At 53.5% G+C, this 275,630-nt stretch overlaps 9 protein-coding genes and 1 long non-coding RNA gene across 36 annotated transcripts; 7 read left to right on the top strand and 3 right to left on the bottom strand.

Annotated features, from left to right (window-relative positions):
- Positions 1 to 64,458: 64,458 nt before the first annotated feature.
- Positions 64,459 to 105,483, top strand: NOTCH1 (notch receptor 1). Of its 2 annotated transcripts, none has more exons than XM_066980631.1 (34): positions 64,459 to 64,724; positions 66,368 to 66,449; positions 81,670 to 81,932; positions 82,259 to 82,597; positions 85,426 to 85,548; positions 85,716 to 85,949; positions 86,082 to 86,237; positions 86,342 to 86,527; positions 86,996 to 87,109; positions 87,801 to 87,914; positions 88,878 to 89,111; positions 89,445 to 89,555; positions 90,333 to 90,525; positions 90,625 to 90,770; positions 90,986 to 91,099; positions 92,042 to 92,161; positions 92,288 to 92,440; positions 92,829 to 93,057; positions 93,193 to 93,394; positions 93,563 to 93,716; positions 94,012 to 94,196; positions 94,377 to 94,509; positions 94,824 to 95,081; positions 95,181 to 95,293; positions 95,760 to 96,331; positions 97,036 to 97,464; positions 98,243 to 98,391; positions 98,987 to 99,203; positions 99,558 to 99,648; positions 99,925 to 100,090; positions 100,853 to 101,148; positions 101,471 to 101,618; positions 101,720 to 101,817; positions 102,178 to 105,483. In XM_066980631.1, exons 1-34 carry the CDS (start codon positions 64,667 to 64,669, stop codon positions 103,642 to 103,644), a joined length of 7,647 nt encoding a protein of 2,548 aa, XP_066836732.1. In that variant the 5' UTR covers positions 64,459 to 64,666; the 3' UTR covers positions 103,645 to 105,483. The 2 variants fall into 2 exon arrangements, with proteins under 2 accessions (XP_066836732.1, XP_066836733.1); XM_066980632.1 differs by having other exon boundaries at positions 64,460 to 64,724; positions 94,962 to 95,081.
- Positions 67,509 to 70,076, bottom strand: LOC136786685 (uncharacterized). Its single transcript, XR_010826046.1, has 2 exons — positions 69,956 to 70,076; positions 67,509 to 69,319 (listed from the first exon to the last, which is right to left on the bottom strand). It is a non-coding gene; the product is annotated as an uncharacterized lncRNA (long non-coding RNA).
- Positions 105,484 to 109,966: 4,483 nt separating the features above from the next.
- Positions 109,967 to 140,264, top strand: SEC16A (SEC16 homolog A, endoplasmic reticulum export factor). 8 transcript variants are annotated; one of them, XM_066980761.1, is made up of 34 exons: positions 109,967 to 110,121; positions 112,736 to 112,892; positions 113,830 to 116,412; positions 117,169 to 117,675; positions 118,223 to 118,368; positions 120,536 to 120,621; positions 121,477 to 121,612; positions 122,386 to 122,584; positions 123,360 to 123,537; positions 124,288 to 124,430; positions 125,215 to 125,276; positions 125,509 to 125,647; positions 125,887 to 126,129; positions 126,428 to 126,525; positions 127,214 to 127,295; positions 127,485 to 127,602; positions 127,836 to 127,947; positions 128,221 to 128,326; positions 128,799 to 128,939; positions 129,055 to 129,168; positions 129,746 to 129,950; positions 130,155 to 130,403; positions 131,048 to 131,136; positions 132,112 to 132,159; positions 132,349 to 132,507; positions 133,067 to 133,144; positions 133,317 to 133,373; positions 134,057 to 134,168; positions 134,484 to 134,621; positions 135,329 to 135,429; positions 135,851 to 135,925; positions 136,682 to 136,741; positions 137,656 to 137,730; positions 138,623 to 140,264. In XM_066980761.1, exons 3-34 carry the CDS (start codon positions 113,905 to 113,907, stop codon positions 138,689 to 138,691), a joined length of 6,633 nt encoding a protein of 2,210 aa, XP_066836862.1. In that variant the 5' UTR covers positions 109,967 to 110,121; positions 112,736 to 112,892; positions 113,830 to 113,904; the 3' UTR covers positions 138,692 to 140,264. The 8 variants fall into 8 exon arrangements, with proteins under 8 accessions (XP_066836862.1, XP_066836861.1, XP_066836860.1 ...); XM_066980760.1 differs by having other exon boundaries at positions 116,551 to 117,675; XM_066980759.1 differs by having other exon boundaries at positions 113,830 to 117,675; positions 123,483 to 123,537.
- Positions 140,265 to 140,622: 358 nt separating this feature from the next.
- On the top strand, positions 140,623 to 155,395 carry INPP5E (inositol polyphosphate-5-phosphatase E). 3 transcript variants are annotated; one of them, XM_066980768.1, is made up of 11 exons: positions 140,623 to 140,767; positions 141,560 to 142,629; positions 144,175 to 144,298; positions 145,013 to 145,110; positions 145,769 to 145,893; positions 146,049 to 146,168; positions 146,564 to 146,671; positions 147,429 to 147,590; positions 148,162 to 148,277; positions 148,755 to 148,891; positions 150,040 to 155,395. In XM_066980768.1, the coding sequence occupies exons 2-11, from the start codon at positions 141,773 to 141,775 to the stop codon at positions 150,170 to 150,172; spliced, it is 1,980 nt and encodes a 659-aa protein (XP_066836869.1). In that variant the 5' UTR covers positions 140,623 to 140,767; positions 141,560 to 141,772; the 3' UTR covers positions 150,173 to 155,395. The 3 variants fall into 3 exon arrangements, with proteins under 3 accessions (XP_066836869.1, XP_013044287.1, XP_013044286.1); XM_013188833.3 differs by lacking the exon at positions 140,623 to 140,767 and adding an exon at positions 140,813 to 141,380 and having other exon boundaries at positions 141,586 to 142,629; XM_013188832.3 differs by lacking the exon at positions 140,623 to 140,767 and adding an exon at positions 140,813 to 141,380.
- On the bottom strand, positions 151,643 to 158,513 carry PMPCA (peptidase, mitochondrial processing subunit alpha). Its single transcript, XM_048051410.2, has 13 exons — positions 158,371 to 158,513; positions 158,084 to 158,274; positions 157,777 to 157,856; positions 157,313 to 157,395; positions 156,909 to 157,003; positions 156,645 to 156,745; positions 155,998 to 156,261; positions 155,661 to 155,753; positions 155,276 to 155,394; positions 154,710 to 154,800; positions 154,414 to 154,476; positions 153,816 to 153,960; positions 151,643 to 153,474 (listed from the first exon to the last, which is right to left on the bottom strand). The coding sequence occupies exons 1-13, from the start codon at positions 158,421 to 158,423 to the stop codon at positions 153,305 to 153,307; spliced, it is 1,548 nt and encodes a 515-aa protein (XP_047907367.2). The 5' UTR covers positions 158,424 to 158,513; the 3' UTR covers positions 151,643 to 153,304.
- A 56-nt stretch (positions 158,514 to 158,569) lies between these two features.
- ENTR1 (endosome associated trafficking regulator 1) lies at positions 158,570 to 161,685 on the top strand. The gene is made up of 6 exons (XM_048051487.2): positions 158,570 to 158,875; positions 159,432 to 159,505; positions 159,815 to 159,926; positions 160,514 to 160,576; positions 161,090 to 161,229; positions 161,513 to 161,685. The coding sequence occupies exons 1-6, from the start codon at positions 158,615 to 158,617 to the stop codon at positions 161,604 to 161,606; spliced, it is 744 nt and encodes a 247-aa protein (XP_047907444.2). The 5' UTR covers positions 158,570 to 158,614; the 3' UTR covers positions 161,607 to 161,685.
- A 207-nt stretch (positions 161,686 to 161,892) lies between these two features.
- On the top strand, positions 161,893 to 178,535 carry SNAPC4 (small nuclear RNA activating complex polypeptide 4). 4 transcript variants are annotated; one of them, XM_048051301.2, is made up of 23 exons: positions 161,893 to 162,049; positions 162,924 to 162,961; positions 163,326 to 163,484; positions 164,012 to 164,137; positions 164,974 to 165,052; positions 165,653 to 165,734; positions 166,588 to 166,692; positions 167,344 to 167,416; positions 167,739 to 167,903; positions 168,111 to 168,258; positions 168,594 to 168,700; positions 169,025 to 169,119; positions 169,870 to 169,964; positions 170,130 to 170,215; positions 170,662 to 171,054; positions 172,127 to 172,216; positions 172,446 to 172,689; positions 172,796 to 172,866; positions 173,179 to 173,274; positions 173,396 to 173,423; positions 174,018 to 176,119; positions 176,918 to 177,048; positions 178,026 to 178,535. In XM_048051301.2, exons 1-22 carry the CDS (start codon positions 161,893 to 161,895, stop codon positions 177,035 to 177,037), a joined length of 4,659 nt encoding a protein of 1,552 aa, XP_047907258.2. In that variant the 3' UTR covers positions 177,038 to 177,048; positions 178,026 to 178,535. The 4 variants fall into 4 exon arrangements, with proteins under 4 accessions (XP_047907258.2, XP_047907254.2, XP_066836863.1 ...); XM_048051297.2 differs by having other exon boundaries at positions 170,659 to 171,054; XM_066980762.1 differs by lacking the exon at positions 161,893 to 162,049 and adding an exon at positions 162,181 to 162,580 and having other exon boundaries at positions 170,659 to 171,054.
- A 729-nt stretch (positions 178,536 to 179,264) lies between these two features.
- Positions 179,265 to 189,217, top strand: CARD9 (caspase recruitment domain family member 9). 5 transcript variants are annotated; one of them, XM_013188848.3, is made up of 13 exons: positions 179,278 to 180,481; positions 181,887 to 182,110; positions 182,719 to 182,856; positions 183,255 to 183,580; positions 184,004 to 184,183; positions 184,377 to 184,526; positions 185,006 to 185,131; positions 185,261 to 185,452; positions 185,773 to 185,814; positions 186,263 to 186,308; positions 187,748 to 187,818; positions 188,582 to 188,676; positions 188,834 to 189,217. In XM_013188848.3, coding segments are annotated over exons 2-13 (1,551 nt in total). In that variant the 5' UTR covers positions 179,278 to 180,481; positions 181,887 to 181,926; the 3' UTR covers positions 188,835 to 189,217. The 5 variants fall into 5 exon arrangements, with proteins under 5 accessions (XP_047907349.2, XP_013044302.3, XP_013044303.3 ...); XM_013188849.3 differs by having other exon boundaries at positions 179,283 to 180,481; positions 184,380 to 184,526; XM_013188846.3 differs by having other exon boundaries at positions 179,288 to 180,481; positions 188,582 to 188,664.
- Positions 189,218 to 189,519: 302 nt separating this feature from the next.
- Positions 189,520 to 198,002, top strand: DNLZ (DNL-type zinc finger). The gene is made up of 7 exons (XM_066980769.1): positions 189,520 to 189,747; positions 190,416 to 190,555; positions 193,951 to 194,080; positions 194,968 to 195,063; positions 195,530 to 195,602; positions 196,909 to 197,065; positions 197,840 to 198,002. Exons 1-7 carry the CDS (start codon positions 189,562 to 189,564, stop codon positions 197,898 to 197,900), a joined length of 843 nt encoding a protein of 280 aa, XP_066836870.1. The 5' UTR covers positions 189,520 to 189,561; the 3' UTR covers positions 197,901 to 198,002.
- On the bottom strand, positions 196,330 to 275,416 carry GPSM1 (G protein signaling modulator 1). Of its 10 annotated transcripts, none has more exons than XM_066980764.1 (14): positions 275,297 to 275,416; positions 246,393 to 246,614; positions 245,723 to 245,858; positions 245,307 to 245,449; positions 243,318 to 243,441; positions 242,017 to 242,132; positions 241,580 to 241,735; positions 239,726 to 239,834; positions 236,812 to 236,938; positions 223,211 to 223,281; positions 219,772 to 219,951; positions 201,058 to 201,217; positions 198,687 to 198,895; positions 196,330 to 198,550 (listed from the first exon to the last, which is right to left on the bottom strand). In XM_066980764.1, the coding sequence occupies exons 2-14, from the start codon at positions 246,611 to 246,613 to the stop codon at positions 198,362 to 198,364; spliced, it is 1,941 nt and encodes a 646-aa protein (XP_066836865.1). In that variant the 5' UTR covers position 246,614; positions 275,297 to 275,416; the 3' UTR covers positions 196,330 to 198,361. The 10 variants fall into 10 exon arrangements, with proteins under 10 accessions (XP_066836865.1, XP_066836866.1, XP_066836864.1 ...); XM_066980765.1 differs by lacking the exon at positions 275,297 to 275,416 and adding an exon at positions 267,861 to 268,018; XM_066980763.1 differs by lacking the exon at positions 275,297 to 275,416 and adding an exon at positions 253,617 to 254,341.
- Between the last annotated feature and the right edge of the window lie 214 nt (positions 275,417 to 275,630).

The raw sequence follows: 275,630 nt of genomic DNA, 5'->3' as shown, positions 1-275,630 counted from the left end.
AAAATCTCCACCTTCACAGCTTTTTGCATCACAGCAGGTTTGGGACAGCCCAGCTGTTTTAGTGCAGCAGGACAGGGGCACCGCAGAGCTGGCTCTGACCCGGGGTGGGTTCAGGAGCACAGCATCAGATGTTTACAGGCGGGAGCCGCTCCAAATCTTTGAGTGACAGCTGCTTCTTCTCCATGGAAAAACTATTTTACCATCCTTTGCCTGTTTTCTCAACTGTGGATAATGAAAGCGCCAGTCCTGTCGAATGGATGTTACGCTATTTACTCGACTAACACCCATGAACTGCTTTTATATTCCTGCATGAAACCTGCTGCATGAATTTAACTCCTAATTTCAGATGTTGCGAGCTGCCAGGGGATTTAATTTGCTTCTCAGCAGAATCAGATGTTCACTCGAGCCTGAAAGTGTAAGAGGAAAAGGTATTGCAAACCTGAACGTCTTCAGGGAGCAGAGGAAGAAAAGAAAAGCCTTTGGCTGCTCGTCCTGCACTGAGCCCCATTTGCCCTACCCACGCTGGAACAACCTCACGATCTCTCTCCTCTGCAAGGACGTTAATGGGAGCTGTGGGGGCCTGGCACCAGGCTCCAGCACTGCTCTGCATCCCGCCCATGCCACGGCCAAGTTCTCAGAGCCACCAGAGCTGGGTAAGGCCCCCAGCAGCCAGGTTTCAGCAGCGGGGACCTCTGCTCGACCATCCCCTGGCTGAGCTGCCCCCCCTCAGCCAGCTCCTCCCTTGTGGTGACATTTCTTGCAAGGCACCGTGTGGGTCGGGATGAAAACCACCTCCAGGTTTTGCATGCTCAGACTTCGTGATCTCCTGGGGCACCTCCAAATGCCTCTCATCTGCCCCCCCCCAGCCGGTCCCCAGGGTGCAGACACGGGTGAGGCTGACACAAGTGACTCCAGCCCAGAGTTTACGCTGTGCCTCGTGTGCTGGGGCAGGAGCAAGGAGTTTCGAGGGTGCCATGGGAATACCCATGCGGTGCAGACGTAATTAATCAAGGTCAGAGATTGCATTCTTCGTTAGCAGTTCTTGCCACGCGGGAGAGCCTCGGGAGGCTGGCAGACAACCGCAGCCTTGCTGGAAAACACATTTGTCTTCTCCTGGTGAAAATTTTATATGAAAAGAAATTTTATCCACGTTTCGCATCTTAGAAAGTGCCATCTCTGAGAAATCTGAGTTCAGGAAAAGGTCCCTGGAAACGATCAAAGTCCCGCAGTTCAAAAACTGAGCCTTAGGGTCCAGAAGTTGGAACGATCGACTAAAATTGTACTTTTCCCACAGAAATTTCCCTACTGGTTAAAAAAGCATTATTGTTAAAGCAAAACCTCTCCAACAAAGTATCTGGGGAGGCTGTGAGCAGGGGCACTCGGTGACTGGTTTGGGATGGGACTGGGGTGACTGGGCAGACGAGGCCGGGCCAGCTCTTAGGTCTGTGCTTGTGGAGTGGTTTTTGGGTCACTGCCATCACGAGCACAGCGAGCACCCCGCTGGGCAGGGAGAAATGGCACTGGGGAAGGGTCTTCTGGCAGAGCTCTTCAGGGAATATTTGTTCCCTTAGCTTTTTGATTATTAGTCTTTTTTTTTAAAAAAATGTTCATAAAAAGAGTTAAAGAAAAGATGCTTTGGGATAGCTGCCCCTTCTGAGGTCTTCCCCTGTTGTTTCAGCTCGTTTGCATGTCTCTAGGTTTTTTATCTTACCCTAAATGCTTATTTTCTCTCTGACAGTGAGAGTCAGAAAGGCTCCTGACATCCAACAGCTGGGAAGCACCTCGCTGCATCTTTCAGGGATGGACGGATCCTCTGTGGACACTGCCAGGACCAGAAGCCAGCTCCGAGAGGCTGGCTCTCTTCCCCAGGAGCAGTCAGCATTGGGCCCAGACCTCCTCTTTGCACAGGGCTCTTGCTGCTCATGGAAGCCTCTGGTTTTGGAAAAAGACATTTTCAAGGCGTGCTGACACCCCTATGACCACTTCAGACTGGGCTCTTTGGTACTAATAGCTGCTCATTAACACCAAAGGCTAATTACTGCCTATTTTTTAATTAGATATTCAACGCCGCGTTGCACAAGGGGCTGGTCAGGTTGTTGCGCAGAAGACAGGCAGGTCCTGTGCACCACAAACACGGAGCTGAGCAAAGGCAGAGGCTCCTTGCGTGAGCAACAGCCCCTGGCCAGGGAAGCGTTTCCATTGTGGGCAAGGCTTTCAGCACGCCTGGAGCTCTGCACATGCTCCTGCGCTGCGTCAGAGGCGCAGGGAGAGCTCAGCACCACCGCGTGTGTCATCAAGGTCACCTTCTGAAAGGGGAGGATGCCACGCCGCAGATTTCTCCTGCAAAGGGCTCCCCAAAAGGGCCGTCCCGTGTGCGCCCGCTTGCCAAGGCCCGTAAATCATCCCCAGCAGAATTAAGACTGGCATCAGAGCATCAGCCAGGCCTTACCGTAACGCGCCGCCGACATCTGTGCCTTCCTGAGCCGGAGCCACCCCGAGACGCTCCTGGAACGCTCCCAGGTGCGTGGCTGCCAAGGACTGCGTGCTGGCTACCGAAGGAGCTGTGTGTGGATTCCCAGGAACAATCCCTTCCTGGAAGCACAGTGATGTACCTGTCCGTGTGGCGTGCCAGCCCTTCCTCTGCGTGAGCCCTGCGTGCTCAGGCTCCCCCTCGCTCCCCGCATCTCTGCTCAGGGTTCAAGGAAAGCTGTTCAGAGAGAGGAAGAAAGTGAGAGAGACAGGGGGCAGAGGCTAACTCTTGTACACGTTGGTGTCCCTCGCACAGGCATCAAACAAGCACCAGGGGACAATCTGCCACATCCCGCAGCACCGTGGTATGGGGCGCCACCAGGACCCCAGGGTGCTCGAGCCCATCAGGGACGTGGCCGTGCCTTGCTGCTGCTGTGACAACATTGAAGACAGAGGCGGGAGAAAACCCAGAGCCTCTCTTTTGCTAAGCCAGCTTGGTAAAGGGCTCCCTTATCTTCACTTTGGTGTGAGATAAGGTTTCAGTGCTGCCAGAGCAGCTTTGTATCTCGCAGATACCTCCCTGCGCTGCAGTGGGTGTCAGGCGTTCACAAAATATTTGAGTAAGACCGTATCTTTTTGAAACCCATGTGCAATGGAAAGACACACAGGGTGGATCAGATCGACGCTGCATGGTTTTTGGTGTCTTGTTGTTCGTCTGAGGACAAAACGGGTTTCCTCAGCTGGTAGGACCGGGCTGGAAGGGCCTCTCACTGCAGGTCCCTATACAGCACTGCTGCAGGGGGAACGGGGACACGAGTGTCCTGGCTCCCTGCTGGGCTGGGAAAGCTGGGCGCTGTCCCCCTTGCTTCAAAGCCTTGGTGATACGCGACCATTTGAGAGCTGATCCAGATAAATGTTTGTTTGAATGAACCAGTGAGAGCTGCATCCTATTGCAACAAGCCACTTTCCTTAAGAGCCCTGACATACGTGCATATATGAATAGCAATAATAATAGCAAAATAATTTGTGTCTCTCCAGGATGACTTACTGAGCCGGGAGCCTGCTCTTCCCTTGGTGCTGTGCTGTTCCCTACAAGGGACCTGACTATATAGGTTTGGAATACCTTCAGAGGCAATTTATTTCTATGAAATCCTCATGTAACATTGCAAGGGATGACTGGGAGGAAAAGGCTTGTTGTGAGAGTAGAGGACAAGGAATAAAAGCCGTCCCTTTGCAGGTCTGACCAAAGAGCCATGTGCTGCACCAGAGGCATCAGTCGCGTGGGATTTGGGTGGTGCAGGGGCAGGACCCTCCCGATGCCCAAAACCCTCACCTCGGTTCACACATCGCTAGCTTCAGCTGTCACCGAAAGGGGAAACGTTGCCCTCTCACCACAGCAAAGCTATTTCCATGTCACAAATCGGTGCTAGGTCCTGCAAGGCACCTTCTGGGCTGCTCCGTCCTCCACCAAAGTCCTGAGGGCCACGAGCCCTCCTCCCTGCCCGCAGCAACGCTGCCTTTCCCAGCAACTTTCCCCGATCTTTCCAGACAAGAATAATTGAAATATTAAAGCTACCTAATTGTAGAACAAAACCCTTGCAACTGATTAAATTTTTCTATGTCAAAAATACCTGGTGTATTGAAAATCGCACTCTAAAGGCCAGTTCTGATCTCATTCCTGTGGGACTAAGGCCAGACGAGGTCTCCACGGAGAAGTCCTGAAGAACGGCCAGGCCTTAAACCAACGGTGGTCTGCAGAAATTATAAAGACAAATACCATGCACCCCTATAGAACTCGATGTCTTTTTTTATAAAATTAATAAAATGTGCAATAGATAGCTGTCTCCCTATTAGCGGATCTAATACCTTGGCTTGAAAGTCCTCCCCAGGAAACATATATGTCTTTTTGCTGACTCCACTGGATTTCAGCAACATAATAGAGAAGTGGAATTCAGCCTAAAAGCCAGACAGTGAATGCAGAAGTCAAGACTTAGGAAAAAGATACAAAAAAAGAACCGTTGATATGTCTCTTCTCTGACACGTCCCATCCTATCAAAATGGCCACTGCCTTTATTTTGTTTAATCACTTATCTCCACGGAGGGAAGAGGAAATTCCCAAGAACGCATGATCGTTAAAAATATTAGCCAGGCCTGGTGATTATTTTTGGTAGCTAAAAACTTCCTGACCGAAGGGTTTGGGTTTGCATTGGACTTCAGTCGATGTTTTAGTACAACTTTCATAAATACCCATTATACTCAAATCGCTGTGCAGTTTACAATTCAGCTGGGAAGGGCGGGTGTATGTTTCTCTTTCTTTGTTTTGTAATGCAGCATGGTAAAGTGCACAGCGCTCCACTGAATTAGGGTTTAGCTATTTTCTTGTATCCTTAAATAAAGGACTAGTTCACACAGTCCGAAATCTCTGTTTCCTTTCTGGCAGGAAACAGGAAGTGAATGCAAGGGGCAGATTTGGAGTTTGCTTGCAAGAACAATTGAACTCCCATCCAGAGGGGAAGGGGATCTGCGTCAAGAGGAATTCACTTTTTTTTTTTTTTATTTTATTCCATTTTTTTTTTTTTTTTTCTGGAAGGGAAGAGAAAATGACCTTTAGTTTAAAAGCCTGAAAGAATAAAGGTCTGAGCATTCGGGGCTGCCTGCACAAATATAGTCATAAAGGCCTTTTCCTGACTAAGGGCCCCGGCCGCCGCTCGCACCGTCCCTCGGGCGGCGGGGTCCTACTGCAGGCAGCGCACCGCTCGCTGCCCTATTAGTTATCCTGGGTGAAGGGCGTCACCGAGACCTGTCAGCAGTTCCTGCTTAGGAGGGACAGTCCCTTTTTTTTCCTTTTTTTTTTTTTTAATATTTACTATATTTCTCTCTGTCCCTCCCCGGCACTGCCAGGAAGAGATTTAGTGGATGGGATTTAGTGGAGTCCCTGCCCTTTCTCCCCAAAGCCCTGCTTGTAGCCGTCTCCGCAAGCAGGTAGGGCACCAGCTCAGCCTGTTCGGTGGTCAGGACCTCGCGGCGGCCCCACCACGTCTGGTCCCCTTTCAGTCAGCCACAAAACCTCTCCAAGCATCCCTGGGAAGAGGATGTGAGCTGAGGCCTGCGGGGCTTGACTAAGTGTCCAAACATTGTCTGTGTGGTCTCATCTCCGAGTCCTGCCCATTTTCATCCCCACCACCACTCGCCACTTCAGTGGGCCCTGCGTAATTCTCTCTGTACTTTTTTCTCCCTTCATGCAAACCAGATTCCCAAGGAAGATGGAGAGCTGGAGAATCCGGTAGTCGAGACCTCGAAATGTACCCAAGCATATGTTCCCCAAGGGCACGAAGCACTTCTGTACGTTTGAGGCAACCAGCCCTGGGGCTGGTGGAGGCGAGCGCCACAACCCCTGTGCCACCCAGCATCCTGATAGAGCAACCCTGGGAAAAAGCTTTAGCTCGTAACTTCTCACAGCATCGCCCTACCAAGCCCCCGCTGCCAGCATCACAGGTAACAACCAAGGGCTGAGGAGTTCCCACACACTCACACGAGCCCCTCGGAGCACTTTCTGTCCCCTCCAAGCAAAACATTTATCCAGAACGTGCAGCCACGGCTGGGCAACGTCAGCAGCAAATGTCAGTGGGTGTCAGGAGGAGAGAAACTCATGAGACAAAACGAGCTGAATTTCTCCCAGGAGGGGCTCCCCTGCAATCGCAGGAAGGACGAACGTGGGCTGATGCTTGAACACGTTATTTTATGCTCCCTTGTTGCCTCTGTGCCGGTTTTGCCACTAATTGTGGCCGGAGTCAGCCCACCCAGGGGCTCACCAGCCTGCAGCAATGCATCCAGGCACGGCGGGGCAGGCGCAGAGCCCCCGGCAGCCCACGCTGACAGCTCGGATGAAGTCACCTCTGGTACTAAAGCTGCTGTTCTCCAAACACACCTTGGCAGGCTTCCACTTTTCTTCTCCAAAGCTGTCCGGGCGAAATGCGTGCAGCTGGAGGGATGCCCCCGCCAGCGTGCAGAGGCATAACACCGCAGCTGGGCGAGAGCCAGAGGGACAAGCACAATCGGTCCTGAGCAGGCCGGGCACCGTCTCTGCTGGGGTCAGACGTCTGCAGAGCCCGGCACTAGGCAAAGGTGCATCTGGAAGCGCCGCGGCTGCGGTGAGTCACTGTGCTCGAGGAAATGGTGTCACCGCCGGCCCTGCTCCACGGCAGCCCCCAGCTCCAGCAGTTTTTGCCTTCTACTACCAGAAGTTTTGGGCCAAACCCCCCCCAGCTGAAGCCAGAGTGAGACTCGGGTCCTGCTCACAGGCCTGTTGGCGTCAAGAGCTGGGCGAGCCCATCCCCACGTCAAGCCTGGGGTGTCACTGGGGTTGCTGCGAGAGTGGAGCATGGGGCAGGCGAGGATGACAGTGCAGTACCTGGGCAGGGAGCTGCCAGCCCGTGTTCCTATTTCTGTTCCCCTGGAGCTCCCAGACAGCAGCACCCTGGTGCACTGAGGTAATTCATTAACCCGCGAGAACAATGAGACCTAAACTTTCCCCCAGTCGCTGCGGTGCAGCTGGCAGCTGGGCCGGTGTGCTGGGGACGGGCTGAGGGAACGGTGCCAGCAGTGTGGGAAATGTGCAAACAGCCCAGGAATGCACCCCAGCAGGGCTCGGGGAAGGACAGGGGGAAGCCACCGAGTCCAGGAGAGCCCAGGGGGCTGCTGCAGGGCATGGCGAGGGAAAGCAAAGCACCGTTCACCCCGCTAGCACCCGCTGGCTTTCCCCAGCGGGGCCAGTGTCAGCCTGGTAAAACAAGGCACCACCAGCTCGCGGCCTAAAAACCAGCGGTGGTTGTGCGAAGAGCATCGCCCTGGTTGAAATGTATGCGTGAGGCTGGATAGCAGCAGGGTAGGATGGGGTTAGCAGAGTCGTGGCACCGGGCTTGGGATTCCAGACCAGACATGGCCTCTGGGAAGGAAAATGCTGCTGTGGTGAGAGCAGGGGGGCTGCGTGCGATGGGGATGCTGAGGCAGGGCTGATCACTGCAGGGTCATCGGCCCTTGTGCAAGGCCAGGGGCAGCAGCAGGGCTGGAGCTGCAAGGAGAGGAGCCCTGAGCTCCACATCGCCCACAGGGCTACACAATCCCCGGGGGGCTGCAGGGGGCCTGGTCCCTCTCCTCTCCTTGCTTTGGCCGTCACAAGGCAGCAGAAATGAATCCCAACCAGGGCTGCGCACAGACGTCGGGATTTCTCCCTCACTCTGAGCGCACAAACGTCACCCAAGGGCCCCAGCGGAGGGGAGCAGGAATTCTCCGTGTCAAGCAGAGATGCTGGGACCACCAAGCAGCGAAGGGCCCCCTTCCCCCGGCTTGGTGAGCGCGCAGGAGGCTGTGCCAGCCCCGCAGGCAGCAGGCAGCCGGTGGCTGCTTTACGCAGAAACCTCCACCCCGCGCAGCAGCCCCCGAGCTGCCGCCTGCCTGGCGCCAGCCCAGAGGGTCGGTGCTGCGAGCACGAGCAAGCAGCTGAGCAAAGGCGGCGCGGCTGGGCTCGCAGCGGGAGCGATAACATCTCGATCTGCCGGCTGGTAGCAGAGAAATCAAGCCCTCGGAGCGGGACATCGTCACGTGCCCGCTTCCTCCCGCATCACAAGCGAACGCTTCGGTCTGGGGAGCGCACCTCGTTTTCCATAAACAGAGCAGGTTTTGCATCCTGGATTTGCAGCAGATCGCTGCTGCAGCAGTGCTTTGGGCTCAAGTTATCCGAGCTTATGTCCAAGCTTTACTGACGCCAGCCCCGGGCTACCCAACTTGGTTACATATAAGCGAAAAAATCAGTAGGATTGGTATTCAGGTGTCCCACAATGAACTAAATTCCTTGTCTGCTACTTCTTCTAATTCCCCTTTTTCTTCTTGGCTTCATTTTGATTTTGATTTATTTTTCTGCTCTCACAGAAGCAGCTCTGAGCGTGGTTGTGCCATACCCTGGGTTAATTCAGCAGAAAGCTGCTTTGTGAAGGAAACATTTGCCATCTTGCTCCCAGCTTTGATTTGCCAGTCCCCACTTGCTTGCCAGGGCTTATTCGGAGATGTTAATGGGAAAGTTTCTTTGCACGGAGCCAAAGAGCTATTGTGCCCAAGTGATTTTATTGAAGAAGTAGAAAGCGCACTCACTTTGTGTTCGAGGAGATGACATTTGTTTGATTGGTGTGTTTGAAAGCTCGGTGGGGAATACGGCCGAGAAAACACATTCTTGTGAGGAGCTGTTTCAAAAGAAAAGAAACAAGAATCCAGGAGAGATAAGAAAATTAATGTCTGCAGAATCTGGGAAAGCCTTGTGCAGAGGGACAGAGACAAAGTACGAGAATGCACTTTATTTGTGACAAGCTTTCCATCCTGGGCAGCCAAACAGGACATCCTGCTTCAGTTCTCCTTCCTCTCTTTAATTAGAGCTGCGTTCGGGACACTGCCATTAATGTTGTCTCAGCATTTCCATGACAAAGCCCTGTTTTTGCGGGACTTTAGGAACTTGGCCCTAGAAGGTCTGTTATTAGCGCAGAACTGCTCGGCCCAGGGGTGGCGGTGACATCCCCATCGCACGGAGCCTGGGTGTGGGGACCCCGTCCGGGCAGGGGGAACAGCAGAGGAGATCGAGCCCCCAGGCTCTGTGCACTTCATCCCCTGCCGAGCAAGTGTCTCAGTTTTGGATCCAAAATGTTTCACCCTCTGGAGTCCCTAAATGTCACAGAAAACACAACACCCCCATTTCCGAATCTCCAAGTCGTTGTGGAACCCGTTGTTTTCAGCTAATTTGGCTTGGGCAGCCTGGAAAGGAAACCTGGTTCCCTAGCAATGCTGCTTTCACTACCTGACGGCAAAGCTTGGCTACGGTCCCTCTGGCCGAACCTGCCACAGAAGTGGAGACCCCCAGAAATCCCCCTCCCAGTGGGCAGAGCAGCTCCCCAGCCCCGGCCACAGGGCTGTGCGGTGCTCCCTGACCTCTGTGGCTGGAGTAGTTTCACCCGGAGCTGGTCCGGGAGCCCCAGTGTCAGAAAAAAAAATTGTTTTCCCGCTGGTTTCTTAATTGCTGCTCTTCCCCTCCGTCCAGGTTAGCAGCTCCGCTCTCACGGGGCCGAGGCCGTGGCTTTTTCTCCACCCCACGTGCTGGAGAAGCGGCTGCAGCGTTGCAAACGAATTGTTTGCAACTGCAAGGCAAATGAGACCAAACGGGTTGTAAAAGTCACCGGGGGGGCTGAAACCCTGCACGGGCCCTGTGGGAACTGGGGGCTAGTGGCAGCGCTGGCAAGGAAAAATGAGCTCCTAAAAACAACCTTGAAAGGTACCAAAAAACAATTTAAACCCCAGGACAGTCTGGGTGAGTGCTGAAAGCTGCCCTAGTGGTAAACCTGATTCCCATCACACATAACCGCCTTCCTTCGGGTCTCTGCTGCAGGACCTGGGGTTTGTGCGCTGGCTCTGAGTGCACGGGCAGGAGAAATCCTCGTTCCCATCCCTTTGTGGCACCAAGGGCCCTGTGTGCCCGCTGGGACGCCGTCCTCGCAGGGCAGAGAAGTGCCAGGTCGTTCCTTGCTAACACCTTGGGAGCCGGGCTTGGCCTGAGAAGCGCTAAATATTACTAGGAAAAAATAAAACTTTTTTTTTTTTTTTTTAGGTGGAAAAAAACAGGCCCTCCAACTGAAAATATTATTGCAATTCTTCCACCCCCGAAGAGAGAGAAAACAGATCCCCTTGTTGCTGTTAAAGTCCCAGGTGCATCGCTGGCAGCCGGAGCGGAGCAGGCGCTGGGAGAAGCTGCAAAGCAACATTTCAGCACAGGATACTCCAAAGCAGACAGGGTTAAGCTAAACATCCTTTTACTGCTACCCTTTCACTTCCCATTTCAGGGGGGGATGATACAAAGATCCTGCACCCTGCGCTGACGCTGCGCCGGGGGGACCCCATCCCTGCGCAGCCGATCCCGTGTCTCTCCGAGCTCCGGCCCTGGAGCACTTTGCAGCCACAGGTCCTTGGGGCCAGCTGGGCTGTGGGACGGGGTTTCGTGTCCCAAACACTCTGTCCCTTCAGCACTTTGTGCCCCGTTCCTGGCTAACACACTGGGGCACCCCGCACACTGCCCTGCGTCTCCATCACCACCCAGGCTTAGGAATGAGAAGCCCACCCTGGCGTCTGGATGCTTCAGCCTCGGAGATTTAGGGACTCAAATCCTGCACGCTCAAAGGGCGGGAGGGGCAGGTTGTCCCCCCGAGGTGCCCACTGCCACGGGGCACGGCCGGGAGAAGCGCCCGGGCTGTGTCCCCTGCCCGGTCCCGGCGAGCCGCAGCGCGGGGCGAGGCAGGGCAGGAAGGGAGCCAGCGGAGATGAGTGTTTCCTGCCTCTCGGGAGCGAAACAGAAAAGGGCTGTCACTCAGCGGCCCCCGCAAGTGCAGCGGCAAGATAACTCCAGACACAGCCGCCATCACTTCCCCCCTTTGTCCCTGGCTTTTTTCAGGCCTTCCTGAGCAGAAACGTCCCATCTCCGAAGGAATGTCGTTGCCGCCGGCTGCCCACAAAACCCCCTCAGCGGCCGCGCTGCCCGCGCCTGGCTGCTGGCTCAGCCGGGGTGTGGGTGCCACGGGCACCCCGGGGTGCAGGGTGGCTGCAGCCCTGTGCTGGGTGCTGGTGTGAGAGCCCGAGGGCGACGTGCAGGGCGGCCCATCACAATGGAAATGGGCGGCCACATCCCCCAGTTTCCTGGCCAGAGTCACTCCTGAGTGCAGAAAAGGCACCAAGGAGAAAGCACCTCTGGGGAAATCGGGGCAGTCCCAGAGCCCCAGCAAGTGGCCCCGGCATCGAGCACTGCCCTGCACGTGCCTTAGGCTCCTGGGACAGCACCAGACCCTGCCACCCTCTCCAAGGGCTGGAGGGGGCTTGCAGAGCATCTCACGGCTGCGGCTGTCCCCGCTGCTCCCCTGGCCCTGGCCCCGACTGAGCCAGCCCCAGGGACACACATCCCCCACATAAAACCCAGAGGCACCCCAGTGATGTGAAAGAAGGGAACGTTTCCACCCTTTAAGTTAGGCTTTATTTCCCCCCTGGCTCCTTCTCAAAAGCAGGTCCTGTGCTCGGCCCCCTCTGGGCACAGCTCACCCCGTGACCACCTCTTGTTTTTAGTAGGGACCCGAGTCCGTGCCCCGTCCTCTCTGGTGCGGGATGACAACGACCCCGCGGTCACTCAGCCCTGCTCGGGGCTGTCACAGGCTGCAGAGCTGCTGCTGGGTTTGCTGCGAGCCAAGGACAGGGCTGGGGGGGATGACCCGGCCGGGGCCGCTGCCTTGTGGGGGGGACAAGGTGGGAGCCCCGGGCCCAAAGCCAGGAGCAGGAGGAGCAGCCGTGCAGAAGGAGCCTCTCCTCCCGCAGCAGCACGGGGCAAGGAGAGGCTGGAAGGGAACAGGGGGGCGATGGGGCACCCTCGGGCCCCTGGAGAGCACGGCGGCAGCGTCCCCAAAGACAAGGCTGGAATGCAGCAAGGCTGCTCTATTATCTCGCTCCCTGGCTTTTCAAGGACACGATAATCTAACGGTCACAGAAACACATTTTTTTTCGCCAGGGGATTCTTCATTAGCGCTCGTTTCCTCTCCCAGCCCGTTTCCTGGAAGCGGGTTGTGCTGGCAGAGGTGGGCAGGAGACGCGGGATGCCCAGCCGCACACGCGGCCCCTTCGCGCCCCCAGCCCCAGCTCGCGGCAGCGCCGGGGGGAACGAGCTGCGTTGCCGCCTGCCTCCAGCTCTCCGCGCCCAGAAACCCCGGGTGATGGATCGGTGCTGGAAAAAGCCCCTTTTAAAATGTTTATCATAAAGTGGAGGCCCAAGCACCTCGCAGAGAGGTCCTGGCGTGCACAGGGCAGAGCCCACCGGCGTGCGCCGGCGCGATGCAGCCCCTTTACCAACGCCGTCCTCGCGGGCGTTTACAGTGCAGCCATAAATATTTGCTCCCGGCTGCCGTTTTCCCAAGCAAGGTTTTAGCCCGAGAGCAATTGCTCACGGAGCTCGATTCTCCCTGGCTGTTTACCTTTAGTGCTCCCTGGAGTTAAAAGCAGCTTTGTTGCTAAAGCAAACGGAGTGGCAATAGCTGTTATCACCAATTAGTGCAACAAGCCAATCGTCCGTCTTGTGGCAACAAATGCCCCAAAATTACGCGGTAACTGGTGCCACAGATCAGACACCGAGTCAAGAGAGCACAGGTCCTGCCCTCCCCGTTATGGACTGGGGCCACACACTCGCACAAAGGCTTCAGGGAGCATTTAGTGCCATCTGAATCCCTTGTGCACAGTCTGGGTTTTGAGGGTTTGGGCTTTTTGTTCAAGTTTCTGTGTTTTTTCACACATTTGGAAGCAGCAAACACCGTACAGTTTGGCTTTGACCGGCTTTGGGACGTCAGCACAAATGCGTGCAAGCCCAAAGCAGATGCAGGCTGCACAAGACACCGTAAATTAACTTTTTCTCTGAAACGGACCCGTCCTTCCCTGGGCAGCTCCCATCACACGGTTCTGCCCCTCTGGGCTCAGTGGGGGCGTCCCTGACCCCCCACAGGCAGCAACCCTCTGCCCACAGCAGTGGCAGCCAGGCAGCCCCAGGACCGGGCAGCGAGGGGAAAAGGATACGGTGGTGCCGGGAGCCGCGGCCGTTTGAAGGCCGCGAGGGAAACAGGCCAGGGGGTTATCCAATCTCCCCGAGCAGACATTTCCGCCTGGCACGCCCCAGCGGCACAGGCGCTCCGCTTCATTAATAAATCACTAATCCCGCCTGCTGCGGCCGCTGCGGGGAGGAAACCGGAGTCGGTGCGAGCGGGGCTGGAGTGGGGCGCGTGTGCGTGTGCCCGCGCTGGGGCGCACGGGGAGGTGCCCTCGTGGGCAGGCACGGCCCGTCCGTGGCTTGCCCAGGTCCAGCCGCATGCTGGAGGGGTGCTGAGCCGGCACCTCGGTACGGCTGCCCGTGGTCCAGATGAGCCAGGACTGCGAGCACACATGGCACAACCTGGAGACGGGCAGAGACCTTCCCTCTACCAACAGTCGCGAGCTCCATTCCCCCTTCCCAGCTGCCTCCCGTGTTTGCAGCAAGCCAGAGCTTTCCCAGGGCTCTGAGCCTCTCCAGGACACCATTTTAGCCCTAAGCAATGAGAGCAGCGTTGTTTCCCTGGGAGCACAGACAGGGTTTGTGCAAGGGCGCTTGGCAGCCGGGTGATTGTCAGCGTGGATCAGGGGGTGAAGGCAGGGCCCTTGGGGCAGTGGCTGTGGGTCCACCCCAGTGAGGCTGCGGCTGCCCCCCCTCAAGCCAGATCCTTCCCCGCACAGGCTCCACTCCCCAGCTGCACCTTGCTGGGAGCCCAGCAGCCATGGGAGATGCTGACGCATCCCCAGGTGGAAATTCGGAGGCACGAACCAGAAATCCAGCCGGGGCACCTCCCTCTGCTGCAGCCCGGCAGCAGCGGGGATTTCACGTGCCCGCCCGTGCAGGAAGGCATCCCCTGAGCAAACCCTGCGCCTGCCGCCGCGCGTCCCTGCAGAGCAAACACTGGTGTAACGGCACGGCGGGGCCGCCCGCAGATGTTTGAGCCCAGATAACCCGAGGCATCCCCCCCCCGGACCGAGCCAGGCGCTGCTCCCCGTCGTGGCACCGCAGCCACCAGCCACGGGAATGACCCCTGGCCATTTCTGCAGGGGGCTGCTCTGTGCTGCACGAGGGGCTGAGCTAGCAAAGGTGAATTGCAGCCCCCCCCCATCCCCACGGCAAGCTGGGGCACCCGGGGCCGAGTGCTGCTGTGCACGGCAAGGGGCAAAGGGCATCCTGCACCCGCCCCGTGGTACCGGCACCAGCAGGACACGTCTGGCCTGGAGCTGCTGGAGCAGCACGTGCAATGTGCACTGCTCCCTGTTCGGGTCCATCTCCCGGGGGGCACCCACGGTTCCCCGAGCCCAGCGGAGCAGGATGGGTGCCGGGAGTGACGGCAGAGAGGCGCCAAGCCCTTCACAGAGCCTCCCTAGCTAGTGAAGGATGGGCTGCGGGGTGCCCGGCGGCTCGAGTCCCAGCCTCCAGCGGCGTGATGCGACGCACCTCGGCCCCGGCCCACCTCGGGATGTGAAGTGCTAAACGAAACAAACCCCCGCCACCGGCGCCGCTTCCTGTTTTCCTGTTACAGCGGCTCACGCTTCCCCGCAGTCCTTGACCCCGGGGACCGGCGCTAAGAAAGGATGCGACCCAGCGGCCCCCGGCCAGGCGCGCAGGGCTGGGCTGGGCAGCTGCCCCTGCCCCGAGCCTGCCCCGGTTTCTTTGTCCCTCTGTGCGGACACAAAGCCGCACGGTGCCTCCAGAGCAGGTCTGGCTGCCGGCTTCCTCTGGGGACAGGATCTGGTGGCCGAGGGGGGGAGAGGCAGAGCTGCAGAACAAAGCAAGCTGCAGCGGAGCAAAGCAAAGCTGAGCCTTTGATACGGATCTTTTTTTTTTTTTTTTTTCCCCTCCCTGAGCGAAACAACAGTGTGGGCTTCTCACTTGCACTTCCCCGCGGCTGCAGCTCGATGCCCTGCCCGGCAGGACGTCTGCGACCGGCGACCGAAGCAGCCCTGCCCAGCCTCCTGCCCCGGGACGTGCAGACCTTCGCGAGCACGCGGTGCTCAAGGAAACGTCCCAGCGGGGCAGGTCGCGGCTTTTCACCCCCATCAGGGAGGACCCACCCCCCCGTCTCTGCTAGGAAATGATGCCGGTTTGATTTTTCACGATTTCAAAGTGCGAAGTAAACGTCGATCAACCCCTGACGATGCTTTTTTTTCACTCTCGTGGGTTGACGTGAAATTTCAGCACGGCTTTCGTTTCATTTTCTGTCTATTAAGGGAGTGTCAAAAGCCAGAAATCCCTTCCAGGCAGCTCCAACCCAGTTCTCCCCAGCCGGCCTGGGAGCAGAAAGCTCGCCCCACACATCACTGCAATGAAGACGAGCCAGAGAGCAAGAGACGCGAGCAGTGCCCTGCGGAGGGGCAATACGAGGGCAGCTGGGATCAGCATTCAGCCAGGACTAAGCAACCCAGCATTTTTGCAAGGGGAGCTGTGACCAGCGTCACCCTGGGGGCTGAAGGCCAGCTTTGCAAGCTCAGATCTCCTTCTCACCCAGCAGAGCTCGGCCAGAGCACCCGGCAGCACCGCCCTACGGGGCCAGCACAGAAAGCTCTGCAGAAGGGCTCAGCCCCAATGGAGCAGACGCGGGGACATCGCTGCGGGATGCTTTATGACCACCCGCGGCCCAGCTCGCCCCTGCGCCCACTTTGCAGCGAGATAAAAGCCTCCAGCCCCGCGCCAGGCGCTCGGCTCTGGTTACAACACACTTAATCCTTGAGCCAGGTTGACGTCGCAGCTCGGGGCTGATTGCATGACCCAGTTATGAGACAGCAAGGCCCCAGCGAGCTTGGAAATATTAAATACGTTGTAATTGGACCCCTGGTGCCTCCACTTTCTGCAGAAGAGGAGGCCCAGCTAAGTGAATTTTCCCGTGCCGGGGCCAGCCCCAGCGTGCGGCTGTCTCACAAAGCAGCCCGACAGAAGACGCGTGGGCTCTTCCCCCTCTGCCCATGGTGGCTGCGCTGCCGGGAGCCCTGGTGCCACATCCACTGCAAAGTGAAGGAAACCAAGTCCCACTGCTCCTGGTTTATCCCAGAAGGAAACAGGAGCCGGGCTCGATAAGGAGTGATGTCCCCGGGGAAGGGAGGAGAGAGCTTTCCATTTCCTGCTCCTACTTTTCTTTTTACTTTGCCCAACCTTTAATATCAAATCTCCTACAAAACGCTGCCTGCGTGCAGCCCCCCAAGCAGACGGATGCCACACAGCAGCTCAGGGAGTCTGCGTCGATAACTTTACTGCCTTGAAAAGCTTAGAGCGAGCTGCCAGCACACACTGCCCGCCGCTGGATGGCACAGGCAGCCCGTGCCCGGTCACAGGGCACCCAGGGAGGGCAGCGAGGTGGTGACACTGCCTGGCTCTGAAGCTGGCTGCGATGTGCAGGAGATGCAGCCACCTCCAGGGGCGACTCTGGCTCCCAGCGCCGATGCCCTCAGGCCGGGAGCATCCCGTGGCTCGCAGACACGTGCCCAGGCTCTCCAGTTGTGGCCTTGGGACGTGCCCCCAGGTGTTGTTTTGATATCAGGAGTAGCACTTCCCTCGCCCTGAAGCTCTCCTGCTCTTTGGCAATGTGGGTCACTGCTCCCCTCGCAGCTGCAGTCCTCTCCGGACGGGCTCTGAAGGCCATCGTAACAAAACCGGCACGCTGGGGCAAGCAGGCTCAGCACACAGGCACAGGAAACAGATGCAAGGGGAGCCCACGGCAGCCTTGTTTTCCTACCAGCACTCCAAAACGTATCAGGACAAACCCAGCAGGACGGCGAAACATCTCCTCAGCCTTCTGGGGGCTTTAAGAAAAGCCAGGCTGTTCTCCTGAAGTTTCCAGCAGGCTGAGCTGGCAGGGGCAGGGCTGGAGGCTCGGGGACAGTGGGCGAGGGGTGCGCGGGGCTCAGGGGCAGCCCTGGCTCTGCAGGGTGAATCTGGCACCGCTTGGCTTTGCCCATCCAAGCCCCACGCTCCTGTCTGTAGGGCACGAAGGAGCTGTTTGAGCTCGGGAGCTGTGGGCTGGAGACCAGGCCTGCCTGCTGGCCTCAGGTCAGGACAGATTTGCTTGCCAGGAGCAGGATGATGCCTGGGTTTTCTGCACAAACTCTACTTCAGGTTCTTCTCACTGCCTCCTCCACGGATGGGACGTTTCCTCTGCCTGCCCAGGGCCAAGGCAGCGCTGCAGCACCCTGTCCTGCCCCGTGATCCCCGTGCATTCTTCCTCCAGCCCCAGCAGAGCCACAAACCTGCCCCGTCCTGCTGGCAGGAGCCACACGTGCCTCCCTGCATCCCAGAGCTTCTGCCTCCAGCACACGGAAAAGAGACGGGATTGCAAAGCAGCTCGTGTGGAAATGACCCTCCAGGTAACTACAGAAGCTGCGGCCTAAAACAGCCGCTGGTGTGAACCTGCACTCTGCACAGTGCTCCAGGAGGGGTCCCCAACGTGCTCTCTAGCAGGACACCATCACGCTGGCGTGCAAGGGGAATCGGAGAAGCTCCAGGCACGTTTCTGGCACGGCTGTTGTGGACCAGAGCTCGGGTTTGGTAGCCACCTGTGTAGGAACATTTCTGATGCTCCTGAAAATCCCAGAGCACCCTCCCCAGGCAGGATGGGGCCCGAGGCAGCACCCGCACGCCAACGGGGAGCTTCTGGTGCTCTGCGGCCATTCGGCTCAGGTGGTGTCAGGGAAGGATGTGTCCCGGGCTGGGGTCGGCAGGGACGGGCTGCCCCGCCGTGCTAGGCTGAGGCACTTCAGGGAGGGATGCTCTCCTTGTTTGCCTTCCTTTGAAGTGAAAACCCTTGAAAGGGGAGGAATGCCGGAGCCTTCTCCGACTGCACTTAATTAATTCAGCTTGTCACATTAACGACATCAAAACAGGGCAACTGCAGCTCAGCCTGGGCCTCATCTCACACCCACGGAGCCAAGAGGGCTCCACAGGGCTTCCCCGGGGCTGGGCTGATCGGCTGCAATGCAGAAACATTGGCAGGGTGCACAGGGCACGAGGCACGAGCTCTGCCTCTGTTAGATATGTCCAGCACCATGCACACCGGGGCCAGACCTTGCTGGTGATGCTGGGAGCCCGCTGGCAGCAGGGAGTACACAAAGATTTCTTCGTTTTCTTTGCTGTCCTGCTTCCTCCAGCCAGGGGTTTTGGTCCCCCCCTTGGTGTTTACGTATCTGTGAATTTGTGCCCTTCCCCAGGTGGCTGTTGGGCAGCAGAGTGTGTCCCCATCACCCCAAGGTGTCGCCGTTGTCTCTCCGCACCCCACAGTAGGCAGCAGACAGGTCGGAGGGGTGGCTCCTGCTGAGGTCCCACATCTGGCTGGCACGGCCACGCTGGCGCCCTGAGCCCCCCAGCCTCTCGTCGCCTTCCTCCCAGCAGCTGACCCCAGCTGATAACCTCGGGAAGCTCCCTCTGCCCCCGAGGAGCTGGGATGGGGAAAGAAGTTGACTTTTAACCCCCTTCTGCGTTTCTTCCCCCTCCTAAACGTGCTGAATTCTCCCCCGCTGCCTGCCCTGTGCACCAAACCCATCCATCTCCTGCTGCTGGAGGGGCCCCTGGAGCTGGAAGCCCCCAGGTCCTCCCACGAGCCCATCTTACGAGGAGGAGAGAGCTTCTCTTACGACCACAACCTTGCCTGCACCCGCAGCCATCAGTTTCCCCAGGTGCTTGTTGCTCCCCAGCCTGCAGCTCGGACCTGCCCTGTGCCTCAGTCGCTCACGGTGCACTTGGCTTTACATCCCCCAGGAGGCCCTTCCATCCCCAGTTTAATTAGGAAGAGAAAGGGTTTTAATTCTGCCCAGGGCTTCTGGAGCAGAGCGGCGTGTCCCTTCTCACCCTGGCCTGTCGTCACAACCATGGGTCCCTGGTGAGGCTCGGTCACTACAGGGGACGTGGGGGCAGAGCGGTGACAAGAGGGTTGCATTCAGCGCTCTCAGTGCTTAAACCACCGACCTCAGCCAAGGCACCGGGACACACAGAACCTGACCCCTTTCCTCCCAGCCTGTCCGAAAGGAGCCATCGAGCAGCCCCGTGCACCCAGCCGGGCCCCCAGAGATAAACACGGGGCTTTGATGTGAAGGGAAAGTGAGCAGTTCCATGCAAGCCCTTATCTGCCTTTTCTTCTGCCCCTGGTGTGAAGGAGTGATGTGGGAGAAGGCGCTCTCCAAAAGCTCCCTGGGCTGTGGGATGAGGGGCAGGGGTCTCAGGACACCCTACGTGGATGCTGCCCGCCTGCCAAACCAGGCCACCACGTCCCCAGGGCCATGCAGGAGGTCGGGCACAACGCGGGGACACACAGGCTGATCAGAGGAGACTCTGAGCGACTCGGTGGGGTGCTGGTCCCCCTGCCTCCTCCTGCCCTCCTCCGGTGGCTGTGGGAGGTTTTCCTTGGATCGTTCTCATCGGCCTAAGGCTGCTTGCTCACCTGGAGTCAGACCTTTAATGAAGCCCCCAGCGTGGCAGGGATAATTATCTTTGTGCTGCAGAAACTGCCCTCGTTACTTGTTATTAACGCTGGCGGGGTGTTCCCAGCCCGAAGAATTACCATAAGTAATCCCAGCCCTGATCCTGCCAGGCACTCGGCGGGAGTTGTGCAAAATGTTATGCTGTGTCTGGGACTAAATATAGACCGTGATGTGATGGGGAGGAGGAACAAGACCAAGAGTTGGGCAGGGGAGAGACACACGTGCAGCTCCCGGGGAGGGGAAGCTGCCTGTACGTGCTGCCTGTGGCTGCCTGCACCCACACGCTCCCAGCACGCTTAGGAAGGAGAAGCACACCCCACCGCGGCTGCTCGTGCACTCGTTAGGGCTGTTTGCATCAAGGATCTCCCTTATGGAAAGCGCCCACCACAGCAAACCTGCAGTTCCTGGGCTGCAAGAGGCAGCAGGAGAGTGCTGGGCTTTCAGACGCTTTTTTTTTGACGTTGTTCTAAGCCTCAGCAACACTTTTGTCCTAATCACATTTCAGGAAAGCTTAGAGGAAACACACAAAGCGAGGAGGAGCAGCATCACCAGGTGACAGAAAGGTGGAGTGGGAGAGCCGCGCTAGTGGGAGCTGCGAGGTTTCAAAGCAGAGGGCTCCTCGGCCTCACAAATAAATCCAACATTTGAAAACGGCTGAAATTGTCTTTGTATGCAGCTCAAATTGAGGCTTTCACATAGCAAGGGGGAGGATGGATGCAATGCAAATGTTGAAATACTTTGCGCCAGGCTTTGCCAACAAAAAGTTTCATTTTGGATCTGCCAAATGTTTTGTCTCATCATTTTCAGATATGAAGCATGCTTTTTGGAAGTGGCAAGTTCTCTGACAAATTGATCCCAGCCTAAAGGGAAAGAAAAAGAAAAAAAAAGAAAAAAAAAGGTTTTAACGGATGTGAAATAACCCCCAATAAATAAGGGAAGGTTTTTAATTTATGTGGAGCGCAGCATTAGCAGAATGAACCTGAGAAGGAAACGTGGCAGAGAAGCTGTCTTTGTGCCTGACCCTGTCTGATTTTGTCTGTGTGGTTTTGGTTCAGCTACAGCGTACAAACACCTTTTTCCCCTCCGTTTCTCCCCGAGCCTTGCATGCAGCTCTGCTGCTGACAGTGGCCCAGGACAGCGGTGCCCAATATAGCTGCAGTCAGGGGTGATTAATTCACTGTGGGCACTGCTGTTGGAGAGCTGTCTGCAAACTCCAGCTCCTGGCCTCGAAGCCCAGCTGAAGCTGAGGTTATTGCTCTTCCAGGCTCTGCCATGTGTTACTGTTTACTCGCTCTGTGTGCCAGCGGAGCCCCCGCATCCACATCCATTATGTTTGCATATAAGCTGCAAATTTGAGTTTAATGTGGCTGGTTGGAGCCCTGGGGGCCTCCTGGCTGCGTTTGAAACAGTCGCTGGGTCTGAAAGGTCTCTAATGCACGAGGCTGTCCAGGAGAGGTCAGGGGTCTGTGTGTGATGGGGGGGAGAAGACCAGTAGGAGCAGAGAAAGGAAAAGGAGAGAAGAAGCGTGGGGATAGTAAAGGAGAAAATGGATAGCCAGCCTTCTCAGGACAGCACAGCGCACTGTGGAGCCCGTCTCGTGGCAGGGACGTGGGACCCTCCCGAGTGCTTGGTGGCACAGCAACCTTCCTGTCTCGTCTCCCAGCACACTTTGACAGCCGCTTTCGCAGAGCCCAGCAGCCCCCATCCCCGTCCCCCCGCACTCCCCCCGTACCCGCGGGGCAGCCGTGCCCTCGCTTCATCCGGCGCGCACGTCTGAAACACCCAGCAGGAGGCTGGGAACGTTTGGCTGCTCTCCCAAGGAGATTTTCCTTCATAAAACACGAGGCAGGCGGGGGCTTTTCACATGCGGCGGGCACGGCTCAATCCCTTTTCTCGGCAGCCAGCGGGAGGAAGATGGAAGGGGGACAAGAGACGGGCAGGCCCGCAGCCGGCGCGATGGCCAACGCCTTTGTTCGGCGGAGGCAGAATTAGGATGTTTGGGGGAGTTAAAGCTACACTGATGGCATGGGACAACCACGCAGTCACCATTGATCTCTGAAAACACGAGCAAGAGGGGGGCTGGAGAGATCTCGTCGCAGCCCAGCGGAGCAATGGCCCTGCGGTGGCTTCTGCTGCTGGGACCTTGGAGAGGGCTGGACTGTCCTCACACGTTCTGTAGAGCCACCGTGTGAGCTTTATTAAAAAATAATAAAAATAATAATAAAGAAGAAGGCGAAGAAGTAGAAGAGGAGTTTTGCATTTTTGCATTTTGCGATCCTTCGCACCACAAGGCACTCGGCGTGGCGAGCACCCAGCTCCCGCTCGCCCATACCCAGCTCTGGGCTTGCCCCCCAAGCCCCCGAGGGGCTGGAAGATGGTGGGGACAGTGGCAGGGAAGGGGACACGGCCAGCACCACCCTGGGGACCCGCCAGCAGCGGGCAGCCCGGTGTCGTGTCGCTAGATGGCGGCGCCGCCTCAGAAATGGCCGCCAGGGCGTGGAGGGGCCCATCCTGGGGGACCTTGGCCATCACGGGGCAACTGGGGGACCCCGGTCCCACAGGGCTACTAGGGGGGCCCAGCACAGCCCCCGTGTCTCCCCTGGGTGCCCCCTGTCCCCACAGGCACCAGTGCAGGGCCACCACAGAGCCCGTGCTGCTCTCCCACCAGGGGAGAAGCAGCCTGTGGTAAAAGGGACGCCTTGGGGTTGGGACGTGCACCCTGGGGCCTCCCGGAGGAGAATGAGGACGTGTGGGGCCACCCCGGCCATGATTCCTTGGTCAGCTTGGTCACATTGAAGGGCTTCATGCCAGGGCTTCATGGAGGCAGGTGCAGCCCCCAGCATCAGCATGGAGGGGAGCACTTGTCCCCTCCAGCCCCACAGGGGACACAGCAGCTCGGAGAAATTTCTGTGGGGCCCGGCACCACTCATCCACCCCTGGGACCCCACACTGCCGGGTATTCACCCAGGCACAGGGTGCCACTGCCGTCACCCAGGGCAGCAGATGGTACGCAGGGATGGGCAAGGGGAGCCCGTGTTGCAATCGCCTGTCAGTAAATAAAGACATTGCATACTATATACAGTAAATAAAGTAAATAAAGACCTTGCATACTGGAGCGGGAGGCCTTTCTGCCTGCTGCAGCCTCACCTTTCCAGGCTGTTCCCCATCACCAAGAGCTCAGCAGCCATTTTATGGCTCCAGCACACTCCTTGCATGTGCACACAGTCCTGCTCCCTCCTGCAAACTTTAGTTTTGTTCTTTTTTTAACCTTGAAGCTGAGTTTCTTACAGCCCGAAGGGCTACTTTGGCTCCCAGGTAAGGAAAAGCACAATAAACTGTCTCCAGTTGGAGTACGAGAGCAACAGGGGATTTGTCAGACCCCACGTACTGGGAAATCCCATGCTCACCCGCTGGGCTGCTGAGTTGCCCATGATGTACACTGAAGTTGTGAGCAAAATGCTGTTACATGGAGAGAAACAGAAAGACAGGCTGTGAGTTAGAAGACACACAAAAGATTTTCCTGCAGGAGCCCTAAGGCAGAAAGACGATATCTTCTGGGTCAGGAGCACGCTCACACGACAGGATAACACATTCCCTCCCCTTGCCAGACTGAAGTGGAACAGGGATGTCCCACTACAGCCAGGCAGATCCCAGATGAGGCAGGGCTAAACCTGGCCCTCCCTCCAGATCTCACAGTTTTGCTGGTCCCACTCCTCCCCACTTTACCAGCTGGTGAGCCGAGTGCTGTCTTTCGGCTTTCACACCCCCTTAGCCAGGTCACTTTGGCACTTTTCCGACCTCTCCTGCTCTGGGTTCATGGGTCAAGACGTGCCCTCCTGCATCAGATCCTGATGAGAGCAGGATCTGCATTGCTTAAGCAGGGTTATCTCTCCCAGCTCCTACGCATCTTCCTCTCTACCTCCCGCGTCTTCTCAAAGCCTTTGGGAGCTGCAGTGGAGCAGCAAGCAAGCCTGCCTCCAGCAGGACATTTGGCACTGCCCCCTCCCGAGCCCAGTCATCCTTCCTTCCCCCTGCACAATTTCTCCCTGTGGGGCTACTCCTGTCCCCGATGCCACCTGACCGTGTCTGAAAGCAGAAGAGTTCAGAAAGCTGCACACCCTGCAAGGAAACTGAGGTGGAGAAATAGAAAATATCTCATTTCATGCCTAGGCCACTCTGGACTGAAGGGCGGGAACCTCCTGCGGTGCTCTAAAACCCTGCAACACAACAGGGGAAAGCCCTTCACAGTGCTGAACACCCAAACCTGGGCAGAGGCAGGCAGGGGGTGGGGATGTGCACCCCACTGGAGCAGGGTCTGGGGTTCTCATCCATGCAAAACCATCAGTGATCCCGTCAGCGGTCCACAAGCCCATGAAATGGAAAGCAAATGCCTCTCTCAGCAGCATACATCCCCAGCACAGCCCCGGAGGACTCCTGTGCTGCCCCAAAGCCAGCCCCATGCCACGGTGCTCACACCCCAGTGCAATCCGTCCCTCCAGGACTGGGGCCCGTTACTGGACAGGGATCTGCAGCTTTAAGGCACAGCCCGTCCGTGGAGCAGGTTGCTCTTCCCAGCCTCCAGTGACCTGCCAGAGTCAACTTAGCTGAGAGTAATTAGTGTGGTTATCAAGGGAAGAGGTGGATTAATGTGGGAAAGTCATTGATGAAGGCAGAGAAGGGCAGATGCTTTCCTGGAGTCCCCAATCAATACAGACCTTGGAGGATGAATGAGGGCTTCAAAGAAAAGCATCAGTGAACAATTGAATGCTTTTAGCTCCCGGATGGCTGCTCTGCCTGAAGCGATGAGTGAAATATGGCACAGGGCACCCCACGCACTCTAACAATTATCCCTTGCTTGTGCCTCGGAAGGAGCCTCTGCCCACCGGGCACCTGGGTGAGGGAGGAAGAGGATGGTGGGGTGGGAGGAAGGTGGGCACCAAGGATGGGGAGGAGGCTGTAAATTTTTGTGCCTGGCCCCTGTCCTGCTCCCTGTGACCTCCTGTGCTCTCTTTGGGCTCTGCCCCATGCTTTCCCTCCCCGGACGCTGGCCCCATGAGCAGGGCTGCTGGTGACCACCAGCCTGCAGGGCTCTGTGGCAGCCCCCTGAGCATGTCCTACATAGGGCAGCAGGCAAGGGAAAACCACACAACCCAGGTCCTCTGATCCTGAGCCTCTCCCAGCACCAGCCGCCCTCCCGCCAGCAGCCTTCCCCTGCCCTATGACCGTTCCCTGCCCCGCGCAGCAGCCCTGGATGTGCTGCGCTGCCGATCCCTGCACAACCTGCCAGCGGCCGTGCCAGCCCTGCGGCGTCCCTTCCCCCCGCTCCATTTTGCTTTGCCCTAATTGTGCGATGTAGAAAGTGGGTCAGGAAGAGCCAGGAGGGAACGGGGGAGCTGCAAGGTCGCGGGCTGTGCTGCAGCCCCTCGGCAGCACGTGCAGGGGACGTGCTGCCCTGGCTGGTGGTGACACTGAGCTGTTGGCCAGCAAGGCTCCCGTGTGCCAGCTCTGCCTGTAGCACACGTGGGATGCACACGGACAAGTCCCCATGCCCACAGCTGACCCCTTTTGGGCCTTGTAGATCTCAGAGCTGCAGAGATAGGTGGCTTTTCATTGCCCCGATGGAGACGCAGAGACACAGAGCACCCCAGGGCTGCCAGGTGCCCTCCTGCAGCAGGGCAGTGGTGTGCCCAGCCAAAGCTTGCCCTGTCCCCACAGCCGGGGACGCTGCAGCACCCAGCAGCTTTACTCGAAAGCCAAGTGGGGTGTGACAACACTGAGAAAAGGGAACAGAAAAACTCAGAGCAGGTTTTTTTTTTTTGTTTTTTTTTTTTTTTTTCACTCCCAGCCCCTCCTCTGTCATCCCCTCTGGAATGTGCCTCCAAATTCCTCGCTGCCTCGCTGCGTGCTGCTGCCGGCTTTGCCTCTGATTGTTTGCAGCGATTGCATTTTTCCCACACTCCGGATCATGGCGAGGGATCACCCGTGGCTCCGTGCCGGCTCCCTATCACCCCCAGCACAATGTACAAGCACGGGCTTAGGCAAAGCAGCAAGTCGAGAGCCCTGGCGGGGTGAAGCGGGTGCTTTGTGACTTGGCCCTGAGTCACGCCGTGCCGGGGCAGCCTCCCTCTGCTCCCAGCCCAACACCTGAGCCAGGCGCATGGCAGGCGGGCGGCTCCTCCTCACCCCCCTGCCCCTGCTTGGGATGTGGCTGCAGGCCCCTGGGCTTGAGCACGTGGGGGAGCGGGGCAGGAGGTGGAGACGGGGCTGCTGCCCTTCAGATATTCCTCATCGGTTCAGCCTCCACGTCCATTTCGGGTTTCTTCACTTGCTGGAAAATCCTTGGGAACACTCCTCTGTCGGAGCAGCTGGGCTCCTGCTCTCTGCACCCCGCGGAGAGGGAGGTGAGGGGCTGCGGGGATGTTTTTACCTCCCGCACGTTGTTTTTTCTGGCTGGGGCCACGTCCCCCTGCCTGGTGTCACTTCCCTGCTCCATGCACGCAGGGCGGCTGTGATTTCCATCAGTCTGGACACACCGGGGAGATCTCCGTGCCCCGGTGCTGGGACCTGATCTGAAATTTATAAAAGGGTAAACTGCATGGGTTTTAGATCATGCTACAAAGACGCCCAGTTCCAATAAAACATTGTGCCCTTGCTGCCCTCTGCAGTCAGCTCCCCCGAGGGGACCAGGACCCCGACCAGGTCCCTCCAGCCTCCAGCAGCGGGGACTTGCCGGAGGCCACCCGCAGCCCGGAGCATCCTCCTGCCTCCCCGCCCAGCTCTAATCTCAGGGCTCTGAGCACGAATAAACTCACCTGTTATTTGCAAACAATTCACCCACAAGTACTCGACAAACAGAAGTCTGTAATTAAGCAAATAGCGCGAGCCTTCTCCCCCATTACCCGGGCGCTGCAGACTGACTTCTGTTTGGATTGTTTTATTGCGAAGAGTTTTAAATCACTCTTTTTATTTGAAATGAGGCGAAGGCTAAACAGAAATAAAACAAAAATCAGGGAGAGGAGGCCTGGATGGGCGGCTGCCAGGCTCGGCCCTATCTCTGCTGTTCTCATAGGAAACCCCCATAAAAGCGCTGAGAACAGGACACCCGCAGCATCGCCTTCTGTTCTGCTGCTATCGCAAACCAAACATAGTGGAAGGTGAATGTAAACAGTTTCTTCAGCCCGATCAAATCGCCAGATGTCAAATTAGCGCACTCAGTTAAGCCTCGGCCCTAATTGCGCCGTTTGTGGCGCGGGAGCAGGCGGCAGGCACAGCCCGAGCCCCCCCCAGCCCCCGGGGGGGGGGGGACAACAGCTCCTGGACCCCGCTCCCAGCCAGCCCCAATCCTGCCCCCGAGCCAGCAATGAACCCCACGGCTGGGTAAAGGGCAGGGTCCCACCTGAGAGAAGCCCGCAGGGGGTCCTGCCTGGGCACCCCCCCGGTTTGGGGTCGGGGCAGAGCTGCTGCAGACACCCCGGGCAGACAGCCCCTCTCCCCAGCACAGCGTTTCCCTTCTGCTGCCCGGTCCTGCCTCCTCCAGCGAGGTCCTCTTGTTTTGGGCACCACGTCTGCTTCCCTCCCGGCAGCAGTGCCACAGGACCCAGCGCTCCGTGCTCCGCTACCGCTGAGCTCGGCCGAGCTGGCTGCGCACGCTCACGAGCTCACTGACACACACACACACAAGCTCACCACGTACACGCGCAAGCTCGCGGCGTGCAAACAGCCCGAACCCACGGTCGGTGTCAGCCCAGGCGCCGCTGGCAGTCCTTATCACGTTTTCTCAGCAGCAGTGCTCCCTCCTTCCCCACACAATGAAGGTCAGGGTGCAGAGGGACATTTGGTTTCTCGCCATCGAAACAGCCTGGCGTATTTTCTTTATTTTTTTTTTTTATTATTATTTTTCGCTTTTCCTCCTTCCTGCCCATCGGATTCCAGCTCCCCGTGCGCAGCAGCCCCGGGGAGCGCTCCTCGCCCGGCCCCGCCGGCCGCAGCCCCGCGAGCTGCCCGGCACGGATGTGATGCCTCTCGCGCAGGCTCCCAACCAGGCGAGCCGGGAAATGACCAAAATGGGAACTTATTGGAGTAAACAAGCATTAGCAGCTTTGCTCTATTTTTTTTTTTGTTGCTTAGAGTTGTTTTTTTTTTTAAAAAAGGATTCACTCATTTCTAAGGGCGGGAAGGCCCACCCCGCAGCTAACCCGCCGGGCGGGCATGGCTGGGGGGAGCCGCAGGATCCTGGTGACACTGAAACAAAACTATTTTTTTTTGTTAGAAAAGCAAGCACTTGGCTGGCCGAAGACAAATATTTTGAGAGTTTGCCTTTAACGCTTTCAACACCAGCCATCTGTGGCTTTCTGCCTAACAAAGGCTTTTCACTCACCTCGAAGCACTCCTTAAAGGTGGGGCTTGCTTGGTTTTTAAACTAGAAATTGAACTAAAAATTGTTTCCCTTGTCCCAAAAGAACATGTCTTAATATCCAGGTTTGGGAAGAGAAGCTTTCTGGCCACGTGGGTTTTGCACAAGCCAAAGAAGCCTCCTGCTCTCCCAGCTTGCCACCGCCAGCCCTCTCTGCCCCTCAAAGTGCCACCATTGCGGCTGCAGCTGCGCCGGAGCCTGGGCGGCTGAACCCTGCCTGCTCTGACCGGGGAGCAACAGCCTCAGAAGTGTTTGCTGCCGGCGACTGTCGTGCGCGTAGGCGGTGGAAGATGAGGTCAGAGAGGCCCCGGTGGTGTCGCTGCTGGTGTCACCTCGGAGAAGCAGGCTGCAAGGGGAGCTCAGCCTCTTATTAGACAGCAGAGCGCCCGCGCAGCAGAAACCCTTTGAGTCATAAGTGCGTAGGAAGCCAGGCTGGTTTCCTGCTCTGGTGCTGCTCTCCCATGCTGGTTCGTGCCACGAGCCCCAGCTCAGCCCCTACCAGCTCCATCACAGCGTGGCACGGGGGTCCCGCGGGGCACTGTCACCCCTGCCACGGTGACCAGGGCTGTGCAACCCCACCAGCAATCACCGCAGCACCAGATAACGTTGTGCTGGACTCTTGGATAAAGTTTTGCTGAACTCTCGCTTCCTCCATTGATAAGAGCGTGCTCCTGGCCAGTGTCCAGGGCCAGGTTCCTGGGGAAAAGGGGGCTCCTTCCAGCAGGCAGCCCCCTGCCCTGAAGCTCTCAGGCCCCACAGGCTTCCCTAGGGGCTGAGGGCTGGGGAACTTCCCTGTCCCAGGTCACAGCGAGAGGTGGGAAGGATCAGGGACATGGTGCTTGTGCTCCTGGTGGCACTGACCACCGTGCTGTGGCCTCCACAAACCTGGCCCAGGCAGGGAACAAGCTCTGGGCCCTAAAGTCCTTGGACTGTGATGGAGAAGGGCCCTGCCATGCCAAGCTCCACCACGCCGTGCCATGCCATGCCACACCAAGCTGTGCTGTGCCGTGCCGTGCCATGCTGGCCAAGCACTGGCCAAGCACTGGCGAGGAGCCCAAGGAAACCACAGTCCCGGGCTCTGCAGGCCGGTGCTCGCCGGGGCTCGGAGGCAGCATTTCGGACGTTCGTGTTCAAAGCCAGGAGCAGGAGGAGGGCGCGGAGCCGGCTGGCCGGGTTTTCAAACCCATTGGTTCACGGAGCAGCAGGCAAGGGAGGGGCAAGGGAGCAGCCTGCCTCATAATTGCCTTAATTAAGCAGGCTCGCTCCGAGCAGGATCCCACACTGAGCACACCGCACCAGGGGCTGTGCCGTTCATGCCAAGGGCAGGTGCCTCCTCATCCATCTACCGTGCTGCTGTCCCCCAGCAAGGTGACCATCCCATTCTGTCCCTATCTATGCTCTGCTCCAAAGTTTGCCCCCAAGAGGCTTCCCCATCCCCATCAGACAGCAAGGGTCACGTCTGGGGTCACCCTGGTCGTGCACCCCTTGGGCACGAGGGCTTTTGGGGGCACAGTCAGACACTGGCTCCTCGCAGGCTGTCGGGAAGGGGGGGTGAGGGAGGGCTCCCAATGATGCTCAGGGGTGTCATTAGGGTCCCCGTGTCCTGCTCATCAGCAGGGTAGCGCCGGGCTGCCCGGACCTGCTGTGCTTTGCAGGACCAGGCAAGGTGCCGTGTGTGGGATCTGGCCCTGGGGTGCTCGCTCAGCCTGTGTCAAAGTGACGCAATGGAAAGCGGCAAGCAGGAGCGCGCCTTGCCCCTACTTGCAGCCCTTCCAGCTCTAGGGCTCGATGGAGGAGATAAACGGCCTTGATGGGACGGCAGGACAAGTTCCAACACCGCTTCCCAGTGCCTGCTGCCAGCTTCAGAGCGTGAGAAAATACTGGGCAGGGAGGGAAGGATCAGCATCGCACGGATGTTTGGAGATGATTGATATTTTTACGGTGAAGTTGGGATTTTTGGGTTCCTCCATCCCTCCACGTGGCAGGTCTCTCGCCTTGGGCTTGCGTGCACGTGTTGGGCACGGTGCCGCCCGCAGGTGCCCAGTGACCAGGCGGGGGCCGGGCTGTGCCCGCACTCCTCACCCGTGGCCCGCAGCTGGGTGCAGCTCGCCACAGCTCCCACCATAACCGGTGCCCCCGGTAGAGCCACAGGTTAGGGTGGGTGCTCCGGATGAGCTGCTTTGAAAGGAAATCAAAGCAAAGCTCCAGAAGCAGAAGTCGCGCGCGGGTCTCCAGCTACCTCCGTGGCCAGGGACAGCTCAGGGCTGGGTGCCTGCAGGGGGACAGGAGCTGCCACCCCCTGCCCGGGGTACAGCAGACACGATTCATGTGTTGCTTCTTAAACAGGCAGTGAAATAACCTTTAACTCAGCCCGAGGTATCAATTCTGCAGGGATCAGAGGCCCAGGGCACCCCACGCTCGCCTTGGCTGTTGGCATTTCCAGCAGCTCTCGCACTGGGTGAGAAACTGACCCCCAGGGGACGGCAGCACCCGGGGCGCGGGGAGAAGCAGAGCCTCTCGAGATGCTGCGGGGCGTCGTGCTGGGCTCCTTGCAGCAGCACTCGGCTCGTACCGCTACCAGAGAGCAGCCCTCACCTCCCAGCAGGTTGTGGGACATGTCCGGGCACACGCTGCCTCCCTGCTGCAGACGAGCCACCGCGGGCTCCGTGGTGCTGCCTCCGTGCTGGGGATTTGGTGCGGGCAGGAGCTCTGCGACAGGACCCAGGATGGCCCCGTGCCCCTTCGCGCTCCCTCCGGACAGGGAAAAACGCAGAGGGCAAGCTCAGCTCTCTGGGGAAGTGCCCTGCTTGCTATTCGGTGCTGTATCCCCTGAGGTTTTCTAGAGGAACTCAGCCTCATGATCATTCAAATGAAGGCCGAAGCGGCCCAGCTCTCTCCCTGCACTCTCAGCTGCTCTGTTAGTCTCCGCTGTGTGAAATAGCCTGTCCTGCCCGCAGGAGAAGCGCCGTGCTCCTCCTGGCAATCTCGTGTTGGCACTGCCCGATGAACACATTTTATCAGATCCCAGGCTCTCTGAACCCAGCTGCTGCCCTGCCCTGCCACCAGCCTGCCTGGTCCGCCTGCCACCCACCTGAGAAGAGGAGGGATGCTCTGAGGACCGTGCTCCGGAGGGACACAGGCTTGATCCAAAGCCTGGGCAGCCTGGAGCACCTTGCCAGTCCTCCCACGGGGCATGGATCACGAGCAGATGTAGCTGGCTGGAGGAGCTGTGCTCCTTTCCATGCCCGTGTGCCTTTTCTAAGTAAGGCTGCGATTGTAAAAGAGGGAGGTTTTTCCTAAATGAAGCTGAACTACAGAGAGCAGGAACTGAACAAAAAAGGCACGACCTGCTTCAAAAGCAATGTCCCTCCAGAGAGCCGCTGGGGGCGAGAGGAGCCTCCAGGCAGCCCAGAAAGAGGGAGGTAAATCGGCCCAGGTAATGGGGTGCCATATCAATTAAGTGGGAGCCTGCGTGTGTTTCCTGTCATTATTTATGTCTGCGTGTGCAAAAGCAAAAGCCACACGTCTTGGAAGCAGAGCACGTGTTTCTGCCTCCAGCGCTCCCAGCGAGCGCGTGTTTCCGCCTGGTCCTGGAGGTTTTGCTCTCGCCTCCGTATCGGGGCCAGGACACGTGTGGCTTTGATTGGGAATTGTGCCCCGGGGCGCTCCACCTGCCCCCTCCGTGCAGGAGGAGCCTCGGCACCGTGGGATTTCTCATCCCGCTGAGCAGCGGCGCGGGGCAGCGGCTGCGCCCAGGCACGTCCCCGCAGCAGGCGGTGCTCGGGGCCGCACGCCCCGACACCCGCAACCTCGCCCCGGCCGCTGATTCCCCGGACAGTGCTTCCCTCCAGCCCTCGAGCCGGGACACCCTGCAGGACGTGGGGCCGTCTGTAAGGCTGGAGGGAGCCCAAACTGGTGGCCACAGCCTGGAGATGAGGGTGGGAGTCAGGGCAGGGCCATCCCTTAAACTCTGCAGAGGCAGACCCACGTCCCCGCCAGCGCCGCGCTGCCCCGGGGCGAGGGCGCGCCGAACGCAGGAGCATCGTGGAAAGTCCCGGCCAGCGGTGCCAGCGTCACGGCACGGGGGACATTCGGAGCTGCCCTCGTGTGTTGCGGCACCGAGCTGCCGCCTGCCCCTGCCCCTGCCCCACCGAGGAGGGCTCGGTGCCACGCCGGCCACAACGGGAGCACCGCGGGGCTGGGGCTGACGTACCGCCCGGCTGGGCGATACCTTGGAACAAAAGGTTGGGAGTTTAATACTGCACCAGGAAAACAACCCGCTGGAAACCTGCCACCGTTCGTAAATAAACAGGGGACGAGCCCCAACAAGTGCAGCTCGCAGCTCCGGTGACACAACCACCATCCTTTCCCTGTGCCCTTCCGAATCACCGTGCGTGCAGGCGAGCATCCTCCCTCCTGCGCTCTCCGGAGGCAGCAGACCGGCGCTCTACCCGGGAACAGGGGGGAGACCCTTCCATGGGGGGATGTCCCTAGAAAACCCCATGGGCCATAGGTGCCCCCCGTCACCCAGGAGGTGACACAGAGCACAGGGAGCACGCTCAGCCCCTCCGAGCGGTGACTGACAGCTGTCAATCAGCAGACGACACGGAGGGGGCTGGGGATGGCGGTTCGGGTGCATCTGGCCTCCGGTGGGGTCCGGGCCAAACATCTGCCTGCCAACCCACTGCTGAAAAATGGTGTTTTCATAAAAGTGAGATTTGGGGGGAGGGTGCGTGGGGGGTGACATTTTCAACAAAACTCTTCTCTAGCACCGGAACAGCAATCATTTTTATCACTTTTTGGCAGCCAACCAGATTTAAAACGGCCTTTCAGTGAAGAAACAGAGCTTCTGTTTGTTTTCGGGGCATCCACGTTCCCAGGGTTGGACAGAAATGACTGTTTTCCCCCCTTTTTCTTCCAAATGTTGACACAGGAGTGAAACACTGCCTTTGCTGCCAGGTCTCGGGCCAGGCGGAGGAAGGGAGATGTGAGGAGGGACCGGGACGTGCCCGGCTTTGCCCGTGCCCCGGGGATGCTCCACCCGGCCGGGAGAGCTCGGAGCTGTGGCTCCGGCCCCGCTGCACCAGCACCACGAACCACGGGGGAGCCCGGACACAAAGAGAAGGCAACGCAGCAGGAGCAGCACCGCCGCGTCCTCCTGCACTGCCACGTCGGGCAGGGAGCCCAGGGCTGGGAGCTGGGGCTGGTGATGGCTTTGTGGGGACCCCATGGTGTCATCGCTTTGTAGGGATTCCTGTCCCCAGGTGCCACCAGCCTGGCACAGGGCCGGGGTCCCGCTGCTACGGGAGCACGGGGACGAGGAAGGCAGGAGCAGGACCCCAGGGGTGAGGACAGCCCAAGCGCTGGCCGTGCCCAGACCCATTTCCCACCCAGAGCAGGGTGCCAATTTACAGACAACCCACGGGCAAAAGGCTCAGCTCTGGGGTTTTTTTTAAGCCCACGCTTCAGACAGAGAACCCCAGTTTCTCCCCCAGCTGCATTCACCCCTCCACCTCCGCAGCACGGAGCCTTGGGGGCTGCTCCTTGCCCCGACACACGTCCCCATACCCTCCTACCCCCCGGCCCCTGCAGCAGCAACACCCACCTCCCCTTTCCATGCCCGCGGGCGACGGCCAGGCCAGGCGAGAGCCAGCGCATCCCCGGCTGGCAGCAGCCCAGCGGCGGGGCCGCGCCGGGCGGTGGGAACGCGGAGGTGCGTGCACCTGCCCGTGGCCCCGGGCAGGAACGCGGCGCTGCGGCGGGGGGGAGACGGGGGCTGGATGGGGGAGCAGCGTCCTCCGTCTGCAGGGGAGGAGGCTGGAGCACGGCCAAGCCAGGGGAAGAGGCCGGTTGGAGTCGTCTGTGGGACCTTGGTGTGGGGTGCGAGGGTGCGGGGTGCCAGCTGGCACCCACCCGGTGCCGTCCTCGTGCCGAGGCTGCAGGGACAGGTGCTGGCAGGAGCTGCCCCTCGTGTTCCCGTGTACCTGTCTGCATCGCTGCCTCCTGCAAGGAAGGGGAGGCTCATGGCACCGAGATCTTCCGGGCCTCCTGCTCCCTGCCGCTTGCAGTCCCCAGGGATGAGCGATGAAGGCGTCCTGCTGCCCGCCGGCTGCCCAAAGGCAGCGCTTTGCTCTGCTCCGGTGCTCGTGCAAGGACACATTTGCGGCCTGGGGTGCACGAGGCCGCCGTGCAGCCCCGCTGAGGCTGTGGGGCTGCAGCTCGGGGCTCGGGGGCTGCTCCCAGCAGGTGCAGCAGGGCCAGGCCGGAGCATCGGGGGGGCTCCCAGCTCACTTCCCCCTGTGGCGAAGCCCCGGTGCTTGGGAAGCTGGAAGCACCCTTCCTCCGGGTAACGCCAGTGCCAGATTCTCAGGGAACTTGAAACAAAGCAAATCCAGTCCAAGACACGCATCTTGAAGGTCTATAGCTGGAGGGCACAGAGGGGAGTTAGGGGGGGAGAAAAGACGAGGGAAATCAAACCCTTTTTTTCAGCCAAGCGCACATTTTCCCAAATCCTTTGCAGCTCTTGCATCAGAGGCTGTAATTACCAGGACTTGCCCTCTCCGTCTGCACGTGGCTGCCGTGCTGGATGCTGCCCCGACACTTTGAAGTCGCTCCTTGCAGCAAGGCAGAAGTTTCTTAACTCTTCGGGGCTGAGCAGGGCGACCCCCATCGTTTCCTGGCTCGTAGGCGCGTGCAGCCCCGCGGTCAGACCTCCGCCTCCACAGCCTGGAGGTGTGCCACGTCTGGGTGCTGATCCCCTCGCCCTCCCACAGCCATGTCATGCCGGGGCCGTACTGCCACACTGCTGCCCTGCTGGTGGCCGAGGGGACACGCTGAGGAGGCCACCAGCACCCCCTGCAAAAGGTGACCGGTGGCGTGGCGGGGTCCAGCGCGGAGCCGCGCTGCGCACCCGGATGTGACAGCAGATGGCAATGTTTCTGTGCTCTGCCTATCTCTGCAGATCTGCTGAGACCACAGCCCACTACAGAACCCAGCAGCAGCAGCAGGACCCCTCGGCCACCGGCCAACCCAGAGAGTGCGGAGCACCGGGGCGCGATGAGGAGAACGTGGCCAGACATCTCCAGCGCCCCCGTCTGCGCCCAGGACACGGGCTGCCTCATCCTCTCCGGTGTGCCATCAGTGTTTCTGGTCCCAGCCCAGGCCAGGAAGGGCAGAGGCAATGACAAAAATAGCCAACAAACCGTTCATTGAAGCCTTTTCAGATACTTGGGCGTGGTGCGACTTTTGGGCAAGGGTTGCTTTTTCCACCCGGCGCTGCTCCTCTGTGCCGGCACGGCGCGGCCCCACCGGGGAGCTGGGGAGCCCTGGGCAGGCAGGGAGCTGGGAGCAGCCCGTCCCAGCGGCTGTTTTAGGAAAATGTCAGTCAAAACACAGCAGCAGGGACCCAGAGACACCAGGTCACGGCACGGCTCTCCCTCCCTCCTTCTCACCCTCCTCCGCGGGAGCAGTCCCAGCACGAGGCGCTGGTGGTGTCTGGCTGCAGCTCCTGCCGGCCTCGCTTGCAGCAGGTTTCTGTTCCCAGACTTCCTCATTCTGGCGAGATTTATGAAGGTCTGATCCTGACAATTAGGAACTGGGAGCGACCCAGCCAGCCAGCCCGCGGGGCAGAAATAGCCCTGGGTGGTGACTCAATGGCTTGTGGTGCGCAGAGCCCCGGCACACGCCGCCGGCTGGTACCGCCGTCACCTGTGCCACTCCTGCCGCGAGCCGGGTGGGACACTGGGAACATTTAGGGATTACGTTTTGCCTCCGAGCCTAAAAGCAAAGCAGCGGGCAGCAAAGCACTTGGGTGCACAGGCTCACCTGGCCGGGCGTGCGGGCAGCGGCTGCATCCCCTCAGCCCCATCGCTCCCTTCCTGCAGCCTGGGGCTGGAGGGGGCCGGACCCTTGGTGCCTGCGCAGCGCTGCAGCGCGTCCCTGCCACATCCCTGTGCTGATCCCTTTCTCCATCTAATCCCGTCAGGTAACAACCCTCGCTGATGCGAAGCCCCAAGCTGTCCGGCACACTGGGCTGAGTCGTGTGTCAGCACCGCGGAGCAGAAATTCTGCTGAGGCGGGCGGTTACCGCAGGGCACCGCGTGCTTCCTCTGCGCACGCTAAAAATAGGCGGCAGAGCGCAGCGAGGCAAGGTGCTGGGTGCATCTCCGCAGGCGCAAGGCACGGGGGAAGGAAGATCTCGATGCAGCTTACGGGTGGATGTCGCAAGAGCAGCTCGATTCAACGCGACGTGCTCCAGTTTTTGGGACTCCTTTTTGTTTTCACGGGAGATTTGCACTTGAAAAGCCGCTGTCAAGTCTGCATGCGCGAACACGCACGTAGTCAGTCCAGAAGCAGAAATGATGCCCTCTGGTTTCCAGAGCGATCCCGGCTTCCTTCTGCACACCTAGCACACCAACCCCCAGAGCAGCCACAAGCAGCTCTCAACCCAGACCCCTGGGTGAAGACAGGATGGCAAATCCACGAGCCCCTGCCGAGGTTTCCCCGAAGAAGAAAGGTGTCTTTCCAAGGAAAGGAGCTCGTTCCTAATGACACAGCACCGCCAGCTCACGCCATCCATCCGAAAGGTGCTTTGACCATGAACTCCCACTCCCGGGGTGGATTTTGCATTCCTGATGTAGGAAAAGCAGCGGTGCCCCCGCCGGCACCCGGGGCCGGTTCCTGCAGCTCCCGCCCTGCCCCGGGGCCGCTGCTGCAAGAGGAGCCTGGCTGCGGCCGGGTCCGGCCACAGACGGGGCAGTTTTGCCTCTCTGCAATACAACCGGTGCCAGGCTGTACTGCAAAGCCGAATCTGTGTTGGTTTAAGGGACCTGCGTGCTCTGAGCATCACTGCAGCCTGTCCTACAGGGGCTCGCTCGCAGCACTCGTGGCCGAGCCATGCCGTGCCGGGAGGCAGGGATGTGCCGGAGCCTGCGGGGAGCCTGCCTGGTGGGGCTGGGGGCTGGAAGGCATCGATGGATTGGCTTTAGGGACCTTTAGGGTCTCCCCCAAAATGCCCTGGGAAACGTGGTGTGCACCCCGGCAGCACGGAGCTGTTTTTGCAGAGCTCCCCCCAGCTCCGTGGCCCAGCGTTTCCTCCGTCCGGTGCGAGCACAGCGAGCTCGGCACAGCCGGGAGGAGCCGTGCCAGGAGCTGGTCCTGTCCCTCTCACCACTGGAAGCGTTATCGGGACAGGAGTGAAATCTGGAGCCGGGCCGAGGTGGGAGAGGTGTGGGAACGCAGACAAGGCAGGGTTATTTCCCCTGCCCCTGGAGAAGCGAGGCAGGAAAGACATACAAATAGACATAATTGAGGCTAAATGTCTCAGGTTTTTGAATCAACATGCATCACCGAGAGCACAATCAAAGGCTCTTTAGTAATTTATTGACTTACCCTGAAGTAAAATTATCTGTGTGCAGTTATCACACCCACGCCCACCCCCACCCCTTCCTATTAGGTAACCGTAACCCTTCCAGCCCGCTCGAGCTGCCCGCGGGAGGAGGAGGACGGGACCGGGTGCGAGCCCCGTGCGTGGGCAGCCCGGCTGGCAGAGCCCTGCTGGGCCACGGGACACGTTGCAGAGAGAGCCAAACGCTGCTCCAGAGGCACCCCCGGGGCTTTTGGTGGCTCTGCAAGAGCTGTGGCCACAGGGGATGGGGAGATGCCCGGCTCTGAGCTCCGCTGCGCCCTGCACACCCTCCCTGCCCAGCCCAGGGGCGCACAAAGGCTCCAGCACGGCGAAGGGAGATGCTACCAAGCCCTGGGGTTTCGCGTTTGCTCCCAGGTGGGTGCATTCCCCTTCCTGCCCCCGACGTGCCGCAGCTGAGCACGGGCAAGCTGGAGGCAGGGGTGGTCCCCCCGGCCCCTCCGCGGGGCTCCGCGGCCCCGGCTTTGCGGGCAGAAAGGGGAAGGCAGCGGCGAGAGGCGCAGTGGCTGTGCCCTGGGGTCAGCCTTGTTTTCAAAAGGCATGTGCGGGTCTCCTGTGCTTGCAAAACTTCCCCCCCTCCCTCCTCTTACGAAAGGCCCCTCGGCTTGCAAAACAGTGGGATTCCTGGAACATGCAAAAAGCCTAAATTTGTAAAAGAAGGGAAATTAAAAAAAAAAAAAAAAAAAAAAAACAGTCCCTACTTAAGGTATGGGGCTTGCAGCAGGGCTGAGCACCCGGCTCTGTTTTCCCCAGGGGCAGGCAGCGGGGGCCACCCGTGCCTCAGTGTCTCCACCGAGGAGCGGGGCAGGCGCCGGGGGAGCCGCCGGTGCTGCAGGGCCCCCCCAAGCTGCTCCCCGCCGCGCTCCCGCTGGTGCCCAGCCCTGCCCTGGGGGGGCAGGAAAAACCCTCCCAACCCACCCCGCGCTGCAGATTCAAAATGCTGAGTTTTATTGCTGACAAATGAGGCCGCGGGTCGGAGGAGGCCAATCCTCGCCCAGCATCCTTGGAAAGCACCAATTTCGGCAGCACACGGCTGCTCGCCCCCCCGCCTGAAGGGCACCTGCTCCTAAACGGACCCAAATTTGGGAACGGGGATGGGAGGCAGCTGGGAGCATCCCCGGCTCCCTCGGGTTGTGCGTGAGCCCATCGCCCCGGCTCAGCTCGGTGGGGCCCTCCCTGCCTGCTGCAGGTGGGCAAACACCGTTTCCACAGCCCCGCTGCCTGGGCGTCCCATAAAATATAGGAAAAGCCTCGTGGTAGCCCCCTGGGAGCTCGGGTGGCCACGGCAGGGTCGGTGAGAGCTGCAGCCAGCCTGCCCCGGGCTGGAGAAGCGTGGTTGCGATCAGCCGGCGGTGAAAGCCCGGAGGGGGAACGCGCTCGTTTGTGCAATCCCATGCGCAGCAGACAGGGGAAAACAGCTCCTACGCGCGGCCGTGCCCACGCTTCCTGGAAGACACAGCACGGCTCGGCCGGGGTGGCACGCACGGCTCACATCTGTCCCCGCTCGGTCACCTTCCCACACACCGGGGACAGCCCTGGCGGCCCGAACCGAGAGCCGAAAATGAGCCTGGCTCCTCCGTTCACACCACTTTCTGTTTGTCCCCGCGGGGAGAAGTGCTGTAAGAAATAACCTGGGCTTTGGAGGCAGCGGCGGGGTTCTCTCGAGCCCTCCTCCAGCCCTTATCCCGAAACAAACATCCTCCCGGCGGCCCCCAGAAGGGAGCTTCTGCCCCTGCAGCAGACACACACGAAGCGAAGCGAACCCGCAAGCAAACAGCAACATCTGTTAGGGGAATGGGCTTGGGATCCCACGCGAGGGGATGAACCACGGGGCAGAGCTCCTCGGGTGGGAGAACCCCAGGGCTCGGCACGGGCTCCGTGGGGCACCCGGCACTCCGGGGTGCTTGCGGGGACCCCGAGCAGGTGTGGGATCAGAGCGGGTTGTACAGCGTGGGGACTCGTCTCTGGGCACCAAGGGCAAAATCCGGGGCAGAGCTGAGCCAGAGGGATGCTCCGAAGGGAGCCCCAGGGCCGTGCAGCACCGGGGTGCCTCCAAATACAGGGAGAGGAGCAGGGCCTGGGCCGGCACCCGGGAGCAGGGGGTGCACACCCACCAAAGCCCCCGGGCTTGGGAGACGGGATATTTTTCCTCCTGGTCACCCCAGCCCTATCACGCCGAGCCAGCTGCTCTGCACAAGGGAAACTGGGCAAGAGAGAAAGATAGCGGCCGAGGGGAGATATCGCCCCCGCTTCCTCCAGCAGCACGTGGCCCACCGCCCATACCGGCGAGGGGAGCCCCTCCTAGCAGATTTTGGGGCGTTTTCTTTCAGCCTGAAACCCCCCAGACACGGGGCACCCGTCAGCCAGGGGTCAGGGCAGCCTCTGGGTTTCTCCAAAACCCACGCTGAGCTGAGCCCTTGCCCACACGTCTCGAGTGTGCTGCAAAGCCGTGCGATTTTGGAGCCAAACAATCACTGCAAAAACCACCTGGAGTCCCCCCGGGGCTGAGGTTCCCATGTAGGAGCCGCACCCCCGATACCTGACCAGCCCGGGGCAGGTGCCCTGCATCCCATTGACCCCAGAGGCACAAAACCTCTGGTGGTGCTGAGCAGAGCGATGCCTGGGTCCCCCCTGCTGCTGCCCCAGCCACGAGGAGAGGGAACAGCAGTGATACGGGTGCGGGAGGTCAGCGTAAGGGTTTTTAGGGTATCCCACCCTGCCCGGTGCGGGCTGCGAAGCCGGGGTCCGGGCAGGAGCAGGGGACGGACGCCGGCCTCGTCCCCGGTGACAAACCCTGGGAACAATCGGCAGCAGCTCGCCTTCGGCTGCCGTGAATTATGGACACCTCCTCGCGGCCAACGCCGCCGGTCCCACCGGCAGAAGGCACTGCTTGGGTTCAGCCCCCGCATCTGCCTCGCCGGGGCTCCCCGGGGACCGCCGGCCATGGGAACCGGCGGCTCGCCCCGCTGCCACCACACGTCCCCCCCCCCCCCGGGCACCCAGCCCCACGGGCAGCCCTGGCAGCCCCCAAATTGTGCTTTACGGAGAAATGCAACGGCCCCGGAGCTGCTCGCGCTCCCACCGGAGCCTGCGGGAGCCCTGCAGCTGGGAAAGGGCAGTCTGCGGCATAAATCCATCAGCATTTCCCTTTTTTTTTTTTCTTTTTTTTTTTTACAGGGGACATGTCTGGGAAGGGGATGCCGTTATTAAAGTCACCCGAGCGCTCGGGCAGCTGGGGGAGGCGCGGGGCTCAGGCGGGGCAGGATTGAAGCAGAGCTGTGGGAGCTGTCAGCAGAGGCACAGCCCCGTCCCTGCGGGCAGGATCCGTCCCTATCACGCAGGATCCAGCCCAGAGGGACCTGGCGGAGTTTTGCCCACCCGGTCCCGTGGCTCCCCCAGCAAAACGGGGCCACGCAGCCGCCCTCCCCTGGGAGCGCTCCGGGGTTCGGTGCGTAACGGGGTGTGCCATGGCCAGGGCTCTGCTCTGCCGCCTCCCTGCCACCGCCAGATTTTTTTGGTCCCACGGGCCGGACAGAAATGCCTTCTGCAAGCAGTGTGCGTGGAGCTGAGAACGGGCAGACTCGTTCCTGCTGGCGTCCGCCCTGCTCTGCACCGTGCTCGGCATTCCTCCTGCACCGCGCTCATGCCAAGCAAGCGTCAGTGCCTCCAGGCTTACGGCAGGATAAATCCCAGCCGGCCCTGAGGAATGACCCGGAGCGGTGGAGAGCCCCGCGCGAGCCAGCTGGGGACAATCCCTGAGCGAGGAAGATGTGTGGGGGCAGGAAAACACAAGGCAGGGAAACGCGGCAGCACTGGGAAAAGTCTGCTCGTTTTTTTTTTTTTCTTCTATTATTGTTGGGGGTTTTGTTCTTTTTTTTTTTTTTTTTTTTTTTTTTTTGGAAGGTGCCTGGGAAAGGAAGCGATTGTTTGGAGCAGATCTTGATGGCTCCAGGCCCCTTGTTGGGGAGATAACCAGGCGCAGCCCCTCCGCCGCTGCGAGCCCCAGCCCAGCCCCGGTTGGAAAGGTCCCGGCGCAGGCAGGCAGCTGGGGTGGGGGGGGGGGCAGGACCCAAATCCCCACCCCGCAGCCCTTGGGGCTGGTGGGACGTGGGGAGGGGGTGCACGGGGACTGCAGGGCCCCCACGAACGTCACCGTGAGGCCCCGCAGCAATGCCACCGCAGGGTCTCCCAGCGATGTCACCGCGGGGTCTCCGCTGCCGCCCCGGGGCGGCTCCGGGCCACTTTCCCAGTTAAGTCATGTCTGCTCGGAGTTATTTCGGGGGTAAGCAGGAATTAGGCGTCCTTAGCTCCTTTCTGTGCCGTTGCCAAATACTGGCTGAGCTCTTGTAGTCAGGGACTGGGCCGCCCTCGGGGCTCTTATCCCCCCTAATCTGCACTGATGTGCCGTAAACTCCTCGTAGGGACCAGAGCTGCAGATTGGGCAACAACAAGGGGGTTTTGGGCCTCATTGTCAGTCGGGAGATACGGCTGGGCTTGCTCTAAGGAGGGAATTATTCTGGGTATGAATTATGTCATTTTCCTCTCCGGAAACGGCGAACGCTCCCGGCACGGCTGCGCTTCCAGAGCGGGACTCACAGCTGGCGGGGCGCGGGGAGAGGCTCTGTGCCCGCCTGGGCACGTCGCGGGTCCTCGGCGCGTCCCAGGTCCCCAAACAGCCCGCAGAGCAACGGGAACTGGAGAGGCCGAGGGGAAACAGCCAGCGGCTCCTCTTCCTTCTCCCCTCTCCCCCCAGCCAAGCTGCTCGCCAGCCACACTTGTGCCGAGCAACTGAGGGAGAAGTGGGGTGGATCAAAGGCTCCTCTCCAGCCCCCCTCTGGTCCCCCCCCAGGATCACCCGCCGGGGTCGGGGCTCTGTGACACGCAGAGCATCCCAAGAATTGGAGCAAATGGCGGGGGGAGAGCCGGGGCCGCGTCCCCGTGCCCTTGGCGGGGTGGTTAAAGATAGCAGGCGGGCGCAGGAGCTCCGCGGGGGACTGGAGCAGCCGTGCCCAGCTCAGAGGGCTGCTGGCAGCAAATGGCCGAGCCGTGCTGAGGTGCAACGCCCCGAGCTGTGCTATGGGGGGGGGGGGGGTGCAAAGCATCAAAATGCTTTCCAAACCTTCCACTTTGAGCCAGAGATTTTCATTAACAACGGGCCTAAGGAGGGGGGGGAAAAAAAAAAAAATGATGGTGCCGGGGTACCAAGCAGGGGCCGCATCCCCTCCCTGCACCCCGAACTCTTCGTGCATCCACGAGGGGCCGAGGGCTGGGGGCAGCACCAGCACGGCCCCCGTGCCACCGCTCCCAACGCCGCCGGGAGCTGTCGTGCCGCCCGCAGCAGTGCGGGTGCCCTCAAAGGGAGCATTGAGCGCCGCGCTGCAGCCCTTGGCAGGCGCCGGTGCGGGCGGCCGGGCCAGCTGCTGCCGCTGGCGCCGGAGCCGCAGCGCGGGCTGCGGGCAGGTGGACGGCTGGCTCGGCCGCTCGCTCCCCCACAAAGGCGGCCCTTTCTCCGGGGCAGAGCTGGAGCTGAATGAATCTGCCTGATTTATCTGGCGCCGTTTCCTCAGATGGCTTTTTCTGCGAGCGCATCTCCGCGCCGCCTCTCCCCCCCCCCCCTCTCCGGGCACTGGCCTCGCGGCACGGGCTGCACGAGCTGGGTGCGCGGGGCAGTGGGGAGCACGGGTGGCCAGGGATCGTGGCGCACCCTGCTCGGCTCTCGCTGCAGCATTTCCCCTGTGGATATGTGCGGAAGGGGAGGCCTGGGGGTATTTCTGGGAAGAGGCCAAGCGCAAGGGTGAGCAAATCGCCCCCGCGAAGATGCTGGGCACGACGTGCGCGCGAGGACGGAGCGGCAGCTGGGGCCTGCTCCGGAGGCTCGGGTTTACCCTGAAACACGTCGGCAATGCGCTGCACAAACCTCCCCAGACCTTGCGCTGCACAAACCTCCCCCCTTGCACGAGGCCGGGCTCAGGGCATGCAGAGCGAGAAGTGCTCCCAGCCCCGCTCCGTCCCCGCAGGCAGCGCCGGGCTGGGCCTGCCCGGCCCCGCGGCAGCAGCATCGCGCCCTGCCCGCCCCGCTGCCCGGGGCCCCCCGTGCACGCCCCAGCGCTGGGCTCCCCGGGGACCCGGGGCTCTGCAGGGGAGCCGAGGCCCAGACATGAAAAGGCCGCTTTGGTTTTCCCTATTTCAGCACAATATCAATTAAAAACGCTCTATTTAAAAATGCAAATGAAGCCTGGCGTGCCGATGCAGACAGAGGGAGTCTCTGTAGGTGAGGGCCCAGATCTGCTCATTTCACTATCTCGCTCCGTCGGAAATCTTAATTAAATTCCCCCTTTGATTTGGGCATGCTCCTGCACCCCGCACAGCTCCTGCCAGGGCGTGCAAGCCTCTGCCAGAGCCCTTCGCCCTCCTGCCACGCGGGGAGCACCCTGCGCCCACGGCGTGGGGGCGGCCGTGGGAGAAGCCCTGCAGAGCCCTGGGTCCCCCCATGCTCGTGCCAAGCCCCGAGACATCACAGTGCATGGAGCAGCTGCTTGTCCTTGTGCTCACGCATAGCAAAGCAGGGCCCCGTGCTGCAGGGACCATACACTGGGCGCTACACCCGTGCCTCTCCTTAAAGGAAAAAAAAAATAAAATAAAGAAATAGAAACATCAGCCTCGAGAAGATCCCTTGGCTCACTGCAGGCTGGGTTTGGCCAATGCAGGGCGTTTGCACACCCTTACGGCAGCCCAAAGCCGCCCGTGATAACTGGAGGCGTTTTCCCCCAGCACCCCCCAGCCTGGCTGTGTTTTTTGGGGGGGGTCCCTCAGTGCAGCAGCCCCCCCCCCACAGCATGCTGCCTACGCGGGGTGCCAGCAGCCGGGGCGATGCCTGGCGGCTCACAGATGGGGCAGAGCAGCAAAGTAGGGCAGCGTGGGGAGGCAGCGCAGCCCCTCCGGCCCCATTGTCCCCTTTGCTTCCCCGTGCCCCAGCGCGGGGAGGACGCGCGGCGCTCAGCATCACGCCGGGAGGTTACCATGGCACTTCCCTGCAAAACCCCGGCCGTGCCCGCGCCGGGGGCTGCCTCCCTCCCCTCCTGCCTTTCTTCTGAGCCCGTGGACCAGCAGCCGTTGGGGAAGGAAGCGGCGGGGAGGAATACATTGACCTCGTGGCAGCTGCGCGGGCACGGCTGGAGCCGCTCCAAGGATGCATTTCACCTTGCAGGGAGCCCGGTGCGACGTTAGCGCGGGACTTTCCTACCCGGGTTAACTTGGACCAGGCGCGGGATCACCTTGTTTGCTGCTAATTTGCTATTTTGTTCCCGCTGCTATGGCAAATATTTGTGTGCGGTATGTGTGGAGAGGTTCTTCCTTTGTTACGCAGCCTCTCCCCTTGCCAGTCCCTGCAGCAAAAAGCCGTCTGTACGGACTGTTGATGCAGAGTGGTTTGGCAAGGAAGATGTTCTCTCTCCCGAAAAATCTCCATCAGCGATGGGCTTGGGACAGCTCAGCCTCCTACCTCTCCCCATCTGCACGGGCCAAGGGAAGAAGGAAAGAAGAGGGAACAAAAAAGTCTGTTTTGTAGGGATTCGGAGCCAAGTCTGCAAAGATTTCCGGGATGCGTTTTTGCAGACTCGGCTGTGGCAGAGCCAGGAGAGCTCCTGCCTCCCAAGGCACTGGAGTAAATGGTTCAAAGGCGCCATGCTGGGAGCCACAATGGGCTGCGAAGCTCCTGAGCTCAGGTCACGGCACATGAACTCGCCCAAAGCGCTGCCCTGGCCTGGAGACAGCACGCAGGGAGCACAGAGCCTGCGAGAGATCAGGAGCGTTCGTGGGTGCTGAGCCCACCCCAACCCCTGCCCGTCCCACCAGGGCTCACCGGCAGGGAGGGACGGCGGGGTGTCCTGGGAGGGTTTGCACACCCTGGTTCGCCCTGTGCTCCCCGCAGCACCCCGACAAAGCCAAATCCAAGCCTGAAGACAGAAACTGAAATTCATTTGCTTTGTTAATTACCTAATTACACAGGAGATAAACAACAGAGCAAGGCTCCTGGGCCCTTTCAGCCTGTTGGCATCCGGCTGCTTCCAGCCTTGGAGCCCAAGTGTGCCTCAGGTCGATTTTGGGGTGCAAGCACGACCTCCTGCTTGCAGGGGCTCCCACCGAACCGGGCAGTGCTCCCACTCGCCTCCCACCCCAGCTCCCCCCGCCAGAGCAAGGAGAGGAATTTGGCCTCTGGGGCTGCATTAATTATGATCGCTTCTCGCCGCGCTGCAGCCAGTGGATTCAGCTTCCCTCGCAGAGGAGCAGCCCCGGTCTGCAGACACCCACCTCCAGCACAGGACCAGGGGCTGGGCAGCTGCTCCCCCCTCTCACCTGCACCCCGAACCATCCCACCACGAGCAGCATCGGGTGGTTGGGAAGGGAGCTTCTGGTGCGCTCCCCTCGCTGCGGGGATGTGCCCGGGCACATTCCCCTGCAGCCACCCAAAGCTCACCCGCGTGGAGCTCAAATGTGCGGAGGTGTCTTGGGGCATGTGGAGAGGGGACCGGAGAGGTGCCACCTGCAGCGAGATGTCACCCACCTGTGGGGTCCTCGCACCGTGCTCGGGAGCAGTGGAAAACCTCGTGCGCTGGGAGGACGGGGCCCAAAGGGCTGCTCGACGGGCACGGGTGGCTTCAGGGGGCAGGCAGGTTTCCAGCTGGGGCCAGGCCAAAACCAACCTGTTCATTATCCTCCGGATCTCAGGCTGGGCTGTGCGATGACCGCGATCCCAGGGCAGAGAAGTGCCCGAGCCCAGCCAGCCGCAGCCCCTGTCCCTGCGGTGCCAGCCACCTCCGGAGCTGCGTTTGCCAGCGATCTGATGAGACAGCTGGCACGGTTGGGACCCAGCCCTGCAAAATATCTGTTCCTGGGGTTTGGGGTGAGTGACCCTGCTCGTCACGCAGCACCCCCTCCTCGCCCCATGGGACCGTGACGTCTCCGTCCCGATGCTGCCGGGTGCCCCGGGTGTTCCTGCTCCCGCTGGAAGCCTGAAAGGCCAAACCACAGCAAGGCACAGCAGCTGCGGGGAGAAATCAGAAAAAGCTCAGGCTGGGGACGAGGGAGGTAATTAGCAGTTGGGAAAGAGGACTCAAACCCTCCCTCCACTGGGATCCTATGGTTAAAAATGAGCATCTTCGGCGGAGACGTGCCTGTTGCTCAAGCACCTCTGTCGGTGGTGGGAAGGCACAAGAGGGGAGCAGAGAGCAGTGGAGGTGCAGGGAGGTACAAAGGGTTAAACTGCCCCTTCTTCATGGAGAGTTTGGGAAGCCTCCCCAGAGCCAAGGGTTTCCTACAGGCTTGACCATGAATTTTTGAGCAAAGACTCAAAAGGGTTCCCGGGCGCCGCAGAAGCACCGCCGCACCCAGAGGAGGACGTGGGCACAGCGATGGGGACGGCAGCACCGGGGGGGCCGTGCTGGCACGAGCTCGGTGTGAGCGTGAGCGCGCGGGCAGCCGGCCCCAGGCACCGAGCTGCACCCAGCGCGGCTCATGGGGACATGGATGGAGCCGCCAGCACCACGGCCACCCTCGCACAGCCTGGCCGGGGAGCGTGGCCACAGGCACAGCCCGGCTCCCCACTGCTCCTCCCCGCGATTTGGGGCATCGAAAGGAACGAAGAGGCCCCCAAAAGTTTAATTTCCTCCTCCTCCTCCCGCTCGCAGCGGCGCGAGTTGAATTTAATGATGTTAGTCAGCCAGTAACTGGCTGGCTGTGCCGCTCTGAAAGCTGATGGGGAAACCAATTGAGGGCAAAATTGCTGCAAACAATTGTCCTTTTGTCCCATTCCCTGGGGTCTGTCTGCCAAGGTTAGCGGAGCTGAATAAAACTCACTTGAGCTGCAACTCACACAGCATCCCCAGGACTCCTCCTGGGGCTCTGCAGGCTGGAGGAGGGGAGCGGGAGGAAGGGAGGAGGGCGCAGGAGGGGACGGCGAGGGGAGGACGCCCGGCGGGGATGGGCGCAGGACTGGAGAGCATCTCCTGCCTCCTGCTCCCCGATCGCACCCCACGACCAGCAGTCGCCAGGAACGGGCTCCGCTCGCCCCCTCGGCACCCCAAAAGCAGCACCCCGATCCCACCCACCCAGGTGTGAACCCGATTTGGCCGCATCCTGGCGCAAAGCAGCCTCGGCAGGCAGCAGGGCTCGGCCCCGATCCCCACCGAGCCGCGCGCTGCCGCCGGGGCCGAGCCCGGCGCCCAGGCACAGCCTTGTAAAGCACACGGAAACCGATGCCTACTCCGAATAAATAATAGCACACTTGTTTGATTTCCTGAGCACAATAATTAAAAACCCCGGGGGCAGGAGGCATTGTCTGAAGGCTCCTGGGACCCAGCTCCCTCAGCTGACTCTTTACATTCCCCCAGTTATTCTTTGCATCCTTTTTTTAGCTTCGCCATTGGCGAATGAAAAATAAAAGCACTTTTTTTTTTTTTTTCCATCAATCTGGCTTTGTTACTGGAAGCTGATGCCTGAAAAGGACTTCTGTGTTTTTCGTGAGTAATGAGCACTTCTGTTCTCGCTGCCCGAACATGTATGTGCTTTCCCATGGGGATCCCCCTCACTTCCTCTCCCCCTCTCCCCAAAGTTTCTCCTGGGAGATTTCTTTCCTTATCCGAGGTACGTGTTAAGGCACAGCTGGAGCTACTTTTCCCTTTTCCCCGCCACGTTGCTTCTCTTTACGCGTTTCAGCACCTGGCACCGCTTCCCGCTTTCGGGGTCCGTCCATTTTCGGGAGCAGGGCCGTGGTGGGAAGGGGGCTGCGGGCTGGAGGCTCCAGCCGATGGGCTGCAGGTCCCCCGGGATGCAGATCTGCCCCGGCCCTGCAGGACGCAGCCTCCCCAGGAGGCAGGAGCGGAGGCTCAGCCTCACCAGCTTCCAAAGCATCACTTCATTTTTTCTGTGCACGAGGAGCCGCGAGCTGGGTCCCTTCCCGACGCTCCCAGCACAGGCCGCGGGTCGGAGAGCTGTGGGTGACGCAGCCCCCCCCCCCCCAGCCACCTCCGGCTGCAGCGTGCAAGAAAAATAAACCGCAAGGACACCAAAGCGACGCTGGCCACTTCGGTATTATCATTCCCAGATCTGTTTGCAAAGCTGCACTGGGCAAAATCCGCTTTCTGGGAGGTGGTTGTCTAGGAACCCAGAGAGCCGTGGGACGGGCGAGGGAGGCGTAGGCTGGCAGTGCCTCTGCCCCCCTATGGGTTGTGTTCCCGTGGGCTCGCGGGGGGATTTTCAGCTCCTCCCGGGGACTGGTGCTCGGAGCAGAGCAGGGTTGGTGGCCCGGGGGATGGCACTTTCCCACCAAAGCCTGGCCGTGCCAGGGCAGCTGTTCCTGGAGGCATCACCCCAGGATTTTTTTTAGTGCTGCCCCCCCCCAAGAGGCCCCACTTGGCCGCTAGGTGTGAGATGTCTCAGCTGCCTGCGAGGAGCAGCCGGGATGGCCGTCCCCTCCTCGTCCCCCCCAGGAACACTCCTGGCTCCTTTGTAATGAAATATGGGAGAGCAAAGCCTCACGGTGGGAGCGTGCTTGGGGCTGTCACCCCCAAAATCTTGTGGCACCCCCAGGACAAGGCTCTGAGGAGGAGCAGCAGCCAGGGGTAGCAGGAGGTGTAGGAGCAGAGCGAGGAGTGCCCGGAGGGGCCGCCTGTCCCGTTGCTGGCCACCACGTAGGAAATGCTTTTGCCTTTTGATTTTTAACCTTGCTGACAAGGAAAACCAACAAACAACCCCAAGGATGCTGCAGGGAGGGGAAAAAAATGCCCCGAAGCGAGTCAACTCAAGGGAGAAACAGCTCTCCACATCCTAACGCACCGGTGAGACCAAGGAGTTATTGCACTATCGGCTCCAACACGACAATTAGGTGCGAAGCACAGCCCTCCCAAAATGCTGGCTGAGCACTGGCTACCTGTGTCCTGGCTTTGGCCACTTGGCTCAGCGAGCTGGAGCCCAAGGGGCCCGTCACAGCCTGCTGCTGGCGCTGCCCAGCTCGGCCACGGAGCTGTGCTCCCACCAGCCGGGGCGCTGAGCCGACCCAGAGAGGTTTTAGCTTACAGTTGTCAAAGACCAAAAGAAAAAAAAAAAAATCCTATGTTTTTTTTTATCCCTGTTTTGGCAAGTTTTGCCCTGGAAAACCTCTGAGTGTTGTAGCATTGTTGCCTTTTTCCAAGCCGGAGGCTGCCTGGTGATTGGAGCCATCAATGAAAGCTGCTGCCCCGGCCGCAGCAGAGCGAGGCGCTTTCAGCAGCCCGAACGTGTGGCTGGGAGGTTGCCATCAAGCGCTGCTTAAAAAAAACAGGGCCGAAAAAAAAAAAAACAAAGGCAAGAGTACAAACAGGCTTGGGATCAGCCCGAGGAAAAAAAAAAAAAAAAGTTATGAACTATATTTACGCTGCCTGAGACACTTCACTGCCCTCGCGTCGGCTGTCGGTGTGCCGAGCCCCAGCCGGCGTGGGGCCGCAGCGCTCCTTCCCTGTCCTGTGGGAGCTCCCCCAGCACCAGGTTGTGGTTTTGATGCCGATTTAACACCCCGACACAAGACCAGGAGGAGCAGCAGCAGGTCTGGTCCGGTCCAGCCGCCAGCAGTGCCCCGTCGCCGCAGAGCGGACGGGGTTTTTGCTCAGCAGCCACGCGGAGCCTCAGCCCCGCAGCGCGGTGACCCCAAACCTCGTGTGACAGTCCCAAGGGGCTGGGGAGCGAAGGTGGCACCCCAATAGCTCTGGCATAAAAGTGGGGCAAGCTCATAGAGTAGGTTTGCTTTCTCAGCATGAGCAAAGGGTGGTGCCAGCGACTTGCACCAGCTGTGCAAGGACAGACGTGGCCAGGAGCCCTCGGGGACGTCCCTGTGCCAGGGAGCGTCCTTCGTGCGGCCCCAGATCGCACCCTGCACCCGTTACTGGCTCTCCTCCAGCCCACTTCACTTGTACGAGCCGGGCTCAGGGGAGGCCGGACCAAGGGCCGGCCGGCGCCTGCAGGTTTCCCCTCAGCTCAGGCTTTCCAGGAGCTCAGCACCCGCGAGGGGTCTGCGCCAGCCAGGAGCCGCGCGGCTCTCAGGGCTCGGGACTCTCAACGAGCCCCCACGCCGGGTTGTTTTCCTAGCCTTTATTTTCTTTCCACTCATCCGGTACGGTTGCTGTGACACTGCGGTCATCAAATACCGTGCAACAGTGGGAAACGTGAGGTTTTACTGCTGCAGTGAGATTCAGCTGATAAAAAAGGGAAGGAAGAAACGTGCTTCGGAGGGAGCCGCCCCTGGTCGCCCTGTCCCCATGGGTGCAGCCCCGCTCAGGTGGGGAAGTGACCCACAGGTGTCGTGGGGCGCAGGGCAGGATACGACCCCCTCGCTGCCTTTGGATCTCTGGTTCAAACCCATGGGCAGCCCCACCTTGCTCTCGCCATGGCCAGGGAGCCGTTTCCAGCCCCTTTATCAGAGGGGACGTTGGGGAACAATGTCCCCAAAAGGCACAGAGCCGGGGCGAACAATGGGCGCGGGGCGGCGGGCAGCTCGGCAGCCGGGCTGCGGGACCCCGGGGCTCTCCGGGCCCAGAGGAAATCCTTTTATTTTTCACTTGTGAACTGAAACAAACACAAGCTCCTGTTTATTTCCTGGTCGATTGTATTTTGGAGGATGGAGGTGGCTTCCCCACGCCAGGCAGCTTTAACTCCTCCCGCCCCGGGCTCGCACGTCTCAGCCCCTGCAGCCAGCGGTGCCTGAGCACGCGGCAGGACCCCGCTCGCCCCCGGCCTCCCATAATTTATGTTTAATTTGAAAACCTGAGGGTCATAAATAACACGTGCTGGCATGGGAAGTCTGGGAAGCAGGAAGCCAGCCCGTCCCCTCCCGCGGCCGGCGCTGGGGAGCACGCCGCAGTTTTGCCGGAGGAGCGGCGCGGCGTCCCCAAAGCCGCGGCCCCGCGAGATGCTCCCCAGGAGGGGAACGGGGCCGGCTGCAGCGCTTGCTCAGCACGGAGCCGGTGGTCAGGATCTGTCCCTTCTCCACCCCTTCTCCCTCCGTCCCCCTGCCCCTCTCCCCGCTGCCCCCCAGCCCCGATCGCCGCCGTCCCACAGGCTGGGGGCTGCCGTCGCCCCGCGCCTGCGGGTGCCGAGCCCTCTCCCGCGAGGCAGAGCGGATCCCACGGCGAGGCCGAAGGTTTGCCGACCTCAGGCTTTTCTCACAGCTTCCCCGTCACATCCTCCCCGGCTCCCACGTCTGCCGTTCACAGGCGCTGCGCTCTTGGCTCCCGGCCCCGGGGCCTGTGCCTGGGTGGAAACAGCATCCAGATGGAGCTATTTTATTTCTTTTTTTTTTTTTTTTTGCACATTTTCTTGGGGGAGGGGAGGAAGGGTTGGAAAAAGCTGACGGGACCGGGAAAGGAGCGAGAAGGAACGGATCTGCAAGGGGGGGTGCTCAGCACAGCCCCGTTCCTGCAGGGTGCTCCCGGTGGTGGAGCTCGGTGGGGAAACTGAGGCACGGGGCAGCCCCGCAGAGCCCGGCGCAGGCACCGTCCCAGCTGATGGCGCAGTCTGTAGCTCCTGTCCCTCGCCCTGTGGGTGCCAACGGGGAAGTGGCACCGTCAGATCCCATCCCCATCAGCTGGGAGCTGCTGCAGGCAGAGCCCGAGCTCAGCTCCTGCTCGTCCAAGGGCTGGAGGTGGGGGGGGGGAAACCGCCCCCGCCGTGCCTGCAACCTTAAAACCTATACATAGAAAACTTTCGAAACCCCACCATTGTGCTGGAGCGTAAACATTTATTGAATATTTCCTGTTTGGCACAAACGCTCTTTTACTTCTCTATGGTCTTTTTCTCCTCGTGTTTTTAAAGGAGAGTTATTGGAGCTGAATGTAAAGGAAAAGGATCCCCGGAGAGCGCGGCCCCTGGGAGCGCGGAGCGCAGGAAACCCACGTGTGTGCCATGCCTGCTTGCTGTTAGCTATTAATTTCTGTCTCCCGAGGTCTGACATGAGCAATGCATTATGCAAAGGTTGTGGGAATATTTCAGATGTTGCATCCCGGGAGGACTACGATCTCGGTTTTACAGGGTTTCGGGTATTTTTTTTTCCCCGTTTCTTTCGGATGAGTTATTTCGCTGAGACGTAACGGCGGTTACGATTTCAGCAGCAGCGGGAGGGACGAGCTGGGGCTGGCTGGGGCTGTCGCAGGGCTCCCAGCCCCCGGCTCCACGGGCACCCAGCAAGGGGAGCAGCAGCAGCATTCGGACCAGCGTGGGCATGGGCAAAACCCTCGGGGCAGGACCCTGGGGGCCAAAACCAGGGCTGTGAGCTTCTGGGCATCTGGAGCTGCGGCAGCAGTGCCCTGGGCTAGGGAAAGCCACGGAAAATGTGAGCTCTTCCAACAAACAAGTCTCACAACAGGGACTGGTCACACGCGCCCTTCTCCCCCTCCCCACTGCAATTTGGGGCTGGGAATGGTGCGAGGGGTGCGGGGCCAGCCCGTCCCAGCGTGGCTGGGAGCACAAAGAGAGGGCTCCATGTGGGACGGAGCCGAACGAGGGCTCGGTCCAGCAGCAATCTAATTCTGGAGCAGGCACAATCGAAAGGGATTTATTTTTAGGCTCCGGGCTATCACTGCTTTAGGGATCTGAATGGAAAATATATATTTAGCCTCTTTGGCTGTTTGCTTAGAAAAATAAACTCCTGTCACTGCTGTGGGAGGCGATTTGTGCCAGCCCTGCCCTCCCCAGCACCGCGCAGCTCGTGGGCAGTGGAGCGGAGCTGCCGGGCATCACCCGGCCGCAGGGACGGCCACCGCGGCCCCGGGGGGCTCAGGGAGCACCGAGCCAGGATCCGGCCTGGGGGTACCGGCTTCGATCCTGGCGAGGTCCTTGCTCGTCTCTGTCCTGGAGAATTTGCTCCGGCTGCATCCGTGAGGGCACACCTGCCACCACGCTGCGCTGTCGGGGTGCCCGTGTCGGGGACCGGTGCCGTCCCCGTGCCCTGCGGTCGCGCAGGGGGACGCGGTCACGTAGGGGCTCACCGCCGGGACCTCACTGACTCAGAGCCCGTGGGAAGTCCGAGGCCTCACCAGTGTGACAGACGTGAGCTGAACGCACGGGAGGGAGGCGATATTTCCTCCCCAAAACCCAGGTGAGAGCCAGAAGGGCAGAGCGTTACGGGGCCATTCACGCTATAAATACACCAGATACACAGGAACCCGGGGCCGCAGCACAGGGCTTCCTACGCTGCTATTTTTGCCCGCAGGAAGCTGGGGATGAGGAGAGCATCCCTCCCTCCCAGCACTTTGCTGGCAGCAGGACGTGCCCAGGGCCAGCGCCTCGAGGCCGGGCACGTCCTGCCCCGCGCTGGCTCCGAGCTCTTTGCTTGCACGCTGCTGCTGCAAGAAAATGCAAGCAGGAGAGCGGAGCCTTCTCCCTCCCAGGGCAAAGAGGAGTTGCAGGGCAGCTGCTGTCCCTCGACTGGGCACAAGCAGCTCTGAAAGGGGGTGCACAGTCTGGCGCAAGCACCTCAGGGCGGTGGGAAGGGCCATGGATAGGCGCCTGCATTGGTGCACAGGGGACATGCCTCGAGCATGGCCTTATCTAAAGCAAGGCATGAAGGTGTGAAGTCCTCCCCAAAAAAGACTTGTCCTCATCTGTGCTCAGAGTCTACAGCAGAGCCAGGGACAAGCCCAGAGCCCCCAGAACACGCAGCAGCTCGTGTTCTCCAGCACTCGCTGACCACGCTGCTTAAGCAAAACCGCGTCGCCTTCCCCGGGACTGCTATCAGCTCTGCATCCTGCGGAGATCTCTGCTGACGGATGACCTGCTCCCTGCGCACGTGGGAAACAGCATCGGGTTTGCTGCCTCTGGATCAGGCCCCTGAAGTGTGCACATCCGCTGTGCAAGGCAGCACACTGGACTGAAGAATCAGAATCCATGATTGGATTCAGTCCGTGGGGCCACGTCTCTCGGGCAGCTCTCTCCATCCCCGCTCCCTTGCTTGGCCATCTCGCCGCCGGTGTCTCAGCTTTGGAGGAAGCCAGAGGTGATGGTTGCACAAAACGAGCTACGGCAAAACATTAGCAGCGGTGGCACGAGTTGCACAGATGTTATCTCACCTCCAGTGATGCCTGTCTGTGTTTTCACCCTCCCACTTCCAGGGAAGGGAACCCAGCAGCAGTTCCTGGCCCCAGAGGCTCAAGGCAGAGCCCCAGCTCTGCCTCCAGGGACACCGCTGGGCTCTGGGCTCCGGGTCCAGGAGCAGCGAGAGCCCTGGGATGGGGCTGGGACCCAGAGCCCCCCCTGCACCCACCGCAGGATCCCCCCGGGCACGGCTCTCCCCCGAGTCCCGGCGTGACCTGCTGGGGCACGCTCCATCGCCGGCATCCGCTGAAAGAAAAGAACCAGGCAGAAAAAAAGCTCCTCATGATGCAGCCTCGTAATTACCTGTTATTCTCATATCGAGGTAATTAACAATTAGGCAGCTGTCTGAATCACATGCAGAAGAACAATTATTTCGTTATTAATGGATTCTATTTAACAGGTCCTATTTTCCCAGATGTTTTTCTTTTTTTTTTCCCCCTTGTGCTCTTTTGAATTACCCTAGCAATTAAACCTGCACCAGAAAGAGGGAGGAGTAGTCCTAATATTTACTGAACCTTGCAGGGCATCGCATTTCTCAGCTTATGAACCTGTCACAAGCCATCAGGGGGCTCCGGCGGTGATGGGGAGCCGGTAACCCAACACCTCCGCTGTCACCTGCGCCGCTCTGCTCCGTCTGCCCCGCCGCTGCCTGGGTGCTTATTCATTTCACGGGTACCTCCGAAGATAAAAGCCATTATTTACAGTCAGTTACATATTTCCGTTGGCAAACCTCCTCCCTTAAGTGCAGATTTGAAAACATCCCGCTCAGCAAACCGAAGCCGCGCAAGCTCGAGCCAAGCCGTTGTGGTTCGGGTGCCGTTCCCCCCGCGCCTGCCCCCGCAGGGCAGCGGCACCCGGCCCCCCAGGAGGGGCTGCGGTGGCAGCGAGGGGCGCGATCCTGCTGCTCCCCCACGGTCCCGTTCCTCCACGTTCGTGTTGCTGAAACCCATTTCGCAGGAGGCGCCCCCGGGCTCTCCCAGTGCTGGCTGCCTGCGAGCGCTGTGCGGGGGGATGCGCGCCCCTTCCCCAGGCACCAGGCTTTGCTCCTGCACCGTGCCCGTGCAAAAAGACATGTTCAGAACCCCCAGGTGCCTAAAACCCAGCTGCAGGGGCAGCCCGGAGCCATCCAGCCCTCTGGGTGGCCTCCCCTGGGTGCAGAGGCGATCTGGGAGCACTGTAATTTTTGGGGATGGGGTCGGCGCGATGTGCCGGCTGCTGGGACCCCGGGGAGGCGCAGGAGCCGGGGCGATGGGCAGCTTCTGGGGGGGGCAGCGAGCACACGGGGGATAATCCCTGCCCAGGGAAAGTTGCGTTTTAATTTTCCCAGCTTTTGTGTTTGGCTCGTGCTCTAAGGCAGGAGGTTTTGACTCCCTCCCAACCCCTTAATTTTAGTTTTTGCTTTGTTTTCTTTTGCTTTGTTTTAGGGGGGGGAGTTTTTGGAGCTTTTGTCGGTTTGTGAATACGGACTGGCCCAGCTCCGGCGTTCGTGTTTTCAACAGAAAACCAGGGCCAAGCCCTCGCAGCCACCCTGCACAGGGCCAGGCACCTGCTCCACTCTCGCTTGTTTTTTTTCCAGGCATGGAGTTGGAGATTTCACTGAAAAACAGGAACTTTGCTGGACAGCAGCTGCTCTGAGGCGGTGAATCGGCTCGTCCCGCTGACGCCCAGCAGAGCCGTGCCAGCGACTCGCGCCTGTGCCCAGCGTCCTGCAGGCTGGGGGCCCCGATGCCGCAGCACACGCGGGGACCCGGCGGTGGCTGTGACCACCCGCATGGCGGCAGCGAGGGTCTGCGGCCACTGCCCCGTCCCCGCCGCCTGCGCAGGGGTCAGCGGGCCACGACCAGACACGGATGGCTGATGCCTTTTGTCCCAGCCTGACTTTTCCCCTCCCAGCAGGATTAGGATGGGATGACCAGGCGAGGAGGCCCCTAATCCTATTAACCAGACCCTGGCGCACCCCTGCTCTGGGAATTGGCCTCCTGCGAGGCACCGGGGTAGAGGCAGGCGAGGGCACGGCCGTGATGTGCTCCGCTGCTGCAGCAAAACCGAGCGCAGCCTCCATCCTGCTTGGCCCTGTCTCCTCCGGGTATCCTAAAACCACTTTGCTGGGCACAGTGTGCCAGAACATCTGAGCAGCGCGACTCACACCGGCATCCCTGACCCCCCCCAGCCCTGGTGGTGGGGCTCAGCCTCCCCGCAGCAACATTTGGAGCAGGCATTCCCCAGCCCTTTTGGCTCATTTGGCTCGTTTGGCCCATTTGCCACGTTTCTCCCTGGGGTTGCGGCAAACCTTCTCCCGCCCGGAGAGCGAGTTGTTTTTCTCCCCCAACAGTTGCAAGTCGCCGTGTTTGTCTTTCTCTCCCTTCCTGTTTACTCGTTGCCATCAGACAGGCTTTGATGTATTTTTGCTGCTGGACGTTCATGGGAGAGGAGGCATTTTCCCGGAGCAGGAAGGCAGGGACACTTTCCCCCGTGCTCCCAACCAACCAAGCCACCCACGGCGTGTCCCTTTGTGTCGGGGAGCTCGGGGGGGGGGGGACCACGGTGCGCAGCCCCTGTGCCATGCCGTGCTGCTGCCAGCCAGGCACGCGTGCACGCAGCGGGCGGCAGCTCGGCACAACTCGGGAGCCAGCACCCCGCTCCCCTGGGCGGCACGTGGGCACGGCTCGCACGCTCCAAAGTCCAGGCGCAGCGAGGAGCCCGGCCTGGCTTTGTGCTGCCGAGGACACCGCAGCCGCGGGGCAGCAGGGAGCCGGAGGTGGCAGTCAGCAGCATCGCCCCACCAAGGTCCCCGTCCCCGTGCGGCGGCCCCGCAGGACAGGCGTTTCCTCCTGGCCGTGAGTCACTGCCCCGGGAAGAGCGGCTGCATCTGAAAGGTCACCCGGGCTTTGAAGTGGCAGCTCAGCAGCGCAGGGGAGGTTTCACACCTCCGTGCCAGAGGTTCCCAGCCGCTGCCTGTGCCGGGCCGTGCCAGGAGCGCGGTGCTGGGGACCTGCATCAGCCAGGGCTGCGGCGCACGGCGGGGCCCGTGCCACCTGCCCTGCACCCAACGCCCTGGGGACCGTCCCTGGCTGTGGGGACATGAGCCCCTGGTGCCCAGAGGGCACGGGGCAATGGCGGCGGGCAGCAGGGAGGTGCAGGCAGGAGGAGCACAAGGAAGCAGCGAGGGCAAACGGCAGTGTCTGTGGCGCTTTCCTCTGTGGGCATGAGAAGGCGATGACTCCATCCAGCCCCACAGCCGCAGTCACTCCTGGGCTGCTGAGCAAGCAAAACGGCCCCCAAAAAGCTTGGGGGAGGGGGGTTGGCAGTGGGAGGCACTGGGATGCTGCCCCCACCCAGTCAGGGCCACGCGAGGATCCATCCCAGAGAGGGGTCCCCCTTCAAAGGGTTGAGGCATCCCATTTTTTTTTCTGGTTTATTTATTTTTCGGCCTAATTCTATAGCAAACCCACAATGATTTTCCAGGAAATAAATCGCTTATCTACCGCTGCCCGTGGACAGAGGTCAGGGAATGGGCTCTGGGACTGCTCCAAACCCTTTGGCTCCGGCCGCAGCACCACAAAGCCTTATAGCACGGCAAAGCCTCTGGGCGCAGGGAGCCGGGAGCTGCCGAGGATCCGGGAAGGTGGAACAGGGGCCTGGGGGGCACAGGGGGCACCGGGCTCGAGTGCGATGGGCACGAGGGGGTTTTCCTGGGGCTCCCGGGTGCACCCAAGCGGGATTTGGGGGTCTCTCCCTCCCTGCTGGGCATGGGGCCCCCCGTGATGGGCACCCTGCGATAAAGCAGGCAGCTCCCCAGAGCCCCCCCCCCCCCACCCCCCAGTGCCACTCGGCCCCTTTGAGAGGAAACAGCATCTTTGGGCCGATTCCTCGCGGTTCCCATCCCCGTGTGCCTGGCTTTGATTCTCGGCCGAGCCCTGTGATAATGTGGCTGCCTGGGAAGGAAGGGAGTAGAAGGAACCGGCTATTGTGCTTGGCCCCTCTCCAGGAGGTGTTTTTGCTCGGAGGCACCAAGGTCAGAGCTGGGTGGGAAGCGTTGTGCGACGGCAGCCCAGCACTTGCGCCCCGCCGGGTGCCCGTAGCGGGAGGCAGCCTCGCCGATCCCCGGCAGCGCAGGAGATGCGCAGTCATTTCCAGGTGTGTTTTTTTTGGGGGTGAAAATCTGCGTTACAGCCGCTCTGCCGAATGAAACATCTCAAAACGTTCCTTTTCCACGTGGAAGGACAGAGGAGGTGGTGGGAGCGCTAGGTAATGGAGCGAGCGGGAAGGGCTGCGGTGCGCATAACACTTTTTTTACCCTCTTTTTTTTAATTACTTAAGAATTTTCACTGGCTTCAGCACATTGCACAAGCTCTCGATTCTCAAATCCCATTGCTGTGAGAACAGAGCTGGCACCGAGCCTCCCCTGAAACTACCTGCGACACCGGTGCCGTCTCAGGACCCCAGGAGCCACCCCCACGCCTGTGTCTCCGGGAGCAATGTCTCCCAAAAAATACACTCAAAAACCTGCAGGGAGCAAGTGTCCAAGCGGCATGACATCTTCCTCGAGCCCTCGCCCCAGGAGAGGAGGCGTGCGAGTCACAGCCGCGCGGAGCCGAGCGAAACTGCGGCGATGCCAGCGTAACTCAGAGGTGCCTGGCACCGCTCGGCGGTCCAGAAACACAGCGTGGGGTTCGTGCCTGGGCTTGCACGGAGAATCACGCTCGGGTTTTCACTGCTGCGAGCAATGGTTTTCAATTATTAAATGTAAATATCGCAGGAGGCCCGATCCTGGCCCCTTCACGCACACAAGCAAGTTATTTGCTGAGGTGAAAAGCAAAAGTCGGAGGGATGGAGGAGCGCCCTCACCGCAGCACCCGCACGGCTGCGCCGGGCACACTCCGTCACCCGCAGCTCCATAAACCCTCTCCCGATCCACCTCTGTTTACACAACAGAGAATGTTTCAGTTGTTTTATGGAGGCGGATAAGAGCAGCGCAGGGGACAGAGAGGCCAGGTATGGGCTGAGAGGCGCCTGCATAACACCTGCTCTCCCCTCCTGGCCCATAAAGGCATTTCATTTTAAACGTGACACAGATTTTATAGCGCAACAGCGCAGCGGCACCTTTCACCCAGGTACAAGCCGTGCAGGGAAATCTGCTCCCCTGGGACGCCCCGCCGCCCGTCGCTAATCCCGCGGGTAATTGTTCCTAAGCTCACTTTACACACCGAGAAATAATGGCCAGAAGCAACCCTGCAATTCAAACCAGTTTCAGCAGCCCGCGAGGAGGAAAACCCCGCGGGGACCAAGCCCGGGTGCACCCGCTGTGCCGGGGCAGGGCCGGAGCAGTAAGAGCTCGCCGTCCCCGCTGTCCCCTCCCGTCCCCAGCCGTCCCGTGTGCCACGTGCCACCGCGGGGCTCTGGGGCCGGCGGGACCGATAGCCCTGAACGTTGTCCTCGGCGGGCACGTGCTGCCGCGGGCTGTGCCGTCACCGCCGCCAGCGGCGCAGGCTGTCGGAACGCTGCCCATTCAAAGTCCTCCGCTCGGCTATTTAAGGAGAAAAAAAAAAAAGAATCGGGACTTATCCCATTCTTGCAAATCCATCCTCATTTCTCTGGAGCCCCTGGGAATTGCAGCGTAATCCCATTACGGGGCAGCTTTGGCTCCGTTTTACATCACAGGCTCCACCACCGGTGGTATTTTTATCTGCTTAGGCTTTCCAGGATGATCTACCCGCTTTGATTCATGCTTAATTACTAAAATTGCCTTTTTTTTTTTTTTTTTTTTGAGAGCGTGAGCAAGTGTGCGTGTGCGTGTATCATCACGAGGAGGGAGGAGGGCTAGCCCTCCGTGCTGCCTGCCGTTCCCCAGATCAGCTGGCAGAGGAGCGCCAAGCTAAGCACGACGGGGAGAGCAGGCAAGATCCAGTTTGTTGTCTGCCTTATCGGTCTTATTTTTATTGCACTGCGTGTATAAGAGCAAAATATTGATTGCGATGATAAAGAGATGAAAGTGTCGTGAAGGAATAGGCGCACCAGTTACTCAGGCGATTGGAAGCGTGTTGGTTGTATTTAACAGGCATTTGCCATTAAAAAACGCCTGTTTTTATTTAAATAGCCTAGGGCAAATTTCTCACTAAACCAACTTTCCCACGCCAGCCCAGTGCTCTAACTCTGGTTTTTGGCAAATTTTTTCCTGAGCTGTCAAGGCAAAATATATATAAGAATGCTGGTCTCACTTAGGTTTTTTTCCAGCCCCTGGAGACATGAAAATAATTTACAGATGTGCATTACCTGTTTATATTTGTATTAAGTTTTGCTTAACGGACATAATTTTCTTAGCTTGCAGTAACAAAAAAATATTCCCAGAGTTTCACTCATTTAATTTTGACTTATTAAAACTTTTAAACATGTGTGGAGGTTTTATGTTTTTAAATCACTAATCGTATGGCCATTTGCCAAGGTTTCTTTTCAAGCCCTTTATGAACACTATTTTTAAAAGTACCTAAAATCCCACTGCATTTAACCCCTGAAGACCACTCAAAGTAAAAACTTTCTTTGGATTTATGTCGCATTCACCTCTTATTGCAAAAAGATTTATGCATGCGCTGGCTTTCGCCTTCCTCCCTGGTTCTCCTTTTGCTGCTAGGAGCCCGTGGAAGATGTGTGTGGAAGGAGGGAGCTCGAGGAGGTTCCCTGAGAAGGCGGCAGCGACCGGGCCGTGCAGCGGGGTTGTGTTGGATGGCAGCGGGGCACCTGGAGGTGCCAGCACTCGTGTCCCCGTCCACGGAGACGCCGCAGAGGAATCTTTGCCTCCTCCGGGGCAAAGCCTGCCCCGGCACTCGGGGTGAAGGCAGTAAATATAGATATTTGACCTTTTGCATTCAGGGAGCCAACCAGCCTGGCCGTGTGGCTGCGCGCACGGGGCTGTTTGCATTTCCCCGCAGCCTGGCCCCCGGCAGACCCTCCCCACCGCAGAGGGAAGCGGGGGACAGGGCTTGGCCACAAGCTTGTGGTTGTCCGGGCCAAATCCTGCCCTGCTCCTGAGCTGGTTGGTGCCTGGTTATCCGCAGTCCCTGCCTGGATGGGTGTCCCCACCGCCTCGCCCTGCCACCACCGCATCCCTCCACGCAGCCAGTGTCACCACCCCGCTCTCCCAGAGGTGGCGTGGGACACGGCGGGGACCTCGGTGGCCCCGTGCTCCCAGACACGGCCACGATGGCCCAGCAGGGCCTGGGGGTGGGGGTGTGTGTGAGGGGGGTCGCTCGAGTTTCGGGAAGGAAGCACCCGAGCGCAGCCAAGCCGAGCGCGTGGTGCTTCGTGCACGCGGGGAACAAGCCCGGGCAAGGTGCCGCCGCGATTTCCAGGCAGGTAGAGCGGAGATGCTCCCGGATCCCGAGCGGGGAGGGAGAAAGGGGTGAGATGGAGGGGAACAGGACAGAGATACCCGTGGCCAAAGAAGCCTGGGTGGTGGGGACCTCAAGCTGCCTTTCAGCTGTGCGGGGCCGGAGGCGGTGGCACGCTCCTGGTGGCACGGGGACGTCGCTTGGTCAGGGCACGGGCTGCATCCCGCTGCCCAGCCGCTGCCGCCCTGCTCGTGCCTGCAGGGAGGGTGAGACGGGGGGACACCCACTGCCCTACCAGGGGTAGAGAAGGACCGTAAAGACGGGCACAGAACCAAACTTCTCGCGTCGTTTCGCCGTTTGCTCTTGGGACGCCGCAACGGCCCAGCCTTGCCCGTGTTGCTGCAGCAGTGGAATAAAGCCCGGGGCACGGTCCTGCTGGGATGCTTTAACATTTCACACGGTGGCTCGAGCTCCCGGTGTCACCCAGCCCCCAGGTGGCCCCGTGCTCCCCCTGCCCGGAGCGGGGCACCGCAGAGCCCAGCCCGATCTCGAGCAAAAGGCGGCAGCAGGGAAACAAGGGGAAAGAGCAGCTCAGGAACGCTGCAGGGCTCGCGGCTTTGATCTAATGAGCAGACTCTGCCCTTCGGTTTGTTTAATTGTTTCACACTTGCTCTGGAAATAATTTACAACAGGAAGCGGTGGGATAACACCAGGCATGGGACGGGATGAGCCCGGGGGCTGGCGGAGCAGTGCCCTGCGAGGAGAGGCACAGCTGACGGTGTCACCCCCTCATTAACCCGCTGCCGACCCTCGCGCCTCTTCCTCTTTCCCATGCTTGGAGCCTCCGGGCAGCCAGCCCCGCACGTCCCGCAGCTTTCACAGCTGTAAAAGGGCCACCCGATGGCCTCCCACAGCCACGGCTCGGATATGAGGCCAAGGAGACCAGGACCAGACCAGGATTTAGGCACCCGGGCCCCTGTGGGATTCAATACTCCCCAATTATTTGTGCTCCCAGTGTTTGCCCCTGTATTCTCCACCTCCGCACGCACCCAGCGCGGGCCACAGCGTGGGGACCGGTGTCACGGTGAGGGGGACCCCAAATCCCACGAGGACACGGCACACGGTGGCACCCCCCCACAGGCCGTTCCCTGTGGGTGCAGGCGCTGAGCCCCCCCCCCCCAGCCTCCCCCGCAGGGCGACACATGCGAACGGGAGATTTAAGTGCTCGAGCCTGCGTCTTGGTAGCTGAGCTCGCGGCCTGGTTTCAATTTGCTGGAAGCGCCGGGACGCGGTGGGAACCGCGTGCGCTGCGTGGGGTGACCCTGCAGGGGGAAGCAGGCCCTGCAGCCCCCCTGTGGCGGTGGCGGCAGCCGGTGCTGTCCCCAGGCCCAGGAACTTGGCCAGGTTTTGGTTGGGACATCCCCGTGCTCCCATCCCACAGGCTCCAGGGCGGCTCCGCATGCAGGGCTCGAGCCCGGTGGAGCCAACAGGGGGGACACGGGGGGGCAACAGGCTGAGGGCACAGGAAGCCTGCACACGTGGGGCATTTGCGGGGCCGTCTCCCAGGTTTGGCTTCTCTGCCGCCCCTAATTTATTTGTGTGTTGCTGCGGCGCATCGGGCTGGCCAGGGCTGCGAGTTCATGAGTTCACGGCCCAACACAGCAACGTCCTGCCCCGCTCCACGGGTAGCTGCGTGCAGGTCGGGGGGGTGTGGGTGGGAAACGTCCCGTTGGACCTGCACCCACCTGCACAGGGTGGGAGCAGGAAGCCCACCCTCACCCCGCTCTCCTGGGCCTGCGACCCCCTGGGGATGCTCAGCCCCGTGCAGCCGGGTGGGCACTGCCCTGTCCGGCCGTGCTGCGGCTGGGGCTGGGGGCTTGGGTCCTCCTGTGGGCTCTGAGTGGGGGCTGCGAGCCCTGGGGGCTGGGGGGCTGCAACTGGGGGCTGCGTGGGGGCCTCTGGAGGTTGTTTAAGGGCCTGTTGGGGGGGGCCGCACTAGTGCTGGGAGGGGGCTGCATGGAGGTGAGGGGCTGCATGGGGGTGAGGGGCTGCATTGGGACGGGGGCTGCATAGGGGTGTCCGGAGGTTGACAGGGCCCATGGGGGGGCTGCACTAGTGCTGGAAGGGGGCTGCATGGGGACTGAGGGGGGCTGCATGGGGGGGCTGCATGGGGGTGAGGGGCTGCTCTGGGATGGGGGGGGGCTGCACAGGGGTGTCCGGAGGTTGTTTAAAGGCCTGGGAGGGGGCTGCATGGGGACCGAGGGGGGGCTGCATGGGGGGGGGGAGCTGCATATGGGGTGCTGCACGGGGGTGAGGGGCTGCATTGGGGGGTAAGGGGCTGCACTGGGGGGTGCGGGGCTGCACTGGGAGGCGGGGGCTGCACAGGCGTGCCCGACTCAACCCCGGACCCCCCCCCACCCCACTCCCACCCCACTCTGGGACCCCCCTCTCCGTTCAGGTTGCTCCCAGCGGCCTTCCCCCCCGCTCCCCCGAGGGCCGGGCAGGGAGGGGCGTCCCGTGCCGTCCCTTCCCGTGCCGTGCCGTGCCGAGCCGTGCCGAGCCGTCCCGCCCCGCACCGTCCCGCCCCCCCCTCCGCCCTCCGCCCGGCCCGGCCCGGCCCGCCGGGGCTGAGCAGCCGCGGGAGGCGCCGGCGCTCGGAGTGGCTGCGCTGGGCGCTGGGGCGCGCTGTGACTGCGGCTCCCGGAGCACCGGCTCGGCTCGGTTCGCCTCGGTTCGGCCCGGCCCGGCTCGGCCGGGGGCCTTCCCCCCCTCCCGTCCCCGTCCCCCCCCCCCTCGGATCTATGCGGCTGTGAGCGGTGGGAGCAGAGCGGGATGAAGCGGCTCCTGGCCACCGGGCTCCTGCTGGCCCTGCTGCCCGCCCCGACGCGAGGTGAGGGCCGCGGGCAGGAAGTTCGCCCCGAGAGCCCCGGGGAGCCCGGCGGGGCGGCCCCCGGGGTGAGGGCACCGGGTTGGGCTCCGAGGGGGGGCACCGAGGCTCGGGGCCGTCGAGGGAAGCGGGGGCCGGATCCCCGGGGCAGACGGAACCGTGCCGGGGGGGGGGGGGGGGGGGGGCCCGGTGTCCCGGAGGAGAGAGCGGGAGGGGAGCGGAGCTCGGGGCCGTCGGGGGGGAGCGGAGCTCGGGGCCGGGGGCACCGCCAGGAGCGGGGCCGTCGGGAGGAGCCGGAGCTCGGCGGCGCGGGGGGGGGGGGGGGGGACGGAGCTGGGGGGGGGGACGGAGCTCGGGGCCGGGGGGAGCCGGAGCTCGGTGGCGGGGGGCAGCGGGGCTCGGGGCCGTCGGGGGGGGGGAGCCGGAGCTCGGTGCTGCGGGCTGCCGGGGGGGCCGGAGCTCGGGACGGGGCTGGGCTCCGCAGAGGTGCGCGCAGCAGCCGCGCTCCTGCCCGTTGTTCCGCGAGAGTTTTTGACCGTTTTGCAAATTTTTTTTTTTTTTTTTTTTTCTCTCGGTTTCCTGTTTCTTGAAAGTCAGCCGGGTGCCCCTCGGCCCCCCCCCCCCCCCCCGGCGCCGGCTCCGGGTGTTTGGCCGCAAAAAGTGCAGAGCGACCGTCGGGGGGCGGCGGCTGGCCCCGCGGGGTGGCAGCGGGGCGGGCCGGGGGGGGGGGGGAGGGCAAGGCCCGTCCTGTCCCGTCCCAACCCGGCTGGGGGAGCCGGGGCCCTGCAGAGCCCCCGGGGAGCAGCAGCAGAAAACCCCCACCGGAGCTGGGGGGGGTGAGGGGAGCCCTTGGGGAACGCAATCAGTGGGGACACCCCGACGGGGGTCCCGCAGGAGACCCCATCCCGGAGCTTGCCCCCTCGGGGGTGAAGTTTGTAGGGGCGCGGGGCGCACCCCCGGCTCCCTGCTGTGTCCCTAAAGCAGGGCCCGGGGGGGGGGGGGGCTGGGGAGGGAGCCCCCCAGGCTGCGGGGTGGCCCCGGGATGGCAGCGCCTCGGGCTCGGGGCCCCTCGGGGAGAAGTTGGGTTCGGGCCGCGGCGGCGCGAGGCTGCGTTCGCTCGGTGCGAAACTGCGAGGGCTGCACACGAGCGTGGCGGAGCCGGTTACCCTGAGGAGCTGGCGGGGACAGAGAAAGGGGGAAGAGCGAGCCCGGGGTGGAAATCGGAAGCGATTCTGGTACTTTTCAGCGAGTTGCTGTGGTAACTGCGCAGAACTCGGCTCCGAGGGCCAGACAATGAAACCTTTACTCAGAGCGAGTTGCGAGGAGCCACTCATTTCGCGACCGAGCTGATGGTAACTCACGGGCCCTCGGGCAGGATGGTTTTTCCCAAATGGCGTTTGTCACTCAGGGCCCGGCCCGCTGCTTCTCTCCCAGCCCTGCTGAAGGCGAGGGCAGCGCCTGCCCGCCAGCCCACCCCGAGGATATTTTTAGGCCGGCCTTCCCGTACCAGGACCCACGTAGGCCCTCCGTCACCCCCCCGCCCGTGTGGACACAAGCCCTGTGAGCCCATCCCCGTGCCGGGGGGTGCCGGGGCCTGCAGCCCCCCGGGCCCTGCGCTGTGGCTGACGCTCTGCTTCTGTTCGCAGGTTTGCGATGCACGCAGCCGGCCGAGTCCTGCCTCAACGGGGGCAAGTGCGAAACTTTTCTCAATGGGACGGAGGTGTGCCAGTAAGTATGGAGGAGCCGGAGGATTTTCATCTCCCTCGACCGAAGCATTGCCACGCGTGTTGACTTTGCTTTGAAGGCTCTGGATTTAATAGGGGCAGCGTGCGTTTTCTTTCCTTGAGTGGCAAGAATAACCTGCTTGTGTAGGAGTCGCCGCGAGTTTGGCAGGATCGGTCTTTGTTCCTAGCTGGGTGGAAAAACATGGGCAAAGGGCCATGTTTTGCTGGTGTTAACCTATGCAGGCTGCCCTGCTGATGGAGCAGGAGGTAGGGCCAGCCCGCGGCGCTCGCGGGCCTGTCAGGAGGGGAGGGAGGCTGTCTGCCTTCCAGCTACCCGCCCCGGTCCCCAAAACGTTGCCCTTCAGTCCCTGGCACCCTGGCAGCTGTGGTTTCCGGTACATCTCCAATAAATGTTCAAGAGAAGTTGCGTTGCGTGGCTCTGGCTGCCGGAGCTGCCCCACGGACGTCCGTGTGTCCACGGGGCAGGTGGCAGAGCGGGGCCGCGCTCTCCTGCGGCCCCACGGTGCCGGTGCCATGGCACGGTCCGGCCCGGCACTACCCGCGGGTCCTGGCACGCGGGCAGGATCCTTCTCCAAGCTGATTGTGGGGAAACGGATGTGAGAAGCGTTGGGACTCTTTGAAGGACCAACCGACCCACCGCAGCGATGGCCGATTCACTCCAGGCTCCCAGGGAACAATAACCAAGAGAAATGAATAAGGCTGCAGCTCCCTTTTTAAAACTATTCCATAAAAGAAATCTGAATGGGCAAGGCTCTGTTTTCCGGCCAGATTTCCCCTCTGCCTGTTAAAGACGGCCTGAGCTGAGAGCAGGCAGGGAGACGTTCCCACCCACCCCAAATTTCCCAATAGGAAGCTCTCGGTGGAGGAACCCGAAGGCATTTCCAATCCCGACCTGTTGAATGGCAGTGTTCCTTGACAATGTGTGTTGCTTTTTTGCAAATCTGCCTGGGTGCCGTTACTCTGCCCAGTAGCCGGGCACCTCCCACCCCCTTCTCCAAGCTGAGCCCCCCAACCCTTTGGTGAAAATAAATCAGCAAATCAATCAGGCACATGAGCAATTTAATGGACAAAGGCTGGGTCCTTTTGTGAGCCACTAATGAATGCACGCCACTTTTTTTTGCACAGAAGCCCTTACCAACGCTTGACGCTCTAAATCTTGTTTTCTTTCATTCAAAGAGCGACAGCTGGGATTCGGTCGAAATTCGGCAGCTATTGTTAAGGGAGGCAGATTAATGCTGTGTGACTAATCATGTATGGCTTCCCAGAATGCCCAACCCTCCACCCCCTCCCCAACCTTACACCCCTCCTTTTCCTTGTGGTCATTCTTTCCTTTTTTTCTTAAGTCTCTGCAACTCCTGATTTACATTTCATGTGCAGATGGTGATGGAATCTAATTAGATCTGATGTGTGCAAGCTCTGTTTGGACGAGAAGCCTCCAAAGTAGGCTTGGGTTGCTGGTGTGGCTTTTTTTTTTTTTTTTTTGGTTTCTTTTTAAGAGAAAAAGTTAAGTTTGCAGAACTACAGAACTTCTTCATTGCTAGCTGTGAACAACCGCCTCTCCCTTGGCTGCAGACACCAGGATGGCTTCGCAAGTACGTGCGAGTTATTCCTGCAGGAAGCTGCTCATGGCGTGGTACAGCAGTTGTGCCATGCCGTGGCATCTCGTGGGCGATGGAGGCAGATTTAGAGGTGCTGGCAGACCGGACGAGATGCAACTTTCCAAGGTGTCTGATAGCAGCTTGCAAAATCCCGCTTTTCACTTGTTTGAATATCTCTTTACGAGGAGTTCTGCTTCCAAGCTTCTTAAACAAAGCAGAGCCAAGAGCACAGATACCAGACGCAGAAAAGCTGGCACTGCCCTTTGGCGCCTGCGTGAAATGCACCATTTTGGCTGCTGGCCACATCTCCGCTCGGCCTGGCACTTAACAAAGTTTGGCCATAAAGCCCCATTGTGCTGTCCCCACAAATCCAATTAGAAAAGTGGAGTGAAATAAATAGCGTACGAGGGAGACGCTCCTCGAGTGGACGAGCGTCCCGGCGCTTGTCGCAGCGGAGAGCTAGCAGGGTTACTTGAAGACGCCTCTGATAACTCCAAACCCCAGTTATCAGTTCTGTGGCGGAAAGGAAGTCACCGGTGCGAAACGAGGAGCTTTCTCAGCCTTTATTATTTTACAGTGGTAGTTTGTAAAGCTCCAGGTGCCTTATCTTGCTTGTCCCTTTGCCAGGCAGTCGGGGGCACACAGAGCTTTAATTGAACGCGGAGGACTGAGCATTTGATCGGCTGGAGGGCTTGCGGCAGCAGCGGTCTAATTAAGCCGCCTTTGGAGTTGCTTTGCACCTTGGCAGGGACAGCAGGCTCCGCCAGGGCTGTAAGAGCAGTGGCAAAGCTTCGTGGCCCATGCGTGGCACTGGCACAGACCTGTAGCTCTTCAAGGTCTGCCTTAGGGACGGCCGGGACCGGGGGCGGTGGCTGGCGGCTGCCGTGTTTGAAGTGTGGTTTCGCGGTGCTGGTGAGCTGTGGCTTTCCAAAAAGGCGCTCGCCTTTGACTGAGGCATTTTCCCAGACGAAATGAGAAGGTTTTCCAAAAAATCGTTCCGACTTCCAGTGGTAGCTCCTAATTAGACTGCTGGATAACTGTGTTTTTGACTGGCAGCCCTGCAGATGAGCAGGGCTCGTTTTAGATTGCTGTGCCATGTGACTTTTATTCCCAGGACCTCCCTTGCTCCACTAGTTAAAAGCAGATGGCACGAAAGGGGGCTGAATTTCAAACCCTGCTCCACCAGCATTGCCCTGTTGAGGTCGGAGGAGCTGTGTCTGGGTTGTCGTACTCTTGCCCGGAGAAGCAAAATAGTCTGCAACGGAAAAGAATAAGTTAAATTAATCGCTAGGTTTGCCCTGAAAAGGGGGAAAAGTCAGTTTGCTAAAGTACTTCCTCTGTTTATGAATCAGCGTAGTGCTGTAGTGCAGTCGGGGAGGTGGGTCCTGAGCCGGGCCCACTGCACCCCCAGCTTCCAGGGCCGGTGGACCAGGGCTGGTTGCGCCTGGAAGAAGCATTCAGAGAGGGACCACAGCAGCAAGAGGTGATTATTTCAGCTCAAAACTCTTTCTGGAGACAACCAGGAAGGCAGAGGAGCGATCTGAGTCCTGCAGCTCTCCGTGCCCTTCAAGTTATTCAACTGCTCAGTCATTGTTATCTCGTTGTAAAGGGCGGAAGTTTCCTTCTGGTTTGATTTTTTTTTTCTCATGTGCTTTAACTCAACGTTATTTCCATGAAATAATAACAAAGAAAAAATGCAGTCTCCGCGCTGGAGAGGAAGAGGGTGGAGTGTTGAACAATCGAGCAGAGGAAGCTCTTAAAGAAGTAGCCGAGCGGTGATTCAGCCATGTTGAGAACTCTCGATGGCTGTTTCAAGTCTGATCTCATTCTCGGGAAAGAACAAGGTGGAAATGGGTAAGAGGGGAGAGATTAAAAAACACAAAAGCGTCACCTGTTGCGAATTCCAGTGGAAGAGAAACTGAGCCGAGGAGCTCAGCTGGTGAGGTCACTGGGACAGCGGGGACATTGTGTGGCTCTTTTCGAGAAGAATCTGTTTACGTCCCTCCTCGTCCGCAGTGGTTATCAGTTGACTCAGGTGGTCTCGCTGCCTGCTGATAACTCGCCTTGGGACTTTACCGTTTGGACTGTTTTTTTTTTTTGTTTTTTTTTTTTCTCACGGCTTGGATACCTGTGACGGATTTCTCTGGGCCAGACGGGTTGCCCTGCGTTTGGGCAGGGGTCGGCTCTGGTCGTGCACCAGAGGAGATGTCTTGGTAGGGCCCCCAGTGGTGCATGAGGTGAAGATGCTCGGGGGCTCCCCAGGATCCAGAGGGGATGAGGTCTTCACACCGGCGTGGTCTCCTGCAGTCACAAAGCCCATTTGTTCCAGCTGGTGCTGCACACGCTGGTCTCACCTCCAGGGCCGTTATGGTTTATTGTATGTAGCGTGCAGGTGACACGTATAAGTGATTGCAAGACCAAGCTATTCACCAATTAGGGCTTGGATAACATAATCAGTAGGCAGTTAGCAAGTTTTAAAATAACATTGTTTGGAAATTAACTTGCTCTTTCCAGGCCCGGAGGCGTGGTGACCCTCGTTTTTCTCATGTTTGTTGGTGTCCTGAGTGGTAACTGCGTGTGTACATGAGTGGAATGTGAAATTTATAGAGCACCGGCGTTTTTAACGAGGGAGTAGCCTCGGGGTGCAGTTACCACCAGCTGGTAAGCTCTGGATCTGGATGGAGAGTTCCCCGTGGTTAATGTAAGCTCTGGATCTGGATGGAGAGTTCTCCGCGGTTAACGTATCTCCAAACACCAAGGTTTCAGACCATGTGGGTACGGAGTGGAAGAGTCTCTGGGATGTCCCTTAGAAGTCCCAGGAGACCTGCAGAGGGGTCTCGCTTGCGTCCTGCCTCTGACAGGGGCCAACCGGCCACCTCTCTGCCTTTGGTGGGGTCTGGCTGCTCCTCTTGGTGCCTCCGTGCGGTTTGGGGTGCGTTGGGGCAGGAGCGTGGCTCTGCGTCCAGCCAGCCCCAGGGGGCTGCCCAGCTCCTGCTGCCTCCAGGGTGGAGCGGTGCTGTGGGGCTGGCCTCCTGCCTCCTGTTGTTTTGGGACCAGGGTTAGACCACCAGGCCAGAATGGGGCAATTCCAGATGTGTCCCAAATGGGGTTTCCGTTTCGTTGCATGCCCTTGGGACATGGCTGTGCTGAAACCCCAAAGGTGCCTGATGCTCCCAGCTGCCTGGTGCCTTCTTGATCCAGTTGTGCCATGGGGAGATGGTGTCCTGGCTGTCCCTGTCCGTCTGTCTGTCCCTGCTGGGGGATGACTGCGGTTTTACCATCCTTCATGCAATTCCTGTCCTGCAGCCAGGTTACGAACACAAAGTAGTGATAAGAGAGATAAACACGAACCTTGTTTGTCTGCGACGGGGTGGCAAGTAGCTCCTTGGGGTGCTCCATCCTGCAGCACCGGGCTCCTTGGGGCTGTCCTCAGTGGGTTTTGGCAGCAGCACATCCTTGTTGCCCCCATCCCAAGGACCCCCAGCCGTGGGCGCTGTGTTGGGTCCTCACCAGGCCAGGGCTGAGCTCGTCTTTGGTCTGGGGCAGGACTGCTGCTGTTTGCCTCAGCCAAAACTGCTGGTAAGCAGCATGTGGTGTAGGTGGCAGAAGTGCTACTCTTGCGCTGGGGCTTGCAGGAGCAGAGGCTCTGTGCGCATCTGTAGGGCGCGATGTTGGGAAGTCTTCGCAGCACCCCGGCAGGTCTCAGAGGCACCGGATGAAGGCAGCTCCCGACGGCGAGATGGCTGCCTGGTGACACCTGGCTCTTTGCTTGGGCGCCTGCGAGGCTCGCTGGTGGAGCTGCTGGGTGCTGCTCCAGCTGGCGGGGGCGCTGAGCTGCGGTGGTGCCCGTTTATATGGGCACACCTCGCCTGGGGTCTGCTCTCCTTTAGAGGTGCACGGCAGCAGCTGGACCCGTGGCAGGGTCTCCGTGGACAGCTCCAGCGCATGTCCAGCAGGTGGGCTCACCCCGGAGGGTTTCCTATGCTGGGTGCTGCTGTGTGCCTCAGTTTCCCCCGTTTGCTCTCGCCTATCTGAGCGTCAGGGCCCGTCTCTGTGCACGACGCACCCCCCCAGCACAGGAACGCGGCTAGCAGAGGCGAACTGGGCACCCGAGGTGCTCAGCGGGAGCGGTGCGGGATCGTGACCACGACCGAAGCCCCTGCGTGGGGCTCAGGGGGGGCTCCCCGTGACCGAGCAGCATCCTGCACGGGTTTGTGCAGTGCTCGCAGCTCCCCCCGGCACGCTCGTGTGTCTGGGCACTGCTGCTGGGAGCATCGCGGCGGCGAGGTGCGAGCAGCGCGTGCTCAGGGCTGGGTCGCACAGCATCAACACCTGCTTCAAGCTCTCACCCGTCACGTCCTCCCCTTCCCCCACGGCAGCCTGGAGTTAATATTGGAAAAGTCGGTTAAACAGTTAATGTTTAGGCCGTGGTTATTAGGCTTTTGCACATTTCGAGCGAAGGGAGCGGAGTTGCATGTTAATGGGAAACTTTCACGCTCAGTCAAGTTGCAAAAATTTATTTGCGCCTAAGTCGTTTTCTTTTAACAAGTTTTCACCCTAATTCCCTTCCCCAAAATCTGAATTTAATGGTATTTATATGGGAAATGGATTTATTAAGTTTTAATGACGCTATAACGTCGCCCTTACTTAATAGCTGGGGCTTGCTGCGGGTGAGCGGCCAGGTGGCGGTGGGCTGGGAGCCAGGAGGAGCGCGGGGCTGCGGAGCCTCGGGCTTTGGGCTCGGGTGAAAGTCGGTGTGGCCACGGGCAGCGGTGCCAGGCTTTGCTTGGGCCACCGGGGCTGTGCAGGATCAGGCCCGGGCTGTTGCGTGGGCTGGGGCCGCAGGGCTGAGCCTTGCCGGCTGCTCGGCGCCTGGCGCGCTGTGGTGCTCCGTGTCCACCTACGGCTGTTCCCGGGGGAGAAGCAGGAGAGCGGGGGGGCTCCGTGCTTCCCTGACCGCTCTGTCCCTTGCCAGGAGATGCCGGCAGGGCGATGGGGACCTCCTGGAATTTATACTCCCCGCTGGCATCGCTGCGCGCGAGTTGGGTGTTCCCGGAGGTGATCGATGTCAAGGTGGGAATTAGCAACTGGCGGCTGTGCGAGTCCCCTCTGCTGCCTGGCTGGAGCGTCCTTCACGGAGGAACCCCCAAAAAGCCCCTCCTGAAGATATTTGCGGGCAGCTAAAGCACTGAACGACCGCTCCTGGGCCAGTGGAGGAGCGTGGCTGCCGACAGAGGCATGCCCAGCGCCGCCAGCTCGCGCCCCTCGGCGCGGAGAGCCCCGCGCACCCGTGCGGGCTGGGAGAGTGACCCCGCGGGGGGACGGCCCGCGAGCAGGGGGGCCTTCCCCCAGCCCCCGGCCCCTATTAAAATGTTAGACACAGGCCTCGGAGTCAAAAGGCAGGGCGACAGACGGCCCTTTCACAGGGCCCGCTGCTCCTGGTGAAAGGGGGTTTCTAGGGGACGCCGGGCAGGAATGCGGGCGCCGGCCGGAGGGCAGCGCCGCCCCTATTGTCCCCCGGGGCTCAATGGGGCTTCATGTTGACACAGGGATTTCTGCCGGCAAAAGGTGTCGGAGGCAGCGCCTTCCCTCCCTCCTTGCTGTTTCCTTGGTTAAACCCGGCGGCGGCAGCAACGCCGGGCTCGGGGAATGCCCGTCTGCTCGGGCGGGCTTCGAGCCCCTGCGGCGTTGCTTCGAGGGGCGAGGGGTTTGCTGCTGCTGGCTGTTTTTGGGGAGCTTTGCTTGCGGAGAGAAAGCAAAGTGTGAGTTTGGGGGTGGGCTGCACCCGTCACTGTCCGGCCGTCCTCCTCTTTGCCTCCCGTCTGTCTGTCTGTCTGCTGCACCTCCCCAAAACAGCCCCAGCCCGGTGGCTTTGGCTTTCAGCGGGGTTTTCGCGCTGTAGGGGCACTGCTGGGCTCTGTAAAACCCCCTCCTCTCCTCCTATTTATAAATATCGGAGCTAAATATAGGTTGTTTAAACTCTCGGTAGCTGTTCAGATCCTAATCGCAGGTTTTATTTCCAGGAGCGGAGGAGCGGGACGGAGGGCTCGCGTGTGTTCCTGGGGGAGTTCTCCATATACGGGGAGATCGGGCGGCTCAGTGTTTAGCCAAAACTTGGCTAGGGAGGGGGGGGAAAAAAAAAAAAGTAACAGAGTTTGTTCGTCATCGCTGAGCATGGCGGTGACACCGGCACTGCCACGAGCGCCAGGGCTTTCATCTCCCCAAGGGACAGGGGATGCAGGGTGGCCTCGGGCTTGGGGGATGCCCTGGTCCCCCTAGTTCAGGCTTTCCTCTGTGCTGGGTTAAAGAAGAAAGTGTTTTGTATAGGGAAAGAAATTGAGGAACCGGCGCAGGCAGGGGGAGCGTTTCCTCCCAGATGCTGAAGGAGCTCTGCGGCCCGAGACGAGCGGCTTGACGCGGCGGAGACCCGAGCTCTTAGGGCAGCGCAGCCCCGCAAACAATCGGGTTGTGCGGATTTACACCGGCAGAGGATATAAAAAGCGTCAGCTGGGGGAAAAAAAAAAAACAAAACAAGTTCCTAGTACCCATTGTTGAGGGTGGGAATGAAGCGAGTTGTGTCTTGGTCTCTTCCTCAGCCATCTTTCATGTGTATTGTGAATGAAGCTCCATTGAAAAGCAGCTCCTTCCCAGGTAGCTGCTCGCCACTCGGGGTGAATAGCCTGGCCACTGCGCTTAGTAATGGGATTATATTGTTTTTCATTACAATGGGAACGTTGATTCCCAAACTGTCCTGACTAATGTCTGCTGAAGAAACAAAGCCGTATAATTTTTTTTTTTTTCCTTCTCTCTGCTCCGTGCTGGTAGGAGGAACAGCAGCTCTGGCACGTCTCTCCCCGCTCCTGTCCGTGAGCGTATCCAGCTTTGGGAATTCCTTGAGTTTCTCTCCAGATGAAAGTCTGGGTCTTAAAATCCCAATTAGATGGCTTGGGCTAGGTCAAAAATGAACTGGAACAAAAAAAAAAAAAAACACATCAAAGACTTTGGATTGCAGCGTGCTTTTTTTTAATTAAACAAGACCGTAGATCGGCTCTTGCTTTATTAACCTGATGTCACTCGAAGGAACCCGCTGCTTTGCCAACCACCCTCCCTAGGTGAAACTGTTTTTTTTTTTTTTTTTTTTCCCAGACTGGTGTCCCGGCGCGTTTAATAAAGCAAGACCTGGATGGGACTTTGTAAAGAAACCGCCGGTTCAGCCCAGCGCCGCTTTTCGGTGCCGTGGCACGTCGTGTCCCACGCGGGCGAGGAGGAGCCGGGCGGCTCTGCCTGGGCTCTCCTGGGAGCGCGGTGCAGCCTTTGCTTTCCTCCTGGCTGCGTGTGCCAGGAACCGCGGGGCGAGCGGCAGGAGAGGCGCCGTCAGCCCGGCCGTGCCCGCTTGCTGGCAGGGGGTGGACGCCGAGGGGTCGCGTGGGCGAAGGGAGCCATCCCCTGACTCCTCCGTGCTGCTGAGAGCTCAGCGCGGCATCCCTGACGTACCCGATCTCCCTGCGCCCACCTTCTGCCAGCCGCGTGGTGCTGCGGGGCCCCGAGCCATGCGGTGGTGCTGGGGCAGCAGCTGAGGGTGAGGTGGGAGCTGACGCGGGACGTGGGGCTCCGCTTTGCCGGCGGGAGAGGTTTTCCTTCCCCTCGCCCTGCGGGGAGCTCGGCGGGGCGTTCCCGAGGGTGAGGCTGCTGGGGAGCTGTCCCGGGGCCGGCCCTGCGCCCACACGGCCCCCGGTGATGCTCCGTGCCGGAGGGGCCGGTGGGGAGGCAGGAGGATTTCCTCCTTTAGCCAGTAGCGTGCAAATAAAACCAGGAGAAAGGTGGAAACACGTCCCCTCCCTCTGCGGCACGGTGACGTATCCCCCCGGGGGGGAGCTGTCGGGGGACGAGGGTCCCCGGTGGTGGCAGCGGATCTCGGGGCGAGGGCCGGAACCTGGGGAGCAGTCGGGGAGCTGCTGCCGGGCTGCGCCGGGCGAGAAGGCGCTGGCACGACTGGGAGAGTGACTCCTCCACGCGGGTGCCTGGTGGGGCAGGAGGGGCTTAGCACGCAGGGCCTGCACCTGCCGGGCTTGCCCCGTTCGCATACGGGAACGTGCAGCGGCAGGCGGCCGTGCTTCCCGTTCGGCTCCGCAGGTCCCTCGGTGGGGACCCTCTGCACCGCGCGAGGTCCTGCCGGTGCTTTCTGGCCCCCCTTCCCACACGAGGCCACCCCTGGGTGCTCGCTGAAGCACTCCTGGGCTCCGCTGGCCCTGTCCTCGAGGTATTTCCATCCTGGCAGCGTTCGCTCAGCCCCAGCGGGGGGCTCACCCGGCCCCGTGAGCCCGATCGCCCCGAAACGGGGCTCGAGTAAAGACCCGAGCCGTCCCTCCTCGGCTTTCCCACGGTGCTTTTACCTTGGGGAGAACAACCGCGGCCGGTTATGCTTCCAGCAGATGAGGGCGAGGAAGAGGTTACGCGATGGCAGCGCAGATAAGGGGCCGCCTGGACGCGGGGCCCTACAGCCTCCGTCCCCTCCCTGCTGGGGCTGCCCGCGGGACGGGGACACGGGGACACGGGGACAGCCCCCGCGTGCGTCTGGGGGGCCGTGCTCCGGTTTGTTTTGTGCGTTTTAAGCCCCGGGGTGGGTTTTACCTCCAGCCTGGTCCCAGTCCTTGGGGGTGATGAGCACCCGGACCCTTAGGGCCCCGCCAAGGCTCAGGGCAGCACCGTGCGGGGCCGGCGCGTCCCGAATTGGAACAAAGCCGCGGGGAGCGAGCGTGCCTGGGGCGGGGAAGGGCCGCGGCAGCGCCCGGGTGTCATCTGCGCCGGGGGGGGGTGGCAGATGGCAGCTTAGCGCGGAAAGGAAAACAGCAAAACCCCTTGAATTAGGCGGGGGTTAAAGGTCGCAGGAACATCTGCCTCGGGATGCTTTCAGTGCCCGCATTGCTGCGGAGGGAGCGCGCCGGGGACGGAACCTGTTGCTGGCGGGCTGGGGAAAAAGCCCGCGCGCTGCGGACAAAGGGGCGGCAGCGGGCTGAGATGCACGGGGGGGGGGCAGGAGGGGCGTCCCCCCCTTATCCCTCCCTCCCCCCCGCCCCCAGCACTGCTCTGGGAGCCCGGCGTGCGGCTCGCACCGCGGGGAGCGGCGTGGCGTGGCGTTTTTTTTTTGGAGCCCTGCTGGAACGCTGCTGGTCCGTGGCTCGCGGAGGATGTCCAGCAGACACAACAAACGCACGTGCCCGCGCTGAGCAGATCCAGATTTGGCCTGGGCTCGGCGCTGGGAGCGGGTTGGGAGTTTGGGGCCGCTGTTCCCATTCCCGGGCCGTCCCAGGGGATTTGCTGTCTGCCCTTGGCCGAGGCCCTTCTGCATCGCCCTTTGAGCCGCCTGCGAATCGTGCTGGAGATGGCTGGGTCGGGAGCCTGGTGTGTTATAACCGAGCCTCCTCCACGCAGCAGCCTGTGCTCGGGGATGGCGTGGAGCAGCCCGACGTGGTGGCAATCCCCCCCCCGCAGCCTCTGCCTCGGCCCCAAAGCACAAAGTCCCGGGGACGGGCAGGAGCTGCAGGCACTCGGGCGGTGTAAATCAGCGCACTCGTGCCTGCAGGGAAAGCACTCAGCATCCCCGTCTGCGGGGATGGGGACTGGATCACCGTCCCCTGTCCTGCCTGGCACGTAGGTGACAGCCCTGGTCCCTTGGGGATGGGGATGGAGGGGGCTGTGAGGCCGTCAGCCCACCTCGCTCCTTGTGCCGGGAAGCTCGTGGTGCATCGCCGCCACCTTCCAAAAGCCCGGGGTGGGTCGTGGCAGGGGTGTTCGATGCTCCCCCAGCGGGTTAGCGGTGAACAGAAACGTTTCTCAGCTGCTGCTCAGGGCGGAGAAGCGCTGGTGTTTGTAGGGTTGGGAGCGGGGACATCCAGGAGGCTCCTGAGCAGCCACGGAGCTTGGCCAGGTTGAAGCCAGTTTCTAATGGCCCTTTGGAGATGTTTTGATGCTGAAGCACCCGCCCCGTCCTCTGCCAACACTGAAATCTCTAATTAAAGCCTAGCTTTAATGTCTCTTATGCTAATTTCCAGAAGCTGCTTCGGGTTTGGACTGGGTAGCCCTTGCTTGGGAAATGCCAAAGGAAAAACCACGGGGTGATCTTCCCTGGGCTGAGCACTCAGCCCGCGGCGACGTCGGCTCCCAGCGCCCGAGCGTGCACCACCAGCACCACCAGCCAGGCGTTTTTTTTTTTTTTTGCAGAAAGCAAAGCTTTGCTCCCTGGGCTGGACTTCGGGAGAGGTTTTTAGCCCCTGAAGTAGGTGGAGGTGTGACGAGGTTTGCAAGCAGGCTGCGTGCCCGAGCGAGGCTGGGAGCTGGACCCGGCGCTGCTGACTCCGGGCTTCCCAGACCTGGGAGAGCTGAAAACCGGCCACTGGCTGCTCGCTGCCTTCATCTCCTGGGTTTTGATCTCTTGCTTTGCATGCACCGCCTGGATCCAGGCTTCTCGCTGCAGCCAGGACTCTTTAAAGCGCTGTGGGCGCCGGGCTTTTAAATGCAGCTCAGGAGCCTCCGCTTGTGAGCGGGGAGAAACCACCGCTGGTGGAAGGGCTGGGGGCACCGAAATCCGTGCCCAGCAGTGCTCTGCCCTGCCTGGTGCCAGACCTCGTCCCAGACCTGCTGTCACGACCGGGGGCAGGAGCAGCACGACATCGGTGTGGCAGGGACAGAGGTGGCTTTCGATGGTGCCTGTGTTGTATCGCTTATGTTCCGCTGTACCAGTGCTTCCCAGCGTCTGGAAATACTTCCCTTGCGTGGAAGGGAAATCTGATGCTCAGCATCCCCCAGTCCACCCGTCCTGGCGTCTTGTGCCCGGCTGCGACGGCCGGGGGGCAGCAGCACGTGCGTGCTGGCGGCGCTGCAGGGGGAGTTTTGACGCCTGTGGCTTGGGGGGAGCTGGTGCTGGTGTCGGGAGGGAGCCCTGTGGGGCCCTAAAAAAGTCATACAAGCGTGCGTATGCAGCGAGGCAGCGCTGCAAAAGGCCCCAGAGCTCCCTTCTGCCTCCAGGCAGGGGGCGGCCGCCTCCCCAGGTGAGTTCCTGCGATCGCTCATTAACCTCCCTGCTAATAACCGTCCTGCAGCTCGGCCTGGGGTCTGCCCTATTCCGGCTTCCCGGCCGCGAGCTCCCGACGCCTCTTGCCGGCGTTCGGAATTGGAAACGCTCCAAAACCTAATGGGGTGGGAGGGGAGGGCTCCCCCCTCCGCCCCGCGCCGCGCCGCGCACCCAGCCTCAGGGCAGCCCCGCGGCGCCCAGTCCCGTGGGCGCAGCGTCGCCCGCGCGGTCCCCGGGCTCTTTGCCCGGCATCACTCTTATTTTCCCTCTTTTATTTTTTTATTTTTTTATTTTTTATATTTTTTTACCCCCTCTCCCGTCGGAGAACCTCGTGACGCTGCTGCCCCATCCGCCAGCCGGCCGCGAGAGCGCCCGGGGGATTGTTTTAAGAAAAAAAGCGTGTGTGGTGCGGGCAGGCAGGGGCCCGCGGGGGGGGGGGTGGGTTTAACAGATGACTGCACACTCGAGCGCTTTGCCGGCGGCGTGCCTTCGCCTGGCCCCGCACAATGGCCCCTCTCAGGCGGCCGCAGCCCCCGGCCCTCGCGTCCCCCCCGCGTGGGGCCGCGGCGCAGCCACCCAGAAGCGCCGGCGTCGCCCCACGGCCGCGGCGCCCCGGGTTCGGAGCCGCCGGCGAGCCGGGCATCGTCCATCCGTCCGTCCATCCGTCCGTCAGTCCGCGGGCGCCGGCAGCTGCTCTCCCTCATTAAGATGCACACCTGCTCCCCGCCGCCCTTTGTGTGCCGAGCAGATGCCCTGATTTATTATTGGACGCGTTTTCTTTTTCATTTGGCCGGGATAATGCCGTCTCATTAACTCAAAATGTCTCCGAATCCTGACAAATTCTCACACAATCCCCAACAATGAAATCAGAATTGGGTTAAAAAAAAAAAAAAAAAAAAGAAAGAAAAAAGAAAAAAAGTAGGAGAGGAGAGGGGGAGCGGGGCAGGGATGGGGTCCTGCCTGCGGCACGGCTCTGGGGCTGGGGCCGGCTGGCGGGCGAGGGTTTTGCTGCCTGTAGGATCCCCGCGTCCTGGCTTTGGGGTCCTCAGGCTGCGGCGTTGCAGACGGGCGCTCTGTGGTGTGGGCACGGGGCTGTGGCTTTGTCCAGGATGGTCCCCGGGGCCGTCTGTCCCCGGTGCGCCCCTGGGTGCGTTGCGCCTTGGGGACACGAGGTGCCGCCAGCTCTGTGGCTACAGGTGCAAGCACGCAGCAGGTGCCCCAGCCCCGTCCTGCCAGAGCAGCGCCTTCCCCGGGCATCAGCTGCCTTACTGTTTATTAGCCTGCATTTATTTCTGCTCTCGAGGCCTCTGATGGCAGCCAGGCGTGGGGCTGAGCGTGGCGTGGTGGCGTTGCCACCCTGCTGCGGGACAGGGCTGCAGCATCGCCCGGCTCCTGCCGTGCCCTCCCCGCACCAGCGCTCAGCACCGAAACTGCCCCTCGGGGCGCGGTGTGCCACCAGCAGAGCCGCGCAGGGGAGAAATGAAACGAGCGGCAGCTCGTGTTGCAAACACAAGAGGGTTTGTGCCAGGGAGGTGCTCGTCCCCGGGCTCTCCGTTCGATATTCGGGTGCCCTCGGTCTCTCCACGCGCAGCTCGGCTCCGTCCTCCCCTTCCCAGAGCCAGGTCCCCCCCCCCCCCCGCAGCCCCGCGTCCTGCCCAGCCTCTCCAGGCGGCGTGGAGCCACCGCCGCAGGGTTTGCCCTCGTGCGCCGCGTCCCCGTCCCTGCCTCGTGGCTGCTGGTGACAGATGGCTGAGCCGGTGGCCATCGCTCGGGGCCTTTTCTCAGGGCCCCCATGCGGGGACGCGGGGCCGCCGGGAGCTTGGCGAGGGTTTATCTTGGGGGGGAAGACCTCAGCTGGGCCGAGCTGGGACCTGCCCCACCTGTTACCAGCCAACGGCAAGCCCGCGGTTGTTCGCGTTTGGCCGATTTCTCGGGACGCAGGGAGGGCAAAAGCTGCAGGGACCCCGCTGCAGGGACAGGAGGCGATGCAGCGCGGGCGTCCTGCACAGCTCAGCCCCGGGGCTGCTGCAGGGCTTCCCTCCCTACGCCGGGTCCGGGGGTGTCTGCATGGGGGGGGACAGGGATGGGTTCGGTGCTCCCGGCTCTGCCGTGCTCCTGCCGCAGGCGTGGGGTGAGCCACGGCCGCGTCCCCCCCTTGGGCCCTGGTTTCCTCTTCAGCGAGGGGTGGGGGGAGCGAAAAAAGCACTTAGTGCCGAAAAGCAGGATGTCGGCCCTGGAGACTGTGGTTTTGCAAGTCTGTGCAGGCCCCTTGATGGGGGAAGCCTTTGTTCCAGGCGCCTCTTTCATCTTCCTCTTCTCTCAAGGTGCAGCTCGGCCCGGAGCCGTCAGGGTAGAGCCTTCAAACTGCCAAGCAGCCGTGCTGCGGGGCCGGGCACGGGCAGCGTGCCCGCGCGGCTCCACGCACTTGCTCCCGGAACCGGCACCGGTACCCGACCGGGGTACCCCGATCCCCCCCCCCGGGGTTTGGGTCACGCTAATGACATCTCTCTCTTCTTTTTTCCCCCCGTCCCCAGGTGCAGCAGCGCCCACGTGGGCGAGCGGTGCCAGCTGCCCAACCCCTGCCTGAGCTCCCCCTGCAAAAACGCCGGCACCTGCACCCCGGTGGTGCGCGGCAGCACCGCGGACTACACCTGCGCCTGCCGCCTGGGCTTCACCGACGAGCTCTGCCTGACGCCCCGCGAGAACGCCTGCCTCAACAACCCCTGCCGCAACGGGGGCACCTGCGAGCTGGTGACGCTCAGCGAGTACAAGTGCCGCTGCCCGCCGGGATGGTCAGGTGAGGCCGGTGGCGCTGCCGCCGCGGGGACCGGGGGACGGGCGGCCCTCGCTGGGGGGTTTGCTCCTGGAAAGCTCTCCCCCCCCCCCCCAGGCGCCGGTTGCTGCTTCCTCCCGTGGTGCTGCTGGGGGGAGCGGAGAGGGTTGGCAGCGCCGAGCGTGGAGGTGCCCATTTAGCTGCAGAAATCCTGCACTGATGGGGGTTTTAAAAGGGTGGAGGTCGGGGGGATTAACCGCAACCCCCTGTGAGCACAGCGTGGTTGTGCGCCAGGACTCCCAGCGCTAAGAGCTGCGGTTTGCATCCTCGCCCTCCTCCTCCCTCCCCAGGTAAAACCTGCCAGCAGGCCGACCCCTGCGCCTCCAACCCCTGTGCCAACGGGGGCCAGTGCGTCCCCTTCGAAGCCCACTACATCTGCCGCTGCACGGCCGGCTTCCACGGGGCCAACTGCAAGCAGGACGTGAACGAGTGCAACATCTCGCCGCCCGTCTGCAAGAACGGCGGGAGCTGCACCAACGAGGTGGGCACCTACCAGTGCTCCTGCAAGCCGGCCTACACTGGCCAGAACTGCGAGCACCTCTACGTGCCCTGCAACCCCTCGCCCTGCCAGAACGGGGGGACGTGCCGCCAGACCGGGGACACCACCTACGACTGCACGTGTCTGCCAGGTAGGTGCCCGCCGGGTGCTCTCTGCAAAGAGGTGCTGGGGAACCGGGAACCAGGCTACTGGGGGCCCTTTTGTAGCTTTTTTTTCCCCCAATTTGCTTCCTCAAGCACGTAGTGCCCGGCCTTTGCTCGCATCACAGCTCTAGGGAGCAACAAAACCGAGTGGCCGGAGCAGGGCCGTCCCGGGTGTGTTTGGGGAGATGCTGGGCAGCCGTGCCTTTAGCAGAGAGGTCATCTGGGGGCTTTTTATACTTGGTGATTCACTAAAATAGCTCTTCCAAAACAACTGCTTCAGCAGAGGCCCCTCTGCGGATGCTCATATTCCAGAATAAGAGTGCCTTTTTCCGTTTTAGCTTAATCCACTTCCAGAATGGAATAATTGTCCCGGAATAGCTATTTTGGAAAGTTTCTGAGTGCAGGCAGGCTTGGGGAAGGGAGACCCTGCCCGTGCTCGCTGCTGCTCCCTCCGGCGAGCACGGGAGCAGCCCAGCCACTCGCCGCACGCAGGGCAGCGCCGTGCAGGCTGAGCTCAGCCCAGGCTTTGCTTGCCGGGAAGACAGCGCCATTTGTCACCCAAGCCAGCCCCACCAGCTGTGTCCTCTCCCGGGGAGAGATGCCGTGAGCAGTGGCGAGCTGCCTGGGAAGTTTCTCGTGGGGTTGTTTTATCTCCTCTTGTCACCCATATAAGCCCGGCTGGGGCTGGGGCAGGGTGAGGGGCGAGCGGCTCTTCTGCTCTGCACCCCGGGTGGTGCGCAGCGTTCCCGCGGGAGCCCCATCCGCCCTCCTGCCCCATCTGCGTGGAGCATCCCTGTGCACGAGGCGGGGACGGGGTGTCCCAGCTGGCAGAGACGTACCCGCATCCCGGTACCATCATCCCGGTACCTGCCTCCTGCCAGCAGGGTGGGCTGGCGCTGGGGAAAGGTGCAAAATCCCCTGGGGTAGCATGGGGGAACCTCATCTTGGTCTTCGACAGACTCAGAAACCAGAGGCTCAACGCCCATCCCAAGCTTCTGGCTGTACTGATAGCCATCGAAGATACCCAGGGAGCTGCAGGATCTCCTGCTTCCCCTCCACGCCTGCTTGCCCAGGCTGGAGCAACGCTCCCGTCCTCGCAGGCAGCGAGGTGCCGGGGCTGACCCGGGGAAGGAAGCCTTTCCTTCCAGGACGAGCCACGAGCCGGCAGCTCCCACGGGAGCAGCTCCCAGCGCGGGCAGGGCGGCGCGGCGCTGCCGCAGGGCCGGGCAGGTGCCGGGTGGCAGCAGGAGCGGCGCTGGCCTGCCCCGCTGTACCGCTGACGAGGCACTTTTACCCCCAGCAGCCTGGGCGTCGGGCACGGCGGGGTGAGGAATCGCCCCGGGGAGCATCCCTGCTGGGGGTTGGGGGGGGGAACGGGGACCGGCGCGTTCACACCCAGCCGCGGCTTCGCGGGCGACTGCAGGGAGATTTGCATGCTGCACGAGCCGGTTCGCCTCCCGCGGGGTGGCACGGCCCCTCGGGAAGGCAGGGTGGCTCCAACGGGGGGAGACTTTGAGGTCCCTCGGCACCTCGTGGCTCGCTGCGAGAGCTGCCTCGGCTTTTGGCAGAGGCACGAGGAACCGGGGGCCGCTTCTCATGATAAGAGGGTGATTGATACGCTGGTATGCAGCGCGCCCGATCCGAAACAATGTCCCCTTTTCATTTCCAGAGAGGCCTGGCTGTACCGGGTTTCTTCAAGTTAAACTAATCTCGTCTGGTTTATCATGCCATCGCTGCAGAATGTAACCCGGAGTTTAAAGTAATTGCAGTACTAATTACTCATTCAGGTGGTTCGAAATGAGTTAATCCTGGTAGCTAGGACGTTGCCGGTTGTTGCTGCTCGGTCTCAGACCAGCTGCTTGAAAACAGGGCGCAGAGCAGTGCTGTCTGCTTTGGGCTCCTATCGGCGACCGTAAATCACTGCTACTGCTGCTCGTGTAGCAGGGCTGATATAGCGGGTTCCCAGAGCAAGGGCCTGAATTTGTTCTAACCCTGGAGCAAGGACGAGCGACAGTCCAAGGGGGGACAGGGTGGCTCGACAGATCTCCTGATAAGGACCCGGCCGTTTCGTTTCTGCTGCACGTGGGGAGAGGTCAGGGGCCGCGCGGCTTCAGTGCGTGCCGCGCCATCAGATGGAGGCGATAAAACAAACCTGAGCAGCCGGGCTGCAGCGAGAAGAGCTGGGACCAGCGCAGCGCGCGGGGCCGTGATTCATGCTGCCAGAGACCGGGGAGCGAAGAATTCCCCTCTGGGGGAAGCACTGCTTATTAGGCTCTTTAAATGCGAAATTAAAACATGGTGATTCAGTGCTGGCTGCCGCGAGCGGTGGTGGGAGCAGCCCCGGTTCATCCCAGCTCGCCGTGGAGGCGGCGGGGCTGGCGTCCCCAGCGGAGCCTCCGCTGCTCAGGGAGAGCATCCTCGGAGCCGGGGGCCTTGGCAGGCGCGCCCCACGCCGGGGACGCCCGTCTGCCCCGCGCAGGGGATGCAGCCCCTTGCCAGGCCCGGGCGATTGCTCCCTTCCAGGGTAATGTGCGTGTCGGAAAGCAGCCCCGGAGGAGGCGGGACGGGGCTGGAGATGAAACCGGGCGGCTGGCTTCAAAGGCGGCAGGGTGGAGAGCGCCTGGCGGGCTGTCTGCGTGCTAATGAGCAACCGGCTGCAGCGGGGAGGGCGGCGGGAGGGCAGCTCCCGAGCCCCAGCCTCGGTGCAGGGAGCCCTGCAGGGGCTTCGGGGCTGTCCCCCTTGGGACAGCGGCACAGGACGAGGGCAGGGGCACGGCTGGAGGTTGGTGTCACCTCGGCTGTCTCTTCCGTGCAGGATTCGCGGGCCAGAACTGCGAGGAGAACATCGACGACTGTCCAGGGAACAACTGCAGGAATGGGGGCACCTGCGTGGACGGCGTCAACACCTACAACTGCCAGTGCCCCCCTGAGTGGACAGGTAGCACCGAGGGTGGCAGGGCTGTCCTGGGGGCTGGGGAGGTGGCTGGGGAGAGCCGTCCTGCTCCGCTGAGCACGGCAGCACGCATCTCTGCAAGGAGCGTGGCTCACCAAGCCGGTGGGAGTGGGTCCATGCCAGCCTCACACCCGTGTCCCTGTCTCTCGCAGGCCAGTACTGCACCGAGGACGTGGACGAGTGCCAGCTGATGCCCAACGCCTGCCAGAACGGGGGCACCTGCCACAACAACCACGGCGGCTACAACTGCGTCTGCGTCAACGGCTGGACGGGTGAGGACTGCAGCGAGAACATCGACGACTGCGCCATGGCCGCCTGCTTCCAGGGGGCCACCTGCCACGACCGGGTGGCCTCCTTCTACTGCGAGTGTCCCCACGGCCGCACAGGTGAGGTCCCCAGTGCTCAGGGTGGGGGGTGGCAGCTCCCCGAGCATCCCCTGGCCGATGATGGCAGAGGTCTAGGTGCACGGACACTTGCGTGCCCAGCACCTTGACGTGCGCGTGCCGTTCGCTCCCCAGGTTTGCTGTGCCACCTCGATGACGCCTGCATCAGCAACCCCTGCAACGAGGGCTCCAACTGCGACACCAACCCCGTCAACGGCAAAGCCATCTGCACGTGTCCTTCGGGGTACATGGGGCCAGCCTGCAACCAGGACGTGGACGAGTGCTCGCTGGGTGAGTGCCTTGTGCCAGCCCCAGGGCTGGGCGGCTTGTGCAGCAGAGGAGGGAGCTCACTGCACCTGGGAGCACGTCCCGTAAGCAACTCTTGTGTTTTGCAGGAGCCAACCCATGCGAGCACGCAGGGAAATGCATCAACACCCAGGGGTCCTTCCAGTGCCAGTGTCTGCAGGGCTACTCGGGCCCTCGCTGCGAGATAGACGTCAACGAGTGCCTCTCCAACCCCTGCCAGAACGACGCCACCTGCCTGGACCAGATCGGGGAGTTCCAGTGCATCTGCATGCCCGGTAGGTGGGCGGGCGGCCCCATGGCCCCCTCGTGTGTACCCCCTGCCCTGGTGCCGCGTGCAGGCAGGGGAAGGCTCCCGGTGCCTGTGAGCATCAGCGCAGCGTCGATTTGCACTCAGAGCTGTGAGAGGCCGGTGTGCCCGGGGGGAGCACTGAAAAGAAGCGCGCTTTGCTCGGCACAGCATCCCATGGCAGTGGGGGCAGGGGAGCGGGGAGCTGGGCACCACCAGCCCTCCACACCCTTCCCCTTGCCAACCCTGCTGGCTTAGGTAGGGAAATCCCCGGTGGACAGCCACCCAGAAACGTGTGCGTAAGGCCGGATGGGCTCCCACCAGCTGGAGCACGGCTCCTGGGCTGTCTGTACAAAATCCCAGTGCCTCCTGGTGTAACCTGCACGTGGAGGGGGCACCCGTCCTGCTGCGCCCCGTGCCGCCGAGCTGACGGGGCGGTGGGTGGGTCTGTCCGCAGGGTACGAGGGCGTTTACTGCGAGATCAACACGGACGAGTGCGCCAGCAGCCCCTGCCTGCACAACGGCAACTGCCTGGATAAGATCAACGAGTTCCACTGCGAGTGCCCCACCGGTACGTGGCATCCAGCGCGGGGGGAACCGAACCGTCATGCGTCCTGCACCTCCCGGTGCCGGCTGCTCGGGGTCCTCAGCAGCTCGGGAAAAAGGGGCTGCGTTCCCCGCGGAGCCGCCCCGGCTCTGCAGCGACGCGGGATGCTGGCGGTGAAACCTCGCCGCGAGCCGCGTCTCCCCGCGCGCGGGAAGCGTGGTGCAGAGCCGGCGGGAGCTCTCGGGGAGGTTTATCCCATTCTGGCGAGGGGCTGAGCGCCATGCAGGCGATGCTCCACCAAGCCATGGGAGAGGGGAAGGAGGATTAAACCCCTCGGCTTTGCACTTGAAAAGGCCCCTCTTTGGGAAGGAGGGCCGGGGCCGGGGCGGGGAGGGGGGGCCTCGCCAGCCGCTTTGAATGCGGTGTCAAAGTCACGGGGTGGAGCAGAGAATGGGGAGACGGTTAATCTGTGAAAGGAGGTTTTGAAGTTCAGAGACTTTGCTCCTCTAGAGATGTAAATAAGATGCTCTCAATGGCGGGTCGCAGCCCCGCATTCAGGGCCCCGCGCAGCCGTCCCCATGGAAACCCGGCGCCCCGGCTGGGATGTGGGGGGCCCGCACGGGACTTGCCCGGCACAGGGAGGGGGCAGCGGGCGGCCCCCCGGCAGGTCTGGCCATCCACGCCGCAGGGACACAACTTCTGCCTCCCGTTTCAGGCTTCAACGGGCACCTGTGCCAGTTCGACATCGACGAGTGCGCCAGCACCCCCTGCAAGAACGGGGCCAAGTGCGTGGACGGCCCCAACACCTACAGCTGCGAGTGCACCGAAGGTGAGGGGTCCCCACGTCCCCCCCCCGCTCCGAGGAACAACCCCCCTTCTGCCCCATAAAGTGCCGTAAAACCGCAATATTGAGTTATTAACGAGGAAAGTGCCCAAATCCCTGCTTCCAGCCAGCCCCGTACCGGGTGTAACGAGAGCGGCGCTAATGAGGTGTGGCCCCGCAGCACCCGTCCCGCTGCGCTCCCCGCCGCTGCGGCAGGCGGCGGCGAGGGGGAAGGAAGGAAGGAAGGAATAAAGCTGCCTCTATGGGGACGCAAGGTGCAGGGCTCCGGGGGCTCGCGGACCGAAACCCAAGGAGCGATTGCACAGAACGATGACTCGAGCCCTGGTGGCAAACAGTGGCTCTTTTGTGGAGCAGCTCCCGCCAGAAATCTTCCAGCTGAATGGCCTCTAATTAGTGTCTTGCTAATGCCAAGCCCCGATGAAAAGCTGCTATGTGGGCTTGGCGGGGTCTAGTCAAAGCTGTACTTTGTCCTCGGCTCTCCACCCCCAGCCCGTCGGGGAGGGAGCCGGCCAGGAGAATAGGATCTGCCGGGGGGGTGATTATTCGGGGGTGCATGCGGCCAGCCCCCCCGCACACTCCGGGACGAGACGCGGGCGAGCGCGGGGCCCCGCTCCTGAGCCGAGTCGGCTTAATGCAGGTCATTGTGCGCCCCGGGACAAAGCCCGCGAGCCGGGCTCTGAAAGGCCCCACAGCCAGGGGGGATCCAACCCCTTGCACCCCATCCCCAGGGGGTTCCTGCTGCACTGGTGGAGCGGGTGGGTGCTGCCCAGCACCCACCTTGGATGGGCAGGAGCATCCCCCGTCCTGATCCCGCATCCTCCATCCCTCCATGCTCACCCTGCACCCTCTCCATCCTCCACCTGCATCCTCCATCCTCACCCCACAACCTCTCCGTCTTCACCCCACAACCTCTCCATCCTCACCCCACGTCCCCCTGTCTGCCCCCAGGTTTCTCGGGCGCTCACTGCGAGATCGACATCGACGAGTGCGACCCTGACCCGTGCCACTACGGGACCTGCAAGGACAGCATTGCCGCCTTCACCTGCCTCTGCCAGCCTGGCTACACGGGCCACCGCTGCGACATCAACATCAACGAGTGCCAGAGCCAGCCCTGCAAAAACGGGGGGACCTGCCAGGACAGGAACAACGCCTACAACTGCCTGTGCCTCAAGGGGACCACAGGTGAGCAAGGGGAGCGGCCGGGGCAGCCGTGCCAGCGAGGTGCCTGGTCCCACCCCTGGACAGGTTCGCCGTGATGCTCGGGGAGGCCCTGGGCCACCGCCAGCAGCCACCCCGATTTTGGGGACGGCCTGGGGCAGGGGTGTCCTCGGCCAGGACGAGTTTTCCCGGTTTAGCGCCCTCGCCCCAGCCGGGAGCCTGGAAGCTGCCTGCGGGGGAGGCTCTTTGTTGTGGAGCGGGGAGCAGCGCGGCGGGGCCTGCCCGCGGGTTTTGTTTTGCCTCGTCAGCAGGGCCGGGGCCCCACAAGCACCTAACGCCCCTGCTTTCCTCCTCAAGGGCCCAACTGCGAGATCAACCTGGACGACTGCGCCAGCAACCCCTGCGACTATGGCAAGTGCATCGACAAGATCAACGGCTACGAGTGCACCTGCGAGCCGGGCTACACAGGTGAGAGAAGGCACGGCGGTGGCCGCTTGCAGCCTGGCCCAAGTTGGGACGCTCTGGGTGACACGGGGATGGGGCAAGGAGGGACGGCACTGCTGTCCTCCAGTGGGGGACTTCTGTGGCAGGGAGCAGCCGGGGTGACCGAGGTCCCAGGGAGGCCCTGCCCCAGCCTCCTGCAGCCGGCGGTGCTGCCAGGAGCCCCGCGCACTCCCACCCCAGCCCGGACCCCCTGCGTGTCCAAATGGGGCGATTCCAGCTCAGGCCAAAATCAAAGGGGTTCCAGTGCCGCGAATTCGACTCCCGGTGCATCCACTCCCATGGGTATCAGGTTGCTGCCTTGTCTAACTGGTTTGTTTGATCACCGCTGGAAAAAGCCAGCGGCTTTGATAGCAGCAGACCCCGCTGGCTCCCCGCTCGCGGCAGCGAGGGCCGCACGGCTCTTTGTGCTCCTGCTCGCCAGGAGCCTTCAATAAAGCCTTCCTTTGTCAGCCGCGGCAGGTAGGGTTACGGGCTGAAACTGGCTCCCTTTGCCATTCCCTCCTGGACCAAAAGGGCCCGTGGCACGGCCCCCTCCCAGCTGCATTTCATTAAGCCAGGAGGGCGATGCAGCGGTGTGAAATCACCGTACCCCAAGGGCAGGCCTGCTTGTACGTGGCTGGCACACGTGCGCCTGGAGATCCGAGCTCTGATGGCACCCTCAGCACGGCTGGAGGGGAGCCACGTGCTCCGTGCCCCGAGGAGGCTCCTCGCACGAGGTGACGCTTCGCTGCCCCTTCCCAGGGCGCATGTGCAACATCAACATCGACGAGTGCGCCAGCAACCCCTGCCACAACGGGGGCACCTGCAAGGACGGCATCAACGGCTTCACTTGCCTCTGCCCAGAGGGTTTCCACGACCCCAAGTGCCTGTCCGAAGTGAACGAGTGCAACAGCAACCCCTGCATCCACGGGAGATGCCACGACGGGCTGAACGGGTAGGCTGGGGGCACGGGGGCTGCTGGGACCAAAGGGCGACCCAGCAACGTTGGGTCACACCAGATCCTCTCCTTTACGCTCTTAATTCTTCCCCAAAGGTACCGGTGCGATTGCGACCCAGGCTGGAGCGGGACAAACTGCGACATCAACAATAATGAGTGTGAATCCAATCCCTGCATGAACGGTGGCACCTGCAAGGACATGACCAGCGGCTACATCTGCACCTGCAGGGAAGGGTTCAGCGGTAAGGACGTGGCCGGGGCGTGGGTGGGAGCCCTGGGAGATGTCACTGTGGGGAGATGCCTGGTCTGGGTGGAAGACGTGGCAGTGCCATCAGCCCAGGGACCTTCAGCTGTGTCTGGGCTCCCAGGGCTTGAACTTACAGCAGGAGGCTCCCCTCCCATGAGCACGCCTCCGTCACGGCCAGTTTTGCACCTGCATTTCTGTTTCCTTTCCTAGGACCCAACTGCCAGACCAATATCAACGAGTGTGCTTCCAACCCCTGCCTGAATCAGGGCACCTGCATCGATGACGTGGCCGGCTACACCTGCAACTGCCTCCTGCCCTACACAGGTGAGGGGGCAGCACCCCACGCCCCCAGCCCTCCCGTGGGGCTGGCAGTGGCAAAGCCGTCCCGGTGTGCGTGCACCGCACGCGGGGGCTTCCCTAACACTGCCCCGTGGGGCTGCCCACGGCTCCACCTCCCCGTGCCACAGCACAGCTGGAGGAAACACCGAGGAGCTTTGGGAAGCAGCCGGGCAGAGCTTCCTCCTTCCTCCTCCTCCTCCTCCTCCTCCTCTGGGGCACCGAGGTGGTGGCAGGGCCTCAGCCGCAGCCCGCGCCCTGGGCATCAGCACCGGGAACCCTCCTCGCTGCCAGGGGGGGCCCCCTTTGCTCGCCCGCCCTGGTGCCCCCGCTGGAAAAAGCGAGCTGAGGCCGGGGGCCGGGGGGTTCTGCTGAGCCGATTCCTGTTTGCCGTCCTCCTGCTTCCGCTCGCGCAGAGCGGCCGCCGGAGCACAATTGCAGGAAGCTCTGAGCTGTTTCCTGCCTTCGGCAGTGGCCATAGAAACCCCTGGGGGGGGGGGGGGACGGGACGGGGCAGGCGGGGAGTGGAAGGCTCTGGAAAATAGCAAAGGCCAGTTTGGGAGATACTGGCTGACAGGGAAGATAAGGGTTCGGAGGGAACGTGTCCCTTGGCTGGACGTAAACAGGAAAAGCGGCTGAGAGGGGGGGGGAGCATAAGGGGGAAAGCAACCCCAAGCAGTGCTTCCCCTTCCAAAGGAAACGAGCGGCCCTTTAACGAAGCCCAGATTTTAAGTGTTTAAAGGGTTCCTGGGGGACCGGGGGTCACAAAGGGCTCAGGGATGGAGGAAGCAGCCCAGGGGAGGCTGCCCAAGGGTGGGATGGGGGGGGCCCAGGGCTGGCAGCAGCCCCAGGGGTGTGAATGGGGACCGTGGGGACTTGGGCTACCCGTTATTTGGGGGAGGGCATCAGCGGCCACTTGTGCCTGCACAGGAGCCACCTGCGAGGACGTGCTGGCCCCCTGCGCCGGCGGCCCCTGCAAGAACGGCGGCGAGTGCCGGGAGTCGGAGGACTACGAGAGCTTCTCCTGCGTTTGCCCGCCCGGCTGGCAAGGTGGGCGCTGCTGCGGGGGGCGCTGCCCTGCGGCGGGCTGCGGCGGGTGCTCGGGGCAAGGCGTCCGTCCCCAGGGACGTCCGCCAGCGCCTCCAGCTCACGGTGCCCGACCCGCTGTGTCCGCAGGTCAGACGTGCGAGATCGACATCAACGAGTGCGTGAAGAGCCCCTGCCGCAACGGGGCCACGTGCCAGAACACCAACGGCAGCTACCGCTGCCTCTGCAGGGCGGGCTTCGCCGGCCGCAACTGCGACACCGACATTGACGACTGCCAGCCCAGTAAGAGCAATATGCCCCCCGTGCTTTTACGCCAGCGCCGAGCCCCCGGCTTCCCTGCGCTCCTGGGGTTGGGGTCAGCCTCCCCGTGCACAGGGAGCCCTCCGTGTGGGTCTGGGTCGGCCCCGTTCCTTTGGGAACGTCTCCATCCCGTCCCGATGGAGCTGCGTCAATCCGGGCCAGGTGGTAGGTGGCAGGAAGGAGGCTGGGGGGGGGACAGTGACGTGCAGGCAGTGAGCAAGCGTGTCCCACGTGCCCTCCGCGTTCCCAGTCCCCAGCTAGGGCTGGGCTGGCCTCTGTCCCATCCCTTTTCGTGGCTGGGGGACGTTTGTGTGGGCAACACCAGGGCTGGACCCGCTGCATTGTAATGTGCACGTCCTCTCCCGTCCAGATCCGTGCCACAACGGCGGCTCTTGCTCGGACAGCGTGGGCACGTTCTTCTGCGAGTGCCTGGCCGGCTTCCGCGGCCCCAAGTGCGAGGAGGACATCAACGAGTGCGCCAGCAACCCCTGCAAGAACGGGGCCAACTGCACCGACTGCGTCAACAGCTACACCTGCACCTGCCCCTCCGGCTTCAGCGGCATCCACTGCGAGAACAACACTCCCGACTGCACCGAGAGGTACTGCCGTGTGCGACGGGGTCCCCGTGCTGCCCTATGGCCCCAGACGAGCCCTGTGGGTCTGCGGGGGTTTTGAGGCTGGGGTCTGGCATGGAGCGGCACTGGCTCACACAGATGCGGCGTTTGTGTTCCCAGCTCCTGCTTCAACGGTGGGACCTGTGTGGATGGCATCAACACGTTCACCTGCCTCTGTCCGGCCGGCTTCACGGGCAGCTACTGCGAGCACAACATCAACGAGTGCGACTCCAAGCCGTGCCTCAACGGGGGCACCTGTCAGGACAGCTACGGGACGTACAAGTGCACGTGTCCCCAGGGATACACCGGGCTCAACTGCCAGGTAGAGGAGGCTTGGGCGGTCATGGGCACTGCCCCCGGTCCTGTCAATGCATGCCAACCGGGGGGATTTCGGGGGTCTCTGTGGTCTCTGCCCTGGGTGCAGGGCTGGGTCTGTATCCTGTAGAAGCCCCCCTGGGTCCTGACTCCATCCCCTGCTGTCCCCTCCCAGAACCTGGTGCGTTGGTGCGACTCCTCGCCCTGCAAGAACGGGGGGAAGTGCTGGCAGACCAACAACCTGTACCGCTGCGAGTGCAACAGCGGCTGGACCGGGCTCTACTGCGACGTCCCCAGCGTCTCCTGCGAGGTGGCTGCAAAGCAGCAAGGTGCGTCCCTGCCGTCGTTCCCTGCAGCCGTGTGTGGTCTCACAGGGCTGGGGGGTCCCCAAGGCCTCCCGTGCTGGGCTCCAAGCGGGGTCTCTCGGTGGGGACCACGCTCAGGTCTCTTGGTGGGGACCTTTGCACAGTGCAGAGCGATCTCAGGGTTTGCTGTCATGTGCACCCACCGCCCTGGGGCTGTATTTCCTGGTGGGACACGCAGTACAAAGGGTGGCCAGGATTTGGCCCTGCAGTGCCTGGGTGTCGCTGAGGTCCCCGCATCTCTCGGTGCTCTCCCCGGCAGGTATCGACGTCGCACACCTCTGCAGGAACTCGGGGCTCTGCGTGGACACCGGCAACACTCACTTCTGCCGCTGCCAGGCCGGCTACACCGGCAGCTACTGCGAGGAGCAGGTGGACGAGTGCTCCCCAAACCCCTGCCAGAACGGAGCCACCTGCACGGATTACCTGGGAGGCTACTCCTGCGAGGTGGGTGCTGTCCTCATGCGGTGCCGTGGGGCAGGGCGAGGGCAGCGAGGGCTGTGTTGGGCCCTTTCTGGGGGTTGTGGTAGCGCCAGGGGCAGGAACAGAGCAGCCGTTCGTATATCCCAGGCACCGTGTGGCAACTGGGTGAACATCTCTGACAGCTCCCCTCTTCCCTCCTTGTAGTGCGTGGCTGGTTATCATGGAGTTAACTGCTCGGAGGAGATCAATGAGTGCTTGTCCCACCCGTGCCAGAATGGAGGAACCTGCATCGATCTCATCAATACCTACAAATGCTCCTGCCCCAGAGGAACCCAAGGTAAATTAATTCCCCAGGCTGGGGCATTAGCGGGTTGAATGCAGATATCCTCGGTATCTGCTCATTAGCTGCTCAGGCTAGCAGAAGCAAACGCAACGATAGAGGATTGTGTTTGCTCGCGAGCTTAGCCATCAAGGCCACGCAACCTTGGACACGAGCTGCACGGTGCTGCGTGCTTCCCGCCAGAGCGGTGGCTCAGACTGCCATTGAGTTGGTCAGGCTCAGCCCCTTTGCAGGGAAGGTTCGCACGAGGGACCACCGGGCACCCCGATACTGTTTGATGAGCTGTGTGGGTTGTTCCCCCATTTCTCTAGGGGTGCACTGTGAAATCAATGTGGATGACTGCAGCCCTTTCTTTGATCCTGTCACCCTGGGGCCCAAGTGCTTTAACAATGGCAAGTGCACGGATCGGGTAGGTGGCTACAGCTGCATCTGCCCCCCTGGCTTTGTAGGGGAGCGCTGCGAGGGAGACGTCAACGAGTGCCTGTCCAACCCCTGCGACGCGCGCGGCACCCAGAACTGCGTGCAGCGGGTCAATGACTACAAATGCGAGTGCCGGCCTGGCTACGCAGGTGAGCGCTGCGTCCTTCCCGCTCCCTGTGGCGCCTGGCCACCCCGAGCACCTCGCACGCCTCCCTCCGCCCCTTACACCCTCCTCTCTCCCTCTGCAGGGCGTCGCTGCGACACCGTGGTGGACGGCTGCAAGGGCAAGCCCTGCAGGAATGGGGGAACGTGCGCTGTGGCCAGCAACACCGGCCGCGGCTTCATCTGCAAGTGCCCCCCGGTAGGTACCTGCTGCTCTCCAGCTCCCAGCACGGGGCGTTGCACGGGCCCTGCAGGTCGCAGAGAGGAGGAATATCCGTGCATTTGTACCTTCCTTACCCCCACGGGGATATGGTGCCTGTCAGGGAGGAGGAGGAGGAGGCTCACCCTGTGACACCCAGCTCTGTAGGACAGGCTCCTTGCCATCTTGTTGGTGGACGATGAATTTTCCGTGTTGCACCACATAAAGGTGGAGCAGGCAGCTGTGGAGAAGAGCTCTCTGTTTTCAGGGGGATGCTCTAACAGGGTTCACATCCTAGATTATCCTTGCCCGTCACTAGTTTCAGGGGAAGCGCCAGCGCCGTGCCCTGGCCAGGTCTATCTGATCACCCCTGCGTTTGCGCTCAGTTTCCCAGAACACGCACGTGGTTTAGGACACAGGGCAGCGTCGCTTTATTCTGACTCCCTCTGTGCTGTCACCTGCCCAGGGCTTTGTGGGTGCCACCTGTGAGAACGACTCCCGCACCTGCGGGAACTTGCACTGCCTGAACGGCGGCACCTGCATCTCCATCCACAAGAGCTCCAAGTGCATGTGCGCCCCGGCCTTCACGGGGCCCGAGTGCCAGTACCCGGCCAGCAGCCCCTGCACCTCCAACCCCTGCTACAACGGGGGCACCTGCGAGTTCCTCAGCGACGCTCCCCCTTATTACCACTGCAACTGCCCTGCTAACTTCAACGGCCTCAACTGCCACATCCTCGACTTCGATTTCCAAGGCGGGTTCGGGCAGGACATCATCCCACCCAAAATTGAGGAGAAGTGCGAGATCGCGGTTTGTGCCGGGTATGCCGGCAACAAGATCTGCGACGGCAAGTGCAACAACCACGCCTGCGGCTGGGACGGGGGTGACTGCTCCCTCAACTTCAATGACCCCTGGAAGAACTGCTCGCAGTCGCTGCAGTGCTGGAAGTACTTCAACGACGGCAAGTGCGACTCTCAGTGCAATAACGCGGGCTGCCTGTACGATGGGTTCGACTGCCAGAAGTACGAAGGGCAGTGCAAGTAAGTGACACTCTTGCTCATTGACCCTCTTGCTTTAAAGCCCTGATCTCTCAGATCTTCTGGTGGTATCTGCTAAAGTTCCTCAGTGCGGAGCTGTTGTTGGCTCTCTTCCTTCTCTTCTCCTGCACATGGGGCTGCATCTCAAGCGACCACGCTTCCCCATGGTCTTACAGAGTTTTATTTATGCTTTGAAGCTTTCTGTGCTTGGCTTCCCTGCCCTGGCCTGTATCATGCCACAAAAGTGAATTTGCAGCTTGCAGTAGTGTCACGGTCAGTTTCAGTGTAGTAAGAGCTCAGATGGAAGACCAACCACAAAACACGGTATGAACATCGAGGCGTTTACCAAACGTTGTCTTTGGCAACAGCAGGAACTTGATCCCAGATTTCTGGACAAATGCTGGTCTGAGCAACTATTCCATGTCCCCATGTCTTTTCTGAGTCACTGTAATTTGTCCTCGTTTTCTGGCATCTGAATTGTGACTTACAATTTCACAGCTGCTGTCTTTCACCCCAGATGTGGATGCTTTGCAGTCCTGCATAGAACAGATCCCTTCTATGTAAATTGCTTTCATGTTCATTAGGATAAAAAGTGTTGACCCAGAAGAGAGGCCTTTGTGAAGCACGAGTTATTTTCTTAGCAGACAGGTAATATGCACAATGCTTAGCCTAATTCATTCTTCTGCCTCTCTTTTTCTTCTGCCCAGCCCTCTGTATGATCAGTACTGCAAGGACCACTTCTCAGATGGTCACTGTGACCAGGGCTGCAATAATTTTGAGTGCGAATGGGATGGTCTGGACTGTGCAAACAATATGCCGGAGAAGCTTGCAGACGGCACCCTGGTGGTGGTGGTGCTGATCACCCCCGAGAACCTGAAGAACAACTCCTTCAATTTCCTGCGGGAGCTGAGCCGCGTGCTGCACACCAACGTCGTCTTCAAGAAGAACTCCAAGGGAGAGTATATGATCTTCCCCTACTACGGCAACGAGGAGGAGCTGAAAAAGCATTACATCAAGAGGTCAACAGAGGACTGGTCAGATATGTCCAGTGCTGTCATCAACAAAGTAAAGACCAGCCTCTACTCCCGGGCTGGCAGGAGGCAAAAGAGAGAGCTCGATCAGATGGACATCAGAGGGTAAGGGGGACCAGTGGGTTCCTTTTCGCCGAGCAGCGTTTGTTTTGTGTGTTGATAATAGTAACATGCTATAAAGAAGAGGATGTAGGCCAGATAATTGTATTTAGATGTTGCTTTCTGTGTGAATAGAAACCGGATTTTGCTCTCATGTGGGAAAAGCGAGCGATCGCTCAGGAATCGCTGATACAATGCTGCGCCGACTCTCACGGTTGAGGGAGCCTTGTGCATTGTTGGGAGCCGGGCTGGGCTGGGTGGGACCTGGAAGCCGAGGCTGGCCTGACCGTCTGTCTGACTGCAGGAAGTCATTAAGCTAAGCCTCAGTTTCTCCCTGGGAAATGCTTCCTAGAGCTTTGTTGTAAAGCTCAATCGCTGCAAACTGTGTTTGGAGATCTCTGGTATAAACATATAGATCTAACCCTCTCCCTCTCTGCGGGCTCAATCAAAAGTCACCAAAACCAAAGGAGTTCGAGCAGCGAAACTGATGTGAAAGGTTTTAAGGCTCCCAAGCAGCATGATTTAAGACACTCTGGTGTCTGGGTAGTCTTAAAGCATTGTGAAGCGGAGACTCCCCTGCATTCCCGTGGATAAGGAGTCAGGCTTTGTCGTGTTCATTGAGATAAATCCAATAGACCACCGGTGTGAGCCACAGAGAAGCGGGGAAATGGGTTCCCACCTTCTAATTCCCACTGATGGGGGGTTAAGGAGGGGAGGGAGACGGATCTTGCCTGCCTTTGCAGCGTGATCGTCGCACCTCATTTCTCATTGACTCTTCTCGCAGATCCATCGTCTACTTGGAAATTGATAACCGTCAGTGCATCCAGTCGTCTTCCCAGTGCTTCCAGAGTGCAACCGACGTGGCGGCGTTCCTGGGTGCCTTGGCCTCCCTTGGCAACCTGAACATACCCTACAAAATAGAAGCCGTTAAAAGTAAGCAGGGCTGGTCGGCTGGGGGAGAGAGCACTGAAACCTCCCAGTCTCATCTGTGTTTGGTTCTCTGTCGGCTGACTCAGATGCCGCAGTTGAGCACAGCCTGGTTTTGAAACCTTGCACCTTGTTTTTAAGTCTGTTTTTAAAAATGATACAAAAAACTGTTTATTTTTGCTTATTCCTGGTTTATTTCAAAATCATTATCACTATAAAAGTTTAAAAAAAACACAGCCCAACCAGCTCCAATCAATCAGTGACATGCAAGGAGTTGAAGTTTGTATCTTGAAAATCCCCCCTAAATCCTTTTGTCTTAACAGCTCAATGCGAGCGCAATGATTTGAAGTTTGCTAATCCTTTTCCTTAAAGGAGAAAAAAGTAAAGCTGTCTCCTGATGCAGGCTGGCTTGTGCAGCGGAGAATTTGCCGATAGTTTGCAATTCTGATTAATAGCGTATAAAATGACCTTATTTTGGGGGGGCTGATTTAGATCAGCCTTAGGTACCTTTATTAACTAATTTTGCTTCATTTCCACTCTGTCACTGGTTTGCTATGCAGCTTAATGTCTCAGCGTCTCCTTGTGCCCCACTGTTTTTCAGGTGAAACGGCTGAACCCACGAGGAACTCCCAGCTGTATCCTATGTACGTGGTGGTAGCTGTGCTGGTCCTGCTTGCTTTCATCGGAGTGGGAGTACTGGTATCTCGTAAGCGGCGCAGGGAGCATGGGCAGCTTTGGTTCCCAGAGGGCTTCAAAGTGACAGAGTCAAGCAAGAAGAAGCGACGAGAGCCGCTTGGGGAGGATTCTGTTGGACTGAAGTGAGTAATTTGCGTGTTAGCCTGTTAAACACAGCGGAGTGGGGCTGTCTGGGGGCTCTTCTGGAGAATCCCATCAGAGTTTTGTCCTCTAGTGCATCCTAGCAGAGTAGTTGGGAGGAGAAAAATTGGGTTTCGTATTGTTCTGCATGGGGAAAATCACGTTCTAGTTTGGAGGAGGTTTTTAAATGATTCTTGATCCATTTGCACTTGGTAAAATATGAAAGGCACCTTGAGGGGAACTTCCTGAAAATCTTCTTTTGATTCTTCTTCTGTGCATGTGTATAAATAAGCACAGCCCATCCCGTATCAGTTCCTGCGGAGGAGCTAATTTTTTGCATGGTTTTGTTTTTAAAGACCCCTCAAAAACGCTTCAGATGGCACACTGATGGATGACAACCAAAATGAGTGGGGTGATGAGGAGACCTTGGACACCAAGAAGTTCAGGGTAAGCTACCTGCAGGATTTCCTTTCTGTGCTGCAAGTAGTCACTCGCTCGGCTGTGGCACGGGAGGGCAGAGCACTGGGAAAGCAGCAGGACGGATTCCCCTTCGGGGCCCGGTCTGTGCTGCTCACCACGTCTGAAGGCTGCTTTCCAAACCTGCGTGTATGGCGAACGCGCCGTTGGGGCTTGCAGAATTTTCCGTGTTGCAGCTCAGCTCCCCCCTCCCACACCTGCCTCGTGTGTTTTTCGTGGTGCTCATCCCCTTTTGTCCTCCCGCAGTTTGAGGAGCAGGCGATGCTGCCCGATTCAGATGATCAGACGGACCACAGGCAGTGGACCCAACAGCACCTGGATGCCGCCGACCTCCGCATATCCTCCATGGCACCTACTCCACCGCAGGGTGAAATCGATGCAGACTGCATGGATGTCAACGTGAGAGGTCCCGGTAAGGCGGATTCCTTGCCTTTGCTGCGCTGCTCCTCGGCTAATCCGAAATCCTCGCTGGCTGCCTGCAGATGGGCAGTCCCAGACAGACCTGCCCAGCTCTGTTCCTAATGCTACTGTCCCTGCCCTCTCAGCCCCATGTCACAGTCACTGCTCACCACTCTGCATCACACGATTGCTGTTCTGCATGAGAGAGGGACCCTGACAAATTTTGCTTTCCGTAAGATCTCTTTATTTGATCACAGAGAAGGAAACTAGAGGATACAGGAAAAGTACCTATTAAATCCTCCAGCTTCCCTCCCTGCCACTCCAAGATTCCTCTCCTCCCACCGAACTGCACATTTAACAGTTTTCAGGTTTTTAACTATGTTAATAGTTACTAGACTTTTAAATTATTTCAAACATTTGGTCTTCCTCACCTCTGTGAAATTGTCTTCTCAAATACCGAAAATATTTAAGGCTGCGCGGTAGTGTGCTAAAGTTTGCTTTGAGCAACCTCCCGTAGAAATTGCACCTTGCACGTTGCAGTGTGCAGGCTAGCAGATGAAACAGGAAAACCAGCGAGCGGTGAGATAACCACTAAGGAATTTCACATCCATATCAGAGGAAGGATGTTCATGTTTGATGTGCAGAGCCAGTCAGGAACTCGGTCTTTATGCACCCCTGAGAATAAGCATCTCTTGCAGGCAGAACATCTCGCTGAGCCGCCTGCATTACAGAAAGGTACAAAAAAAGCCTTTTTTTTCCCCCCTGTGCTTTCCAGATGGCTTCACCCCCCTCATGATCGCCTCGTGCAGCGGAGGCGGGCTGGAGACTGGCAACAGCGAAGAGGAGGACGATGCCCCCGCCGTCATCTCGGACTTCATTTACCAAGGCGCCAGCCTGCACAACCAGACTGACCGCACGGGCGAGACCGCGCTGCACCTGGCCGCCCGCTACTCCCGCTCCGACGCTGCCAAGCGCCTGCTGGAAGCCAGCGCCGACGCGAACATCCAGGATAACATGGGCAGGACTCCCCTCCACGCGGCCGTCTCCGCCGACGCCCAAGGAGTCTTCCAGGTAACCGATCCCTTCTCCTTCGCCGCCGGTTTTCTGCAGAAGGTACTCGTGCTGCACGTCGGGTCGGTCACAAGGCCGATCTTATCCCGGTGTCGCCAGTTTGTCCCAGCAGGGTGCGTGGTGGAAGTCTGGATAACCAGAGCCACCCGAATCCCACGAGGCAGCAATCCTGGGCTGCCCTCCTGATGTGCACCCAGGGCAGGGAAGGGACGGGAGGGACCAGCCCATGGGAAGGGGCTTCTGAGTTCTGAGCTGTGGGTGTCACTGCTGTCTGTCCTGCCTGACGTTTGTGCTTCCCGTGCTTCGATCCTGGTCCCGGCAGATCCTTATCAGGAACAGGGCAACCGATCTGGATGCCCGCATGCACGACGGGACCACCCCTCTGATCCTGGCTGCTCGCCTGGCTGTGGAGGGCATGCTGGAGGATCTCATCAACTGCCACGCAGACGTCAACGCCGTGGATGATCTAGGTACTGCAGGCGACTGAAACACGGGCTCGAAGAAAAGGGCTGTTTTCTGGTCCTCTAACCTCTCGCTAATGCTCGGTGTGTTTCCTGGCCTTCCTCTGTAGGCAAGTCAGCACTGCACTGGGCAGCGGCCGTGAATAACATTGAAGCTGCAGTCGTCCTTCTGAAGAACGGTGCCAACAAGGACATGCAGAACAATAAGGTAGGGGGCTTATTGTGTTGTTCTGCTGTGACTCGAGGAGTGGTATTCAGCTCGAGGAAGCAATGTGGGGTTTGGTGTTACGGGTGATGCCGATGGCCTGTGCAGCGCTTGGTAAGGGGTTTGATACGGTGTTAGTGCGGCCATCTCCCTGCATGTTCTGGGGCACTCATGGGGCTCCTGGTTTGGTATCAGTACAAGGCCGTGGCTCAGCAGCATAAAAACAGGCAGCGGCAAAGCCTCACCAGAGGAGGGGCAGTTACAGCCTCTGCACCCAGCTGCGTGGTGCTGGGCGAGGAGCTCAGGGAAGCGTTAGCCAGGAAAATCTGAACACGAACCTAATCATCTCTGCTGGGTTTCTAGGAGGAGACCCCGCTGTTCCTCGCGGCCAGAGAGGGGAGCTACGAAACGGCCAAAGTCCTCCTGGACCATTTTGCGAACCGCGACATCACGGACCACATGGACCGGCTCCCGCGGGACATCGCGCAGGAGCGCATGCACCACGACATCGTGAGGCTGCTGGACGAGTACAACCTGGTGCGGAGCCCGCCGCTGCACAACGGCCCCCTGGGGGCACCCACGCTGTCCCCGCCGCTCTGCTCCCCCAACAGCTACATCGGCAACCTGAAACCCGCCGTCCAGGGCAAGAAGGCCAGGAAGCCGAGTACCAAGGGCCTGAGCTGCAACGGCAAGGATGCCAAAGACCTGAAGGCCCGGAGGAAAAAGTCACAAGATGGAAAAGGCTGTCTGCTTGACAACTCCAGCGTGCTGTCCCCAGTGGACTCCCTGGAGTCGCCCCACGGGTACCTGTCAGATGTCGCCTCTCCTCCGCTGATGACCTCTCCGTTTCAGCAGTCCCCTTCCATGCCTCTGAATCACCTGCCGGGCATGCCCGATGCCCACATGAGCATCAACCACCTCAACATGGCGGGGAAGCAGGATATGGCCATGGGAAACTCCAGCAGGATGGCCTTCGATTCGGTGCCGCCACGTCTCTCGCACCTCCCCGTCTCCAGCCCCAGCACAGCCATGAGCAACGCCCCGATGAATTTCTCCGTCGGCGGAGCCGCCGGCCTGAACGGGCAGTGCGACTGGCTGAGCAGGCTGCAGACGGGCATGGTGCAGAATCAGTACAACCCCCTGAGGGGCAACATGCAGCCGGGGGCGCACCAGCAGACGCAGAACCTGCAGCACGGCATGATGACCTCCCTGCACAACGGCTTGCCCACCACCAGCTTGTCGCAGATGATGAGCTACCAGGCCATGCCCAACACCCGGCTGGCCTCCCAGCCTCACCTGATGCAGAGCCAGCAGCTCCAGCAGCTCCAGCAACAGCAGCTGCAGCAGCCCGGCATGCAGCCGCAGCAGCCCCCGCAGCAACCCGCGCAGCCGCCGCCGCAGCAGCCGCAGCAGCACCACAGCGCCGGCTCCAACGCCAGCGGCCACATCGGCCAAAATTTCCTCGGTACCGAGCTGAGCCAGCCCGACCTGCAGCCGGTGAGCGGCAGCACCATGGCGGTGCACACCATCCTGCCGCAAGATTCGCAGCTGCTGCCCACGTCCCTGCCGTCCTCCCTCGCGCAGCCCATGACCACCACGCAGTTTCTAACGCCGCCCTCCCAGCACAGTTATTCCTCCCCCTTGGACAACACCCCCAGCCACCAGCTCCAGGTGCCCGACCACCCCTTCCTAACGCCGTCTCCGGAGTCGCCGGACCAGTGGTCGAGCTCGTCTCCTCACTCCAACGTGTCCGACTGGTCCGAGGGCATCTCCAGCCCCCCGACCAGCATGCAGTCGCAGATGGGACACATCCCCGAAGCCTTCAAGTGAGACGCCGGGTTTCAGAGACGCTGCCGCGCGGGGGGAGCTGGAGGGAGATCTTTTTTTCACAGGACGTTGGATGCTTTTATTAAAGGATCCTTTTTAAATATGTTTTTATACGAGAATAAAAAGACAAATTAATTCTTTTTTTTTTTTTTTTAGTATTTATTTATGTACTTTTTATTTTACATGAAAACACTGCCTTCTTATTTATATGTTCTATTGTTAAGAACTCAATGTGAGACACCAGTTGTGTTTCAAGAAATCAAGAAACTAGGTGTTTATAGGACATTCTCTTTTGATTGGGGGGTTCGTTGTGCTGTTTTGAGAGAAAATGTTTATGTAAAGCTATAAGCAACCATTTGGGATTCTGAAATGCCATTAATTTATTTTTTTGCTCTTTCAAGTCAGAAAGAGATGTAAAAAAGAAAAGAATTGACTAAAAATACCACTCCTTTTGGGGAAAAAAAAATTAAGCATGGACAGATTTTTGAAATGTACTTTAAAATGTTTCCTTTGCTGTTCTATCTGAGAGGACATTTTATGGTACCAGTCATGAATCTTTGTTTAAATTTCAGTATTATATAGTTGTATATTTGCCTTGGTAATAGAAATTTTTGTTCTCTCTCTTTTTATATATATATATAAAAATATATTTAAATGATTTTTATGATCTAAAAAATAAATAAATCAGGATTATGGACCTGTAAGAACAGGATCTAAGCTTAAAAAAAAAAAACAAAACAACAACAACCTTACATAACACGAACACTGTTCCCCACCAAAAAGAAGAGTATCTGCCAAACTTTCTAAGACAGCAAACCCATAACTATGGAGTATATACCAAACCCATAGCTGTGGAGTTTATACACAAAGGAGACTTAATTTTACTTTGAATATCTTTATTGTGTTTTTTTTTCTTGTTGATGTTTTTGTGTTTGCATTTGAGGAACTGTTTAAGAAATAAATGCCAATATAAACTTGTAAACCGCATCCTTATTTTAAGGATGGCCTGCCTGTTTTAAAGAAGGCGTGTCGATTAATGCAGACAACCTGAGCGAGACTGCGAAGCATTACAACGCTGCCACCACCGCGTGCTCGCCCGTGCCCCCGGCTCCCTGGCTGGGTGTTGGGCGAGGGGCACGGCCGGGTTTCGTGGGATGCCAGGCTGTCGAAGCAGGGGGCGAGGACAGCACAGCTGAGCCTGTGCTTTGAAACGTTAACATTTTGTTCTTGTTAGTCTGGAGTGATGCATCTTTTTTTATATTGATGTGCACTCGTTCTGTGTATCATGTAAAATATAGTATAAGCCTGTGGCAGATTTAATGTTTGTAAATATGTTTTTTTTTAAGAAAAGGTGGATTTTGTTTCAAAAATCTAAATGAGCAAGTCTTAAATATATCATAAATATATCACCTTATAGAGGTGTTGGAATATCACTCGCTCGGGTGCGAAGGCAAGCAGACACCCTCCGACTAGACATGTATGGGACAGGCAAATAGAGTGCAGTTAATCCAGAAAACCTAAGAAAAAGGTTCCTTTTCCTCATTCCTTTTTATTAGAACGCCAAATAAAATGGATATTTCTCAAGGCACAAAGCTTTGTTGAGCACTCATCTTAGCAACATTTCAGACCACAGTTATTGTGACATCCCTAAAATGAGTGATAAAAACATCACGTGGTGTTGAATCTTCCTATGTTTTATAAACTAGAGTGTAGTTTAAGAAAAGATATCTTCTGTAATAAAGTTATCTACATGCAAAGTTGTAGTTTGCAAAAATGATGTATTTTTTTTGGTTAACTGATTTGCAATAAATGGTGCTTCTCAGCATCTAGATTTTACTAAAACTGGAACTTAGTGTTTTTGTTACCAATCGACTGAAACCTGGGCTTGACACCCGCTGTCCTTCAGTACTGCAGGGCTGCCTCGGCACAAAGAACTGGCGCTTTCCTAATGTCGTTCTCCTAGACACAGCTCAGAGAGGGCCTTTGGTCAATGAAGCTTTCTCCTTACCTTGTGCCAAACTCTCACAGACGCTGGATGTGCGGTGTGAGCAGGGCAGGAGGGGCTCTGCAAGGTGTTCGGCCTCCAGGTCCTTCGCGGTGCTGTGCGTGCCTCGATGTCCGCTGCTGCCTCTGCCGTGAGGTCGGGATCCCAATGGGCTAACACTGAAAATGTGTTTCATGTGTCTTTCACATCCATGCCAAGCACTCCTCTGTTGCTTAAAAACATTGTCTCCTGATCGCTAGCAGCAGATTGTTAGGATAACTCCCCAGCTGATGGGAGAAGGGTAAAGCACGGCCACATGCCTTTAATTATTTGGGGTCTCTAGAAACACAGCCCTCTAGGAGTGGTGATAAGAATTATGTATCGTGCTTCCTACTTCACACACAGCTGAGCATGTGGCAGAGCTCTCAAATGTGGTTGCTTGCACAGACACAGACTGGAGGCGTCTGAGGGGAAGCAGCACCAGAGCGCGAGTCCCACTCCTGTGCACAAAGCCCGTCACGCAGCAGCACTGAGCTTGCTGCACTCGGATCTTTAAGGCAATTTATTTCAATCCTTTCTCTTTCCCACAGGGAGTCTGTATTCCAAATGCAACTGCAAAGTCCCCAAATACCCGGACATAAATAGCCGAGCCGCGGACCTCCTCCCAGGCCAGATAAGCCCGGTACCCCTGGAATGCTGCTGGTATTTTCCACTCGGCGGCCGGGGAGGAAGCGGGCATGTGTGTACACGTACCGAATGCCCAGCCCCAGTTGGATTCGGGGCCTTCAGACAGTTGCTGTACAACAGGTCAGAAGCCCCAGCAGAGCACTTTTTGCCCTGGTGTCCCCTGCCAGACTGCAGAAGCTACACCAGCTGCTGCAGCAAATGCTCGTGGCCCCCAGCACCTATCCGTATCACTCAATGCAGGCTTCAGTGAGCTTGGGTTTCTTTGCCAGTCCCAGGCACCCCACAGCATTTTTGCACACCATCCAGCACCAGTGAATTTTGGATTTAAGGGGGGCGATTTGTCAGCCTGCACTCCGTGCAAACGTTGTGGAAAGGAGTATTTTTACTGAGAATCCCTTTTCCCCCAGTTTACCAGCAAGGGCTTTGTTACCACTAGGGATACCCTGGCGATGGTTTTTGTGAGACATGCTCTTTCCGCCAGCTGTGTCTCGTTGCCTCCCATCTGGGAAATGCTAGAAGGGTGCTGTCGGCCTTCACCACAGTTTTAACATGTGGTGTCCATGAAACCTGGCTGCATGCTCGCATGCAGCCCGTCCTGCCAGGCTTCTCCCCCACGTACACGTCCCAGAGCTCGTGCCCACCGCCATCAGCAAGCGTGGCAGGCCTCGGGGTTGGCAGCAAGACCGGGGCACGTGAGGCATTAGTAAGGCTTTCTCCTGCCCTCGCTCCTGTCTGCATGTAACACTCCGGTCACTCGTGGTCAAGGCGGGAATTTGGCCCGGAACAGGTACGAAAAGGGGCTATGAGGGTATGCAAAAGGTGGCATTGCGAGAGGCAGCTGAACACATGGCTCATTTAAAGAAGCGAGGTGGCTGCACAGCCTGTGAAATCTGTGAGGGTCAGTCGGGGGGATGGCACGAGGAAAGAGAAGGCTGAATGCTGCAAATTTTGCTGAAAGGGACAAAAGGAGAAGGTCTGCATTGGCACGTGAATATATACGAATAAATTGGCCACAAAATAAAACTAGAAGTCAGAGAAGGCTTCCACAGAGAACGTTTTTCTCCCCCCACACTTAGGGCTTTCCCACAAAATCTCTTTCCAGGAGGCTTTGCATTTCTCCAGCCCCCTCCAACAATTGTCTGACCACAATCTCAAGCCCTTGTGTCGGTAAGGATGCCAGGAGCTGAATCTCAAGCCCTCATGTCAACAGAAGATGCCGAGAGATGAGTGGGTCGTGGCAGGCACTGTTGTTTTAGGATTCCAGGTGAAAAAGGCTGAGAAGCACTGAAATTATATCCCACGCCAAGGGAAGAGTTCAGAAGTGTTTGCATAAAACAAGATTAGAACCGAGCTGTTCCAATGGTACGCATGTTGTTGCTACGAGGGTGCATCTGAACTATTTATTTACATGCTGGAGGGCTTTTTTTTTTAAAAAAAAAAATCTTTGTTTTCATTATTCCTGCTCAATTAGATGGGACATTTAGAAATTGCTACTCTGTATTGCTTTTACCTCCAGGCTATTGGTGTTTGCTCAGCCAGTTGCTAACAGCTGCTTGAACCCTGATTGCTGAATTGTTACTGCAGCTCAAATCACCCCCTGAAGAATGTACAAAAGGAGCCAAATTCATCTAAGGTGTAGCCTCTCGAATTACACATCGGTTAATGTGGTTGGGGTAGCCTGAATAAGCACAGCAACTAAACCAGTAAATAAATAAAACTCAGCTTGTCCGAGTGGGCTAACCTGATACAGATTACCAATACTCATAACAGAAACTCTCCTTTAGACATTGTTCCTGTTTCTAAACTCGGAAGAATCATTTTAATTGGAAGCTCTCTGGGGTGGTGCTGTGTTTACGGTTGCCTGCAACCCGAAGGCCGAGTTATCAGAACGTCACGGCAAAAGGTCAGTCTCGCTTGTGCTGGACCCCAGAAATGCCGATGAAGGGGGACAGAAAGGTGTGTACTGTCCTCTTCCCTTCAACATGCCTTTTTATTTGCAGCCTGTCATTCAAGTCCAGAGCTGGCTGCGTTTGCATAAGTACAGCAAATAAGTTAGGAAGCTTCATGGTAAAAAGGGATTAAATGCCTTAATGTGACAATTCTTTACAGTCACATATTTAACAGGAGAACAGAAAAGGTGAGATCCCATCATTAGTATTGAATTGTGTGTGTAAAAAAGGGTTAGATATATAATGTAATTATCTAGCTATAGATACAGGTGTAAGCTGATGATGGTATTTACAGAATACGTATATATTTTAAAAGTCAATCAGGCTAATTAAAATCGTGGTTCCTCAGATGACACCTGTTGGGGAAAATATCAAGGGGACACCAGGGCTTTATCTGCAATTCATGCCTGTGTAGGGAAATTGTATTTGACAAGCTGGTTTATAAGAATGTTCCTACAAAAGAGGGAGATGAAAGGCACTTTAAAAATCACAGCACTGCCTCTGGTTCCCACACCAGCATCAAAGTGCTGCTTCCCCTGCTCGGACTGGGCTTTGAGGATATTACCCTGCTTTAATGATCAAGCGTGCAGAAACAGCTCTTGCACTGATAATGACCCTTGATTAAGATGTTTGTTTAGGTCATTTGGATTTTCCCCTTCAGGGCCTGTTGTTCGGTGTGGAGTGCGACAATATAGGCACAGTGACCACTGCTTGTGTACAAACTCTGCTAAATGAGACCATTCTCACACGTGAACAATGCCACCCCCCCAAAAAAAGCTTTGTGTTCACGTGAAATAGGCCCTCAGAGCAGCACTGGAACACAAAGAAGAGTCGAGTAAAATCTTTAGACTTGCACATAGCTGTTTGATATTATGCTCCCATCTTATCTGAAATAAAAGAACACTGAACGTGCTTTTTTTTTTTGGAGAAGTGCTTTTTAAAGTCTTTTATTTAATGCAGCACAGAGGTGGCTACGTGCAGAAGGGCTGAGCCGTGGCATCTGTGACACCACAGACTTCGGACACTTGTCCGCCCGTCCTCCACGCCCCCACACAATTAACATCCCCCTCCATAATTAAGCACACTTCACAAATTAAGCCCACGTTATCCGTGAGGCCGGGACCTCGAGGAGGTGAAGGACAGAGGAGTTTTCTTGAATTGCCTCTTTCTCCCCCAAAACAGCTTCGGGTGCTTCAGCAGGCCCCAGGCCGGGGGGGCAGCGTGAGGAAACCCTGGGCAGAGAAGGAGCTGTGTGGGGAAGGAGGGAGGGAAGGAGGAGGGCCAGGAGGAAGGGAAAGAGGGAAGCCAGGAGGGAGGGAGGCCAGGAGGAAGGGCCCGACCGCAGCCCTCTGTCCCGCCCTGGCGGCCGCCTTCAGCACCGCAGCCTCCTGAGAGGGATCACAGCGGGGCCCTGCCCACAGGGGCCGGGCTCGGCTCGGGCTTCATGGAGGAGAAGGAGGGGACCTCCGCGGCCGAGGCCGGGCGGAGCGGGGCCCGAGGGCAGCGAGAAACCGCTGTACCGCCCGGCCGCGCTACGAGCCGCCCCAGCCGGGATTCGAACCCGCGAACTCCCGGCCCGCAGCCGCGCTGCGCCTGCGCCGAGCCACAGCGCCGCGGGGCGGAGCCCTCGCGGAGCCGCTTCCGCCCTCATAAACAAGCGCGTGCGCGCGCGCGCGCCGCCCTGCACGGACCGGCGACGTCATCGCGCGTGCGCGGCGCGACACGTCAGCAGCGGCGGCGGCGGCGGAAGCGGGGGCCGGATGTGCCAAGATGGCGGCCGGGGGGGCCGCGGCAGCGCTGAGGGGGGGCGGCGGCGGCGGCGCCCGGCGCTGAGGGGGCTCCGGCGGCGGCTGGCGGCAGGTACCGCGGGGCGGCCGCGGGGGGGGGGGCCGGGGTTGGGGCGTCGGGAATGGGGGGTTCGGGGGGGGAGCTGGGGGGCCGGGAGGGGGGGTCTCTGCCCGCCGGGGTCCTGCTCGAGGCGGTCGTTACCGGGTATTGCTGGGAGCGAGGCGCTTAAAGCCCGTCTCGTCAGGTGGAGGGCGGTTTTTATTTTCCCTACACCCCGATTACGGAGGTCTGCGTGCTCCGGGGGCAGCGGCTGGCGCTGACTCAGGGGCACGGCCCCCGAAACGCTGGGGTTGGAGCGAGGGGCTCGCGGCGGCCGGCGGAGCCTGGGGAAGGTGCTGGCTGCTTTTATTTCTGCCAGCTGCGAGTCGTATTTTTTGTGGCTTTGGCACTGGGAGGGCTCTCCTCCCAGCACAGCGTTCTCACCTGTAGGTCCCGCGTATAAGAAAGCTGGCAGGGAGCGGCGAGCGCTGCTGAAGGCGCAAAATGCCCTCAGCCCCAGGGCCGTCCGCCTGCAGCTCTCTGCAGCGGGAAGATAAAAACAAACGGCCCAAATGCTGATTTTATACGAGCTGCATATCCCAGCTATTCGTGTCTTTGGCACAGCGGTGCTTTGTTCTATATATTCCTTTCTTTTAGTTAGGAATATCTGAGTACATCTGTTGTTTGGTATAGGCATATGCATGCACAATTGTGTGTACGTACATACAGACACGGGTATAAGCACACTTGAGAATTAATATTAGTGCTCTGTAACCTGTTTTGTGGGCATACTTATTGTTGTTTAAGAGTAATTTATTTAGCATGAATACACGGAGATGGTATTAAACAAATTTCCCCCAGTTGTTCCTTTATATAGGTAAGTTCTCACAGGGGAGTTAAAACCCATCATGACCATAGAGCCTGTCAGGTGGGACTTATTGCTGGCCCTGTCTCGAGGGTAGTTCTAGTTGTTTTTCTCCTCTTTGGTAATATTTTCTTGACGTGGTTGGAAGTACCTTCTGCAGTTGTTGTTTCTAGCGACTAATGTTTGGCAGGCTGCTCTGTATTATCCGTTAAACCTTCGGAAAGTTAAGAATTTCCAAAGCAGATAAGGCAGAGAGTTGGATTGTTCTTAGGTTATGTAATTATTACTCATTTACACAAATTAGCGTTTCTGTTAATACTGGGGGCAGGGAGGGTCAGTGTCTAGGAGCTGATACCTCCTGTTTAAACTCCTACCATGGGCACGTTCATTTTATTTGCACTTAATTCTTCAAATTCTGCATGCTTTTACTACTGTGTGGTATCTGTTAATATTAACTTCTGCAAGGAGTCTGGTGCCCTCGTATTGAACCTCTGAAACGTGATGTTAGAGGTCTTGTTGTAGGAATGGCAAGGCAGCGCTTAAGCGTAGGACTTTACGCTGACTCTAATTAGCTGATTACTAGCCCGGGCTATTGCAAGAGTGGGGCCAACATTAGCGCTGTGTGTGTGTACATCTGATGGGACGCTGGAAGCAGTGAAGCCCCCATGAGAAATGTGGAAGTGGGCATTTAAGTTACAAAACAGCTGGCTTCTGCGCTCAACGGCTTCACATAATCTTTCTATTAATAACCGAACCGTTCGGTAAATATTGACCTTTTGTTCAGTGAAGTTAGTGCTTTCCAGGAGGGAGCTGTCTCTGCAGGTGACTTTATTACCATTTTTTTTTTCCTTCCCACTTTTCGATGTGTTGCATAAAAGCACTAGGTTATTTAGAGGGAGGGGAGAGGAGTTTTTGCAGTTAAACTAATACACAGAACATGACAGACAATAAGTTGGGATGTCCAGTACAGTTTTAGAGATGTCCCTGGGGTTTCTTAAGCATGTGGAAACTGAGGGAGGTGACCAGGCAGGGTTTTGTTGGTGTCATCTTGGTTGGCAGTAATCGTGCACAGCTGGAAAAACTTCGCCTTGGTGTCAGTGTAGGAGAAATGATTGCACAGCACCAAAACCCTTCTGTAAGTATTCCTTGAGACGAATTCAACAGGCAGCTGTGGTTTTTAAAAAAAAACGAATACAACTGCAAGTAATGCGTGAAACAAACGAAGCTTTCTGTTCAGTGCTTTTCTGTTGAAATCTGCTTCTGGTCCCATTTCCCATTTTAACAAAAGAAAAGTTTTAACGAGTTTGTGAGGTCTAAGCTTAAGAATTGAGGCAGTCAATCAAGGCTACGAAATGTACGAATATGGAGGAGAAATTGAGAGACGCAGTCCCTGCTGACTGATGTTTCTGGTCCCCTGGAAGAGGGGCCTCGATAACACACCAGACTGCTGGGTTCTCAGTGATGAGCAGAAGAGGTTAAGCTGTATGGATTCTGAAAAAGGCTACACAGATTGTGCTGCGCGTGCTGGCCAGGGTGCTTTGTACAGGAGTTTTTTCTTTGGAAATCTTCACGGAATGCACACAGTTATGCGGCGTTTACTCAATGCGTCTTTTTCTTAAACCCCAAACCAGATTTTTTTTGTTTAAACTTTTCTATAGCGATGAAAATTTTGGCTTGACTAGGAACAAGTGATTTATTACTGTTACTGACAAGATGCTGAATCTTTAAAATAAGAAAATAAAAACAAGACTTGCACAGCTTTTGTCTGTCTTCTGTAAACAGAATTGCATCTGGTATGACAGAACTGGTGGCAGCCTGTATGATACAGACCACGTTCGTTACATACAATTAGAAAAACAAGAGTATCGCATGTTACGAAAGCCTTGCTGAGCTGGACAAGTAGTGAAGAACTCATTTTGTCAGCTGCCCTCCTCCCCAGGTTGGTAAGGGATGGTAAAATTGAAAAATACACGTTCCTAATTACCGAACTTCATGTGCACTGAATTCCTGGCCGGCGTTGTTTGGAGTTCTTGTTGGCAGCGCTGGGATACTTCTGTCCCTGCGCTGTCCACCCGGCAGTGCGGCTTTAACTCTGCGGCACTGTGCCAGAGTCCTGCTAAGGTTAAAGCGAGAGTATCGATTGATTAATAGGTGGGGAGTAGATTGTATTTTATGTTCCTAAATGCTGTTTTACTGCTACGCAGCACTCATCTCAAAGAGAATATTTGGGATGAAAACACAGTTGCCAGTCTCAAAATAAATAACACTACTGCCCTGAATGATATCTTTCTTACCAAAGTGCATTCTGCTCAGGAGAATAACATCCGATGAGTACTTTGAGAGCTTCTCACTTTACCTGTAAAACGGTCTGTTCGCATTAAGCAACAAAGCTGAAGAAATGTTGTCTCTAACAACATTTTCTCAATGTTCCTTAGCTAAATTGAGCTTGCCAAAGCGATCGCAGATGCTGTTGGAGACCAGCTGTTGCTGTGTCTTTCCTTTATGATGTGTACTTCTGCTTCAAACAGATTTGGGGGAATGTAACGGTATAATCCCACTGGTGCTATTATGAGACTGAGACTTTAAATTTTGTACAGGACCAAACTGTGTTTCTGTCACTCTTACTTGGAGCTATTTGTTAACACAGTTGTTAAATTATGTGCACTGTTACCACTCAGCGTTAAGCTTCATTAACACTGTACTTGCATTCAGAAATACAATGTTAAGTGTGAATTTCTGGTAGGTTCTGGAGAACAGAGACATCTCTTATTCCAAGTTTTTTTGAGTAATTTTGTTTCTAAAATAAAAGTTGCTGAAGTGCTCGCTACATGTGTTGCAAGAAAGCAAACTGACTCGTCATCTTTTTGCCTTAACAGGGTGGAAGAAGGAATCTGTTTACGGCATCCAGTGCTAGCTTTTCATCTGGCATCTGACCCTGCTGGAAGGCCATCATGCAGCAGCCTCCACAGACTGTTCCAGCGGGAGCAGCAGCTCCACCTCCTGCGGGCCTTGCCCGGAACATTTACTGGAGAAACACCTCGCTTAGTAAACGAGCAAATGCAGCAGCTGCCCCGGTGCAGCCTGTGACAGACCCTTTTGCCTTTGGCAGACAGACTCCCCAGGGTTCCCCTTTAGATAACCCATCCAAGGGCAATGCCTTGGTTATGCCGAGTTCTTCCCCGGCGGCGTTTCCCCAGCCGGCTGTTGTGCATCCTTCACCATCGCACGCAGGGGACAATCCTCACGGACTGCATGCGTCTTTGTCAGCTCCTGTATCTCAACCAGGAATAAATACCAGTACCTTTTCTAACGTTCCAGTTCCTTCACCGTCCCCAGGATACGTTACAAATAGCGCTACAGAAGTGCATCCCAACGCAGATCTGGGACTCCATGGGTCTGCGGTACCGTTGCATTATAATACAGGAACAGCACTTGAAAATTCTTTCAGTGTGCATCCTGGAATGGTGTCTCTGTCAAACAAACCCGGAGGTAGGCAAGATGCTCACAGAGATCCAAGCGATGTTCCTTCGGGACCCGCTGCAGCAGCAGTCTTCCCTCCACCTCCTCAGCAGCCCGTGTCTCAGTGGAGACCTGGTCAAGGTAACCTGCAGTCTCCGGTTCGAAATTTTGTGCCCCATCCCGAGCCGTCTTCTCAGCCTGACATTCATAGCGTTTCTCAGTCTTCGGTCAGCCCTCCTCATCCTCCCCCGCAGACAAATTTGCAGCATGGTCCTGTACATCAAGGTATTCCACAAAATCCCGTGCAAGCGCCTTTATCCGTTGGTTGTGAAAAGACTGGGAAAAATGTCTCTGCAAACAATGGTCATCACATGAACAGCATCCAGCCTGGAAATGTGTTTAGGCAGAACGCAGAAATGAGTAATGCTTGGTTAAATCAAACTTACCAGGACCAGTTTTACCCACAGCCACCCTTGCAAGACTCCAATTTTGTCATTCCCACAGCTCAGGAAAACAACCCCAAAAAACAGTCTCCAGGTGTGTCTGAAACATCAAACAGATCCATTCCCACAGACCGAGATTCAGGAACAGTCTCGATGTTTTTCAAAGGGGATGAGGCAGAAAATGAAGAAATACTTTCATCTGAAAAAAACTACGTGGTTGAGAAAACCGAGTTTGCTTGTCAGCCAAATTCGTCGCCCTTGTATCACCAGCCCATGCAGCCTCAGTGGGTTGCAACGAATGTTCTGTCTCAGGCGCACATCGGTACAGGTTCAGCCAACGAGGTGGTACAAAAAGGAATGGATGTCCAGTATTTCCCTAAAATTGTAAGTCAGCAGGAGGCACAGGCTGCCAAGCACGCTGTGTTTATCGGTGATGACAAAGCGCGTGCGGGTGATGCATCCGGTAACGGCGGGTCACAGTACGAAAACGTTGAGAACCTGGAGTGCATTCAGAATCAGGAAGTGCTGCCAAGCGAGCCACACAACGTGACTGCTTCATCCCCTTCTGCTCACCCTGATCCGTACAGATACGGACCCCTACCGGGTCAGATGCTTCCAAAGAACGCTGTTGTGAGCCATGCTGAAGGAGGACCAAATTTGGAGGCACCTGATTCCTTACCTCATCCTGTCCGGCCCGATAGCGTATCTTCAAACTATAGCAACATTAGCCATAGGAGCGCTTCGAGCTCAGCGAGACCTCCGGAGCAAGTCGGTACGTTTATTCAGCAAGAAAGCGGGAAGCCCGATGAAGAATCTTCTGCTCGCTTCTTTAAACAGATCGACTCCTCTCCTCTGGGAGGTGATTCGAGTGAGGTAAACCTGAGCAAGAGCTACCATAGTAACCTCTCCCAGCCTCCAACTCCAAGTCCTCCTAAGCCTACAGGAGTGTTTCAGACGAGTGCGAACAGTTCTTTTGAACCTGTGAGGTCCCACGGAGTTGGCATAAAACCTGCAGAAATTGACCAGGCGAAGATGGTGGTTGAGTTAAGAGAGAACCACCCAAACCAAAAGAATAACAAGAAGAACACAGCTGTGCCAGCTGCGTCACCAGGCAATCTCGAACAGCCACCAGATAATCTGGAAACTATTTTTATGCCTCAGGTATACCCACTGCCTCTCGCAGTTACTGGTGAAGCTGGAAACATGTTGCACTCCGGATCTGTTACAGAAAACATGCAGTCATTGTCTGAGCGAAGGTCTTCAACAAGAGCTCAGGGAGCAATTAAGAAGTGTGACAGCCCAGCAACGACTCTGTGGGCTCATAATGAGTTACCTAATTTTGGGGGAAATGTTCTTCTAGCTCCTGCTGCTCCTGCGGTGTATGTACCTGCCAAACAAACTGTGGAAGTCATTCAGCCACCGGAAGAAGGCCTGCCTAATCAGCAGCCAAATAAACCAGGGAATATTGCTGTGCAGCCTTCCCAAGATGGAAATATATCTTCTGAAAATCTTGAGAATCCTCCCAAAATGGGAGAAGAGGAGGCACTTCAGTCTCAGGCAAGTTCTGGTTATGCAAGTTTGTTGTCTTCTCCACCTACAGAGTCTTTGCAAAATCAGCCTATCCTGATTGCTCAGCCTAATCAAAGCTATAACTTGGCTCAGCCAATTAATTTTTCTATTTCTCTATCTAATCAGCTAAGCAGCAATGAAAATCAACCAATGAAGGATGCCGGGGCTGGGGACAAGCCTTCGATGGGCCCCCAGACTTCACATACTGGTGGGATCATCTCGGGGGAAAATGCACCGCTGCCTGTGATGCAAGTTGGATCTCTATTAGTTAATGCACCTCCAAATACTAATCTGTTAAAACATAATTTATTGCAAAGCCCCGTTAATTCCTCTGACACTGCCTCTAATCAGCCTGCAAACTTGCTCATGAAAACACCGCTTAATTTAGCTCCTGAAGGGCAAAAGAATGTTAATTTTGAAGGTTTTGTTCCTGAATTTGCTAGCAAACCAGGAGCTAATTCATCCGTCTCTCCTGGGATTACTCTTCCCAGTGGAAGTGCGCTGCTCCCACCTGTTAATTCTGTAGTACAGGCTAATAACTCTGCAAATCGCTCAAATAGCAAAGAAGAAGCTGCTGGAGTGCTTGACTTTACAGCGCCACGGACGTTGGAGAAAAGCAGTGCGAGTAACTCTGTGCAAGTGCACAATCAGTCGCTTTCTGGTGGTCCCGCGTATCCTCCGCAGGCAGTTGGTGCTGGCCAGGTGGGTCCTGAGATGCATGACAAACAACATTTCTATCAACAGGTTACAAAAGATGTACAGCATCAGGCTGTGCCAGACAGAGCTGTGCAGGGAGCGTTGCCATCTCAGCCCCAAATGCAGGCAGCTCAGATGCAGCAACCGGCATCTTCTGGGCAGTCCTCAGCTCCCTCAAACTACCCGGCTGCTGCAGGGACTAGCGCCATGCAGGCATCGCAGCAGCGCGAGAACCAGGAGCTGGGGAACCAAGAGGCCAGTTCAGCGCAGCTGGCGAGGTACGACCAGATGAGCCCTGATAAGCAACCCACGTCTGGACAGCCACCGAGTGCACAGACTTCCACAGCTCCTCCTACCAGCACCGGCCAGCCGGTCATGGCAAGCGCACAACAAGACCCGCAGCGTCCGCCCCTGCCTCAGACTCCTCAGGATGCCTTTGGTCCACCACAGAACCCCTACTACTACTATAGACATCCTTATGATGCTTACCAGCCTCCATATCCCCCACCTTACCCTCCTGCGGATCCCAGGGCAGCGTCTCATCTTTATTACATGGTAGGATATGTTTTTATTTTCCCCTTCCTTCCCCACTCAGCGTGTATCAATAGTTTTCATTTTTGAATTACAACTTTTAATAGTTGTGTTACGATCAGCATTCAGTATGGCATTCATATTAAGGATTTAATATGGAAAATCTAAATTGCAGTAATAAAATTTAAGTAATGGAGATTTAAAAAAATTAAAATAGTTGTTAATACTAATTCCAGTTGGTACAGATGTCAACTGATAACTGCTTATTTCTCTGGGAAAAGTTGGCAGTTCTGTTTTAGCTGCACAGTTGTTCAGATTTGGTTTCCACCTGCTGCCTGACTTATTGGCAGTTTAGCAGGATGACCACCGTTGTGGTTGAAGTAGTCTAGAAGTAATGTTTCCAGAAGTAATATTAATAGACCTTGCCACAAGGTATACCAAAAGCTGTCCTGTAGACTGTTGATCTTCATCTCTTCAGGTATCACAGTGTGGTGTTTGTGACAATTTGTTTTTAAAGGTTTATTCTTGGACTTGGGCAGCCTCTTACCTTACACGTCAATCTCTTTTCTAGGAGGACAGCTACGGACAGTACGACCCACGGTACAGACACTACGATAGCAGCAGCGCTGCTTATATGGAGCCTGGGAGCTATCGTTATCCTGAGCCCGAACGTCCCAGTTCCAGAGCCAGCCACTGCTCCGACAGACCTTCTTCCAGGTATGCAGTTCCTAAACTGAAGATCTGGTAAAACCCCACACAGCGAGTGCAATTATACCTGTTCAAGTTTTACAGCATAAGCTGCAGTGAGGAAGTTCAAAAACTCATTGTGTGCTGCCATAGGAACGTACGGTATCAAATGCCGTGCCTGAAAAGGACACTGATACGATTCCAGCAGTCTGTTCTGCTGCTACAGCTCGGTGCCCCTTTCATTTGGTTCTGCAGGTGGTTGTCAGCTTCTCTGCCAGGCTGAAAGTCACTGCAACAGACTCGATGCTCTTTTGCATGCGTGCTGTGGAAGTGCAATGTAGGCCATGGGTTGGTTAACCAGTTCTAGTTTATTTTCTTGATAGCACTTAACACAGCGGCCCCCTAGTTCTGTTAATAAATGGCGCTTTTGCACATTGGTGTGGGGATGTGCTTTGCAAGCATAGCAGTCTGTGTGGCTCACTGACATACAGTATTTTGTTTTTTTGGAAAAGAGCAGGTGAATCCAGTGAAAACAGCTGGTGTTGTGTCAGGTTAATTTGTCTGACAGGTCGAACCAGGACACGTGTTTCACTCATGGAGTAGTCTTCAACTTAAAAACGAAATTCTCTTTACCGCCTTCATAAGATTGTAGGAAGCTTGGCATTGAGGAGTACAAAATGATAAGCATATCCGTTTGTGATAACTTGTGTCATTGTCTTAAGTGACTTTAATTGCCCTGTGAGATCTCCTAAGGAGATAACCTCTAGTAGCACCAAGAAAGCACTCCTTCTGATGCGTGCTCTTTTTACATAGTGTTTTGAAGAGGTTAAAATTCCTAGGAGGGCTTTGGGCAGATCAAAGCCTGTTGTGGGTTGCTCTGTCAGTGTTGATGTGTGATGTGACTGCAGTTGGATGCAGGCTGTCGTGTGGCACCGCAGGGCAGCACAGACTAAGAGTGGCAAGGCACCCAAAGCTAGCGTTTCTGAAACTTTCCCACAGTGTATCAATGATGTATTGATTTCCGTAAATAACCGATGAAGAAGATTCTTAAATTCTGTTTGGGGAGGGGAAGGGAATAACATCTTTCTGAGGGGGACTGAGGAGGTTGGTTAGGTGGCTAAACTTGATCTGATAAGATCAGAACTCCTCCTGCAGAGCTAAGTGCTGTGTTAGCAAGGCTCCCACCCGTTTTTCCAGTGCTGAGTATCACCTGACTGGCTTGGCCACTGCAGGGTTTGCACTATCACTTCTATGAATAGTGCTTTGGAGAGGAGCATGGAGTTCCCGTCACTCCACGCTGTTGTTAAATCACTTTCCCTCCTGTGCATATGTGTATGTATACATAGGAGTGTTTGTGAGTGCATGCACACGAGTGTTTATATCCACACGGAAGTTTTTATTTATGGACATATAGCTATGCATGGATGTGTAGATATGTATGCATATAAGTGTACATGCATATATGTACACACACCACTATTTTATGTTCTTATCTAGCGTTCTTCTAGCTTTGTTTCATCAATTTTGGGTAGTGTCCCCAAAATGGCATATAACAGAGCTCCAAGTAGAACAAGAAAATGAATATTACTGAGTTCTTTGATGGCCAGGTAGCCAAAGAATAGCGTAGTGCATTTCGATTTTGTTTCTCTTCTGACTTGTATGTTATGCTGGCGACAGATGCTGCGATGGCATCCCCAGAGACTTCAGTTTGGAAGCCTTCTGTTTGGAATTACCTACAAGAGCTCTAGTGCATGTCCTGACTTGTTTTCATGACCTTGTCTCCAGACTGCAGTCCTCTTTTCCTCTCCATAAGATGTATAAGAAAACGCTTCTAAAGTTGAAGGAGCAATTATTTCATTATTTAGGTTGCTGATCTCTCTGTTGAGACAGTTCATTCTAATTATAGCAGTAGTTTTTGTGATTAATTGCCCATAAGTAACCGATCTCATGACCAAAGCAGCTCACAAAAGCCACTAAGGTATTGTACTGTCAGTTTGTTATGGCACAGAACAGCTTAGTGATATATAACTTTGTAAACATCTGATTTTACAATTATGATTATTTGGTTTCCTGTAAATGCATTAGTTTAAATATGAAACTACCTAACCAATCATGGCATGTAGTTCTTCATATCTCTTGCTAACTTTCGGAGAGATTGAAGGAGGGATAATAATTTCTTATGCCTGTGTACTTTCAGGCAGGGATATCCTGAAGATTATTATGCAAAAACTGGATGGACTGATTATTATCCAGGCTATTACCCAAATGCATATGACTATGGAGGTAAGGTGTCAAAGTATTCTCTGAATTTTTCTATAGCAAATTGCAGATCTCCTTTGCCCCATAAATTTTTCTCCAATTTTAAAATCGGAGAATTACTGTGTTTTTTTTCTGTAATTAAATATATATATATATAATCTCCTTCCTACAACCAGCGAGAATAAAGTTACACTTGCTAGAAATTGATCTTTGGTCCTACTTTAGTAGTTCTTAATACCATGCTGTCCTTCCTATGTTTCTTTTATTCAGCAGAAGTAGTAAATAGAAAATAAATAAAGGTCTTTCATCACTCCCAGACTTATCTTTGCCATTTCATTTATAAAAATGTACCATGATAAGTCCACAGAATGGTTTTCTTTGGTGTTTTGCAAACCTGTCACTTGCTGGCTTGTATGGTTGGTGTGTAACCTGCAGGCAGAGTTCTAAAGTAAAATTTAGGTGGGGTGTAAACAGAAATTGACTCATGACTAGAATTGTTTTTGTCTGTAATTATCTGAATGCTCACAGAGACATAGTGGTGTTAGTAGTCTAAAGGCAATTGCTTAGATAGTGCCTGGGAAGATTTTAAGCAAAATCTGTCTGTATCCTGAAGCACATGGCATGGCGATATGAAAACTGATAGCAAAGATTCATCTAATATTTGTTGAATTATTTTCAAGCTATGATTAAGTTTGAAAGTTGTTAGAAAAGATCTATCTGATGGTTAACACTGTCTTCTCAAGAGTATCTAGCTAACTATAGTCATGTTTTCATTTTTCTGGGGTGCTGACCAAATTGGCAGGTAATTAAAGAGAAAGGAGAGAAAACTTATAGGTAATAACTTCCAGTATCTAACCCATTTATTTTTATCTTCCAAAGATCCAAGTCGCTGGGAACGTTACTCGTCAGCATATGACCCCAGATACAGAGATCCTAGAAGTTACGATCAGAGGTATTGGTATGATGCTGAACACAACCCGTACCAGAAGAGAGAAGCGTATCCATATGGCAACAGGTTTGTCCATTCGGTCCGTGCTCTTTCCACATCTAGGGCAGGGTGGGACCTAGGTGCTGACTGCGTCCAGAGAACCACTGTGAATGAAGGCAGACAGTCTGGCATTGCTTTCTTCTGGACTAAGTCCCTCATATTCAAATGTGTCATCAGGAAACTAGATAATGGCAGTAAGTGTTAAGGCAAGGACTGAAGCGTCACCTGTGCACCAACAGAAATACTGCTTTATTTGTTACAGATCTACCCCAAAGCCTTAGAAAATTGTGTGCTGTTGTGGTAATTGTATGGGCATCAGAATAGTGAGGTATCATGCAGCTTCATAAACAAAATCCTCTCAGTACTGTACTCCAGGAACACAGTTGCATCCTGTGACAGACTATTAAAATGCAGTATTATGCTTTTAATAGCTACTTTTGCTAGTTTGTTCTTTTGCTTGAACACAGGTAATTGAGGAACAACAGATGAGTTGTCATCTCACTCTTAAAAGGATTTAAGGCAAATATGACGTTTTCAGATAAGATAAATGTTGTTTGGGTTTTATTTTTTTATTCTAAACAGCCTCGGAGCATGACGTTAATCTTCATCTTGAATATTCTGGATGAAGTTCTTGAAGTACCAGTTTGTTTACTGTAATAAAAACCTAAATCTAGGTAATGATCTAGAAGCCCTTCTGAAGCTAGGTACAGTTCCCTTCTGAAGAGGCAGGCAGTGGAGTCACTTTCCTTTAGATACAGTTGGCTATGTTTATTTTTGTTTGGTATGTTTTTGTTCTTCAGACATGACCGATACGAAGATCACTGGAGATACGATCCTCGTTTTACTGGAAGCTTTGATGATGAAGCAGAGCCTCACAGAGATCCTTACGGTGATGAATTTGATAGACGCAGCGTTCACAGTGAGCATTCTGCTCATAGTCTCCGTAGCTCCCACAGCGTTCACAGTCACCGGAGCAGTTTTAGCTCTCGCTCTCAGCAAGTAAGCTTCAAATGGTCACATCAAGTATTCTCAGACAGTTAAGCTGGGTCTTTCTCTTAGGTGTGGGTGGAAAGTTAGAAGTATTTAAATATTTCGGTTTTTAGCTTGGGAAAAAATGTATTTTGAAAACCTGTATTCTGTAGGTTAAGGCTGTTTTGTAATATAGTTCTGAATTTAGCATTTGTCACAGTTGTCAAGAGAACTTTAACCAAAATCAGCACTCAGCTGTGTCTGTTGCCACACATACAGAAATGAAAAAAATACTGAACCCATATGGTTGTGAGAACTTTGCCTTTACTGTGCTTGGCTGGAGTTGATATTGCCTGGCTTTCAGTGTTGTGTCATTTTTCTGATCACAAGCATGGGATCTGTTAAAAGACTAACTCAATGTTTGTATGATGGTATCTTGACTTTACAAGCAAAACTCAAACCTAGCTGATTACTTATCTATTTATGCCATGAATACAAATACCTGAAAAACACAAGTAATATTCAGGTGATTGTTGTGGTGATGAGAGAGCTGAACATGGATGGCGAACAGATCAAATGGTAGTAAAAACATTGAGGGGAGAACACTAAGAGATTATCTTCTGCAGGTTGTTGACCAGGTGATTTGCAGGGCAGTGTTTTCAAGTGTAGCAAACCTGGTTTAAGAATCATCCGAAGAAGTGAAGATGGTGGGGTGGAATGCTTACCGTCTTGTCACGCTTGCAGTATTGCTTGCTTTGTGTAACTTCACGCTCTCTGCTGACAACTACTAATATGATCTATTTAGAGCCAGCTGTATAGAAGTAACCATGATCTAACGGCTAATGCGTATGAAACTGCTGCACAGGCAGTGTCGCTGCATGCAGATTATACGTATGGTGGATATGCTCCTAACTTTGGTGGACAACAGCCTTTTACAGATTATGGCTACCCGGCTGAAACTGGATGGTCAACTGTAGAACAAGGTATTGGCACCATTGGGGAAGGAGGAGGGAAGGGACTGTGCTTGTGAGGTTGTTCATTGGTAGTAGTTTGTGCTTCTGTTAACGTTTGTAGTGTGTGAGATCACTTTTGTGCATTTGTTAAGCCTGTTAACAGGAAAGCACTCCTGTTTACAGTATGTATACGTGAACAAAGTTCTTCCCTGTTCAGCAAAAGGATAGCTTCTTGCTTGCTGAAGCATGGGTATTTCACAGAATGGCAGTAGCTAGATGGTGATTGCGATTAAATATTGCATACTTGCATTTGTAAACACTTATTAGATACATTTTTGAATTGTATTGTGCGTGCTTCTGGGGGAATGATTAAAATTTAACTTAAACTTCAGATTTATCCACATTTTTTACCCTTTTCCATGAGAAACAAAACACTGTTCATCTGGAAAATGTTTTCTAGAGTTTCTTGAAGTCATTAGCTCTTTGAAGATGTCATATGTTTATATTGAGATGTCTAAGACAAACAAGTAAAGCCCCTGCATTAAAGCAATAAGTGGATTTTAGAGTTCTTTAGTCTAGTTTTGTTCTTTATGGCAAATCTTCAGAAGATCTGAAAATTTAATGGAACTGATTAATTGTTGCTTATGAAATTTAGCCAAATTGTATTTCTTTTTTTTCCCACTAGTACTGCGGGATTACTGAATTAAATAAATACATCAGCATGTCTATTTTGTTGCAAGTCAGGTCACTTTATCTTATTTTCTTTTCTCCCTGCTTCAGCACCTTTAAGGCCCTCAACGCCTGAGAAATTTTCAGTGCCTCATCTGTGTGCTAGGTTTGGTCCTGGCGGATTCTTAATAAAAGTGCTGCCAAACCTGCCTTCAGAAGGCCAGCCAGCTCTGGTTGAAATACACAGCATGGAGGTAAAGTTTATAAGCAAAAAGGAGGGTGGTGGAGTTACAGGCCTTTCTTTTGGAAGGGGAGTAGGGAAGTTAGGTCTGTAGCTTCCTGTATTACTTTAGTATGTCAGTGCATGTAATCCTTCTGTATTTACCTGTTGTGGTTTGCTCTGTAGCTGTAAGTAAAGTGGTAACTTAACAATTCCTTTTCAATGAGAGATGACATAGGCATGATTAGATCATCCAGCTCCTTATAATTTTGTTTGGGTAAAATCCTTACTTTCTAGAAGTGCTGGAGTTTTTTGTTTGTTTGTTACTAATGTAATACTGTTCCTAGAGATATCATAGCCCTGCAGAGAATGTACAAGGACAAAGGACAGCTTGTTATCTTGATTGACTGGGGATTAAATACTGTGTGCATGTTTTTATTCTTCCTATGCCTCTACAAAGAACAGCAGCACTCTAGTGATGTAAAATGTGTGTAAGGACTGGTTTACGTGATGAGAGTAGGGATTCACTGGTAGAATATCGGTAGAAGGAAGTGGAATTGCACACAAGTACTAGAACGGCAGCAGGAAAATTATTGAGGAGGTAAGAGGAATATTTTTGTATTTTGCTACAGAATGTTTCCCCCGTCAAGAAGTAGATCTTGTCATTTATTATCCTTATGCAGGTTGCAAGCCACCATAAATAATTTAAGATCAATAGCCATGATTATAATATAGATATGTTCAGGTCTGTTTTTTATTCTTAAAATACAAAAAGCATAGTTATAAAAATTTCTTACGGTTTATATTTGTGTCTTTAGACTATGTTGCAACATTCTCCAGAGCAAGAAGAGATGAGAGCGTTTCCTGGTCCTCTTGCTAAGTATGTCCTAACAGATTTTTAAGAAATTTCACATTTCAAGATTTCATTTCTTCATCAAACTTTTTATTGTCCTGCAATTGTAGATTACAGGATTTAAACTAACTCTAAATATTTGTTGTTTTTCACTTGTATAAATGGTAGGTGAGCTTTAAATTTGTTCCTCATACTAGTCACAATAATGATCTGAATGTTTTGCATTTGTCTCATTAAATGCTTTTTTTTCTTCTTCCAGGGATGACACCCATAAAGTGGATGTTATTAATTTTGCACAAAATAAATCTACACAGTGCTTTAAGAATGAAAATTTAATCGACAAAGAATCTGCAAGTCTGCTTTGGGACTTCATTGTTCTGTTGTGCAGGCAGAATGGGGTATGTTTCACTGCTTGAACTTTTGTCCTTCCTGAAATCTTTTATACAGAAACTGGCATTTATGTAGAAGTAATACGTGTACAGTGACTTACCTGTAACAAACAGTTCATACGTTGATGGAACAGGTAATCTGGTCACTTGTGCTCGGAGGTGTTGATAGTCAAGTCTTGTTGAAAATAACATGAAGGCAATGTTGAAATAACAGGTTTTTTTTTTTTTTCCCCTACCATACATTATAGACTGTTGTGGGAACAGACTTGGCTGAACTTTTGCTCCGAGATCATAAAACAGTATGGCTTCCTGGAAAGTCCCCTAATGAAGCAAATTTGATCGATTTCACTAATGAGGCTTTGGAACAAGTAGAAGAGGAATCTGGTGAAGCCCAGCTCTCATTTCTCACTGATAGTCTTATAACCACAATTGACAGTCTTGAAAAAGAGACAGAGAGATTCAGAGAGTTGCTGCTTTATGGCCGTAAGAAGGTGAGTGCTTATATTCAAATCCTATGTCTTATTTACTTATTTTTCGGATATCTGAAAGCTCTAAGCATCAGTGAAAATCATTTTGCTACTTGCAGTGTGTATATTTCATAACGCTGCGCTGCACTGATGAAAAAATGTTGTCCTACGGTTCATAAAATAAAACAATTATATTTCGTGTGTTAGCATATGACCGAAGCAAACACCTTTTCATTCAGTCAAAATACTACTGTAAAAAAATCACTCTTACTGAGTAGTATGTTAAGCTAACCCGGGAAACTAATTTCTGTATTAACTTTAGGATGCTTTGGAATCAGCCATGAAGCATGGCTTATGGGGTCATGCTCTGCTACTTGCCAGCAAGATGGACAGCAGAACACATGCAAGAGTTATGACCAGGTACAGTTTTGCTTGTTATTGATTAATACGATGTGGTCTACCTATTCTGCTAATGAGTGATCTGGTGCTTCAGACATCTTAATGTCAAAATCATGAGTTATCTTTAATAGCTCATGCAAGAATTACGCTTTAATTTTACCTCTGTGTTCAGTTGATTCATGTAAGCTGTTGCTTTTTATTCTGAGGTCTTCAGGCCATAAACTTAAACTTGAGAAGTTATTCTATGCACTCTTTCCATTTAAAGGACATTTTAACCACAGTAATCCATGGGCTAGCTTGACAGGTGCTGTTAGTCAGGCTTTGTGTGGGGGGAGAAAAGGGGGTGGCACAAAAAACCAACTGTCAACTTCTGTTGATGTGTTCATGCATGCTTTGTCTATAGACAGATAAACTTTCTGCCTCCTGAGCTTGTGAAATCAGGTACTAAGTCTAGTCATCTGCCATGGGGAGAATCATGAGGTTTTTCCTAGCTTGGATTGATATATGTCAAAGTGGCAGATCCAGGTAATTAATAATACTTTGCTTTTGGATATTATCCACTGGGGGCAATTGCTTATTCGATATAATATTTTCAAGCAGTGCTTCCTTGTCTTAAACTAAGCAAGATAAACTGTGACTGAGTGTTCAAATACATTTTAACTGCTTACCCAATGTTTGTTGTTTGGTTTTCTGTATAATGTCTCTGTAGATTTGCCAACAGTCTCCCGATTAATGACCCTCTGCAGACTGTTTACCAGCTCATGTCTGGAAGGATGCCAGCTGCATCCACGGTAAGATTCGAGTGTGAGCTGCAGTTGAGTCTTAACAGGGTACTGCAGTGAGTAGTGTAGTTCATAACAGTAATCTTTCCATGTCCTTTTCCTAGACGGTCAAATAAGCTTTGTCCTTTTTTAGGTTTAAACACGTAACCATGCAGAGCTTCAGTCACTGATTTGACTAATTAATTCTTCTCATTTTAGTGCTGTGGAGACGAGAAATGGGGAGACTGGAGGCCTCATCTAGCAATGGTGTTATCCAACTTGACAAACAATGTGGACTTGGAATCCCGGACCATTGCAACCATGGGAGACACTCTTGGTAAATCCTGGGGGATGAACTGGTGATGATTGAAGGAAAAGCTTTCTGAAAAATTTTAATTACTCAGCACTTACACAGCAATTGCTATGTAAAATGTAAAGTGGAACAGTTCTATGCAGGCTTGTCTGTGCTGTGAAGGTGTTTAAGTACAAAGCCAAAACAGTGTGGGCCACTGAATTATGATGTGTCATCAAGACGAAATATTCTGAGTTCTGTCACTTATTTTCCTACAGCTTCTAAAGGATTGCTTGATGCTGCTCATTTTTGTTACCTTATGGCCCAAGTTGGTTTTGGAGTTTACACAAGGAAGACGACAAAACTTGTCCTAATTGGATCAAATCATAGGTTTGGCTTTCGTTTTTTTTAATATCCCCTTTTTGATGCAAAAAAATGAAAACTTAATAGTTGGCAAGACTGAGTTGCACTGCTCCCCTCATCATAACTAGCTACAGCAGTCTTTGAGAACTGTCTGATGCGCTGTCCTTTTTCGAGGAGTTAGTTTCCCATACTGTATGTTTAATAGCTACCTTTCTGACTTTATTTCTAATCGACAGATCTGTATTGATTATATATGATCTGAATGTCAAGTATTATTTTTCTTCTCCTATTCCCCAATAGCTTGCCATTTTTTAAGTTTGCCACCAATGAAGCCATTCAAAGAACAGAAGCCTATGAATACGCACAGTCACTAGGAACTCAGCCTGGCTGCTTGCCCAATTTCCAGGTGAAGAGATATTTCATATATTTTTGCAGCTTTTATGCGAGGTGTTCATCTCTCATGTGCTTTATTCAGCGTAGAAGACACTGTATCTATGGTAGCTGGAAAGATTTATAGGTAGCATAGCGCAAGATAGCTTTTTCCCTGTTTTATCACTTAATCCGTCTTTTTACATTTTTCATCCATGCATTCTGAACTTTGGAATTTTAAATTCTGTTGTTACCATAACTCTATATTCCAAAAGAAAAATCTAGCAGGATTTGTTGATGCTACCTGTTGACAAATAATTACTTCCATTGGATACAGTTAGTAGAAGAGGAGTATTGAATGCTTTTTTTCAGACTTTTTTTTACCTGCTTAGTGTAAACATGATAATGGAACATCTGAACTTTTGGCTGAAATTACAAATTACCGTTCATTTGGTGCTCCCAAGAATGTTCTGACTGCTTGATTTATTTCACCTGCTTGCGTTCCGTAGGTTTTCAAATTCATCTATGCTTGCCGACTTGCTGAAATGGGACTTGCTGCTCAGGCCTTCCATTATTGTGAAGTGATTTCCAGAACTGTCCTCAAAGATCCACACTACTATTCACCTGTACTTATCGGCCAGCTAATCCAGGTAACATGCGGAAGAATTAAGTATTTGTAGCTTCATGCTGTAGGTGATATGCTGTGGCTAAAGTTGCCTTTTGGTTGCTGGTTAACTGAAATTTTACAATGATTTCTTTTTCTAGATGTCATCGCAACTGCGCCTGTTTGATCCACAGATAAAGGAGAAACCAGAACAGGAATCTCTAGTTGAACCTTCCTGGTTGGTAAGGCTTCGCCATGTGGATGGACAGATTAAGGTAAAGAATGTACTTTCCAACATGAACTATTCCCTTTTAAGGATTAGTGTAAATCCAATTTTTGAATGGTTTTATTTATATTGCTAATTACAGAAATGTATAAAGTGATTACCTCATGATATATTCATGTCATAAAATACAGGCATCATAATTCAAGATAAGTGGATTTATCACACTTTAGTGCCTTAAGATACAGTACTGAGTAGTTTAAAGGGTAGTGTATGTTACATAACATATTTTTCTTAGTACTGTAATGCAAGGAGAATTGCAAGGCTCATTAAGGAACTAATGCAGCAACTCCTGTTATAAGCAGATGATCTGCTTGCCAGTAAAAAGGGGGGGAGTGAGAAAAAGCAAAAATGCTGTGTGAATTAGTATAGCTAAATTGTAACAGAATGGAAAGGGAGAAATATTTATTGAAGGAGATCCATTAGAGATATGAAAACTGACCTAACAGTTCAATAAAACAGCAGGAACAAAAATTATGGTGTAATCACCCTAAGATTTAATTTTCTATATATTTCTTTAGTTATGAACTTAATATCTGGTAGAGTTAATATCTTTTTTTTTTGTGCAGGAGGGTGCAATAGCTTATAACACAGACAGATCCACACCACAACAATGTCCATGTAGCACACCAAGCTCTGAATTAGACCATACCAGTCAATATGATGGAGGAGGAGTTGGCCATGACATGGGCCCAGGCACTGAAAATGCATTGTTAGCATCCTTATTACCCAATATGTCTCAACAGATGCAAAGTGTGCAGCTGATGCCGTCAGGTTAGTGTCTCATATCCTTCTTTATGATGTTTCATATGTTACTTCATGACAAAGAGAGAAAGTAAACGTTTTGGGTTTCTAGTATAAGAAATCATTTACGAGGGTGGTAGAAACAGTGAAATTTAATTTCTGCATTATTTCATGTTATTCACAGGATGAAAGGTTCTGTTTAGTTACAGCTCTTAACTTTATTTTGTGCCTTAGCACCTCAGGCTATACTTGATGGGTCAGCTGCTGTGATTCCTCCTGGTGACCAGGAAGCCGTCCGAAGTGTCCCCTTCTACCCAGTGGCTTCTCAGCCCATTGGTCCAGGCCCTGGCTTTGCACCTCCAGGATTTTCAAATCAGTATGGAGCTGAGCCATCACCGCTGTATTTAGGGTCAACACTACCACCAGGAGGGCCACCACAAGAAACTGAGTCACGGGAAGAAGAACAGACAAACCTGGAAACAGGTCTGGAATCTTAGGGGAATGAAGTATTTGGGGGGTTAATACAAAACACCTCAAAACTTATAAAATAGTGAGACAAGTCTTGGGTAATTAAGTTTAATAAGACAATGGAAGGTTACAAGAAACATCTGTGGAAAGCTTTAGTATTCACTTAGTATTGGCTTAGTTTAAAAGAGAGGTCAGAATCAGCAAGTTATGATTTAGACATAAACCAGGCAATTTTTCTGTACCATGGAATTGGTGAATGCACTGCAATTGCCACTTGGCTCTGTCTTGAAGGTCTGTGATTGGAGCATCAGGGATTTCTGTCTCTGGGCATTAGCACCTTATTAATTTTTAATCCTGTGACAGCAGAACGTGATGTGTGAATGCAAGGATGGATGCATTGCCAGTTGTGTTAGAGATGTGAAGAACCCTGTATTGCCTCCATTCTGGTGGTTGCATTGCTCACCCTGCTCTAACCTGTATATAGATCAAACAATACCCATGCAGGAGAAACAAAACAATCACAGCAGCTAAATTTCTTGTTCTGTAAAAGATCAGGTTCTTAATAGCACAAAACTCAGAACTAGTGAAAAACTTTACTTTAAAAACATTTAGTTGTGTGTTTTTTTCCCCACTAACATAGTCTAATTTTGCTTTTTAAGGAATGCAGAGAATTCCTCCAGAGTCTCCTTCACGAAACTCTTTCCCCGAACAGAGAGAGGAGGATTTCTATAACAGAATGGCTAGCATGGTATCTTTATTTTATACAGCTCTTCAGCGCGTCAGCTATGTTGCGTGTCTTTGCAATCACAAAGTGTATTGGGGGTCTGTCTTGCTCTTCATCTAGGTTTGAAGCTTAATTTTTCTTCCCCATTCTCCTTCTCTTCGCTGGAATAAATAATGAACTAGCATAGAACTTTTGGCCATTTTTAATCTTTTTTTTTTAATTGAGCAGGGGAAACCAGGCTGTTGTCTGAAGAATTTTTTTCTTTCACTGGCCTGTCTTCCTTTCCCATCTTCCAAAACAATTCTTCCTACCCAGAAGAACTTGTAGCATACATGTGAGACAGCCAGGCCATAAAGAACAGTTCTGTGACTGAGTTTTAAAAGCACAGCATTGCCTAGCACTTGGTCATGACTGGAAATATGCATGGTGTTTATTGAAATCCAGATAGCCTTTTTAAAAATGTATAGTATTTTTCCCTGTTTAAGTATTGCTGGAGTTGGTATTTCCTTGGAAGTTATTTCAGTCTCTTGTTTGAAGGAATTAAAACATAAACATTTTTAATAGGGATACATCTGGCTACTGATAAAGGATGGGGAGAATTCTTAACTATGCTAACAAAAGAAACAGTGATTAATTTTTTTAATGTTAGAGTTGCTATATGACCATTAGAAAAACAACCGGCCTAATATAGAGGGGGAGGGTGGAATTGCAGCAACTGCTGTCTGGTGCAGCATTTTTATCTCTTTCCCCTTGTGGGCTGATTGGTCTGCACAGCAGTGACCTGATTTAACTTTGTATTGGATTAGTTATATGACCATGTAATTACTTGGCCAGACATCTGCTCTTTTTCTGTCCCTCCTATACATGTCAGAGGACATAGAAGTAACCAAATAACCAGCTTTAATGTCTTGAATGATATGGGAATTTGTAATAGTGAATGTTGTGTTGGATATTTAGCTGCTTGCTTATTAAGCATGTCCTGGCTTTATATCTAACCAGGCACCAGGACGAAGATCCAGATCTGCATCTCAGTCTTCAGCATATATGGTATGCCATGAGCAGGCTCCTTCTTCCACTAAGTCTTTGCTCTTACTTACATTTACGTCTTACTGTTGTATTTGGATTTCTTCCTATTACTAACTTTTCAAAGAAAGAATTTGCTTAGCAAGATGGAGTGTATAATCAGTTCACTCCAGCAGTGACAGCTTTGTGCTTTCCCATGTATTTGTGATGCAGGGCTATGGGCGAAGGTCACGGACAACTTCAGAGTCCTCTGCTCATTCTGTGGGACGAGAAAGATCCAACTCTGCAGCAAAACAGCCTTCTCCTTCTCCACCTGTTCCTGTAGGGAAAGAGACTAAAAAAGAAGTAAAAAAAGAGACAGCATCTAGAAAGGTAAACTTGATAAGTGAGGTAGTCATAGGTAGAGGAGATTTGCGGGATATGTGGTAACATTGCCTTGGCTTTTACAACATCTAGACATTTTTATACACCCATATCAAAGTTTGTGCTACCGCTAGCTGCCCCTACGTGCACTGAAGCATTGCTGTACTAGCCACTTGTTTTCACTGGGAATGAATTCAGAGCAATTTCCCTTCACGTTAAAAACAAACACACACCCTCTCTTTCATCCAACTCCCATTCTCCACAGTGGGTTTACCCCTAGTTGTTAATTTACCTCTACTTACACCACTTCTGTGTGTTGGCCCTGTTCCCCTGTTTTCTCAGGCTGCCATTTATAAGGACTAGTTTTCATTTGTGGCATTACCTCTGAATTCTTTCTTCCGTCTGTCAGAAAGATACAATTTAGTTTAGCTGAGGGCATCTTTCCTGGTGTTTTTTATATTACAGTTGAAGTCTCTAACAGAAAACTAATTATTGCATGAAATTCTTTTGATTTGCCTGTAAAGACGGTGTTGAGAAAATTAACTAAATAGATGTATTTATATTTTAGACCGGTGCAAACTGGTTTCGCTGGCTGATGGGGAAAGGAAAGAATGAAGCTCACCTTCCAGATGACAAAAACAAATCCGTAAGTCCACTAAATCACAAAAACCTTTGTACATTTTAATTGGTTCAAAGAGGCTTCCTGTATAACAGATGAACCTTGTTTTAACAAGTAAACAGATGTGTGTAAAATTTAAAAATTGTGTCTATTCCAGCTTTGTTTGAACTGCTAATTTTTGACTCTGGTTTCCATGTAGATTGTTTGGGATGAACAGAAACAGCGCTGGGTTAATTTGGATGAACCAGAAGAAGAGGTAAAAAACTGAGGACCTTTTTCTTCTTCAAACTAAAATCCGTACTGGCTTACAATTTTACTAACTTTACTGAATTTGGCTTAAAGTGTGCAACATTTTGAAGCTAATCCACAAGTTACATATTTGTATAGTCCACGTATTTATGAAACGATTTATGTCTTCACGTGCTGGTGTAGATCCAGTTGCTGTGACTGAGTTTTTACAAAGGAATTTATTCTAAACTTAGTTCAATTATCTCTTGATACAAGTTGATACCACCTGGAAAATAGCTTGTTAATTGATTTGCTGAAAACAGACTAGGGGGGTGAGTGGGAGAGGGGAAGTAAAGAAGAGTCCTTAGTTCTGAAAACGTAACGCATTGTAAAGCAAGGAAAATCACCCACCCTGTCTATCCTTATTGGTAAAGAGCTATTTCAAAACGTAAGCAAATGATGAGAACCATGGTTGTGAATGCTTCCTTTTAGAGTGAGTGTAGATGGGCTGTAGAAATATCTTGACATTAGATAAGGAGTTATCGTATGGAGTGAGATAAGGAATATTGATCCACACAGCAAGATGCATGTCAGTATACCCAGCATTGTGTGTTCTGTAATAGGTAAAGAAGAGGAGAAGTCAGACAGACACTTGCCTTTTAATACTCTTAGTCAATGATGTGTTTTTTTTCTTTTATGTTCTCCTGGCAGAGTAAACCTCCACCGCCACCTCCAACAGGATTTCCTAAAGTTCCCCAGACTGCTCCGTCTGGGCCTGGAGGCCCACCTAGTGCCCCTGTCAACATCTTCTCTAGAAGAGCAGGTAACAGACATGGAAGACTTCAAATTTTCTATTGCATAAAATATGAAGACAAAACTCGTGGCTTTTCTGGGGGCATTTGGGAACAGTTGGCATCTCAGTGATGTCATGGAACTGTGGCTATTTCTGGCTTTGTGCCTAACTTCTGCATTGTGGTTGCTGTCACAATGACATTTTGACTTGGATATTATTGTTTGTATCCCTGCAGCATTATTTTCTGATTCTGAAAGGCAGTTTAACCAGCAGACTGTTGAAAATAGACATGGAGATGAATAACACAAGACTTATCTCTGTTATTTCTGGATTTCTCTGTTTTAGCAGGAAGCAGAGCCCGTTATGTCGATGTTCTGAATCCAGGTGGAACCAAGTCAAGTGGTGCTGTTCCTGCACCAGCAGACCTATTTGCCCCGCTGGCACCGATGCCAGTTCCTGCAAATGTCTTTGTTCCAAATTCAGGTGTGTTGTGCGTGGTTAAACTTGTAAGGAGGTTCTATGGTTACCTTAAAGTCACTTTTGCCTGTGTGTATTATGTAGCCTTTAATGAATGTTTCACAGCATTCGGTCTCACTAACTCCAATCCCTTTTAAAGAGGAATCTGTCTGGGAACCGCAGTAAAATAAATTAATAAAGCCCAGCTTTTCACTCTGCAAACAAAAGAGATTGGGTTTTTGCTTGTTTTGATTGCGTTTGTCTTTTTTTTTATTTTGGGGGGTTGATTTTTTTTAAAAAAATCGATACAGAGCACCTAGGCCATCATAATAGCAGAATTTGAATTATATAGTATTCCTGTGTTGCTAAATACCTAGTGCTCATTTCTGACACCTGTTTTTAGTTCCAGTATCCCTATCTGAGGAAAGAATGGGGGAGGTCTTACTTGCTTACAATGTTTTTTTTGGCTTTCACTACATGCTGCCTTGCACCAAGTTGATCTGTATAAACTGTTTATCTGTGTGTAAACTGTATGCATCTCCTGCTTGCAAACTTGTAACAATACTGAGACATCTGTAGATACTAATACTGCACTCTTTAAATTGCCTATTTTTTTTTCCTCCTGGGAGAAGACTGGTATTGTACAAATCCAGTTCTGCTTATGACCCTGCTTCTTATTCTGTGAAGTCAAACCCCCTGATCTGGTGTCTGACTAAATCCCATTTCCTTTGTAGTTCCAGGGGAACCCCAGCCGATGGAAGGGAGTGGTGCAGCAGAGCACACACCAGTCGCAAACCAAACCAACACAGAACCTGCTGCAGCTGCTGATCCAGAGGTGTGTTAAAAAGAATGTCTTGTATATATTGTTCAAACTTCTCATAAAAATAACTTAAGATTCTCAACAGTAGCTTCATAGTTGCAGAATGTACAAAGCATTACTGTTGTTGTACACAAACATAATCCCTATGTTTTAGTTTATGAACTTGAGAATGGAAAGACAAGTGAAAATGGAAGTAGGAAGCCCATGAAGAGTTGTATTTCCCAACTTGGCAGGACTGCACGTTTTGCATTTGCAGTATGTGTTAGGAAATGGACCAAGAACATTGGAAGTAGCCATATGCGGCATGTTTTCATCTGACTTCATGTATTGCAATGTTGTTTTGCTACAATGGGATTAATATAGCAGAAAGGTGAAATAACATTGTAATGAGTTGCAGTAATTAAGATTAAAAAAAGAGTGCATTGTTTTTCTTTAGTATTTAAACCCTACAATCCTTCCACCTGGATCCGGGCTACCTGTTTCCAACCCTGATGGCTTCCAATCAGGAGAGGTAAGACTTCTAAGACTTGGTTCAAAGTGGTTAGCTAATGACTCGTGCAGCATATTTTTAACCATTATTTTGTAGTGCTCTTAACATGGGCCATCTAAATGGCAAGTAACTGATTCAAGATGCGATTGGACAGGATGCTAGGTAATCTCATCTGGTCTCGCTTTTCCCACCAAAGGTGGGACTAGATGATTTTTTAAGGTCTCTTCCAACCTGCGTTGTTCTATAATTCTATGATGGATGCAGTTGCTCGTGACCAGGCAAGATGGTGTCATATGACTGCCTCCAAAATTGCACAGAAGAGACCTCTAAGTCCATATGAGAAGTTCAGCCTCAGAGTCCTACCTTCTGTGGTGTGATCTGCTTGTTCGATATATGTAAACTTATAAAAGCCTTTTCAGAGTAAAATGTCAATAGTACTTTAAGGATCTCTTCTTGCCTCTGTGCATGCATATAATTTCACTAATATTAAATGTGAGACACAAAGAGGAGAATAGATTGCTGTGTGCCAGGCAGAGTAACATTACCTTTATTCCTACTAAATGTTTTCTGTATCTACATAATTTTGTGCTTTAAGAAGTCCTTTTGATTTAAACTAACTTCTGGCTTTACGTTTTTTTTAACTTGAAGTTGGTTTAACCTTTGGCAGAGTGAGACTTTTGTAATTAAATAAAACAACTGAAAGCTTGGGGCAGTGACATGCATGACGACTTTTTTATTTGTGTTTTTTTGTATTTGTGTGTTCTTGCTGTTTTGTAGCTTTCGCGCTCTAGTTCAATGAGTTCATTATCACGTGAAGTAAGCCAGCATTTTAATCAGGTACATGTGGCTGGCCATTCTCATTTATGTTAATGTGTTTCCTTTTCCACCCTTTATTTTGCATTTGCTCAAATACTAATGCTACTTTTAGTCATTTTCCCCTCTTCTCATTTCACAGAAATAACATTCAAAGTGACTAATGATGCAGTGTTCCTTTTAACACTCAAACAGGGTCTTCAGACTTTTGTGTTTATGATAATGCATGTAATCCAGGCATGCTTTTTATGTTCATGTTCCTAAGAGATTTACGTAGTAATTTTGATTAGCTCTTTCCTGGGTTACCAAACTCGTCAATTGAGGTAAAAAAACAACAACAAACAAAAAACCTCCAAACAAAGACAAATCAACCTACCACTTCCCCAAATGACCCATGCAAACTAAACCTTGTCATTCTGCTGCTGCCAATCTCAAGTTGGTAATAATACCATTGCCTGTTTCATCTGCGAAAGCCCCTGTAGGAATTAAAGGAATGCTTCATCTCTGCTGTTCTGGGAGTACTCTGGGGTCACTGTAAAGGAGTGACACAAACTCTTTCTGATACTTTTTAGTAAAGCAAAACTTGACATAGAATGTTTATTTTGGGGCAAGTCCTGAGGTCTACTAACAAAAACAGAAGGTACTAATGCAGTGAAGTCGCACCAACGTCTTGTTTTGGTTTTGCATGCCTTGGATTTTCAGAGCTATTTACAGTTTATGCATGTGACATTGTTTTGCCAATTCCTACATTAAGCAAATAATATTAAAGAAATGGATGCAAACTGTACCAGCACTCTTTGCAGTTGTTATAATATGCTGCTCTGTCCATATTGTTGGCATTATTACTGTGAATATTTTCTCTGTATGACTAAGCAAACCAAGTCTGAGAGGCAGTGAAGCTCTGCAGTTCCGTAACTTTAGTGTAATCTACTTTCTAGCCTGCCGCTGTACCACCTTCGGGGGGACCTTCAGCAGGAACAGTACAGTTCTACAATCCTTCTCAATTTGCACAAGTGAGTAAAGGCCTCGTTGTTACTTTGAACTGAACTATTGAACAAAATGATAGAGATTTGTTAGTTCTGAGAGTTCAAACAAGTAATTAAATGTTGCTTGAGTAAATCAGTCATGCTGAACCGTCTTGTTTTAAGTGAGCTGAGTCCACGTCTACCTTTTAATAAGTAACTCGGTGTGGCCTTAAATATCAGTACAAATTTTGCCTTTTTTTTCCTCCCAGATATTTTTACCATGTAGTTGTGTTTCTTCCCCCACTCCCATTCCCAGGTGATCCTTATGGTGAGATAATCCAGTCTGTCACGGAGTTTCCTTCTGCGCTTTCTCTGCCTTTGTAGCACTTACGAATTTTGCAAGATAAAATAATGGAATGAGCAGCTGCCCATTCTGGAATGTCTGAAATGGCACTGTATTTTTTCGTCTGTTTTCTGTATGAAGGATTAAAGGGTTAAAAAGTACTGTAACAAAAGAGAGAGTCTCTCTGTAGCCTAGGCACCTTTATGGAAAGGTGAGTGTACGTAGAGCCAGGCTCTCAGTACTGCAGGATGAGTTTCTCCTGCCTTGTTGAAACCATACAGATGAGAACTATATAAAAGCATATTATTGTGAGAATTTGGTGCTTCAGCAGACCTCTGATACGTGATATAGCTTTGATATTCAAACCTGTCTGATGGGAATGTCAACCCTGTTCATTTTTTATACGGTTTGATTTTGGTTTACTAGCTTAATCTGGACTATCACATGCAGGGCGTTAAACGTGCACATGGAACAATCTAGCTCCTTTAAGCTAACAATGTTGGGATCAAAACTTTACTGACAACTTCTTGTATTTTGTCTCCAGTATGACACTTCTACAGAAAATTTTTTTTGTTTATTCTTGTTACTCTTTTTCAGTCTCCTGCAGTCACTGGAAGTTCAAGGCCAGGAAGAATTGGACAGAGGAAGTATCCAACGCTGAAGTAGAATACAGTGGCTCTGCTTGGAATTCTCATTCATCTTCTGAATATATGAAGAACTATTCAATCTTATGGCACATGGTATCAGAACTAGCTGCAGTTGACAGGACAGTAATTTAATGATGGGTGATTTTTTTCATGGGTCTCCCTACTTGCACCTCATCTACATAAATCATTACCAAACATGAAATATATGTAACTCTTCCTTTTAAAGAACTGGCTAGAAATAGCTTTGCTGTGATAAAGAATAGACACAAGGAAGGAAATAGTTGCTGTCTGTTACAAAAATTATTCATAAATTGCATAGGCAATTTATTCCTAAAAAAAAATTTTAAACCTACTAGTGTGACTTTAAGGCATAGTTTCAGGGATTCCTTAATTTCTGAAGGATGCTCCCCTCCCATTGTGGGGGAAAAACATGTCCACATTGTAACATAACACTCTGTGGCCTTAAGAGGACCATGCGCAATTGTAATGCTTATAAAACAGGACTTGGTTTGTCAATGTGTGAAATTCAAGATGTTCATCTGGGAAATGCCTCGTGCTAGTTTGTTTTTTGAAGGGGGGAGGGGGCCACAGCTCATCCAAATAAATTGACCCATATCGAATGAAAACTGTGACTGTAATCTAATACTAATTTGATTTGGATCTTATCTAGTATGTATGTAGTTTGTGGTTTAGACTACTTGTAAAGCAAATTGTATAGTCTGAAAGCTCTCTGTATAATAGCTGACGCTGTACTATTTGATGAGTGAGTGTTCTTTTAAGTGCAATACGGTTACTTGCTTTCTCTCAAACTGCTGGCACTGTGTAATTAAGGTGGTAACAGCTTGAAAGTTGTCTTTTCCTCTTGAGTGCCAGAATCAGCATAATACTGTTCTTGAATTTCCATTACTAAAATAACCAAGGTCTTAAATAGCTAACAGCTGAATTTCAAACATACTAAACGTAGATGGGTTAGACCTCTACCGCTGGACGTTAAAATCTATAGGATTAATATAGGAAATCTTGAAAACCATGATATGCAATGTTCATATTGACTGAAGAATCTGAATCATCTGCAAAGAGGGAAATAAACTTTAAATATTTATTAAATTGTTAGGCCATATTTTATTTAGAATTTGCCACCACACTATTTGATTTTACTTGAATTTCTGCTCATGAGTAGAAATAATGTGAATGTGAAATTGCTGGTGTTGGTCCCTGATAGTTTTTCTTTTCCTGAAGAATGCCACCTTTCTGAGATCTTGATAGCCTTACATTTATTCTAAAGGGGGTTATGCGTAGTTGAAGCGTAATGCTGTTTGGGGGAATCGGAAACCTTGGCATAGTGGTCCGTACTCAATTCCAGGCATGGTGAGCAGCACCGTGGGTTACTCTTCTGTGACTGAAACCCAGTCAGACACTTGGCTTCCTCTAGTTCAGCCAGGCCGCTGATTATTTTCTCCTTTCAGTAGAGACTGCCAAACATCTTAATTCAAGAAGGCTTCCTCTGAGCTGGGAGCGGCTATCTTTCCTAAGTGTAAGATTTGACACTGTAAATTCTTAAATAAAATATTTTGCGCTCTGGAGCACTTTCACATTTTACTACTTCTTGTGGTTATTGCTGTGGCAAGTCGAGTGAAGGTCCATCCATCTCCCGAGTGTTTGGAAAGGGCTCAAAGCCCTGCTTAAAGCGACTTGGAGAACGCTGGGTGTTGAGCACTGGAAGCAGTTTGCGCTTTATAAACGTTGAAATGTTAAAAATAGAAGCCGTAGATTGATAGAAGGAGCTTTTAATTGTTATTTTTAAGTGAAAAATGCTTTGTGTTAAAGGTAACTCGAATGCCTGCTTAACCGAAAGCACCCGGGCCGCCTCTGATTACGGCCACCTCAGGGCCGGGGCCTGTCGGGGCGCTCCTCCGGCCGCCAAGGGGCGCTCACGGAGCCGCCGCCGTTGCTCCGGCCGGGCCGCGGGGCCTTGCCGGGGCGGAGCTGGCGGGGCCCGGGCCGGCGGCAGGCGGGGAGAGGCCGGCGGCGGGGGGCGGCCGGCGGCGGGGGGCGGCCGGCCCCGTGAAGCGGCGGCGGCGGCGGCCCCTCGGCGGTGAGCGCGGGCCGGTGGCGGCGCCGAGCCGGGCCCCCTCTGCCCGGTGCCGGGGCTCGGGGCTCTGCTACCGGGGGCGGCGGGCGGTGGGAGGGCAGCGGAGAGGAGCCGGCGGAGCCCCCCGCGGTCCCTGCAGGGGGCTGGGAGCCTGACGTTACGCGTGAGATCGCGTGCTGGTGTGCTTCAGTGGGTTCGCGTGTTGTTACGGAGCTGTGCGGGTGTGAAGTTTGGTGCGCGTAACGGCGGGATGCAGCCCTTCCCACCGAGGAGCCTGCCTCCCACCCTCCTCCTGCATCCCTAAAGCTTCCAGGCAGACGCCTTCTGGGTTTCAGCAGCAGGGCTTGGGGCAAAACCAGAGGAGGTGGCAGCGGTCTCCCTGCCGTGGGGTCGTGGTGGAGGCCGAGATCGCTGGAAATTTCCTGGCCTCTGGCAGCGAGTGCTGCGGGCAGCCTGGAGGCGGCTTGTCCCCTGACTCACCGCACCGCAGGGCTGTCCTACGGCGATAAAACAGCATCCCGGCATTCGGGGGCAGTTCTAAGTCGCTTTCAGGCTAACGCTTTGCATAACCTTAAAGAAATACATTTGTGCCCGTGATGCCTACATCACCTAGGAGGTTAGTTCGTTGTTCTGCTCTTGTAAAAATGAAAATAACGTTGGTTTTCTAACGAGGTTGTCGTAAGGTTTGAAACGTTCTAGAATGAAGTCCTGTCAGGAGCTTGCTCTCTGATTATGGACCACCGTTCGCAGCTCAGTAAATTTTTATTTTTACGTGTTTCTCTTGGGAAAATTCAGGTATTCCACCTCTTGAAATTTTGCAGACAATGCATCTGCCTGCACGTACGCCTTCCCTTCGCTCTCAACTAAAGACCGAACTGTCTTCAAACCCCATGCCTTTCTGGCTTGGTTAAAGCTCTGTGAACCTACAGATTAAGCAAGGGAAAGACAGGTATGCTGTGAGGAACACTACGTATGGAGCAGTGTCCGTAGCTGGCACGCAGGAGGAGGATGAGTACTCTAAATGGATTTTCCCAGCACTCAGGGGCATGTGTTACTCAGAGCACCGGAGGTGGAGCAGTGCAGGACCTGCAGGCTAAAAAAGCTGGCAAAGCAGCGAAGAAGGAGGCCAGTGGCAACGGCGTGCTTACCTTTGAAGATCCGCTACGTGTAGACACCTCTTTAAACGAAACCTTGAAGCTTCTACCGGATGAACTCAAAGCTAATATGAAAATCAAATCAGTCACCCCAAGGCCTCCTAGGAAACCCCGACTGGAGCGTGCTGCGTCTCTGGATGAGAAAAACTGGAGGAGGTGGAGGCGGTTTAGAACTAGTCAGGAAAGTCTGACAGATCCCAATGAGACGAGTTCCTCAAATGGTTCTCTGCAGGAAGCGTCCCTCAGCCCTCCCGTCAGGGGTAGAGCAACCCCCTGCAGTCAGTGTTGCGAGCCGAATTCCTTGCACAGTTCACCAGATGCCTCAGAAGCAAGTCCCATGGGGAAAAGCAGAGGAAGCACTTCTGACCTGGGGAAACGAGCCTCCGAGATCTCCAGTGCCTTTGGTGGGCTTCTGCGTGGGAAAGCGTTTGCAGGCAGCAAACCCCGGCTGTCCCAGATAATGCCGGCTCGACCTCTGCCACCCATGGAGCTCAATGTGGCCTCTCACACGCTGAGGACAGCTAATAGGATTGACTCAGATTTTATGGATTATCGCCATTATTCTCAGCACAAGTTTGGGAGGGTGAGCAGCAGCTTGAGCGATACCAGGCTACACGGCAATGGGATGGTCTACGATAATTGCTCCACAGACTCCATGAAATCCACGTTCAGCCTGCTCACCCCCATTCGTTCCAAGGATGTCCGGAGCAGGTAGGTCGCCCAGGTTCTCGTGGCAAAGTCTGCTGTTTGTGGGCAGGTGCCAGCTGCCACGCAGAATCCTGCTGCTCAGGGGCAGAGAACTGATCGGTAAATCACTGGAGTTGTTCGGTGGTGTTTAACTTGCTGTGGCGAGTGGCAGCAGTTTGAAGATGAAAAGATTAGTACAGATACTGTATTTTTTCTCCTTGGGGCTGTGTATTGTTTTTCATAAGCAAAAGTAAGATTTGCTGTCAACTTTCTTGTAGTATTTAAGCAAGCTGATTTGAAAGCTAGGGAACAGTAGCTGTGCACGCCAACACTCGGGAATATATATATATATATAGAGAAACCTACAAAAAATACCTTGGGTTTGAACTGAAAATTAATTAACTTTTAATTAAGGCAGGAAAAAAATCCCCCCCCACAAATATTTTAGTTTGAAACTATCACACGATAGTTGCCCACATGTGCCTGCCACAGTCCTGTAAGGTGACTGTCCTCTGCAGGTGTTGAGAGTTGTTTGGCTTCTGGCAAGAACAAATCATCTGCTGTAAACTGCTTCAGTGTATCGCAGGAGCTCCTCTGCCCCAGGTTTTCCAGGAATCGCTTGAGGAAAAATGTTATTCTACTCAGATTGTTACGTGTTTGTCTGGGGTTTTCTTGCACTTCCTTCTGAAAAGCTGTCGGAGTCAGGTGAGGAGCTGCGTAGGCCAGCGCGTTGCGCAGCATTCCCTAACACCATGCTGTCATCGTTACTTGTGGAGCTTAAGGAAGATTAAAAATGCTTATTTAACCTGCTCTCCTTTTGCCAATAGCCCTTGCTTTTGTGAGCAGCGTGGCGCCTGGAGAGGCAGGCAGTGTGGGGCAGGGCTGTCTGTGTGGAACATGGCCTCAGACACAATAAATCACAGAATTTGGCAAGGAAGAATGTGAGTTTGAATCCTTGATTAGGAGCAACTTGGTGCCAGAACATTGGGCATGGTGGTGCTAGTTCCGTGTTTAGATAAACTGAGCTGCTTCAAGACACTCAAACCAGTCTCTCACTGTGTCTGCAATAGGTATGAAGGGGACTGAAGACTTGGGAAGGATAAGTCTTTGATCACAAAACCCATGCAGCGTCAGTCTCACCATCGTGCTCGTGTCCCGGCTGGTTTATGACAATAGTTTTGTTCTCTTGTGCATGATCCACGAGCTCTCTGTAAGGGTTGTCTCTGGTTGATGAGTACTGACGTGTGCAGAGCGTAAGGTTTGGCACGTGGCTGAAGTGCCCTCTGCACTGGTGACCTGGAGGCATGTTGCATCTGCTTTTGGTCTTACGCCGTGCCAAGGGAATAACCAGGGCTTGGGCTGTCTTGCGTTTCCCTGCAAAGTCAATTGCACTTAACTACAAGTTTCTGAAAACTGCAAATGTTCTAATGAACTTTAAGCAAGTATATAAAGACTAAACTCTGTTTTCTTGAGCTAAATGTATGTGCTTGAGATTCAAGCGTTACAAATCATTATTCCAGCTGTCATGCCATTTTCTGAGATGCTTTTTAATGGGTCTTCTGTTTACAGGAGCTATTTGGAAGGCAGCCTTCTGGCAAATGGTGCCTTACTGGGAGCAGAAGAGCTTAGCAGATATTTCCCTGATCGGAATATTGGAATTTTTGTGGCTACCTGGAACATGCAAGGTCAGAAGGTATGTGCACTTAAGTCCTCTCGAGTTCTTCTGGCAGTGGTAGAGTTGCCCCGTATTTATTACAAGGACTGGTGTGATTTTTTTTTCTGTTCATGATTGTGTTCCTGATCAACCTGAGTTCAGTGTCTTTACCAAACTTCAGGGCTCTCTCATGCATGTTCAGCTTAGTGAGCTGTTGTAATAGGGTTCCTCAGATATTGGGTATGAAAACAGCGAGCTTACTGGTGCTCCTCTGGCATTCTTTGGCAGCTCCGTTATGTTCTGTTGCAATTAGGGTCGTGTGAAAATGGCTGATTATTAAGTACTTATAGAGAACATCTCTGAATAAGAGCATGGCCTCCTGCTTACATATTTATGTAGCACAGGGAATCAGGATTGATTCAGCCACCTGATTGAGATGCTGTGCTTGGAAGAACACAAGCAATCCTTTGCGGTGTTCAGTAAATAGCCTGTGAACTTGGTAAAAAAAAATGCATTACAGGAAATTAAAAATGTCACAGTTTCAGACCATGTGGCTGAACTGTGGAGTGTTGGTTTCTGCTGGACTGACAGCAGTTGAAGTCTGCCTTTGCGAAAGAATATTCTCAGTATTAGCACTTAACCTGTTTTTGAAGCCCGAGTTGTTTGCGTATACTGTGGAATTTGTAGTTTTGCCTGGGCTTTCCTTCTACTTTTGTAGTAAGTCTTTGCATAATTTATTTTTTTTAATAACAGGAACTTCCACTGAATCTGGATGACTTCTTGTTACCGACAGATCCTGACTATGCCCAGGACATGTATGTCATCGGAGTTCAGGAAGGCTGTCCAGACAGGTAGCAAAAACAATGTAATGAACCGTCCCTTTTTCTTGTTAACAAGTAACTTTGTTTTTCACTATTATGGAAATATCTCGATCATATTCTCCATAAACCTCCCATTTAATCTGTGAACTTTATTGCATGAGTACCAGGGAAAATGGGTTTTAGAAGAAAATGGCACAAAAATCTGTAAATATAGAACTTGGCCCTGTTTCCAGGGCAGCAAATAGAAAAACTCCTGTTCAGTGGGCTTCTTACCGTAGATCTGAGCCAGCTGTAACCTAGCTCACTGGCTGACTGTAAGCGTTAGCAACCCTGTGCTAATTACTAGTACATTGCTCCAAATTTTCTAGACCGTCTGAGATTGACAAGCCCTACAAAAGCAGGTTGAAGCCTCGTGTCAGACCCTGCTTTTTTAGGATGTCTTTCCAGTGGGACTTGGTTTTCCTCAGATTCGGAAGCGCCAGCTCACCAGCATGCAGACCCTGCCACATGGCATATGTGGTTACAAATTAGGCTGACCAGCAGCATTGCTTTGGCGGGGGAGGTTTTGCTTATGCTTGCTTGCCTTTCTTCGTGAGAGGGATTACACTGTTCTCAAAATGCTGATTTTCTTTCCTGGTTATTGTCTCTTGTACTGTCCTTGTGATCCAGCTGTTCTTCTTTCCTGCAGAAGAGAGTGGGAGATCCGCCTCCAAGAGACACTAGGCCCCCACTATGTCATGCTCTACTCCGCTGCGCATGGAGTGCTCTACATGTCGGTCTTCATTCGAAGGGACCTGATCTGGTTCTGCTCAGGTGTGTGGCCCAGTATGAGCTGGAGAATAGGGAGGTGAAAGGACCGCTGCCATCAGGTGTCTTGGCCTTTTCTCCAGGGCTGTCCCTCTCCTGACTTGCCTGCTCACTGTCTTTGGAGGCTTCTCTCTAACAGCAGCTTCTCTTTCTCCTTCCAGAAGTGGAATATGCCACGGTGACAACTCGAATCGTATCTCAGATCAAAACCAAGGGAGCTCTGGGAATCTGCTTCACGTTTTTTGGGACCTCCTTTCTCTTCATTACCTCGCACTTCACATGTGAGATACTTACGGTCTTGGTAGAAGTGTCCTGACTGAGGGCGCAGGGGGGTTGATATACAGAAGTAAAAAAGCTGCAGGGGGATACAGGAACCAGACAGATGAAGTTAAAGCTTGGGACCGCTGAACTGAAAACAGTCAGGGACAGGGGATTTTTCGGTAGCAAACTTGAAAAGGAACTGTTTAGAAAAACAAAAATGAATTCTGTGAGTTTGTATTCATTTTTCCACACTTCCTGCTGTTATTTTTTAAGTCTGTATGCTCCCTGGGTCAGTGTTCCATTTTATGTGTGGAACATTTCTGATCTCCATTGGAAGCTGCTGCTCTTGTAATCAGATGTGGTAATTAAATGAAAACGATGCATCGTTGCCAGTAGTGGGCTTTTGGTTTTTCAGCTGGAGACAGTAAGGTGAATGAAAGGAAGCTGGACTACAATAAAACCATTCAAGCACTTACACTTCCCAAGAATGTTCCGGACACAAATCCGTATCGATCCAGTTCTAGTAAGTGTGAAAACGTTCTGGTGTATGAGCCCAAATGAGCAGAGTTAGTGTAGAGTGAAAGTGCACGAAGGCAGAGAGAATGGGACTGCTTATTTGAGACAGTAGATAAAACAAAAGACCACGTCTTTTTGTGTCAGGATGGTTATTGTTCCCATGATTTTTATTTTTTTTTAATTTGAGCTGGGGCATAATCTTTTGGGATATTTGAGAGAAAAAGTTGGAGGGGAGGAGAACATTCAAAAGGCATTTTAATGCGATGTATTTTTTCTCAGAAAAGCAGTAACGTAATGTTGCTGTTATCTTTATAAATCTGTGATTCACTTTTCTAGCGTTTTCTGGAACTAGTAGAAAATGACTTTATTTCAAGACTTAGAGAAAGAACATTATTTCAGTTTGCATATATACAGGTCGATATATCGTTGGCCATATTCCATTATTGTTTCTTAATACCGTGTTGTTAATTTGATGGTCGCAGGCAGAGAACATGCTCAAGTATTGTATTTCTCGTTAATAAAAAAGAATTTATGTCTGTTCCTTGAACATACCCAGCAGTACTCGGTTAACTATGCATCATGCAGTTCCCATTTCTAAAGAATTAAGAGAGTTTAATTTCAATGAGCATGTAGCTTTATCAGATACCCTAATTTCCTTAAAAACTCAAAGTGAGATTCAGGGATTTTGGAGGGGATTTTTTTCTGGTTTTGGAACTTTTTAGAGTGTTCACCTTTATTCTGACGCTTCTGCCTTGAACTTGCAGGTGATGTCACAACTCGGTTTGATGAAGTGTTCTGGTTTGGTGACTTCAATTTCCGACTAAACAAGGATCGTGAAACTGTGGATTCCATCTTGAGCCAGAACCCAGAAACAGGCGTGTCCAAACTACTGGCATATGACCAGCTTACTAGTGAAATGAGTAGAGGTGAGCAACAACTATTTTTCTCCCCACTCTCCAGGAACAAAGATTTCTACACACAGAAATAATTACAGCCAACTTCCAATTTCCTAAAGACCTTCACTGCTTTTTGTTGTTAAGATCCCTAAAAAGAGAATGCAAATGCTGTCAAATCCAGTGGCAGTCTATTAAAGGGAATTCTGCTATGTACCTTGTGTAATTTCCCAGGCTATTTATTGCTTTGTTTCATCCTGATGCCCTTGTAAGCTGGACATCATTCTCTCACAGCACCTAGGGCATCTAGGTTTGAAAAGGCAGCATATGCAAAGCATTGGGAGCTTTCAGGGGAAGGGGAAGTGCATACACCAAGTGTTGTTTGTTTAATAGCAACAGACTAGCTCTTTATCCTCACTGTGTAAGGACTTGAACTTCCTACCTTTCCAGAGCCCAGAGCCCAGGCCCAGGTTTCTATAGTCACAAACGTACATGCCTGCAGTTGCCAGCCCGCATTAGTTCAACAGTGTCAAATAAGCGTAGAAATCGTGCCAGGTTGTTGGAAGGAGTTTGTTGTTCATGCTGTTCTCCCCCTCCCATACAGGGTCTATTTTCAAAGGATTCCAAGAGGCTGACATTCGTTTCCGTCCTTCCTACAAGTTTGACATAGGAAAAGACAGCTATGACACCACCTCCAAACAAAGGACTCCTTCCTACACAGTAAGAGAGGATTTCGGAGCAGCATGCTTGGAGGGGCTGCTCAGGCTCTTACCTGCCGCCAGAGGGGATTCTCATATTCAGTAAAAAGCTGCCTTTTTGGATATGCTCCCTGCAACAGGGATGAATTTCTGCATGAAATGTGGCCATGCTGGCATTCGTTTCAAGGGAAACAGGGCATATGGGAGTGGTTTGGAGGAAAGGATTGTTGAATGCATGAGAGTTTGGCACAGGCTGCTAATGTTACTTATTCCTGCCTCACGTCCTGTTACAGCGCGTTCTCCCCTGTGCTCAGAACTGGACACGAGTGCTGTTGGGATCAGGGATACATTCTTCATGACTGTATCCCTGTCCAAGACACAAATTTCACTAAGTGGAGCGTGATAAAGGAATGCGTTTGTCTCTTTTGAACCGGTGCTTCTCTTCAGAGTAGATGTGCGAAGGGAGTTGCCATCAGTTTCCTCTCTCTCTCTCCCCCAGGATCGAGTAGTGTTCCGCAGCCGGTACAGAGATGACATCCATGCTGTCAAGTACTCATCGTGTCCTGTGATCAAAACTTCGGACCATCGGCCTGTGTTTGCGTTGTTCCGTGTGAAAGTGAGGCCTGGCAGAGACAAGTAAGTGCCTGTTTATGCCGTTCTGTGTAACTGCACGTGACTGCAGTGACCCGAGGATGTGCCGCTTTTCAGAGTTTGTCTCCTCAGGGACTTTCAGGGACTCGGGATTGTTCCTGAAATAGAGTTAATCCCCTGTAGCACGTTTGGGTTTTTTACCCAATACAGACTGTCAGTGGTCAGAGCAGTAACAGTGCTTAAGCCTTGCCCTGACATCAGAAATCATTGCTGCCAGGTCCCTTAATTCTCCTGAGGGAGATAATTGGAATCCATTGCCATTGACTGTGAGTCTGCGTTTTATCCGAGATGCAGCTCTCTGCTTTCCCTGTTAGCACGGATAACTTTCATCTTCTATTCCTCTTTCCCTTTTTGGGGTCAGCGCTGTTTGCAGTCCCCAGTGGTGGTTGCATTTCAACATAGCTATGTGCCAGTGGAGAATTTTGAGACCCTCCGTTTTTCTTCATGTTCCACTGTTGGCTGCTGTGCTAGTAGAAATCCTTATAAAATTTAGTGAAGTCACTGAAATTTAGTTTGCCACTTTTCTGTGAGTAGCATGCTCAAGAATTTCAAAAGCCAAGTATCTAGAAAATGGTGACTTCTCAGAGCACTTCATCAGCAGTGCAATTAGAATTGGAGTTTTTTTTTGTTTGTTTATGGATATTAAATATCCATTAAATAGAAGTATTGCAGAGGGTGGGCTGCTAGGATATCCTTCTGGCCTGTGCAGAACAGAACTGTTGTTGTGCAGGAACCATACTAGTGAGGAAACAGGTTAACAGTAAGCTAGTTTAGCTTTTTGACCGAGTATTGTTTTTGTTTTAGAGACATACATAAAAAAACCAATGCCCTACATCTTATATCCCTTGTGAACGCAGGCATTTTCGTGCTTAAGTTGAAAGTACATTTGCCTTCTGTGACCAATATGTTCTTTGTTTAAATTTATTGTGAAGAACACTAACTTGTTGCTGTGGAAGAACTCTGTTTCGCTTATTTTCTCCCACAGCAGCAATATCTGAATGCCTCAAAAAAAGTAAAAAAAAATAAAAAAATTCTGGACTTTTTTGTATGAACTAGTTGAGTAGTGTTGGGAAAACAAGAGTATATTTATGCCCTGATCTAATTGCTTGTGTTTATATTCTGGAATACTGTAGTATTCCACTTGCTGCAGGGCAGTTTGACAGAGAACTCTACTTAATCGGAATAAAGAGGCGGATTACAAGGGACCTTCAGAATCGACGAGTGCAAAAGGACCAAAAATCCAGCAGCATATGTAGCATTTCCTGAGCTGAAAACTCTGCAACGCTTGTGTTAGAGGTACCCGGAAAGAAGATTTCAGGCCACGGCAAAATCTGCAGGGAATTGTCTGCCTAAGCACCTCTGGCAGTTGCTGTGGCTTGTGAAGAAAGTCTTAAACCTCATCCTGGATTCATTTGCATGAGCTAATCCATGTAGCTCAAGTGCTTTCGCTGAAGAAAATGGAGTCAGTTATTTAGGACATCCATTCCAACAGATGCAACTGATTTATTTTTAACCATACTGTCTTTGGAAGCAATCAGATGCAGTCTCTTGCTTCTAAGATAACTCCACGCAGGATTTACAGCTCTTGGAAGTGGCATGACTTGGGGCAGGGGACCTAAGAAAAACCCACAGAAAGGTGAACATTTTGTTTTGTCTGTTTGATTTGATCTGGTAAGCCCATACAGGTTGTGGGGTTGTTCTTTTTTTTCCCTTATCTGTAGCCAAACGTGCAGCATTCTGTCAAATACTTAACAGGGACCAGTCAGGGGACTTGGGCAGTTTTGTGTAAGGATGGCACTCCTGTGCTGGGCTTTTTTGGTCCTCTCCAGCAAGATTTGTGTGAGTGTACTACTGTACGTTCAAGGTGTGTAAACATTTGCCTTTTAATAATTATTCCATAGGCCTTCTGTTGGGGGGGGGTAAATATCAATCTCTTGCACCCTGTATTTGGCTGGCGAGATTGCTTGAGGCAGTCTCTTTAAATAGCTTCCCCTCCACAGGGGTGATAAAACACTACCTGCCTTCAGCAGCAGGATGCTTGAGGTGAAAACAAGGGTTTAAATACAGCTACTGCGTAACGCTCCACCAAAACAATTTAAGATGTTAAGTGAGTACCAAGGATCTATGCAGAGAAACTGCAGCAAGTCAGATCAGTGCAATTTGTTACCTCTGATGACAGTTACATTTCCTTTGTTTTTATTTTTCCCAATTCAGTGAACTGTGAATAACTTGCTCTTTTTCAAGTAGTGTTGTCTTAAGGCTATAAACATACTATGTGGACCACTATGGCACTGGTAAAATGTAAGTACAACTAATTCTTAAAAAGTCGTTATAGGTACAGATTGGCTGGATCATAATCACCTCAGTACATAACACCATGCAAACAATTTGGAGGAAGTGCTGCTAACTATGCAACCTGTCCAAGACAGAGCTTCTGTTCTGCGGTACAAACATTTATGGCACTGACCTGTCTGTAGCCATCAGAGATTGGGATTTCCTTTCTTTTTTAAAGGAATATAAATAAATTACTATGGTACCTTCAATGAGAGCCAGGTCTTATTGCAGGGCATTGTGACTGTGATGCATGCTGACCCTTGGGCTGACCTTAGCCATTTTCCTTCAGCTGGAAGAGACAGGGTGCTTTTGCTCAATGTCAGTACTTGCAGAGGGCATTTTATCTGCCAGTTCAAGAAACCTCGCCGTTCACTGCTGAATTTCAGAACTCCTGCTACTTACTCCAGTGACTTCAAGGGCTCTTTATTTTCTTTAAAAACATACACAACAACTGCATAAGACTTTCATAGTTTGGGTTCTATAAGAAGCAACACCTTTTCTTCCAATTGCATAAAGAAAGGTACGGTGATAAAGCAGATCATAGCTGCCTCATAGTGTTCTGCTCCCAATTTCATTGTTCCTTACAACACACACCAAGCTCATGAAAGGCTGCAATGCAGCTGCCTACATTTTTAAGCCCCTATATTAAGGGATTACATAAATCAAAATGTTTTATCGTCTCTCTTCTGGGTCTCCATTTCTTCAGTTTGAAATTAAGTGGCAAATATTTGCCATCTCTTTCTGTAACGTGATGGCGGTCCCATGGCAGTCACTTTCAGTATCACAAGCTTTCTAGACGTTGTTCATCTTAACTGCTAGCTAGCTGAGCTCCATCGCTGCTGTTAAAACTGAAAGATCTGTCTTTTTGCAAGGCCTTAAGTTAATTGTATGACAATTTGAAGAAAAGTAGGGTACAAGTTTAAGGTGCAGCAGCAGCGACTCCTTTGAATAACAACTCAGGCATAAAAAAACCTTCTATTCTTTTGCATAATTCACTTTCAAGTAAAAAAAAAAATTGCTTTCAGTCTAGAGTGAATGTCCATGTAGCATTATGTATAGTATCTCCCTCTATGGACTCCCCAGGAAGTTATGCTATAGGTCTACTTTCCTCTGAGTTCTAGCAAAGTTAAGTTATTCCCAGACATACAATGTCTTAGAGTATTGCAGAGGGTAAATTACACTGACCTGATCCATGATGCTTGTAACAGAACCTGGACTGCAGGAACTTGTTGCCTGATTTCAGATGGGTAACAACAACTATTTGCCTAAGTCACTCTGACCAAATACTTGTTCACCTTGGTAACAGCTGTGAATTGTCTCTGAATTCAGGTATGTGAGCCAAGCCTTTTAACAGCAGTCTTCCTCTGGCCATACATGGCTGACAACTCAGTGCGTTGCACCGGAGTACAACCTGCCAAACCGAACTGTGATGTAAAGCAAGTTCTTTACTAACACGTGTGTAGCGATCAGCCTCCAGAAGGAAAGTGAATGTGAACACCCCTCCTCTAACCCTAACAGAGCGGTTTAGCCTGAAGCCTCCAGCCATTTCATCCCACCTGGCCTGCTGCCAACCAGCACGGCCCAGCGTCTGCCCTGCCAGCCTGCAGCAAGGGAGGCGCTGCGCTCCTCGAGAATGGCACACGCTGGGGCCTCTAACGTGACAGCCCCACTTCTGCTGCTGAAAAGGCTGCTCCTATGCTACACTTAATAGTAACGTGCAGCAGTGACTTACTTCTTCTCAGATACATGCTTTCAGTTGCACTGACAAATATTCTGGCTTGCTATGTTCTCCCCAGTGCCAAGAGAAGGCTATACACGCTTGTCTTCTGTTGATGGTCAAAGTACTCATCCAGAGCCAGGATGGGCTGAGAAGCCCAACGGAACGAGCCCTTCACAGACCAATGTTCTGAAGCAGCTCTGCTCAGCTGTAGCATAGCTCCGTGTTTGCACAGTATGCCTGGAAAGATTTGGGAAGGAGTGGAGTCACAGCAGTATTATAAACCAAAAAAAAAAATTAAAAAAAAAAAAAAGCAAGTCTCTCAGATACATGCAGGATGCGCTGCTTTATCGGAAGAGCCGGTACACCCGAGGAAGTCGCCCATCCTTACTGGAAAGTGCTGCTTGGATGTGTTCATACGTGGGCAGATCTGTTAAGTCACCCAGTGCAGCCACAGCTGGTTTTTTATGAAGCATCTTAGTGACCACTCTTTTGATGTCAGCAGATTTCACCTGACCTGCAGAAAAAAAGAAAGCCAGAGCTGTGACAACTACATTTTAAATAGCACGAAGCAGCTTTATTATGCTGCTGGGTCAGCCCCCCAGCTCAGAAGACCAAATCACTAGCTCTAGACCTTCTCTACTACACTTAGCTTTTTCTTTTTTTGCTGTTGTCAGAAGAAAGAAGTACTGCACTAGCTTGCAAGCAATAGAAAAGATCAGTTTGAAATACGTATCTAGTCTTTATGCCCCCATGTTTTCTCAGGTGATTCACCACTGCTACAGGAATATATTTGAAGGTGCCACCCCCAGATTGTACCTACAATTCAATGCAGGCAAGGAAAAACAGTTTACTCACTGATCAGGGCACAGAGCTCATGAGGTAGTTTCCTTGTGTTTGTAGCCAACACTTGCCGTCCCACATCTTCAAAGATAACTGGCCTAGACTCGAGGTTCATCATGAGCATGGACTTCAGCTGCGTCTTTGCTCGCTCAAGTTCTACCTGCAAATACGCAGCAAATACAAACATGTTCAAAGAAGACTGTCCACTGTTCTCTAATACAAGCTACCATCACTTGCTGAAAAATAGGGGGATGGCTCTATTAGTGCCACATTCTGGTCCTTGAAGGAGCTGGGCTCTCTCTTAGACATACTGCCTCAGAAAAGGGAAAACAGAAGGCAGCTGACTAGTTAAATAGGCAGACTCTTGACATTAAGAATGGACAAAAGGCCTTTCTCTTGCCCAAAAAAAAAAAAATTGCTGTGAAGAGCTACAGAGCATCTAAGAGGAAGGCGGTTGCAGAATTCTTTGTGAACGTTCTGCTAAAATTTCTACGTTCTTTTAAAGTTATACATGAAATAGCCGATCTACAAAAATATCACCCCAGCAAGGCCAACACAATGCACTATTTCAGCTCAAAGACCACCTGCGTAGTCTGCAAGTTAGGCTGCTGACCTCTCCGACTGCTCCTGCCATTAGAATGAATTCTCTCGTGATGATTTCCACCATCTCTCGAACCTAGGAAGAACAGGTTACAACAATTATTAATTATTCTATTAAAATAGCATAACATGCTCAACATCTAGCTGAATTTCACAAGAATATTATGTCACATTCCAGTAGTTTTGCAATGTTTATAGAAATCTACCACAACATTATCTTTAAGTACAAAAGTTCTCATATCACTGTTTGGTAATAAGCGATGCAATCACTTTTTAAGGATACCTCGTTTTGTATACAGGGCTGTATACCTGTTTTGGATCTGCGCTGGCATGTATACACAGGAGACCTGTATCCTCGTAACTGTGGTGGTAAGAAGTTGCATTATACATCCAGTGGTGCCTACAAGTATGCAAACAAAATTTTAAAGTTTAGAAAACAGAATTTAAATGTCAAAGTTATACAAACATGGACAGTGAGTCCCCTCCTAGCTCATTTTCAAAATTCTCAGCAGTGCTAGTAGAAATAGTCAGTTCCTGCCTCTGACAATTTCTGTGCGCTATCTACTTCCTTCTTGCCACCAGCATCCTTGAGACCAAAAAGTGTAGGATACATAGCAGTATTACTGGTACCTAGAGCCAATTCTTTTAATATTCCCCGGTTGAAAGGATGGGTTGGGCTAATGGAGGAAAACAGGACTCCTAGTCACTTCTGCCCTTTAATTTCACCCTGTCAGAATACCCGCTAATAAATCAGCCCTGCATGTTTCAAGCAGAGTAAGATGATGGAAGGCCTCATCTTGAGAAAGACAGTTTTACACATCAATGTGCTAGAGAAGACAGTTTCTGCTATCCGTTAAACAAGAAGACAAACCAACCTGTTGAGCACATTGAGATACAGTCTAGTGAACATGCCTTTGCCAGGCCCGCCAGCTGAAAAGGAGCCACCGCCTCCCATCATCATATTTAATACTGCAAAGGGAATGAAGTCTTCCTCCTGAATTGCAACAAGAAATTCAGTCACCCAATAGCAGAGACCAAGCAGGGCTCAAGGGCTAGGGATGAGTAAAGAGGGAAAGAGTCAAAGAGAAACATGGCACGAGAGGAATGTAAAGGTCAGTGCCTTTATCAACTGACAGTGAAAAAGCTGCCTGTACACACACCACCAGCAGCAAGAGTGCCAACGTCTATGTAATGAGAGAGAGTAGCCTGGGAGTCTGCAAGTAGAGCAACCAAAACAGAGCATTTCAGGCTGGTACTTACTAAAAACGAGCAGCTTTCTAACCCAATCATAATGTGGGTAAGCTCTGGGATTGGAGTAGGGCCGAGACTCACATCTGACATGTCTTTTTCAACCTGTGTGAAAAGCAAACAAATTATTAAGACATTTCCACGTCTGTTTTATTCAGCATGATGAATTCATGTTAATTAACCTGTCACCCAGATAATGGCTACCATGGCCGGTTTGGACTGCATATTCACAGACTACTTCTACATGAACTGTACGTACTTTTAGAAAAGCAAATCCTATAAAAAGTCAATTCGAATCCAAATCTGAACCTCTAACAGAAAGGAAAAGGCCATCTCCATCTTCCATTACCTTGACAATGCCTCCCGTGTACTGCGCCACAGATCTGTCCACATCCTTGGCCTGCGCGCTGCCCCACACCGGCTCCACGCCAAGCAGATATTTCTTGGCACACTCCACCAGCTGCTCGTGCTCGATTCCCACCCCGGCCAGCACCATCCTGTCGGGCGTGTAGTAGTTGCGCAGGTACGAGTGCAGGACTTGCTGGTCGATTTTGTTAGTGTTTTCCACTGGGCAGAACCTGTTCAGCCCAACTGTATTTTCTCTGTAGGCTGCCTAAAAGGAAACGTAAATTGAAGCAGCAAGTATTGCTTCACCCCCTCAACCTAAACCTTCCCTTTGTTTTAGAATTTTGCCTGTTTAAGACATATAAGAAAGGAAGGGCTGAGCACTATTTCACTAATGTCAGCATAAATTAATGTATTAACAACGGTAAGGCATGGTTAGCTTTAATTTATGTTAAAATCTTACACATATAAGTGTGATTTCAAATTGGAGGGAAAGCAAAAGTTCTCCCTCTGTGAAATCTAAGTAACAGAAAATCAGTTTTCAAAACAGTCTAAAATAAACCCTACAGTTAAGGAAAAGCTGAGGAAGAGAGCTCAGCATGTCTCACGCAGGACACTAAACGCAACAACACAGACTTTTCAGTGTTTTACCGCATGGATCATTTCCGTGAGGAGAGGCTCTGGATCAGGTCTCATATTCAAGTCCTCAAGCTCAAATCGTATAGCCATTCGAGTCATCTCGATTTCTTCATCTATAATAAGAGAGAAAGCAAGAGATCACCACCACCACACAAAGTACTCACTTGGTACAGGAGAACTCTGAAGCTTCTTGACAAGCACGACCTAATGTACTCTCAAGTCTGCTCAGAGTCACGCTTGGGACTCCGTTTTGAGGCAGATGTTGCGTTCTCAGACCTGATAACCGGGGCTGCAGCGCCACATCGGCCAGCAAGTTGACCACGGTGTCCAGGCCTTTGGCATCAGCAGAAACAGCGTACATGATGGTGTCCCTGCAAGGCAAGCAGAGGGGTTCTGCACTGGGGAGTCACATCTCTGAGCATTCAGTAAACGTGGTTCAGGGCATCCCAGATAAAAAGACCATGATGCATCAAGTGCTTTGAAAATGCAACAGCACTGACTTCCATTACCCTGCCAGGTTCACTTTTGGCACTTCTTAGCAGTTGCCAGAAACATTTCTGATGCCGAGAACCAAAAAGCAACTTCTACACTCACGCACCAGGAAAAGCAAGGGTTCAGCCACCCCAAACCACCGCGTTACAACCATTAGGGTAATGGAGGACGTAGGAAAAGCATCGTACCTTGAAGCCTGACAGTCACAAATGCCCCCATGCTTTTCTAAGGTGAGGAGAATTTCATCTTTGCTGCCAAACTGAGCTGTGGACTAAGAAAGAAGACACCAGAGTCACAGATTAGTAGACTGACAACTACTTAAAATTCTTCGGTATAGCTCAGAACAAACACCTGCTCTAGCACAGACGCCCCCTATGTTCTTTAAGTCACTAAACAGTCATTAATGTTAGAGATCAGAGCATGACAGACTTTCAGCACCCATTTAAACAAATTAAACCTGTGCTGCCACTGTGAGGACGAGGGCCCTGCCCTCAGCTGTTCATTCTCACCTCGCCCTGTCTCTCACAGAACATTAGGGATTGGAAGGGACCATGAGTGATCATCTATCTACTCCAATCCTCACGCTGCTCTGCAGCTTTCGGTACCTCGCGCAGGGACTCGGGGACCCACGCACGCCAGGCGCGGTACTCACAGAGAAGGCCAGCTTTTCCAAGAAGTGTGAGATGCCGCTGAGGTACTTCGCTTCGTGCCTGGATCCCGAGTTTATGAGCACTGGCGGCGAGAAGGCGAGGGGTTAGCGGGGCTCTTACCTCGGCAGCCGTTCCGGTAACACCACACGGTCACCCCAGGGCCTCAGTACAGAACAGGACGACATCCTCCTCCTCCTCCTCCTCCTTCATCTCCTCCTCCTCCTCCTCCTCCTTCATCTCCTCCTCCTCCTCCCACCGGTCCCGGGGGCAAAGCGCGCCCCCCCCCCCCCCCCCACGCCCCCCACTCACGCCCCACGGTGCAGAACTGCCCGAACTTCCTCTGCGAGGCCACCCGCAGCCCGTTCTCCAGCGCCGTCACCCGCGTCTCGAAGCGCTCCCGGCCCTCGGCGGCGGCGAACACCGCCTTGGGCACGCCGGGCAGCGGGCAGCTCAGCGGCACGCCGGGGGGGGCGCCGCCCGCGCTGTAGCTCCGGCCGCACCTGCGGGGACAGCGGCAGCCGCCGTCAGCGGACGGCCGAGGCCCCTCAGCGCCCTCCCCTCAGCCATTTTCCCCCACCCCCCGCGGCCGCGCTCACCGCCGGGCCGGGCCCCACGCGCCGCGCCTCAGCCACGCCATGGCGGCCGCCATCTTGCCGTCCCCGCCGAGCTTCCCTTCCGCCCGGCGCCGCGCCCCCTTCCCCGCGGGGAGCCGGCGGGCGGGCTGCGATTGGAGGAGAGGTTCAGGCGGCGGCTGCTAATTGGCTCGTTCTGAGAGGTGGGCGGGGCGTGCGCTGAGGCGAAGCCCCGCCCCGGGGGCGCCGCCTGAGGGGGGCTGAGGCGATGGCGGCGGAGCCCGGCCCCGACCCCGGCCCCAACCCCTTCTCCTTCCGCGAGTTCGTGCGCAGCCAGGCCCGCGGTGCCCAGGGGGGGCCCGGCCCCCTGCTGCTCCCGGATCCCGGCGAGGAAGAGGAGCAGGAGGAAGATGAGGAGGAGGAGTGGGGCGGCAGCTACCAGCCCTCCGCCGTGGAGCGGGCCCACGTCGCCGCCGGCTCCTTCTGCGAGGCCCCCCTCGGGGCCCCCCCGCGGCCCGGCTACGAGGAGGTGAGCGCCGCCGGGGCCCCCGACCGCCTGCGGGCTGCGGCTCCCCTCAGGCGAGGTGCGAAGCCGTGCATCGGGGCGGTGGAGGAACTCCGCCTCAGCCCCCAGCGCTCCTGAAGGGCGCTGTCGGTACGGGCGGTGTAACGGCGGCAGCGCCTCCCAGCACCTGGGGGAAGAGCTCTGAGAAGCCGCTTCGCAGCCCGGGTCAGGCTCAGCGCCGTGGCTTTTGGCTGCGTGACCCAGGCGACCTCCTCAAGCCCTTGCCCTCTGAGGTCGTGCTAATTTCATATTAACAGCGGTTGGCTAATTGCTTAGCCAACCGCTAAGCAATTGATTGTTGCCTCGTTTCTGTGCCCTACAGAGTTAGGTAAAGTTAAGTGGGATTGAGAGGGAAAAACTAGGCGTGAAAGTAAGCTTGAATGCCATAGAAAGTGCAAGATTTTTCAGCACTAAAGATAAGAAAGCTGAATGACTTCATCTGGTACTGTTCTTGCAATGTTAGTAGTGTACTAACCCTATTTATGAGTATTCTCATTTCTAATAATTTTTATTTTTTTAGCTAAAAGAAGAGAATGCCAATTTGAGAAGCAAGATCAGTAAGCTTCAGATTCTCTCTGAAACTCAAGCAGACAAGTGCGTAAGCCACACTTACATCCCACGGTGATGGGGTAGCCGTTTGTTGGGGAATTGCCGTTACCTAGACTGCCTGTGAATGGACGTACTTTCTGTATGGCCATTGTGTGTGTGTTCAGCTGGATAGTTTGCACTGATGCTGGTGGATGATGAGTGCAGAAATCCCCTGAGCAACAGGCTAAAATTGTAGTCCTGTGGGAAGACTTAATTCATTCTTTCACATTATAAGTTTCTTGGTCCTTCCCTAGAATTTTCTTACTAGGCTGTTTGATGTTCCAGCTGCTTACTGAGCATTCCCTTTATTTTAAGGATGAGGAAGCTTGAAAGAAAGCTTGAGGAAAACAAAATTAAAGAAGAGAAAGAAGCGCAGGACTTAGAAGCAATGGTGCAGCACGTGGAACAAAATCTCCAGCTAATGACTGTAAGTGGTGGCGTTTTATGTAGTAGCAGAACCTTGTTCACAGTTGGAAATTTGTAGTTCCATTTCTCTTCCTTCCTCTCCCGGGAGAGCAAGGAAAGCTGAAGTGATTGCTTCACCCATGTGAGCACTAAACAGCTCTAGTGTGGGGCCGGATTTTTCTCTTATACCAAGCCTGGGTCCCAGTCTACAACTCCTTTCGTTGCCTGGGATAAGGGAGATCTCTGCAGAAATACCATTTTTTGTGTTCATAAGCACCGTTAGCTGCTTTTTTTTGCTGCGTTCTGCAAACACCTCCTTTATGAAAAAAGAGCAGTTTTTCCTGCCTTCTTATTCTGAGTAGATTTTCCTCTAGTCCAAGAAAAAAAAAGTAGTGGTTGGATGTAACGGACTGCACCTGATGATCAGAAAGGAGAAACAGGGAGGAGAGGAGGGATGTGACCGGGTGCACCGTCCCCACCTCATAAAGCATTTAGAGCAAGAGGTGCTGCAACACAAACCACATCACTTCAAGTTCCGTGCTGGAATCGTGAATTCTGACATTCCTCAGGCTGCCTGCTGTGGTCCAAGTCATCTTTATTCTCTTTCAGAAACGGGCTCTTAAAGCAGAAAACAGTGCTGCAAAACTGAAACAGGAAAATGCCTTACTTCAGGTACGAAGCGGTGTTGTTAAGGCCTTGCTGAACGTGCTGGGACTTGGGAACAGCTTGACATTGAGGCTGTAAAAGGGATACTGAGAATTCCTAACTGCGCCTCGCTTTTCGTGGCAAATGCTGGAGAAAACGTGCTGGGTTAGAATGCTTAAGCTCTGTGCTGACTGTTAACGTCATCTCTGTGACACGTGGTGCTTGTTTTGTGGTGCGATCTTGGAAATTAAAGCTTTTCTTAAGTTTCACATGATGTTCAAACATGATTTGGTATTTGGGATCTGTGAAAGCCTGTAATACTACGAGGCAAATAGATGTCTACCTGTAGGAAATCGCCTTATGGAGAAGGGAAGGAAATTTGAGAGAGGTCACAGCCCCGTGTAGAGGCTCTCAGAGCTGGGAGGACTTTCTCTCTAGGCAGTCTGGTTAACAATCTGCTCAATAGTTACTTCACCCTGCTCAACCCTGAGTTTTGGGGTTATTTGCATAACAAGTATTTTTTATTTTTTTCCTCCCAAGGTTCAGCTGAAGAACTACAAGAAGGAGAACGAAGCGTTGAGGTCGGGCCAGTCAGCGAGCCTGGCCGTGGTGAAGCAGAACGCTGAGGCGGCCTTGCAGAACCTCCTCACGGTCATTACAAACTCTCGGTCTGCGGTGAGGTAAGCGTGAAGAGCCGCTCCTAACGCCGCCCGCAGCGCCTCCCCGAACTCCCGCCAGGAGCACAGCAAAACATCCTGGGATTGGGTTGGTTTTTAGGATTGAAGCCTGGGGTCTTGTGTTACGCGTGCCTGATGAGATAGTCCCTGTTCTTTTTGCCTACCTGCGATTTATTTTATTTTATTTTATTTTATTTTATTTTTTTATTTTCTGAAAGAAGCTATAAAAGCACCGCCTGGGTGCGTTATCCTCTCCCCTCTCACGCGGTGTTCTCCCGCGCTGCAGGCAGCTGGTGTCGGGAGCGGAATCGCTGCAGCTGGTGGCCGATCTCCTCAAGTCCATAGACAGCATCTCCGAAGTGCCCGAGGACGGACAGTGAAACTTCCGGAGGAGAGCTGGGCCTCGGTCCGGGACCGGGACCGGGACCGGCTCCTGCCCTCCGCCCTCGCCCCCCTCCCGCAGCGGGCGGGCAGCAGGACCCAGCGCGGCTCCCGGCTGCTCCGCCTCGCGCCCCATTGGCTGCCCGCTGCCACGTGCGCGGGGCTCAGCTGACCGCGGCGCTGACGCCGATTGGCCGGCGGGCGAGGGGCGGGCCCGGGGCGGGCCTGGCCTGGCCTGGCCGCGGATCCCGAGGCGCTGTCGCTGTTGCTGCCGCCGCCGCCGCCATGTCCGGGCGCCCCGCGCCGCCCCCCGACGCCACGGAGCTGGAGGCGGAGCGGGAGAGGATCCGGCGGGAGATCGAGGAGCTGGAGCGCAGCCTGCAGGCCGCCGGGGCCGGCGCCGGCGCCGAGCTGGACGTGTCGGACTGCAGCCTCGGCTCCGGTACGGGCCTCCGGGCTCTCTGGGCCCGCCGTGTCCGCTGGCGTCCGTGCGAGGTGCCGCCTGCCCGGGCTCCTCAGCCGGTCCCAGCGGAGGGGAGCCCGCTGGCACCGCCGCTCCGCTCGTTTCTGTAACGAAACCCGGGGAAAAAAAAAGCACGAGGGAGGCTCGGAGAACTGCCCCGACCCCTCCCGGAGGCGTTTGGGCATCACAGGCGGGGGACGAGCTGCCCTGGGAAATGGAACCTCCCACCAGACACTGGCACGATTATATCGGCCGTTTCCATGCTCTCTGAACGGACCATATGAACTCCACTGCATCATTCCATTGCTCAGCCTGGCTGTGCTTCCTAAAATCGTTCTTTCAAAGCAATAAAGGGGGTGAATTAAAAGCTCTGGTATCAGTACCTCTGGTGGCTGTCACTAATCCTTCACCTCAGTTTTGATCGTGCCACTCCAAAGATTACATGTCGGAACTACATAGCCACACTGAAGGCAAAACCAGTACTGCTGAAGGCTGGCGGAAGGTTGCTAGGTGGTTACAGAATATGGAGTTTGTTGGGTGGGAACATTCATTGTCTGCACATTCTGAGGCCTTTATTTTACCATGATGCACAGGACCAAGATGCAGCTTGATTGCTGCTGTAGCCAGCAGAAGCTGCTATTTTGCCTACTCTAGAACCACAAAAAAAGTACACGTGTGGTGTATAACTAAACATTTTTACTTGAGGATGTTGGCAATACCTGAAAACCCTAATGCTCATGTGTGAGGCGCTATGTAGTACTTTATTCTGTGTGCTTTAATTGAAAAGTCTTTGGTTTTGAAGCTGTGTGTTTTTCACTGCAGTCGGCGTTTTTGTATTTTTGTTGTCCAACAGATGCTGAAGATGACGACTCAGATTCTCAGGAAGAAATGGTAACCGTTTTCTCTTTAAGCATGTCTTTCCATCTGTCTGCTGAAGGGGACAGGAAGAAAGGGGAAATTTTGCACTGTTCTGGGTAAAGAACAGTTCTTGGCAAGGTTCAGAGTCAAACTTTGGACCAGATAGTGTGATGAAGTAACGGACAGAAAGAAAGGGAGCTAGGCAAGGCAGGTAACTCTGCCTCTGGGACCATTCAAAGCAGCTATCAGGGAGAGACGGGTGCTTCCAATTCATTTGGGAATCAGTTTTGTAACACGATAGAAGTACTGAGTTACATAATTATGCTGCATACCTGCATCTGCTCTTAAGAGCAAGCATTTCCCTCATTTTTCTTTTAACCCTCTAAAATGCCTCAAGGAAGTGGAAAAAGAAGAGGACAGTAGTGATGATGATACTGAAAATAGCCTGCCAGAAGACCCAGAAACGTGTCTGCAGATGAACCACGTGTACCAGGAAGTTATCCAGGAAAAGATTGAAGAAGTGGAGCTTCTGATTGCACAAAACAAAGAACAGCAGGTGAGCAAACAGGAGTAAAATGTGCTTTTTGGGTTGCCATCTGTTATCTTCCTCTGCCCCTCATTCCCAGTAAAACTTTCCACTGCGTTCTTAATGTACCGTAGGTACCAATGGAATCAGCAGTCACAGTCCTTACTGATGTGCAGGTGTAGTTACCAGCCTGCCTGGACAGGGACAAGGAGACTTGGGTTTATTTTCTTCATGGCAATTCAAACCAGCGTCACCTCAATGGTGACCTTTGGAATGGCTTATGCTACTGAAGTTTCCATTCTTTCTTACCACCAGAAATGCTAACACTGGAGAATGTTTTAGCTAGCAAATCGGTATATTCATATGTTTCTTTTTATCTCCGTTGTACTATGCAAACTTGCGAAGTTCCAAATCCCATTGTTAACACACGCACTAATTTGCAGTCTGGTGCTACAAATTATTTGAATCCTTCCTGAGAAGTTTGTGATGGCTCAGCCACTGTTCTCTGAAATTAGGGAATTTAAAGGTACTGACGTGGTTTAATTCTTTTATTGCAGAAAGAAATCATGTGCGAACTTGATGGCACAAAAACAGCAAAAGCAGGAGATGGTAGAAATTTACCAGCAAATATATTTTTGGGCCATTTTATGAAGCCGTACTTTAAGGATAAAACAACAGGAATTGTAAGTAAATATAAACTAGGTTACATATTGATAGTTTTTTTTTGCAGTGATAGATTTAAATTGTAACTGTTGTAACAGTGTTCCATTGTAACTTGTAACTACCAGTGTCAGTCCTGAGTTTGCAATCTCTTTTTCCCTCCCTTGTTGCTTATGGTCTTTTGGAAACGTGTGTCCAATTCATGGCTGGTTATGACATGTGGGAGTTCAGAACGGTGCCATTCCAGCCGTGGGGTAATCGAGCGCTGTGTTTTTCAATTTAACTTTGATTGTTTGACTTCATCGCCACGATCCAGTTCCACTCTGTTTAACGTGAAATCTGGCTGTCTTTAAGTTTTCTGAGGCAAGTGTCACTACTTCTTACAAGTGTTCTTAAAGGGTTGCTAGCAAAAGGTAATCCTGACTAAACTGTCAACTGTCACCGTACACACATTACCATAATCCTCAAGTAATGACTGGGAATTTTACTATACATCTGTACCTAAATTGGTAGTGTAGATTAAGTAGGTACAAACATACGTATTGTGTCTAACCGCATTCGGAATGCTGCTTCAACCAACGGTCAGCTGATGTGAGCAGGCCTGGCTTTGAGCTGAGAATTTGCTGTGTAGCTGTGGGCAAACTTGCTTAAGTATCTGCTTATATTTTGTTATGTTTTCTGATGTATCCGCAAGCTAGTACTGGTAAAGGTGACTGAGCAGTTCTAATGTGACAGCCTGTGCAAGCCTGAGTTAGCATTCTTTTTTGTAGTGGCTCATGCTAGAGTTCTAAGGAGAATGGGCAAATTTTCTGTGTACCTGACTCTTCTAATGTATCTTAACCCTTTTAATGTTTATTAGGGCCCTCCTTCCAACGAAGATGCCAAGGAAAAGGCAGCTCAGGGCATAAAATCCTTTGAACAACTGCTTTCAACAAAATGTAAGAAACCGTATGTGCTGCTCAGCGTTCTGCTGTACCAAATGTCTATATTCATAGCATTGCTCCCCCCACATCTGCAGTTAAACACCAACACTTCTGATATTTCATACTTGAATTCACAGAAAGAGTACTTAAAAGTAAATGGGATGCTTTGTGAATTGATTTGCTGAATTATTTATGACTTACTTCCTTTCACTTGCATTTGTTTTGATGTGTCATTCCATCTCTCCCATGAACACTCCAAAAGCAAATGAGATCATGCAGGGGTAGTGCTGAGATGAGAGAATTCAAGAGACACTTAAAGCTCTAGGTGGTTACATCCACCTGGGTGGTGATCTTCATTGATGCCTCCTTGGAAGTAAAACTGAGTAAGAGGCTGCAATTTGCCGAGGTCAGACATGACATTAGTGGTTTAGGCGGGGAATATAATTAATTTACCTAGCTTCCGATAGTTCCTTTGCTGAACAAAATGAAAGATGAACTCTTATCGAAGACCTGAGGCATACTTTTAACAGTGATGCTGAAAGCAACGCGTCTCTCTTTTACTTGGCAATGGTTTTCTACTGATCACTGAATGCTTGATTATTTTATTTTGTCAAGGGAAAAGCAGAGAGAAGATACTATTGCAGAAATCAGTCGTAAGTGACCGCTTGCAGCGCCTGCTTCAGCCAAAGCTACTGAAGTAAGTACAGTGCAAAAATCCTTTCTCATGACAACGTTACATCTGAAGTAAGGAGAGAAAATATGTGGACGTGCTGCCTTCTTCAGCAAGTTCTGTGTTAGCTGTTTGCAATTTCAGTAAGGTTACAAAGCACAGAGGGGATTCTTTATCACTTTGGGGCCTGGGAGAGCCACTCTGAATTGCAGCAGGGATATCCAAACTCCGTGTCCTGAGGGCACCAGTGCAGAGGATGATGCTGTTGTAGATGGCAGCATCTTTCATTCTCTGTTGACATCTGTGTTATCTGTGTACGTACCTGGCATTGATGGGTCTTGGACTGTAAAGTTCTGACCATAAGCAAGAGGTTACAGCATTCAGCTTGGACTGTAAACAGATGACGACTGTTTTGCAGGTATCTGGCAGGTGGGATGGGTTTGTTCTGAAGATACTGTAGCATTTTATAGCCATCTGTTTCTTCTGTTGACACAGCAGTATAACTTAAAATAATCTACAGGGCTTGAAGCTGAACTTGATATGTTGCAAGTGAGCCATAACAGTGTGTCCAGTGAGAGATTTATGTGCCTAGAGCTGGTACAGTCTTGTTTGTTGCTGTTGCAGCCATCAGTGATTATCTCTGTAAATACCAAAATGATTGATCTGAGACCTGTTCTGGGTCAACTGTTTGCATTGAAGCAGTAAAAATAGGATGAGTTTGCCGTGTGGGAAAACCTAGAAGAACAGTTTTGTTTACTGCGGAAATAAATTGAAGGAAAGAACGATACTCATGGGGAAACCACCTTTGCTATGTATCTTCTGATGCCATTGACCTGCTTCCCATCTAGTCTTAAGTAATGTTGAAAATGTCTTTGAACAGGTTGAGTTACTGGAATCAGAAACTGGAAAAAGTCAAGACTGAAATGGAGAAACAAATCTTGGAAAAGCAAATCAAAGAAGTGGAACAAGAAATAGAGGCAATTAAGTGAGAAGTTACCTTTTTATGTTCATGGTGAAAATGCAAGTATGTTCTTGGAGGCTAATTCGTAAAGTTCCCTCCTTCCTTGAGCACTTCTGATTATGACGTTTGGAGAAAACTTTTCACAAGCCAACACAAATGAAACTATGAAGTGCCGTTCAAACCCTGCAGAGCTCTCATCTCCACAGCTCTTCAATAAGAATCATGTTTTGGGTTTAGATCTACAAATGTAATATGTATAGCCAGTATAGAGGCACAGTTTGAAATAGTTTTTGTTTTAGCAACAAGGAGACAGAACTCTGCAAATTCTAATAATTCTGAGCTTTTGCTTGCTAAAGCATCTGGAGCAATGTAGTTTGACATTGTGCATTAAACTGTTTCTCCTGCTAAACGAACATCATCGTGTAGAGGGCTGTTTTTCAACGGTGCATTCCTTATACTCAAGTAAAATTACTGTAGTAAACCCGGTAAGAAAGAAACCTTGTTTGGGGAAAAGCTATGGATGTTAAAGAGCCTGATGCTTTGAGGTAGTAAGTTTTTGTGGAAGTTGATAGCAGGTGAGAGGAATAAGATGAAGCAAGGTCAGGCAGAGGAACTGACTGTTCAGTTAACTTTTTTAATGTGGTTCTTTCTTTCTCTTTGTATCTTCTGCTTTAGCCAACTTCCAGAAAGTGACTTGTTAGGAGACAGATTTGACGAGCATGACTGGGAGAAAATTTCAAACATCCATGTAAGTTGGGAGATCAGCTATTTTATTACTTCTGACATGCATCCCTCCTCTTGAGAGAAACTACACCTGAACTGGTGTTGTTTCCACCCACTGTTTCCATTGTGCACTTCTAGAAGTTGACTATTGTGTGATCTCAACATGGCAAGCACAGAAGCATTGGACATTTGTTGTTACTGGTTAAATTTAATAATTTAATTCTGAAAAAAAATAGCAATAAAATATATACGGAATACAAAATATATCCCTTGTATCAGTGTTCACGTCTGTCCAGTTGTTTCAGTCCCAGCTACAAGACAAAAGAGATTTTTGCTATTTCTTTCAGTTTGATGGACAACGTAGTTCAGAAGAACTGAGGAAGTTTTGGCAGAACTATGAACATCCAAGCATCAACAAAAAGGAATGGACAGAGGAGGAAACAGAGAGGCTGAAGAAGATAGCTGCTGAACATGGTTATTTGGACTGGCAGACCATAGCCCAGGAGTTGGGGGTAAGCTGTTCTGAGGCCAGAAACGAGGTGAAAAATCAGTTAGTTCTGACTTGACTGTATCTCATGTCAATTTTCAGAAATCCAAGTTAATTCATTGTTAATTAATGCTTTTTTGAGAAGCGTTAAAGAATCTTTAGCCTTGCTTTCTTGCTTTTTGTCCTCATAAGTATCCGTTTTTCTAAGTAGCTTTGTTTTTATTGCATTAAGACAAACAGGACAGCTTTCCAGTGCTTGCAGAAGTATCAAGCCTATAACAAAGATTTGAAAAGGAAAGAATGGACCAAAGATGAAGATCTGATGCTTTTAGAGCTTGTTCAAGAGATGAGAGTAGGAAGTCATATCCCGTACAAGAAAAGTAAGTGACATACAAATAAAACGTTTTCCATTCATGTGTGAGTGTTAGTTGTTGTTTTTGTTTTCCCAGGCTTATGTGTATTAGTATTTCTGCATGCTAGAGCACCTAGACTGCTCTGATTGAAAGAATTAGTAAAGTTTTATTTCCTATGAGTGCTTACATTTCCACAATAGTCACAGTTCTATGTTTTTATCCAACCTTTGTAGCCTGTTACCTAGATAAGGTACAGAGTGCTCAAAGAAGGGCAACGAAGCTGGTGAAGGATCTAGAGAACAAATTTTATGAGGAGTGGCTAAGAGAGCTGGGGTTGTTTAGCTTTTTTTTTGCATTTCTAGTTGCTTATTACATGGAAGGAAGAGATTCTGCCCAGCTGATTTACCGATGGACCAAGAGTGTGGACCCCAGTTTGAAGAAAGGACCTTGGACGCCAGAGGAAGATTCTGTAAGCTCTGTTCTCTGATTCCCTAGAATTGCAGGGTGCAAAAGTGGAAAGGTTAGAACGTTAGAAAGTTTTATACACCTGAGCTTTAATAGTGGCACGGAGGAATTTGAAATGGATTGAGATGGGCAGTTTACAAGTCAGGAAGGCTTAGGAGCTCCCAAACTCTTTTGTTCTGAGACTTGCAGTACAGTGGAAAGAAACAGAGCGATTTTTGTCTCAGGCCTACTAGGACTATTACTGTGCATGTGTGTGTCTCTCTCTCTAGATATATATATATATATATAAAAAATGAGTTTCAACTCATTCTTTGTGTGATTAACATAGATGCTGTTGGCTGCAGTTAAGAAGTATGGAGAGCGTGACTGGTACAAAATTCGGACAGAAGTACCAGGCAGGAGCGATGCTCAGTGCAGGGATCGGTAAGTACACTAAAGGAAACAACTGTTCTTTCAAGCTTATTATCCAGAGCTAAGGTGCAACTTATTTTACAAATGATGCTTCGCTTAAACCAGTGTCATCTTAAGGACCATTGTTGTGAGAAGTGGTTATGGTCTAAATACAGTCTACACTGGTCTTTAAAGGTAGCCTCTAAATACGGTCTCCATTGCCTCTGCCTAACTTTGGATTTGTAGTTAGAGAAGTTAAAAAGTTGACATTTGAGTCTTAGCAGGGAGAGCAGTGCGCTGTTGCCTTGCAACATGCTGCTCCCTCTGTAAAGTGGCTGGTGGGTTAGAAGTTGGGAATGTTTTTGTCCCAAACAATGCAAAGTTATCCTGAAACTTGAGTGAGCTCACGCAGGGAGGCAAGGTTGTCATTCATGTATTGTCTGTGTACCCGTGAACATTATCTAGTCAGTCACTTCCTGTAACTGACACCAATATTGTGAGAGGTGCTGAGCAGTCTTCAGCATTGGACCCAACTTCAGGAGGCTTAGAGTGCAGCACGTCATAATTTCAGTGATGTGTTAAACCTGCTCATTTTAATTCTTAATCGTGTGGTCTGATGTTTAGAGAACAAAGAGATTGTAGCCATGCTGTATTAAGGGAGTGGGAATGGGACCCCTTAGAAAATCTCATAATGATGATGGTTTTTTTAGCCTCAGATTATGCAGTAATGATCAGAACTGTACAAACAAGATTGAGTGTTCCTTTAATGTTTTTATTTTGAAGGTACTTAAAAGCATTGCACTGTGATGTAAAGAAAGGCAGGTGGAGTTTAGAGGAAGAGGAACAGCTAATTGATCTGGTGCAAAAGCATGGCCTGGGTAAGTGTTGCTGTGGATTAATCTTCAAAAGCTTAGAGAAGCAAGCATTATTTAGTAATTTACCATTTGAATTTCTTCTTTTATTTTAAGTGGCTGACAGAAGCAGGCTCTGCTTCCTACTGGTGATTGCAAGCTTCCATATGCTCTGCTCTTCATCCTTTTTAGGTCACTGGAGTAAAATCGCTTCTGAGTTGCCTCACCGGACTGGCTCCCAGTGCCTAAGCAAGTGGAAACTCATGATTGGGTCTAAGGTACTGTACAAAATCCTGTTAAGTCACAGTCCCGTTTATCTTTTTAATTAAGATTCTCTAAACTAAAAGTGAAAGTATGTGAAATCAATACCAAAATTGACCTTGATTTCCTACAATCAATTTTATCAATCGTTAATTAATTTTATTGTCCTGAAATGCCCATAAGGATGGCATAAACTTATATTTTCTTATAGGTACATCATGAGTTGCCAGGTTTGGCACAAAGCACTCTTAAAAATATTCTGGTTGCTTAAGACCATGTTAAAAATACTGTCATGTTTCCATTGTCAAAGCACCAGCAGGTGCTGCTGCACTGTCCATTTGGAAGCCACACATTTCTGATAGGATGCTGCCACACAAAACTTCTCAATTTACTAATTCGAGAGATTTGCAAGTCAGGGGTGAACACTGGCTAAAACTTGTCTGTGCTCTTTTTGGCTAAGAAGAAAAAATCAAGGCCAGCGAAACGGCGACATGCAGAAGGGAGTACCAGCGGTTCGGAGAGTAGCAGCGAAGACATAGAACTGGACTTAGCGGACAGCTCAGAAGAGGAGATGACGAGTAAGGAGGAGTGTGCATTTCCCAGCATCGATTTGTGGATTCCAACACAGACAAGTACACAGGAGTCAAACAAAGGAAGATACCAAACTTCGTCCCTTTTCTCTTCTGTGAGTGCTAATGCAAAGACCAGTAGCAGTGAAATTCCACGTGCACCCTGTGACGGAGGCAAGGACGAAGTTGCTGATAAATCTGCAGAACTGAACACCATCCTGAGGGGCATTGCGCGCCCGCATTCAACAGACATCACTGTGAAGAATCCAGTAGAAGTAATTAACAAGGTAAATCCTGGGATTCTCAGTTTGGTTTTGATGGAATTTCAGCTTAGATCAGGAATTACCAGGAAGTATATTTGCTGCAGTAAAGAGAGTAAGTGATGAGTGATAAGTGGATGACAAAATCTTTCTTGCACCTCTGTTAGTTGCTTTCTCGTTTTACCATTGGGGGGTGCTATTGGAAACTGAGCTGTGTGATTAAACAGAAATTTCTAGCAGTGCTTCCTCCCCCCGCCCTGTATTATCTAGAAAATAGCTGTGCTCTTTCCTACCCATAATGTCAGAGAAACAAAACTTTTCCCATATTTTCATAAAGCAGAATTGGCTGGTGAATTGTGATTACTCTCTCTACCCTGATGACTAGAGTGCATAGACTTAGTTTGTAAGAACTGTTACCTGTGCATCTGTCTCATTCTGAGCTGGGTTTTCATCCCAGATCGGACACTAAAACAGTACAAACCCTCCTTGCACATTTTTGCAGAAAAATACTCCGTAGTAAAATACTAAATGTCAAAACTGCAATTCTTAACACAAGAGAAAATATTTTTGCTCAAGTGAACTTAAGTAGCATGTGCATCCCTCAGCTGCAGGGACAATTGCGCTGATGACAAGTTTGTTGGTTACAGAAGTGGTTATGGTATGCATGGTTTGTAAATGCTTGTCTGATGTAATCAGTCTTTTGATTTTGATTACAGATAAGGCTTGATTTTTTTTTTTTTTTTTTTTTTTACCAGTAGAAGTTTAGGGAAGAGTCGCTGACTTTTTTGAACTTCTCCCTATTTCTTCCCTTGTACTGTTAAGCCAAAAGTTGGAAAGAGAATCATCCAATAGATTTTGGGTGGGTTTTTGTGGACACTTCATGCTAAGGCTTTAACGAAATAGGCATTTGGTACTGTGGTAACACACAAGAACTAAAAGATAAGGTAAACATCTGCGCTTTGGGGCTGATCTAATATACTAAGATTCTTTCAGTAGCAGGAACGTTGAAAACTTTTGTACGTTTTGTCTATAATGTCAGCACAAGTAATTTTCTGTGGGATACTTTCCCTTATACCTTTTCTTGTGTACTCTTTTTAAGGCTTCCAGATGTGGAAAGCAAGTGCTACGGGTTACCCTGGAAGATGTGAGACGAGTATTAAGAAATAACACGTGCTTTCAAAGGAAACTCGTAAGTGCCTCTTCTGTCTTATCTGCTCTTGCAATGTGTGCGCTGCCAGGCTGTGTTTAGTGGAAAATAAGCATAGAATCACAGATCTTATTTCACTGTAGTCCCAAGAGGGAAAAGGTTGTTTTCTTTTTTTTTTTTTCGTGACTGCCTTGTGAATAGTTTGTTATGGGACTACCTTTGCTAGAACCTACCAAATTGGGATTCTAATTCTGTATTTATTCATGCACAGCAATCAAAGATGGTAAGACCTATTTCCGCTGGTTTAACAAAAATGTCTGGAGCTGCTACATCTGCCGATCAGAAGCTTCAGGGGCTGCAGAACGCCATGGAGAAAAGTTATCGTCAAAAGAGAGAGCGTTTGAGAAGAATAAACCTTGACAGAAAGCTTCTGATGGCAGTGACTCCTTGGGTGGGCAATGTGCTGCTGCCTTGCACCTTGCAGACTGGGAAGATGGCTTTTCATCAGACAAAAGGTAGTGGTAACCCATCAGGGATAGTACTCTCCTACTTTGTGTCCCCAGTTTCTGCTACCTTCTAACTGAACGCCCAGCTGATTTTGATCTTGGACTCTTTTTCTAGCTTATGCTATTCAGGAGAAGATGAAGTCAATCAGTCTCTCGAGCACTCCCCTGTTCACGCTTTTCATTCAGGTAGGTTTTACTGTCTTCATAGCATCTACTTTTAAACAGTGGTGATCTTTTCCTGTGTTTGATACCTAAATAAAAGGTTTATCTTTGCTCCTTAAATTAGTCATCTAATTACTGGATTAATCTACTCTCACGGCTTGCATATGATGTTTACTACATTCTTCATCAATTCTAATAATGACAGGATTTTTTTCTGTAAGTGTGAAAATGTGCCCAGAATCTTTCACGTAAAGCCTCTCCTGTCTAATATTAGCACCGGCTCTACCTGAATATTTTTGTTCTGAATCAAATTTTTATGAATTTCTTACCTTGCAGCTCTTTCAGATTGATACCAATGGTTGCATGAAAGTTATTCGGGAGGGAAGACTAAAGCAGTCAGAGCTTAAGGCTAACGCATTAAGGCCTCAGCAGGTATCGTACATCACATTTCAAAGCTTTCCCTACCGGAGTCTTGACTAAAGTAGACATTTTTCAATGGGTGTGGCAAGTGCTACTGTATCTCAAGTATAATTTAATATATTTTTTTTGGCAGGCTTCCCAAAATGTGGAGACTTCTTCAGGTACGTACCAGAACATTTATTTTTATGATGTGCAAGAACTTTCACTTAATTCTTCACTGCTGTATTAATGGCTAATGTAACTGAAGGAGAACTTCTGGAACGAAATGACATTGTCTTACTCATTTTTGGTAGCTCTTGGATATTTCGGTTATTGGCTAAATGCATTGCTTTTGGTAAGGACTGGCAAAAATACTGAAGGGCCAGGGGATCATTGGCTTTGTGCCTGTCTGGTAGTCTGTAGATTATCGCTGTTAAACTTTTCTCAAGCAAGGTGCTGGCTGTGGGCTGGAGTGAACGTGCTGGCACCGACCAAAAGCCCAGTTTGTTGTTGTCACCCTGGCTGATGTGCGGTGCCTGTGTTGCGCTGACCAGCACGGTTCCTCCTGTGCTGTGTTAAGGTACATTTCTAACCCACCTGCTGGTTAAATAAATGCTGTAGTGTTGTAGGAACTCTCACAAGCAGAAACTTTGCTACTTCCTGTGCTGGGTACTCGATGTTTAATAGCTAAGGAATGGTTTATAAAGGAAAATCCTTTTTGAAGACACTGAAACGTTCCACCCCCCCCCCCCCCCCCCCCCTTTACTCCTCTACAGGCAATTCGTCACAACCTTGCACTCAGAGGAACTCCCAAAGGGGCATACCAAGGAATGCTGTCAGAAGACCTGCTGCCTTAAAATCAACGGAGACTTCTGTTGCTGGCCTTGAGAGCAGCACTCCTGCTCTCGCCATGCAGGCGGCTCTTCCGGCCCACGCACAAAGGCAGAAGCCTAAAACAGTCTCAGAACTGCTGAAAGAGAAGCGGCTAAGGGAATCCCAGGCCAAGAAAGCTGTGCAGAGAACAGTATTTATTGCCCCACAGATGTTGGTTCCAGGGCCTTTGATAATCCAGCACCCACCACAGCAAATCGTTCCTTCTGCACAGGCAGGGAGCAAACCTGGAGTAGTTGGTTGTACAAACAGCAACGTGCGGTGTGCACCAGCCCCACTGCCAGCTTTTACTTCTGTTGCAGGTTCAACTTCTACCACCACTGTGTTTGAAAACCATTCCTCGTCAGTGCCCAGAACTGGGGAGAGCTCTGGTTCCTCAGCAGGACCAAAAGTACAATCCAGTAAGGAACTAAACGAGCAAGCTCCTCGAAGTAGCTCTGAAGGAGGTGGTTTTCCAGGCCTGAATCCAACTGGAGCAGAGCAGGCCTCAAATCAAGGAGGGTGCAATGGTCAGGTCCTAGCTGGTAGCTCGGTTCCAGTAGTGCTGCAAAATCAAGCTTTTGTGCCTCGTCAAATTGCAGTGGTGCCTGTTGGCATAGAGTCTGGCACCAACAAACTGTCTCTTTCCACACCACTTACCTGTGACCCGAACAGTAGCGGACCACAGCAGAGGCCGGTCAATTTATTGCCAGCTCTTGTAGCTCCACAAGCCGGCTCCCATTTGGTTCCCAGCAGCGTACTGCCTTTCACCTGGGTTGTAACACCACAGGCGTTGCTCCCCACCTCTGTGCAAGCTGTGGTGGGTGTTCCCCAAGGACTGCCAGCTGCTGCAGTGAAAAGTCAAAGCCGGGCAAGCGTGACATCTGATGGCAGTGGTTTAGGAGTGGCTCCTGTACCAGCTGGAGCAAATACGCCTCACGCTACTAGCGCAGAGACGAAAGCACCAAGTTCCCAGTTAGCCGAAGGGGTACCACTGGGAAAGACAACCCTTGTAAGCCATTCTGCAAGTCTCTTACCTGTGACCTCAGCCAGTCCTGGATGCAACACGCCCGCTGTTTCTTCTGCTGATGTTCCCTCCGAGACTTCTGACTCCTCTGCAGCTCAGCGTTCTCTTCCAGTCGATGCACCAACCCTGCATGCTGTGCCGCTGCCCCAAACACAGCTACCTGCAAGTACTCCAGGGTCTGATTCCCGCTGTGCAGCAAGTCCCGTTAGCTCGGGGAAGAACCAGGACTCCGCTACAACAAACGCATCATCTTCCAACCCAGCTGTCGTTACAGAAGGGGTTGTGCTCCAGCCGAGAGACCCAGTTCCTCCTAACAACATCCCAAAGAACTCTGAGGGCTCTGCTGCCCAGGTGTTGAAAACCAGACCTATCGCCTCCAAACCACCCGCTACACAGCCTGCTGGGGGTCCGCCCCAGCCAACCACTTCTAGTGCAGGAAAGACTCTGCTTGACTTCAGCCTGATTTCCCTGGAGGATGAGGAGCTAGTGAAAGAGTGGCTGAGCGGGGAGCAAGGTGTCCAGGTACCGCCACTGCAAACCAGGTTGCCCTATTTCCCACCTTTCTTGTGCAACTTAAAAACCCTCTCGAGGCTGCTTCTGCAGAAGGCGGCTCTGGAAAAGCAAGCGGCATGTCTTCTGCCTTCTGATGCCAGTCGGGGCGAGGGCGCTGGGGTTGATCTGCGTGCCATCACAGAACTGGTGCATCAGAAACTGGGCGATGACCCTGCTTTTCTCCTCCTGAAAGCCAGATTTCTGGCAGCCTTTACGCTCCCTGCTGTGCTCGCAACTCTGTCTCCTCCAAAAGTGGCAACAACTCTGTCAGCCAGCAGGAAGCAGTACGACGAGAGTGATGAAGAGGAGTGGCAGAGTGAGAATGAAGTGTCTGAGGAAGAGAGTTCTGGGAGTGAATTAACGGGCGCACAGTCGGATGGGACAGTCGGTGAGGAGCCGGGAGATGAAGATGCTGATTTTCCAAATGAGGTAAAACAGAGGTGCCAGGTACTGAAAGTGGAAAGTTACTGCCAGCCAAGTATTGCTCCCACTGGAATCTAGGGTGAAACTCCCACTGATCTTAAGCGTAGCAGAAATTTGGTCGTCTCAAGTAAGCATAGTTTTGCATCTCATAGCAGAAGCTCTCATGTTCGGCTGTGAGCCTTTAGTCTCCACAAAGGTAAAGGCCTGGTTCCTGTACTTCTTAAATCAGGCCCTTGATTTTCACTGCGTACGTTCTTCAAGCCCCTGTAATGTAAGGGGACTTACATGTCTGTTCCTGTTGCTCTTTAATGTTTTCTTCCTGAATTATTTTATGCGACTAAAGGTTATTAGAGTATATGGATTGATCTAAGCCATGATACCGACCAAAAATCACTCTGATTTTTTTTATTTTTTAAATTAAATCTCTTACTGCCCAGCACTGTTTCTTACAGAACATGCCAGGAAGCTGTGTAGTTCAGACTTGCATTTCAATAAATTGTGGCTCCAAACCAGACAAAAGAAATGCTAGTGAAGACGAATAAACAAGGTCACTAGCTGTTTCTACACAAAGATGACAAAGGTGCAAAAAAACCAGCAGTTATCTTTCTGAAAAATTTATGCATTTGGAGGTTTTCTGCTACCTGTGGTCATGGTAATATAACATCGTGTTCCATGCTTAATTTTGAATGTAAATGGAATATTCTGGAAATCTTGCTGAGCTCCTTAGAATAAAAAGATGGGTGAAGGGGTTTTGCTGCAAATTGTGTGTTAGTGTGCAAATAGTCTGCTCTGCTTACCTTGCAGGGTATGGGCACTGAAGAGATTGCTGCACAATCCGTCTCGGGCTCCTACACGGATGTGACTGACGCCAGCGTGCCTCAAATCAGGAGAAGTTCCCGCCTCAGGAAAAGGAGAAGGACGTGAGAAGGAAACGGGTTAGTAATCGTTCTGTGAATCTTGCCTTTCTTCGAAGGGAGAACCTGAAATACCTTTGTCTGTGGCACAGCTCAGACAGTGAATCATGACCCTAGGAGAGGATGGTTTTGACTTCCCTTCCCTTAGCACACAGAGTTCTGCAATCACCCATTAATCATATATTATACTGTGACTTTCACAGCGGGGGAAAGGTGATGTCTGCATGATAAAACTACATATAAAAGCCATGAAGTTCAAGCATTTGGCAGCCCTTTAGACCTTGCTGCTGCCTATTAGTATTACACCTGCTTAGTAGGTACAGACGAGGCTACAGACTTGGCTGCTAAGGTGAGGCCAACGTAAGAATAGAGAGAGGGTCACTGCTTGTGGGACAGGAAAGCCTGGGCAGCTGCTGCTGCTGGCACGGGTTTGTGTGTGGGAGTGCTAAACACTTGCAGCAGAAGCCAAAGTAAATCCTTGCTGCGGGTTCCAGCAGGCTGGTAGCAGGACGTCCTTGCTCTGTGTTGTGAGGCTGTCCCGTAGGTCCTGCGCAGGCAGCGTCAGCTTTTTGCACAGTTTGATGCTCTCTGTTGCCTGGCTCATGAGCCTGTAAGAGGAGGCAAGGAATAGGATTAAAAGATGGCGGGAAGCCAGGGCTTAAACTGGTGGGTACTTCATTGCAGTTCATCTTTGAAGCTTCATCTCTGAAAAACTTTTTTTTCCTCCCATATGGTTCCATTTGCTCTGTGAACACCGGAGCAGCTTCTGTAGGGTACAAGTGTGTGATGTTTTAATGTGTGTTGAGGTCTTTGGTGAAATGGACCAAATGAGCATGAACGGTGTTTGATTTGCTTGCTTGTTGGCTGAGATTGTTTTTTGTTTCTCCCTTTTTCCTTCTGAACTAGTTTTAGAAACTCCAAAATGTTATCTTCCCTATTTAAAAAAAGAAAAAAAAAAAGTCCTGTGACTAACTGGAGTTGTTTGTGCTCTGTTACAGGAGTCACTTGACTGAGGTCTGCCTTGCTCTATGGCAGTAGGAGATACTCTTTGCACTGTTCACTTTTAATGCTTCCAACAAACTGACCGGACAGGCCTGGGGAAGAGAGGAAAATGGCTGGAGTGGTTTCCTCATCGCCTAACCAAGTCTGCTCATTTAGACAAGTTGCAAATAACGAAGGCAAATTGCTGGAGGGAAGGCTTTGAGGCACGGAGCGATTCTGTTCTCTTCCAAACTAGCACCTGCCATAAATGCGGGGGGGGGGGGGATTGTTGGAGACCTGGGGAAGCCAGCAAGGATGGTTATTTATTTCCTTTTTGTGTTAGCCCCTATTTATGTGAATGTTTATCTGTATTCAGAGTATGTGATTCATTAGGTGTTTATTTTAGTGCTGTGACAGTGTTGTTTGACAGCTGACTGAATACTGCTGAATAAGCAGCAGATTAATTTTGTATCAAATGAGCCTCGAGTATTTGTTGAAATACAGATGTTTTATTTTTCTCACTTAAACTATTGATGTCGTCTGTGTTTTTTACAGTAAATAATATTTTAAATGATGTGTGTATGAGTGTGATTGCTAATGAGAAAAATGAAGTCTGTAAGCCACATGAAAGAAAGCCAAGGAGTGTGTGGGAAATGAATATGCATGTAGCTAAAAATGCAAGATTGAATTACGCTTGGATTCTTTCCTGATTCTTCCACAGCCTGCCCCATACAGCCACCAGCAAATCACTTAACGAAAGCTTGTTTCCTCATTCATAAAACAGTAATTTCTGTCGTACAGAGAGGTTTAAGGCTAGCTGAGTCAAAGCTGGTAAAAATCTAGTGGGAAGCTGCTACAGAAAGCTTCCTTGCACTGTGCCTGGCAACGTTTCCCAAGAGCTCAGTGGTGAGTTCAGTGTGCTGTGAGGTACAACCGTTCTGTGAGGGCCCTTGTGGCAGAGCTGGGGATGGACAGGCGGTGGGGGTACTGAGGTTGCTGCATCCTGATTGCGTGTCAAGACACTGCGGAGCAGGAGAAAGTATTTTGAAATAGCTTTCCTCTTGCAGTGTGCTCTATCTTCCCCATGCCCATATAGGTAACATTTTTTTCCAGTAAATTGATGTGGCAGAAGTTCTGCCATGGAGTTCTGTGTGCCATTCACCACAGGGCTGTTACCACCAGGCATTGGCGGTGAACGTGATCTGTGCTCTAAATGACTGCTGTTCTTGGCAAGTGCCAAGGGAGGTGCCCTTATAATCTTACTGCTTGTGGAAAAAGTTGTATAGCTGTCAGAAGCAGCTGTCTGTTTTCACTCTTTCTGAGTATTAAGCTAATCTGTTGCTAAAGAACAAACCCTCTTGAGCAGAGACTGATCAATTAGCAGACATTCTGATTACTTCTACTTAGCAAGGGCATAGATAATAGATGTACTGCATCTTTGTTAGTGTAAAGCTAATTTAATGTCTAACGAGAAGCACAGGGTTATAGAATCTCTGAGCATCTTTGCCCCGTTCTGAAGGAAATCATTGAGAGACTCTCCAGGAATTTAGCAGAACGAGCGGAGGGGGAAGCTAATGAGAAAATGTGTCATGCTGCCATGGTATCAGAGCGTGTACGTTCTCGAGGCTCTTTTAAAATGAGCTGTTAGTGAGTTTTTGTTGCAGCTACAGTTCTAGGATTGTGGGAAGGGGGAGGGATGCAGTCAAAGGTTTATTGGTGTTTAACATCACCACATTGCTGCTTGCTGGGCTGCTCCTTTAATTACTGGTAGAGCCTCAGCCTGTAATTCGGGAGTCAGGGGCCACGCTTAGCCAGTTCTTGACTCCCTTTCTTTCAAAATACTCAGTTGTCATAATTGTGCTTGAAGCTTAAGGGCATCCAAAATTAGAGGCATTGCTTTAGAAATCATCGCTCTCAGCTGAACTCTCAACCACGAATGTGTTCTTGCTGCCTGCGTTTGTATTCAAAGATGTTACACGGGCGGTTAGAAGGCCGTCTTGAAGAGCTCTTGTCTTCTACCTCAGTAGCTTGTTTTGTCCCCTGAAATAAGTTGGACAGACCCGTGCCTGCGACCTTCACTCTTTTTAATCTTTCTGCACAAAGAAACTTTCTTGGCTATAACTGGTACTTCAGCGGTACAGATTGGAAACGCAAGTCTGAGTGAGTCTAAGGTCACTGCGTATGTAGTGCTGGTGACTTGCTATGTCATCAGCTTTCGTTCTCCTCCCCCATCATGTCTTCAGGCTTCCCTTTTTTAGGGGGGCCCCTTGTTATTCTCTCCCTTTTCTGTCTCAGAGTGTAGCTGAGTAGTTCCCCCTTTTCTTGAATCGGTTTTATTTCTGGAATTATTTTTGCTCTAGCCAGACTATAAAGGGAGGCTGCAGCCCGGACACATTTCCTCAGGGACAGGACGCAGATGAGTTTTCCCAGACCAACGTAAGAGACAAGAAGAATCTTGACTGCATAGGCCCAGGTTGGTTCGTGTAATGCCGATTGTTTTATATTGACGGGTAATTTTAATTTTACAGCTCTGAGGGGTGTGTGTGGTATTTATCAACAGGGGAATGCTCGAAGAGATGCGGTAAGATGTGAGTGAAATCTCAGCCCCTGTATAGTCAGAACTCTTTCCGCCTCAAATCAAACGAAACAAAACTTGAATGCTAAGGTTGCTGGCATGTGATATAAGCATAGTAATTAACGGCTGGGATTTCAGAAATACTCCTTATGGAACAGGCTGGCTACGGAGGGGAAAAGAAGTGAAAAGATTGCCTCATTTCTTACTTGAATTGATAAAACCGATTTCAGACAAAAGCCTGGGTACAGAAGCGTTGGATTTTCTGCTTTTGCTTAGCTGCGTGGTTCCTGGCTGAAGAGTCGTAGCGTTGGACTGTGATGAATAGCAGGCTGTAATGGGAAGGCAGGTAACTAATAACCTCCCGGTCCAGCTGCTGTGGGGGAGCCCTGAAGTAAGCTCCCACCGGGCACACAGAGGCACCCTTTGCACATGTTATTTGAGAGTATAAATTCCAGAAAAACCAGGTTCTTATACAGCTGAATGCAGTTCGGGCTATCGCCACTGGGGGTTTTCACGGAGCCTTCTGTGGGAGTTATATTTAGGATTGTGTAGCCAGGCAATAATACAGGGCTCTCAAATGCTGTGAGATGGAGGAGGAAGAGTGTGAACTGTTTAAAAAGTAGAGCTACTAGCTAATTAGGAGGCCTTCAAAGATGCTTTCGCTTCAGAAGACGCTCACTTTCAAAGTGGAAAATTGCTGTTTGCCATCAGCTCATCTCGTGTTGTGTTCCAACCTTTTTGAGTTGTTGGGATAAATTCAAGATTTAATTGTGAGCATAGCTGAGCATCTGGAGAACTCACGATGAAGTCAATGAGATCTGACAGCACCTCCTCGGGGTACGCTGTTGGGAATCTGGAGTTTGTTGGATTTTCCTCTCTACGGGGCTCTCCATGACTTTCCTGTCACCAGTGGGCCTGTGGCTAAGCTGTTTCCCTTTTGTCTTGCAGTGCTCTGGGAGAAGTTCAGCTGGTTGGAGGGAAAGCATCAAGCTTTGGTGACTTTTTTTGGTTTCTCATAATTTCACGCTGGTCCTCCTTCATGTGCGTGTCAGTAGCGTTGGCGCTGGCCTCACAGCTGCTGCTGTCTCCAGCCTGGCACTGCACTGTTCCTGCAGGTACAGCTGCAGTATTTCGTCCTGTTCTGAAAGTAATTCACAAGTGCTGAGTTAAAGGCCGCACGAGAGACGTGTTCCTGTATGTAAAAGGCACTTTTCCATTCTCAGTCAGCGAACATGGTTTCCCCACCACCACCCACGCTTTTCCAGGAGGCTTAGAGTCTGCTTTTTTGTTTTCTGTTTTTAAGGAAGGGTAAGACAGCTCGCGAATACTTCTCACTCGCCGTCATGTTGGAAGAAGATAACGATGAGACATGCTGGAATAACCTGGAGAACTTCCGGGTGAAGCTGATCTCTGTGATAGATCCTTCCCGTATTATGCCCTACCTTCGCCAGTGCCAGGTGATAAACCACGATGATGAAGAACAAGTTCTCAACGACCCCAGCCTGGTCATGCGCAAGCGGAAAGCAGGTGGGTGAAGTGCAGCTTTTGGCTCTGAAGATAAGCTCATGCTCTCGTGCTCTGCAGATTGCAATGGCGTGCTACCCTTCCAGTACCTAACGGTTACATTCCATGTTTTTTTTAAATTTACATTCCATGTTTTCCAGTTTGGGAAACTGCAAACACAGACAAGAAGCACCCTGGGCTTGATTTGGTGCAGAGTTATTTCTAGGCAAAGTAGGCAACTGAGTTCAAAGTCTTAAGTCCAGGCTTACTGAGGCTTGTCTCTGCTACCTTTTTCCCAGTGGCACTTTTTTCTTTTCCCTGTATTTGCCTCTGATATTTGGGAGTGGAGCCTCAAGCTGCAGAAACCATCATTGTGTGTCCTTTTAGCTTACCTCCTCTGTAGCTGTCAGCAGGATAACGTAAAGTGCCCTTCTGAGATTTGTGTACCTACTGTAGTAGGAGCTAGAGAGAAGGGTTAAGTTTTATTTGTTCCTCCACTTGGCTTAATATTGGCCAGGAGATTTGATCCCAAGGACTTTAACCTGCATAGGGGGAAATTGGAGGAATTCTTTGTTCTATTAGAAATAAGAAAAGAGAAAAATAGATTAACAGAACTATTGCTGTTTTTTCAGGTGTTCTCCTGGACATTCTTCAGCGAACGGGGCGCAAGGGCTTTGAGGCATTTATGGAAAGTCTTGAGCTTTACTATCCACAGCTGTATAAGAAGATAACCGGCAAGGACCCAAGCAGGGTTTTCTCTATGATTCTAGGTAAAGTTTGAGTTCTGAGAAGCAGCTCGTCATTTAATGTTGCTGTGTAACTTAAGGGGGAATTCACCTCTGATTTTGACTCTCCAGAGCTGAGGTGAGCAGAGTCAGGAGTGTTCCCTGGCTTCCTGCTTTGCAAAGGGGTCTGGCAGGAGCGGCCCTGCTGTCCTGCATCGCTGGACCTGGGAGGGTGGAGGGGGAAGCAGGAGGAGTTGTTCCTGCCTGTTCTGTCAGTGACCCTGTGATGGAGAGAGGGGAAGGGCAGCCGGGAAGCAACGTGTATGGCTTGGTCACGCGTGTCTCCAGGGTTTGCATGTGCCGATAGGTGGGTGGGCTCAGTGCTGCGTGCGTGGCTGGGGAGCAGAGAGGACAGCAGCGGCTGATGCCTGCCCACCCAACAGACACGGCCGGAGAATCCGGCCTGAGCCAGCTCCTGATGAGTGAGATCATGAAGCTGCAGAGGACTGTGCAGGAGGAGCGGCAGAAGGCCCAGGAGCTCACCGTGTGGCTGCACACCAAAGAGAACACGATCAGAGAGATGTGGGTGAGGGACAGCCTGCTCCGCAAGCACCAAGAGCGGGCGCAGAAGATGAAGGAGGAGCGGGACAGTCTGAGCAAGGAGCTGCGGAAGTGCAAGGACGAGAACTACAGCCTGGCAATGAGCTATGCCAAGCAGAGCGAGGAGAAGAGCGCTGCCCTCATGAAGAATCGGGACCTGCTCCTAGAGGTCAGTCGCCCTTTTCTTCACTTCTTACTTGATCCCTGAAGAGCTGTGCTGTGCCCCAGACGGGTCTTTGCCTGGAATGGACCAGACCAGTCTATTATGAGGTACTGCGCATACTCCTTAGCAGATGGCATGTCTTAGTGGTCCCTAGCCCATGTCTTACAGGCTGTGCTGATAGGATTAACTCTCTTGCCCTCACTCAAGACCAGGCCTTCTCACAAGGGCGGCACAGAACCAGCACATTTTACCAATTTAGCACACAGGCAAGACTCTGATCCTCAGAGCACCAAACTTTTTGAGGAAAACAGAGCTGGGCAAAAGCATGCCCCATGTTAGTCTGGGGAGTGAGAACTCTGCCACAAGAGAGCTGCTTTTGGAGGTCAGACTTTTCTTCCTGTTACTGATACGTTCTGAACCTCCTTGTAGATTGATCACTTGAAGCACAGCCTCATGAAGGCTGAGGATGACTGCAAGCTGGAGCGTAAGCACACAATGAAATTGAAGCATGCCATAGAGCAGCGTCCAAGCCATGAGGTGATGTGGGAGATACAGCAGGAGAAGGAGTTGCTTTTGGCCAAGAATCAGGAGCTGGAGAACACTCTCCAGGTTGGTGGGGGTGATTGGGTATGGAATCCTAAGAAGTGATTGTTTGTTTCAGCCCGGGCAGTGATGGGGCTGTACCGAAGGTTGTGTGGCTCAGCTGTGGCCTTGTTCTCCCAAGTCAAACAGAGCACGTGGGACTGCGGAGAGAGTTGACAGAGTTAGATGGTTGCTGTATCTCACTTTCTTCTTTGTCCAGCAGGTTGCCAGGGAACAAAATTCGGAGAAGAGCCTCTCCAACGAAACTCTGGAGAATGACTGCAGCCAGATACTGGAACGCCGCAAGCTGATGAACACCGTTTACAACCTTCGCAGGGAGCTGCGACGAGCCGAGGTGCTCCAAGACAAAGTAAGTGGTGCAGTGCAAATCCCTGCTGGGGGTCAGTGGGTAATACAGGCAGATGAAGCACCTGCCATGTTCTGCCTGTGGAGCAGAGGAGCTGCTCAGCAGTGATCCCTGCTGCTCCTATTCTAGGGTCCGTGTTACAGTTCGAGGAAAAAAGGCACATTAATATTTTAGCATTCTGTGTCTGTGACAGTAACTATGTCATCTGTTGATGCCTGTGTCTGTTAATTAACAGTCCATGCCTCAGCCTGGAGGGTGATGAGAGCTTTTGTAATGATTGACAGCTCTGGTGCTTGTAAATCCGTCATGTCAGCAGTCCTCAGTCATGTTGACCGGTCTTCTGGTTGGCTTTGCCTCCAGCCGGACAGTCTGGCTGAACTTCGATGTTGCAGGGAGGTCGGGCTGTGGCATGGAGCAGAAGGGGTGAGATCCTAGCTCAGACTCACCCCACCTGCGGGGTGCTTTTGACCATGTCTCAACAGTATGCAGAAGAAAAGGAGATGCTCGAACTACAGTGCACGTCTCTGCGGAAGGACACCCAGATGTATAAAAAACGGATCGAAGCCGTCCTGCAGCAGCTGGAGGAAGTGGCTTCAGAAAGAGACCAGGTGATAAAACATTCCTCCTGGGGTTGCTGCCGCTAATTCCCGGTTTGCTGCTTGAAGCAGGCAGATATTGTAACCCTGGATGTACTGCTCTGTGACGTGCCATGCGTGACATGTTCCCTCTTACCCCAGGCGCTGCTGACCAGAGAACAGTTCTACACACAGTACTCCAAGAACCTGGTCGAGAGGGACACCTACCGGAAACAGATTCGGGAGCTGGGGGAGCGATGTGACGAAATGCAGCTGCAGCTCTTCCAAAAGGAGAGTCAGTTACTGGCTACTGAAGCCAAGCTGAAAAGGTTGCAACTGGAGCTACCTGCACTGGTATGCCTGTGGGGTTGTGTACGAGGGGTTGGAAAGCTCAGTTTAGGCGGAGTATGTGACTGTTATGAACTCTAGAGACCACGTATGAGCCATTTAGATCAAATGGAAGCAGAGTAAATGGGTTTCTGGAACCAAAGAAAACATCATGGGGCTTTTAATTAGTGCGGCATCCTGTGTACTTTCTCCAAGTGGTCAGACAAGATTGTGGGAGGGAGGAAGTCCACAATTCTCTGTTTTCTGAAGCTTTCAGTCTCCTATACATTCCATTACTGCAACTTCATTGCTCATGAGGAATGATTAACTTACTGGTTTTATTTCAGACTTCTGACCTGGATGACACCTCGTCCAGAGATTCCCAGGAAGTGAGTAGGGTGCCTTGTTTACATTTTACTTTCTGGTGGGATAGTTTCAGACTGTTGAGGCTAAGCAGGCAAGTAGAATCAAATTATTTTGGGTCGCTTCTGATTGTCTCTTGTGGAAGAACAGGCAAAAGTATTACCCTGGGGTCATCTGTAGTAAAGAGTTTTTACTTAGTTCATAATTTCATTGTGGAAGAGATCGTCACATTGTCTGGAGACAAAACGCATAAATGAGGCCAAAAGAACTGGATATAGTCATGGAGGATAAATTTATGAGTAGATCGATAACTTTTGGCTCAGGATGTCTCCTATTTTGCTGACAGCAAGACACAATAGGGAAAGGTCAGTTTTATGCATGTGCTGTGTCTTATGTTTCTCCATCTGTTCCTAGCTATTGTCTGAGAAGGAATAAGGGGCTGTTCTCATTTCTTGCTTTGTTTCTGTCCCATAGCTTACTCTTCATGGTCATCTAGATGAAGATGCACAGCTGACTAAAAGTAAGGCTTTTGTTGGGCAAAACATAGAGTAGAATTCTTAAAGGGATTATTCAGTGTTCCAAAGGGATGGGGAAAGACAATCCCTGCTTTTTATTTTTAGTGGAGAAGAGGTAGCGTGACTGGAGACTCAGTTTGGGAGAGATGTTTCTCAGTGGGGGCACGCTTGGCACTCTGAGTAAGGCTTCCTTGAGAGTACTCAGAATAGACACCCATAAATCAAGGCTTCTAGAATGCCGAGGCATTCTGCCATACCACCATCCTTCTCACCTATAAAAAGAACTTGTCCCCAGATGCTGGGAACAGTGAGTACAGCTTTTTGGAGAGAAAAAACTCCACATGCTGTTTACTACGTGGTCTTTGAAATAGTCTTTCATACAGCTGAATGACGTGGCAAAGTTGTGTCATTAGACTGTCCTAGGTCCTTGAGTCTTTTTTTCAGTAATCTGTCTTCTGAATTTGTCCAGGAAAAATCACCTAGTACATGGTGCCTCTGAGAAACAGTTCCTGGGTGTCCTTTTTTCCCCAAGTCCTCTTGCATTTGTGGCTTAGCTGAGAACAGAACAAGCGTCCTTGCAGTTCAGAAGGACCATGTGGCTTTCTTCAGGGATTTTTCCTTCCCCTCCTCCCTTTTATGTTGCAGGCTGATTTCACAAAAGCAGAACCATGTAATTAATGCTGTCACTGGTTCTGTTTTTGTGGCATCCCCAGTGGAAATGATTCAGCAGTGTGGAGAGGAATTAACAGGCTCCTCTAAGAGCTTGAGATTCTCCTTCAAAACATGTTGAGAAAGGAGGAAAACTAGCGCAGAAGAAACCTTCTGTTCTGATCTCTTTTTTTATTTATTGAGATGGGAGATTTTTCACAAAAGCTAAACAACACTGATCCAAAAAGACTTGTATTATTCTACCTCACTCAGTTCAAAATCAGGCAGCACAGTACCTGATCACTACGTGAGGAGTTTCACTAAAATATCACCTGATGTTAAGCATCTTGGTATGCAAGACTTAGTTGTTGGGGAACAGGGACAAATTGTGATTAAAATCATGTTTAGAATGATTTCTCATGGTCATCTTCAACACAATTGCTTTTTTTTTTTTTTTTTTTGTAATGATATTAAGCAGAGGTGCTGCTTTGCAAAGGTTCATTTTGCTCCCTCATATGCAGAAACTAGATAGATGGTCTCTCTTTCTGAGCCTGTTGGGGAAGTCCATCATCCTAAGCAAGATTCAGGGGGGTCAAATAAAATGAACAGTGACTTGCACATTGATTAGAAAACTAAATCCCAAATGTTTTAAGGCTTGGTTTCAGTTCTGCTGTTGACTCTGTGCACTGTTGGGCAGCTTTTATGTTACAACTATTGCTATTTGCTGAACTAGTGGAAGGAGAAGTTACTTATCAGTGGCAACTATGACTAATGCTGTGATTTTTCCATCTTTTAGATGACTGCCCTGAAGGACAAACCCAGCAATTTAGCACCCGAGAGAGCAATCTGCCTCTAGAGTCACCCACTGTAAGAGAATCTTTGTGAGCTTTTCCTTATGCTGACTGGAGTTTGTGATCTTTAATGTTCTTCTTAATGATAGATTTACTAGGTTTGAGAAGCAAACTCTGCTGGAAAAGCTACTGCTTTTCCAGAAAGCACTCTGTGCAAAATGCCCCCTCCAAAAAGGGTGAGCTCTGAACAGTAGAAGAGTAGAATGCATCTGCTGGTTATTTCTCCATCTTTGCTTAGGAACTTCTAATTATTTTCTGGCCTTTATCTCTGGTTATGGTTGTTTTTCAGTTTAACTGTCTGCAGTATCACTGATGAAATAGAATTTCAAATTTGCAACTGGGAGAGAATAAACATGGTAAAATTGTGTGAAACCAGGATGTATTACCATCCTGGACACACAGTAGTGGACAGTGCAGGAGTAAACACACTGTACTTCATTCTGTAGGCCCAGGCAGATGCAGGAAGCTAGCTCTACACACTGGTGTACTTCCCTAGGTGAGGGTTTGGGCAGTGAACAGCTATACTTTGTCATTTTAATGCATAGGTTTCCATTTTTCCCCCTTTATTTACACGTGAAATGATTCAGGGCACAAACAAGTCTCAGAGGAGATCATCATGCTTCTTTGGGTGGTTTGCAGCCTTACCTTACCTTGCAGAGGCCAAATACAGTACATCAGCCTCAAAACCAGCCATCTTTACAGAACAGTTCTGCCCTACTGGATAACATTGATCTGATCTTCAGAGGAATGCAGTTCATACCTGTTTGCATTTTCTCCAGTTCAAGGAGTGTGGCTTGGCCAATGAGGAACTGGCAGAAAAGGAGCGGAGGAGGATGAAGGACTGCTTTGAGCGTTACCGAAGGTCTGGCCTTTAGTAAGCAGGACTAATTTAGACATAACCTTGCGACTTAATTGATTAGCTTGTTGTGTGTATTTCTTCTATTCAGTCTGTTCCCTGTCCTCAACCTTACAGAACTTACCTTCAGAGGCTCAACATCTTCTAAAACTGAAATGTCTACTCTTGTTTTCAGAAAAAGGGCAATGCGAAGAGTACCAAAGGGCCAACATCACGAAGCAGACTGGGAAAACACCACTGGCAGCGACAACACTGACACCGAGGGCTCTTAAGGACAGGAGCCGACATGCGAGGCAAACAGCAGAGAGGCCGCGGTGCGATCTGTATGTCTCTTCAAATAGACTACATGGATTTTAAAACCATCTAAACCAACATGTATGAGAAGTTAGTTTGTAACTGGACTATAACCAACACTATGAGAAGTTAAAGTTTGTAACTGGACTGTGTGTTTAGCATTCTGCCTGTCCTCGTCCATCTCTGTCATTGAGAACTTTGTAATTTAGATCCGCAGTAACGTGAGAGGCGTGCAGTGCATCAATAAACAGGGTTGAGGCTCGGAGCCCCACGGTCTGCGTGTGTGTGGTACCAGCTCTGCCAGAGAGCGTGGGTGGGAGCTTCTGCTTCACTCAGAGCCTGCTCTGTGCTCCAGGCTCGCGTGAAAGGAAACAGAGAAAAGCGGGGGCGGGTTCCGCTAACGCACAACACGGGACGAGCCTCGCTTCGTGCCAGGAAGGGGCTCACGGGTCCTTTCGGGGGGGTTGTGGCCGCACCCCGCTGGGGGCTGACCGGGGCCCGAGGGCGCCGCCCGGCTCGGGGCCCTTCCCCACAGCGGCTCCCGGCACCGCCCCAAAATGGCCGCCGCCGCCTCAGCGCCCGCCCCCTCCGCGCGCCTGCGCCAGCGCCATGTTGCGGCGGGCGGCGGGGGCGGCGGCCCGGGTCCTGCTGAGGGTCCCCTCGGCACGGAGGCCCCGGCACGCACCGATACCGGTACCGACACCGATACCGGCACCGGCCCCGGTCTGCACCGCCGCGCCGGGCCCCGTGGGGCAGCTTCGGGCCTCGCACTACCGCCTGGTGTACACCTGCAAGGTGGGCCGGGGCGGTGAGGGGCGAGGAGGAGCCGGCGCCTTCCCCCCCCCCAGCAGCCCTCTGGTGACGGGCAGGGCTGGCGGGCGCTGAAATCGCTTCCCCTCTCCTTCCCTTAAACGCGTTAAAAAGACAAAAACAAACGCGTTTCGTCGAGGCCAGGCCCCTGGTTGCCTTTGCAGGCAGCAGGCTTTGGTAGCTGGGTCTCTTATTTTTTTTTAATTAAACATAACGGTAGTATTTTATCAGTGCAATAAACTAATGCTTTTAAAATACGTTCCGAACAGCTGAAGATCCCAGTGAAATTTCCAAAGTTCCCAACATACAGATCCGCAGTACCAGAACTGCCTAAATCATCGGTGTTTTATTTTCGGTTTTGCTCTGTAGTTCTGCACGTTCCCCCACTATGAAAACCATTTGCCACTTCTACAAAGAAGCGAGGGACAGACCAGAGAGCCTGGGAAGAGCGGGCTGTGGGGCTGTGTTTTCTGCAGACCAGACCTGCAAAGTGCCCGTGGAGCTGCACAGCATCATTCCGTGACTGAGCAGCCCTGCCATAGCTAGAGATGAGGGAGGGCAAAATAAATATTCCACTCAGGAATATATTTCCCTTTTTGAAAGGTCCAGAAGCTGCAGTTATCATCTGTTGTTGCTGTCTGTTTGCTTTGTAGGTCTGCCAGACACGCTCAGCAAAAACGATTTCCAAGTTAGCCTACCATAAAGGGGTGGTCATTGTGAAGTGCCCCGGCTGCAAGAATCACCACGTCATAGCAGATAACTTGGGATGGTTCTCAGATCTGGAAGGAAAAAGGTAGGTGTGCCAGCAACACTCTCATTTAGCAAGGGAAAAAGACTGTTGAGCTATAACCAGATCCTCCTGAGCTGATGTATTGTTTCTTTGATGCTTTTAAAACGTGACTTAAATCAAACCAGAGGTTTTATTTGGTATAATTCTATATTTCATCCAGTTTCTTAAAGCATGTGAATGGAGGTTTATAATCACCTATAATTTGAACCTCACTACCTAGGATCCAAATAAATGGTGTAAAGCAGCAGCAGAAGCTGCATGAGACACAGACATTCTTGTTGGTGCCAGCAGGTGAATTATTGTGTGTGGCGTTCTTCTGTTCTCTCTCAGGCTTTATTAAATTGCTGCTAGGTTCACCTGGCTAAGTGTTTCAAATGTGGGGACCCATGTGCTGTTGAATTTCGGTGATTTCTAACTCCCTTAGATGCCTTTAAAATTTCTGTTCTGCCGTAATTGCTAGATTATTGATCCTAATGGATAAAAATGGTCCTAGGAGGTTTGGATAGTTTCATCTGCTTCCCAAACTTATGGAAAGGTGCCGTGGTAAAGTGCACGTGCTGATTTGCTGTGTGGCGTTAATATTGCGAGCAAAGTGGAAAGGAGAGAGCACGCAGTAGACTCTTCTGTCCAGCCGTTGCTGTAGTGTCACTGTTGGTTTTCAAATTGCTGTTCAGGAATATCGAGGAAATCCTGGCAGCCAAAGGGGAGAAGGTGAGACGTGTGGTTGGTGAGGAAGCCTTGGAGCTGCTTCTGGAAAGCACGGCAGATACCAGCTCTCAAAGCCATCCTACAGAGGGAGAAGGTGGGGAAGGCCCCCCAGAGACTGGCGGCAAGGGACAGACGTGACAAGTGGGGTTTGTGTCATTCTGCTGATGGCAAGAGAGACTGTTAACGTTTCTTCCCTAATTTCAGTGGTCTATGTTTAAAATAAACTCAGGCGTCGGTCTTCTCTCTGTTGTGTCATTGTCATATGTAGTTTTACCTTTGACCAAGCCAATATTTTTAGAGGTGGAGTGTGGATATTTTTCCTGGTACTTGTTTTGCTGACATTAAAGCAATTTTGAGTGCTTCAGCAGTGTCAGGAAGCCTGCTTTGTTCTCAGGTGAGAAGGGAGCTAATTCTTTGTCCATGTGTTTTGGCCTAGCTCTAACTGCAGGTTTTAGCTCTGTCCTCTGATGCTGTCTAGGTGTTGCACGTCAGCAGCTGATCGCAGTGCTCCTGGAGGAGCATCACAGGGCACAGTAGCTGAGCAGCAGAGGCAATTGATACCACCCGAGGAGGAGGCCTGACCATGTGCGAGTTTGCAAAGCCAAAATGTCCCTGCAGGAGGGTCAGGTAACCAGCTCTCACTGCAGTCACTGAAGTGCTGCTTTTTCATTTCCCCTGGTATCATCCAGAGGGAAGGTTCTGTGCCCCTTCTGTCTATCACAAGGCTGAAAATCCCTGTCTGTGGGTTACGCCGTGAGGCAGGCTGTGCTGCCCCGTGGGAGTGCCAGCCCCTGCTCGGAAATTCCACTTGGGGCCGTGACGCAGCGAGCGGCTCCGGGGTGCTGGGGTTATGCAACTTCCTCACTGGTGAGGGGGAGGACGGGCGTGAAGGCAAAATTGATATTTGTGAAGCACGTTGGAGATAAGTGGAGCACCTAGGAATTTGTCTTATTTGACAGACATTGAGGTGCTTATTAATGCTACTGCTGCATGTTAAGATCAGCTAGAACAAAAAATAATAACTTCATAAAAGTGAAATGTAGGTGTTTACCAGCACCTAACGTTGGGTAGCGATGAATCAGGCAGCAAGGTGATCATACCGGCTTTTCTTAGCCCTTCCTCCCTCTGCCTGGATAAAGGTTTAGCTTATCTTAAGGTCCAGTAGCGTGAAGCACAGGGAAGCATCCTCTTTGTCATGTTTTTAAACTTGATATCAAAGAGTAATTTAGGTTGGAGGAGGCCTCTGGAGGTTTCTAGTCCAACCACCGTACTCAAAGGAGGTTCAGTTAAATAAAGACACTTAGGGCCTAGGCTTGAGTATCTGAGGATGGTGGAGATCCCACAGCCTCTCTGGAGCCCTGGTCTGGTATTTGACCAATCCCTTAGTAAAAGATTGACATAAATCCTCGTACCTAACTGAAATGTCCCAGGTTTCAGCCTGTGCCCATTACCTTCTTTCAAAACACTGCACTGCTGTGTCTCCAAGCTGAATGAACGCAGTTCTTTCAGCCAAACTCGTCCAGGTGTCCATGGCCTTTAATCGTTCAAGTATTCAGTGAGGGCATTGCATGTATTAATGAGTGTTAATGAGTTTTCTTTGTTCATCTGAAGGGTTCGTAGTAATTTTATACACGTTGTATTGTGAGCATGGTTCAGAGCAACAGGAAAATAATCATGTTTTCTTGTCGGTACGTAAGCTCAGAGTGGTGAAACAGCTTTGAAGGGCAGGCGCTCTGTCCCTCAGCTAGGTTTGTGTGTGTTCCTATCCTAATCTCCTATATCCTAAAGAAACACAGCTGTCTGATACAATTAGATGCTGGAGCGATCCACGTGTTAATTAAGAAACAGGCGTCCTGGATCACTGCTGTGTGCTCACCCTGTTGCGAGCTGCTGGCCCTGCTGGACGGGGGGTTATTGTGTTACCGCTACGTGACACAGCGCTCTGCCTCCGTGGCTCTGGTGCCTTTGGTGGGGTGGAACCCAGCTGCTGGGAAGGATCTGCGTTGTCTTGGAAACAGTCAGTACTAAAAAAGCCAGGTTATAGCCATTTTCCTTAACTTTCTTATCAGTTACCGTGCCCCTAGCTACAGTTATACAGAAAGGTTACGCTAGTTTTCGCTCCGTTACAGTAAAAAACTGTAGCAAAGTCTGTCCCCGGCTGTCAGACGGGTCGGTATTTCCTGGCACTGGTGCTGAGGCAGGGCAGCACGCTGGGCCTGGTGCTGCCGGGCGGGCAGCCGGCTGCTTGTGGAGCAGGCGGGCCTGCTGGCGCCCGGCGCCACGGTCTGGGGATGGAGCAGGGCCTGGTTTTGCTGCTGCTGCTGCGGGCCAGGACGAGGAGAGAGCAGGCGGCAGCAGATCGCACGGAGCGGGCAGATCTTCAGGGCGTAGATGCGGGGAGCGCGCTGCCCGCGGCTGCTGGGAGGCAGCTGCAGAGGCAGGGTGGGTCCAGAGGGCAGCCCCCAGGGGCTCCTTGGAGCCAGGCAGAGGCTGCGCCCTGCCACAGCGCAGGAAATGGGTGAGTTTTGTGACAAACCATCCCGGGGCTTTCAGCTGGAAGGGAAAGGGTTGCACTTCTCTCAGGGACTTTGTGTGTAAAACAGAAGGGTTTGTTGCTAATAGACTGTATTTAAAAAAACGTGCGCCGTTTTGAAGTTGTTGGTTGTTTTTTTTTTTCCCCTGAAAAAAAGGAAACCTGTCGGTTTGTTAAAGAGGCCACCAGTGAGCAGGCTTTGTCTGGGAAGAGCCCAGCAGACCGTCCTTCAGCCAAAGGAGTGGGAGAGAGAAGAAGAGGAAAAAAGGCTTCCTCCTGAGCTGGAGGTGTGTCAAGGTGGGGGAAAAGTGCCGTGGAGGCCTGGTGCAGCAGGGCACGGTGAGTGCCGGTGCTGTGACAGGGGTGGTGGATGCACAGAGGGCCGGTGCTCTGAGGTGGGGCAAAGCAGCATTCCCAGCCTGCGCTGCAAACCTTTGGCACAGGCCTCAAAGCATTTCACTGGGGCTGCTAAGGGCTGGATTCTGTTCCCGAATCCTATCCCGTGAGGGCTTTTCTGCAAAATGGGACATTTTGTGCCTCTTGCTTTCTGCCTCTTTGCACACCCCCTTTCCCTCCCTGCCTTTTTTATTGCACTCAGAGTCCCGAGTTCCTCCAGCTGCTGTGGGCTTCTGACGTGCCGCGCCTGCTGGCTGCAGCTGGGGCCCTGCAGGGCCCAGACATGAGCGTGTGCATGCGGGGCTGCGCCTCCTGCTGCGCATGCAGCGATGGCATTACAGCCCCTGCCACCCCTGGGTGTGCTGTGCGGGGCTCAGCGGCACCGCGCCGCCTTCCTGACGGGCTCGGGCAGGTAAACGTCGCCTGTAAGCAGCGGCGCAGGCGGCGAGGAGGGGAGCGGGGGGGCTGTGAAGTGACTCAGCCTTGTGCTGCTTGCCCCGGGCCTGATGCGGGGCGGTTCTGGGCCTCCAGGGCCTGCTGCAGTGCGGGCAGAGGCGCAGCGGGGTGAGAGCCCTCTGCTCCGACCCCACGGGCACGTGGCTGGGACCTAGGCCCACGTCCCTGGTGTGGGCTACTCAGCGCCACTGCCTGCTGAGCTCCTTGCTGCGAGGCCACGCAGGAGTTAACGGCCCACGACTGCGTCCTGGGCGATGGCTGTGGAGAGCCTCGGGCCGCTGTCCAGCTCCAGACTGAAATTTACGGCGCCTGGGCGCTCCAGGCCAGCAGAGCCCTTCCTGCAGGCAGCGCGCCTTCCCAGCCGGACGCAGACGGACGGCCGGACCCGCACCAGCACGAGGCTCCGGGGAGGGCTGAGGTAAGTGCTGCGCCTCGGCCCTGACGTGACTTGGCAGCTGAGCACCGCAGAACAAACCCTGCGCGACAGCAGCACTGGCTCGCGAGTGCCTCGCAGGGCATTTGTACAGCTGAGTAGGAGAGCGCGGCACGGTGTGGGGCTGCTGTGCTTTCAGCTTTCCTCCCCACTCCCTGCCCTGCCCTGGGGCCAGCACCCCGCGCTGTGCTGCAGCAGGCCTCCATGCGGAGCGAGCCAGCCCAGGCCTCGGCAGTGCCGCGCCTGCCCGGCGGGTGTCAGCAGCAGCGAGCTGTTCCCTACCAAGCTCTGCTGGCCTGGGCTTGGCAGAGCAGGAGAGGAAGGGCTGTGCTCTGCGCGCTGTGACAGCCGTTGGACAGCGATAACGCTGTCCTCGCTGTTAATTCAGGCTCCAGCAGAGCAGCGACCGGCGCAGGCTCCTGCTCACAGCGGGGATCTGGCTGTTCCGTAGGTGCGCTGCGAGAGGCCTTTACTGGAGAACATACGATGCCCTTCCCCAGCTGCTAAGGACAGAGAGACAGCAGGTGAGCCTCCCCCTTGCTTTTAAGAATTTCACCTGTTCCGAATCCCGGGAATCGCCAGCCTTTGCCTAGCTGGGGGCACGGTTCTGTCCTCAAGTCCCACACCTTGCCTGCTTGTGGCCAGGCACTGAGGAACTTGAGCGTGCCTGATGAGAACGAGCTGGTGGCTCTTCATTAATCTGTGATCAGGACTGGCAGTAGCCTGCACAAGTTAGCCAGGCGTGGAAGGACCAGCTGTGACTTGGCTTTATCCTCACAGGGCTCAGGATCCAAAAATCTGCTGCTCCCAGGCCCCCTTTCAAGCGAAGTCTAATGGCCTGCACCTGCCTGCTGCGCTGGAATGAGCTTGTGCTGCTGCCCGCTGCTGTGTGAGTATCTTCACCGAGCGCTTATGCCAGCCACTGGCTGCCCGTTTTCTCTGGCAGCTCCCACCAGGGAAACAGGACGGCTTTTGGGGGCAGGTGCTGGGAATGCACCGAGACAGGGCAGGAGGGCTCAGGGCTTTGTATCCTACAGTGCCCCCGCAGCGAGGTCAGGCAGGGCCAGGGGTGGTGGCTGCTCCCTAAGAGGCCTGTGTGCTCTGACCGTAAAGGGACACGCAGGTGGTGCACACACCCTTTTCTTAACACTTTTATGTGGCGATGTCTGCCACAAGAACCCACCACGCACCCTCTGTCCCATCCCAAAGGACCACCGTTAGCTCTGCTGGCCAAAAAATAGCGGAAATTAATTTTTGTCACTGAAGCTTAGACACAAATATTTATTAAGCACAACCCTCCCTTTCCCTCGCGCTGTATTCGTTTCTAATATATTAATTCATTTGGCAGATTATTTTTTAGAAAAAAAGTACCTGTGGGTTGGAAATTCCCCATTAAAATGACATTAGCAAATGCACATGTAAAAAATAAATAAGCTCATACATTCAAGTATATGGCAAATAATTAACACCTCTGAAAGCTTAATGGTCAGATTCCAGTTCGCCACCTGGCTGAGCTGCACAGGCCTGGGCCCGCAGCTGCTCAAGTCATCGGCATCCTCAGCGTTGTCTTCCTCTGGACAAATTCAAGCTAGGTGGGTAGGTAGGTGGCTGGCAGGTCCTCCTGGCTTGTCTCCAGAGCTCCGACCTGCCCCAGGCAGGAGGCCGAGCCTCGGCCCGGCCATCCCTGCAGCAGGTGAGTGCTCCGTGGTTCAGTGCAGGCAGGTTAAATGCCCGATGAGCAGCATCACTGGTCTAAAAATCTCAACTGCTGGTTGGAAATGTTTCCGTCAAATGCGTTTCAGTTAGAAAGTGCTGATTTGTTCTCCGTAGGAACATACCTGCTTTGGCAGACCTCATTACTGGAGGTGCTGAAGTCCAAGATAGCCTCTCAGGTCAAGCAAAGAAAAAACCATTCCACCTCCTCAGATGAGAAGTCTTCTGGCCTCCTCTCCGGGCTCTTGCTTTTCCGACGTTACCAGAAGGAAATGTAAGTAAATGTAGGTCCTTGCACTCGCGTGCGGTGCGGGGCTGCCGGCCCAGCAAACGCCCCCGGCTGGAGTGGGCGCAAGGCTCCGTTTCCTGCGGGGACGGCGCCAGGCAGCTGGGCAGAGCAGGACGGCGGCGCTGAGGGCAGCTCTGCAGGGCAGGCAGCAGCGCAGCCCTGCTTTCAGGAGGAACAAGGCGGAGGGAAGGGCCATTGTCCCCCACTGCTGCTGGGCACAAGGGAGCAGGGCATCGTTCTGCTCACCCTCATCGCGAGCCGTGACCAGAAGGCTTTGTAGCTCTCGAAGCAGGTCAGTGCCAAGCGCAGGTTTCTGCCTCGGGCACACGATTCGATCCTGTACGAGGCTTCTGGCCCAGCTGCAGCAGAAGCAACGCGTTGCCTAAGTTTGTATTCTGTGCTGAGCAGATGGGCAGAGACTGTCTTCCTCCCTTCCCGGGCACAGATTCCTGTCTTGGGGCTGCAGCTGGGGCTGCACAGCTGGCAGTTACCTTTCAGGCTTTGTCCCAGGCTGGGGTTTTGCTGGGGGTCTCCAAATTCCACTGAAGCTACGGGTGGGAGAGCCTTGGATCCTGCGCAGGAGGTTCCAGTACAGCTCTGCACACGGGTGGCTGGGGAAGCGGAGGGGAGGAACAGCACAGGGTGCTCACAGCAACCCCAGAACAAACTGAAGTGGGGGGACCATGGCTGCAGCCAGGGCAGGGGTCAGGTTTAAAAGGACCTGCGTTGCCGCTGACTTGAGCTCATTTCCTCCTTTAGCAAGAACAAAGTTGAGCAAGATATTCCAGGAAAGGATCCAGAGCAATCTGTCACCTCGTGATGCAAACAAGACAGGAGGACTTGAAAATGAAAAAGGTGCTCTTCCCTTCCCCCATTAAATTAAAAGTGTTTTGGAAATAAAGGACATCAAGGCTGGATTTAACTACCTGCTCCGGGCTCCTCCTTCGGCTGACAGCACAAGTTCCTGGGTTTTTAGGTGACAAGCAAAGGGACTGCCAAAGTCTTCTTCCCTGGTGCTGGGCCCAGTGTTACACTGGCTGCACGTCCTAAAAAACCCCCTTGTTTAAAAACCGTTCCCCGTCTGGTGGGCCTTTTTGTGGCACTGCCTCCGCAGAGCAGCCACGTGCAGTGCACTGAGCTCCAGCTCCCCGCGGCTCGGGTCGCTCCTGGGAGAAGTCTGTGGTAGTGCAGGAGCACTCAGCTTTGAAACCACCTACACTTAGTTCTCTTCAAAAAAAAAAACCAAAATGAAACCAAACCCCCCGACCTGAACCCCAGTTCTTAGCTGGAACCAGGCCTCTGCTGCTCCTCTGCTGCCTCCTCCTGGGCTGAGGCCAAATCTACCCTCTGCTCATCCATGCGCTTGGCCTGGACGCGCTGGATAAGGCTGAAGAAGTCTTCGTCTGGCATGGTGGGGCCACGGGGGATGGAGTCGGGTGGGGCGCAGCGCTGGTCATCTATCCTGGAGGACTGCGGGGGGGGTGAGAACAGGCATTAGGACTGGTACAGGAGCTGCGGGTGGGCAGCTGCTGCCCACAGCCCCTCGCAGGTGGGATCGGGGGGCAGCGTGTGCCGGGGGTGGGGGGGAATCGAGTCCTGCCCGTACCTGACATTTCATGAGCATGTTGAAGAACTCGTCGCCGGGCTCCTGAGCGTCCCCCTCCACGCGCAGGTGCCCCAGGTTGTTGTGGGTTATCCGGAGGCCGGGCAGGTTGCCCACGTTGGCGCGCTGGTCGTCCAGCCGTCTGCTCTGGGAGCTGGCGATGAGATCAAAGAACTCCTCCGTCTGCGGGGACGCCATCAGGGAGGACTGCGCTGCAGGCGGGGAGAGGAGCACACGCCGGGGTCACAGCTCTGCCAGCTCACACGCGAGCCGCAGCCCTGCTCGCCTCAGAGCACGAGTCCTCGCCCCCAAAAATCCCGTTCACCTGGCGGAGCCTTACACCCCCACGGAGGGGCAGGGGCTGGCCGTGCAGCCAGGCCCCCTGGGGCTGAGCTGGGTAGGACATCGGCTTCTGTGACCATCGGCCAGCCCCTGCCTCGCTCGGGGCATGGGGCTGCACAGTTACCGTCAGCTGCAGGCGAACGCGGAGTTCTGCACGCGGCTGTGGTTCCGTAATGGGCACCCCACACGCTCCCAAGGGCTGGGTGTAATTACAGGCAGCTAATCAGCACAGCCAAGGCCCAGCTAAGCCGCTCACCAGGCGGCACAGCCTTCCCCCTGTTGGGTTCCCAGTCCAGAACCCGTCCATACGGCCTACGCTCCGCCCATTCTCGCAGGGCGCATCCTGCCCAGGCACCAAACATGCCTGGCTCTAACCCTTGGGGTGCAACACCAGGGGCTGCAGGGCCCCGTCTGGGGGGGGCAGAGCAGCAACGGGACAACAAGAGGGTTTTCCAACAGCACCCGAGCAATGCTGGGACTGCTGCGAAGCAAGCGAGTCAGCCCCCAGCCAGGAAAACGCCTCCCGGGCAGCGCCCCAGGGAAGAGCCCGATGGCTCCTGGCAGCTGCCGGGCAGCGAAACGCTCCCAAACAACCGGCAGCGCACGGGGGATGGCGACAAGCAAAACCAAAGCGTAAGAAACCCAAACGCCCCAGCGAGCACAAAGCACTGAGGGTGCCCCCGGTCTCCTGCCACCGCGTGCTATTCCTGGAGCCCCGGCTTGCGGAGGGGCAGGAACACAGAATAATCTCAGCGCTGACGCCAAGACGCGTCTCTTCCCCTTCAGCTGACAAAGAAACCTTGAAAAATAACATGTCCAAAAAGCTCAGAGTCCAACTGACAGCTGAACAGAACATGTGCCTACTTGTACAGTCTTTATAAAGCTTCGTATTTTAAACTCGCCTAAATTACACAGCTGTTAAAGCCGAATGCACTTCTGTATCAGAAACACGTATCTCGAAGAAGTGATGCTCATTTCCAGCCTATTTTTAGCACCGAAAGAACCGCTCACCTCCCAGCCAACCTGCCTGCCTTCTGCGCCACAGCCTGACCTCGGCGCCGCCTCGCTCCGGCTGCTGCTTCAGCCCCTGCCACTGGCACCGGCACCCCGAGCAGCTTCGTGCTGCGCTCCTGGCCGCACTCAGAGGGAGGTCGGGGTCTGCTCCTCCCCTGCTGGGGCTTCGTGTTGGTTAGGGAGCTGCTAAACAAACCCGTCGGTTCGAATGAAGGGCTTTGAGCCCTCTGTGGTGGTGCTTAAGCACACCAGTGGGACCCGCACGTTTCAGTGCTTCTCTCCAGCTTGCTTTAAACAAAGGCCCTCAACACAACGTCGTAAAAAAGGACACAAAGCCAAAGTGCAGACGCAGACCCGATCTGCCTCTCCTATCCAAGCTACTTGTCAGGCGGCTTCCTCAATTTATCCACGCTCTTCCTACGAGCGAGTTAGCTCTCTGCGTGCTGGGAGTTTCCTATTACTTTCCGTCCTCCCGGCTTCTCTGCTCTGTGACACCTCTCACCACAGCATCCAACAACTGGACAAAACCCAGCAGTTCTTCCTCCAGGGTAACACTGAGAAAACCTGCCGGTACTCCACCCTGCCTATGAAGCCCCCTCCGGGCCCGTACTGCCCCAGCTCTGCAGCTCTCACAAGGCTCCCTCAGCAACGACCACCAGCATCTCCCACTTTGGCAGAGGCCGAAGTCCTCCTGCCAACCTCGGTGTGTCAGACAAGACCTCCAAAAGACTGAGAAAAAAATCCAGGTATATTTTGCATTTCTCTTGCCAGGCTGTTCTCCAAGCCTCAGTTCACATCCTCCAGCTTTTGCTTCAGCAACCATTAACACGGGAAGGTTTCTTTATGCCTTGCACAGTGATGGAGATTGCAAACATAAAAAAAAAATAATTGCTAGGTTCAGGGAGCTGAGGCTTGGGGAAAACATCACAAGATGCACAATAAAACCACGACAGCCGGCCACGCCATGGGAGCAGCATCACCCCTCGTAGGAGTGACTTATAAACGCATCAGTGCTTACAGATCCGTTCTCCCAGGGCAGGGACTGGTGTGGCAGCTGCCTCTGCAGCCTCCGATGGGCATTCCTCCAGCGGGCAGCGCTGATCATCCATCCGGTTGCTCTGGAACTTGCTCAGCAGGTCAAAGAAGCATTCCTCGTCCGAAGGGGTCCGGTTGATCTTCTGGAAAGGCGACAAAACACAGCAGGGAGTCAGAACGCCCCAAGCACTGCCCTGTGTCTGACGGCTCAGCCTGCCGTGGCCGTGGCCGCGTGGCCGTGGCCGTGCCTTGCCCTGTCCTGCTCTGCTCAGAGCCGGCTCCTGGCCGTGCCCGCAGCTTGCCAGGCACCGCCGCCTGCCGGGGTCACTGCTACTCGGTCCCGCCGTGCCCTTGGCTCTGAAGCAGCCTCTCTCTTTTCCTCTTTTCTCACCACCCTACGGTTTGGGCAATCCAAAACCACCCTCCAAGAAGAGGCCACTCCGTGAAGGGCCCCTCTCCTGCAGGGACCCAGACCGGGAGCAGAGCTGCCCTGCGACCTGCACGTGGCGAGAGGGGCGTCCGTGGGGAGCCGCAGCCCCCCCGAGCCGCCGGCACTGCCACAGCCAGACCCGCGCTGGGCTCCTGCAGCAGGCAGATGAGCCTCGTGCCGCGGCAGCCCACGTTGCTGTGGAGCATCCTGAGCGCTCGGAACAAACCAGAGGCTGAAGGGGAAAGAGGAGCCGGGGAGGGAAAGGGACGGCACTCACCCCAAGCTCTGGCGCAGCTCGGCAGGACAGGGAACAGAGTCGGGAGCACAGGGGGTGGGGGAACCACACAGACGCCCTCCCCGAAGTGCTGCCGTGTGCCCGGCGGAGGCTCAGCTCCAGCCCAGGCCCGCCAGCCTCCAGCCTTCCTCCCTAACCCGCTAAATTTAACCTTCGCAGGCCACTGCCCTTTGCGCTGCCGGCGCTTCCTTCCGATGCGCCACTCACAGCACCCCACGTGCAGCCACCACCGGGCTGCAGAGGCCACAAAATTACAGCCCTTCGGGAAACAGCCCTTGCGTGAGGTCCCCAAATGAGCACCTCGCACCAGACGGGGATATATTTAAGTCGCGCTGCACAAGGCTCAGCACCCAAGGCAGCCTCCCCGAGGTGCCGTGTTGCTTCCAGCCCCGGACGGGCTGCGTGCTGGGCAGCGGGGTGAACCCCGAGCCCGGCTGGCAGCAGGCAGGGAGCAGGAAGAGCAGAGCCTTCTGAAGAGCCTCCCACAATGGGATATAAAATTAGACAGCAATGAGAAAGGCGTCTGCCAGGAAGGTCCGGGTCCTGCCAGATGCTGGCAGAAGAACCCCAACAGAAACCAACCCCAAGCTCCTCAGACGGGGTCTGCCTGTGCTGAGCAGCTTCCCGGCGCTGAAGGCAGATGCGGGGCTGGGGAAGCGGCGCGGGGTCCCTTGGGTCCTTGGCCGTCCCGGGCAGCCCAGAAGCCCCCCCCAGCCCGAGGTGTGCGGTGCCGTTCCCAGCAAAGGGCCCCCCCCGGGGGCTCGGGGACGCGAAGCCGTTCGAGGGAGCTCTGCGCTGGGGAGGGCCGCGTGCCGACAGGGTTAAAGCCGCAGCTCGGATCCTGTAAACGAAGGCAAACAATTTTCCCGCATGCTAAGCGGAGCAGATGAGATGCACTCAGCTTCTATTTAGGGCAGCGTCAAAATTAGCAGCAGGCCAGAGAGGAACATTGGCAATGCGGGAGCGGATCGGGGAGGGGCAAAGCCCCTCTCACCTCTGCAGACCTCTGACCAAAGGGCGCCTCGGCCAGCCCCTCGGAGCCAGCACCCTCCGAAACCAAAACTTGCTGGGGCTGAAAGCAAGGCTGAACCACCTCAGTCGCAGCTCTGCTGTGCTGGCTTGCGTGACCCAAATTTCAGTAGAGGCGGCAGCCTGCTCATTCACACCGAGCTCCCTCCAGCTTCCCCGCGCTCAGGGCGGTGCTGAGGAGGGGTTTCGCCTCGCGGGGAGCAGCCGGGCGGTGCGATGGGCAGAGCAAGGTGCTGAGCCCCAGGGAGAGCCGGGATCCCCCCTGGGTGCTCCCTGGCAGGGATCTGTGTTTTGCCGTGTCAGGATCTCCGCTCAGAACATGCCCGGGGGAGGAAAGGACGCTCTGAATCAGTACAAGAGCGGCCGGCGCGTGCGAAGTGCGGGACGGGGCCGGCCACGTGCGGGGGTACCTCCTGTGCCAGCCTGGTTCAGGGGGTGCCGCAGGCTCCCCTGGTGCCACCCCAGCCACAGAGCCCCCATCCCCATCCCGCACCTATTTAAAACGCCCAAACAGACATCGCACGGAGTGCCTGGCTCCCTGCTTGGCTGCTCCTGGCCCCGAGGCTGGAGCTGTGCGGGCAGATGGACGCGCGTCACGGCCCCGGGGCCACCGTCTGCTGCTGAGCTGTGCCCGCGGCTCGGCACGGCCAGGAGGGGCAGGAGGCTTCCCGAGAGCCAGAGCATCCCCTAACGGGGCTGAGAAGCAGTCCCACAGCAGCACAAACAACAACCGCGGGGCTCCCCAGACCCAGAGCCCCGAAGGGTTCCTGGGCAGGGACTTTGCTCCAGCCCCGGGACCGCTTCTCACCCACGGCTGGTGTCTGCACCTGGCCTCGCCCCCCATCCTCTACCTCCAGCACTCGAGTCCTGCCACGTGCCGTTTCCCTCCGGCCGGCCGGCCTCCCTCAGAGCTGAAACACCTCTTCTGTGCTGCGCAGCACGGCCTGGGCTGCGCCGGCTCTGCCTGCAAAGGGCAGCAGAGATCGACCCCGGGCTGCTCGCCCGTGGCACAGAAACGGGGACGTGCGCAGCTCCCCCCGTGCCCCGTGTGAAGCCTCCGCTCCTGCCCCTGCTCCCCGGCCACGGGCAGAGGCCATGTACACAGAGGTGGGAGCTTTGTTCGCATCACCTGTGAGTGGCATTTCCACCCAGAGGCCGCCTGCTGATCAGGGAACCGAGCAGGCTGGCTAATGACAGCCCGGGAGCAGGACTCGCTTACCTGAGACAGGCCTCCCCTAACTGGAGGGCATCCAGGCTTTCGCACGCAGCGGTGCGAGGAGCAGGCCGGTCAACCCGCCAGGTCGGAGCCGGGCTGTGTAAAACACAGCTGAGGTGTGGGGAAGGCAGCCAACAGCAGCTGTGGGGCTGGCGGGGGGGGGCCTGCACCTCGCTGCGGCGACGCCACCCCACAGGCACCTGGCGTGGGGCTGCCCCGAGCCTCCCCACAAGCGCACCTCCCCAGTAAACTCCCACAGGTGCTGAACAAAACCTCCCGCAGTCACTGGCTCAGACGGTGCTGGGCTGCCTGGGGCTGCCTGGCTCTGTCGCCTGGGCACGGAGCAGCGTTTCAGGGGGAAATCCCCCACGTTGGCTGCTCGGGATGGGCAGGCGAGGTCAAGGCTGAAACAATCCCAGGCAAAGCAAAACGGAGTCAGAAGAGGCTCCGATGCCTAAACCCCCTTGGCCATTTTCACTCTGATTCAGGAAAGCCGTCAAACAATCGCAGGAGGCCCGACTGCAACAGCTAAAACGCTTCCCCCCTGCCAGCACCCGAACGGAGATGCCGCGAGCCGCAGCCCGCGGGCGCCTGGCCGGGCTTCGGCCCCTGGCCACCGCCGCCCAGCGCTCTGCAGAGAGGGGACTTTGTCTGGCACGTTCCCGAGCCCCACCCCGGGATCGGCAGAGGCCGTGTTCATCATTTCCATGCTGGTTTCACACACCGTGGGGCTCCTCGGCAGGCAGGAGGGGGGCTCCTCGTGCCTGGCCCCGCACACGTGCCTGAAGCAGGAGGCAGCTCGGGCTTCCTGCCCCGTGGTGCTGCTCCGGCAGCAAACCGATACAGAAATCCCCCGAAAGACAACCTGGCACAAAACCCCAGGACGAGAGCAGCCCGTACCCACCGTGTTGGGAATGCCCTCAGCCGAACACTCCGGCAGCTTCGCCCCGAGCTCCCCGCAGAAAGCAGCAGCAGCCAGGACAGGACAGAGCTCTCCCCTTCTCCGCTGCTAAGCCCCGCAGAAACGCCGTCTGATCGCCGGCTGTGCCACAACGCGCTGCCAGGGCGCCCCGGGACAGGGCTCTGGAGCTCCCCAAGGACCGTGGCAGCTGATTTCTGTGCTGACAGCCAAAAGCACCTCCCCTGCCGTGCACGGGATGAAACGTCCCCTCCAAAGGGAGCTTCACCACCAAAGCAAAACGCAGGTGCCCTCACGAGCCGCCCACAGCTCGCTCCTCCGATCGGCCTCTCCCCTCGGGGCTGGTGTCCCCACGGGGCGCTGGCCTGCCCCCGATCCCCCTCCTCCCGTCCAGGCTCAATTTCCTGCAAACCTGCCCCAGCACAAGGAGCCCTCGAGGGCAGTGTCCACCCCTACTCCTACAGCAGCCCCTCAGACAGAGCCTCCTTGGCTCCTTGTCCACCACCGATCCCCCCTCCGCGTTGCGTCTCGGTGAGGAGATGACCTGGAGCCAAAGGGACTTGCCCAAGCCTCGCAGTGACAGAGCTGGGACCCAGCTCCCTGTCCCCAGGACCAAGCCCTCAGCACCAGACAGTTCCCGGAAAACTCCTGCCCGTTGTTACAGCAGCGCCTATCTGCCCCGGGCCTGGCAGATATTCACCCCGGCACATCCGCAGCCGCATGCCGTGCCTGTCTGTCTCTCCCCCTATAAACCAGACGCACCCCAACCACTTACCTGCTCCCAGTTCAGGCAGCTGACCCCGAATCACCAGGCAGGAGCTGCCCCAACGCCTGCCGATGCCCTGCACGTGGCGTCGCTGCCTCCTGGCATCACCCAAGGCCCCGCTGGAGGAGCTGCCGCCGGGGCCAGCAGCACCGTCACCGCCGTCCCGCACCCCAAATCCCGGCCCCTCGCCGCTGCAGCAGGCGCTGAGCTGGCTCTGCCACCTCGCCGAGCAGCTGCTGGAGGCGGGCACCGGGGGGAGGTTTGGGGGGGAGCCTCCCAGAAGGCTGAGGAGGGGCTGGAGGCACAGAAGGAACCCCCCGGCCGAACGCCTCCGCCTGTTTCAGCAGGAGGTGAAGCGTCTGGAGCATCTGCTCCGAGCGCAGGAGCGGGGCTCTCCCTGTCCCCAGCCACCGGCAGCGGGCTGCTGCCTGGGGTCTCCTCTCCTCGGTGACATCTTCGGATTCAGAGAAGCTGCTAAACTCACGCAGGCTGTGCCGATGGCAGCGGTTCCCTGTCACTGTCCCTCCCGAGGCACGGCTCCCTCGGCAGCCCCCCCTTCCCCTCCCAGCCCGCTCGAGAACCGCGGGCGGGCGCGGGACAGCGCGCAGCTCTGGGCGCCGCTTCAGCCCGTCCCGGAAAGTCGCAAAAAATCTTAATAAGAAGAAGTGCGAAACGAAGCTATTTGCAAACTTTACGAAGCAGCCGATTGTAAAAGCGCACGCAGGTGACAGCCAAGCCCTGGCCGAAGTAAATCTCCTTTCTCTCTGGATATTCCTCCTCCTCCTCCTCGCCCTGAGCCAGCCACTCTCGTTTCGGAAGCCGGGAGGGAAGCGCAAATCAAAGCCGAGTTTTACTCACTGACCTCCGCAGCCAGCTCTCCCCCGGGCTCCAGCTTTCACATGTCCGGGAGCAGGAACCCCCTCCCCTCGCAGGGGGCTGGCTCCTCGCCGCTCCTCAGCTCGGCAGCCGCGAGCTCTCCCCCAGCCGCCGCCGGAGCCGAGATTTATGCCGAGCGCGCAGCCATGTGCACGCCGCGGCCAGCGCCAACGTCCGGCTCGGTGCGAGAGGCAGCTGAAGGCATCACGGCCACCCGCAGCCGCTCGGGTGCCCCGGCACAGGGGGTGGGCTCAGCCGAGCTCGAATCGCCCTCACCTCGCCGCCACGAGCCGGGCGTTATGAGACGATGCTCTAAACCACCGGAGCGGAGCTCTGTGAATATTTAGCTTTCCTTCCACCTCCTCGCCTCCTACCCGCCACACACACTTTGCCTTAAAAATAGACCGGGAGCGATTCTGCCCAACTACATCTGCAAAGGCGCGCAGCTCCGCGGGCACACGCCGCACGGCGTGAGCGCACCGTGCACGCTCAGACACAACGCGAGCGCTCGGATTTAAAGCACCGAAATACCGAAGGGCCATTTTTAGCTCCCGATAGTCCTCCCGCTCCACGTATTATTAGATACATGATTTATTTTTTTTTTTGTCTTATTGCAGAAGCCGAAGATACTCAGCCACGAGCAGCTCGTCGTTTAAATGTATCCCTGCTCAGCAGGGGGAATTTTCTGATCGTAAAAAGATTTTTAAACACAGAAAGGACGGAAACGCTTTGCAGCAGCCAAAGAGCTCTTCTTATCTCTCATTTATGAAATGGGAAAATCAGAAATGCGAATTTGTGGCTGCGAGGCAGGTCACTGGGCAGAGAAGCAGCTGCCCAAAGGCCACCCGGCGGGGCAGCAGCAGAACGGGGGCAGCCCCGTCAGCTCTCCGTCCGTCCCACCGCCCCCTTACACTTCATTCTCCTCTTTCATCGCCAGCACAGGGAATTTCCTTACCCTGAACAAATGCAGCTTCTGGGGACTGCCCCTGCCTTGCCGCACCAGCACACTTTTTCCCAGGAGTCACGCAGCGGTCTGAAGCCTGGAAAGCTTCTGGGGCCTGAAATGAGGGCTCCTGGCGCCGTGCCCCCAGCCCGCTGCCAGACCACGGGGGGCACCGCGGGGCTCAGCCTCCAAGGGGGGGCTGCTGCAGACACACGAGCCAGGCCCCCGTGAGCAGCAGGGAGCAGGACCCGTGATGCGGGGCAGCCGGGGGACGAGGCCAGCTCTCCGTTGCCCTGGACCTTACAAAATCCAGCATCGGCGCGTGCAGAAAGCACTCACTCCGCATCTGTTCTGGTGCCACAGGCCACGGGAGGCAAGAGGCGATTGGGAACCTGCCTCTAAAGCTGAGCTGCTGCCTGGAGAGCTCACGCACTAAACTACAATCTAGCTGTGATTTAATTTAAAAAAAAAAAAACAAAACGCTGCAGCAAACGAAGAGGGAAAGGAGGGGCAGGGACGGGGCAGGGCACGGCCGACCCGTCCCCGACACGCTCGGCGCAGGGGCCGTGCGCGCCCGACGCAGGCCAGCGGTGCCGCAGCTCGCATGAGCCGCGCGTCTGCGCGCACATCTGGGCAGCAGCTTTGGCGGAGAGAGGAGGGGGGGAAACGAGTCCCAGCCGAGCCTCCGGCCCCTATCTGAAGACCCAGGAGAGCTGAGGGGCGTCGGGCCGGCGGTGAGGGCGACACGCAGAAGACGGGGATAACGCAGCTGCAGAGCCAGCACAGAACAGATCGGGCGCTTGGAGCGGTGAGAGAGAACGACATTTTTGCACCCGGGCTTCGGATGCAGCGAAGGAGACCGAGGGGAAGAGCCGCGGTCTGCGGAGACACCACCTGCAGCTCCCGAGGGTGGGAGCTCCTCCAAAGCGCCCGGGCCCAGCTCCCGGCCAGGCCCGTCCGCACGCACTCCCCAAACACAGGACGTGCCCAACGCTCTTCCCTTGTAGGATGAAATTATCGCCCTGCCTTGGACTGTTTTCAAAGATATGTTTTTTTTTTTTCCTTCAAACAACTCGCCCACTCATCCCCATAAACGCTGGTGCTAAAAGCTGGTTCTGTTGTTAAGATTTCAAATAACTCGGCTTTTATTGTTTCAAGCAAAATCAAAATAACTCACCCACAACTCCCTCCTTCCCTGATACACTGACTGACGACCTGCTGGGAGCGTGCCCTGCTGCCACGCGTGGCTCAAATCCGCGCCTTCAGATCGCTGGCGGGGTCACAACTCCGTTTTTTGCTTTTATTTCGAGACGGAGCGTGGAGCGTCTGCGTGGGCGCCTGGCTGAAGTGTTACCGACACCTCTGCTACGTGCTGCGCTGATCCGACTGCCGATGTGCTCGGGTTTGGTGACTTTGTGCAACAGCCCCGTTAATTCTGGTTTGATGCTTTCTCCCCAGCTACGCTGTAACCTGCCCTGAAATCACAGCCCAGGCAGGCAACCCCTGCCGCTGAGACCAGTGCATCCATGGCGTGGAAATCATTTCTGGTTTCTCTCTGGGAGGCAATACGCTAGCTGGTGCGCTCAAACGCTCCGATAGCTGCACCAATGTTCCGAAGTTAACGCAGCAACTTTTCCACATCGGTTTTGACAGCGCTTACCAGGTCAGGCTGGGCTCCCCCGTCACCATTTAATAAAAATACCCAAGCCTTGATTTAGCCCTCAAAGCTTAAACTATCAACCAAGGACACAAACTGGAAGCATCACCGTTCCAGGTCAGCCTCTCTAGTCTAGGTAGGCAGACGGGCAGCTCCAGAGGCCAACTTAGCCCCGCAAAAGCCCAGAGGAGCGCTTCGACACCAGCAGCGGGAGCAAACCTGACCGGCTTGCTCAAACCCACCCGGGCCATCAGCAGCTGCCAGCAAGCAGCGAGTTCCTGGAGCGTAACCGATGCCCACGCGCACCCAGGGCCGCAGTCCCTCCCCGCGCACGCCGTAACACAGCCAGGCAGCAGAGCAGAACAGTTCGGCCGAAGCCAGTCGCAGCAATTTCCTTTGCAGTCGGCGAGGGTGGACCTAGGACCGCGCTCGGCTGTCGGGTCTCAGCTGAGCAGCGGTAATTTGCTAAACCGAAATAACTCCGCTGCTTTAGACGCTATAACCCACATTCTCCATCAATTAGCGCAGACGCCAAGGTTAATAAGTGGCGCTCAACCCCCGGCCCCGTCCACCAGACCTCGCTACCTCCCCAGGTCCAGGCCGGCCGAGGAGCAGGCGGTGGCAGAGCAGGGAGGTGCCCGTGAGCACGCCGCCCCCCAAGGGCGTCTCTGAAGCACCGAAATTATCCAGCGCTCCCCACTACACACCGTGCTCGGTGCGTCTCAGATGGGAAAGCACTGACAGTGTGCTTTGGAAAACGCTTTGCAGAAAAGCCTGCCTGTCTCTGGATTGCCAGAACTGTGCTGCTGGCTTGAAACGTACTTTTATTTAGACGCCTACCTGCTCTTGCGCAGCGCTGTTTTACAAAGCAGCTGAGCAGACGCAGCGCCTCGCCAGCGGTGATGCCGATCGGGCGAAGTTGGTCGGTGTGCCTGCACACACCCAACGCACATCTACCCTTCGCATAAACACCCCCCGCTGCAGCAAACGCCCAAATCTTAATTATTATTTACTCCTATCCCAGCAACGCCCGAAGGCCTCGCCCGAGATCAAGGCCGTGCTCGGCAAGGCACCCACAAAACACGAAACCCTGGCCCTGCTGGGGGCAGGGAGAATCCTGGGGCAGGTCCCTGTGGGTTTGCGATTTCAGCGATGGTCAGGCGCAGCCCCTCTCGGCAGGGCTTAAGCTGGTGAGACAAAACTCATACGCAAACACGTGAACAGCTTCTCCTATCGGCAAAAGGCAAGACTTGCTCTAACAGATGCTGTTTAACAGGGGCAAAATGAAACTGTGCCTCATTTGGGGAAAGCAAAGACAAGGAGGCTGATCTGCTCCTCATGACAGTACCCTGGATGTGACCGGCTTTAGATTCAGGCAAAATGTCCTCCAGGGACTTTTCTGTACATCCCACGGGCCTTGCACCTCCTGCACCCCAAATACGCCTAATTCAGCGGTCTTGCTCTTTGCTGACCGGGGAGAGGGGCTGCACCGACCTGCAGGGGCTGGTTCCCCTTCCCAGGAACTGCAGCGCTCTCTGCAGCACAGATACCACGACCCAGGATGGAAAAGTCGGACCCATGGGACCATTTGGGGCCCCCTCTCAGTACACACCTCCCCAGGAAGCACATGAAGCACTCAGCTGGGCTCAGCTCTCTGACAGGTTCAGGCTGCAGCCTTCTGGGGCCGCACGTGGAACAGAAAGAAGCCAGGGACTCTAAAAAAAACAACGGTATTTAGGTTCTTTTAGATTAATTGGTGTTAATTGCTTTGGGGAGGCTTGAAAATAGCCCTGCTAATGGGAAACGTGGATGGTGAGGCGTGAGCAGAGCCTCGTGATTGCCACGTTAACCCCAGACTCAGGCTGTGCCCTGCCTGGCCGGCAGCAACAGCCAAGAGCAGGGATCTGCCTGCCTGCTCCTCTGCCCTCACACCCCCGGGATGCTCACGGGGGGCAGAGTGCTGTCCCGACACTCTTATATCACGAGAGCACCAAGAAACAGCACTTGGACCTTCCTCACCTCAAGCTCCTTTGATTCCTGGTTCACGTCCGTACCCCTGCAGCCTCGCAGGACGCTCAGCCAGCTCCCAGGGAAGTTTCGGGCCACACATCTAGTCCGAGCACAGACGCGCGGGTAGCCCAGAGAGACCACGAAACCGCTCACCCCAAGGGTATCCTAAATCCGGCAGAAGGGACTGGCACTGGATGGGACCGTGTCTACCCACAGGCAGTGGGCTGGACAAGAACCCACTAACGGAGCGGCTTTGGGGAACGAAAGCAGCAGGGTGGCCTCTCGGCAGGATGCCCCGGTGACCGCACAGGACAAGCTGCTCACCTGAGGGGTCCTGGCTCTGACTCGCTGCCATCTGGCCTTCCCAAAGCTGGGCAACAACAGATTAAAGCAAACCTTTCCCGAGGTTGTGCTGGGTTTCTGTCTTGTGGGACAGGCTCCAGCTGCAGCCCTGTCTAGCAGCTGGTAACAGCCATTATCCCAAAAGTGCAGACAAAACTGTTGGGGTATGCAGACCCCTGCCTGTAAGGTCTGCCCTTAAGGGTAACCCCTGCCTGTAAGGTCTGTCCTTAAATGTAACCCAAAAAACGCATTATTAGTGTGCACTTCCCTGTGATTTAACCAAAGTTACGCTGATTTACATCCAAAGAGAACTTGGACTATGATTTTTTTTTAAAGCTTTTCAGGCATGTGCAGTTTATTAAATGTGAGAAGCCGGAACTGTGAATGTACAAAGTGCCCCAAGCACGGCAGAGACCCTAGAAATGAATGAAGAGTTCCAGATTTTGAGAGAAGTCAAACATTTGGAGTTTTATGGCTCCGGGTCTGGATTCAATTCATCCCTCTTTTTAGTATTGTTCTCTTTAAAGTGACAGTTTCTAGGAAATGGTGAGTGTAACATCTCTTTTACTGTCTCATACCACTTGAGGGCTGACAATTCGCCGGGAGAAAAGGCTGCGCGAGGAGGAGATCAGACCTCAATTACGGCTTCAAAGCGCCAATAACTGAAAACCCGGTTACAGTGAGTCAGGGGAAAAAGAATGTGTTTCAGTAGCTGGGTTAGGCAGCTCCGGACCACTGGGCCAGCCGGGCTGCGGACCTCCTGTCCTAACCTCCAGCAAAGGCCTGCTGGGGGACCTTGGACAGACAGCTCAGATCAGATTCTTCAGGTAAAACATCTTTCCTGCAGTTTCCAGCTCCAAAACTATGCCCCGCACTTAGCTGGTTATGGCTGGAATATGGGGTCTCAGATGTGTTTTCATGCAGTCCCCCAGTCCCCAGCCCAGAGACCTGAGAAGCACCAGACCAGGAGTCCTTGGTGTAACTTCTGCAGCGCTGAGGGCTGGGACAGCCATTCTGCACCTGGGCACGCTCTTCTCTTCTGCTTGTGGTTGATGCACAAGCAGAGGCTTGCTTTAAATCCTGCCTTCTATCTCCTTTCCACAGCACAGCTTTGATTCACAACCTGACCTCAGTCTGGGAGGACGAAAAACAAGACAGGCGTAGCGGGAAGCAGCAGAAAGAGGGTGTTCCAACAACAAGACTACCCCAGAGAAAGGAAGATAAGGAATTCTGCTTTACCTCTGGGACCTTCAGTACTGGAGCGTCTCACTAAGGACAAAGCCTAGGGACTGATATCAAGGCACAGGGGCAGCAAAACCTCTGCTTTGCTCCTGTTCAGCACGGAATGCGGAGAGGGCTCTGCAGGGCAGCTCTGAGCAAGCAGTCTCCAACCCGTCCCCTCCCCAGACGGAGAACACTGACCACCAGGGCCCGTGCAGCTGCCCTGCCGACAGCAGCCCTGTCCCAGACAGTGCACAGGAGTTAGGTGCCTCTTTTAAGTGGGGGCAGGTTCTCTTCTCTGCTTTTGTCCTCCTTATTGTCTGCAGGACAAAGAGGATGGAATAGTTAACACTTGTCCTGTGCTCTGCACCTTGTAGGAGACGTTTCTCCGGCTTCTCTACCCAAAAGATTCAAATATTCGCAGAAGACCCAGAGGTGATAGTCCTGCCTTTTCCTGGCTTAAATTAAGAAATGTCAAAACAATTCACAGCACCTTCAGGGGCTCCGTAACAGAGCGGTCACTTTCCCAAAACTAAAACAGCATCAGCTGAGTCTCGCTGGATCTGAAGAGCCCCTCGCTCCGAGCAGAGACACCCTGAGACCCCGGGGTGGGTAAAGCAGCGCTGCCCCCAGACACGGCACTCGCAGCAGCAGAGCCTGCGAGGCCCAGCTCTGCCCTACCTCCCTCGCACTCACACGCTCTCATTGGATAATTACAGAGAAAACCAAGGCAAATCCCAATTTTAGTGCCATTATAAAACAGAGAGGGGGAATTCATTACCTGGCAGCTGTTAATATTTAAGGGAGAAACCGATAATTTACCTTTGAGGCGGCGAATGCAGCAGAGGCAGCGCATGCCAGAAAACGCTATTGCCTCCCCTCCCCACCTCTGTGCAGTTACTTTGCAGAGATTTTCTATCTACCTGCTCGTTTCCCTGCCTCCCATGCTACCTGGAAGTCCCAGTGAGGACTCTGCATTGCAAAACTCACCAGAGTCATGGCTCTGGCTCTGCTGCACCTCTGGATTTGGGGGAGTGTTTTTGAAGTCTGTCCTGGCTCACGCACCAACCAACCCACCTGGTCAGAAAACAGGAGCTAAAGAAAAGAAGAGCCCCAGTGCTTAACAAAAAGACTCATACAGGCGTATGGGCAGGAAGGGCAGACAGCTTAAGATGATGCTGGGGAGGCAACCAGACCACTGGCTGCTTCTCTGAGCCGCCTGCATCTCTGGAAGAGTCTCCTTACCTCTGTCAGACTCGAGCCTTCCAGAAAGTTCTCCGGCGCATCCTGCCCCCAGCTGGGAAATGTCTCGAGCAGCCTCTCTCCCAGGTCCGCGCCCGCACGAAGCCCTACAGACGGTCCCACAAACTGAACACGAAGACGCAGCATGCCAAGAGTGACCCCACAGCTCTGCCTTCACCTGCTCGGTTGCAGCAGGACTGACACCAGCACAGCAGCTCCGAGGCGCCTTAGGAACAGTCTTAAATTTCGCAGCAGCCGCCTTCCCTCTCCCTGGCTCTGGCTTCTCTCTTCCTCTCCATCCCCCTTGCTCTCAGTTTCTCAGAGCACGTTTACACCAGAAAGTCTGACCAACAATAATGGCATAATTATAGCCATGCAGTTAAACAAACAATAAAGCCCGGAGATAAAGGAGGGTGTGCGTTTGCACTGCCCTCGCGTTGAGTTAATTTACACATCAATGCGAGACAAAGAGGTTACCTCATCTTAAAAGAGAGAAGATGGAAAGGAGAGGGAAGATGCACAGACAGCCACCACAGAGCAGCAAAGGCTCGTGGTGCAGCCACGTTCAAGCTCTTAATGGACTGCAGGGTAGTACCAGTTTAATCTTCTCTCAAATTATCCAAGACAAAAGGGAGAAAGATGCTCTGGGGCCAGCATGCAAGTGTGTGGGAGGAAGCCCCCCAGACTGCGTTTGTCCTTGCAGCCCAGCATCCACCTGGCCAATTCTGCAGTCCAGCACGAAGGCACGGGGATGGATAGGGGCACCAGACATCGGAGCTCTGTGTGGACAGCACATGAGCCTGCAGAGACAGGCAGGACCTCTGCCACGCTGCTCCCTGCCCCGTGACACCGGGAACCGAGCTCTGGCACTTGTCGACCAGGCAGAGGGTGAGCCAAGAGTATCTGACCCGTGCATTGCTCCTGCCATCTAACAATGCGCTGGTAAATCACGAGAGATAAAAACATCAAAAGAACGCTGGCAACCTGCCTTTGGGGGTATAATCTAGAACGTTTTCCCTTCTTTTATGGTTGCTTCTCCCTGGAAGCATAAAACAGGTCTTATAAAAACATTTGTCCTGGGGAATGTTTGGAGCTACAGCACGCTCGCAGATTGTTCGGTGTCTAAATACATCAGCAACCCATCCCTGCAAGTCTTCACTGCAAACATAGCTCTTCTTTCTCTTGACTATAAATGGCCTTTGCAGAGGACAGGGCGGAGGACAGGTTCAAGGAGCGAGGAAGAACTCCCTCAAGCTGATGCACTTCACTGGAAGAGGAGTGGCCACACAAACGGGGCCGTTTCTAGAGCTGATCCTCAACTGGGGGAGAGGATTGAGTTTGATACTTACCTCTCTCTGTGCTTTACTCCAGCCGTCAGGCCTTGATCCGTTGAAGTGCTTTAGCCCTCGAACCCTGCCACACGCACAGTCCCACTGATCTCGGAGACTTTAGCTCAGTGCTGACCGTGAAAGCAAGGCCCAGAAGCGGGGCAGGTCCCCAGGGTCCCAGGCAGCTTTTTCAGGAATACACAGCCCCTTTCTTCCATGTGCCCCCTCCCTCCTTTTCCATAGCGGTTGCTCTCAGGTGGGGGGCTGAGGGACATGGCCTCACTGACTTGTGGTCCTCTGATGCTTCTGAAGTGTCAGAAAAATCCCATCCTCCCAGTAACCCTCTAAAATACAGCTGTTACCGAGTCATTCAAGAGCCGGAGAGTTATGACCTTCTCCACAGAAAAGCAAAGGGTTAAATTTATGACCAAGCCTTTGATGTCTGCAAGCTTTATGTGGTACACAACCTCCTGCTTTGATGTTGCTTTAAAAAGAGAGAGAAGCCAGCAGCTGCGAGGCGCACGCGTCCCAGGGAGGACCGGGCTCCGGCCGCCCGGCACCGGCACCGAGCCCTAGCATGGGGACTTCTGCTCGTGGCTCTGCTGTGACAGGGGAAAATCTGGCCACGTGTGGCTCACCCCCACCAGCTTCTCCCACACCAAAGCTGCCTGGGGAGAACCAGACGTTCACAGCCTTGCGTTTTCCCCCTGGGAGCTCTCACAGGCCTGATCTGGAAGCGTGAAGAGGGCCCTGCCCTTGCCCGGCCCCCACCAGCCCCTCTCCTCGCTGTGGCCACCAGTCAGGCATCTCCCCGCTTCCCATGGGGTGACGAAGCCCGTCTGTGCCCCACCAGCACCACAACCCTCCTGCACGGGCTCCATCTTGTGCAGCACCAGTGGGAGGCTCAGCACCCACGGAGGGGCCCTGCCCGCCGGCCTGGCGCAGTCTCCTACCTTACGCAGCACCTGGGCCATGGCTTCTCCTATCCATCCCAGCATCCCCACGGCTTTGCCGACAGGCCGAGCCCTTCTCCCAGGGCCTGACAGAGCTGCCAGCAGGGCCAGGCTCCTCTCCATCCCCGAGTGCACTTCGCCTCCCTTCACTTTCCCCTGCCTCCCCTCCCTTCTCCCGCCTCCTCCCATGGGGAGTTTCCCAGCAGCTCAGTAATTAGCAGCAGCATCGCCAATGCTAATAACACCACCACAGCTCCTGCCATCCCAAGCTCAAACAACTTTACAGCCATCATCACGCCTCTGTAAGCTCCCCAGGGGAGCAGCATTACCCCATCGCACAGATGGGGAGGACGGAGGTAAACAAGAGGCGGTGGTGGCAGCGGTGGGCAGGGAACACGAGGCTCTGAATCAGGCCCTGCACCTACCTGTGGGACCACGTCCTGGTGAGAAAGACCTTTTGGAAGGAGGTCAGTGCCTGCACTGACAGCAGGACTTATCCAGAGACCGCATCACTCAGTGTGGGGCCCGGGAGGTTTGTTCCTGGGCACCGTCCAGCGGGCAGGGCTGCGCACAGCCTGAGCTGGTGCCTTCTGACGGGACGGCAGGTACGGTGACAGCCCACACGAGCACCTCAGACCAGCCATCAGAGCTCACCTCTAATTAAGGACTTGCTGTTTACTGATGGATAAAAGATTTTTGTTTTGAGCATGCACAAAATGAGGAATGCCGGGGGATTCTCATCTGAACTGCCTGACCAGAGCCAGCTCTGCGGGAAGGAGAAAAAGGGTCTGTGCTGCAGAGCTTGGAGCCAGCATCCACCCGTCTTGGGTGCAGTTCGCCACATTTCATTTAAAAAGGCTCACATGGATGGGAATTAGAGCTTTTCAAAAAAAGCCCACCCACACTCCCACACAACAGGCTGACACAGCTCTGTAGCCCTCTGATAGACAGGGACAAAAGCCATATGCAAGGCAAAGGTTCACCGCTTTTGGCAAGTACTCGCGAGAAGACGTTGACTTTAAACGCTCTGAGGTCTGGCCTGCAGAGTCAGGCTGGGGTCCCTGTCAGGTGGGAGCACGGAAACGGAACGAGATTCACCCGAAGTGACCCAGCCTCGCTGCCCAGAACACGCTGCAGACGCCCTCCTGGCAGAAGAGCCCTTTCTGGAGGGTATTTCGTGTGTGGTGGGGCACGGTCTGAAGACACCAGCTGGCATTAGCCACGGCCCAGCAGGGCTCTGCACACTGATCCTTTGTGGGGCTGAAACGGGAAGGGCTGTGGGGCGCTGCTGCCGGCGGGGCGACGGACCACCTCCGTGCCTGGGCAGGCGGCACACGCAGCACCGCCGGGCTCTGCAGGGAGCAGGGCAGAAGCTCAGATGCCCACGCAGGGACCCCTGCAAGCAGCAGGCTCCTGCCCCTCTCCAGCCCTGGCCTCTGGGGCTGTGCAAACACATGGACACAGCGCCTCACCACCCCTTACCCCTCTGCGGGTCTGTGTCCTGTGAGTTCCCTCTCCGCTGTTTGACCCTCAGGTGCACCAGGAATGCTTGGGAATTGAACTAAAATTGGACGGTCAGGGTTTAGCTCACAAATCTAGAGCAAGTAGAGAGCTAATAAACTCTGCAAAACCTGGGCACAGAGGGAAGAGGCCTCAGGAGAACAGCCGGTGGAAGAGTCAGGTCGCAGCACCCAGGCAGAGCCTGCACCACCCCCCTGCAAGAGCAAACCCCGGGTGTCTGCAAGGCACCTCCCGTGACTGGGGTGTGCGTGTTGCTGCCTTCACTTGCTCTTGCCTGGACATTCCCCAAATCCTTGCGTACATGGTCACAAGCTCACTAGTGGCTGGTGATGTCCCACGGGGCCTCATCTACAGACATAACCTGCGTGTTCACAACTACACTCCTAAGAAATGCTTTTTGCCTTACTCTTGCTCGAGCATGGCTTTTGTTCGGTTTCTGGCTGAATGTCTGAGTTAAAAATACAAAGCTATTTCTGGCAGAAGTGTGGTTTTTTTCTTCTGCCTTTATATTCCCTCGGATGCCCCAGTACTGCTGTCTCCTTTCTGGCTCAGATGAGCTTTGTTTTCCTTCTCAATGATCATGTTTGCACCGGTGAGCAGCAGGAAATGCTTTTCCTATTAGACCATTTCCACTAACACTGTTGGGAATGAAGAATCAGCTCAGAGAAGTCTAAAAAAAACAGTTGGTGTAAAAATCCTGTCTCCAGCGGTCAGACAACCGAACTGAAAATCAGAAGTGCCTGTGGTCAAAAGGGGATGTGTACGTACGCACACCCAGAGCAGGACATGTTCCACCTGTGACCCACAGACCAGGAACAAGGAAGCACTTTCAAGCATCCCCCCTCTACAGACAGGCTTCCTCCCAAGCTCTGCAGCTCAGACCCTTTCGTACCCAGCACAAAAATATTTTTTCATTTTTCTTTTCTTACATATCAAGAAAAAACAGGCCTGTCTTTCCTGGCTTGGACTTAATCCACCTGGATTCAAGTGCATGATCACGGCAGTGTGACAGTGAATTACAGCCTCAGCATAAAGCAAGCAAGTCATAAAGCAAGCACCCGTGCAATCATCACAGCTTTGCTGTTACAATCCATCTCCTGGAAAAAAGCAAGCTGAGGACTTGGGGCTTCTCATTTGAGATCACCAAGTTCAAATACCTCCAAACCCGCTCCCCCAGTCCAGAAACATGCATCGTCTGTGGGTGTGACTCTTGCCTCCAGAACTGAGAACAAAACCAGCACAGCTGCAGGAAACCTCCCCAGCACATTGTATTTGCCAGTGTCACAACATAAACAGCAATACAACCAGAAGATAATAGCCTCAAACAACTCAATTGTTTGGGTTAAAGATGTCAAAAATGCACAACGAGAGCTTTCCAGGACACAGATGTCCACCACCTTCCGGGGAGCCAAGGACAGACTAAGTCAGAGCTGTTCAACCCCGAACAGGGCCTTGCTGCATGCCAGTAACCTGTAAACGGCAAAGGCATCAGCATTTTTGGTTGATAAGCTATCAAAAACATGAAAAGGGCTCTGTTTCCTGAAGGCAACAAGCACGTTCCTGGTTAGCTCGGGAGGCTGTTCAAGTCAGGCTCTACAAAGCAAGGCCTCCAAATGCTGTGTTCTTCTAGAAGTCAGGGCATCACACCCAGACAGTCCCAAACTCAGGAAAGTTCAGATCTAAACCCCCTCCGCAGAAGGTTGCAAACACCACTAACCACCAAGCTCTCACAAACCAGTTTAAGGAGGTTGGTACCGCAGTTCTGCGTAACAGACAGCGAAGCTGAGGCTCAGAAAGGAAAAATAATCTGCCTACAGTTGCCTGAACAGTCGACAGCAGAGCTAGACGCAGGCTCTGCTTTCCAGCCAACAGGCCACACTGCCACCCCCCCACCAGGTTAGAAACAAAGCTCCAAGATGAGTACCAGAGGAGAAAAAACATCTTCCTACCGACTGTGACACCTGGACTCGGACTTCACTGGCATCCAGCGGCGATGTACTTGACCCCTGGGGCCTTCTCTCTGAAGTGGGTTGGTGCTCCCGGTATTTCTTCGACCTTGCAGGTAAAGACAAGAACTCTTTGCCTGAGATCTTCAGGTCTCCCACGTGATGGCTGTCCCCATTCTGGTCCTTGGGAAAGCAAGAAATAGTCATTGCACAAATTGCTTGTCCCCGGTTTAACGTGGAGATCTGTTGGCAAACATCCCCAGAACAGGGGATGAACAGAAACGAGAAGTTAACGTGGCATTTAGACGGTGTGAGCTGCCACTCACAGTGTGTAGGGCTGAATAAGGACATTTTGTGTGTATCTGCAGCAGAGGATTTTAATGCGTGGAGAAGCAGCATCACCCGAACAGCACACAACAGTCAACCACTCCACAGGGAGAAGTAGCATCCTCTTAAAAAACCAGGTATAAAGGTAGAGGCATGAATTAGCACGAGGGGTTGGAGTCTCCCACTCAGCTCTCCCACCAATCCTCCTGCCACCAGCGCGTGGGGACTGCTGTCCTCCTGGGCCGTCTCAAACACTTGTTTGCAGTGCTCCCGTGGCCATATAAAACACAGGACTGTCACTTCTGTGTAATGCATGGGGAAACGAGGTGACAGATAACACGTCTCTTAAATCCTAGGTTTTGTCTCCTCTCACTGCAGCTCCCTGCTTGGTTTTTCAGGCCCTGCCATTCACCTGGCGTCTCCTTCCTTACTCCCTTCCCGTGAGATGCACACAACTCCATCCCTTCTCTGCCAAAAGCCTCGTGTTAATGGCCCTGCCTGTATTATCCTAACAACCTCATTACTGCTCTCACGCAGATGAGGCCCTGATACAGAAACACCAGCAGGAGCATTCAGCATTTAGCTCCAGAGGCACTTATTAAAGGCACCAGGCACGTAACCAGTAGGATCTGAGCGCCTAAACCTGCTTGATGCTTTGGTGTTTCCACGCTGCAAACCACCTTATGAGGGCTCACAGAGCACCGAGAGAACTCCCCAGTGTCCTTACTCCTCATTCCAGCAGCTGTGTGCGGGCGAAAGAAGCTGGAGCCCAGCTCAGGAGCACAGCTCACCCAAGGACCCACGGGGCTGGGATTTTAAGAGGTGAGCACTGAGAAGGCAAAAACACTGAACAGGACCCGAAGTCACAGCACACCAGCAGCCCAACGCAGTAGGATGCTGGAGCCAAAATGCCCTCTCCACTCCTTAAAACACAAACAGGAATAGTGAGAACAAGGAAGGGGAGTTTCATTTCCTTAGATGCTATCAACGCGACCAACTGCAGCCGGGCCGGTGTCCACATCTTGAAAAGCAGGCCTAAAAGTGGGTTTCAGAAGTGGAAAGAAGCTGCCTCACAATGCCTTGCTGCCTCAGAAGCCTCAAACAGCTTCCTTCACGCCAAAAGAATAGATGGCTCAATTACAGCATGTAAGCACCTCCAGGGTAAAACCAGCATGTGACAAAGAGATTTTTACTCTGGTGGAGAGAGGAATAAACGAGAGCCAACGGCTGGGAGCTAAAACCAGGGAAGCCCCAACCAAGGAACAGGGCACAGGTCGGTGAGAACAGGACGATCGGGGAGGCAGCGCTCCTGCTGCCTGGTGGGGCACAACTCTGTGCAGGGGCACTGCACACAAGTTCCTGGCCTGTTCGGTAACAGGGGGCCCTGCTGACTTTGAAGGCTATGTCTGGCAGAGCTAAGGGCAGAGAGGGTGAGAAAATAATGAGAGGGTGCTGGAGAGGTCACATTTCACGCCGCTGATTTATTCTTTGCAGTCTTAGCACTCTCCCCATAGCAAGCTGGAAGCAAACAGCCCCTTCCCCTGGCTGGAGTCACCTCTCCCCAGGAGCTGCAGCAGGAGAGGAAGGGGAATTGCATCCGCAAGGAGAGGGGAGCTCACACATGCCCACAGGACCACTTCGGGGGGAACAACTCGTTTCTGACTCCCAGGTTACGGACTGCCCACAGCTCCCCCCAGAGTCCCCGAAATCCACCACCCTGCCTGAACCACTGAGCGAGGCTCAGCTTGTAGAGCAAAGAGCAGGGAACCAGCGGCATTAGCAGCAAATCACACGCAGCACAACTCACCCCGCCAGAGCCCCCGGGCCATGCTGCGATGAGTAGGACACACAACTGATCGATCAGGACACACAACCGATCGATCAGGACACACAACCGATCGATCAGGACACACAACCGATTGTCTCCCTGACATTGGGCACTGTGATCACACAGAACCCACGCGGTCGGTCCTCCAGCTCAGGTCCAACCCGTACCCGGAGGCAGGGGTTCTGGACTACTGAATGCTAGTCCAGCGGCATGGGGAATGTCAGGGGGGTTTAAGGCAGCAGCCACCCGGCCCAGAACGTGTGGTTGTGGTTGGAGAAGAGATGGACCCACAGTGGTTACAGCAGGTAGGAGACAAATGGCCTCTGCGCAGGCGGGTGAATTAACAAAAAGGGTGCTTGGAATTCAACTCCCTAAGAGTAAATTCAGGAAAGAGCTTCCGTCAGTCCCTCCAGGTGCCTACCGGGCTGCTTAGGCACTCAAACGTTTCTGCAAGCCTGAGTTTATTTCCCATTGACCCCCTGCACCTACCCACAACTTGGGGGATTATTTTTTTTTGTGACACTTCTGCAAGAGTGGAAATGCTCCCTGGGGCACTCGGGAGAGCTGTGCCTGGAAAGCACCGCATGAATATAAATGACTCCTGCCAACGCCTCTCCCAAAAAGCAGAGCTGGGCTGCCTGCCCCTGGGATCGGGCATGGCTGAACCACACGGCAGCACCGACACCTGCCACGGGGCAGACCCAGCGATCCTGTGCAGGATTTTCTCAGAAATTTAAATGATCCCTGTAGGTGGAAAGGCTCAGTGCCTCCCAGCTGACTGCAGAAACAGCCTTTGCCCTGGGGAGGCAATGAAAACACTGATCTGCTTGGATCTGACATTTCCAGCAGTGAACCAGAGCAGAGGCAATCCTCAGAGCCCCTTGGGACAAGATCCTCTGCCTCCTGCAACGCTCCAGCTCCCGCTCCTGACCTCTCCTTCCCTGTCTGCACGGGAGGGAGCACTCTGCTGGGTTAACAAGGCACCGAGCTGTGCCACCAGCCACTGAAGGGGCTAAACTGCTCGTGCTTATCCTCTTTAATAAAGGGCTGTTTTTTTTTTTCAAAAAAAGCACAGAAGTGGCTTTTTCAGCTTTCAGCTAAGTGCCTTTTTAGCTAGACCAGCTGTTCCTTTCCTCCGAGCTCTCTAGAAACCCTCTTTGGTTAATCCCATTGACTCCCGTGCTATCTGCTAATTGCATACTTCCCTGCACATGCAGGCAGCCAACAAGCCATTCCAGATTCCTACCGACATTTCATCTTCGAGGCAAGCCAGCCATCTTTGCTTACCTTTTCAGAAGGGAACTTCAGGAGGTCTAAGCTGTCCATGCTGTTTCTTTGGAGTCTCTTTGGCCTGGCTCCTGCAAAACAACGCACTCTCGCATCAGGAGGGTGTCACTCACCGGCAGCACCGATGTCACGCAGACCAAATTCGCAGCGTGGCAGGACCCTCAGCTACTGTTAGCTGCAAAGCCAAGCGGACGGGATGTTGCAGCTGTGCTGTCCTTGAGATTCAGATCTGTTTTTTCTCTATTGTTTTGGGTCTTTTTCAAAGCACTGTCACAGCACAGTCAGTAACAGCGAGGGCTGCACAAAGCTTTTGATTTCGAACCGGTAGCGGGGGCACACCATGACCCCGGATCTCAGCTGAGGTCTCCGAAATTCCAGAGCTACGAGCCCGACCCTAAACAAGGAAGGTCAGGGGACTGGCACTGAGAAAAATCATAACAAAAATACAGTTTAATACATCTGTGGGTTTGTTGCTTTATCTCCATGTTTTCAACTTAAAGAATGCGTCTGGGACGTATCTTAAAGCTTTGCTCTGCAGTCACGAGGGCTGGAAAACTAAGTGAAAGAGCAAATATTTTCAAGTTATCACAGGCCCAGCCTCAAGGAGAGAGAAACCTTGCCCTGAAGCTGACAGACAAAACATAAAATTTGGCAACCATTAAGATATTTGAGATTTAATAAAATTAATTTAAATACTGTATTATAACAATAACAGAGAAGGTGAAAAACAGTTCAGCTTCTGACTTCTGTTTTGCACACTCTCTCTACCTGCACGTCTCCCTCCAACCTTCTCCCAGCTGCTCTCGCCTTGCTCACCGGCACACGCAGTTTTTACCAAATGGCCCTGGGGTGCCTCTAACGCATCCAGGAAAACTTCTGCCCTTTCCCCTTCCTGCTCCCTTTTCCTGCCCTTTCCTGAAGTTTTTTTTTGAAAACCATCCTCGTGCAAAGCCCTGAGAACGGAAACCACTAAACTCTGTGTGGTTCCTGCAGCAGCAAGCTCACCAAGCCGAAAGATTCCCCAGCTTCCCACCAACATCCACCAGCTCCGATATCCTACGGCAGCCCCCATAGACCCTGTTCCAGCCCAGGGTGCCACCGAGCTGCTCACCAGGCAAACTTAACGAGAGAAGGCCCAAAATTCACAAACCAATTCGGGACTGACCGCGAACAGAAGGCAGTGATTAAATGGAGAAGCCGCCAGGTAGCAGATTCCTGCATTAACACGCACCCAGCTCTGCTGTAACTCCAGGTGCAACCACGGGCGTTTCTCAGCTGCAGCACCTCCAAAGACAAAATTCCCCCCTCGCTCAGCATCGTGAGATACGGCGACAAGCTCAGATCATCTGGGGCTTCGCATCCGTACCACAGCTTAGTTACGAATGACCTAAAGGCAACTCCACTGCCCCTCACGACTTCCTTACTACCCCAACGTGATTTACTTCTTGCAGCCACGACAGCCAAAGCAGCAAAACGTTTATGCGCGTTTTCTGTCTCTCCAAAAAGCACGTGAGCATCAGCTTCATTTGAAGGTGACTTCGGCAGCAGGCTTTGAGTTAAGAAGGTACTGGAGGAGGTGGTGAATAGGTGGAGGATGGATATTGAACACACAGCAAAGTCAGAGAGCAAGGAGAACACGCAGTGACACGCCGCTGCCGTCTGCACCAAGCTTTACCCTCTTGCACCCTGCAGAGCCATCGCTGCCTTGGCAGCAGCTCGGTAAAACCCAGATTCGATCCCGGAAGCTCGGCAATTGCTGCTGACATTGGCTCGGGCTCAGACTCGGGGCTGTTCTCCCGTTGGTTCGGGCAGGAAGAAAGGACTTTGCTGCCCTCGATACAGCAGGCAGAACTCCTGACGTTACCGTTTTCATTTGTCCTTGCTTATTTTTACTAAGAAGTCTTAACTACGCTATTTTGTCTTTGCTAAGGTATCATAAGGAGCGACTCTGAGGAGGATGGGAAAGACCCATGCCGCTGGATACCGGTGACACGACACGGTTCTTTGCTATCTGAACACGTTATCACAGGCTGGATGTGCACCACAAAGACAGCTGAAACGATGGAGCCCAAGCCCTCTCCACCACAGCATGGAGACGGCCGCACAGCTCTCAGTGGGTCGGCGCAGCCCGCCCTGGCTCCCTCTGGGAGGACCCAGAGCTCCTAAAGAAAGCCGAGGTCCTCAAAGACACCTCACACCCGGCTCCCGTCGCTCCGCCGTGCTCCCACCAGCCCCTGGGGGCACCAGCAAGAAGGAGGCAGCTCTGCGGGGTCTCCCCCCACGGTGCCACATGAGCAAAGACCGAGCAGAGCCCTCCCGGAGCTGCCACGTCGGCTGGCAGGAGCTCAGCAAGGGGAGAAGCGAGGAGAGCCCACGATAAAAGACACCCACAAACACTTAACCAGATCACGCGTTTGGGTTTCAAAGCGATGCCCGAGAGGTGAGAGCGGCATCTGGAAGCGAGCGTGCGTCACGGCAGCTTTTAAGGGCCACTTCCAGGAAAGCGAGGAAGAAGCAAAGTGCGTCTGATTAGATAAACACACAGCGTTTCCAACAGGCTAAAGAGTCGCTAATTACACACCTCCATCCTCAGGTGCTTTTGTACATTTGCAGTAGCATTAAACCCCTGGCCAGAAACCATTAATCTCTGCTCTGCGAAAGCCTGCCTTCCTCTCTGTTAATTTAATAAGCGTCGTCAGCCGAGACGACCCCAGCAATTAGGGCACGCGGAACCGTTTGTCTTTTTCCGTTGTTTTGGTGCTGGTGTTCCTCTGTTACCGCGCAGACTTCGCATTCGGTTGAGCTAAGAGAGGAAGAAGTTAGGAATTACACGTTCAACTTCCCAACAGGCCAGCTCGGCCGTTTTCCTCCTGAAGAAAACACGACCAGCACCGGGGCCAGACGCCGGCCTCAAAGCGCCCGGTTCTGCCCTCGCTCGCACCGAGCTGTCCCACAGGCAGCGCCAGCAGCTAGAAGAATTGAGATGCTACCTACAGCCAGGGTTATCATAAGCTGGACGGAAGCAGGCAGCAGCTCCCACCACACTTGCAGAAAAGTTTCTCCCCTTTTTTCCCCTGGCAGACCCGCTCAGGAGCCCGCACGCGCTCATCCTGCCGCAGAGCGGAGAGGTTCCCATACTCACAGGCACGCCGCGACGCGACGAGTCCCGCTAGCTTGCTGCCTTCCAGCGGGACATTCCCTCCGACAGCTCCGAACGTAACTTCCAGGTGTGCTCAGATCCTCCTCAGAAGCGATTCTCCCAGCAATTCCTGCAGCCCCAGCGCTCGGATCCACGCTGCCCCTTTCTCCCCGGCGCTGACCGACAGCAGCCGCCGTGGAGGCAGAAGATTGAGCGGCTGAAAACCGGTGTCTGTTCCTCTGTAAGGGCTTTTCTTCTCTCTCCGGTATTTATTGGCATGTTTACCAAGCCTGCTGCAGAGCAACGGAAAACCTCAGGGGCATTTCTAAATGCTCTCTCTGTCTTCAAGGTTTGCTGAGGTCTCTAACACAGCGAGTCGAAACCTTCTTGTGAACATCAGCTGAGCGCCGCTGCTGACTGCCCGCATTCATGGCTTGTTTTCCTGGAGCTCCTCGGATGTTGTTCTTCTCAGTGCTCAGGCTCAGGGTTGTTGTTTCTGTTTAAATTTTTTTTTTTTTTCCCAAAATCTCCCCCCACCCACCCCCCAATGCTCTCAACACCCCCACGAACCAAGGAGGGGTTTCTGTTTGTTTTTTTTTACTTTTTGCTTTTGCAGCTTGGTTCCTGGGGCGTTTAACGGTTTTCACATTCCCGTGTTTTAAAACTTGAAAATCCGTCACCTCCCTACCTGGAAGGAAGCAACGAACTCTCGTGGTGCGTGTGGGATTTTACTGGGGCAGAGCAGGGGAGATGCTCGTGTGCTCGCCTGCATGTAGCTGTGACATCCTTCCTTCTCCTAGCCCCCTCGTATCCCGCCCCGTCACAAATACTCTCCAGTCTTCTGTCCTTGGGACACTCACCCAGTACATCCCCGCCATACACCCATCCAGATGCTGCTTTTTTCCTCCATCTCCCTGCAGAGATGGGGACAGTCCCTCCCCACGGCCGTGTGCTACCTGTGATGACACAGATACGAGAAACTTTATCTACAATCTTTTCTTCACAGCCAGAAGTTTGACAGCGCACGCTCCTGCTGTCCTTGGGCTTCTCAAGCTGATTAAGTGTAGGGCAACGCTCTGCTTTTCAGGGTTTCTGGGTTTTTTTTCAGCATATTTAGGGGAAAGACCACACCAGGCCTCTGCTTAAAAAGCCACGCACCCCTGGCAGTGCCTGCTCAGCACAAAGCTCCCCCTGCTTCCAGCCAGGTGGGGCAATGAGACACGGGGGGACCGCTACGCTTCCTCCCACTGCTCCATGCTCCTACAGGACAGCGATGGGTGACCCCGCGTAACTCTGCAGTAGGGTAAAGCTGGGCAGACAGCGTGGGCAGCTTTGTTCCTGCATGGACGGTCTCCAGCTCCAGCTGGCACTCCCGAGAGCTCAGAGCTGACGAGATCGAGCACAACATGTGTAGCAGCGACTCAGGGAGCCCTGCCAGCAGCTCTCATCAACTTGACGTGTGCTTTGATGACTCCTAGGCTCTCCCCCATCTCCAGCTTGGAGAGCTGCCTGCCGCGTCCCTGGCTGAGATGGAGCAAGCTCCCCGATGCAGATCGAGGGGCGGTTCTACGTGGGGCCCAGATGGCACCATGTCCCTCTGGGGTGGCTGCACCACAAGGAGCAGAATTAAACCCGACAGTGAACTCCACAGAAACCACAGGGAAAGGTTACACGGCCAGTGTCATCCCCCCTCGCCCTGCAGCTCTCCCGGCCGAGCAGCGCATGTCGCAGGTCGGTGACGTGCCCCCAGGGCAGCTGGGGGGGGGTAGGAGATACCCCGCAGAGCCCAGGCTTTGCACAATAAAGAACACAACAAATCTTGGCAGAAGCAGTTGCTGTATTTTCTTGGAAAGGTCATTTCCTTCCACACCTGTATCAACTGAGATATCGGCTTCTCCTTGGGGCAGATTTCACCAGCCCAGGACGTTGCCTTCCTCCCTTTGTACGCACCCCGGCATTTCAGAACCTTGACCGTGGCAGACCGCTCTAAATATTAAATAGGATTAAATTAGACCAGCCAGGCAGTTGTTTGGGGAGGAAGACAGGTCTGTAAACCCTACCAGGCTCCGAACTAACAGTGGAGATATGGTCCAGCGACCTCAACGCACGCAGAGCATTTCAAATCTTTCACTGCTGACATCTAATCAGGAAATCTCTGTTTAGCTGGTGCTCCATTATTACAGCAAGCGCTCTTCAAAAAGAAAAGGAAAAAAAACCAGCAGCAAGGAAAGGAAAAAAAAATAAAAAAAGCCTCCAGTAGGACAAGCAGCTCATTTAGGGCTTTAATTAGTCTTCAAACATGTAATGGGTTCTGGCACTATAAATCCACTTGACCTCTATTATTGCCAGCACTCGCATGATAAATGCCGGCATTTGTTTTCCCAGTTGATGTTACTGGGACAGAACAATACTTTTCTCTAAATAGAGAAAGCAAATAATATCAGTTATTTACAACGACTGAGCCATAAAACGCTGGCACCAAGCTGCTGTGCATCGATCTAGGGGATGGACCATCTGTTTGCCCACCCATCCCTTAGAGCGGAAAGGACCAGGGGAACCCTGACATGGCTGAGACAACTTTTTCCTCCCTAGCAGTTAAATGAGGGCTCTTTGGGCTCTATGGTCCAGACAAAAGCCATGAACATGTACAGCTTGCAACAGAAAGGACAGCACACATGGAAAGGACAAAAATCAACCCATAGCTAAGGGTCAGGGTGGCAGGGAAAGCTGGAGGAAGGTTGCTTCCAGCACACTGTCACGTCAGACTTCCTCAGAAATGCTTTGGTCCCACGCAAGGTCCTGCATTCTCGGCCCCCCATATCAAAGCTGGAAGCCAAGAGGACAGGAATGAAACCTCTTCTGCTGGGAAGACTGGGCTGCTGCGTGTTTGCTCTGACTAGCTCCAAAGTGCTGTATTCGTTGGCACACAGACCAGCACACAGCTGAGCAAATATCAGCCTTCCAGACAGATCCTGAGCACTACAAAAACCTTCTCCAGAATAACAAAAGTGTTGTAGCTTTTTTTTTCCATAGTGAAAGTGTTCCTTTAAATATATACACGCATGTACAATATGCAGTAACAAAAACAAGTTACTTCTGAGCTGAGATGCTCATCTGCTTGATTTGGCAGAAGACGCTTTACGTGTGTCACCCAAGTTCCACGTCCTCCTGAATCCAGTTTGACAGCTGAACAACTGGCTGGAAGTACCAGCAACATCACAGCAATATTGCACGTCAGCAGCACCCAGGAGCCCCGGGACATCGGGCTGACTGCATCCAGGGTGGGCGGCTGGCACAGAGGCTTCTCAGGGGGGACAAAGGAGACACTCCGGACCACATCCCAGGAGAGCCTTCATTCATGTGGCCGAGGTGGGACTGGGAGCAGAAGTCCTCCTTGGAGACAGATGACACAAAGGAGTTTCCTTCCCCCAGTAGGAGCAAAACCAATGCAGCTCAGAAAAGCTAGGCTCTTTGAGCATAAGGTTATCCTACATCTTGAAGCCTTACAAACCATTACTGATTGCTGTGATTTTGGGCACGTCTCTGATTCCAGTCCCCCTCCCCACCTTTCCCCATCCACAACAGGCATCATTTTCTCTCTGAGTAAGGCTGGAATATGGCTTTTTGCAAATAAAGTGTTGGCAATTCAGGCCAAAGAATGAAGCATCTCGGTTTGGACTTGCAGGATACAGAACATACAGCGCACCCAACGATGCACCACCTGACAAAGTCAAATACAAGCCTTGTGGGAAGCTTGGAGCCGTGTCAGGGGAGGCCTTGCAGAACCATGACCTCCCCTAGGCAATGCTTACCAGATTAATAGTTCTGGGGACAGAAGGATTTTCGGGGAGATAAACTGAACTGGGTGGAGCAGGCTGGGAGGAGGCACATAACCTCGGGCTAATTCAAGAACAGCCATGGTAGGATTGGCAGGAACACCTGGTTTTCTTCTAAAACAGCGAGATTTTCTCTGCCAGTATATAGCAGAGCTTCGTGACCTCTGATCTCCCGTTACAAGCTTGTGTTGAACAAGCAGAGATCAAAAAGACACTCAGTTTGAGCTAGGAAGTGACACGCAATAATTAACACGGGCACCATCAAGCAGCTAAACAAGCCCAGTCAGAGCAGCTGTGTCCTCCGGGCTGACTCAGGGAGGGCAAGAACAACACGTGCCAGAGCCGTGCGGGGATCAAACACCCACAGCAAAATCCTATAGAGAGGGGGCAACATACTCGATCCCTCCTCCTGGAGGCTGCTGTGAATCTGTCACCAGCTTGCAGCAGGCAGGCACCTTCCAGCTACCGGCACGTGGCTGGCCACGCTGGCCTTTGAATTCACGAGCTCCGATTGTCCCTACAAGCCCCAGGTCTCTTTGCTTCCCTACAAGCCCCAGGTCTCTTTGCTAAGCAAAGCTCTGTTGTCTGAGTGCCCGGCTCCGTCAGGCAAGGGGCCAGCCCTGCTGCCAAGTGGAGTGGTGTGTCCAGTGGAGTGCCAAAGCAGACCAAGTCCCCTGCACAAAAACCTTTAAGGATAAAAAGTAATTCTAGCTGGGATGGCTGCAGGAGCCTGGAACAGCAGCCAAAGGGGATTTCAGGCTTCCCAGCTCTGAGCAGGGGTTTGTGTAAGGAACTGACCCTTTCCATGAAGTTAGCTCTCCCCACAACAAGAGGTTCCTTGATTTAACGGATGGCTTTGCCAAAGGCCACGTTGTATCTTCTCTGCCAAAGGATTTGCGAACAAGCCTCTTCCTCATTCCTCCTTTCCAGCACTTGCAATCTCCCCTGGCACCAGGATAAAACAGGCACCTGAATTTCATCAGCACAATATCCTCTCCTCCGGGCCCGAAGCATTTCGTCTGCTGTGAGCTGGAAGTCTTGCTGCACTTCACATTGACACCGGGAAGGTAGCTCGTGTACAGGGCGAAGCGAGAGGAGAGAATTAAATACTGCTAAAACTTTGGGAAGAATATTTTTAAAACTTCATAAAGCTAATGCTGGGGCAGTCTGAGCTGAGTGCTAAATAACCCAATTTAAATCCAAATGACTCAGAGGTTCATCTCCCCTCATCAGTGCTACTGAAGTGATTTAACAGCTGTAACAGCAGAGGTTACTCAGAGGTTTAGAGAAGACTCAGAGATAACAAAGAGCCATCCTTTAGATATCCTAAATCTTCCCACAAGCCCCTGTCCCATTCAAGCAGCATTCCTCTCATCCTTCCAGCCCTGCTCCATCACGGCAAGGACCACCACAGCTCTCACGTCATTTTGGAGACCTTCCTGCAGGTGCCTTAGTGGGAGGCAACGCTCATCGCCCAGGAGCATACCAAGCACAAATCTGAACCCACAGCTGGGGCTCTGCTGAGCATCTGTTTGAGCACAAAAAAACCCCTTCCAGGCCACCTTGTATTCTGCCTTCCACTCTGCCAAGAGCTACTCTGTTGAGTGAACTTCTCATCCATCAGAGCTGCACACGCAGGGTGCAGTTAACCAGCACGGCCCTGGGCTTTCATCCCTTTATTTGGGATGGACAAAGGCTGAGCTGCAGCCCATCAGCTCTTAGGAAAATCAAATACAGTTGAAGATACTTAACATTAAACAATTCCTGTGGCTACGCTTACTTGATCTGAACGGTGAGAAGCAGGGCAGGTTACGTGCTGAAGCCTCCAGCGAGGTGACCCCGTACTCGGCTGCAGAGCAGAGGCTGCCCACGCGCTGCATTTTGTGCTCCCCAGCCCTGCCGCCTCTCAGCGTGGCCACGGCGGCTCAGTGCAGGCCTGCAGGGTCGGGGGTCCCTGCACCCAGGGGCTGCTGCTCAGGCCTGACCCTCGGCTCCCATCAGCCGAGCCTGGGTAGCTCCGAGCAGCCCTGCCAGAAATCCCTTCTGCTGCCCCAGCCGGGGGCCATCCCATCCTTCCCTCTCCTTCCCCCGGAGGTCGGCTGGGGAAGCTACCGTAACCTCAAAATCCTTCCTCCCCACACGCCCCAAAGCTTCTACACTCTTCAGGCTTTCTCAGGAGCCGCACCATGTCGAGGATGTCTCTGGCTGTCCCCCCACGGCCTTTCTGCACCTCTCAGCTAAGCCTTGTCTGCGGACACTGAAGTCGCAGCCTCGCGCTGTCCCCCTGTCGGAAGGTCTCAGAGGGCCACGTCCCTCGGCTGTCACCCACCACAGCCCCTCGCAGCACGGTCGAGCAAGCCACAGAGAAGGACCATCCCTGCACAGCACCCCAGCCCGAGGCTCAGGCTGGTACAGGTTGGCAGCTCTGCCTCCTCCTCGCTTTGCGTCAATAGGGGCTGGTCAACCGAGCATATTTCAGCAGCCCTAAACACTTCTCAGATACTTCAAAGATATTTAAAGCAAGCAAGCAAGCAAACAAACAGGCTGGGAAACATAAAAGCAGATTTCTTCTACCCCTAATTTATCCCAGGGTTCAAAGATTCTTGTGAAGAAAGCAAGCTCAGAATTGCACCGAGGATGCAAAGACCCACACTGAAAGCCACGCGGAGCTGATCGCCGCCCAGGAGACGGGTTTCGTGCCTACCTGGACTGCCCACCTCCTCACCCCACTACCACCACCTGAAGCACGGCTGCCTCTCACACAGGTTCCTGAAACCCAAGTGCAGACGAGCAGAGCAGCCTCGTAACCCCACTTTTTCAGCAGAGGCTGTGCAGAGTGGGGGAAGTCTACGATTCTGGGGGGATATTCTACGATTCTAAGTCAGGCTCGCAGCCGAGTCCTTTCCTGCCCTCCGAGCTCGCTGAGCACAGCTGGGCAGCGGTGGCTGTGTACTGCAAACAGCACGGAAACCGTGCCAGGAACCAGCACGCAACGCTCTGAAAGCATCTACATGTGTGCCAACGCGTTCCAGAATACCTGCATCCCTCCCCACCTACACCCAGCTGCCAGGAGAGGTGCTGCTCAGCACCTCCTAACACTACTGCTGCCATCAGGGGTGACAGCTGAGGCTGACACGCTGCTGAGTGTAAAAGAAAAGCAGCCCAGAATCGGTTTTTCTTTTAGAGAAGCACTGAAAATCCAGCTGAGCCGGCCGGCCAGGGCTGCTCTCTGCCTTGTGCCCGACACCTCCATCCCTTTGGCAGCGGGTGAGCCCCTTCCCTGTGCTCCCTGCGGCTGGCAGGCAGCCCCCGGCCGGTGCCAGCCTCCAGAGGGGAGAGCTGACAAGGAGGAATTGAAGGGAGGAACGCTGCAGGGCAGCGCTGTGCACACAGAACCTCAGCTCACCCACCTCGGTGCCGCTGCCACAGGCTGCTTCGAGGCCAGGTCGAGCGCTCCCGATCCACCACTGCTCGTGGAGCACCAGGCACGGCTCGCGCCCTGCTGAGCAGGGGCTGGAGCCTCAGCCCAGACAGCCCGACCCAGAGCAGGGCGGCGCAGGGCAGCACCCTCAGCCCTGGGCTAGCAGAGCTGGCCGCGTGCACCCGGGGCACCCCCAGCACCAGGCAGCGTTTCTCGCTGCTCACGGTTGCTTTGACCACTGCAACACAAATCCCTCACGAGCACGGCGAGTTCCCTTCCCTCCAACAGCAAGAGCCTACCCGTACCCAGTTCTTAACTCGCAGCGTGTGAAAGAGGGCAAGACCACTTTGCAGGGCCGTGTATTCGTGTGTTCAGAGAAGCAGACGCAACCTCTGTTTATTTGCTTTGTGTTTTAGCTCCTCTCCAGCTTCTTCTGGTCTGTTGCTTTAAGCTCTCCCTGTTTGCATTTCTTCACAAGGTCGTTGCTTTCACAAGACTTCTGTAGCGCTGCCCCACTTCCCTGGCCTCCAGCTTTGTCTTCTGACTTCCAACTGCTCTCAGAATATTAATTAAATCACAAAGAGCTCAGCAAGAGGAAGCCGAAGCAGCAGAGGAAAACACCAGACACTCCTTCCTCCCCCAGGCTCCGGGTGGAGGACAATGCCCAAGACTTGGAAACAAGCGACCTGCGAAGGACATCCCGGTCTGATGGCTCAGGGTTTCTCAGCCAGCTGGACGGATTTTCCCAGAACTGAAATTTGCTGTGAAGCTTCATTCTACCTGCTTGGTGACATTCGTGTGTCTGATAGCACGCCTGCTCTATCCGACGCTTTTAGCATCCTTATGAATATGCAGCCATTTTACAACCTTAAGCACGGAAAACAATCTGAAGGGGAAAAAATCTGAAAGCTCTTCTCCCCATGACATCAAAAGGCACGCCTGGTTCAGAAGTCAACTTGAATCTCAACTGTCTCACCTGCTTCCTATTACAGAAGCAGATGTTCCTCTTGCTGTAAATTGCTGCTATTAATAATATAAATAATCACGCTTTTCTAATCATTTAATAAGTGCACAGCAGGGTACCAAAGTGCCTGGCAGCCATAAAATAGATCTCCCTTCTGAAGGGCTCGGAGACACGTCAGTGGCCTCTTTTATCCTCCACTGGGGTTCAGAACGACAGAGATGAAGTCAGAATGAGAATTAGGGAGAAACCAAGGGAGCCAGGCTCCCCTCCCGCAGGCTGCCCTGCAGAGCCACCTTCTCTCCAGGTCTGTGACAGGGACAGCGCCTTTCCCCCCGGGATGCACACACCAGAGCCAGCTGTGTGCAACGTGCCGCGACGCTCTGTGCCCCTGTCCTGGGCCCTGCTCTGCATCCCTCTCCTACACAGCAAGCCCCGGTTATTTGTTGGTTTTCCTTCAGAGAACATTTTGTGCTGCTGCCGACAACGGCCCCGACCTTGGGAACGCGAGCAAGGGCACCACGGATTCACGAGGCCACTGCGACCTCCAGCCAGCTCAGCCCTCGCCTGCTCTCCGTGACCACACACGGAATAATGTGGCTCTCTCAGGAGACAGAAAACTCACTCCTGGCTCCAGACATTAACAGCACAGGCACATCTGGATCACTGGGGGGGGAGCGAGCAGCCCGCGGGCCACAGTTAGGCAGGCTCTGCCTCACCAAGTCTCACCTGCAGAGTTCAGCTCAGGGACCAAAAGTCTGTTTTCCTCCCGCACACCCCATTCCCCAGCCGGTGGGACCTGGCACCCACATCGGCTCCTTTCCTCCACGCTTCTCTCTGGCCTAGGAGCAGCAGCAGCACCAAGGTTAATTTCCTGACCCCCCCTTTCAGGGCAAAATAATTTGCCAGAGGGAAACCTCAGACAAGGTGCCAGGACTCAGCAGAAGGCGCTAGCTAATAAATTCCCCAGCAGTTACAGAGATGGAGCTGACGTGCAGAAGGAGGTTGGTTCAGCTGTCGTGGCCCGCATGGCCTTCGAGGAGACTGAACTCAGCTCTGCTCCCCTGCAGCTCCTGATGGGGCACGGCAGGGCACGCTGGCTCCTCATCCACAGCTCGATTTCTCAGGAAAAGCTTTAGCACTGACGTAGCAGGCTACACCTTCAGGATCAATACACAGAGCAAACCCTCGCAGGCAGCCTTTCTCCCTCCTAAAACACCGTGCCTCAACCAGAGCATCATCTCTGAGCGAGCCCTACCAGCAGGGGAAGAACACACCGCGCCTCAGAAGATGCGTCTGCACTAACAAGGTCATATTTAATCAGCCCGCACCTCCTGGGATGCAATTTCATCTGTGTAAATTAATAAGGCTGTCCACAGCTACGGGACAGCCGGCTGGAAGCGCCCCATGCCAGGCACCCACAAACATCCGTGGTGGCAGCCCCAGGACAGGCAGACGGTCCCCAAGCAGGGGACACATCGGGCTGGCAGCGTGGCTTCTCCCTGGGGAGCAGAGGCAGAACAACCCCAGGCCCACTGTGGTAAAATAAAGCCATTTCGTCTGCCGTGACCGAGCCTTGTAACATCTTTGTTTCCAACCTCAGCACCACTGCAGGTGTTCTGGGTATGAGACAGCACCCAGCGTACTGATGCTCACAGCCTGCCTTCAGCTCGTGTTGGAGGCTCGTTCCTTGGGTGCTAGTCAGAATGACAGAAGCCAAAAATCCCTGCCAGTCACCTTTTGAAAGCTCCCTCTATCAGTCAAATCAGTTAAAAAGGCCCTGCAGAGCTTCAGAAGAGACAAAAGCTGGTTCGCTACTTGGAACGTGGGATTTCATTCCTAATGCAGATTAAATTCCATTAACTCACTCCGTGCCCTCCTTGGGGTAGATCCTTCCCCGTCCTTGAAACTTAGGGAAAGCACAGAGCAGGAGTGGAGAATAAGATGCTGTTCGTGGGCCTTTGTCAGAGCAAGCTTTTCACACCGGGTGTATGCAATAACGAAGGGTTCTGCTGTGAAACAGGGGAGATCTGGGTCACAGGGATTCACTACAAGGGCGTGCCAAAAACCCCTTGTCCTCACATTCTTTTCCCTGCAAACGTACTGCAGCCTCCTTTCTGGTGAAGGCACTTGATAGCCTCATCTCCCTCCGGCATTCAGATTTCCTCCCACTTGCCAACACCTCCCACTCCCTGTGCACCATCCTGCGTCTTTCACAGCACCAGCAAGAGCCCAGACACTCACCCTGTGCTTCGTAGCCGGAATAATGCTGCGCCGTGCCCACGTCCTCGTCCCCGGGGCCCAAGCCGAGGGCTGACCTGAGCTGGGCCATGTTCACCTGGGCCGTCAGCTCCCCGCTCCGGTCCCCGATCTGCAGGTGAAAGCCAACAGGCAGCTGGTTAAAAGGGAACAAGCTCCAAGGAAACAGTCCCTAGCAAAGGGATGCCAGTGCCAGTCCCATACCAAAGCAAACACATAGAGAAGAGAGCTTGGAGACACCCCGAGACACAAACCCAGCTTTTCAACACCACCACAACTCTCCAAAACTACTCTGGTGATGGTCTCAGGGAGGGTCCACGCACGGTGTGCCGTGTGCTGGCTGCACCTCGAAAAGCATTTCTGCAGAGCTCACTACAGTGACCTGAAGGGGCACAGCTCGCCCGCAGCTACAGAACTGGGAGATAGAAGTATATGCGCAGATAATAAACTAATACTAAAATTGAGACAGTCCAAATTCCTGTGTATGCTTTATTTTTTTCTTCTTCAAAAGTCCCATCTCTCACCAGCCTGAAGGAGCTGAGGGCAGATATTCAGGAATCTTTCCAGTGGCTCCTGCTACTTAAAAATGGGGATTTGTAGGACGTGCTGCTGGGTGCCCCTCAAAGGTTAACACCAAGCATGAAAATGACTGCGCCGCATTATCACCGGCAAACGCAGAGAGGTCACTCAGAAGCAGCCTCCAATCTTTAGAGGAACAGCAGCCTCTGCTACAGAGAGAGACCTTGGCTGTTCCCTGACTCCCTGTTAAACGCCTTGCAACAGCTCTTTTGTGGTCCTCCGAGATAGACTGCAGCGCGAGCCATCCCAGAACAAAATCATAAATCCCCACATTATTTATGACAAAGCCCCAAGCACCAGTAAAGGGAGGCAGATCAAACAAGCTTATCATCAGGCATAAATCCCCTGCCAATTACAAGAGATTTGCTGTTGACATCATCTCCAGTGAAATTACCGCGTCCTGGTTCGGTTTCACAGCCCTTGATGTTAAATGCTTCCCTGATTTCCATTCATTCGAGGTTCTCTCCAAGGCCTTATTACCCTCCGAGGAACACTGGCAGGACAATCAGAGCACCTACATGCACACCACAGCAGGGCCCTGCTTTCTGCCCTCAGTTCGGGTGCCCCGGTTTCCCCAGAAGCCCCCCACCACATGAAGACACGAGAGGTCCTGCAGGGCAGTGTCTGAGAGCCGGGGCAGCCTCCGAGTCTTCCAGGCATCTAGCTTTTACTCGGGCTGTTTCAGCAGAAATTTTGCAGCAACCTCTGATCACCCTGCAGCAGCTTCCCATGCGGTTACTCTGAGCAGTTTTCACTCGGATTCAGATGTCACTGTCAGATTTGTGTCAGGGGAGGAGGGGAAAAGGGTGATGGGAAACGAGTTAGAAACATCAGCGTGCGAAGGTTTAACTGCAGCAGGCTTTTCTTGGGCAGCGATGGTGCTGCTCACAACAGCACAGGCAACTAACTTCAGTCCCGAGCCCACAATAAAACAGTTTTCTAAGAGAACCACTAGCTGCTAGAAGCTGACACAAGCCCTCCCCACAAACGGACACGGTCTCTGCACCACTCCGTAATTAAGGATGTGGGGGAGTTTATCAGCCGCCTGCCATGAGTAACCTGCTCCTGACATGCTCTGCAATCACAGCCATCACCTCGGGACGGGAACAGCGCTGTGAGCCCCCCTGCCCGCCCCGGCTCTCCCCTCCGCCCCCAGCAGTCCCCAGGCGCTGCTCCATCCCTCCCATCACCAACGCACACAGCCCTCTGGCTCCCAGTAACCAGCCCCACACCGCCACAGTCCTGGCAGACTAAAAGCTGGAAAAGTTAATTTGTCCTAAGATGTTCAGGGCCAAAGAAAAGCATTTCTCCTGCATGTCTGATAAGTATAATTAAGCGCATCATTAGGCCGGTGTGTCAGCCCTGCTCCAGGATTCAGCCAGCCTAAAGACAGGCAGGAGAACACACAACGCCTGCATGCAGGGATTTCAATTAGTGCTTCAAAAGGGCAATTTCTTCATCCGGGGAACTTTAAAGAGGCCACAACCAACTTCCTCATAGCACACTGGAAAGAGCAAACAACGGCCTTCCTGCTTTCTGAACATCTGAGCCATCCGAAAGTGCCTCGTGTTTTTGTACCTGGAAAGCTGCAGCTAGCTGGGCAAGCACACTCGTGAAAACCAGAGCAGCTGCACACGTGGAACCCCAAATGGTGACGCTGGTACAGGGCTCACTGGAGGCTGTGCCCACCCAGAATCAGCAGTAAATCGTGTCTGCACAGTGCTCCATTTCACCACCTCCCAGCTGGGACCCCCTGCCAGCTCCACTGAGAGAGGACAACCTGTCACACGTACACTGCGGCAGCCCAAAACGCAGCGGTTTTATGGAAGTCACCAGCCACTGGACAGAAGCTGGCATTTTTTCTCCACATAGTAACGTGCTAGGACATCAGGCCAGACCAGAGTTAGAATCACAAGGTCCATCTCCTCAGGATCTCATAGCCTGGTGCTCAGGAGAGGGGGGCCTTACTAACAGACTGGGTGCCAGGAGGTACCTGAGCTTCTTCACACCAGCTGGGTGCACAGCACCTTGACCAGCAGGTGAGAACTGGTCCCTGGGCCCTTCCTCACCCAGGAATTATCAGTTACTAGCAACGTACAGCAAATACATTAGCCTTAAGTAAGCGGAGGCCTGGGAGCACCTCATGAAATGAACACTTCCCAGCAGTTCCTAAAGACAACATTGAAACAGCACACAGGCAGGCACTTTCCAGAGCACTCCTAGCTAGAAGAACTATATCAAATTAACTTATTGGGATAAAAAACACGTCTTCCTCAACAGGGAGGACTGATTCTCTCTGACCTGAACCAGCTTCTCATACCTCTTGGGAGATTTCAAGATGCTTCCTTGCAAAGTGCAGAGCTTGTTCATGGCTCCCCAAGGAGACATAGGCATTTCCGAGACTCCAGCAGGCTCTTCCTTCTCCCACCCTGCAAAACAGGAAGCTGTCAACCACAGAAATTCTGGGCAAAACCCAGCACAGCAACCCTTTCATGGCCTCCTTCTCAAGAGCACCAAGTGCCAGACCTCCTAGCTGAATTTACATTTACAGAATATTCTGCAAAGGAAAATGAAACGCACTGTATACCTTAAACGACTCTTACGCTGAAGTCAGTAAGATCAGAGGATAAGCAATAGCCTCAGAAACGGGCCTGTACCCACAGCAGCAGGCAGCTAAGCCGTGTAGCACAGACCCAGAATGGTCTGACTTTATTTGTGAGCGCCAGACTGAGAGCAGAAGTGAGAGCTCCCATCTAGCTTCCACCTCACACAGCAAGGATTCTCCTCCAGATATACACAGTGCATCACGAGGGCAAGTAACATCCAGCCCTTCTACTCCATAACAGCCCAGAGCTAAATGAGCAGGAACGTGGCAAGGAGAAAACATTCCAGGGATGCAATATTTTCCTGCTGTATACCAGCAGGTCACCCAGGATGCATGCACAGACTGCATGCAGCAGCCAAGCAAACGTTGACCTATTTCCACCAGACCTCCGGGGCACAGCTTCTTGTTTTCAGATGCCAGAGAACGCCGGCAAATGTGAAACCTGCCCCAGGCAGCTCAGCCCCTGAGCACAGCCAGTCCGCACCAGCCCCACAGGTGTCTCCGGAGCAGATTTCAGCACCTGCTTGCACGAGCAGGCAGAGACCCAGTGCTCAGAGCCTGCTTAGCTCTGCAAACGTGCAGATGTGGGGGGTGAGGGGATAAAAAAAGCACATGGGGGCGCAGGGGGAGGTTCAGCGTGACTGCAACTCCCTTTTCAGAGGTTTGGGCGGGTTGATCAGCATTTAAACATTTTTCTTGTCACCCAGTTCAATACCTTCTGCTCATGGGGTGTGTTCCCAGAAATGCAGGAGCCCACAGGCCTGCACCCCCACAGCATGATTCACCCTTGGGTGGGATTATACCTTCCCAGAGCAGTTAATGCCCTGACAGTGCCACGGAGCTCGCATTTTAATGCCTCTGCTCCATCTAGTGGAGGACACCCGGCTTCCCAAGAGCCAGCAGCAGCAACACTGAACAAGTGGGCTGCAAAGTCACTTAATGAGCTGCCGGAAGGCTCCAGCAGTATCCAGAGAGGAAAGAGGAGAAAGGAACTAATGTCAAAAAAAAAAAAAAAAAAAGGAAGAAATAAAAGAGAGAAGGGAGACTAAGCTTCAAAGAATAATGAGGCCAAGAAGCAAAATATATCATCTCCCCATGCTGCATGCTATTATTTATTTCTTCATGGAAGTTTCCAGCCCCATCTCAGAGCATCAGGACAGGGTGACACGTATGTCCTATCTGCACGGTTTCCAAAGAAGAGGCAGTTTTTGTGATGTGAGAGAGCTTTAGGGAGGCCCCACTAGGATAAACCAGCAGTAGCTGCACGGCAAAGCACTGGATACAATGCATTTTCCTGAAGTACATCTGACTAGAAATCTCTCACCCCAGACAGGCTGAGCTTAAAGGCATGATCCCCAGGTTTCAACGACACGATAAAGGTCTCACTCATATTACTTTTCTGAACCATGGCTGGACTAAGGCCCGGGCCCTGAAAGATTTCTGAAGGCCTTCAAGAACACATCTTGCTGCTCTTTAGTGCTGGAGGTGGAGAACAACAAACCCACAGGGAAGGACCGGTGCTCTGAGCCCACCAGAGCAAAGATGCCACCCCCTGAGGCACTCCCTTACCTGTCTCCGAGCTCCTGTGCTATCACCAGGTGTTTTAGATGGTACTCGATTGCTCTTTCATAGTCTTGAAGCAGCGTGTACGTGTTTCCAAGACTGTAGCAAGCCTGGGCTTCTACTGCTTGGTCTTTGAGTTGTCTGGAGAGCTGGAGTGTTTTCCTGCACGGAAAGGCAGAGATGAACAGACCTGATCGTTGCAGGGCACCTCCACGAGGCAACAGGGAAGTCCCAGCTTTGGTGGGCACTGTGCTGGGGTTTATGCCTGTTACACTCTGCAGGCTGGCTGGCAGGTGGCAGCATCACTTGCCACCGCTGAGCGCCACACAGGCAATTTGCCACCAGGCCCCTTGTCACGTTCCCCCGAGCCTATGAATTCACTGCAATAGGTGGGAATTTCCAGGGAATGTCTGCCCCGAGTCTGCTTTAACCCCAGCACTTACTTGTAGTATTCAGCAGAGATGTCGAACCTCCCAAGGAAGATGTGTGCGTTGCCCAGGTTGCTGTATGCTCTCCGCTCGGCTGCCTTGTCCCCAAACTCCTTGGCAATAGCGAGGCGCTGCAGCAGACACAGACAGTGAGTACAGGCTGGCTACTGCCAGGTTTCTGTTACACAACAACTTTTCTGGGAGTTTAACTTCTTGTTTTGCAAAGTTCAGGTCCAGCAAAGTAGGGGCGCCCATGCCTATCGGGGCTAGGTGCAGCAGGAAAGCTCTCCATCTTTTGCACTTCAGCATCAGGAAGGACCTTTGGAAAAGTGGGAGCAGAGATGCATCCTCTCAACTCCTACTCCAGCCTGGTCAGTACGCATCTGTTCAGCTGAAGTGCAAAAGGAGCTGTGTGTACTTCAGCTGAATCAATAGGAGAACGGAGAGCTCGAGGTCAGGGGACGGGATGCAGTTATCTACAGACTGTAACGACCAGGAGCACGAGCATGTCTATCACACCGTGCGGTGCTCCAGCACAGAATGAACACACACATGAACTGCATCTCACCTTCTGTGCTGCAGCTGCTCCCCAGGCCCCCGTCCCTGCCTGTACCTCCATCCTGCCCCTCCCCATGGTTCCCCACCTCTCACTTTGCAGCACCTGCTCCCAGCAGGTATTGCATAATTTTCCTGCCCCTTTCAAGTGCCTTCTCCCGACGTACTGCTGGCTGCTGCCCCCAACCCTTCTCACACAAACAGAAGAGCTCTGGCAGTGCCTGATGTCCCAAGGTGCTCAGCACCCTCTGCTCTGAGGAAACCAGAGCAGACTCCAAACTAGAAACCAAATTGCATTTGAACTGGGGCAGGGACTGTGTCATCTCGCCCCTCTGTAAAGCTTTACAGAAAGTAGCTATGTTCTACAAACAACAATTATTCCTGATCAGCAGCTCTTTCAGCAGCTTAATTAAATTCATGGCTTGCATTTATTAAAATTTAGACTGACACAAATTAAGCACAGAAAAGCCTTGCTAGGCCCAGCTGCAATTTGCCCTGAGAAATCTCCTTTGGTTTCCAAGCCAACAGCACCCTTCCCTCAAGTCGCTCATTAAGCGCTGATGAGGAACGCAGGAAGGTGCTGCTCGGCAGGAGCTAGCACAGCACAGCACGGGCAGGATCTGAAGCACACACAGGAGGGAGTAAAACAGTCGTGGGGGGGTTAAAACACCTCCCAGTATTTTCTGGGAGGTGGTGAGAAGAAAGGAAGGCTGCTCCCTACCAGGTACCCAGCCCCAGAAGAAGCTGAAGCAGTTCCCTACCTCCTTGTGGAAGGCGATGGCTTCAGTGAAGTTGCCCAGTAAGTACTGGGTGTTGCCAAGGTTGCCGTAAGCACGGCCCTGTGCAGCTCTGTCCCCCAGCTCCTTCACCAGGGACAGGTTCCTCCTGAAAGAAATCCGTGATAGATCTTTACACGAGGCACAGCAAAGGGACTCACACCACAAAGAACAGGGAACACACACTGGAGAAGGCACTTCCCCTTCCCAGACACGTCCTGCACGCTGCCATCCCACGCAGGTCACAGCCTGGTGATCCACGCTGGCCGCAGAGCTCTGGCAGCCTGGGGGATAAATCGTTGCTGCTCTCCTGACCTCGGGCAAGCTGCAGCTCTGTACAGTACCTGCACGAGTGCTCACACACCCAAAAGCCTGATAGGAACCCACATTAAATAAGAAACGGTCATGCCGCCATACAGGGTGAACTAGGAGCAAAGGAGAGAGATTATCCCCAAGTTTTTCCTTGCCCTGCTAGAGGTAGGGACAAGATCCACATTTCCATGCCAGGGCTCTTCCCAGCACTTCTCTACACATTTCCCCCCCCCCTTTTCATGTACAGCACACAGGGGGAAGCACAGAGCTCCCAGCTGGCACAAAGGTAATCACCGGCTATGCAATATTCATCGTTCTTTGGGAAAAGGCTGGTGGGCTATAGATAGGCACAATCACATCCTCAGAAATGAGGAAACCAATGTAAGATCTTGACACCCTCTCCACATAATAAAAAGGCTACTTTAAAAAGCTTCATTATTGGAATACAACTCCAAGATAAGAGGAGAAAAACATTAGCCCGAAAGCAAGTCTGGGAACAGCCTTCCTGTGTGGAACAACAGTGGGAACTTCGCGACTGTTTAAGAAAGGGAAGGATGTTAGAGCAGGATGAGCTACAGACCCATCAAAAGGACAACCAGCACTTCAGGGAAAAGCCTCTTCCCCTGGGGGAAGGAGAAGCTCTGTTGTGGCTCCAGCAACGCAGATACACAGGAACACATTTTCATCAAGGCCAGCAGAGAGCAGCAGGGGCTACAGGAGCTAATAGCTCACCTTCCAAATATAGCTCTGAGAAGGAACAGACTATTGAACTTAGGTGCGTGATCATACTTCAAAATATAAAGACTTTTATTAAGGCAATACCAGGATGAATTTTAGCTCTAATTTTATAAAAGCGTGCAGTCCCTCTCTTGCCTTCCTTGAGACAAATTTGTTACCATACCTTGGCCTCCCAGGGGTGGGGCAATATTCCCAGTTGATAACATCTTCTCAAGAATGATTTTTTGCATGCTAAGAGGGGAACAGACAGCTGCACGCAGCTTTGGCCTGAGAGAGGCAATTCAGGCGCAGCTTTGCCCCTGTAAATGATATAATTTCCACATCTCTGCTTGTTCGCACGCAGCAGCTCCTGCCAGAGTACCAGATTGCGCTGTGCCCATTGCTGTTGGAGCTAATATGGCTTATGGAGGAACATGCTGAAAGTAACCGCGGCTTGCACACTTTCATAAGTTTCACCTGGTCAGATGAATAACAGAGTGTGCAGGCTCCTAACCTTCCTGGGTTGCAAAATCAAATGCACTGCCTCATACTGCCAAAATAACGTGGTCCAGAGCATGGGATTTATACCTCTCCTGCCCATTTTCTACAAATACCCAGATCCCCAGCATTATCCTATTTTACACATTCACTGTGCATGGTGAAGGAGTAAAGAAGCGGGAATTAAAGAAATGCAGAGTCTTAAGGGAAAACTGAACTGCTTCATTACAGGAAGCAAAGGGGTTTTCCAATTTCAGCTCCTTCAAAAATACAAAGTAACAGCATGCAATTAATTTTTTGGAGATGCAGAAAGCCTTTTGCTGAAGGCTCCACAAGTGAACCACACAAGAGCTCTTAGCTCTAATAAAGGTGCACCTGTGTGCATTTTATCAGTCACTGATGACTGTTCCCTGCAGGACAAAGGGGTGGCTGAGCTTCAATACTTACTCATAATATTCTGAAGCTTTCTGTAGAGTCTCCTTGACGTCTTGCGGCAGGTAGCCTGGGTCTTGGGCCATGTTCCAAGATAAATGCTTTCCTTTTGCATGGTAAACGTTTCCTATATTATAGAGTGCTCTGGCTTCACCCACCTGAAAGGAGCAAGAACAGTAAGGGCATTACACTTCCCATCCCAGTACAGAGACAGTCAGCCAGAGCCAGGAAGCCCACATTTTCCCTCCCCACCATCGCTGCCATACAGCTGTTACTGTCAGTGGCATCTGACCTGTGATGCAGCCACAAGGGACACTTGACACTTCACCTCCTTCCAGAGCCTGCCTCTACCCTTTCACATTTGCTGGCTTGCAGATGGATTAATTTTAAAGGTAGGAAATATTTCCTGTTGGATGCCATGAAGCAATTACCTTGTCTCCCTGCTCCTGGGAAATGTCCAAATGTCTCTGGCAACAAACAACAGCTTCATCAAACTGCCCGAGTATTTTCAGTGTATTCCCGAGGTTGCCACTTGCCTTGGCTTCTCCAATGCGGTCCCCAATGGTTCTACAGGATGACCAAAGGAAGAGAAATAGGTATTAAAAAGCTCTCAGATTCTCTTAGATTCCTCAGCTGTTGGAGGCAAGATTCAAGTTACAGTGAGTCAAGCTGTAGCAAGCACTGCACAGTACAGACACCCCATCTGGCTGTTCCCAACCCACATGAATGGCTGGAGGGCTTCATACAAGTTCTCTGAATTTTGAGGACAGCTCACTGTTTTGCTTTCTCAGTTCTTCGTTCTAATGACATCAGCGGTGCTTACAGCGAGTACCTGGGGAGGGGAGAATCAGACAGGGCCCTCCTCTTGCTCCAAGAGCCCTCCTACAATCCATATCCCCCCTCTCTACCTCCATGCCCTGAAGGTGGCTGGCCCATTCTCGTTTCCTTCCAAGTTCTCCACAGCACGGTCGCCCCAAGCCCCAGAGCTGCTTTTGGATGCTCGTTTCTAGAGCAGGGTCCTTAAGTCTGTTGGGCTCAGACCCCACAGAACTTCCCTTTGCTCAGACTCTGATTAGGATGAAGCAGTGCCAACACGCTTACCTGGCCAGCGTAAGGTCGTGCTTATGGTACTCCAGGGCCTTGGAGTACTCCTTTAGGTAGAAATAAGCATTGCCCAGCTGGCTGTAGATGGCACTGAGAGTCTTCAGGTCTTCCGTCCCCACCTGCACCGCTGCTTCGAAGAAGGCTGCCCCAGCTTTGAAGTCCCCTGCCTTGCACAAGCGCTCTCCTTCCAGGGCCAGCTCCAGGCAGGACGCCTCCATTCTGCAAAAGCAAGACGGCCAATTTTAGAGGCGTCAGACTGCAGCCACACAACGGTTAAAGAGATCCTTCGGCGTGTATCTAAAATTACTCACTGCACCTGGAAAAGCTATCAGTGCAGTGCATGTCTGCGCCTCCAGAGGCACAGCGAACAGCCTGAGCCCAAAGCCCAGCCAGACTTTAGAGTCTACCATCAACATTTGCAGGAACTATTATGGCATTTAGGAATACGCCTCATTTTCTGAGTGGTGCCCACAGGTAAGAGGCAGTCTGACAGGAGGTCAAATTGTACATGGCTCCAGCAGACCAGCTTCTAAATCACCAGGCTGACTTCATCCATTTTAACTCTACCTTTTGGGCAGCGAGAAGGGAAATATTAGAGAGCAGACGACCCTCTATGGACAAGGCCTACAACCACAGGGACCAGACAGTCCTTTTCGGACAACAACTACCGAGCACTTGCCCGCTTCCCTGGCAGCTGCCCCCCCTCTAGAAGGGGCCAAGGCCACGAGCACCCAGGCTGGGGCCCTGCCTGCCCTGCCCAAGCCTTCCTTGGGGCATCTGCTGCCTCCCCTGGGCTCCAAGGGGCACGAGACAGGAGCACCCAGATTTCCAGACGGCAGCCTCTGGGTTCCCGGTAGGACCTGGACAAGAAACTCGTGCCTCCCTGCTCTCACCTCACGCGCCTGCACCCTAAGCGTGGCACGGCATCTGTTTTTCTTCAAGGTGGCGCGCAGCGCAGAAGCCACAGACCCGAGCTGTTCGTGCCTGTGCCATTTCCCTGGGGTAACGGAGAGGGTAGCCAAGTTGTAGCACATTTTTATTGGATACCAGAGAAAACCCTGGGCTGTGCAGAATTTCTTGGCTGAGCAGCTTCCAGCGCTCCGTGTCTGCTTTCCATTAACTCCCCGTCTGTCACTTTTTCCACCGGCGCTCTGCACGTTGGCCTGCAGGCGAGCCGTTCCCCCTCGCATTTCCCAACGCCTTCGGCGGTGGCACACGCCGTGCTGCTGGCACAAGAGCTCTGCGAGCCAGGGGAGAGCAGCGATGCCGCCAACGCTGCCTCAAGGGAAAAGTGCTCCACCAAGCCCTAAGTCACAGCCGGCCCCGTTAGATTACAGAGCCACGCGTCCATCAGCTCTCAGAAGGGACAGAGCAGGCGTTTGAAAGCTTGCGTTTGGGAACGTCTCGCCTGTTGCAAAGTCAGCCCCTCCACGAGGTGGATGGACACGGCATGTTCCCGCTCCTCCATGCAGAGCGTTCCCTTTGCTCTTTTCTGCTTAATGCATTTTAAAAAGTCAAACCCGCGGAGGTCAGAGGCAGACAGCTGCTCACAAAAATTACAGCTCACTTGTCCAGAGTCAGAAAGCAAGGGTCAGAGAGAAGATGACAAACATCCAAAGGAGGTTTTGATCCCGCTCTCCTCGCAGTGAAAGAGCACTGCAGGAAGCTCGATCGTGGTATGCAGCCCAAGGGAACGACGTGCCCGCCCTCGCTGCGATGGCAGCAGCCCCGATGCCTCCTGCAGCAGTTTCCCGCTGAGCCCTTGAAGACGCCTTCCCCAGAGCCACCCTTGCAGCCACCCCGGCTCTCTCCCAGAGGACACAGCCTGCCGTCACACACCCCTCACACACACGGGCTTCGGAGCAGAGCTCCTCCTGCTCCAGGACTGTGCTCCAGCATCTTCTGCCCATGTCAGCAGCACCTTTACTCACGTGAGAAGGCTGCTGGCAGTGCCAGTGCAGCATCAGGCCCTGCCTGACTCCCCTTTGATACAGGAAAAAGCAAAGTGTCGACTGTTGAAACCAAAAATGTTCAGCTCCTCTCCACTGATCCTCTTGCCAGGCCACATGAAAACGAACAAGAACAAGCTTCTGCTACAGTGAGTTGAATTAGAGGGGCCCGTTTGGGGATCGCACCAAACTCCCATCAGTTTAAGGCACTTCTGTGGCCTGCAGATCATCAGAGCAGACACCTGGTGTCACCGCCAGCTATTGACAGGTACCTGCCGGTATTTCCCAAACGGCTGAAAGAAGGTTTGGGCCTGGAGAAAGGCAGAGAACACCTTATACTCAAATCAGCAGAACTAAATTCAAGAAACTGAGCAGAGATGAATCTTGAAACGACTTGAAATGGGGGAATGAGCTGCTATCATGGGATCTAACGTTGGGGTCCAGTTAAAAGACCGCAGACAGAGAAGTACATTTCATATAACTCCACATTTCAACAAACAAAGATCTTCCCAATAACCAGGTTCTCCTTGAGAGACTGAGTTCACCAGCTGTAAACAGCCTAAAAACCGAGCTGGAGCTCAGTTTGCCTGATTCATAGCATCGCAGCCACGTACAGACCTAATTTTTAATGCGCTCTGGATAGCAATGGCTACACAAAAAGCCCCACAGCAATACAGCCCGGCCACGTGCTCCAGGATCAGCATCCTGTTCTGACTACCTTTTACCAGTGGAAGTGTCACCAGAAGTGAAGCTCGTGCACTGACACACGCACACACACGCGTGTGCACTCCCTGGGTGCCTCCCCGGGGCTCCCACCGCCACCGCTCCGGCACAGCGCGGGGACACGGCCCCCAGCGCACGCAGCCTGGAACCGAAATCCGTTTGTCCTTGGCCAGGCTGCTCTGCAGAGCATCTGACCTACCCGATTAACATCACGGCTCAGCCTGGGACCTGAGCAAGCGAGGGGAGGGGAGAGGCGGCTTTTTCCCTGCGTCACCCTCAGCCAAGCCTCCGCTGCCACGCGAAGGGACAAGAGCTGGGGACAGCAGTTAGAACTGGAAACACAACCCACTCGTAAAACCCACCTGCCCTTCCCACATCCTCAGGGCCAGCTCCAGGAAGCACCTTTACGTGCAATTCAGTCACCGCAGGCTTAGCAGTGCTCAGAAACACAACACAAAGGGCAGAGGAGGCAGCTAAGGGTTCAGCAACAAACTCAAGCACACCAAATCGCTCCACACGCAACAGCTTCTGGTGGCCACGGCTCAGCTGTCTCTAGGAAGAGACAAGAAGGGCAATTTGGGCAGAAGACAGGAATCTGCTGAGCAAGTGAGCCAAACTGAACCGATCTTGTCAGACCCTGGCAAAAGAAAGCCGTGAGCAGAGCCAGCCTCGAGTCAGAGCCCCACTTCCTCCCACAGGAAGCGCCTGAGCCCTCTCCTACCTCTTCTTCTGCAGGTTGCGCATTTTCTGAACGTACACCCACAGCTCCAAGCCCACTGGCAGGAGGAAGCAGCGGGGCTGAGGTCTGCTAGGCACAATTTTGCAGACAGCTCTTGCTGTTAAGTTCCCAGGTGAGATCTGGGGTTTTGAAGATGCTGATGGCATCTTCATGCTCGTATGACGCGCGCTGCTCTCCAGTTTTCACTCCATCCACTTAGACAACGTTATCAGTGAGCTGCTGGAATCTTGAACTGCGTTTATATGGGACACTTCTTTTTCTCCTCTGTATGCTGCCCATGAAAGGGAAGGGGAAAAGGAGCGCTGCTTTTATTTCAGAAGACCTGCAGAAAGCACTGTCCTCTTCCCTCTGAGAAATACAATATCCTTTGCCATCTGTTGGCTTCAGGTACCAGAGAGGTGAGTCCACAGCTGAAACTCCAGAACAAATGTCTTGGCTTATTCACGTATTTTCAGCACCTCCCAAACAAGAGAAAGGGCTCTGGATGAGTCCATGAGATGGCTGGGATCGAAGGCATGCATCTTCCTCCTTTCTGAACCAACCTCTTCCCAAAGCTCTTTGCCTCTGTGGTTGCAGCGGCTGCTCCTGCTGGTGCCTCCTTGCTCTGGCTGCAGCAGAAGGGCCGCTGCCACGAAACGCCTCTCCTCACCAGGAGAGCTCAGGGCTGCTCCAGAGCAGGGTCACCCTTGGGCAGAAGCACACGTTAGCTTGGCAGACCCCAAAGAAGCTCCGCAAAGTCCACAAACGATCCAAGCAGTTCCCGCTTGTCCCCAGCCTGCGAGAGGCAGATGCACGGAGCACGCGCCTGCCCATTGAACCGGGCTCCAAAGCCTCCCCACCTGGGCAGGCACAGCCTTCTGTCCCCCCTGCCCCACCCAAGGTATTAAGTTTCTCTTCTGCTGACACACAGGCAACACGCCTGGGCCTGCACCGCCTCAGCAAGCACTTCTACTCACGCCTTAATACCAGGAAAGAAGATTCACTCCCTCCTGAGCCAGCAAATCACTGCCGACAAGCTGAAGGTGCTGGGCTCGGCCATATGGCGTGGCTCAGAAGAGACACTGCAGAACACGAGCTGCTTTTCTTACTTCCACAGCCACGATGCCGAAGCTTGAAAACGCAATTCCCCCACCACACACAACCTTGCAGCTAACGGCGCAGCGTGTCCCCAGCTGGGGCTTTGAACAAAGATATGGGAGAGAAAAATCGAAGGAAAATAAAGCCTGCTCACAGGCATTGCCCTCAGTCGTCGCAAACCACCCGTGCAGATCTGTGCGGGATTTCCAGGCACGGGCGGGACTCCCAGCCGGACTCCAGGCCCACCACAGGCAGCCAGGAGGCTCCGACGTCCCCCCCAGGTGCACAGGTCCCAGACCACAACAGGAGCACACCAAGCAGAGCAAAAGGCTTGTCTGAATGCACGGAGCGGAGAGACCACGTCAAGCCTGGGCCAGGTAAGAATAAAGCGTTAAGGATACCAGTTGTAACATCAGAAAAGCAGTGGGAGGCGAAATATAAGCCTAATGTTTGGCCACAAACGAGTTAGGCAATCTGCACAGCATTCTGCCAGGGGAACGAGTGAATGGCATAACGCTGGCAGAGGACTCGGCCCCCATCAAGGCGACGGCTGCGAACTTCACAGACGGGAGCGGGCGCTGCTGCGACACGCACGAGGCAGGGAAGGGTGGCCCTGCGCCGTGCGGTGACAATGCAGCACACGCAGGGCCACCCTCCCTCCTCCTTCCCTTCTTCTTTAAAGGGTAACCGTGATCTGAAGGCAGAAGGAGCCGAGACGACCAGGAAGGGCTGATATTGCCTTAACGACGAGATTTCCCAGGGTCATTCATCACCGTCAGATAGCAGCTAATGACGGCGCGTAGCACCGATTGCCTTGTGGCTGCCTTGGAAGCTACTGAAAGAATTAGAGAGCAAAAAAAAACGTTCCTTTACAAAAGGTGCGCAGCCAAGACACAAGGACTCTTATGCAGCAAATAATTTCAAGCGACGCAGCAATACAGAGAAGGCAGCGAGGGTCCCAGGAGTGCTGGGGATGCTGAGAACACTGCCAAGTTAGAAACAAAGCAAATGGCACGAGGTGTTATCAGTGCTATTAACAACGATCACCGTGACTGCTGTCAAAACAGCACTATATATAGGACTTCTGTGATGATACAGGTCCCCAGAGGGGAAACACTGCTCACAGCACGCGTTTAAAGGCTTGGAGTTACAGTTTGACCTCCCAATACCCTGCTCTCCCCAAATCTTTGCATCTCCCTTGCCAAGCATTCCAAGAAAACAACACTGCACGGATGTCACGCTCGCCCTCTAGCTTAGACAACACCCCTGCACGTTTCTTTTAGCCACGAGCCATTCTGCAGGGTCACCGGCTGCTGCAGACCCGAGGCTCAGGGCTGCTGCTGCAGCCACGTCCCAGCTCTCGGGGCTGCGCCGCGGCCCCACGTCCGCCCCAGGCAGCACATGGGCGGAAAAAGGGGAAACCACAGAGTGATCGGCAACTCAACCCTTCTCGCTCAAACCTCCCCGTCACCCGCTCGGGGCCGCCTTGCTTGGACCGTCTTGCTCACAGCACTTACCCTGCCGACAGGGAATCCATCAAGTACGTGGAAAATAACCCAAGACAGGGCTAGGAGAGTGTCCTCTGCTGCCTTCAGTACTGGAACAGATCGTCCAGGAGGCAGAAAACTTGTGTAATGAAAGCGCTGCCTAGCTCATGGGGCAGGAAGACCTTTTCCTACAAGGTGAAACTGCCTCGTTAAAGAAAATAGAGATGTTCATACATATTTGATTCATATTAGTGGGGGCAACTGCAGAACTCATTCCCAACCAGAGCTGCTGTAGTTAAGTCAAGAGGGAAAAAAAGAAGAAAAGAGGAAACTCTTAAGACAGGAGGTAAGGAGTAAAAAGAAAACTCAAGAAAAAAGCACAAAAAAAGCAGTAAAAACCTCCTCAGTCAGAACTTACTTCTATTGGTACAAAGTAGCGATCCAACAGATTTTAGCATCTTACTTGCAATCTGATTGGATTTTACACGAAAATAGATGTAATTCCAAAGCCGTGATGACAGGGGAAATTAAACATTTTTTGCAGTCAGAAAGGAACCGTGTTTATCAGGTGCTCAGTGCAAGTGTGCATTCACTGGGTTAACTAATGAAACATGCATTTCAATAATTAACTGGCAGCACACCCCTAAAGAAAGTAATCAAGCTGGGAATCGCTCCCCTTCAGTAGTTTCCTTCCCCGGTGGTCACACAGCTCCAGCAGATGACTGCACGGCCAGGTGCGCTGCTCAGCTCCCCAGGGGACACACTCCCTGCACCAGGACAGGCTGCACGCCGCTCGCATCCCCCATGGGCCAGCTCCTGCCTGTCCCACGCACTGCGCTCACCAGAGGCTCTGACTCCTCTTCGTGGACTTCCTTACGCAGGAAAGCTATTTCAGAGCCTCCCGATGCACTGCCTGAATTTATTCGGGGTGAGTTTGTACCTGTTTAGCCTCGGCCAGCACCGTAAGCCAGACCAGGCACTCACAGCCCCTTGCTTCCCCCACAGCCCCAGCACCAATCCCCCCCAACAAGCAGTTTCCCCACCAGGCAGCATATCAAACACAGGATGACAAGAAAGGGTGACAAACAAACCAAGACACGTGAAATGAGCCTGACTCGAAGTGCCTTTGTTTGAAGCAGGGTGTCCAAAAGCACGCGCAGATGCTGGTTTCCCAACCAGCAGTAGCACAGCAGTGGGTCCTTCCAGTGACCCCCGAACTGAAATACGCAGACATCCATATACTTACTGCTGCCTGAAAAACATTTGTTCGAGCCGGAGCTCCTGGGAGTGCCAGGATGAAGTGATTTTCACTGCAGTCTTGATAAAGGCATGAAACAAGAGAATCCAGAGGGGAAAACTATGGGGTGTTCTGGAAGCTGCTGGGCCTGCGTGCTGGCTCCACATCTCCTCTTCCACTCGCTGATGGTAGCATCAGCGCTCAACAGTACTCATTTCAGTTAATTGCTATCTACCATTAGCTGCAGAGTACTTACAAGGGATTCAATTCCACTGCATATTTGCTAATAAATACCAAATGACAGCGAGGAAGACAGCTGTATTTAGTTGCATTTACCCTCTTATTAGCAGAGCTGAATACAACCCCATTTCAAGTCATAATGGCTCCGACAAGCTGTGTCATTGTCAGAAATTCAAATTCAAACTTCTGCCGCCTGCTTAAAAGCAGAAGTCAGCCAGCGCTCCCCTGCTCACACAGCTCCCCAGGGGGTCACGTGTAGGGTCTTGTGCAGCCAGGGCCATGCGGAATGATTTCCTCTGGGGCTTTGGTTCATAGGGACGGTGAGACCTGAAGGCACGTGGGATTTATTTGCTGTTTTAGTAGCGTTTTGTGAAGCACTTATGATGCTGAACTTGTACACGTAGAGACTTTTTGACCAAAGGACTGCAAAATAGTTACCACTGTGCCTTCATAAAATGTTATCCGTTTCGTGCAAAAGGAAGCCAAAATCCAACAAGGAACTTGTCCGCAGTAAGTCAGCTGTAGAGGATGGACAGGAACCCATAAATTAAGGTTACCATTAAGATGTAAGTGTGAATTTCAGCTCATCCTGGTAAACAGTTTCACTTGATACCCAGATTCAAAGCACTTATACAAGATTTAAAAACTTCCCACGATCTAGGGAAATGAAGATTAAGGAGATACCAGTTTGGAAAATAATTCATTAAAGCATGTTCTGACTCCCAGACCGAACAAATCCAGGAAAACATATGAACTGATCAAGATGCCTCAGAAGAGGGACTGTGCAAGAGAATTCGCTTTCAAGAAGTGAGAATGAATCCTTCTCATCCTTCTAAATCCTTCAGATGAACTCACTGATTTCAGCACAAGGAAAACTTCCCAAGTTCTGCAAGAGCATTCTGCTTGCTTGTGCGCTGCTAGGGCCCTCAATGAAATTAATCCATCACGCAGCAGTGAAACAACACTCCTGGGATGATTTCACCAGAAGTGAAGTGCTATTTCCCTCAGTCACTTCCAGAAACCAGAGGGCAACAGAGGACGCGCAGCCTGAATGGCTTTTCATTACAGCGTTACTTTGGCAGCTAGGTCACACACACATCCTCTCGCTGAAGTGTGTGCTCTGATTTAAATCCGCACTGCTCCTGCTACAACGCACCCGGAGTCACAATTACGATGCGTATAAGGAAAACAAATATGTTTACAAGCAGTTGACTCACCAGCAGCCATACACCGAAGGCAGCTGACCAACTCGACACTGTTTTTCTGGTGCCGTTCACCTCCTTTCACCCACCAGCATACAGGGCACATTCACACCAGATTTGTTACTGAAAACGGCTGGATTCTGGTTCAGGGGGGCTATTTTTCCAAATTCTGAAGCAGTGCCCAGCCCTGCACCTAATTCCTGCCCCCCCCCCCCGCCAGCTCGAGCCCCCAGGGCTCCACCTCACAGAGCCGCCCCAGCAGCACGGTGCAGCCACACAGGCCGAGGGGCCTTTGGGGACTTCCTATCCTCCACACCCCAGACCACTTTTCTGAAGCTTTCTGAAGCCAAGGAAATCAGCTTGGTTTCCCCAGAAACACGGAGGCCACAGGCCCAAGCCCTTTCTCAGCCTGAGCTGCCTGGAAGCCCCCTCGGCTGCAGCCCCCCTTCTCCTTCCTCCCTCCAGCTGCCAATTTCTCCTGCCTCGGAGCACCGACCGTGGCAGGAAAACAACTGCACATTGACGAGATGCTGCCAAGTCCCAGCAAGGGCAGGGACGTGGCATGGTTAACCCCTGCCTGACAAAGGAAGCCCCCTCTGCCTGGTGCCCCGTCCCCCTCCATGCAGAAGGCCTCATCCTGAGCCTGCCCCGCATCCACCCAGCGCCAGCACCCAGGGGCTGCACGCCCTTACTGCCTCGCTCCTGCCCACAGACCCAGGGCAGGGCAAACCGATCATCGTGGTGTGGGGCACAAGGCAACGGTAACAAAGTTCAGGCCACAGTTTTCCCACTGGCTCCTCAGCACCCTACAGCCGAGCTGGTGCTGTTCCCTTCCTGGCTCGTCTGCTTCCCTTAGCCCCCAGCCAAGCATTTCACGCCTTCGGGACCCTTCGCAAGGCACACGCCACCGGTGCCATGTTCCTGGGCCACCCGGGCATCAAACCAGGGAGGTGCTGAGCGATCGCAGCTCACCGAGAGGCCTCGGAGCACCGCTCATACTTACTTGAAAGGGGCCTGGATGTGCTCTCAGCAGCAGGAACAGCAGGAGCCTGGCCCTCCTTTAGTCTGCAGAGCTCGCTGAGAAGCCATCAGCGGGAACAGAGGGATCACGTCCAGTGAACTCAAACAGGCGGCAGTTCCTTTTTTCAGACTTCCCCAGGTAAAGGCAACGAAGAGGGTAACACCAGGCCAGAGAACCCCAGCAGGACAGATCTTCCTTGGCCAGGCTGCAGCAGCGCAGGTTGTACCAATTCTACGCTGCTCTTCTGCAGCTGTCTCGTGCTCCGAGGGCTGTTGAAAGCACTGTCAAGATCCCCCTGAAAACTTCTGGGGTGCTGAATATTCAAAGTTAACCCAGACACGTGTACACTTAGAGAGCTGCCTTGTAAACTCAATGCTCAGGCACAGGTTGCTGCTGCTCCCCCTGGCAGTTTCAGAGCCCCAGGGCACCCCTCTGGATTTCCTAAACACAATGTTCCACACGTCTGAAAAACCAGGAAACAGAGGTCCCCTGAGAGCTCAGATATCAGCTGCACAGCCCTTGCCGGCATCTCAAGTCAGTTTGTGCAGCTCCTCTGTGCAAACCCAGACTCCACACAACAGCAGCAAAAGTGCTTCTGGGTTCTTCGTGACATTATAGAGAATCTGTGTGCGCCATCAGATTAATCTGCAAGCCCATAAATCAGAGTGTGGCAGGATTCCCAGGCGGCCACGCAGTTCACATGCAAGGTGAGAATTATGCTCTGCTCTGCTAATCTGAGAACAGACCCACTGTCTAGCACCATGCAGCACAGCGTGTCGGGCGTCTGCTGGCTCTGTGGGAAACCCTGGAGCTCCAGCATCCTGCAAGCTGGTTTTCCTCCTTCCAGAGGATCATATGGCTTAGTCCTCCGCTGCATTTTCTAGAATTCTCAGCACTTCTGTCCTGGTGCGACTTCGCAGATAACACCTACCCTGGGAACGCTTGGGTCCACCACAACGAACAACTGCATGGACCAAGCATATGGAGACAAGTCCCCCCTCGTCCCCAGACATGGCACCGCGTGAGGTTTTGCTCCGACATGGCGATATCGGTGTGTAAAGCCCGTGTGAACAGCAGGCAAGCATGCCTTGCTGCATGAGTCGGCCTCATAGAGCAAAGCATGGTACGTCTCTGCAGCTGTGAGATAGACTCTGGTACTGTTCCTCCATAGCAGGAATTTGTATAAAGGGTTTGTTTCTTGGAAAGTCTCCCAGGATATGGCAAGAACATTATTACTTTCCCTAGTAATTTCCCCATTGCTAGCACAAAATCATGTGTTAGTCCATACAATGATTTGGTTTTTAAGCAAACTGCAAAAATTATGAACAAATACAAAAAGATGATGTCCTTTTTATGTTCCTTGGAATCAAGCCTTGGGTAAGAAGAAGAAAAGGATGAAGCATCATATTTAAAATAAATAGTTATATTTTTAAGGTTTTATTTCTATGCCAAAAAGCCTTCTCTGTTTTCCTCACAGACTAAAAGACTGCAGCACATCCAACTCCAGCAAAGTGCCCAAGACTCCTCCAAAACTCAGCACCTCTCTCCCATCCTGACAAAACGACTCCTGTTACGCCACAGCAGCTGCTCTCCCACCCCTAGGGTGCCAGGGGTGGGTTCTAGAGCACAGACACCAAATAACCCAAGCCCTCTAACAAGGATGGCTCTCAGACTACACCGGGTCCAGTACAAGCAGCATTGCCAGGCAATCGCGCATCCTGCCCAGGGCAGCCCTGATGGGATGCCTGATTTTGGGCGCAGCACGGCCAGCACCCCAGCCAGGAGCTCGCAGCAAGACTACCAAGGGTCTGCGTGCTGCCCTGGCAGCAGCTCTGGCTGCTCCATCACTGAAGAAATCTAAGTGAGAGAAGGTTTTCTGAAGGGTAAACCACTGGTCATGTTCTTCAGAAAACCAGCTCAGAGCAGGAGCAGCTCCGCAGCTTACCGGGATGCTCTGTCACTGCTGCATCCAGCCACAGAGCTGTACCTTGCCTACAGCCATGCCTGCTGGGGGGAGGCAGAACACAATTCCCATGGGAAAGTGCCCCCCTTCCAAACCAAGCTTCCTAAGGCCATGCTCTTCATTGTTTTAACTTCCAGTTCCTTTTTCTCCCTCCCTTATATTTCTTTCACACCCTCACCTTCCCTGCCACGGCACAGTACGCCCTGCACAGCATTTGTTACCATGCACGTAGAAAGGATGAAGCCATAGGTTTAATGTTCTGCCATTATTACCTGCTGACAGAAGCCCACAGCTGAGGCAGAATGAGGAACGGGCTGTGGAAACCTCTCCACGGACCTGTTTTAGGTTTAGGATGGCTCCTTGTTGCAACCTGACAGGTGCTGTAAGGGCTGTGCAGTGCGCAGGCTGTGCTGTGGCACCGAAAGAATTCGCTGCTCCCTCTCCCCACCACTGCTAAAGGAGGAAAGAAGATAGCACCAGGGTTACACACATCCAAAGCTAGGGAGCTCATTTTATACTGACTCTTGAATAATGCACGTCTTCAGAAAAATCTCTGCTCCTGCACGGAGACATCTTCATCTTCCAGGGAAATGCAGACAGGGCACGCCAGCAGGCTGTGCTGAGACACGCTTCAGGAGCGCAGGCAGCAGCGACAGGGAGGGCGAGACAGGCGACGAGACAGCTCCTTACCTTAACCCGAGACAGCTCCTCACCTTAACCCGCCAGGCCCTGGAGGCTGCTGACACACGGGAACACCACCGCTTCCCCCAGGGTTCGCGTGCTGGAGAAGCCTGCCTGTTTTAACGCAGGGCACCACGGAACGGCTGCATTCGTGCTGTACAACCAGCCTCCAAGAGCCTTTCAGGAGCAGTTACATCCTCCAGCACACACGGCTTTAATTGGTAATTCGTTTTTTTTTTTTTAAATTCCAATCACATGTTTTGAGCCGTTACTTTTCTCTCCCATGTGTATATATATATATTTACATCTCCTGTCTCTGTGCCACGTTAGCCTCAGGCAACCAGCTCTGGGAGGGAGCTGACAGCCTCGACAGATGACTCAGTTCTCGTTTGGAGCCAGGACTGCACAGCTTCTCCTTCCTCCCCTTCCCAAGGCTGCTGGCAGCGTAGCCACCCCGGCCCTCAGCAGGTGAGCTCTGCCCTCTGCACACAGGCACGGAGCTTCTCCAGGCACAGCTGGGGCCTGATCCTGCTTCAGCGGACCTGAAAGGACTCCCTGATGTCCCACGGATCAGGTCCCTCAGAAACAGGTTTCTGGCCCAGCAGAACATGAAGTGGTCAGTGCAGGGGAGCCAGGGACGGGTCATGCAACAGCTTTCTCTGCTCCTCATCCTTGCGACACCACCTTTGGCTTCGCATTTGGGTGCTGGGGCCAGCCCCGGTCACAGACAGCAGGGACACAGAGCCCGAAGCAGAGGACGCCAGCAGCACGTGGCCCTGATGCCGCTTCCCACAGGCAGCAGCCCCACCAGCACAACAGGAGCCCTCCACGCCAGGCCGCTCCCTGACACCCGCACAGGTTTCACGGGCTTGCTTTTCCCAGCGCCCACCGTTCACCCAGCCCTGCAAAGCGCTGCGAGCCGGGGGCATGGCTGATGACAAGTTTCTGCCAGAAACACCAACACCAAAAAATAGATTATTGAAGGAAACACATTCTGCTGAGTGAGTTTTCATTTTCCTCCACAACAGCAGAGGAAAAACTGGGTACTTTCAACCATTTCACTCTTTAGATGCTCGAGTATCACACAATCGAAGCTCCCTGTCGAACACAACCTTGGAGCCAGGGGCATTTGATGGCATGCTCTCGCTGTTTACACTCCCAGGGGCGCACTTGAAAGGGATGGATGCAGATAACGTGACAGCCTCCCTTTCTCCAGTGCCCTTACCCAGCAAAGCATCAAACCACATGCTTCAATCACCTCTCTCCTGCTGGCAGCTCCCTGGATTACAGCCCCAATGGAAGCCGTCGATACAGGAGCTGGCCAAGGGCTGCAGCCTTAAAATTCTGGCTGCAGTGAACTCGTCTGTTTTATTAGTTAGATGGGGCAGGGGCTCAGACACTCAGGGAGACAAACAGGCCAGGAAACGCCTCGAGGCACACACGGGACTCTCACAATTCCAGGACATTCATCTGCATTTAACATGGAAGCCCCTTTTCACCCGCCTCAGCTGGCCCTGAGCTTCCTAAGCAAGCTGCTCCTCCCTGAAATCGGAGGGGATTTTTTGTCAGAAAGGGAAGAGAACCAACACTTTGCTTACGATGCCTGAGATTTTCATTCATTTAGTCACTGGTGGTTTGTATTTCTGCTTTCATGCCGCAGAAAGCTTGGCCAGTGAACAAGGCGGAGCCGATGGCCTCTGTGTTTTGCAGCAGGATACGCTCCCCGATGCCCTTCTCTCGGCACAGATCTCTGCAGCAGGGAGCTGCCTAGAAAGGGGTTGGTTTCTGGCACAGCGTGAGCTGTGATAACTTTACAGGAGCCCAGCGAGAGCACAGCAGGGAAGGGACCCTTCCCAGAGCACCAGCAGCCGGTGCCCATCCCAGAAGCTTCCTCCCAGCTGCAGGAACAGGGCTGTGTAGTTTTCTCTTTCCACCTTTCACAACATTCCAAAGACAAGCCCCATGCAGCCAGAACACCCAGGAACTCCACTCGGTTCCCAGGTGATTTAACCCGCAGGTGATTTTCTTATAGGAAACGCTTTTCTCTGACTGCTTCTCTTTTAGAATTAACTGCTCTCTTCTTGGAGCTGGTGAGACAGCTAACTACACAGAAGCACGAGTCCCCGAGCACTCCAACAGCTCGGGAATGTTTGCCTGCCTTCTCCCAGCTGATGCCTGGTTGCCCTTAGAGCCCAAATCCAGACCCCCCAGCCACCCAGGCTGCTCCTTTCCTCTCCCTGGCCCGTGGGTTGCAGCAGCCCCACCACATCTGTGGGGCGCACCTCGCAAACAGGCAGAGCCTGGGCTTTAATTGCCCAGCTGCTGAATTTCTGAACATCTCGCTCCCTCCCGCATTAAGCAGAACAGCAGCACCATTGTAATGTCATGCATTACGAGTGCTGTGCCTGCACAGCTCACTAAAACGAACCCAAGGTCTCCAGTTCCCAGTTAACCTCGTTGACGTGGGTAAGGAAGCACCAAAGGGAAGGAGTGGGAGTCAGGACACTCAGTTCCCAGCTCTGCCACCTATATTTGCTTTCACCCCGAAGGATGTACAACTTCTCACCCTTGAAAACAGGAACAGCATTTCCCAGCAAGGCTGCAATAAAATACTAAAGTTCACTAAGCACTCTGAGAGCCTGGAACGGATGTAACCCTTCGAGGATCCGCTCAGTCGGGTACAGCAGCGTGGGACGTTCGGCAGCACCGTAATACAAACCATGAACAACAGTAATTAACAAATAGCCACAGAGAGATGAATATTAATTGACGTTTTCCAGCTCTCCTCAGGCATGAATGGAGGCTCCACAGATGAGGTTGTTCTTTGGGCACACCATCCTGGCAGCGCAGATCACAGGACAGCAGCCAGGATACTCGAAGAGCAGACAGAGCCCAGCGGTCAGCAAAAACCTCAGGGGTGTCGAGGACGCTAAGGGAACATATTCTGACAGAATAACGAAGCAAACCCCTCAATTCCACCTGTAAACACGCACAGCAAACCCCTCCGCTCTACCTGGAATTGGCACAGGTTTATTTTTTAACCAATGCATGGGGAAACTCCACTGCACGCACGCGCAGGCCACTCGCCTGTCCCAGCTGTGCACAAGCACCAGGCAGGCAGCAAATCAAGGGATGGTCCCAGGTCTCATCACAGGCCAGCAGCGGGAGTCGTGTCCGCAGCGAGCTCGGCACAGCACCCAGGGAGGGGGCTCGGGGGCGATGCTTTGCCCAGGCACCAGCCCTCTGCGTCTGCCCCTCGGCAGCCAGACCAGGGGAGGGGAGCGGAGCTGGGTCCCCAGGGCAGGCGAGGAGCCCGGCACGGCGCATGGTCAGAGCTGCTTCCCAGGGGCATAACGCAGCCGGCATTTTCTGCAGCTCAGGGAGCAAACTGCATAGATCAACTGACGGCACGAAGTTTCATCCATACATTTTTCAAAGCAGCTTCCAAGACAGAACAGCTGCTTTCGGGTGGAGCCAGGGCTCAATGAAATGGCTCCTACACCGAGGTATGTCAGTAGTATGAACACAGTTTAAGAAAACAGCCTTAAAATGGGGGAATACGTTTCTCCTGCAGCATCTGGAGCAGAGGTGCATTTACAACAACCTCCCAGAGAAGAGCCACGCAATGAACCTGGCTGCTCCAGAGGAACGCAAAGAGCAATAGGAGAGCACAAAGGGAGACAAGACAATCAGATGGCTGAAACCCCTGCAGGCATAGCAGCTGCACAGACCTCCTGGCTCACAGAAGCAGATGAAGCTTCTTGAGATTATGAATGATGTAGCTGAGAGTCAGAAAGCAAAGGCCTATGGTTCCAGTGCCTATCTTCCTCGGACAAAATCCTGAAAGAAAACTGGGAATAGAAGACTTGAGCTATTTATTTCTACCCTGACAGTAGCAACTAGATAGTAGCACTGCCAAGTAATTCATTCAGGTTTTGTGCTATTGCTCCAGTGTCTATGGCTTTGCTCTCTGACAGGGTCTTTTTATTTCAGTGAAAACAATAAGGAAAAACAATTGGGTATTAATGAGACACCTCAGCACGTGCTTGCTCCTCCATTTCCATGCTTGCATGGGACAGGAATCAGCCAGGCACATGCAGGATCAGGCCGTGACACCAGTTTGGAGTTTGACTCCCCACGTGGAGGGCTCAGTGCAGCGCCTCAAACCCTCAGCTCTAGGAAGAGCCTGCCTTGGCCCCACTCCTGGAGTTGAATGAGGTGCCCTCACTAGCCCTGGCCTTCCACCCCAGCAGACGTCAGTTAAGCAGCGTTGCAGCGCAACCTGCTCATTTAATATCACCCTTGAAACTGCATTGTAATGATAAATTTTCACTTCCTTCCCTAGGTAGTTGCACAATGCCGCCAGGCATTGCTCAGCCAGCAGCTGCGCCTCCCTCCCACCTCCTCGGCGGGGTGTCCCCTGCCTTGCGCTGCCAGCTCGCCGCGCTGGACGACAGATGTGGCCTCTGCAGGTAGCCTGCCAACAAGATTCCTCCTACTTCCTTCAGCTTCCAGCAGGAGAAGGAAAAAAAAAATCCCGCTTACACCACTTAAATTCTCAGCCAGTTAGAAAAATTGGCTCCCTCAAGTAACGTTTAATTAAAAGTATCCTAAAGGAGAGAGCAGCTCGGTGAATGGAAAGCTCTCCCACTGATGATATATAAATAGCCCAGGCCCAGAATTCAGCAGCCCCGCTCTGTGGTCGGGCTCTGCAGCCTGCGTGCCCAGGCGGCGTTTGTGTTGCACGGCTTCGGTCGGAGTGTTTGGCAACAGGGAAGTGGCTTCGGGTTCTGGGAGCCGGGCTGGCCCATCAGTGACACGCAGCTGGCCTGAGAGGGGGGAGACAAAGTACACTCAAGCAGCAGTTTGGAGACAAAGCTGTTCTTACAGCAGAAGAGCATCAGGAGATAAATAAGGCAGCCCCCAAATTGAAGAAATGTGCTGCTGGTGGCTCCTCGCAGAGTAAGGCCTGACAGCTCAGACTCGCTCTTCAGGCAAGGCTGAATGCAAGCCTGGACATCACCAGAAGTGCAAAAATACAAAACGGCAAAAAAAGCAGCCACACCAGCACAAAAAGATGCAGTTTATGTTCTCTGATCAGCCAGATCTGCTGGAGTGGAGGCAAGGCTAGAAAATGAGAGTACAGGCGACGAGGCTTCAGACATGCCCGTGTTTGCTCTAGGGAGAGCACAAACTGCACGTAGCTACAAAGCTGTTTTATGTAAGATCAGGAATAAATCCAGTGTCTGGGACATTCTCATCACTGACCTGGAGAAGGGGAATGCAAACCGAGCTGCGCAGCCAGCTCCCGTCTCCTTCGCCCAGATATTTCTGGTCTCCCATCACAGCCAAGTCTCTGCTGTCGTGGTTCAGAGGAATACCCACAAAGGATTTTTTAAATCACTCTAACAACAAATAGTTCTCCCAGCCTTCATAAAGGGTTCTCATCCTTTGGTGCAGTAGGCACTGCTTCGCTCAGTTACTTCACAAATAATAGGCAACAGATCCCCAGCTAGTTACGCCCACCAGGAAAACAGAAACTACTTACACCCGAGAAGATTTTCATAAGCAGGCAGTGGTGCAGACGCCACCCAAAGCTCCGACCAGCCCCGGATCCAGCAGGAGCCAGAGCAGGACTCCCTCGTTAGACAAGCAAATCGCAGCACCTGGGCACTGCGATCCACCTGCAACCTGATGGCAAGGGGCTGTTAGCACCACGGACCCCAAAGACCTTCGCCACCCTTACCACTCCCCCAGCCTCCTGCTTACAGCCACGGGCAGTGCCGCTCGCTCTCGCTGCGGCATCCCAGGGTGGAAGGGTCAAAAGCTGCCTCCCTTCAAACCCACGCCCAGGCCCTGGGGTGGCCAAATACAGTGTAAATGTTCCTCTGATGGCGGAACGGGCTTCACGGGGTGTCAAGACAAGAAGCACAGGGTCTGGCGTGCAAGTCAGCAAGCACAGCATGGGGAAGAGCAGCACAGCATCGTGGCTTGTATGTGCACACACATCAAATTAACTCCCCCGAGACAATCGGTTGTATTGCAGCAGCACCTAGAGGTCAGAAGACAAAGACCACGCCATGCTAGGCACTGTACAGATATCAGGTACCTCCCCTTCCCAAAACATATACAGGTAAGGAGCTCTCTTTCCCTATGTCCCACAAAGTTGGGACATGGGAGAATCGAATGGGATGGCCAAGGCCCTGGGGCAATCTGCGTGACACCCAGACACCAACTCCCAGCCCGAGGCCGGAACAGCAGCGGGTCGACAAACGTTCTGCTGGGCTTCGCTCTGGGATGAGCACACCGCTCACAAACACTGGAACTATGAGAAGGTTGTTCGAAACTGTCCCAAACAGATGTCAACAAAAACACTACTGCACACTAAGCTACCAGGGAATTTTTGTCCATGTCACCTGTTATGCAGCACAGCTATTTTAGAAGTGTTTGTCCTGTTTTTGTTTGTTTCTGTTTAAGAACATCTCTCTGCCTAAATCAGACCAACTGCATAGGCCTACAGAAGAAAAATTGCTGTTTTAGACACAAAAAGAAATACTTTCTCAAATGTAATAAGCAGTTTCAAGACGGATCTACATACCCAAGGGACAAGAAAGGGCCATTCCCAGCTTCCTGGTGGTGCAAAGCAGCACATTTTCACTGATGCGCCGACTCGTCCCCACCCCACAGAACCCCATCTTCTAAAGTTGGGGAAGTTAACAAGTACTAGCAACCCAGAAAGTGACCGGAGGATGCCAGGGTGTTGTGATTCCTTGGACACCTATGCAAAATGAACAGGAACTGTTCCAGAGCAGAGTCCACGCTAGCGGTGGAGATTTTCCCACAATTTGCCTTGTAAACACAGGTTTATCCTGTCTTAACCCCGTGCCGAGTTACGCCCTCTCTTGCTGCCTTCAGCAGCAGAAAGCCGACAACTCCTCCACCTCAGTTTCCCAGCAGAACAGGAGAAAGTCACCTTCTCCAGAAAGATCCCCGGTGCTCTGAGAGCACTCTAATTGCCCGGCGCACATTCAGGTCAGGTACCCACTGAAGTGACTTTAATGAGCGAGATGGAGACTGTTTACAGCACAATCAAGAGAAGTTCGTAAACATTACAGCAGCCAGCAGCTCCCCTGAACGCACGGCGCCGCAAGAGAACGGAGCGAGGGAAGAGAAGGGGGGGCCTGGGGGGGGGACACCAAGGAAGGAGGAATGAACGAGGCACGTTTTTATCTGAGTTTTTGTGCTGGATTTATACATTTCACTCCCGGACTCAGATACCTCCAGGGGGACTTCAAAAAGCAAATGGCCAAACCCAGCAGAGCTCCCTGGCCAGCAGCAGGCTCGCCCTGCCTTGACATACACAACTCTCAGGAACCGCGGTCCTAGGGAATCATTTGATGGGCTTGGTGCTGGCCACTTCCCACCCGTTTGAAGCCAGCCAACACAAAGAGACAAGCAAGATCTTCTGCAGCTGTGGAGAAGAGGAGGACACCTGCTGCAAGCAGGCATTTCATGGGCCTCTCAGTCCACATTCTGTCCAACCGAAGTCCTCAGAGGTCACACACAGCTGAACGGGACACACGTAGATTAGCACCAGCCTGAAACACCACGGAAAGTAAAGCACCAGCCCAGGCTTATGTCCATGCTTGCTCAGCTCAGGTTTGTGGGGTGTGACCAGAGAGGTCATGTTGCCAGCAGGCCCCAAACGCTCCCATTTCACTGCACGCTTCTTCCCAGCCCAGCCCTCTTCCTCTCCCTGGCCGAGGGGTCCGGCACCCCCTGCCCACACAGGGGCCCGCCGCAGGTCTTACACCGGAGTTACTGCCCCAAGGGAAAATAAACGCACGTGGAGAGAGACTTTGATACTATTTGATAGTAGTCATTATAGCTTTACTACCTGAGGAGTCACCCCAGACGTGCCTACTGCCGGACAGAGCTTAGAGTCATTTATTCCAAGCTAGACGTTTCTACAGGGCAATGCAAGTGAAGCTACAGAGAAACTTACAGAGTTACAACCCCAGCTAGCAGCACAGGCTCCACTGGCACACATTTCCAAGGCCTGCAGAGCGCTGCAGGAGCTGCCCAGACTAAGTCACCAAGTCACATTCCCCACCGCTCCTCTGCGCAGCTGGCAGCGCTGCCTACGGTGCAGGACAGGCCCACGGGGGGGTACACAGCCCCCCACCAGGATTTCCATCCCAAAAATGACAAGTCAATTCCCCAAAAAGTTTTCAAGAAGAAACAAACAAACAAACAAAAAAAAAAGAGATCAAGCCTGATGAAAAGCCAGTGCATTTCTCTGCAGCTCCTGCGCTGCCAGACCAACGGCTTTATCCACATTGACTTTTCATTTTCCCCAGGAGTTGACACACCAGAAAACACCTGCTTCCCTAACGAACTCATACTTGGAACTAGACACCCTACTAGATGCTTTTCTAATAATTGCAAAGCAGAGGAAGTGAATTGATGGAAAACTACTATCTTGCATGCAGTACGAGTATCCCCCTCCCATCCAAGCACTGCGTTACCCCCACTTGTGACTACTAGAGGGGAAATAAAACACAACGAGGCTATAACAGAATAAACAACAATACTCCGAGCAACACCGCTGGGCCTCAAATCGCCTCCTGCTCAGACTTTTTGATTTTTTGACCTGAACGAAAAGGAGAGCCAAGCCCTGGTATTTGCATAAACCCCGGATAGCATGAAGCTATTTTCTCCAGCCTTGCGCAAATCTGTGTAGCGCCCAATTTTAAAGCCGAGCCTTAAAGTCTCTGCAGTGCGACTGAGAGCCTCCCATACAAAAACGCCCAGCACAGGCGAGGTCTCAGCATCCTCAGCTCACGGTGCCGAGGCAAACCCCGGCTCCCCCCCGGTAACCTCAGCCCCCCCCGTCCTGGGGGCTGGGCAGGAGCCACCCCACGGGGGGAGCGCCACGTCCCGGCGTCTTTCACCCCGCTCCTGCTGGGCGCAGCAGCCCTCTCCCTTCCCGGGAGGAGGCTCCTGCCCTTCCCCTCCCCTCCGCTCCGCTCCACCCGGCGGGGGGCTGCTGGGTCCCGGGGCCGCCCGGGAGGCTCCGGGGGCGGCGGGCAGGGACCGATCCCGCCGGGGCCCCGCTCCCCAGCCCCCGGCCCGGCCCCGCTCACCTCGAGTAGAGCCGGCGGGCGGCGGAGCCCGGGCTGTCGGCGGCGGGCGGGCACGCCATGGGCACCGGCCCCGGCCCCAGCACCGGCCCCGGCCCCGCCGCAGCCCGGGACCGGGCACCGGAGTATGGCAGCGGCGGGAAGTGATGCGCCGAGCAAAGAAACTCGCGGGCAGGCCCCTCCTCCGGCTGATGTCAGCCCCGGGCGGGCAGCGGCCCTTCCTCCTCCTCCTCCTCCTCCTCCTCCGGCCCGGCCGCGGGGCTCCGCGCCGCCGCCGCCCCGGGAGCCGCCGCTGGCCCCGGAGCGAAGCAGCTCCCCTGGGGTGCCCTCACCCTGGGGTGCCCTCACCCTGGGGTGCCCGCCTGCCCCCGGTGCCCACGTCGAGGCGCAGAGCAGGGCTCCCGCACAAAGGGCTCGGTGCAGTAGCAAACCACCCTGCCCCCAGCCGCTCGGCTCGGCTGTAAAACCTCTCCCGGCTCGCTCAGCTGAGGCTCTGCTCCCAGCACCAAGTGCCCGCACCTGGAGGAGCACCGGGACCTGGCCCAGCTGCAGCCACGCCAGCAGCAGGGGTGCGCCAGCAGCCCCCCGGCAGCCTGACACCAGCACCCGCCGCCAGGAGCCACCGAGCAAGCAGCCAGGACCTGTGGCGGCGAGGAACGCGCTCGGAAATGGGATGTTTCCCTCCAGCCCACGGCAGCTGTCCCGTTGGACGCTGGCACCTCTTTTATTTATTGTCCCTCAGGTGTCCAGAGCTGGATGCAGGGCACTTCAAATGCTGCATGCGTCTCCCGCTGTTTTCCACAGCCTGCAACGCTCCTGTAGGTTTGTGAGCTGATCGCTCGGCAGGAGCCTGCCTGTAAATGAGTGCTGCTTATCCAGCAACACCAAATTAAACATCATTATCGTCGCAGACTCCCCAAAGAAGTGCAGGCATAAATTGTGGCTTTCGGCGGGTTCCAGCAGCTCGCCCTGCAGTCCCGTCAGCCGTGCGGTCATGTGGGACCGACCCTGTGGTCGTGGGGAATCCAGAGCCACGTCCCACTTTCTGGCGCGTTTCACCCTAGGGACCTGCGCAAAAGCCCCTCTCAAGAGCAAGCAGAGATCCTGCTCAGGGAAAAACACCATCAATAACACCCTACTAGCAAACCACAAAAGCCTCTCTCCCAAGAATTAATTGATTGGGCATTTAAATCCAAAAGAAGGCTCATAAACAAAGTTGTATCTGTGTCTTAGCTTTGGAGTGGTCTCAGTCGTGCAGATAAACCACAGCAGCAGAAGCAGAACCCATCCTGCTGAGAGCCCAGGGAGGAGCAGGGGGGTCCTGGTGAGCGCCGTCCCACGCAGCAGAAAGGGAGCCCCTCAGCACCCCGAGCAGGCAGCCAGGAGGACCCCAGGCAGCCCCACAGGCCAGGCTGGGGTGCCATGCCTCACACCAGCCAGCGTTTCACCCAGGTTTGTGGTTTCTCAGAGAGCAGCGAGCATCCTGGCACAAGCAGCCGTTCGTGAGTGCATGGGAAGGAGCAACCATTCAGCCCGATGAGATTCTGCATTTCCCGAAGAGGGGGTTGTCCGTGCCTCCCCACAAGCCCCTCTTCAAGTGAAAAAAGAAACGTGAAAAAGATGAAAAGCAGCTGCTCTTGCCTCTGGCTACAGAGCTTCCTCAACCGCAGGAGACAGAGGGTGCTTTGCTGCCCGGGGCCCACAGCGCTGGGTCGGCATTTAATGAACGTGGGCAGATGGAGTAATTGCCCTTCAGAGAAACAATGCTGGAAAGGGGAGCAAGAGAAAGGCGGGTGGAGGCCAGCTTCCAGTTTGGGCTCCCGCCAGATCTATGGTATTCCACAGAGCTCTGAGCAAACGAGTCACCCACACGCTAATGACACAGGAATCGCCGGGTCGAATTCCCCAGCCTGGGTTATGCGGGAGGTCAGGCTAAGATGAGCGTAATGGTCCCCTTTGGCCCTAAAATTCATGAATTTGCTATGGATAATTTATCATCTGACAAACTCAGTTTCTTTCTCTTGTACAAGTGGCAAACGGGTCACAATAGATTTGAATTCATTAGATGAAATAATTCAATTACTTTGCTGTGGGTTGGGTTTGGTTAACCCTACATATTCATGCCAAGAGCTCCCTGCAAGTAGTTGGACCTAAGCCACAGCTCAGATCTCTTGCTCAGCTGCAATGAACCAGGCAGATTACATGTGTGCAGAGAGAAAGAAACCCCAATGCTTTTAAAAAAATACCACTAATTCATCTGGTGGATTGTGTCCACATTGCATCACACGTTGGGAAAGAGATGGAGAATTAGAACGACTCCAGATGAATGTGTTCAAGAGTGACCTATGAGAAAAAGGTAAAAGAAATGGATTTGTTCAGTTTGGGTAAGACCAAGAGGAAGTGGAGTAATAATCTTTAAATATGAATAGGGCTGCTGCAAAAAACAACAATGGATCACAAGAAAGGGGGTAGCGTACAGAATAGGATAGAATCCATCACAGGACATGAAGGGTTTGTGTTGGATAGACATTACTTACCTCTGCTGACAAATACCACTGCCAACAGCTTTTTATTCATTGTAAGACACCGCTGATTGCTAGTAAAGAGCAAGACCCATGAAATTACCTGAGTTCTTCTTCCTCCTGGTTCCTGAACGCCTCTGTGTCTGAGCACAGGCTGGATACAACTTCACTTCATGCACAAACCCAGGCAGAATCACAATGCTAAGCGACAGGATTGCGGGATTCTTAACTCCTTGAGGCGTTCTAGTATTTCTTTAAGGCACTGATATCTAAAGCTATCACAACACAGCACAGAGGAGCTCTAACTATCGCCACGTTTCCTACCATTTAGAAGAGACAACCGTGAAAGCAACAAGGCACAGAAAGCCGAGGGAAAGGCGGTGACAGTAATACAGAACAGCGACGCAGTAGCCAGCCAGCAGATTTTGCAAAGCATATATGGATCATGAGGATTTAGGACCATTCCCCCACCGCCTTGATGTCTTCACCATCCAGGCACACCAAGGAGTCAGGCACTTCCTCCAAGACATTAAGATCTCTCTTAGCACAATTAGCATTGTAGCTTTCCTGTGGCTCCTGAAATGGATAGCTGGTGGCCTCTGCTGGGGTTTATGTGCAAGAAAAGCATTGTAATTCAGGCTCCCAACACCGACAGACCCAAGCTGGAATCGCTGCTGAACTGGCACTATAATTGTCAGCTCTTACTAGCAACAGCTGGAATTATACACCATCACCTTGAACTGTCTTTTTTTTTTTTTTTCCAAACTGGCAGCACATTGTTCTTACACTGCAATCTGAAAAAAAGGCTGACATTTTCTAAATTCCTTTAAAGGTAGCCTGCAAGGAAAAGCAGGCTGTGGTCTCAGTTTCTGTGGATATAGAACAGAATATTTTTTCTTGCACTCATTTTGTTGTGGCTGCCTGTGAAAGAACACAGGTGATCCTGGTATACAGCTGATCCTAGTGTATGGACAGGTGCATCCAGTTCCTGCCTCTTCCCCACGGACAATCATTTCACTCCTAGCTCACTTCCAACATGTTTGACAGAAAAGCAATAGTCGTGAAGATGCAGGGTCCCTATCAATTCCCAAAAACATTAGGATAAAGAGACCTATTATCTTCCCAGCCAAGAGAAAAAGGCAACAGTTACTCAAATGTTAATAAGTGGCTGAAGAGGATGTGAGCTTGAGCCCCAGAGAGGGTCTCTCTGCCCTGCAGTTGTGCCTGTTTCAGGCATGCATGCACACAGGTAAATTATTCAGAGAAGCTCGTTACTCAGAGATAGATGCTATAAATGATCTGCTAGCAGGCAGACAAAGTGGTTTGTCAACACTTGTCCAGCACAAATGTTCACACAGCCACACACTGAACTGAATCAGAGAAATGATCCAAGGAAAAGATAACCCAGCAAACCCCCTCTCCGCACACCTGCGGGGGGATGTTCCAGCGAGATCCGTTTCCTTCCCAGATGAAGAACACGGGGCTAGAAGGGAGGGGATGATGGGACTGCTTTCCTGTGAAACATCCCCCTTGGTGCTGCCATACGCTGGTTTGTAAAATGGAGACAATGAAATTACACACTCTTACCCGTTCCTCCTGGGAAAGAGCAGAGAATTAATTTCTGAAGATCTTAAATGTATTTCTGAGCTGCAAGCAAAGCAGTTTGAATAAGCCTGAAATGAGTGTGAAGATGGGTAGGAGAGAAGTTAGCCTTATGTGAGAAAAAAGGGATAATAGAAATGCCCCTGGAAGGTGTAAAGGCTGATGTACAAATCTGGGCCACACACAGCCCGTCTGAACCTGGAATGTTTGCTTTGGCTTTGGGATTTTCATAAAACATAATTAAGTGATTTGCAACAACATCCTCCTCAGAACAGCCCAGAGCCATGCAGGAAACTCTTGAGGGGGCAGGGATGGGTTTCAGCAGGAGTGCTGAACCATTCCTGTTATTTAAAACAATACATTAAGAAGAATGAGGTTTAATATCTGTCTTTGGGGAACAGAACCCTGCATGCATCTGGAAGATCTAATGGGTCTAAATAAAACCGCTGCGATGCACAGCTTTTTTTTTTTTTTTCAAGACCTGGAAAGGAATTACATTTTTCAAGAGCTTTTGCAATCCTTCCTTCCACTGAATCTGGTCCTAAGGCAACAAAACTCCTCTGTTCGGGGAGTGGGACTCCATAATGATTATTTCCTCTCCAAAGTAGACGCAGAAGAGTTTATTACAATCTGCAGATAACCTGTAATAGAGACTCACAGCCAGAAATATTATTCATACCTGAAATAAGCGAGATCATCCGAGAGTTAGGAGCTGCTTTGCTGCCCATGGTTGTCTCTTAAAAGCACCTGGAGCACAGACACCCAGGGAAAGCTCTGAGTAACGAGCTTCTCTGAATAACTTACCTGTGTGCATGCGTGCCTGAAACAGGCACAACTGCAGGGCAAAGAGACCCTCCCTGGGGCTCAGGTTCACACCCAGAGCTACAGTGCCCGGAGCTAGCAGCCAGAGTCATGGTGGGTAGGATATCATTGGGCTGTCAGGCCAGGTCAAACCCCTTCCCACAGCCTGGAAGGTGACACACCGAGGGTGCTCTTAGCTTCCTTTCCCCACCCCAGGATGAGCCTTTCATGCCCAGCCCTCTCTTCCACTGGTAAGAAGAAAGACTTGAGTGTCAGCAACAGGAGGCTTTTAGAGACATTTTTATCACAGCTTTATTGCTCAGGCAAATAACCCCGAGCTCCTATTCACGATTAGCTCATATTTACAATGATGGCAAAGGGTTTGTTTCACCCGCTTCAGTTCCAATAGCCAACAGACAAATAACCAATTTCTCCTGCTGGAAGTCTGGGAAAACCGCCTACTAACACTAACTCAAATAAGAAGTCATCTTTTGTTATACTTAAAAGCCCAGGGGGAAAATACACATTCTCACCTTGGAAGGGGGCTTTCTTTCCTTTTTAAATTGGAACAGTTGGTAATGGCATCAATTACAAGCAAGCCTGTTTGGGTTTGTTTTTAAAACAGATTGCCAATATTTACACTTGAACTGCTTTGCTTAGCCAAGTTTCTGCAAGTGCTTCCCAAATACTCCCGTGTAACTGACAGCGTTTATTTCTGTTTAATTGGCCAACAGCTCAGGACCAGAAATGGAAGGCGCAAAAGGAGACCGCTCCGTGTGGTGTTAGCAGCCACACCGCAAGGTCACGGAGCTTCTGAACGCCAGGCTGCATAGCCCTCCGGTCCCCAAAGCAGCACTTGTGACAGGAAGCACTTTCTGTTTATAACCAAAGAGCTGCAGTCTAACCACACGGGCTCATGTCTAAACACGTCAACTTCTTAATTAGCAATGAAATTCAATGCAAAAATGTCACTATTTACATCCCGGCGCTTCCAGGTGCTTATGGCAGGATGTACAGTTTTGGTGGTGGTGGTGGTGTTTTCTACATTTCTTCCACTTGAAAATAAGTGAAATAGAATACTAAGACAATTTTATGACAACATTAAACAACATTTTCTTAGAATAATAATTCCCATTTTAGGAATGTTAATGGGCACAGTTAACATAGCACGCTATCGGCGCCATTAATGCTGATTTTTGAGCAAATAACAGAATGCAAAGACAGTTTCAAAGGCCTGAAAAGAAACGAATAGTGAACTGGTTTTTTTTTAGAAAAGCAACTGGGATGACCCAAGTATCTTCAGCCTTCTTAGTCCAGTACAGGACACAGTCAAAAAGGGTATGGAATGTCAATCCATCACTCCCAAAAACAGCTCAGTTCAGATGACATGAACAAGATGAAAATGCACGTGCTAAAACAAAGGGGCAGTGAAAGGCTATTGGTACTGGGAGGTAACAAACCAGGCATAATTCCACAAAGCAACACAATAGCAAAGAATATAAATATCAGCTACTGGCATGATGCAAAACTAAGCAAGTCAATTAACTTAACTTGCTTAAGGGAATTAAGGTGTGACAATCATAGGTGACAGTTAACTTTATAGACAAGAAAAATTCTGGCAATAGAAGGAAGGCTTTTTAATCTAGTAGAGAAAGGCACTTTCAGAACTTGCAGTTAGGCAAATTCAGACTAGAAATAAGACGTGATGTTTAAATGTAGGTAATTAAGCAGTGAAACAACTAACTTATTAGGAACCTAGTGCTCTCTCCATTAGTTTCTATCTGAAAGAATGGTGTTTAACTATGCCGCAGTTCAAACACAAGTTCTGGGTCTGATGCAGCATTCACTTAGTGAGAGCATTTATGTCAGAACTCTAATTAGACAATCTGCTCCGTCATCTGTAAAATCTGTCTTCTTATTTTACCTATCGATTAGTCGTATCCTTTGATATTTTGAAATTTTTCCTGGACTGGCAAATATCAACATCATGGTTAACATAACACTCATGTTTTCATTGTAACGTACTGAAGTATTGATCACACTTGTGATTAGCAGCCTGTATTGCCTAAGGGACAAAATGAACGTTAACGTTTGTTCAAGTTGTCCATTGAGATCAAACATTTGTGTCCTTTGTTGATTGCAGCCTGAAGGCTGCATTGGCCTCTTGGAAAAAAGCAGAGTTCTGATTCTGTATGAGATGTTTGGGAGTGGCAAAACACAGCGGTAGTCTGCGTTTACAGTCCCATTCCCTTACTTTTCCCTGGAAATGCAAAGGGAGCCAAGGGAGTGGCTTGGCTGCTCAGAGCAGTGTGTCTACCTCCTGGCTGCTGCTTTTGACTTTCATTCGAGCGCTGACAAATGATGTTGTCATAGAAACATAGGAATCACATCTGGGAACCCTTCCAGTTGAGACTATGCACAGGACAGAGCACTTCACTTGCCTGTCTCTGCATCTCTACAAACTTCTCACCTTTCTACCAGACAGCAGAATTAAACAAGCCCAGATTTTCCTACCAAAATCTTGCAGTTGCGGCACTCCTTGCTCAGAGCGGCTCAGCAATAGAAAACCATCGTTTCCAGGGACATCACTTCTTTCTCTCGGTGAAGACAGAGGCAACACTCCCACCAGCTTTGCTGCAAGCAGAGATTCCTCAGGGTCAGCTCCTCTACTTACATAAACTGGGATAGCTCTATTTACTGTAACAGGGCCACATCGCTTTACATCAGCAGAGAATTAAGCCTTCAAACATGCTATGCTTATTTTCCATTGGAGATGTGTATGCAGCTAGTATCTATTTCCCTTTGCACTTAGCTCCATATAGATTAATTTCATCAATAGTAAGACAAT

The sequence above is a fragment of the Anser cygnoides genome, chromosome 20 (genome assembly GCF_040182565.1).
Source record: "Anser cygnoides isolate HZ-2024a breed goose chromosome 20, Taihu_goose_T2T_genome, whole genome shotgun sequence".
In the NCBI taxonomy this organism is placed as follows: domain Eukaryota; kingdom Metazoa; phylum Chordata; class Aves; order Anseriformes; family Anatidae; genus Anser; species Anser cygnoides.
This window is presented reverse-complemented; position numbering and strand designations above follow the sequence as displayed.

What these genes read in the sequence shown, in the direction of transcription:
- NOTCH1 (XM_066980631.1), top strand. Translation starts at nt 64,667, where the DNA reads ATGAAGCGGCTCCTGGCCACCGGGCTCCTGCTGGCCCTGCTGCCCGCC. An exon ending in CTGCCCGCCGGGATGGTCAG is followed by an intron (nt 81,933 to 82,258) that starts GTGAGGCCGGTG and finishes CTCCCTCCCCAG; the next exon opens with GTAAAACCTGCCAGCAGGCC. An exon ending in CAGCTGCGAGTGCACCGAAG is followed by an intron (nt 87,915 to 88,877) that starts GTGAGGGGTCCC and finishes GTCTGCCCCCAG; the next exon opens with GTTTCTCGGGCGCTCACTGC.
- DNLZ (XM_066980769.1), top strand. Translation starts at nt 189,562, where the DNA reads ATGTTGCGGCGGGCGGCGGGGGCGGCGGCCCGGGTCCTGCTGAGGGTC. An exon ending in GCCTGGTGTACACCTGCAAG is followed by an intron (nt 189,748 to 190,415) that starts GTGGGCCGGGGC and finishes TTTGCTTTGTAG; the next exon opens with GTCTGCCAGACACGCTCAGC. An exon ending in GGCTTCCTCCTGAGCTGGAG is followed by an intron (nt 194,081 to 194,967) that starts GTGTGTCAAGGT and finishes TGGGCGCTCCAG; the next exon opens with GCCAGCAGAGCCCTTCCTGC.
- GPSM1 (XM_048051325.2), bottom strand. Translation starts at nt 249,958, where the DNA reads ATGAAGATGCCATCAGCATCTTCAAAACCCCAGATCTCACCTGGGAAC. An exon ending in CCCAGGAGCAGGGAGACAAG is followed by an intron (nt 245,450 to 245,722) that starts GTAATTGCTTCA and finishes TGCTCCTTTCAG; the next exon opens with GTGGGTGAAGCCAGAGCACT. An exon ending in ATCTCTGCTGAATACTACAA is followed by an intron (nt 241,736 to 242,016) that starts GTAAGTGCTGGG and finishes CTTTCCGTGCAG; the next exon opens with GAAAACACTCCAGCTCTCCA.
- ENTR1 (XM_048051487.2), top strand. Translation starts at nt 158,615, where the DNA reads ATGGCGGCGGAGCCCGGCCCCGACCCCGGCCCCAACCCCTTCTCCTTC. An exon ending in AGGAAAATGCCTTACTTCAG is followed by an intron (nt 160,577 to 161,089) that starts GTACGAAGCGGT and finishes TTTCCTCCCAAG; the next exon opens with GTTCAGCTGAAGAACTACAA. An exon ending in AACTCTCGGTCTGCGGTGAG is followed by an intron (nt 161,230 to 161,512) that starts GTAAGCGTGAAG and finishes CCCGCGCTGCAG; the next exon opens with GCAGCTGGTGTCGGGAGCGG.
- SNAPC4 (XM_048051297.2), top strand. Translation starts at nt 161,893, where the DNA reads ATGTCCGGGCGCCCCGCGCCGCCCCCCGACGCCACGGAGCTGGAGGCG. An exon ending in AGAAAATTTCAAACATCCAT is followed by an intron (nt 167,417 to 167,738) that starts GTAAGTTGGGAG and finishes TATTTCTTTCAG; the next exon opens with TTTGATGGACAACGTAGTTC. An exon ending in GATGCTCAGTGCAGGGATCG is followed by an intron (nt 169,120 to 169,869) that starts GTAAGTACACTA and finishes TTTATTTTGAAG; the next exon opens with GTACTTAAAAGCATTGCACT.
- PMPCA (XM_048051410.2), bottom strand. Translation starts at nt 158,423, where the DNA reads ATGGCGGCCGCCATGGCGTGGCTGAGGCGCGGCGCGTGGGGCCCGGCC. An exon ending in TATCTCAATGTGCTCAACAG is followed by an intron (nt 154,801 to 155,275) that starts GTTGGTTTGTCT and finishes GCATACTTGTAG; the next exon opens with GCACCACTGGATGTATAATG. An exon ending in TGGCAGGAGCAGTCGGAGAG is followed by an intron (nt 153,961 to 154,413) that starts GTCAGCAGCCTA and finishes GCGTATTTGCAG; the next exon opens with GTAGAACTTGAGCGAGCAAA.
- INPP5E (XM_066980768.1), top strand. Translation starts at nt 141,773, where the DNA reads ATGAGTACTCTAAATGGATTTTCCCAGCACTCAGGGGCATGTGTTACT. An exon ending in TCCAAGGATGTCCGGAGCAG is followed by an intron (nt 142,630 to 144,174) that starts GTAGGTCGCCCA and finishes TTCTGTTTACAG; the next exon opens with GAGCTATTTGGAAGGCAGCC. An exon ending in TACTAGTGAAATGAGTAGAG is followed by an intron (nt 147,591 to 148,161) that starts GTGAGCAACAAC and finishes CCTCCCATACAG; the next exon opens with GGTCTATTTTCAAAGGATTC.
- SEC16A (XM_066980754.1), top strand. Translation starts at nt 113,905, where the DNA reads ATGCAGCAGCCTCCACAGACTGTTCCAGCGGGAGCAGCAGCTCCACCT. An exon ending in AAGAGACAGCATCTAGAAAG is followed by an intron (nt 132,508 to 133,066) that starts GTAAACTTGATA and finishes TTTATATTTTAG; the next exon opens with ACCGGTGCAAACTGGTTTCG. An exon ending in CAGATGACAAAAACAAATCC is followed by an intron (nt 133,145 to 133,316) that starts GTAAGTCCACTA and finishes GTTTCCATGTAG; the next exon opens with ATTGTTTGGGATGAACAGAA.
- CARD9 (XM_013188846.3), top strand. Translation starts at nt 181,927, where the DNA reads ATGTTGGAAGAAGATAACGATGAGACATGCTGGAATAACCTGGAGAAC. An exon ending in TGGCTTCAGAAAGAGACCAG is followed by an intron (nt 185,132 to 185,260) that starts GTGATAAAACAT and finishes CTCTTACCCCAG; the next exon opens with GCGCTGCTGACCAGAGAACA. An exon ending in CGTCCAGAGATTCCCAGGAA is followed by an intron (nt 185,815 to 186,262) that starts GTGAGTAGGGTG and finishes TCTGTCCCATAG; the next exon opens with CTTACTCTTCATGGTCATCT.